Source organism: Catharus ustulatus, chromosome 14, assembly GCF_009819885.2.
Source record: "Catharus ustulatus isolate bCatUst1 chromosome 14, bCatUst1.pri.v2, whole genome shotgun sequence".
NCBI classification, from domain to species: domain Eukaryota; kingdom Metazoa; phylum Chordata; class Aves; order Passeriformes; family Turdidae; genus Catharus; species Catharus ustulatus.
The window spans coordinates 1,676,172-1,919,964 of NC_046234.1; the positions used below are offsets into that span (position 1 = coordinate 1,676,172).

General features: G+C 40.7%; 3 protein-coding genes and 1 long non-coding RNA gene across 7 annotated transcripts; 2 read left to right on the forward strand and 2 right to left on the reverse strand.

The window, feature by feature from the left end:
- Nucleotides 1-45,356: 45,356 nt before the first annotated feature.
- On the reverse strand, nucleotides 45,357-183,042 carry LOC117003063. 3 transcript variants are annotated; one of them, XR_004419450.1, is made up of 5 exons: nucleotides 182,956-183,042; nucleotides 181,707-181,812; nucleotides 97,737-97,864; nucleotides 49,447-49,761; nucleotides 48,592-48,632 (listed from the first exon to the last, which is right to left on the reverse strand). It is a non-coding gene; the product is annotated as an uncharacterized LOC117003063 (long non-coding RNA). The 3 variants fall into 3 exon arrangements; XR_004419451.1 differs by lacking the exons at nucleotides 48,592-48,632; nucleotides 49,447-49,761 and adding an exon at nucleotides 45,357-45,433; XR_004419452.1 differs by lacking the exons at nucleotides 48,592-48,632; nucleotides 49,447-49,761 and adding an exon at nucleotides 45,357-45,436.
- On the forward strand, nucleotides 182,683-186,556 carry LOC117003062 (protein EOLA1). The gene is made up of 3 exons (XM_033072692.2): nucleotides 182,683-182,998; nucleotides 183,333-183,616; nucleotides 184,685-186,556. Exons 2-3 carry the CDS (start codon nucleotides 183,364-183,366, stop codon nucleotides 184,900-184,902), a joined length of 471 nt encoding a protein of 156 aa, XP_032928583.1. The 5' UTR covers nucleotides 182,683-182,998; nucleotides 183,333-183,363; the 3' UTR covers nucleotides 184,903-186,556.
- A 513-nt stretch (nucleotides 186,557-187,069) lies between these two features.
- TMEM185A (transmembrane protein 185A) lies at nucleotides 187,070-197,193 on the reverse strand. Its single transcript, XM_033072690.1, has 7 exons — nucleotides 197,024-197,193; nucleotides 194,649-194,825; nucleotides 193,655-193,862; nucleotides 190,892-190,975; nucleotides 189,834-190,010; nucleotides 188,659-188,782; nucleotides 187,070-188,164 (listed from the first exon to the last, which is right to left on the reverse strand). The coding sequence occupies exons 1-7, from the start codon at nucleotides 197,059-197,061 to the stop codon at nucleotides 187,920-187,922; spliced, it is 1,053 nt and encodes a 350-aa protein (XP_032928581.1). The 5' UTR covers nucleotides 197,062-197,193; the 3' UTR covers nucleotides 187,070-187,919.
- Nucleotides 197,194-209,310: 12,117 nt separating this feature from the next.
- IDS (iduronate 2-sulfatase) lies at nucleotides 209,311-220,569 on the forward strand. 2 transcript variants are annotated; one of them, XM_033072653.1, is made up of 9 exons: nucleotides 209,311-209,428; nucleotides 210,227-210,363; nucleotides 211,766-211,943; nucleotides 213,948-214,036; nucleotides 215,584-215,784; nucleotides 216,353-216,523; nucleotides 217,096-217,222; nucleotides 219,416-219,589; nucleotides 219,947-220,569. In XM_033072653.1, the coding sequence occupies exons 1-9, from the start codon at nucleotides 209,341-209,343 to the stop codon at nucleotides 220,447-220,449; spliced, it is 1,668 nt and encodes a 555-aa protein (XP_032928544.1). In that variant the 5' UTR covers nucleotides 209,311-209,340; the 3' UTR covers nucleotides 220,450-220,569. The 2 variants fall into 2 exon arrangements, with proteins under 2 accessions (XP_032928544.1, XP_032928543.1); XM_033072652.1 differs by having other exon boundaries at nucleotides 209,358-209,496.
- Nucleotides 220,570-243,793: the final 23,224 nt, after the last annotated feature.

Sequence of the window (243,793 nt, forward strand, 5' to 3'; positions counted from 1 at the left end):
CTCCTACTTTCCCAGTCCATATCGATTTCAAATGCTACTTACTGGAATATGCGGCTCCATCCGTGGTGCTTCTACCCGCTGGGAAACCAGCAGCATCTTGGATTGGGGATCAACCGGTTTTTAGATCCACTTTGGCTGTATTGAGCAAGCCCAGCGCCGCAGAGGACTCGCAGCCTCTTTTCTCCTTTTAGCTTCCAGACAAGTTCATCCTGGCGTTGCAGTTTGCTAATGATTCACTGTCTGTCTCGATCTGCTCACTACATTTCCATCAACCCACAGCTTCCTCACTTAGAAGGTGGAGTTTGTGGGGTTTAAGTTACTGATAGGCATATCTAAGTGCTGTGTCACTCAAAGAGGAGGAGACATACACACACTCATACACACAGTCCGCACACTCACACACACGAACGGCGCCAGGCTTAAAGGGGAAGTAACGCTTTCTCCTCTACAGAAATTGGACACCTCACAGATCCAAGGATTGAATTACCTTTTTTTTTCTCCATGCATGGAGGCGAAAATTAACCAGCTTATGGTCAAAATTTTAACACACAAAATGCTGCTTAGAATGTTCAGCATTCCTTGTACAGCTTCAAGTCCATTTAGTACGAAGTCAGATAGGTCAGAAAGCTACTGGCAATTACAACATTTTTTTCCTCTTCCAAATCAAAGTGCTCAAATCACTGAAAAGAGAGCCCAAAGCATGAAGTGTAAAGGTTTGAGTAATTCTTGCAGAGTGTAGCTTCCTGTCCCTCTATGACATATGATATTCAGCATTCTTAACACAAAAGGGTTAAGCTCATCTCACCCAGGTGAACACAGGTTAGCAAGAAGGACACAGCAGAGTTCTTTCATTTTCATTTTTTGTGCTATGTATGTCTTTTGGAAGACAGACACAATTCCAAATAGAGAGCTCCCATAAAGCCACACACTTCTCATATGACTATAAATGTGCTTGCTATAGGCTGCAACCTCTGAATACTAATTTTGATAGACCATCAACTGAAAGCTGAGAACCTATTCAGACCTGCTCTTGGACTCTGCAGAAAGAACTGAGAAGAGCAAGCTGCAGGCAGCTAGGAGAGCACACTGGGTCCACAAATAATTGCTGGTATAATTTCATTTTATTACCTTGCTAAATCACTACAATTGTCACTCCTATCCTGATAAATTGAAGATGCTAGAATCCCTGTCCCAGTACATTGACTCAATGGAAGGGGTGTGGAAGACTTAACAGCATTTGTAATAAGATGTCTAACTTCTAAGATAATTCCTGAATTAGAATTAGTGATACTAGTAAATTATGCTCTTTAAAATTAGGAATAAAGTTTTTTTAATACAACCCCTTTATTGTAACCAAATACATAAAAGTGGAGCCAGAATCTGGTTTTTCAGTCTTTCACAGACAGCAACCACCTCTGACTTGCAGTAAACTTACAGGCCTCCAAACCCATCTTTGTACCCTGAGCTAATAAATATTGGCAATAACAGTTCATCAACAGAGAAACATCGCTTTTTAGCTTTGCTGAAGCCTCTGGCTTGCCTGTGACAGCTGTAACAATGGGCCTGCTACCCTGAGCAGTATTTGTGGTATTTCAGTTTGTATTGTTTGGAAACTTACTAATTTGCGCTTCTAGTGCTTTTGCCTTCTATATTATTTAAAATTACTTGGATCTATTTTAGTAACTGAAAAAAAAGAAACACAAAAATAATAAACTTTTGTGGGTGTAAACATCCTGAATTCTACAGCCTCTGAGGGCCAGATCTCAAAAGGTTTCAGTGACTAAGGGGAGGTGTATCAACATCTGATGTTTGCTGGGCTGCCCAGACCAAATCTACAACCCTGCCTGAGGTGCTGAGGGTCAAACATAGCATTAGGGCATCAGCATGGCATCTAAAAGAGCCAACATGCTGAGCAGAAACCACCTAAAATGAGCAGGCTCATTGAAGACACACATTCATCATGCTTGAATTACACTCCACCTGGAAGGAGGTGCCACTGTCTGCCCAGCATGCAATGTCAGAAACCCTCCCCTGACACACGTGTAAGGGCTCCCATCTCTCTCCCCGGAGATTTTTGAACTAAAATACATATATGTGGGACATGTGGGGCACACAGGGATTCACATACTCTGTAGCTGAACCTACTGACACCACCATGATCAGATGAACAGTGGGTCCATGTCAGTTTTTCTACGCAGCACCTTCAGTGCACACCAGTTATTGTCAAGAAGTTTTGTCATTTATGACTCTTGCCAAACATTTGACGTTCCTGACAGATAACAATATTTCCTAAGAACTGTCATTTGCTTTGTTCACTTCATAAAACTAGACCAAAGGCCTTCCCCACAAGGAAGATCACATGGGCAGGGTGTATAGGAGTCCTGTCTGTGCCTGCTCTGCAGCACAAATGATGCTGCTGCCTTTAGTTGCCAAGGGGATCTGCTTGCCAGGTAGTGGTTTGTGTTCTCCTCTGTAAGGTGGCACTCAGACACAGCCCTGATGGGTCCTGTCAGCAACAGGCACTGCCAATGTAAGATGGCCATGGGCTAGAGAAAAGGTTTGCATCTTCCAGGCTGGTGTGAACTAAACATGCTAAAACTGAGCATCCAGGTAACTATGATGCTGGGACTATTCTCTCAGGAGAACTGTGCCTGACTTCCAGCTGGCCTCTGGTGTTCCTGGCATCAGAAAGGATAACAGAAGTCTGAGCAGACAAGGGCTGCCCCACAGCACACTGAAAGGAAGCAAAACTGAGCAGCACAAGGATTCACCACAGATTCACTGAAGGATCCACAAATTTGTCAGTGACTCAGAACCAGATGGATGGCAAGCATGTAGTGCTTTCTACTTGCACATTTGCAACCTGAAATCAGGTGAAATCAATGGCTTGGGCCAGATAAACCTGCAGTTAGTCTAGTCAGTACTGCATTTCTTATGCAAGATCAGATCAGCAATCCAGCTAATTTGGTATCTTGTCTCTCACCACAGACAAAAGCTGATGTTACAGAAGATGGAAAAGAAACTTTTATTTAACAGTTGCAAGACAAATTGCAGGTAGTGGTACAAGCCTTTTAGCAGGTTTCTTTTTAAGAAAAGCTAATCTGTCATTGGCTGATGCTCAGAACCAAGAAGGCTCATGTCCTTCAGGTACTTCTTCACAGTACAGTGTAATAAACTCGGGATGAAATTACTAATGCATGCAAAATTTCAATTCATTTCTGAAAGTCACAATACAATCAGCATCAGTAACATTGTGTTGAGTAAAACAGCATCTCAGGTAATTTCTGAATGTGTTTAATTGCAAGTCCTTTTTCATAGAATCAAACCATTCTTTGATGTTATGGTTTGGGTTGGAAGACACTTGAAGACCATTTACCTTGAATCCCCTGCCATGGGCAGGGACACCTTCAACCAGACCAGGTTGCTCAGGACCCCATCTAACCTCACCATGAACACTTCCAGGGATGGGGTATCCTATCCACAGCTTCTCTGGGCAGCCTGTGACAGGGTCTCAACACTCACATGAAAGAAATCCTTCCTAATATCTAATCTACATCTGCTCCCTTTCAGTTTCTGTCTTTTCAATCCTATCAACACATTATTTTTTCCTACTAGAAGCATATGAAAAATACCTAAAACTAGATAAAATGCATCAATAAACAACTTTAATTTACTCAGTAATGCTTGCTACATTGAATAATTCTGTAAATCATATAGAAAAATACACGTGCATGTGTATAATTGGTAATGTATCAATTCAACTTTTTAAAAGAACATTACTTTTAAGAAAATAAGCTTCAAGAAAAAAGCTTTTGATTGCATGCAGGTAACTAAAGGTTTTCAGCATGGTCTTCATTGGACATGAAAGAAGAACACGTATGATCAACTTTTTGTAAGTCCTCCAATGTCCATAAGTCATTATTTACATGAGTTCCCATGGAAGAGTCTATAGGTAAAATCATCAAAAGATGGATGGCCATACTAACATTGCAGTGGGTACACGAACTACTTTAGAAAATTATATAATTAAAGTGAATAACAATTTTTTATACGGAAAAAAAGACACCACTCTAATCTTTCTGCTTAGGAGTTAAGAGATGATAACTCTATGAGTAACTTCTTCGTATTTTCAGAAAAGTATATTACATAAAGTGTCTATCTTCTACTAAAATATAATTTAAAATCAAGTTTTTAATGGCAGCTTAGTGGCCAAATTCTTGTTTCAAATTGATGTCTTTTGAACTTAATTTTTAAACTTAGAAATTGATTATTTGCATAGCTCAGAGATCCACTTATGCACATGCTAACATTATGTATGAGTCTCTCAGAAATGGAAGGGATTACCCAAGTGCTGAGGGAAGCACACAGATGATCAGGGTGGTGAAATGCTGACAGGTTGTTCAGAGGGTTGGTGGATGTCCCATCTCTGGAGACTTTCAAGGTCAGGTTGGACAGGGCTCCGAGCAACCTGATATAGTCGGAAGATGTCCCTGCTCAGTGCAGGGGGTCTGGACCAGATGACCTTTAAAGGTCCCTTCCAATCCAAACCCTTCTGGGATTTATGAGCTGCTTTTGTGGAAGACTTACAGACATTTCAATTCTGACCATCTTGTAGCTAGTAAGATTTTTCATTAAAAGCACAGGAGCTGATACAAATGAACATAATATTACATTTAATAGCTCTATTGTGAGCAACAATACATTGAAATGTTTGATAATAAATGACATTTTTCCAATTCTGATTTGTGCATAAAACATCTTGCCTCTTGACTTGTGATGTGTGTTCTCAGTGTGGCTGCTGCTGGCTCTGTCCAGCGAGCACAAACCCTGTGCTGGATTGCAGGTGTGTTGGGTAGCAGTTCTGAGGCTGCTGCACATTCCACCTTACATCTAAGAATAAAAGCTGTCATTTGCTCAAGTGAGAGGTGTCTGCAAACACTCAGGCATTGTTTAAATGAGCCCCTGTCACTCCCCAGGAGATGTCTTTTCTGCAAGAATTATGTTCAGCAGTGTTGTCACATTCATCAATTGCTCCAACAGCCAAATGGGCACAGAACTAGGTCCCAGCACATGGTGGGGTATTGGATCAGCAGTAATCAGTGACAGGCAACACTTGCCAAATTTCCAGTTTAACAATACGTCTAGGCAATAGGACACACTTATTTGATTCCTGTACACATCTGCAAGTAAGATACATCTCAGAATATGTAATAACGCAAACAAGGCTTAGCAATAATTCTAGCCTTGCTGTTTCTCACTGCTGGATCACGCTGTTCATATACAAGTGCAATGACCAGGGACATACAGACCTGCCTCAATTCCTCTAGAAGTCAACAGAATCTGACCAATACCAGATAGCAGATATTCCAAATAGCTTTAAATATCTAAGCATAAGAAAATGCTTCTACATTCACACAATTTTGCTTTCCTCCTTTTTACAAAAACACAAAACCACACCTTTTGTCCTTCATTTTCCCTTTTGTTTCAAAAGCTGTTCTCTCTTTGCTAAAGCTATTTTTAAAAAAATTCTCTATTTCATGACTGTCAAAGTATTCTTTCCATGCTAGATACATGGCAAAGTTACATATTCTTCAACTCAAAACAATTTACATGAATATTCATAAATTACCTGATGGCAGAATTGGCCCTGAGATTTAAACCCAAAAAGCTCACAGAAACAAATGTTACCCTCTTTCCTTTGTCAGAGATCCTTTGGATCATGCTTAGAAATTATACTTTTATGCAGTTGCCAAGAAAATGCAAAACCAATGCATGAAACATTGGATGTTCTGTTTATTAAAGAAGAGTGTCTGTGATGATACAGATATTCAGCCAGACTAGGATGCTGCCAATGTCAGTTTGATTTACCAGAAATTATTGATTTAAATTCTTGGTTTCCCAGGGCTACTGAGCATATCCTGTCATATAAATATGCATTCGTTTGCTAGAGGCTGCAGCCTTCTGTATCAATGTGCAGTGTCTCAACTAGTGTCAGATTTCCTGAACCAAAAAATAAAGCCTTATTTCCCTTCAGTAAAGGAATGAATAAAAGCTATTAAGATACATTTCTATGTCCAATATAATATCAACAAAACTATGGCATCCATCCAGAATTGTACATTTTGTTATTCAAATAAATACGGTGGCACAGTCCTGAGAAATTGTGCTACCACCCTCCATGACCCCCAAAGCAAAGTACAAGACCAGTGACCCCAGACTTCTCATGTAACTCAAGAAACAGCCTGAACTTAACTACTTTTATGTATATATATCTTACAAGTCATTTACACAACATGCAAGTGTAAAAGGATGAGTATAGTCACTCCTTGTACATTAGGGCCAAGAGTGATAGTTGAATTACCAGCACTTGTAAATGTCAGAAAGGAGAATACCACTGGGAGCCCTTGGGAGTTCCAGCATGTGTGGTCTCTCAGACTCTTCCCCTCCCAGGACCCTCTGCTCTCCTGCCCATCTTCTGCTCCTGGTTACCCAATGCATTCCTGCACAGTGTTTCTTCATTTAGCCCTACTACTTCTTAAGACTTTCTCCTGGTCCTTCTGCTGTGTTCATACCTCCTACTCCAGCTACCCACTCTGCTGTCTTCCTTTTCCCAAGGGAAGTGCTCCAGGATGAGAGACAGGTCTCTCACCTACTGCTGGAGCTGCCAGGATGTGCCACAGGGTACAATGGCATTTTGGAATTTGGTGAAAGATGCTGCATGCAGAATTTGGTCCATATCCATCTCAGTGTTCAGAGAAGAGGTTTAGTTTCATATTTTTCTCCAAAAATCCTCTCTGTTTTACCATCATTTTTCTCAAGTCAATTGTATGCCCTAATGAGTTCTATGTTTACAAAAATACAAAAAGTTCAAGACTGACAGTGCTGGCAGAAATGACAGAGTTAACAGGATAGCATTTTCTTTTGTCTTCTCACTTGTTTGTGTACAGTGCAGAATAAGATTAAATTTGGGAACAAGGGAACAGGGCACAGATTCACAGGACCAGCCAGTGTAACCTTTGCAGGTAAAGATTGTGAGATGGACATGAAAGAGCTTTGCTCCCTCTTTGCTGCTGTGGCTGGTGCAGCTGGGACAGGGAAAGCATGTCCGTCTCAGAGAGGTGATGATCATTCCTGCTCTGCCTTCCAACTGCACCCACTGCTGTTTGGAGCAGCATCATCTGCAGTTTACATATTACATTGAGGGAAGTTGTTTTTGCTATGGCAGGATGGAAAAGGTGGGAAGCAGCTTCTAGCCACAGGGGATGTTGCCTGGCTGGTGACTATTTCCTACAGACACAACAGCCCCACAGAAGAACAGTGATCACCACATTGTGAAGGATGGAGCCCTCTTATTTGGGGACAATTTTCAACTGGCTTGGAAATGAACCTCTGAATTCCTTTTCAGCACTCTGGCTCTTCCTAAAGTATTTGAAAACAACCTACTGCCAGATTATGGTGAGATTATCTTGCTCTTGCAGGAAAAAGAAAGGAGAGAGAAAAGGAAGCACTGCAACTTCCCAAGCCACTTCAGCATTAATAGCAGTATGATCCCAAATCAGTGCAGAGGGGCTGACAGTAACAAGTGTTAACTTTGAGCTGAAGGGGCTGTTTAACCTGGCTAGGAGAAGTTATTTCAGCCACAACTATTTGAAAACAAAAATTGGCAATTAGATTAATTCAAGCATATCTCCTCTTTTCATGGGAAAAATGCAGAAAAAATCCTGCAAAGAATGAATGGCACCTAGATTAATAAGAACCCACTTAAGAAGAGAAAAATAATGGTTTTCTACAGTATATTCATATTACATTCTGTGGTAGCACCATATGCTAGTTTCCTAGATGCTGGTAATCCTGATGTAATTTCGTCTTGGCTAGTATACCAAGGAGGGAGCTATACAAGGCCAAGTTCTTCCCACATATCCATGTTGAATGCAGTTTACCTTTGCTCTGCGTTGTGTATGTGAACCAAGACAGCCATGCAACTGCAACTGCTTCAGAGCACGCCTTTATTTTCTGGCTGTATCTGAACTGGCTTTTAAAAATCATTCTACTGCATTTTTTGAATCTTTTATGAAGCCTCTTTTTCAATGATACAGCCTAGAAATGTTGGACTTAGAAATCACAAACCTCAACTGCTTCAATTTAAGGATCAGATTCACTAATTAGATGCAGCAGGAGACTATAAATTGTTTACATGCCAGACAGAGGAGAACAACAAAAAAACATTCTGTGTTAGTGGGGATGTGTTAACAGATATGTAGGACTTCATTCTTCTCTAAGGTGAACAAATATTCCTTAATCAGTCCTTAGAAATCACTGCTGAAGGTGGTGGCATTCTTCCATTATTAGACAGGGAAAAACAGCTCTGACTGTACTAGAAAAAAGAACCACCACTAATTAACATTGTTTAATTGGACAGATTTGAAATATCTATAGCACAGGTGACCCTAACTCTAGCCTGCTGTCGAATTACTGTACTAGCAGTCATGCTGCCCTGCTCCAGCTGCACTTCCAGACACTTAACCACAGAGCTTGATACCGTTTCTGGTGCAGAGATTCTGAGGCTTTTGAGGAGTCAGCAGTCCAAGGATGAAAGCGATCACACATTCAAAATTCACATTATTTGGAAGGTTTTTGAAAGATGCTGGTGTGAGCATGTAACACAGTTTCCACAGCAGGGGCCATGGGAAAGGACGGAAGTCAATGGCAGTGAAATGGAGTACAGAGCTTGGAGCAGTTTTCTCAGGTGGGGCTCACCTGTTACAGAGCAGCCTAAAGAGGTGGGGCAAGAGGCAACTTTGGGTGTAATGCCTAGGAGGAAAGCAAGCCATGGTATGTCCCAGGAAAGCATGGAGCCCCAAACAGCAATTCATCCACAAAAAAAAAAAAAAAAAAAAAAAAAAAAAAAAAAAAAAAAAATTGTAGATTTGTCTCTGTCAGTTAGAGATTTCAGGAGGAAAACCCAAGTATCCCTGATTGTCTAGTGAGCAATTTATGCAACGCTCACCAGCACAGTATGTGACTCCCTGTGACCACACTGCCTTTTGGTAACTTTTAGCCACTCTAAAGATAGGTGTGGTAGCACTTTGGAGTCACTCTGGAAACCAGGAATACACGTTTGGGAGGCATCTTTTATAATTGGCTGAGCTGCAGCTCTGTCTCAGGCAGAAGGTAGACTGTCTTGCTGGGGGTGGTGAAATGAAATCTCTTAGCACAGAAAGAACACAGAGAAGCTCAGAAGCCTGGAGGAAGGGGATGGCACCTGGGGCTGTACAGAACCTCCTTGCAAAGCAACTGGAGGGAATTTTTTCCCCAAGTGAGGGAATTGTGCAGAGAATGTTGTTGCCAATGTCACCAGTGAAGTAGGGAAATCGAAATAATGAGCTACAGGAATCTTTCTGCATTTTGGCAAGATTTGAATCCACAGCTGTTTATAAGAAAATAATTAGTGGTCTGTCAAGCACTTTGAAGATGTTCTGAGTGCTAGAAAATTGTGATAAACTTATCTTTCTGTGCCTCTGTGTCTTGTCAGCGATTATTCAATCAGTGGGGTTGTTGACTGGAAGACTCAGCCAAACAGTGATTGGACTTCTGAACTACTGAATTACCTCTAATGAAGAAGGATCAGAGAAACAACCCTTAAACGCTTTAAACAGAGCAGCAGTATTAACACACAAAATAACTCTCAGGAAAAACCTCCAGACACTTGACAAGGTTGGCTTTGGAGCCAACTGTAATACAAATGCGTAAAACAGTTCCTTAATGGTTGTGAAGTGTTGCTCTTTAAAGGTTACTGTCTTCCTATCCAGACAAGGCTGCAGTGGAATGATGAATGAAGTGATCCATAAATCTAAGGTTTTCAAGCACCTGCAACTCCCATTGGGGTCAACAGGAATTTTGCATTACTGGGATTTAGCCAGAAAAATCTGATTCTGCATGAGATTAAGAATCCCCAGGGCTATTGGCCTCATCAGCCACAGTGTTTACCTGATGAAGTACTCAGAAATGATGGCTCCAAAAATACTGGTTATTTGGATCCATGTTTGTGGTGGAAGACTTGATCTCTAAAGCACAGGGACCAGGTCTGTGCCAGAGAGGCTGCCTGGAAGTGGAACTGGGAAGAAATCTCTCTGCATCTGGCAGAGAAGCATAGTGATCCCTGCAAAAAGTGCAAGACGGGATTCTGAGGGAATTTCTCTCTCTCCTCCATTACAAGTCTCACCATATACAAAGAGCTGACTTGTTATTGGAGGTCAAAGGAATGAATGAGCTCAAAAGAATGCGACGAGGAGAGACTGCTACTATTCCACTGGGAAGAGCTGCTTCTTTTTCTTTAACTTTTCCATTCAGTTAATATTTTACTATGGCCTTGCAAGGCAATCTCATTGGAATGCCTCTGTCCTGCTGCAGTACCGGACAGTCGGCTGGAGCATGAACACTGCACCTGCCTGTAGCTGTCTAGAAGTGTTGTGTGTGTCTGCATTTTTGAAAGTATCTCACGGTTTTGTTTCCTGTGAATGTGCATTCAGCCCTGCACACTCGTGAAATGCTTAGCTGGGCTTGGGAGCGTGTACATAGCAGGCCACAGTAGGGGGATGGGGCAGGGGAAGAAAGAGGGGCTGTAAGGCAGCTTGAGAACTGATACCACGCTACTGTGAAACTTCTTTGTGAAGGGAACAACACTGCCAGGTTTTGGCTTAAAGATTCTCAAACACTCCAGCAGCTTTAGAAACTTGAATGTGTCCTAGGCTCAGCTGTGTGCAGACACAATGCTGGAGAGAAGCCCCCAAAATAGTGCCAAGGGCTCTGACAGCTTCTGAAATTCCAGCATCAGGCCTAAAAATAACAACACGTTTGACCCAACATAGCGAGCAGTGCCAGAAGAGATGATAGTCTGCACAGCACAGTTCTAAGCCAGCTTTCCTAAACTGCAAAGCCATTAAATATTTAGGTGGCCATATGCAAATCATTTCAATTCTGTTTCTCAGAAGCACACCATGGTGTACAGATGTGCTTTGTGCTGAGATCCTCATCCTAAGCTTTCAGCAACTATTTATTTTAAACAGCAAAGGACTTAATTAATGGCTAATTGTGAGCTACCTGTTTTTTAAGGGTATTTATTTCTGAGGGAGGAGGAAGAGGCAGTAGAAATGCAAAGACCTGAGTTTCTGTCAGAGCAAACTCTCTTAGAAGAAAACACACTTTTGTGACTGTACCAAAGAAAACCCCACGATTGCTCAGATATTTTCAACCCCCTTCACGGGTACCAATTTGCTAATTCAACAAATAAACAGCCCTTTATGCAGGAGCTGTCTCGTGGACACTGTGAGCACTTCAGAGACTAGGGCCCCAGATCTTCTTTTCTTAATGTCACTGTGAATTTGCTTGTGGAAGTGTATGACACCATGCGCGGAGCCGAACAGCTGAGCTCATGCTTCAGGCATTCTCCCAGGACCGAGGGGGAGGGGGCTCTCTGCCAGCTCTCACCCGCCTCTCCCCTCGCATTTACACACACACAAATCATGTTATCATAGTGAAAATATGTAAGAATTCCAGGAAGCAGAGGAAGTTTGTGTGTTGACCTTAATTTATTTTTTTCCAGAGGAAGATCACTCTGAATGTAAAAAGGACGGTGGATGCTAACTGAATTCATTTGCAGATATTTTAATTTTCACTGCAAATCTTTCTTCTGCTGTATTTTGTCTTTTAAGAATAATACTGCTTGTATTTTATCCCATGCGGCAGCTTTGACTGAGAGAACTGAAATCACTTGGTGAGAGGTTTATGGGACCTATTTGGACTCAAAACAAAAATTGGTAAAGGAGGTCCCAGTGCATTCTGGTTCCTATTTTCCATTACAGTGCAGTAAAACTGGGTGAGACTGTTTCTGGAGGGGAGGGAAGAAATGGATGGATGAAAGAGTGGGCTAACACATTAAACTTTGGCACATGGAGCCCTGGGTTCGTTTTGCTTTACAATTCTGGGCTGGAACTCTTAAAATGCTGATCAGTTTGGCCCCAAACTCAATTACACTTCTAAAAACACACTTCACTTTAAATGTGAAAATGCCTTTGGAAGACTGTGGGACCTTAGAAGCTGCTGTTCTGGGAAGGGCAGTTACCTGCACTGGCTGGTGCACAGCACCTTGCAACATCCATTCCCAGCCCTGATGAACTCTCATCCCTGATGATCTCTCTCCATGCCACCAGCTCATCACAGCCTCCCTGCTCCTTTCATTAGTACTCAAACCTGGGAGGCTTTGCACACATTCCAACACAGTCATTCCACCACCCCTAGGACACTTATGCAGAGTCAGGGAAATAGTACTTGAGTCCTTAAATACTCATCTCTCTCCACATACTATAGACAATGTGGTCACACACAGACCTGTAAAATGGCAAGTAAAGATACTCCATTCCTCTTAACTGGCCAACAAGGAAGTCAAGCATGGAAAATATTTCTGTTTAATTGCAGGGGTCAGTTGTCCCTCAGCCTGGCTGCCTCCATTGGGAGCACCAGCCATGCCTGGTGGAGCACCAGCTGTGCCGTGTGCCCCCAGCACACCTGAGCCTGGTGGTTACTCCTGAGGAACCCCACACCCTATTGTGTGCTAGGACTTTTCAGGTTTTGTAAAATATGCTTTGACCAGCCTGTTTAACTTGTAATATGACTGGGCATTAATCCCGGACACATCTTGAAGAGTTTGATTTGAGAATTTATCAGATTGCTCAAAATTTCTTTGCAAACTATTTAATTCCTTATGTTTCTCTGTTGCAAACTTAAGCTGGAAGCCTGATTCAATTTTAAATGAGCAAGCCTGTTCTTCTAGCTAGCAGTCAGCCTGTGGTGTATATTTGGGCCAGGCATCCCCACCCAACATCTCTGCTCAAACAAGTAAGGCCATCCCAGCAAAATCTCCTGAACAGCTCAGCGTCGGCAGCCTCCCTGAAATCAAGGGATGTCACTGAAGCTGTCAGTGTAGGACTTGTCCCACAGAACTTACTGCTCTATTCAGGCTTTTCTTTATTCTTTTCTACAGGTTTTCTGAATGCACTTCTTTCTCTCTCCCTCTGCTTGCCCCCCATTTTATTATCTTGTTACATATTTCAAATATACACCTGCCTTCCCTGCCTCCAGTCTGCAGGGCTCAGGCAGAAGGTGGCAGGAACAGTAGCATTTGAATTATATTTCAGTTTCCAGACTATTCAGACGTAGAAGTAGGCAATGCAAGCCTGCCACTTTGCATGTTGTGGCACTGAGGCTTCTTTTTAAGTATACAACCCCCCACCAGCTGCAGTCTAGATTTACACTATGAGGAAGAACACAGTAGAACCAGATTGGAGATTTATCAAAGCAAATTCTGACACGCTGTTACATGTGTCTGAAAGATTTAAAAAGTAAAAATAAAAAATGAGGAGGCTTTGCTTTGATAATAAACATTACACCAAGAAGGCACAACTTTCCCAAATATGCTGTGAAGAATAGAGAGATGCCTTCTAAGGCTTCTTGGTGTCTCTGGCCATTGTTGCAGATTCGTGGCTGTATGCTGTCAGAACGGGGCTGCTGGAGCTGCCCAAGCTTGCTCCCAGCACAGGGAGCTGCTCCAGCAGGGTTCAGCATTCCTGGCTCCAGCACATTTTGCAAACATCCCATGTGCTCTGGGGTGTCCGAGGCAGACTACAGCCCCCAGCTCACCTGCCTCCTGGTCACTGGGAAAATTAATGATCCAGAGGTTTTGATGTAAGTTAACCATACTGCCCAGGAGAGAGCCAAAAATCCCCTGGGATCTTTTCTACACAGAAATCCCTTCTAGTCCCTTGTTTGCTACTCTAAATCGTGTAGCTTGTGAATAATAGTAATAATAATAAAAAATTCACGTAAAATGATGAATTATCAGTTATCCTGAAATATGACATATTCTTCAGCTTTTAGGGGTATTTTTATTCTGTAGGGATTACAATCAGGTGAAAGGTTGTAGTCAGCAATCACTAGAGTAGCAGGCTAGTCTTCATTAAGAACATCTACTTAAACTTTTGGGCTACTGTCCTCAAATGGCATAAACTAACATAGCTCAATTTAAGTTAAGGTAGCTCTACTTAGCTGCATCTTCTCAGGAGCCAGCCTTTGCCTTCTTGGGAAGAGAGAAAAGAAAAATATCTTCTATTTTTAAAAAATATATTCACAGGTGGCATAGGTAAATCACTGTGTTTAGATGTAAGGACTCAGAAGATATCAGGAATTGTGAAAACCATCTGTCTTTAGAAAAAGGAAATGCTCCCATCCTTACTGGCCCATATGAGATATTTTAAAGACATCACAAACGGTTGTAAGTATCTTTCTCAGCAAAGATGTAGCTGAATTGGCCCACGTGTGTAATCAGGACAGGCTTATACAGTAAGGCCCCAATTCAGCAAAGTGCTGAAGCACACCTTCAGCTTTTAATGCATGAGTGGCTTCATTGAAGTCCTTAGTAATTACATGTTTTGCTGAATCAGGACCTGAATTTATTTGGGGCAGGAGGGCCTTAATATCTTCCAAAGAATTATACTTATTAAAGGGGACAGTCTATAAATTAGTGTTTAAGTTAAAATCAATTTCTAGATAATACATATCCCTAAAAGACAGACTGTTAGTTTGTATGAGCTTTGTAACAAAATTTTAATTAAAACTCTTCTAAAATAAAACCTGTTGTACATTATAGTGCTAATTGACTTGACCTGGTACAAAGAGGACTCTGCTAGTTAGAGGAGACTAAAGGAGATTATTCTGTCTGGTGCTGCAGTGATTGTGTGTTAATAAAATTTATTTCTGCCATCTTGCCCAACTCCCCATTGTGTATTCAAGAAATATGTAGGCTTGAAGCCAGTCATCACAAAGCAAAAGGTAATTAAACCTCAAAAGCTGACTTTTTCTACCTCATTCTGCTGCTTTGCTGTAGCACAGAGTACATGGAACAGTCTGCTTGCATACACAACTCAGAGTTCTCTTTTTAAATTATTTTATTTTTTCAATTATGTTAAACTCTGCACCTTATTAATGTGAGCACAGTAACAAGGGAAGGACAATTATAGGATTCAAAAAAACTTAGTGATGAAATAGTCTGGGTGTGGCAATCATATTTTATTGCCACTACACTGATTACATACATACAATATAACACATTAGCAATTAGAGAAACATGTTAATCCTCCTGGTCCAGACCTATTTCACACAGAATCCATTCCAGGGGGCCAAATTCTTCCTTTACCCTCATGTAAGTAAATCTGATATTTTAGAAGCTAATGCTTCTTGCCAATCAGTAGAATCATTTGGATCAACATTCATGCAAATGACAGCAAAATACAACCTGTTGACTTCAGAGAATTATTCCTGATAGATGCTGGGTGCAATCACAAAAAAGTAATCACAAGAACTTATGCAAGAAATACATGGAATAAACAGGAGGACTTGGAAGTTTTAATACATGCTCAAAATTATGAATTAATTGGCACAAGAAACTTGTTGGGATAATTCACATGACTAGAATATTAATACATTTAGTCGAGCTCATTTAGGGAGAAAGACAAAATGTTGTCCACAGACACATTCATCCTACAAGTGTAAAACATGGGAAGAAATAACCAGCTGAAAATCCCTAGTTAATAATAACGCTGTGAACAGAGGTGCTGTCATGACTGGGGGGTGCAGGGGGATAGGGTGTACAGAGTAAAGCCACAAATAACAGATGGACACAACTCCTTTTGGAGGGCAAGAAGATGAATCATACACACATCCAGCCACTGGGCTTGGAGATGATGGAGGCACAGGCAGGAGGCTGATGGAGATGCCTGCTGGGACACAGGGATCCCAGGACAAACTCCACACTGCCAATGTCTTGTGAGAGACAAGGCTGGAGAAGCAACTGAAGGGAATGTTCTTTACCTTCACTTCAAGACTCAGGAGAAACAGGTTTAAAAATAAGCAAACAGAATGCAATTTGGTGACAGTTATCACGGAATGAGAAAACCCACTGCTCCTGGAAGGGAAAATTAATAGCAAATAGAAGCAATAGACTTGAAAAAAAGCCAGATTAAATAAACTCAGAGAATTTTAAGTATTATCTCATGGGGAATGCACTCAGAGTAGTTGATAGTTCCTTAAAATAGTTCTATTAACAGCATGAGTGCAAATTATCCCAAAGCAGCAAAACCATTTGAAGTGTTGTAAGAAATCACCTTAGCTAAATCAAGGACTCCTCCTCTCTGACCTCAAACACCAGGAAGGCACAGAAAGTTGAACCTAGGTCAGATTACTGAAGACCAGGAGGAAAGAAAAGACAGAGTGTAGGGCCCAAATCACAAAGATCAAATGAGAACACATTGGTGGAGAAAGGACAACAAGAAAACAGGATATAATCATACTTCATAAACAGAGGAAGATGAGGAAAATGTGCTGGCCTTCTACTGAACAAGGCAGGGAAAGTTATTGACAAGAGATTATGAAGAGGCTGAGGGCTTGAAGGTTTTTTCCTGTAACCTTTACCAAAAAGGTCAAATGAGGTTAGGTGGGAAACAGCAATAGTGACAAAGAGGTAGAAATACAAGTGAAATCAGGGAAAGAACAGATTAAAAAGTGCTTAGATAAATCAGATCCTTCTAATTGGCTGGGTCAGATACAATTAATCCTAAAGTACTCCATGAACTACCTGAAGCAATCTCAGGGCCATGAGTGGTTTTCTTGGAGACCTTAGGGGATATGGGTGAATATCCAGAAGACAGAAAAATAGCAGATAGTGTGTTTTCTTACAGAGAGGGAAAAGATTGTAATGAGCAATTAAAGGGCAGTGAGTGAAGGTCAGTTTTTGGAAAAATATGGAAACAATCACATTATTTGTAACCACTCAGGAAATAACAAGGAGATGAGTAACAGTTAGCATGGCTTAGTCAAAAACACAGATTTGTTAAACCAATTAAATTTTCTTCAGTGGGAATGGAGGAGAAGCAACAGATAAATCTCAGCTTTATTAAAGCTTACCAAGATCAGCCTCCTCATGGTCATAAGTGATCTAGGAAAAATAGTCTCCCTCTACCTACAAAATTCTGTCTCAGACTGGAAGTATGCTAAATACATTTCTGTGAGCATCTGCCCTGGATTTGCTCCTGTGAAATACTTCTATTCTAGTCTTGCATGTTAGATCAGAACGACTTTGTTTCTGCATACACTAAAAGTCAGAAGAGCTGCACAGGTGACACCAGGCCATTCTGAGGATGTTAGTTTAGAATACTGCAATTTTTCACAGCTGGAGCAGTATAGGCAGTTTGTGGCAAATCCTTTCAGCTTTAAAGAAGATACCAAAGAGAAAAGATCTAGCAGAGAGCACTGAGAGTAGCCAGAGGCCCAGCAAACACAAGCTACAAGGAGAACTGGAAGGAATGCTCTCATATAGTCTGCAGAAAAGGCAGAGGAGGACTACATATATAGCATGCAGTTAAAAGAGGAAGGGAGTAAGTAGTTTTCCTTATCCAGTGTGGATAGGATAAGAATTGTTGGGTTAAACAGGAGCACAGGAAATTTAGGTTAAACATTAGGAAACACTTGGTAATAATATGGCTAGTTAAGCACTGGAAAAGATCACCTGGGGAGGTCATAGAGCCTCCCTCCTTGGAAGGTTTCAAGAATAAGGAAGATGCACACTTAATAGAAGTTATGCTTTTAAAGTTGCAGTAGACTTAGATGACCTCTAAAAATGCACTTCCTTTATAGGGGTTACTATTCCCCCAGTTTGAAAGGATAATTCACTCTAGGGAAATCATGGCAGCGATGCCTGGATGCTGGAATGGCACATCACAGCAACCCCAGCCCTCTCTCGGCATCAGTGGCTCAGCAGGTGCGTCAGCCAGTGCCTCAGCTCCAGCAGAGAGGTGATCCCTCCTGCAGGCACCTCTGTACCTGAACTAACTTTTCAGCACTTTATTGAACCAGGAGCTCAGCTGGCAGCCTTTCCCCTGCCAATGTGCAAACACAATCGCCTAAGTTTTTACCGTCCACTGCTCACGCCTGTAGCAATACTCAGCCGGGAATTGCTGCTGAAGGACACAGAGGGACTTTACTCAACACTCCATGTTTCCAGAGAAAACTGAACTGCTGGCAAAAACATAGCCTGCACTCTGTGGTCTAGCTAAGAATTCATTTCAGAGGGAAACAAAGTACTGAACACTTAAGTCCAAGTCAGAGTCCTATGCAGCAGATCATGTCCTACCCACTGCACCTCCTGCCCTGCTTGGGAGCATCTGTTCAACAGCCTGTGGGTAGCACACATGCAGACAGAAGACATTGGATCATTGGCCACTAGCCAAGAATTTATCCCTACAATAAACGTGTTTAAACTGAGACCTTGCCATGCGTAGAATGCTCTGAATGACACAGTTGCTGAATCTTTCCATTAAAATGGTAACTAGAATATCCATAACTAAGCTCACAGTCACAAAGATATTCATGTTCCTACCGCCCCTAGCAGTCCCAGACACATCACTCTATCTCTCTGCCCACTGAAGCCACAGTGCTGTAAGAAAGTCCCAGCTCCCAGAAAATGAGGAAGTTACTTTATCTGAACTTACACAGCATGAGATGGCATCGCTAAAATGATAATAAAATTGGGGAAATCAGAAGAAGATAGAGCTTGTCTTCTGGTTGAAAAGGCAAAGTGTATTAAAATTCTTGCATATACCTTCTATACAAACACTGATCTCTATCTTAGGGTGTCAGTTGCAAAGGAGGTGTGATCTGTTACACAACATATTTCATTCAGTTAACAACACTTAGTTACATGCTAATAAAGCATGCATTAAGAATACATCAAACTAATAATTTAATCACAATTTCTTCCTCCATTCTCCTTAGCCTGGACTGGATTTGTAGCATAAAGAAGATCCATTAAGTATTTTGCCATTTCAGTAGGTTTTTCTGGCATACTGGGCTAGTTTCTCAAACTTGTAGGAGGAAGGAGAAAAGCCACACAACTCATGTGCATACTCACACACATAAACACAGAGCAGGGAATGAGGAGATGATGCACTGGCAGGATGTGTCTGCTCTTGATTTCACAGGGCCACCCAGCCCTTCCCTGGGTTACAGAGTGGGTTTTTTCCCATGTTGTGCCTCAATGCCAGCACTGATTGTGGTGATTGACTGAGCTGGTGCTGAAGGATTCAAAACAACAACCCTGGTGGTGGCAACTCAGGGAAATGCAGAGAACACTAGGTTAATCCAAGGAGAGAAGAAACAACGCTGGTGATCTGCGAGCTCTGAGCATCCTACAATAAATTAGGTATGGCTATATTAATTGCTTTAAAATGGAAGATGTAGGCAGAGCCTGCCAGAAGCATTTTAAGCACTGTGCTGGGCTTTAGCCTGTGGGCAACCAGAGAAAAAGCCCTTTCTCCTACACATTGAGCTCTTCCTCACACATCTCATCCCACCAGCCTCAGCACTGGACTCACAAAAACCATTCCCTCCTCCCTTTGGGGTGCAGAAGCTTTCTATCTGCCTGTCCCTGATCAAAATCTACTGTTACTAACCTACACAGAAATGGAAGAGGTGCTCCTCACACAGCATCCCTTCCCTCTGGCAGCAGTGTCCCTTTCCTCAGGGTCTCCCCACTCTTTGCTGAGCATCAATGAAACCCTCTCAGACTTCACACCTCCACCTCCTATCAGGGCAAAGGAGCTGTAGATTCTTTTCCAGAAGCAATGTTTCTCCTTGGGAAAAACCCCTAGAGAATTTGAAGATGATCCTCAAGCTTTTTGCTTTTGTTACTTTCCCCCACCATCCCCTTATCTCCTGTGATCTGTTCCTACTCACTCCACTGCTGCTGCCTCTTAATTAAACATTTTGACACTAACCCTATTCTAATTTTATCTAACTCCCCTCTTACTCCCTTCAGCAGAGTCCCACCAACGTGGTCCCCATTATGTTTCTCCTCCCAGTCAACTTACAGTAGCAGCTACTTGTCTGTTTTGCTGATAGGAATCCAGCCCTTCCCTGGCTGCATTATGAAGATAAGTTGCTCCTACTGACAAAGGAATCACTAATGCCTGCTTTCCCATCCCAGGGACAGTGGCTGCTGCTGTCAGGAACTTTTTCCCCAGCACAAGTAGTTTCCCAGCATGCCCTGTAAAATAGACCACATTTATGATTGCTGGCATACTCACAGGGTTACCAGGCAGCTTTTTTCAGGACAGACTTTACAACTTGCATATAGATGGACCCAGACATGGCTTTGGTTAGAGACAATAGGAGATTTACTATTGCATGTATTTGCACCATGATTTAGTGGCTTTGTATGAACAAAATAGAAACAGAAAATAATTATTTGTTTGCCAACCCACTGAATGTAGGGAAGAAGCACAAAGTTTTATTCATCTGCAAGCTCAGCAGATGTCAGTGTATGAATGGCCTGATTTCAGTCTTGTTTTTGGACTAATGAAGATTTAACATAGCTAACAGAACTATGAGGTAATTCTGGCTTTGAACAAAAAGTGATTCCATATCATCCCATAACTTGCCACGATAAAACATTAACTAACCCCATGAATTTTGTTGGTGGTGTTTTGTTAGGACAGCTTCTGAGGGGAGCGATAGTTCAGTCATTATTTGAATGTCTGCTATAGTGGAGTCTATCACCACTGAAAGCCCAGAATAATGGCCTGTGTTATTCTTTTGCATCTTTTTCTATACAGCTTTTGAGGGAGCTGTAATTGAAGAGAAATGAAAGGGCAGCCAACCAAGAGACAATACTGCAAGGATCAGTACTGGAATGTGAGACAACATACTTTAAAAGCTGAAACTTTAAAACTCCTGCTATGTGTGTACTTTTGAAAAGGGTAACATCAATACAAAAAAAAAAAGAAAAAAAAAATAAAAAAAAAAAAAGAAAAAAAAAGAAACCCCAGCTATTTTCTCCTGATTAAGAAAAAACTGAACTACTTTTTTTGAAATTTTTTGTTTATAATCTGATGGCCTCCTATGAGGGCATGAAAAAAAGGATTAATGCCTTCACTAAGTACCTATTTTTTACTGCTGTTCTCTTTGGAAAATGTGACTAACTAAAAAGGTGAAAAAGAGACCCATGGAATAGAGATATGAGAATACCAAGGCAGGGTGTTAAGAAGCAGGGATCCTACAACAATTTACAAAAAGCTTGCAAAATACGAACTGCTACTAAGCATCAAGTCCTCTGTCAGCTGGGTCTCCAGTGATGTCAGTGTTGTATCCCCTGCCGAAAGCATTGCTGATGCTTACATGGAGCTGAAACATAGACAATATTTTCCATACTTAAGTTTCAAACTGCAGTACTCAGGATTGCAAGAGGATCACCATTGTGCGCTGACTGATGCACCAAGCATAAATTTTCCTCCTGTTTCTACAAATATGAGAAGTAGAAGCTCTTCAGCAATATGGTTTAAAGCTACTGAAGTAATTTTAAAGCCACTCAAGTCAGTGAGAATCCTTACATCTTGCACTCTGTCTCTTGCACTCTTGGATTCCCCAAATACTTATGCATGTACCTAATGTTCATTGCCGGCAATGCGACCTGCCTCGGACTGCTGGGTGGCAAATCAAACAGAGACAGGAATGACTGAGGGTGGCTGGAAAACAATTTAATAATGCGCCAACAAAAAGAGAAGCCATACACTATATAGAACAATCTCAGAAGACACTTCAATGGGTTTAACATGACAATATATAACCTTTATTACAGGGCTGCCAAAGGGCAGTGAACCAATGATGAATTATTTTATCTTATATGTAAAACGTTGCTAACCAATCATTAACAAGAAGTAAGAACATTACTTTGTTTGGTGCTACCATATTAACATAGCCATTCCCACAATTCTATTTTCCTCTCCATAATAATCTCCAAAACATCTCTCTCCAGATGTTTCCCTTCTTAGCACCTTGTTTCCCACAGTCTTAGCTCGATGCCCACTTCATTGTCAACCAGAGCCAGCTTGCCATCCATCCCTGGCCACCCAACTCCCACAAATGTTCACGCGAGCAATCCCACTGGAGAAATTGTTTGTCTTAAGCTCAGAATACAGTCAAGTTTAAGATGGCTTTAGCTAAATGTGGCCATAGTAAGCCCAGACATAAGGCTTCCCCTATCCAAGACAATTCAGCAATACTCTCAATTTCTGAAATTATCTGAAGATATTTGGGATATGTTTGTAATCAAGACTTAAAATGATACAGTGAAGGACTGATTGTTTAAAACAAGCTGGGTCCCAAACACAGGAGTCACTGGATCATAAACATAAGAATACTGAGGCTATTTCAGGCTGCAATAGGCAATGCTTCCTCTAGTGTACACCTCAAAAAGATTAAGTTTATGTTGCTTTTAATGATGAAGAGTTTAACAAAGCATAATTTGGAACCCGTTTTCAGTACTCCTGCCAAACTCCGAGTAAAACATCATTTACCTCCTAAGTGAACATTTTTTTCTGGCAGTCTTGTATGAATTAAACATTTTGGTAATTTAAAGGAAAAACGTTAAAAATCTGGAGTGTTCTTAAAATAGCAGATCAGTATACTTGAAATATCTTTACTGATTTTAGGGAACTTCCCCATGCATGAAACATTCTATGAAAACAAGAGCTACTTTGCACAAATTTCAGACCAAGCTTATGAAAATAGTATAATAAGGCAAAGCGCTCAGCAATGCCAGAGCATGGGGACCACAATTCTGTAACAGATGATATCAGGATGATGGCAAAATAATGTCACTGCAGTCAGTGGAGACTACATTACTATGTCAAGATAATGGCAAAATGATTTTGATGCAAGTCTATTGAAACTCTGCTAAAATATCCAGATGATTGCAACATATCAAGCAAATGCCCCAGAGGCAGTGACTGATACATTTGTGTTAAAGTATTTCAAATACACCACTCTAATCTATGTTACATAGGCAAGATCCTGGTCTGTTAATGCTTTAGCCTGACCCCACCAATACTGGCCAAGGCTCTCAAAAGGAAGCTTTGCCTTTTGGTGAAAAGTTTGGATGACCCCAGGCCATTCCAGGATACAGCGTTCATTTGGCCTTCTGTGCATGCACAGCTACAGTCTGAGACTTCCACAGCTGACAAAACAAGTCCACTTCAAATGTGGCCTCTTCTGAGGGTGAGCAGTTCTAGGAGCTTATGCTGTGGAGAGGCAAATTGTGCCCAGATGCTCTAGATGTGGAAATATCAGGTGATAACTAAGAATCACAGCCAAAAGAAGAAAGCTTTCCCATTGTGAAGGGTAAACATGTCACAGGTAACAGAGAGCTAAGGTAGCTTTAGCATCTTCTTACCATATAAAGTAATGAATTAATCAGAAAGTGTTGCTGTCTTGGATGAACTCATCATTTACCCAACGGGGCTAATTTTTTTTCAGCAGTAAGAGACTGTTCCTGAGAGTCACAGCGAAGCTCATGGACATTGACAGAAGTTAGATGTGGAAAGGCCTGATGGAAACAGAGCAGATTACACCGAAGAACTATATCAATAATAAGTAGTGATGTCTTCTCCTTTTGTGCAAGAAGAACTTGCAGAACATCAGCCAGCACTGCTCCCTGCTCTGCCAGGGCTGACAGTCCCTTAGTTTTAAGAGCAGCACGCTCAGCAGGAATGGTACGTACTGACTGCAGGACTGAGCCCTCGGAAGATTGTTACAGCAATTAGTGCAGAAGCAGCAACATTCCTGCTATCAGAACTAACAAGAAGCTGCAAGAGCTATTTCAATAGAAATAGTCAAAGCTGCTCTAATTACATGCTCTTTGCATAGGCTGGCAAGTAGGATGATTTTAGAAACTGGGTTATTCAAGCTTCTGAGGTTACAAATGCTGCTGTGCCAGCTCCACCCACTAAGTAAAAGGTTGCATGCTGCAGTCAGCTCCGGCTCCTTCAGTGCAACCACAGCCATAGGCATCTTAGGAGGGGAAATCAGGCTGTTCAAAGGACAGCCATGTGTATTTAGGAGATAGCCTTGCTGGACTTTTGGTTCTACCACAGGTATATTTCAACAGTGGTGAAAAGTGTTTTCTGCCATTTTCTAGTGAAAGAAGCCTTTACTGCTTGTTTTCTAATCTGGCTGCTCTGACCCACTTGTTCCTCACCTCCAGCTGACAATGCTGGGCTGGCCATCGCACTCAGCTGTGCCCTGGATCTTGGGCTCATCATGTCTGCTGTGAACAGATGGAGCTCGGGGTTCCTGCAAATCCCATCTGCTCCTGCAGCAGCCAATATTAGTAGTCCTTTAAGGAGAAGTCTAGGTCCTTCCAAAAATCCCAGTCATCTTTTTTGCTTTGGACTGTCACTTACTGGGGCAGATGGAACAGTGAAAGATGGCAGGAAGTGTCAGCAACACCCCCAGAACTGGTCATACCTCCTCATCTTTCCACAGGAATACAAGCAAGGTCCTTCAGGTCTTTTTCTGCAAATGAGGTCTTGTGGCCACCTCTGTCAGAAAGCTGCCTCACTACAGTGCAAATCCAGCTGGAGGAGCCTGTACCTTATGGGTTAAGTGTGCAAAGGAGGCTGATAAAAATACAGTGTTTTTCATAACACAGCTCACAGCCTTAGTTGACCCCTGTATAATTTTTTCATTCAGATTTAACCACCCAATCCTAATTTACAAAACTTTTATTGTTCCAGGGCTAAGTTAGGTGAAGACCTACATTCAGGCACACCTCTCCATGCAGCTACACTCACAAAAGAAACCACATCCAGGAATTCTGTCACTCCTGAAACTCCAAGAAAGGGGAGGACAAGAACCCTGTGGGACACAAGTCTCAACTGGAACCCAGCCTGCTTCAGCTCAGCATTTCTGCTCAGAAAAGAGGTGAGCGATGAAGGGAGAGAAGGGGACCACAGATGGCAGGGATCCCTTTGCAGGCAGCTCTTCAGGTGAGAGCTTTGCCCATGTTAATGCCACAGGCTCGGGCTCTGCTGGAAGTACAGGAACACATTTCCATTTCAGATTCCTGCCTCAGTCTTGCTAGCCCCTGTCCATGGAGACTCAGCCACCCACCACCACCATCCTGATTTCCCGGGAAGGAGCCTGGCTGCCTGGGCACCAGGGAACTTGACTTGCACACCCAGGGATCTTGGACCCACAGGGAACTCTCCTAAGCCATTCCGTCTAGATGCAGCCCCATACAGGTGAATCCCTGGTTAGAATGCCTGATCCTGTGAAAGTGGCACAATGGAACAGATTTTGCTTTATGTGACCAGAAGAAAACCCTCCCTCACTACAGGGATAAAGACAAGTGAAAGTGATTTCTGTGCCTTTCCAATCTCATTAGAGATTTTAACTGGGAACAAAGCGGTATTTGGGATGTTTTGCTCCAGTGATCTTCCATTTCATGTACGTAAACTCCATTCCAGTGGTAGAGAATGATCTCATGATCATTTTTTAAGTCATCCAGGATCTGTCAGTATAAAGGCCATAGTTGCATCTCTGACATCTTCCCTATTCTCTAGTGCTGAGCACAATTGTGCTTTTACATCTTTTCCATTAGAATCTGCTAGAAGTACAGATTGTTTTGTTTCCTATCAAGACAAAATTCTGCTTTCAATTGCACTAACTGAATACAGAATAACACCATTAAATTCAGTGCTGATGGCTATTAAATTATTTGGCCCTCATGTTAGTCGGTGGTTGAAATACAGGCATCTCTCCTGGCATCGCAGTGACACTTAGTAGAAGGAAGCAAGTGGAATGTGAACACTGTTCTTTCAGCATAAAACTAGCTGTTGTAGCTCAATTATTTATTTTTCTACTGTCACTAATATAAATCAATTCTTTTCCATCTGCTGCCATTTCTAGACTTGAACCATGTATCACCTTCCTAACCATTATGCAACCTCTTGACAGAAACCCATTATAAACCTTTCAATTTATTCTGCAGCACAGCTCTGCTAGTGATATTTACATCTATAATGCATCTATACGCATCTCATACTCTTTTCTTTCTTGAAACCTCTTTTACTGCACCACATTTTCACACTGTACTCACTTCAGCCTCTAGCCAAAGCAAACACAGACAAAAGTATACTTCTTAAACATATTTCCGTTTTAGCTGCAGACTTCAGTATTTCCAGTGAGAGGATCATAAGGAGCTGTCAACAGAAAAGGGAGTTCATTTCGATTTTTAGTGCCTTCACAGTACAGGAGACTCATTAAAGACCACAGCACTGTTCTGGATGTTAAGCTGTTCCACTCAGTGTATAAAGCTGCCCCTTAGATGTGCAAGACACAGGCACCCACTCCAGCTGCTGATCTCCTACCTGTGCAGATCAGACACCCTTTCTTTTCCAACAAACACATCCATATATTAGTTTCACAGCATAGAAGCAGCAGCCTGACAGGACCTCTGTCTTTGGTGGCAGGACATGACAGGTTTCACTGCTGATCTAACAGGACCATACTTGTTCAAAGTCACACCTGCCTTCCTGACAGTCCTACTCACAGTTTCTGCTGGTCTTGAAGTAAGGCAGGTGGTAACTACAGAAGCAAGACCCTGCCTAAAGTAGACCATGAACCAATTTCAGTATACATACATACATGTGTGTATATATATATATAATTCTTTTTCCCAGGCTAACTGAAATTACACTCTGCACATCCCACAGCCCAGTCTTCAACAGCAACACACAAGAATGAAAATACTTCTTGCTGGACCAGTCTAGTTGGGTGTAACATCAGATCAGCAATCAATCCACAGCAATTTTAGAAGTGTTTTTAGCAAGGTTACCTGGGAAGGAGCTTAAAATGATGAAAAACAACTAAGTGGAGCCCCCCATAATGCCTTGATGAAACCCCCAAACAGGCTACACATTTGCAGTAGGCATGGCCTCAAGAGAACAGGGCCTGTCAGCCACAGCTGTTACCTTGCAGGTAACACTTGCAGGTCACACTTGCTGTCCCTGTAGTCTGGTATCATGGACCAGAGGAAGTGTGCCTGTAATGGCTGATTGTGGAAAAGCCTGCCCTAGAGGGAAATATTTCCTTAAGTCTCATCAGCCAGTACTTACATATGCTGTGAATCATAAGCATTTAAATATCTTCAGATTTTTATCCTATTTAACATCACTGTAGATAAGCTCATGACCTGTTTCTGAACATTTCATTATCTTTTCTTGAGTACTAGTAAGGTCTCAATATTTTATTTCTCATACAGGCAGAAAAAACAATACTGTCTGAGTACAGTAATTTCACGATTATAAGCCGCACCATTTTGACTAAAATTTTGGTCCGAACCCAAAGTGCGGCTTATAATCAGGTGCGGCTTATATATGGACAAAGAACGAAAAGTTGCTGTTTTAGTTTGGAGGACAGGTGTCTGCTGAGAAAGGCAGGAGTTTCTCTTTGAAATGGAGAATGCAAACCCCCTCTCTCCAAATTATTATAATTTTGAAATCAAGGGGCTTTCAGGCAAAAATATGGGAATTAGGAATAACAGTTCTTTTCTAGGGAAATTAAAATAGAAATACAGTACTACAAAGAAACAAACTCCAAACCCTGACACAGTCAGAGTACAACCTGACACCCTGTCAGGCAGGGTGTTGGTAGCAGTCCCATTAAATGGTGATTGCAGTCCCCTTGCAGTGACAGATGTGGCTCAGTTGGAGCAGTGCTCCTGCAGAAGGTGCAGTTTCCCTCCAGAGGTCCAGTGGGGATGTGGAGAAATCCGGTTTTCCTCTGGAGTCCAGTGGAGAAAGGGGCTACCTTATTGTCCCAAAAACCTCTGTTTTTATCTTGGTAAGAAATGTTGGGCTCTTCCCCCTGGCTGGAGCAACTTTCAATGGGATGCAGTAATTTTATCAGTCACGCAGTGGGACTCAATGGGCCATTAGCAGACAATGACTGGCTGGAGGAAGGATGGGGTGTGAAAAGATAAAGAACAATGCCTTGCCTGGTTTCAGTGGATGGCCCATTAGCAAATTATCTGCCATTGAGATAAGGATCACTGTCCCCACCCTCAACAGATGGTGATAGAACAGATACCTTTTATCACACTCTGTATTGTAACATGCGGCTTATAATCAGGTGCGGCTCATGTATGGACAAAAACCAAAAAGTTGCTGAAACCCAGAAGTGCGGCTTATAATCAGTGCAGCTTATAATCGTGAAATTACTGTAACTTTACTCACTGGTACTGTCTTGTGCAAGCAAGACCCAGCATTGCAGGCAGATGAAGAAGCGGCTCCCAGGCCGCTAAATAGGAACAGCATGTGAGAAAATTAGAAAAAAAATCAATCCATATCTTGAAAGAAAATTATCTTTCCATGTCTTGCATAGCTTTTGGCTTTGTTATTATGAAAGATGTCTTGAGAATTCCCTGATGCACTTTTTGTATTAGATTCATTGTTTTACATCTCACTATTCTGTCAGACCTAATTTGCCCATTTCTTAAAGTGTCCTAAAAATCAGTTTTCCTCAGATATTTTCATGTGTTCTTAATGAGAGAAAGCTTCATTTTCAAACAAAGTACAGCCCCACTCACTGTATTCAATGCTGCTCTGTGGTTTAGCCACAGCTACACCCTTAGCTAACTTGTCAGTGTTAGTCAGGAGCTAGCCATAAACAGCCTCCCCTCCTGTGTGCTCTGCAGCATTGCTCCAATTGTGATCACTGAAGGGCTAAAGAACTTGCTCTGGCACATTTAACCAGTCTAGAAGAGGGAAACTGGACTCACCACTTACTACTGTGTTTCTTAGGGGTTTGGGGGTTTTTTTGCCTCTTCGATGTCCCTCCATGTTTTAGTCACAACATTTTCTTAGGCCAAAGAAATAAATATGACTTTATTTATGTAACAGTATTCTGACCAGGGATTTTTCTCTCTCGTGTTCATAGCATAGTTCAGTCCACACAAAAATGTAACCTGTACACAAACCCCTGGCTATGGCACTGGTTGCTCTGCTGCTGAGCTAGTCTGCTCTTCAATGCACTTTATACCTTGACACCATGGCTGTGACACTTGGTCACATTTCAGTGCTGTGTCCACAAAGGAAATAGGACTGTACATAAGAAGGTTGCAGAGCTAGCCAAAAGAGTATTAGGGTTGAGGTATCTGGTTGCAAGCAGGAACATGACTAAGAAATGAAATAATAATTTTGGTATACATGTGACTGTGCTAATAATCACACAGAACTACCGAGAGCATCCTGTGTCTACCAAAAAGGTAAAATCTTGGCTCTATTGAAGTAGAACTTCAGAAGTTGCCAAACATCAGAGTAAAATCAGCCACACCTGACTGTTCAAGCACTTAATAGGCTCTTTACCTTCTCTCCTGAAAATCTGCCTCTCAAGTATTTATAAAGCATTACATGGGATCAGAAGTTATCTTAAGTCAAAGATGGAACAATTACTTCCCCCAAGTCTGCTGGCTTTATGAGGAAGCATGTAGAAAAATGGTGTCAGCTTAGTAACGTTTTTGAATTATTGTCTGCCATGGGGGCTGCCAGGGAATTAGCTGAAGGGCAAGTGGTGACACTGCTTGGAGCACAGGGCACTCAGCAGCCCCCTAAGTGCATGGTGTATTGGGAAGGGAAAAAAGAATTTAATACAGTGTTAGGTGCTAAATAAAAACATTACAGTGATTGGGAAGATCAGTCAGATAAGCTTGCCCTGAAGTCCCAAAGCAGAAGGACCAGCTTCAGAAGGAGCGGGATATGCTGGGGTGTGGGCCGTCCCTACACAAGCATCACAGAAGTACATACAAATAAAGCAATTACACACCAATTTCAAAAATTTCAGTCCTTCTACTGTCAAAATGCAGTGCCAGAGTGGCAAACATATAAGATGAGGTTTACAGGCACAATCCGATTTACTCTAGGAAACGGGCTCCAGCAGCTGGTGCAACCCATTAGGCAGCAGGTTTACCTAGCTCTGCTTTGGACAGAGGTGACACACTTGCTTTGCCTCTCTCCTTAAGTTTTACTCTCCATATTTCCCCAGCCAAATGCACCCCACTCGCTCGTGTTGGCCGCGACCTCGCAGAGACTCCCAGCTTGGCTGGAGCTGCGATGAACTTTCTGCTTCTCCTCCCTGGCCCCGTCCTGCTGGGGATGAAACGGCGCGTTCAGCTGGTGCTCACCAAAGGAATAAATCAACCAGGAAGGAACCGGAGGCTGGCGGGAGAACCGTGGGTAGCAGTGACGTCCGCGGTGTTCGGCCCCGCTCAGGGTTGGCCCCGCGCCTTGCTGGCATCAGCCGGGGCGGCCCCAGAGCGGCTGCACAGAGGGGACGGCGCTCCCCTTCGGGCCCAGGGGAACGGGGCTCCCCTCCGGCCCATGGTGGGGACGGCGCTCCAACGCGGTAATTGCAGGTAGAGCCTCGTGGGAAGAGGGCCTCCAGCTCCCCCCTGCCTGGGAGCAGCTGTGCCACTGTAGTGCCACATGGCTGCTGTGCCACCTGCTAATCCACATCTATGGAATCCACAGCAGGAAAACCCAGACGAATTTTTTGTTGTTGTTTTTCTTTTTAAGAGGAAAAAAACCCCAGAAGTTTCCCAGAGTCAGGCTAGCAAGCCAGCACCACACTCCTGAATTAGCACCACTGGAGCAGATCAATTCCCAGTATCAGCTGGGAAAGGGCTAGAGTGAGTGAAGCAGGCACAGGGGAGCATTTAATAGAGCCTATCTCCACACGTACCGGGTGCCCCTGCCAGGAGGCCCAGCTGTCAGCAGCACCGAGCCCACCGCCTCCGGCCCAGCTGCAGAGCGATGTGTGCCGGCAGCTCATGATGACATTCCGGGAGCCGAGGACCACGAGCTGCTGCCTCCCACCAAGTGCTCATGGCTGGTGGCAGCAAAGGATGGGGCTGAGGGGGAAAAGTGGTGGTAACAGGGCTCTGCCATGGCTTTCGTGCACACTGCTTCACCTCTGAGCCACCTGGGGCGTCACCTGAAGTAAGGGACAGTGGTCACCGAGGTCAGCTCACTGCCACAGGTGCTTTTGAAAGTTGAAGGCTGCCCATGCTCGGCCCAGTGTGCCCTTTAGGGGCACAGCCCAGCAGTGAAGGCACAGAGCAGTCAGACAAAACCACCCTGGTGAGCCACATCTGTCTAATTTCTTTGAATTTGGACAGATTTCAGAATGACTCAATAAAAGTTACAACTCACAGTATTGAAAAAGGTACTTTAAAGAACACAATTTGAGATAATCCAGCCTGAGACCATACTGGCCTTACCTTGAAAGGAAAAAAAATGAAATCACATTGGAGGAAAATTAACATATTTAAAACATTGCAAAAGTGTTTTGCCACCCAAATTGAGGAAGGAATTAATCACTCATACCTGGATCTAGGACCTGATTTCCTATTGGATAATTTCCACATTTCATTATATCCTTAAACAAGTGCCTAACTCTGATTCAGTACTAGTTTGTATTCCAAAAAATACCCACAAAACAAGATATTATGTGAAGCAACTTATGTTTACATGTACTTCCAGGCCTTAAAAAAATTGGCACCCAATTTTTTATGACATTGTTCAAAGCAGTGTTTTAAAGGCACATGAAACTGAAACTTGATAAGAAAATGAGAAGTGGAACATTTAACTTCAAAGAGAAATAAAACCTCACTTCCTACTTCTGCTCCACTGTTCTGCGTTGCAATGAAATGAGAAGTTTCATACACATGCTGTGATTTATCACTAGTCAGAATGTAGAAGCTTGCTTCTACTTTAATAAAGACTGCCCAGCCTTTGGAGTTTTGTGATGCCCAACTGTGAATATATTTTATAATAAATTACTTCCACTCAGGAAAACATCATGAATGAAACTTCAAGATAAAAGTAAGGACCAGGTATTAAAAAATAGCAGGTTAAAACTCCCCAAGACTTACATCAAACTTCCATTTTTTTGGTTGATTTCTTAAAATGCTAAGCCAAAGAATGGAAGTACAACTCCAAGGCCAGAGCAAAGGCATCAGCAGGGAAAACCACATCAGTAATCAACAATATAGAAACTCTTCTATGGGGTTAAATTAGTATTTTCAGGAATCAACGTCCCATACACTCCCCTGTTTCAAGATAAAAAGATACCACAAACAATAAAAAAAAAAAAAAAAAATCACCAAAAACCCCTTACATCAGAGAAATAATCTGTTTTGTCCCTGCTACCCGAGCCCCACCATGTACTAGAGGTAAGCAGGACAGTGCTCAAAGGACTCGGAGAGCTCAGCTAAACCAGACGGGGCTCAGCAGGGTCTATTACCCACCCAGTGGGAATTCCACGGAGGAGTGAGTGAGAGCAGGAACCCAGCTGGGATCTGCATTTCCTGATGGCTGCTTCATTGCGTGCCATCTTTAATCCAGGCTTGTGGCAACTTCACAATTAAGAGCTTAATGCACCTAAGATATACTTTGCAAGCAAAACATTATTCATTAATAAATCTGATTAAACTGCTAATGCAGTGAGCACTAGCACAAGTTCAGAAAGACAAACAGTCTCAGTGGTGCAGTGTTTGTGAAGAACATTACCCATAAATGGTTAAATTGGCTTCTGATCAGGAACTATGAAAAGACACAATGCAGCACAGAACACTTCATTTAGCTTACTGGGATTAATGTGAGGGGGAAAAAACCCTAAAGATTAAAGTTTCTGACTTCAGAACAGTAATATGTGTAATTCTGCAAAGATACCTGTGTCATAATCCTGGACTTAAAAAAAAAAAAAAATTCCCCCAGCAGCACTTCACTGATTATTAAAGATTTGTTGGTAAATGGTTTCTTACTGTGTGTAGAACATTTTAAAACCATTCCATATAGACTAAATCATGTTCAAATCCTGGATTCCACAAATATACACTGTGTTTTGCTGCTGTACTAGTAAAACTGTTCAGCTTTCATCTGTTTATAAGCCTTGTGATATTTCAGATCACGGAGGCAAGTTGTTACAGGAGAATTTCAGCTTTTATCTTTTTACTAAAGGTATATTGTCATCATTTTGGCAGGACTAAAAAAGTTCCCACTGGCCATAACAGACACCTGATGGCTTTCTCTCCTTTCACACACCTACTTTTCCCATTTTTTTTTTTCAGAAGCCTAATCAAATTCCGTAAGCAAGTATACAGGCTGGTACATGCAAATAAACTGTATTAGCTCGATTGTGCCCCTGCTAAACACAGATCCATTCTGAGCCCTTTAGGAAGAACCCATTTATTTGCAGGCAGACACCAAGCCCTTATCTCCAGCTGCTCCCTGCTGTGAGTGGCTGCGGCAGGGTGTGGGAGCCTGAGGTGTGGGATGTCTCGGAAGGATTCCCAGCACTATGTTTTATTGCCTTCCTTTGATTCCTCTCTTAGAGGTGGTAGGTGCACAGCTTTGACCTACTGAACTGAGCTATGGCTATATGGCCAGAACACTGCAGTAATTATTTAATTGTATGACTGAGAGCTCCAACTGCTTCTGTACAATACCAGCCTACCAAAATGCATATTCCTGTGTAACCTGAAAAATGAATAGTTTAAAAAACTCTAGGTGGTTTTTTTTGCTCTTCCCATTAATCTTTTATTTCATTCCCTAAAACTCAAGATAAGCCTCAACTCAAAAGATCTGAGATCAACAGGAGTTTTGACTAAATTGGAGCTCTAAGATTTGGCCCACAGTTTCTAGAACTATTCCTGCAGCCTGAGAAACATTGCTAGTCAAATCCCCCAGTGATAACATGCTGTGTACCTCCACTGTTTACAGTGGCCTGATATAAACTTTACATTATAAACTCAGCACCATTTCCTCTTATAGCAGCCCGGTCCATATGTTCAAATCTTGTTTGATGGCAGTCATACAACCAAGCAGTTTGTAATTTCTGAAACATTTAGGGAAATAGAAATCAAATGGTACTCAAGCTAGTTAATTAAAACATTTCAGAATCTTTCACCTGCGGAATCAAGCTGTTTTGTCAAGAGAAGAACTGAGACACTAAGAGAGAAGGTGCTTCTGCAAGCACAGATTGCCAGAGAAAAATCACTTTATAGAAGTCCATCAGAAGTAGTCTGACTACAGGATCTAATAGAGAAGGCAGTGCATGCTCATTTCTTCTCATTAACTGATTGTGAAATCTTTAGTGTAGGAGAGCACTCATTGAAGTCAATAGGGATTTTCCCAGAGTCAGACTGCTGGACTGGGACCACACTGTGCCATTATGGTAGATATGACAAACACCAGGCTGCCTATATTAGAGTTCTCAATGGCAGCATCTGATCTGAAGCCAAATGAATTTAATAGAATACTTTCCATTGATTTCATTGCAGATCAGACCAGGGGAAGAGTCACTTAATGGCTGAAATAGTAGAATGAAGCAACCTTGAAGTTGTTTAACAGGTTGTGAATATATACGTATATTCTCTTCCTCAAGGAAAAAACAAAAAAAGACTACTTAGACTATTGTCTAAAAAGACAATTAAGGACTATGAAATGACAGCACAGAAAGGAAAAACACCTAAGCTGCAATCAGCTGAAATGATGTGCATCTTGCTTGGTATTTCCGGGCATAATTTATTGATTTTTAATAGAAAAGAATGTTAAAAGGTCAGAAGCAAACATCTGCACATCACTGCACATCTGAGCAGTACCACTTAAGTCAATGATGCTTGATCCATTTGTGCAGAAAGACTAAGGCCAGTTCTTACAATACCAATTGTCCAAGACCTGTCCTGCTGGGAGGTCTATTGCACCCTGGCTCTGGAGGACCCCCTTGAAATCATTGCCAGTCTATGTGAGCAAGAGTATTTGCCTCAGTCAGCAATTTCCAGGACACAGGTCTTAATCTGTGTGATCCTTGGGGCAGAGGGGATAATGTAACTGCATTTATATGGATGCCCCAGTCCTACCTAGGATTATAGGTAACAGCACAGAACAAAGCACACCACTTCTTTCCAGAAAAATGAAGAGAAGGGAAATTAGAGAATATTTTAAAGGACTTGTCTGAAAACATTTACTTCAGGGAGAAACCTTCCCAAACCCTTTTATTCCCACTGGGCTTTTAAAATGCAATGCCACTTTCCTACTCACCCCAATAAATGGTGTAACAAAAAATTAGGCATTTTTACTGGTTTGAACCTTGTTTTTCCAAGTGAATTAACCTCCTTCTGGAAGTTCATCTGTGCTAGGACAGATGTGTTACCTTTCTTCCAGCTTCATGTTAGCAGTTACCTTTGTGTTGCCCCAGAAGACAAGAACATGGACTTTACAGGGGCTAGAAAAAAGAGAGACATTCAGAAATAATCAATGGCAGGAAGATGGATGTGCAATGATGAAGCATCTTTTTCCAACTTACCTCTCTGTTCCTGCCCATGAGTGAACCAAAACCAGTAAAGCATTCTCCTAGTCTCAACTGTACTGCTTGATATATGCGTATGAATCAAAGCAGATGAAACTATAATTTATAAGTTGCCTTCTAACATATAGGATTTTTTCCTTAAAAACATCATGAAAAGATGATTCTATTGCAATACATATTCTATGTTTGCAAATGCACTATTGTTTGATACGTGTTAACTTCCCAGTGTTCTTAGCATGCATTACTGCCAGTAACCATCCCTCTCAAATGAGCACACCAGTCAAGATGAGATTGCACAGATGAACTTAATTTTTCAGAGGCAATCTGTCCTTCTGGTGCCCCCTCTCTCTCTTAGATGTTCTTTCAGAGAAGTAAAGAGCCTTTCTAAGCAGTTGCTTCCTTTCCATCCCTGTTCTTTTTAATAGGCAATGGCTCAGTTATAGAAGACTTGAGGAAGGGTACTGAACTGGAGTCAAACTTGAGATTCCCCATGCATCTATTTCTTCATGTGCCAACTACTGTAATACTGAATCATCTTCCAGGTTAAATTCATTATTTTCTGTTCATTATATGGAAGTCCTTTTATGGAAAGTGATATATATTATTATGGTATCAATGTCTGATACCATTTTAGGACAAGTCTTAGTGCAAGATTTTCTTCCCTCTCCTGAAGGGGGAAGGAGTAAATATAACTGCCCTTCTAGGTGCATTGTCCTCAGGAAGGAAACCTAGACTTTCTGCACCAAAATACCTAAGCATCACTGTCTCTTGTGAGAGGGCCAAAGCTATGAAGTGGATGAGAAGCCATAGCAGATTGAAGCCTCTGTGCACATAAAATTGGGACAAAGAGCTATACAAGTCAGGATTACACATGCGTGCATAATTAATTACATGTTACCCAGCAATCATGTGGAGAAAGCACTGGCCATCTAGATCTTCGACAGCTACTGTGCACACACACAAAGCATCTACATGCTGCCTTACTGAGGAACAGGAATGGAACAACTTTAAAAAAAAAACCAACACCAAAGATGACAAAAAAAGCATATATTAAGGTATGATTGACAGCTGCCATAATGGACTGTCATGTCAAAAGAACTGCCTTGCTAATTCTCTTACATAATGAGCTAGATGCTAGGCTCTCCTTGCAAGCTTGATTGTGCACCCTTCCATCAATCTTACCGACATCTTGGCATCTGAAATGCAGCAAAACCACTTAACAAGGGCTCTTTAAATGGGAAAGAAGAGGGACGTCCCTGTGTATTAAATGTGATGTGGAGGTTGCTATGGTAAATTTGAACATGAGAACATTGCGGTGCAAAATTCCGTACTGGTGGCTAGAGCTGAGGCTAGCCATGCCTCCAGGTTTTTTAAGAATACTTGGATTGCCTTATTAAATCAGTGGAAAAAATATGGTTCTGGTGCCACTTTCATGGTAAGGATAAAAAAAAGTGCCTTTGTGCGTGTCTGTAGATCCCCAGGGTATTGATGAAGAGTACCCAAAATGGCTTGTAGTATGTTCTCTCTCAGCCTTCAAAAATGGGGCTCCATCCCCCAGACTCCTTCAGTAACTAGGACTGGAAATATATATGCATTTCTCTATTTTTTTTTTCCACTTTGATTAGCACAGTTACATAATGCTGCCAGTTGTAATCACAGCTCAGTGGTGTTGTTAGGCAACTCCGTCAGCTTTAGTTATTGAATTGAAAATTGCCATATAGGTGTTGACTATCTGCCCTGCAGTTCTGGTGATTATAGCTTTAACTACTGGCCCTTCCTTCATTACCAGTTCTCTGAGTTTCCATTTTGCTTGCCAGATTTATAATCCACTGAGCCCCTTGAGCTGTGAACTGCTCCCACCCAAGCAATTGGAGATTAATTGACAGCTCTACTCCAGGGCCCTGTAGCAGAGGGGGACTGAGCTGGTCATCAGAGTGAAGTTTAGTGTATAAACATTTACTGGATTTACTGTTCCATGGGTTATTTAATGTTTCCCTTTTAGAAGAAATTCCATGAGAAACCTACTGATTTCCCAGCTCCATAGTGATATTTCTTAGAACATTTTTGTTGTTTCTACTCATATATTTTTGCAAAAGTACCAAAATAAGTAACACACTACAAGCTCACTGATATCTCCACCACAGCCCATAGCACACAGAAGCTGCCACTGCTATTATGCCTACTTGATCCTATGCCTTTGGATCTATTTATATTTTTTTATGCTTGTTCCATTTCTCTATTTCTTCCTGTTTTTTTCTTGCTCACGTTTTTAAGTTTTAAACATCAGTTTAACCTGTGCTCCCTTTTTTCTTTTGGTCTCCTTTTTCCTTTTGGTCAAGAAACATTCCCCTCCACAAAGTATCATTTTTTGCATGTGTGATTCCATTGTTCTCCCTTTGCAAAAATCAAACTCTCTGGCAGGCAAGTCCTGGGCTGACTTAGCACAAATGCTGATCTGACTATTCAGTATGATCCTCACAACTGGAGTTATTTTCAACCCCCTCAAACTTCCCTCTTTCCAGCACTTGGCTTATTTCAACTTTCAGGGGGTTTGTGCAATTGCTAAAACATTAGAGCCTTCTCTGTGCTTTTGTTTAAACACATTTAACAGGATTTTTGACTTTCTTCAACTCAAAAATATTCTCCTAAGGCACCTCCCGTAGCTCCAGAAATCAACCCCACTCTATGTACAGCATCTCTGACAACAACAGCACCAATTCTGTTTCACCCAGCCAACCTCTAAAACTTTCACAGTCAAAAATACCAGCCACAAAGAAACAAATTTCATAGCCGGAATATAATTTCTCAAGCTCTGTCAGTACAACACTCGTTTAGCTGGGGTTTCTTACTCACCTCATGCTCACATCTCTCCTCATTGAAGTTCCAGGCTCCTCCAGTGCTCTGGATTGCTTCCAGCCCCTCAGTGCTCCTTTTCATTCAGCCTTTTCTCCCACCATTGCAGGCCTGCAGCCTCTTTCCTAGCAGCACCCAGGAAGCCTCAAAAGCTTCGCCTCCCTGCAGGACCCTCCTTTATTTGCCACAGCTGTTGCTAAATTACTGCTTTAACTGTTCAATAATTACAACTGCACCAAGGTATTTAAAAGCTTGTGGCTGTACCTTTTAAATTCACGGGGGTAGAGGTGACTTTCTGAAAGCATAAACAGATATGGGGAAGTTACCAAGTCCATTTTATTAACTTTGCATTTCATTGCTGTCCTTTATTTCCTTAACACTTCTGATGAACTTTCCCCCAGTGTTTCTGTGTGTATTTTTCAAAGCTGTATGTCTGTTTTGGCCACATATTTGTTCAGTCTGCTTATGAACATCTTGGTAACAAATTCATCCTCTGGGTTCCTGAACAAAAGCCTTGCCCATTTTCTATGTGTCAGTTTAATAGGACAGAGATATTTGCATAGGCACTGGGAGTGAAATTTGGGATGGGAAGAATATTTATGTGATGAAAGCACGTTACAGACTCTGTTCAGCTCCTGATTTCCACCTTTCACAGGCCTTCTTGGTGATCTTGGATGCTGCTTTACTCCTTTATGATTCAACTTCCTAGCTGTAAAATAGTGAAGATAATCTCTTCAGAATGACCAGTGCTTGTGAGGTTGTAGGGAAAAAACTGCTAGACAGGAAAGTAAATAGAAAGATAAAAACATCTTTTGCTCTCATCTGTTGGAGTAAGGTTTTTTTTTCCACTTAGCCCTCTTCAGAGTACTTGAAAGTGAAAAAAGAATTGTGTTTCTCAGTGGGCTAGATAGTCTCAGCGAGAGCATTTTTCAATTTTTATAAAGTATCTCTCATTTCAGTTGTCATTCAGGAATCTGTTTTGTTTGGGTTTTTTTTTCCCCACTTGTCTATCTGTTCTACTTCTAGCTTTCTTATCTTGAGTTCAAAAACATTTCCACTCTTACTATTCAGATGGTTTTGTGCTCAAAACTCCAGACATCAGCAGTATGTGACTTGTAACATGACATTTAATATTTTTTCAAGTGTATGTTTCTCTATGGGGCTTTTGAAATTGCTTTTAGTGAGGGCAATCTCTTAAGGAAAAAAACAACATGGCTGTCTTGCTTTGCATTACCATGTAAAGATTACCTTTCTACTTTTTGCAGTTTTGTGGTTTCTTCTATGACAGTACAGATTAATGGATGCATTTTTTTTGTTTCTCAGAAAGATCTAATCATAGCATGGAAAGAGAAGAGAAGCCTCTGATCAGCCAACTCTCCCTAGATCAAATGCTCTCTCTTTGGGAACATCTGCCTCAAAAGATACCACCTGCTCATAAAAAAATACTGATAATAAAGTGCTCATATGTAAAATATTTCAAGGAATGTTTAAAAGCTTATAAGAATCATTCCTTGTAAAGTAACTAGGTTATAAATTTAAGCTGAAAATAATACTGAAAAGCCAAAGCAAATCTGTCTCTCTGGTTGGTATGACAGGATGGTGCATGTAGAGCCATGAGCACATTATAACATTTGATATTCTTAATCACATCCCATTTTAAGATGTGATGTGTGTTACTCCACTAAAGGTCATTTTAGTTACAGTAGCATTAAGGGGTTTCAATAAAACATTTTAAATACCAGTTATATAACTGCTTTTAAAACATTCAACAGCCACATTGGTTACATGACCTGAGACAAAGGATATTTTCTGAGCACTTTGATATATTGTGGCTAGATTATCCTTATGGGAGCGTTCAGTTCCATAACGGCCTCAGGTCATCCCATAATATGTGGTATAGGATTTTTTCCACCAAAACAATAATTGCTAATGAAGCCAATGGTGATGGAAGTTCAATGACATGGCAGAGGATGGAGACTGCAGTCAATAATAGCAGTAGTGGCCAGTGCAAGAAGTTCATCAGCACTGTTCAAGGACAAAGAGATGTAGCAGTAGGGAACGAACACACGCAGACCTAGGTCTTAGCACTGCACGGACGTTACAGAAAAAGGACTCAAGGAAACTGAAGTTTTTCCTCCTCTGCATTCCCAAGAGTTTTGCACCATTAAAATATGCTAGAATATAAGATATATTTAATATAATACAGGACATGTAGGATACAGTTTCAGGACTTCCAAGCCAGGTGTACCTGGGCACATACAGAGATACACCACTCCATACCTCTCCTGTAAGATGAACAAGCTCCACGTGATCTACAGGAGACTCATGCCAGATCTTATTTTTGAGGGTAGATAGCTATTTCCTGTTAGGTTCTCTGCAGAAAGGTATCAGCAGAGCAGCATTTTCAGCTGTGGCATCTCCCCTGCCAGCTCTCAGAGGCTGGATCTTGCTCCCAGACCCAGCAAACTTTTTGACTTGCAATCCATTTGGCAGGTCACCAGCCAGTCAGCAGGCCACATTCCTCTATGTTTCTTTAATTTTTTTTTTTGTTACTTATCTCTTTGGGTTTCGAGTTCTTGTGGTTACAGCCACCTAACTGCCTATTCCTATGCAATCCTGCACTGTGGAGCATGGATGGGATTGGCAGAGGGTTCTAGCCATGCTTGTAGACTTCTGCTCCCTCAAAGCATGTGGATTTTTTTTTTTTTTACGAAAAGGTAATATTTGTTGCAAAAATGAAATAAAAATAAAGTATTGTTATTTTCTTCTGCTCTGAGCAGGAGTTATTTGATGACCTTCTGAGGGCCTGTGCAAGCATGAATTATTCTAAGAAAATGTGTATATTTGTTGAAAAGCAATATAAGCAAAATCAACAGTGGCAATCCTTTTTCACTACTCTTAGGCATCATGTCTTTCCCAGTGACTTCAGGTCATAATGAAATTAAGAGGTTGCTGTGTTTCAGAATAATATCTTTTACAGGCAATTTTATAATGAGCCAATGAAATAAATGTTTCCAAAGTGAACAGCTGGCATCTCTTTTCATAAAAGATTCCCTTTTAGAGTACCATTTCCAAACAATATTACAGTGGCTCCATTCACATGGCTATAGCTAAGACTGTGTCAATACTTCTCTTATAAACCTTGTTTTTCAAGGGTTTATAACTTTACAGCTGAGCCATAATTAGCTGGGATTTGAGTTAAGGCACAAGAGTTTAGTCTGTCTGTGATGGCATTTTTGCTAATATTAATAAAATCAGTTTTAAATCATAGAAGAGTACACATAATTTATATATATATAAAGGATTTTTGAACATTCAACAGCTTTGATTTTAAAAAGGAATTTTGACAAGTGATTAGCATATACTGTGATCTCCATATTTTTTGTCTTTTTAAAAGAAAAAGAGCAAAAAAACTACTTTAGAAACTCAGTTTGACAAACATGGAAATTAAAAATCAAAGTGGATGGTCTCTCCTTAATTTATGTTGTTATGAAGAACGGGTACAATGTTTCCACGAAAGGGTACAGAATCAAGCTTGTGTTCTGTGGCTTTATTCAGTCCTTGCTGGCATGTAAGCAGAGCTTTAATACTTGATATAATTTTGTTTGAGTATTTTATGACAATACCAATTTGCATCCCACCTGTTGGTTTATGGCCACTTCAGTCTCAGCCAATAGCCCACCTTTCTGCATCCCCTGTTTCCAAAGCCATTCTCCATTACAGTGCAAAATGAACACCTCCTATTTCCCATTCCAGTCATCCTCAGCTGGCTCCACTGCCAGCCCAAGTCACCCTTTTAGCACAAGTCCATCCCGGTTTCTGTCGCTGGGCTCTCCTGGCTGCGTCAGAATTGCATTGCAAGGTGAACCAGATTTGGTTCAGTAACACACAGAGTAGCTCAGGATGGGTACAGCCAAGGACCTCACTCACAGACATTCAGAGTGGACCTCTGTCATACAACCACATGACACACCTTCTCCTTTCTTCCCTGGGTAGGCACTGTCTGTTTTCTCCTTCTTCCCTTACCAGGCAGTTCTTTATGCACCCCGCATTTGGTAACATAATCTTGGTTGAGCTAGGAGACTTTTTTCTAAACAGAAGGGTAATTGGAGTGATTTGGAAATACACCTATTTTAGCCTAATATGTTATCTCCAGTAATACTGAACAGAGCAAAAGGGATAGACTTTCACCTCAGTGTTACAACACTGTGGAAACAAACACAAACCTTTAACATTAGAGTGCAAACAGCAGCCACAGAGCTCTCCTTGTTACCACTGCTGACTGATCTGTTTGGGAATTGAAGCTAGGATGACTGTATTCCTCTCAGGCCAGAGTTAACTGTATTACACATTCAGAAGCCTTCCTGAACTCTGTGGCCATCACCCTCCACAAAAGCATGAAGTTAAAATTGTTTCTTTGAATTCAAATGGAATCAATACTTCCCAGGAGACAGATGGGCTTTTCTTTTCTACACTGAGAAAAGAATCAGTGTCTGGAGTCCTGGTTTAAAGTTTTCATTCAGCTACAGGACAGCACCAGAAAAAAACAGCAGAGACTGGGCACTTGCTTTTTTCCTTGATCAGCCCTGAATCATAGAATTCGATAATTTATATAAAGGGAGCTTGCTGTTACTCTTGCATGCAGATTTTTAGACAACACAGTCTGGCTCAGGCAAGAAGGCCATGCTTATTCTTTTTTGGAGCTTTTTAATTTTTACTTGTAGCTGAATCCTCTAGGTCAATTGTATCTGCAGGGGTGGGAGAGGAATTTAATTGCTTTTACTTCCTACCTTCATCTCAGGGTGACCAGTCCATTAATAATGCACAGGAAGCAACTAGGAAATGCATGGTAGATTAGGGATTAATTGATATTTGGAAAGATTTCAATCCACATTTGAAGGAAAAGGTTATGCACTGTAGTCCTGCTCTAGTTACAGCGTGCATTTGATTAGACTTCTTACAGCCCTGCTTCTTCTGGTTTTAGATCTGTTTCGCCCTTTCTTTGGCCAACAAGGCTTATACAAAAATTTCCATTTGTGTCTTGCTAGAGGTATTTGTTTTGTTTCTAATACACACCACCCAATATCAAATAAATACATATATTCCTCTCTATTTTCCAGTAAGCACAAGCTTTTTATGCACTAACACCACCCACAGTTATGAACAATTTGACTTTCTAAAATGTTACTGATTTCTCTGCTTGGAACATACAAGATTAATAGCTGTAGAGGTAAAAGTCCTTCAATCCATTCACTGAAGAGGTGCTGTAAGCTTGCTTCAATGCCTGCAGATGTGCTTCAGCACATCACTTTTAGTTAGAAATGTGAGTGAGGCACTTCTCAAATCAGCAAGGCACTAAAATACAGGAAACAGATGGGTAATTCCAGTGATGTCAGTGCAGGAAGGTATGATTTAGTCGGTTTGAAAAGCATGACCCTGACAACTTGACTTGTTTTGCCATAGAAATGATAATGACTTCAGTAACTTATTTAGCCATTTTAGAGGCTTCAGAACAGCTAATATTGACATCCATAACTACTGGTAGCACTACTTGACTCTAGCTGTCAGGAGCAAGGGAGAAGTGTAAAGAATAGAAGACACAATAGAAAAGATATATTAGATTATTTTAAGACCTTGAGAAATTCACCATCTTTTCTCAATGCTAGTTACATTAAAAATAGTCTAAAATAAGGAATAAAACATGAATGTCCAGTTACAAGTATTTTGATAATGTTAGGTGAATTGGGCAAAGACCTTTTAAGGACCACTGGTGTTACAGAAGCTTTTATGCTGCTATTTGAATTTGAAAGTAATGGATTCTTCTAAGAAGCTAAAGCAAGACTATTTGGAAGAGTTTCAGGGCTGCTAAATGCACACTGCAGAGAATGTAAAATTTGAGTGGCCATCTCAATTTAGGACTAAAATGTCACAGGAGAGGTAGACCTGTGTTTCATATGTGGTACCATGAAGTATTTTGAATGCTAATCATGGAAACATTTAAGTATTTCTCTAAAAAACAGCCCCTTTGTGAGCACATCTAGACTAGTTACAAACATCTGTGAAGATACAGTGAGTAAAGAAACAGTGATGATGACTGTCCTTTCCAGCAATCGTTTGGGATTGGGAGTTCACCTCCTGAGCTAGTAAAGTTGACATTTTAAGTGACTTTCATAGTCTACCAGTGAGTGTTTTGCACTGCCAATGCAGTTCTGTTTTAATTCCCTCTCTGACATATCAAGAGAAAGTCATTGAAATATAAGAAGATGCCCTGGAAGAATCTTTGTTCACCTCACCACATCACATGGTCATAACGCATAACAGCTCTGAAAACACCACCTTTTTTTCCATTGCAGGATATCTTATTTAAGTACTCTCTGTCCAATGAGTATGAATAGTAAGCAGCATATTCTATATTACAGTATTAAATTTAAAAATGTTCTTTTTACAACTATTGTTAAGAACACCTTTCAAATATCTTTAGTATTTTTCATCTATAGAGGTATTTGGGGTATTTTGCTAATTCTGGTTTTATTAATGTATTTGGTGAAGGTTATCTGAGTTTTGTCTCTTAATCTAGGAGACTTTGCAAGCACTGTTTGCTAGCACTGATTTATCTGCTTTGATTCATTAAATAAATGAAGAAAGAATTGTAAACTGCAGTGGTGCCACAAAGGGGTAGTTATGCTTTATTTTAATTAAAATCAGGATCTAAAAAATCCAGCTGCTATCTACCTGGCTGTTCTTAGCCTAGTTTCTTCAAGTACCTAGAGATTCTGCTGAAGTCTTCGTTTGCTCCATCTGCCAAATCCACAGAGCTGTATTCTGTGTAGAGCTCAGGCTGCAGGCACATTTAGAGCCAAAAGAATCTGAATTCTCTGGTCACAAGCATTTGTGTAAAGCCTGTGTTGCTTTTAGACAACTGCTCTACTTTCCACAACTTCCAGGCTCTGCACCTTGCTGTGGTTGCAAGCTTCCCCTGTAACATTTGAGGAAAGAAGACTCTACAACCTTCCATTTCTATTTTACCTTACACCCAATCTCTGCAGAAGCCCAGATATTGTCATGGGCAAATCTCTGGCTCCAGTGAGTTTGCTGACCAAGAATCACAAAAAAATAATGAAACTTATAAAATCATCACAGCACAAAGCAATACAAATTTTTTTAAACAGATGAAGCAAAATTCAAGAGGGTTTTCTTACCTTTGCTGAAACTCCCAGCTATGTGGTTTATGGCTGGGCCTCTCTTCTTAGTTATGGCCAACATATCCTGAGTTCTACTGGAGAGAGTGATTGTAATTACCAGTCAAATAAATATGAGTTTCCATCACAGATTATTTTTCATTTTAGTTGGCAATGATCTCATCCCTCTCAAAACCAGTTACATATTGCCTCGGAGACCACAGGTTACCTGATGTTGCTAGGATGCACCATTTGCCTGATTCTCTCTCCTTTTCCTCAGCTACACTGCCCACTCTGTGCTGTTAATCCATTTGGATATTGCCATTCTGTACCCTGTGCTGGGAAGTTCCTAAGTGGCCATGTTGCTCACCTTCTTTCTCACTGCACTATGCTTATCTTGAAACACTGAAAAGATAATATTTGCATATGCATTTATTTTCCCTAGATGGGCTGTGTTGGCCTTTTGTGGGAAATGTTGCAAACAGACCACAAATGGAGTAGATGTGAAACTGAGAAAAGCAGGTGAATAGTGTTATATATGGATAAATTGGGAGGGGATTTGGAAGACAGAACAATCTACTATCTAAACTTCTATACAATCCATGCAGTTTATCTGATTGACCTGTACTACCACTGGCAGCAAAAAGCTCCAGGTGGGAAGCCCTTGTTGGTAGTGACAGCAAAGGGAAATGGAGTGTAGAAACCTGAATGAACTGAGTTGGAAAAAATAAGTAGTCCAACTACATTTTCCTTCCTAATCATCGTGTTTTAATACAACAGAATAAAGTGGCATATAAAAGGGTAATGTGCATTTTCTTCAAGGACTTGTTGAAACCCATAATGCAGTATCTTTGTAATTTACTGGTAATGTGTGCACAATATAAAGATCAGGAGCAGAGTACTATTACTATATTTAGAGATAATGCTGATTTTCTTTCATAGGCTTGATATAAACTTTGATTACATAGCATTTCTTTAATTTGTTGCTATTCAAGCAAACCCTTGGAGCACTGCAGCAAGCAATGCCTCTCTTTTACATTTGCATTTTTTAATTTGCATTTTTTAATTTCCCAGACTGCAGCTCCACACCTACACAGGCTTCCCTGTGGGAGGGGAGAGAATATATTTCAGCATGAATGATACTGTTTTTCTTCTCAAATAGCTGCAATTATTAATTCCAGAGATTTGCAAAAAAATCACTTTGCTACTGTTACACTTAAGTGTGTAGGATTTTTTCCTAACCAACATCAGATGCCAACCTATTGTTCCACTGATACCCATTTTAAATAGGCATCTTGCTCCTGTCTCACCCACCAGTTCTCCTTTCAATATGGTGGCTCCTGGGACTGTAATTTTTAACTTTCCCACTTGGTCCAGCATTGCAGGGAGAATCAGTACCTAAGTTGGATTTCTGTATCTCACACAAAGTCTTGCCCCTGAAAAGCCTGGGATGCTAAATTTGAGGCATGACATAAAGAGAGGAGGCAACAAGCAAAATTAGACCTGAAAAAAAGATGGCAGCAAGAGGGCAATGGCTTTGCTCAGGAATTTAGCCAAGTACTACTGCCTGTTGGAGAGTATCCATCTCCAGAACAAGTCCATCCACAGACTGAGGTAACAAGATGAATTATTTATTTGACCTTCTCTATCCAAGACCTTGCAAAAGAAAATTTTCAAACACATTGTGTCTTCCGAAGACTGAACATTTGCTCACATAAAAAGAGCTTGGAAGACTTTATATAATAGTACCATCTCACAACACCTGCCAAAACAATATTTTATTTGTCAGTCTTTTCTTATCCCATGTCTCTGCTAGGTTACTCGATCAAAAGGCAGGAGTAATAGCATCACTTCAGATAAAAGAAAAAGAGGGAAGTGTGCTGTACACAATCTGCCCATCACATCACCTCACAGTTACATTAACAAAGCAGGCACCACATCTATGAAGAGTTTAAAGACATGGCGATCCATGTCAGCTGCAGTTTCTTCTCAGGTATGGGAAAAAATGCTCCACTCTTATGTGGTACCTATAATTCAAAATGCTGTACACAGATTAATTAATGGAATGTTCTTTATGCACATCAATACACTGAGTCAGAGAAAGATTAAATAAATGACAAAGTACGAAAATTAACAGACACAGGAAGCAGCAGAGCCATATACAACACTCAACTCCTGGATTTCAGAAAAAAAACCCCCTACTCTAATGCAACTATATAATTTCTCTTTCTTAAAGTATATGGACAGCACTAAGTACATCATCAGCTCTTTGCAAATACTGAACAGAATAAATAATATTATCTATAATCCTGATACCATGTCCTAAACCACTAAATCTATTGCAATTTGAAACCTTCATATTTAACTGACTTTGATAAAGATAATTCTGAAAGCTGCACTATCTTGGTATGACTAATTAATACGTAATAATAATAATAATCATGACCAATAATGCTGTTTTAATAAGGATTTAATCCTACATATCATTTTATGAAAGCACTTGATAATAATGATTATTTATTTTTGCATTTCTCATATTAGCAACTTCAAGTACCATGATGATTCATAAAGCTAAAGAAACAAAGAGATACAAAAAATAATAAGCTTATGAGACTGTTAATATGCTCAGCTTGCTTAATAAACCTTACCAGATATAAAACTGTAACGGAGATTCTCTTGGGAGAGGGGGAAAAAACCCTAAACATAAAGCTCCTTAAGGCTATGTCAGCAGAATTGAATTGACCTGTGTATCACTGTCATTTCCACTGTCATTCTAGCAAACAAAATAAAATAATAAATAGCATGTAGTTCGTTATGGGCTAGACTGTCAGCTGGTGTAAAGAGGTGCATTGGCATTGTGCTGATTTGAAAGCAAACCAGTGGGAGATCCCAAGTCAGAACTACAATTTAATAGGGAAATTAAAATAAAATGCAGTAGTACAAAAACACTGACAGAGTAAGAATACAACCTGACAGCCTGTCAGTCAGAGTGTTGGTAGCAGTCCCATTAAATGGTGGCTGCATCCTCCTGCAGTGACAGATGCGGTTCTGTCGAAGTAGTGATCCTGTAAAAGGGTGTAGTTTTCCCCTGAAGGTCCAGTGGTGGAGTAGAAAGGTCAGGTCTTTCTCTGGGAATCCAGTGAAAAAAGGCTCCTTGTGGTATTCCAAATCTCAGATTGTATCCAGGTTGAAATGCTTGGCTCCTCCCCCTGGGTCGAGCATCTCACAATGGGATGATGGACTTTTATCAGTCATGCAGTGGGACTCAATGGCCCATTAACAGAAGATATCTCCCTGGAGGGAGGAGATAGGTCATTGAAGAGATAAAGAACATTGTCCCATCTGTTTTTAACAGATGTTGATAGAATACATACTTTTGGTTACATCTTGTATTGCAACCTAAGACAGGCATTAATCTAAAGGATCTGTGCATCTGGCTCAGCATTTTCAATGGGCTGCATAAGCGTAAGAAAATACCTAGTATGTCTTGTCCATGATGACTTCAACACCCAGCAGAAAAAGAATACATGCTGTCAATGCTCACATCCTCTGGTGCCAGTGGATATACTTAGCTACTTAGCTAAGTATTGGGACTGGGCATACTGAGATCTTTCAAGGAATTTTTTGGCTACAATACGAGTGTCTCTTGCTTTCCTCTTTTCGTGTTCCACTCCTGCAGCTAAGCCAAAGGTTTTATTATTACCCAAGTTAGATTTTCAGAGATATTCATAGCAGGCCAATAGAAAAATTCACCTGGTCCATAAAAGTCCTCCTTAAGGGATCCTTTTAGCCTACAAAGCATTGCATAGGCAGCATTTTGCCAAAATAGCTTTAAAAGGAAATCACATGAGTTGGCACAATTTATATCAGCCAAAGAAATCTTCTGCAGGATGGTTTATATAATTAGAGAAGTCTGGTTAGCAGTACAAGATTTTATACACAGTATTCAATCATTATCAAGAAACTTTTACAGGTTTGATTTTCCTGGCAAAGTCTTGCTGGTAGAGATCAATTTTAAGAGATCTATTAATCAGGTCTCTTTTGGAAGGTGAAATTACTTGGGTTGAGTGACTTCCTTCTTAAAAGTGTCCCCTGAATTTGTTCCTACCTGGCACAGATTGTTCCAGTAGCAATGTGAAGAAGTGGGTTATGGGATGCACAAGAGAGGAGAGAAGTCCCAGCGAGGAAGTATCCTGAGACATGAGATATAAATGGAAATCATCCACAGTGATTTGTTGATGGGCTCCATAGCAATGTCCACATGCTGGAGCCAGGGAAGTGGAGAAGGGAGTACCAGCCTCAGGTTTCAGATAGAGAGACAGGAGCAAGCCTTTGGAAGAAAAGCTGAAGGAACCGTTGCAGGGAAATTCTGCAGTTCTTCCTCTTCATACAATCATATTTTCTCAGGCAGTGTAGGAAATGACTGCACAGAGAAAGATACAAAAGAACAAAAAGAGATGCCAGGTAAACAGAACCCCTCTGATAAAAGAGAAGCCCAGCCCATGGTCAGAGAAACTACATGATGGTAAGAAATAGCTGGTGTGGTTTGCATACACACTATATTAACACTGTCGGAAAATCATGGAAGTACTGAATGGAACCAACTATCTCTTTGTTAAGGGGATGAACAATATTTCATTCCAAATAACTATCAAGAGTAGTCTCCAGTCGCAGAAAGCAAACCTGAATAGGAAGAGATCTTTGGAGATCCAATACAGGCTTTCTACATACTGGTCGATCCTTCTTCAAATTAATTTGTGAATGAAGAGAATAAAGGATGTTTCTCTGGGGACAGTCATATTTTCTAACTGAAGAGTAAATTATGTTGAATGAGAATACAAAGTCATATAACATAATCAGGCTATTAGCTAGGTAAGAATTGTGCAGAAGAAACAACGTTCCTCACTGCATTCCTAGTGTTACATATGATAAAAAGAGACAATAGAAATCAGTGGGAAAAATTGGCATGCAGTGATTTCCTTCCCTGGGCCTCCTGCAATTTGCAGAACTCTGCAGAATTTTTTGGGCTGCTTGGTCAGCTTTCTCTTTTGCTGAAATATACTTGGATTTCAATGCTAACTACCACTGCTGCAAAAGGAGGGTAGTTATAAAAGGTTGATTTGCAAAAATATTTATAAATTCTGCAGATTTCTATTTTTAGGTGTTCAATTTAAGGCTTCTGGTGGCTGCAGACATCTGTCTTGTCAGACATTTCTCTGTGGTGCTAACAGAAGTGAAGACTTAGATTCATCATGAAATGGGAAATGGGACTTTGATTCTACAGAAAACAGAACCCAGACGAGAATCATAAACATACACACACACTTTATTTGCATATAAATGTTTCTATTATTCTGATGCCAAGATGATTTTTTGCCTTTTCTTTTATATACCTTTTATATAAGTTTTATGTATCCTTGGTATTCTTAGCATGCGTAGTTGTAATTCCTTAAGTCTGATAACTTAGCATAGTCCTAGTATTTTGTTAAGCCAGGAGACTAAATATCCTAAAGGCCTCATTGTAGGAGGCTGGAAAACCCTACACTAACTTGGGAAAGCAAGGTCTTCCTCAGAATATATCCTGTAAACTAGAGATTTGGCCCATCCAGGGGGGAATTCCACGGATGGGGGAATATAACACCATTCATCCAGACCTTCCATTCGGGCATCCTTGTTATATATACTAGTCTGTAAGGTCTGTAAATTGTACACACAATCTACCATGTGTCTGCACTGTGGCGCATTCTACCTTGGCGAAGAGGTGCACCAATAAGGATCCTTATTAAAATACTGAGGTAAAGCACCTTATCCCTTAACCATGTCTGGCTCTTACTTTTCTAAGACCAGGATAAGGCATCAATTCCAAGGATAGCTCAGCAATGGAAATAAGTAGGAATTTTGTTACGGATTTTCAGTGGGATCAAGATGGAGTTCGGCTATAGTCAGTAACAGCTTTCAGGACACCAGCAAGCCTAGAACTATAGAATCTTTTTGTATGGAAAAGACCTCGAAGATCACCAAGTCTAACAGTTAACTCAACACTGCCAAATCTACCACTAAACCATGCCCCTAAGTGCCATTGACACATCTTCTAAATACCTTCAGGGATGGTAACCACTTTTCCGGGCAGCCTGTTCCAGTGCTTCACAATCCTTTCAGTAAAGGAATTTTCCCTATCTCCACTCTAAAGCTCCTCTGGCACAACTTGAGGCAAATTCCTCTTGTCCTATTGCTTGTTACTTGGGAAAAGAGACTGTCCCCCACCTGACTACAACCTCCTTTCAGGCAGCTGTAGAAAGTAATAAGGTTCCCCCTGAGTCTCTGTTTCTCCAGGCTAAACACCCCCAGCTCTCTCAGCTGCTCCTCATCATACGTGTGCTCCAGACTCTTCCTTAGCTCTGTTCCCTTCTCTGAACACATTCCAGCCCCTCAATGTATTTCTCGTCATGAGGGACACAGAAGTGAACAGAGGATTTGAGATGTGACCTGACCAGTGCCCAGTACAAGGCAACAGTCACTGCCTTGGTCCTTCCTCCCATCCAGCTTGAGGCCATCCACCTCTAAGGATGCCCTCAGTCTCCTTGTTCAGATCATTAATCAAGATGTGATAAGAGAACTGGCCCCAGTGCTGAGCCACGGTGCACGCCACTGGTGGCAACCCCAGCTGGATGTAACTCCATTCCCCACCATTCTCTGGGCCTGGCCATCCAGACAGTTTCTTACCCAGTGACCAGTGCACCCATCTGAGGCACGAGCACCCAGTTTCACAGAAAAATGCTGTGGGAAATGATGTTGAAGCTTTGGCCCTTCTAACTTTCTCCCTGCATAATGTCCCATGACATTTCTGTAGTCTTGCTGAGTTGCATGCCCCTTCTTCCAAAGGTCATAAACTCTCCTTTTGTTCCTGAGTTACAGCCAAATCTCTCTCTGCAGCTGGGACAGTCTTCCTCACTGACTAGTCTTTTTATATATGGGGACAGTCTGCTCCTGTGCTTTTATGATTTCCTTCTTAAAGTATGTCCAGCTCTCCTGGACTCCCCTTCAGGAGTGCTCCCAAGGGACTCTGTCAACCAGTCCCCTAAACAGGACAAAGTCTGTCCTGCAGAAATCCAAGTGTATTGTTTGTTGGACTCAGTTGTTGTTGTTCAGCCTGATATGAAATCCTGAGGTTTGTGTTCCCTTTCACTTAGTCAATGTTTCAGCAACACACAGCTTAATATCTCTGCTTAACCGTGTACTCTTGGTTAATGGTTCCCAGTGCAGTCTGTCAATGGTCTCGTCAGTTGTTTTGCGTTTCTGTATAATTTGGAATATTATCTGAAGTAAAATCAAAGTTATCAGAAGCCCATTTTCTCAGTGTTTGTGCTAGGAGACCAAAGTCCAAGACTTGAAAGGGAAACAGTTTCCTTGACTATCCCAAATAGCATTTTTACAAAGGCTAGAGAGTGGATCATGCACAGAAAATAGATCATGCAAGATTTCTGAGTCTCATCAACACCATATTTGAACAACAGAAATGCAACAGAGGGAGGAAAAACCTGCATGCATGTCCGTGGGATGATCAGCATGGACCATGTGATAGGTGTGTTAGTTAGGAAAATTCTATTAGCTAGGAGAAGGCTTTAAAACAGCAGAGTCTAAAAATGTGATTAATCAGGGTTTAAAGAATAAGAGGTGCTGGAATGTTCTGGCGTACATGGAAAGAATATTAAAGCGCAGCAACTAGGAAAACTTTTTGGAAAAATCACCCTGCTTAAGGGACTAAACTCAGGTGTGGTGCACGAGGCAAGTATTGTGTTTCTGCCATCAGCAAGGTACAGGGCATGGAAGACAAAAGCTCAAGACTGAGTTGGTATAAACTGGGAGAACACCTTCTTGTCTTGGATCCAATCGTGGTTTATGACACAGTTGGTTTTGATCAATTTGATTTGCCTGCTGCAGCTTCTGTTAAAAAAATCCATCACAGGATATAAAATAACTTTGTTTGTTCTTAAGATTTCCATTTTTCCTTTCCTAAAAGGTTCAAAAGAATTTTTTGCTTTTGCTGTTTTGCTCATACCATACTTGAAAGCACAAAAATGTGAACTGTTTGTTTATCCTCAGGGCAGGTGCTCTGTAGATTATCACAGTCAAGCTTTGTTGTTCTGCACTACAAAGTCTTCAACCTTGACCTGAGAGGTTGTTTTTTCCCATTTCCCCACCCTCTGAGAAAAGGAGAAATAAAGTGAAAATGGAGAAATCATTCTATATTCTAAGTTAGTGCTCTGTCTTGCTTTAATAAAGCCTTTGTTGTGCATAAACATGCACAAGGTTTCTAGTTACCTGTACCTGGTGTTACTTAATATTGAAGCTGGTCTGGGCCTGGAATCACTATCTTAGAAAATCAGAAGTGCAGACTTGTGGGGAATTCAGCAGAGTTAACTGTATGACTTGGCAGTACTCAGGGGAAACCTTCCAGGTGACAAGTAAGGAAATAACACACATATATCTTACTTCAATATGAAGGATACCAGAGTGCTCATCTCCCTGCAGTCTGTTGACAACTTTACCCTTACATTGAATGATGACATACAGGTGCAACTATCTGGTTCCATTAAGGATCTTTTAGAAAAACATATATAACAACAAAAGTCTGCAAAGGTTTTTTCCTCCCAGACAAATATTGTACAAATCCTAAATTCTGGAGTTATTTCAAAAGAATAAATCTGTTAAAAATACAAAATGTTTTCTATTTATTGGTGTGTAGGGAAAAGTAATACAGTAAATTACTGCTCCAATCCCATCCCCTGCTATGATCTGTGATACAAGATAAAAAAGCAGACTGCAGCTCAAAACAGGAGGTGCAAAGGTGACTTTTGAAATCCCCTGATCCCAACCTAATTGCTAGACAGTCCCAAAGCGTAAGTTAGAGCAGCTTCAAGCACCAGCATCTAAACATGCTTTTTGTTCTAATCCAAAGCTCATCAGGCACCAGGCATCAATACCACAGGAGTATTCTCTGGGGAAAGAATTAATAGGTTCCAGAGCCATTTGCCTCATCAGCCTGGAGAAAGCCCTATTTCACTCTTTGCATAACTTCAATATTGATAGTTTTGACCATATCTTCTGAACAGTGGCTGCTATTCATAATTTAATGTTTCTACAATATCTTGTTAAAATATCCTCCTGATAATCCATGAGTAACTCTTTCATTATCTGAGTCTGTGAATGTTTCTGCTTTTTTGTTCTTCTGCATAAATTTAAAGGCTTTAAACAGCCATTGCTCTCAGGTCTATAGACCTCAAACTATATCTAATGATCTTTGAAAAATTTTCTCAGGCTCAGATAGACACTGATTTGAAACTTCTGACCAGATTGGTTAAATGGCTAAAGCATAAATATATCCCAGATGTTACCATGGATGTTTGTCTTGACTAGTCATTAAACTTTGATATGCATAGATACTTGGCATCAAATTACATTTTCTTAAAATTCCTACCCATGGAAATTTGATAGTTATAAAACCACTTTTTCCCTATGAATGCTGAAATGTGGCAGTTATCAGTACACAGGACCACTGGGTTTACACAGGACATTCATATATGAACAAGGGGAATATTTATTTATCATGAGAGACAGAAATATTTCCCTTATTTCCTGCAGTGACAGAAGGGTAAATGAGAGAAATGGGTTGGATTCTGATCACATAAGGTCACAGCTTGCAGGAATGAGTATATGGGTGTAAAAATTACGTAGGGCTAAAAGCAATCTGCAATGGATCTTTTTCTAAAATAAGACTTTCGTTGACCCTTGTATTTTAAAATGAGTCATAGATAGCTGGAAACTCTATTAGTACAAAATGCAGAAGTTAAATTGTTTCATGCTTGCAGGCTCCTTTGATAAAAGAAACTTTCTTAGTTGCAACAAAAACCCCTAAACCAACCCTATCTCTATTTACGTTTTGGCAATTCCATCTCCTTCTCCTACTCCAGCACCACATAATCAGGTGGCTGGCAGCTGAGCATCACTGTGCTCAACAGTCAAACCAATTGGATATGAAATTAAAGAAATTGTGTCAAGGAAATCTCCATCAGCTATGCCCTGTATCTCAAAACTAGAAGCCCCAAAATGTGCTATTTTTGAATTCTTGCAGGGTTACAGGCCTCCAAAACAATCAACCCGGCCAATTGTGAAACACCCGAGAGCATGAATTGGAAATAATCACTGTCTTTTAAAGTGACAGATTAAAATCTCTAGAAACAAAGTTCTTCTTCTTTCCTTTTAAGCAATCTGTAAGCAATTCCACTCACTCTTGCAGTAAAGGATTTGAATATTCTTCTGGGTGGTGTCCAGGAAGCCCCACCAGCCTGCTTCAGACTGATTCTGATCTTGCACTAGCAAAAATAAATCTAAGTATAGTGTGTCAGAGGAACTTTTGTGCACGTCCAAAATTAGGCTCTAGCTGCAGACCTGTGTATTTTTACGCTAAGAAATCCGACATTGGGCATTCAGAAGAGCTGTGTTGGAGGGGAGCAGGGAAGAGTCCTATTTGGGTACAGTAACTCAGCTACACAATCCAGTTTCTACTGACTATTCTACTTATGCCTCTGATGTTTGTCTCAATGCTGTCAGCATGCCAAGGCAGCACTGGGGACACAAAATCAGGAGTGCAAAGGCAAATATCAAGTCTTACTAAGACATCCATGAATGACTGTAGACACCTGCCTCCAAAAAGTTTGAAATCTCTTTAGACAGAACCTCCTCTTTTGTGTGGGTATGTGGAGTCCTCTGTGTTGAAGTGAGGAAAAGGCTGTAAACAGTGTATGAGCCCATACCCAGACACTGCTCAAGAAAAAAGTTCCAATTATGTCTAGTAGTCTCTGCAGAAAATACCTAGAAAACTCCTCAGTAGCTGCACTGGCCACAGGTCCAGCCGTGTGTGCACTGTCCTCACCCCAAACATAAAACATGGCTCATGCCTGGGGTACTGGGCCAGCAGCAAATTCTCAAAGAATGGAAGAACAAATCTGGGGGAAATTATTCTTTAGTATAATTTCAGTTGAAAGAAAATATTTCTCAAACTGTAACAGTAACTCACAACTGGGACTTGAAGACATCATGATTAATTCTGTTTTTCTGAGTTTGCAAACAACTGTTTCAGGAAGTACAAATGACTTTTTTTATTTATGCTTTTTTTATTTACATGGCATTTTGTATAATGCAATTAGGCAATTTCAACCCAAAAAAACCAGTTAAATTTGCTGTACCACGCTGCAGATGGAAAATGGAGACAATGGACAAGACATTACAAGATACACTGAATATTATACTAGAAAAAAAACCATGGTGTGGCCCCTGTTCTGACTACATTATTCATTTTTATATTTGATTCATAAAAAAACTCGCTAATTTCCACAAGGTTTCCAGCCTTTTGCAATAAAATACAGCCCTGGAATCTTGGCATCCTCCTGCAAAATCCTGATTGAGCTGGTGACTTAAAAGTAAAAATATTACATAATTTTAAAGGCAAAGCCCAAAGCTCTGATCACACAAGAGTTTTAATATTTAAGCTATTGTAAACAATTCTGGACAACAGTCTTGAAACTCCCTGTCTTGTCTACCAACATCTTTTGAAAAGCTCCAGGATATGTAAGACTAATGTAAATCAGAAGCAATCTCCTTGAAGTTGATAGAGATCAGATTCCAGGCTTATAAGCTTTTGTGCACTGAATTTAACTATCTGTCATGCCTGCGAGGTTACAGCCCAGACCTAAAAGAAGGAATGGTGTAAGATCAATGGTAAGGAAAGAGTTTCATTTAAAAGACCATCTTTTCCCATCGGACATGATAGGAGATTTATTATTCTGATATTATTGTTGAAACTAGAAGAGAGAGAAAAAGTAAACAGGAACATATATTTTCATTTTATGACTGTGAACAACATTTCATACGGTAAACATATCTTGGTCTATAACATTTACCCACAAAAAAAAAAAAAATTTCAATACAGTCCTTATTGCTAGCTCGGCAGAGCCTCTCCAGAACATTGTGTTAATGATTAATATGAAGTCAGTGGAATTCCACAGTTGCTGAGAGTCTTGTGCCCAAGAATGAACTGCATTGCTAAATCAGCAAAGACAGTTGTCAAGGTAACCTCTATGTAATCTATTTAACTGGCTCCCAAAACACCAATCAAGGTCAGATAACGCACTCAAGCACCATATGAACACACTCATATGGCATAAAGCTTTGTATCAAGACAGCAGGGAGGAAAAAACCTCATTAGGAAGCAGAAGGAAAAAAATAAATTCAGTTTTGAGAAGTGTTAATTGGGACTGCAGTTAGCTTTGCGAGGAAAGCATGCTGCTCATCTGAATATATTTTATCTATAGTAGAAGTAATTTCACTCCAGTTCAGTTTGAGTGGCAATATCCTTCTGCTAGTGTTTAAAAAAAAAGACAAAAACAACCCACCCAAAAAGTAAAACCAACCATATATAAATTATTGATTTCATTTATTGTTTTATTAATGCTTGTCTGACATCTACACTCTGATACAGAGTTCTCATTTTGTTTTCTCGGCAATAGATTATTGTGTTACTTAACAACAAATAAAATGCCAGCAGCATCTCAGGGCTGCGGATACAGCTTCCCACACAGCACAATTCCACAGGTCCTGCTCTCCTGAGGCCTCTCTCCTCCTGTGGAAACTTTCCAGCCAATTCTGCAAAGGAGAAGAATCCATTTGGAGTTACAATCTGATGGGTACCCTGAATTTTCAGTTGTATTTACTTGCTGTGAATTTAGATCTCTATAGCCATAACATGGGCTGACAAGAGTCACTGGGGTCTGAACTGATTTTTATTCCAACAATTGCTGCACATATAAATCAACATCCTTTGCTTGATATTTACTGCTTTGCTCATCCTGGAGGAACAGTAAGCATGTTGAGAATTAAACAGGTTCTCTGTTTCCCCTGAAGCTTCCATACTCTTGTCTTCTGCTGGGAAGCTACAGTACACCACAACTTCTTATAGCCTCTACTCCTCAATGAATCTCAGCAAATCTCCCTATGCTGCTTACAGTAAAAGTACCTACCAGGGAAACTATTTCCTTCCTTCAGTTATACACTGTCATGGAGCTGTGCTAATTCAGGACCCTGCTCTTGTTCCACAAAGATGCCAAAAGGTCTTGCTGTGGAAATAAAGAGCTAAAATTAACAGCCCCAAAACTGCAGAAATCAATTGCGAGAAACAGAAAGGTAAAAACTTCACAGACACTGAAGGGTTTGGTTTTCAGCCTTGGAAGAAGCCTGGATTGATCTAAAAATGGAAGTACACAGACATTAAGCAGAAAAATTAAAAACTTATGTTTCCATAGTTGTAAGAATATGCCTTAAGTACAGTAATTTCACAATTAAAAGCCACACCTGATTATAAGCCACACCTCCGGGTATCAGCAACGTTTAGGTCTTTGGCCATACATAAGCGGCACCTGATTATAAGCTGCACTTTTGTTCGCAGCGAGGACCCGTGTGCAACACAGTAACGAATTAGTAACAGTCGAGCCATTGCGGGGTTTACTGGCAGGTGCTCAATTTGCAAACATTTTTCACAGATGAGGGTAGCCTTTAAACACAGCCTAAAAACTAAAAAAAAAATACAGAGAAAAATCACTCACTTCTATTAAACCTGCAGGCTCTGGTCTCACCCAGGTGAGGGGAGGGCATGGTCCGGGGGGGCAAGGGCAGCAGTGCTGGGCGGGCTGGGGACCTCCTGCCCCAGGCTGTCGGAGGCAGCGGGGGCCGCAGGCGGGAAAGTTTCCTGTTGAGTAGTGGAGCCCTGCCAAGCGCCACGCTGGTCTGCCTCGATGGTGGGGGTGCCCCGGAACTGGGCGGGCCCTGCTGCTCGCCGGCCGGGCCGGTGCCCTGCCCTGCGCACTGCACAGCAGCGGTCGGGAGTGCAGAGCCCCAGCTCACCAATTTTTGGGGCTGCAAGCGTGGCAGAGCCGCCTGGAGGGGCCCTGCGGGTGGAGGTGCTGCTGCCCCGTGTGCTGCACAGCAGTGGCAGGGAGTGCGGAGCCCAGACCCGCCGGTGTCTGCGGCCGTACCGTGCGTGGGGTGAGTGCGGCACTGCGCCAAGGGCTGGGAGCTCGGCAGAGCCGCAGTGGGCAGGGACATGGGGCCTTGGTGTGCCCGCAGCAAGGCATGGCCCCGGGCGTGGGCCGGGCGGGGCTGCGGCAGGTGATGTGAGGGATGGTGGGGTCGGCGCAGTTCCGTGGTTACTGGGGCTCTGCGGCTCTCACGGCTTGCACTTCCGGGTTGGCAAAATTAATAAATTTGTTCATATATTGGCCGCTCCTGAGTGTAAGCCACATTTCCAGGTTCGGACCAAAATTTTAATCAAAAAGTTGCAGCTTATTTTCTTGAAATCACTGTAAATAAGAAACTGTATAAGGTAAGATAGTAAAGAATTTTATAGTGTAATAATGGAATTGTTTAGGCTATGCTAGAAGTTTGAGTGTTATAATAGAGGCATAACAAAAGCATACGTGTGTGCGTGCAACAGTAATTCACTGGATAAGAGTATATGCAATGCGGTAAAATTAAGTAAAAGTGATAGGTTCGAAAAACAAAATAGCAACTTCCTATTGGATCAAAATGTTATATATTGCCTTGTAAAGAAGAAGCAGCTCGTGACTGCTTTGGAGCTATGACTGGCATCTTGTTTCTCTAAATCTCATGCCTTGAGGCTGATGTGGATCCGAACAATAAATCAACCTTAGCACAATCATGGTACCATCCCTTCATGTCAAGTGATGATAATCATCAATCACAGTAAAGAGCATGTAACGTGTGTTTAGACAGTATCTTTGGCTGGCCAATGCCATTCATCCAAAATAAAAATTCTTCTTTAAGGACAGAAGGAGTGCATATATCATACATGCACATCATACATCTCAGATGCGATCCTGAGAATCAAGAGTCACCAGCAACTCTGCTTAAGTTCTAGACATTTAGCATTTCTCAGGGTTTCCTCCTTTCCTCTCAGTGTGTGAGACCTGTATGCCTGTCTGGGATCAGTGCAGGATCCAAGGGCTATAAAATCATGTACTACTAGATTAGGAAACAAGGAAGACAATTGCATGTTCTAGTCACCCTCAGCGTGGGAGTGTGTGATAGTGCTACAAGCTGCTGCTTATCATGTTGCTGCTGAAGTCAACCACGTAGGCAGAACCCACAGCCTTCACAGAACTACCCCAGGACTGCTCCAGATCCACTAGGCTGGGAATAATAGCTGCTAAGCTGCCTCAAACTTAATTGAGAAGCTTCAATAGAAGACAAACTATGTTGCCTGCCACAGCATCTCATCTTACAGATGTAGGGCAGATGTGCACCCATAGGCACCCACATGGTGCACCCACACACACCACACATCATGGTTGGGCTCCAACAGATGCTCTGAGTTTCTATCTCAGGGACACAAGACTAAATGCTGGGAAGGACCTAGATGTTGTCTGGATGTGGAGTCAGGACAGATGAAACATAAACAATTTCATATGAACACCTTAAGGATCCAAATATTATTCAAGACATTTTTGTTAAAATAACCATCACCATAAAACCTGAACACATTACCAATACTCAGGAATTCACTACAGACATATCAGATACAAAAAGCTGTGGGCTCCATTTTGAGATGAAGAAGCGAATGCGGATGTGGACTAAGCAACTTGCTCACTGTCAACAGGATGCATGTGGCAGAGTCACAGGTGGGTGCCTAGAAACCCCCCAAAACGCAGCCCAGATAAAACACTGTGGTCTCTGTCTTTAAAAAAAAACACTTGAGAGCGCTGAGCATCCACAAAACCTATTTATTTGCGATTTCATCAAGAGGTGAGAGCATTTGGCATTTGTCAGGTGCGTTAGCATAAAAGAAAGGAGCTTGTGTATCTTTTCAAGCTCTAGAGACTGTGGCTGCTTTCAACAAGAAATTAGTAGGTTGTCCCTGGGTTTTGACATGTCAGACACAGAGACACTGAAGCTCTGAGACAATTACAGTGACTCTCCCATGATAAAGCGAAATCCACCCCTGCATTGCTGGGCATCAGTGTAATGGAAGTTGGACTATTCATAGCATACTTCCTTTTGTACCATTACAAACGCTGATCTGACAGTGCAGATAAAGAGGAAGGAGGAGGAAAATTGAATGCTTATTTCTTAGACAGACGATGTCAGAGATGCTGTACACAATCAATCAATGTAAGACTGTTTCTTGTCCAGGCAAATACGTGATAAGCCAAGTTTCAAACTAAAAGGACTGTAAATATAGATATTTGTTGCCGTACCTAAAGTAACTTCGTATTTCAGCTCTCAGAAAGTGGTTCTGGATTCACAATGATTTCAGCTCTTACATGCCTTTGAATGTGGATTCTAGGTTACTTTTGAATTAATTTTGTTACATGAACAAAACTTATTTAATTTCAAGCAATACTCTGGCACTGTACCTTTTGTGCGTGCGTGTATGTAGGCTATGTCTTTTCTTTATTAATCCCAATTAGAGTTGTAAACATGGAATGTATCAAAACCACTCTTCTTTGCATCCATAAAATTGCTCTTATATTTCTAGGAAGTTTAATGCAAACATGGGCAGCAGGTAACAAGACTTGCTCTGTGAGGGTGTAGCACAGCCAGTGTAGGCAAAGCCGGCAGGAGATTCTGTGCACTTCCTATCCAGAGATAGGATAATATAGTTCTTGTGGACAGCCAAATATAAATATACATATGGAATAAAAAGCAGGATGATTCTACTATCTAGCCACAAAAGTAATTTTAAAAACCATGAGTAAATGTATATGAAACCATTATGCTTACTGCACCATCTCTATTTTGCAAATTATTACAGTAAAGTAATGGTTACAATCATTCTAGTAAGCACTCCCTTTATGGAAGTAATTTCTGGAGCTCACAGCCTGAAAGCATGTTTATATCTGATGAAAAACATCATGCTTGGAGGTCTCTGAGACTTAAAAAACCCTTCAACACTCCCCTGCCCCCACAAAATACCATTAAAACCTATCTTGAACAATACTATTAGTTGACCAAAGTTTTAAAAGGGACTTCTCTTTTTTTTCTATTAACTTTGAAATATTTAATTTAGAGACTTAATTTGTTTATTCTTAATCCAAACATATACAATGGAAAGCTGTGAAGTAGTTCAAAATTGCAGGTGTGGTTTTCATGTGTTTCCCTCCCACCCGTACACTTCAAATGTACTGCTAGAGCTGTGTTTAAAACCCTTGAAATCTGGAGGGGAAGGGATCCCTACAGACCCAGCCCCATTCATGGCATCAGGATCAGCACTGTGCATTCTCACATCTCCAAAGGAACATGAACTAATCCACACAGTAAGACAGGATTTACAAGACAGACTGTAACAGTTCCTAAGATAGCTGTTACTGCCTCTGTGTTGTTAATGTGTTTGCAAGATTAGTATTAATTACCCAATAAGGGATATCCCTTATCTGTTTTGAGAGCTTCTAATCAGTCTGTACTTAATATTAAGCAAATCACATGCAAATGAAAGAACATACGGTATAAGCAAGAAAGTATATTTAATTATTTGTATGTATTTTAGAGGTTTATAATAAATAAATCTGTCTTTGCAGGATCTATTATAGGTATGTATTTATGTATCTATAAATAATGATTATATAAAGGATATATTCAATACAGACATTCAAGGTAAAATAAGCAATGGGAAGGTAATATGAACTTGTGACTGCCAATACACTCAGACACCTTTGATTGTAGCTGTTTATCCTTTGTATAAAGAATAGTGAGTACCTATCTGCCCATTCAACTTTATCATTCCTGGCTTAGGATTGTGTTCTGAACCTTCTTAAGCATCCTGCTTTATATGAGAATTGCAACATTTTTCTTAGGTAAACAAGAGAGAAAAAATAACTGATAGAAGAAATACAGTGCAAAGGAGTATCATTTCACTGCAGCCCACCAAGCAATCCTAACTTTTATCAGCTGGGACCCCAGCTAGAGACTCTGCGCCCCCAGTTAGGCACCCGACAACAAACTGCCAGTCCACCAACCAGCAGGAAAGACGCTGCTTCTCCTCCTCCCATTCATCACACCTCCCAGCTCCTCTCCAGCAGCGGGAGAGGGTGTGGGAGCAGGGGATCCCAGCTTGGCTTGGCTGTGACAGAGCCGGGTGCGGGTCCGAGCGCAGGTGCTGCCAGCACTGCGACTAATCAGCCCCCACAAGGCTCACGCGTGTTTATTCCTTAGATTCTTCTGCTCCATATCAAAATACAACAGCCAGTCATACTAATTCATCTTCATTTTCTCAAGTAAAAAATCCAACATGGCAACTCGGGCAAATGTTTATATAAAAATGTGCTTTGCTTTTTAGCTCTTGATACCTCTGTGACTGAGTTTTCCTTCAAGAATATCAGACGCCTTAACTGTACCAGGAAAAGACTTTGCATGAGTTGGTGACAAAAAAAGGGTTATACAGTGGGTTTTTTATAACATAAATCTCCCCAAAATCTACTCCTGTAAACAACAGTAGGAACATGCAGGGCTTTTAAATGGAACATTAAACTCAGAAGTCCCATTACATTCACAGTACAGTATCCAGTTAATACATCCTTTGGGGTTTTTTTTTCCCTTTGTCCCACCCACAGAGATGTTACAAATTGGATTTAAATTAAATTTCATTCTAAACACATACATTCAATCATAACAAAACAGTGACAAATTAGCTTATTCCATTTAAACTCATTGTATGCTGAGGTTGAGAGCCTCCTGCTCCAGCCCAGGGCCTATTTCCCTAAGGTCGGGTATTTAAAGAACTGACGCACAAATGTGTGTGCAGCAATACGCAGGGGAATCGGTTTGATTATTATATGAAATATCAGTTTGAACTACAGTGTGTTTTAAAGTGTGAATATGGAAAAGGATTGTTTTTATTATTGCATAAGTAAATGGGTATAAAGGAATGGGTACAGAGAGCTGCAGAGGTAGGTACAACTGTTCTAGAAATGCCCACACTTAGTTTTCCCTCTTTCTTAAATATAGTCTGATACAAAAAGAAACCTGACTGGTAACTTCACTTTTAACACAGTCTGTTGTAAATCCATTGAAATACTGTTCCCATTAGCCACCCTTCCTGTTCAGGAATAACATATAAGGAGAGTTTCTTGTTTGTTGTGGGCTTTTTCCCATCACGGTTGTGCCCTTGCTAGTTTTAACATTTAAAGAAAGTCAGAATGGGCCAGGTATGGAAAGAAAAAATTTGATACCACTCCTGAGAGAACTTGGATAGATTCCAAGTCAATCTGTCTCTGGTGGTTGAGGGGAGGGCAGAAAATCAACAGGCATTAAAAAATATCCTTAGTGTTACCATGGCTGAACATCAACTGTGGTTAGATCAAACACTTGTGAAGCAAAGGATATTGAAACTGTCATTTATAAAGAAAAAAAGAAGTAATTTCAAAATTATGGTGGAATGTGTTTAGAAAATAAACATTCTCAATTTACCCTAAAATTTGTTATGCATAAACAAACTCGCTGCTTTTACCAGGCTTATGCAGTCTTTATGCACTGGGGATATTTTGGAGATAATTCAGGACTCATTGTTAGAAATTTCTGTAACGGGTAGGACTGCGATGTCCCTACATGGAGATGTGCTTTAGCTATCTATTGGTCTAGGGTAGTTAGTCACAACTACTAACAAATAGCAAAAAAGAAACAATTAAAATTGTAATTGGTTTGGAACTTTAAATCCCATCGCAGCATGCACTTTCATTCTTCTACATACTACATAAATCCTAGCAAACCTTCTTACCTTCTCTCTGTGGGCCAGCCATGCACAAATTAGCTGCTTCCAAAATTCAACCTCCAAGTTTAACTCTGGATTTAATCCCGCCAGTTACTCAGAAGCTATGACATTCCCCAAAGTTGCTAACATCCCCACAAGAAGAGCCCAGTACCTCATGGAATTGGCTATTAAGGAACATTTCACAGAATTGCTTAGATTTGAAAAACCTCTGAGATAAGCAAATCCAGCCATTAACCCAGCGCTGCCAAATCACCACAACACCATGTCCTCAAGTGCCACATCTTTTAAATACCCTCAGGGATGGTGACTCAAACACATTTTGGGGAGCCTGTTCCAGTGCTTGACAATCCTTTCAGTGAAGGAATTCTTCCTAATATCCAACCTAAATCCTCTCTGACACAACTTAAGGCCTTTGGTCCTATTGTTACTTGGGAGAAGAGACTGACCCCAGCACTACATCCTCTTTTCAGGTAGTTGTAGGGAGCGATGAGGTCCTTCCTCTGCCGCCTTTTCTCCAGGATAAACACCCCCAGCTCCCTCAGCTGTTCCTCATCAGCCTTGTACTCCAGACCCTTCCCCAGCTCCATTCCCTTCTCTGGACACACTCCAGCCCTGCAATGTCCTCCTTCTCAAAACTGAGAACAGTTCAAAACTGAAAACAGGATTCAAGGCTCAAAACTGAAAACAGATTCAAGGTATGGCCTGACCAGCACCAGCACGGGTGGATGGTCACAGCCCTGGTCCTGTTGCCACACAAGTGCTGGTACAGGCCAGGTGCCATTGGCCTTCTTGGCCACCTGTGCACATCTGGCTCCTGTTCAGCTGCTCTCTACCAGCACCCCCAGGTCCTTTTCCTCTGGGCACCTTCCAGCCCCTCTGCCTTGACTCTGGAGCACTGCAGGGATTGTTGTGTGTGTAGGACACGATTTATGGTAGCTGTCAGCTGAATTTTTTCCCCACATGCCAATGGTTCTGAATACTGTGAAGTTCTTTTTTACCTTCACAGCTCTACCAGACTCACTGCTCAGGTGTAACAACTCCTGGCACTAATAGGTTTTCCTTTACCACACGTGCAGAGCTACAGAAGTGCAGATGACACCTCCACCTATAGCTGTTTACAGCTACAGGATCTCAAAACATATTCCCCATTTTGCACAAGGTCTACTGAGCAGTGTTTGAGGCTGTACCACCTGCCCAAACAATACTTCCACATTCTTGCACCCTATAAATCAAATACAACTGCAGGAAAGCAGGTGGTCATAAACTAACAGAAAAATCAGACCTAGAGTGCACATATGTGTTAGACTAGATCCACTCATCATGTTGCTCAGTGGTTGAATGCAGATTACAGGCCAATTTATTTAGGTTATCTGTGGCTGACAGATAAGAAGCATGCATGGGGTGCTATGACAGCATGCACATGTTCTGGATAACAGGGCTTGCATGTGCTGACTGATCTGACACGGAAATACCTTTCTTCTGTCCTCACTGCTACTTGCCTGCTGGGGGTCCCAGAAAAAAAACAAAACAAAAAGCAACCAATGGAACGACACCTGGGTGGAGGAACACTTATCTTAAAAAAGAGTGAAGTGAGGCTCCTGAGATAGATAATGATGCTTAAGTAGGGACGCAACTGCGGCCAGAGACAAGGGGAAGTGATGTCTCCAAGAGGTGAAGGAATTGATGTGGGTGAGAATTGCAAGTGGGACAGAAGGGACTTCAGTGGAGTGGAAAAGAAGAATTGATCATAGCATTGATAAGTTGGAATCTTCAATAGCCTGTTCTTCACTGTTTGACACCAGGTGTGCTGGAGAAATACCAGCCTCAGTGAGAACTCTGCCTGAGCAAGGATCTCAAGCTGAAAACTGTAGCAAGCAATCTGTTTTTTAGCTGCCTGGGGATTTTGGGGGGTTTTGTTTGTTTTGTTTTGTTTTTTTTAATAATCAGGGAGTTTGAGCACCACTAGCAAGACAAGGACAAGAGACAGTGGCACATCCCCTGGAATAGGAAATGGTGCCCATAGCACGAGATTTACTGAGCACCTGGGCACAGTCCCATGGCATCCGAGTCCAGCAAGCAGAGCAGGGCAGTGACAGTAGCGGGTCTTGGTTACAGCTCAGGGAGCCACAGGTGGACAGTAGGTTACACATCGATTTCAAGGTCAATTGAAATCCAAGGGATATTCCAAGACAGGGCTGGGGCCATGCACACCCACAATGCAGGGACTGAAGTCCCAGGGATGAACCGCAGAGGGGTTCCAGGGCCATGGACTGGGCAGGGCCACTGAGGATTTTTAGTGTAGGCAGGGCCCTGATAACTATTGAGAGGTATCTGTCAAATCTACCAGCAGACACAGGTGCAGCTCAGTGCAGCAGCAATGCCAACAGCATGTCATAGCCTAACGCTGAAGTGAGGCAAAGCTTAATAGGCACAAGTGACCCTCATTCCAAAGCAATGGAACTGCTCTGGTGAGTGCAGGTTATACCAGCCAGAGCCAATGAGATCCAGCCTCTCTCGATTCTGAGGTCAGATCCAGGCACATTTTAATTAAAGGACAGAAAAGGAAGCAGAATAGTATGAGTTAAAGCCAACTGCCAGCAAAAGCCTCATCTTTTAAATACTCTTTAAGACTACTTAAGTATTCCTGCCCCAAGGAAGCAAATGAGATTATTCATCTAAGTAAAAACTACTTAAACAAGCTATGGTTTGCAATAGAATTTACCAATTATGGAGATAGATTTTTGCAACAAAGTCTTACAAAATATGCAAAGACCACTTTTTTCTAATCTCAAAATAATAAAAAATCACTGGCTATCCAAAATTGCAAATTAGAGGGAAGAAAGGGAAAATGGCAACAGTAACCCCTCTGCTAATGGTGTTGTTTAAAAATTAGTTTCCTTTAAAAAAACCTTATATATCCTCTTTATTTTCAGTTATTAGAGTATGATTTCAAATAAAAAGGGGCACTTGAAATAAGCACCAGGAGTTGCTTGGACACACAGAAATGTGTCTGAGCACAGAATTGTTTAAAATGTTAATGATAAAACTGGTCCTGCTTGTCATGGCCACAAAAAACACCCTGTTTTTTGAAAGGATAAGGTCCTTTATGATGCTGATAAAGCACTCCTCTTGCAGAAACATAGGGTACCATCAATCAATAACATTTGTCTCTGGCTTTTTTCGTTGACATTCCAATATTGCAACAGCAAATCATAATCTTGGCAAAGTAAACAGGCTCTGGGGAAAAGAAGCTATAAATTGGGCCTGCTTGGATCAAATGAACTCTATCATGAAGGTCTGTTAAGCACTGAGTGTTTTACTTTCTAGTAGAACATTCAAATTGAAAAGAAATAGGTGAATTGAAAGTAAGAAGCAGAGTTAGAAACCAGACAGCCAAAGTAATTTGGCTCTTCAGTTAATTAGCAGCAGATCACCCTAATAATCACTGTTGTGCCTGGCTTTTCTTTAGCAGTTTCTGATTTCAGCTTACCTCAATATTTTCACATTTACTCCTCCTCAGTTTGGGAGCTTTCCTTAGGTGCTAAGCTCAGGCTCAATCTGAGCAGGTATCACTCCACTGCTTTAATGAGCACTAAGGGCCTGTTGACATCAAAAGGCAGCTCCAGATCATACACAACCCATTATGTAAAACATCTGAGCTGCACAGGTTTAAGGTGGGGTCATCAGGGTTTAGCTTGGGGTGATCATGCATCAGCTTAAATGAAACTCAGAGTTTTTCCTGGCACAGAAAAAGGCAGGCAAAGAGAATCTTGCATCAAAATATGCATGCTCAACTGATGCAACTTTGTCACACAGGTAAGTCTGAGCTATTTTTGTTGACCTTTCAGTATATAAGTACTAGCCCTCTTAACTCCAATATTCATGAACAGATTTAATGGTGTTTTGTTATCATAAGAAATCATCATTACAATTATTCTCTTCAGTACCCTGGAGCATGCTGTGTAGTGCAGCGTCAAGGTTCAGTTTTGATCTGGGTCACACATTCATCAGGCCCTGAGAAAGAGCAAACTCAGGTACATTAGTATTGAGCTGTTACTTCCACCTAGGACAAGTGCACACGCAATCTGTTGATACATGGTGGGCAGCGAGACCTCGAGCCAGGGAGGGAGTTCACCTCAGAGCATATTTTACCAAGGTTCACTGATGCCAGCACTGGGCAAGAGGTACCCCAGAACACAATCTAGACCATGACTGTAGGTAAAATGCATGATGAAGAGAGGGCAAAGTACAGTAATTTCACAAATCTAAGCCGCACCATTTTGACTAAAATTTTGCTCCCTACCCAGAAATGCGGCTTACACTCAGGAGCGACTAATATATGAAAAAAGTTTGGAAATTTCCCAACCCAAAGTGCGAGCCAGGGTGCCGAGCCGAGCACCTGCCAGTAAAACCCGGGATTGTTACAAATTGGTTACTCTGTTGTGTGGCGGGTAGAGGCAGGCTCCATGCGGGCAGCACGGGGGTGAGGCGAGGAGCTCCGTCCTGCCGGCCCCACAGCCCGGGGGGGAGATGGGGGCTCTGTGCTGCCAGCCCGTGATGGGATGGGGAGGCGGGGGCTCCGTGCCTCCCTCCCGCTGCCGCCGCGGGTGAAGGCAGGCTCCGTGCCTCCCTCCCCCTCCCGCCATGGGTGCGAGTGGGCTCCGTGCCTCCCTCCCGCCAGCACCGCAGGGCAACGCTGGCCAGGGCGAGCGATTCTGCGATTCCGTTCCTAATTTGTTACTTTGTTGCACGCGGGTCCTCCCTGTGAACGAAAATGCGGCTTATAATCCAGTACGGTTATACATGGACAAAGACCTAAACATTGCCGACACCCGGATGTGCGGTTTATAATCAGGTGCGGCTTGTAATCGTGACATTACTGTAATTAAAAGAGAGCCAGTGCAGCCACACTGACATGCTGCGTAGACACTGAGGGTGATGTCCCTCCACAGTTCTAGAGCACAAAATTCTACTGCCTGTGTACTCTCACAGATCCATGCTTGATTTTCCTGTGCACTTCGGTGCGCAATGCTAGTATATTCAAAATCTAATTTCAAATCACAATTATTATTGTCAATTCCAAGTAAAGGAAAAAATATTCCTGGGGACTGTGGAGATGTATTTCTGACGCAGGGAGCAGTTACCTTCTGACTCAAGTCTTTACACTATTTACAATTGCTTTCCCAACTGCACAGGTGTCAAAAAAAAAAAAAAAAAAAGCAAACTGTATTGTGCAGATAAAGCAACTTTGACAGGTCTAATTTACTGAGACTGATTCATGTGACAGCATAAACAAATCATTCTTTTCAAAGTCTATATTGAAAATGGAGTAAATTGATCGTGGAGTCAAGTGCACTAGTAATTTCAGGGAGTATTGTGATTTCATTGGTAAAACTATTGCAAAGAGGGGAAAAACCTGAGCTGGCTTCAATTTTTGCACTAGTCAGAGCAGTAGAAGAATATGCTGGTTAAGAGCATACTGCTACTAACAGCATTTTTCCTGTGCAATCCTGTTACTATGTATTCAGGGAAGTAACATGAGAAATCCCCTGAGAGCTTTTGTACAAATATGCAGTGGAGATCAACAAGAAATCCTCAGAGCGAACAAAACATTCTGTAAAGTGTTTTCTTACTGCTTCTGTCAGGGCAGAATGTTGTGACTGATTAGAACACCAACCTAACATGCAGTTTCTTACTGAAATTAGTTTTTATGCTTAGGAGCAATTAGAGAAACAACATTATAAGAATTATGTTTTTTTAACATGGGTTTAAATTATATAATCTCTGAAGTCATTGTTTTCTTGCTCTGCAGGGGAGAGGGCGTGTTCCTGACACTAACAGTTCGCTAACTGACAGCTCCTGAGCTTCTTATCTGGGAATGAAAATGAAGAAGATGTAAACTTTGTGAAGATAAGCAATAGCAAAACTCGTGTGTAATGTATCCAGTGAAGCTAAGGATCCTCCAGGCAGAGAAAGTGAAGCCAATAAGTTATGCTAGACAGGCACTTACAGAGGTCTTCTGGGGTCATGTTTACTAATCTTTCTCTCTCACTCTGTCAGAGCGCAATGAAGGACCACAAAGCATGCAAACTACAAGGTATATAAAAGCAAATTATTCAAAACAACATCTTCATACTTTATATAAAAATAACAAAAGTTAAATCAAGAATGCATTTAACTGAAGAAAAAATTTTAATAGCCCAGATCCTCAGTACACCAAGATCACAACAACTGGGATGTGTCTTGCAAGAATGGTTTTGCCCATTTTGCAACAAATGGATTTAATAACATGCCCCTGTTTTCTCCAATCCCTTGACTTGGTACAACCCTTTGGCCTAAGTTCCAGCTGGCCCCTCTCTTCCTTTTTAAAAAATACTTTCCCTTCCATACACAGAAAGATACAAAACCTATTGTTTGTATTTCCAGAGGAATACCAACTCTGTCCCAAGAATATTCACCTTTTGTGTTCATCTTTAAGCTTCATAAGGTCAACACAAAATAGAGAAACAGAGCATTAAATTTCTAAAATCAATAGCATGTACATAAATTGACATTCATTACTTTACAGTGATTTCCAGTTTCTCCTTGATTGATTAAAGCCAGGGGTTGAAAGTAAGTGCTTTTCCCCTGCCTGGAGAAATTCCCAATTGTCCATGCTGTGAACCTTCCATTATGAGACATGAGACAGCGGTAGCAGTACATGGTTCATTTCACACCGTCACAAAATAGACTTGTCATTCTGCAATCGAAAGTAAGGAACCTGATGTAAGAGCAATGCATCAAAAACTTGTCAAAAGTGGTCTATGCGTAATGACAACTGAGAACAAGGAAACCATATCCTGAGGTTCTCACTGACCAGATCTCACATCCGGGGAGCAGAAGAGAAAAATTATCCTGTTAATTTGTCGTATGTTTAAATCTGATATTGAATGGCAAATCATATTTTTCAAACTAATAAGTTTTAATTCCACATTAATAAATAAATAAATAAACATTCACAATACAATTATATTAGTTAATTTACAAAAGCAGAGGAGCAAAACCATTTAAATAAGGGCTGCTTAAATTAATGCTAAGAAAAATGAGATATTTTCTGTGCTCTAAAAACGCTGCAAAGCTAATGCTGTATTAAATGTCCTGTTATTAAGGGTTCTCTGTACTAACATGATAAGTATAACAAATTGATATTTCATATGAATTATGTTAGACCTTGAGAAATGATAATGTCAAATTCTGCAGCACAGTGGAGCTGAACCAATTAGATGAGTAGATAATTTGGCCCTTCACACTAGTAACACATCATTAGTTAGAATATCTTCAAAGAAAAACATGTATCTGGGGAATACTTTGCAACTAGGTGATGCTTTTAAAATGTTTATAAAATGAAGCTGGGAATCTGATTTCTTAAACCTCAAATACTAGGAAGGCAATTTCATAAAGCGGGGATTATAACTATATAGAGATGGCAATATTGCTAGGTTTATTAACAGTTACAGAAACACATGCATGTGCATACAGTGTGTATGGCTGGAACATTTTTCATGGATGGGCTGATTAATGATGGGCAAAACTTCAAAGAGTCACAAGGATTCATGTGCATTCACAAGTTTGACTGCTTATATCTGAAGTTCTTTAACTAAGAAAGGCTAGAAATGCCACTTAAAAAGGACTTAATGTTAGATTTACAGTACATCTTGGTCTAGCACAGACTGAAAATTTCTTCTCTCACAGTGCATTTTTACATTTATTCTGCTGTCTGAGCACGTGGAAAACTTTACAAAAGTTTGTATTAGACCCTCAAAAAGGCTTAAGTTCACTTCCTCAAAGCAAAGTTTAGAGGAAATGATACACATGCCAAATCACTTAACCCTGCAAGAACCTGCACAGGCAGCAAGTCAGGCTGCCTTGAGAGACCTCCCCGTGTCACAAATGCCAGAACAGTTTTGTTCGGTGGGGATCCAGGGAGGTTTCCACCTGCATCCTATTCGGTCATGAACTTCTGAGTGGCTGCAATTTCCCTGAATTACGTGTGTTACAAGAGCTGTAATAGCATCTAAAAGCAAACTCTTCCAGGTAACTCAAATAAAACTTGCACAATTCCATTTTTTGATCAAGAGAGATTCAAATTCAGACAATCACTGAGCCATAGGCCATCAAGACATGTAGTGCAGCACTACTGCTGGGGACACAGTACAGAATTCTCAGTCCCTCAAGGTTTATTTTGTCCATGCACTTCATGATCCTTCAGTGGCTAAGGAAGAATTAATGGATGAGTACAGTAGATAAAGAACTTATTGGACGTTCTTGGATGTCCCTTCACTCCTAGGAGTATCAGGCTCTTTGCTCACCAGAAAGTCTCATTACCTTCATTTGTCTCCCCCAGAGCTTGTCACAGAGTCAGGTTTCCACTGGCCATTTACAACCCATGGACTTTGCTACACTTTTCTGGAGCTCAGAAGGTGAAGAGCAAAAATCAATATTATTCCTAGTGACTCAGTTACTGGGGTGTGGGGTGTAGCGGGGAGGGGATGTTCATAAAAGTCTTCAGGAGTGTTTCCTGTGTTCATGGGGAAGTAGAGAGTTTGTGTGGAAGAAACATCTTTGGTAAGAAAGGCAGTATATGTCAATTCTGAAACCAGCCAGCTCTAAACTTTGTTCAAAAATGGAAGGATGAATAAGGTTATATATAAAACTCTTAGTCCACAACAGTACTTTAGGGAAAGAAAAAAAATAAAATCAATGTTAGCATAACAGGTAACCTGAAACTGCTCTCTGAAAATTATTTTCTAAGGAATAATTATCATTTCAAGGTGAACTGAATAGAAAACCCAAGGCCAAGAGAGGTCTAGGACTAAATCAAGCAAGCACACCATGCTTTGCTGCACTTTCTCCTGGCTCTCTTTCTGGGAAAGGTTTTCCCACCTCTCATCTGAGTTCGTTACTATTACCTTCAACATGCAGATCCACTGTGAATACACCACAAGATGGTTGCTGTAACAGAGCACCATGGGATTTGAAAGAAAAACGCAAGCACAAAGGAAAAACAAAGAAATTGTAATGTGGGAATTTAGGAAAGCAGCTGTTTAGTTCTGGGCCTTTTCTGCAAACAAAAAATCTCAGAAACAGCAAGACTCATAAGAAAATTGGAACTTTGAAGCAAAATTATAATTTAATTTCAGTAATATTAGCAAACACCTTGACTCCTCTACTTCACACTGAAGGAACTGTGGCTGTGGAGTGATATGAGAGTGGAGTGATATGCCTGTGCCTGGCAGAGGGGAGGGCAGCACTGATATTCCCTCTCAGCCTCATCCTCCCCAGAGCATTTACTCTGTTCCTGTTCTCAGAGCCATCTCTGTCTATTATCCTCCCGCTACAGACACTAAACAGCATATTTGGTAAAAAAAAAAAAAAAAAAAAAAAAACCAACAACACCGACAAAAAGCAAACACCAAGAAATTTTCCATATTTAACGGACAATAGGACAATCTGCTAATTGATAAACTGATTATTTTAAGGGCATTTACAAATCCATTCAAAAACCATTCACTCTATCAAGAATAAAATTCCAATTGGTGTCAGGGCTTGTCCTTAGGGATACACCACTCTAAGGCTCTCAGCACTGCGCTGCTAGTGTCTGTTCTTGACCTGACCTAAAAAGCGAGTCACAGAGGATTTATTTTCTGCCTTAACTTAGCCTCAGCTTCTTTTAGATAGAAAATGACAGTTTTGCACAGTTGTGGTAAATGACCTGCACTTTTTATGATGTAGATGATTGTCCAGCAAGATCTATGCTAAATCTACCAGTGTAACTGAATTTAGGAGCACAACTGCCTGGAAATGTTTACTAGAAACACCACTCTTGGGGGTGGCAGTAGGTGTTGGATTTTCACAGAGAATTTAAGCCTAAAAGTGCAATTTATCAGAATATTTTACAATATACTCTTTTATTGTCCAATTAAATATTTAAAGAGTGGATTAGATCCTTAGTTCACACAAGTCCCTAAGAAATGTACAGGTTTATATTAATTTACACCAACTGAGGGTCTGGTTGTATGAAAACTCTCTCCTTTCCCCAGTTTTATATATCAATTTGTCAGAACAAAACCCTACAATCTATATACTTAGTTCTGTAGCTTGTTAAAGATTTTTGTACATCTGCAGCGAAACGTTTTATAATCTAGGCATTAAAGCTTATTGATATGTGCTTTATGGCTTATAGAAAACTCTGAAAATATATTTCAGGGTAGTGTTTATTTGTATTTAAAATAAAACTTGTGTAGAAAGAAGTCATAAACACTATCTACTCCTACAAATATGAATCTGTTACTTAAGAATTGTCTCTTCCAAATTACCTAAGGGGACTCTTTCCTTAAAATTATTCCTCTTTGAAACCTGAGTCCAGGTTATAATCCTGCTTTAAGACAGGGGGGCTTGGTCAGAGACAACTCCTTTCAGCAGCTGAGGGTAGGGATGGCCACAGGTACAAAGGGCCTGAGCACAGTCCCTGCAGTGACAGCAACATCACTTCATGTGCAACAGCTCCAGGTGTGAGCACTGTGCTCCAGAGAGACAAAGTCCTAAAGCTGGTCCTAATAAAACACTGACATTTTCCTTCTGCAAAGCAGAAATATAGTTCAAATTCTTTCACTGGATCAAAAAAGGCTGCTGTTTCCTGGCCAGAACTCTTCGGCTAATGAAAGTTTCACTGGTCTGAGGCATTTTACATCACTGAGGAGCTGGGCCTATGTTTTTCAGGCCTGTTGAAGACTGCACTCATCCTTCGATTTGCTGAGTATTTTTATTAATATTTTTACTTAATTATTGCCCTGTAAATTTTAATTTTGAGATCTCAGGTCTGTGTAATCAAATAAAAACTTCATTATCTAAGTAGTATTGGTAAGGCTCAAAATCTGTAACCCTAATCCCACAGTGTTGTAGTAGGTGATTTTAATTATTTTTCCTTTAAAATTCTGATCACATTCAAGAGCTTCTAGTGAAAAAAAAATCCTGAAAAGACAAAACCATCTCAGAATAATCAAAAGCTAGAAGAATAGAAAATTGAAGCATATTATTTGAAAATCCTGATGAATGTTAAGCCAACTTTCAACCTGAGATGGCTGAGCAATTGCTTTTGTAGATATGGCTAGTTACTTACATATTTTCTCATAAATAAAAGAGTTTAGACGTCTTTCAAGGTTTTACAGGGCTGTATTCTGTACACTATGTAAACAATGCAGTGTTAATACTTCTTCCCCCTCTTACCACCTTCCCATTGGTTTTACATCCTGACATTTTAAAAAAATGCAAATGTTAAAGGTTACCTACTTTTACAAGGAAGTCATCTACTCTACCATTCAGGGTAAAGGCACACCATTACCATCTGCAATATTAAATCACTACCAATTCATACCATGTGGGAGTTTGTAGAGCAGATGGATTTCTCACTGATTACCACTGTTACTTTAAAAAAAAAGTGCCGAGGGGAGATGAGGGGAGAACCAGCTTGGGGACTCTGCAGTGTAGTGAGGGGGTTGACACTTCAGTCTTGCAGATGCACAGTTGTTTTCTGCCACACATGTCCACCAAAAGGGAAAAGATAAAGTTTAGCACGGTGGGACTGCAGCTGTGCATGTTGTCCACCCAAGTTCCTGGCGAACAGCCCAGCTGTGGCCACCTTCCCTGTCCTTCAGCATAACTGACAGCAGGATGTCAGTGCTGCTGGACAAGGTGGAGGTAGTACACATTGCCTTCTCTGGATCCAACCCATCCTGAGGGACCCATGGAGCTTCATTCTCTGTGGGGAACTGAGCATGGTTGGGCTGCTGCCCTTGGGTGTGCTCTGGAGCGTTGCCTAAATCCACACTTCAGCACAGGCTTGTGCATAAACAACACTGATGATGAACAAGCTGGGACTTGAGAATCACCTAACATCTACATTTAAGCAGTGCTGTGGATGCCACATTCTCAGCTTGAGAATTCCATTTCACCTTGTCTGGAGCAAGGGGTGTGCACAGGTGCACAAGGGACTTCAGCAGCCTCACTGAAGTCAACAGAGGCTTTGGATTCACAGTTGTTTCTATTCCATAACTGCTGGAGTTTTTGAGATATGCAAACCAGAGAAGCCCACAAACTTTCCATAAACACTATTAGAAAATGACAATACTTCTCTAACCACATCTTATCCATTCTATGTATTACTGCAGAACACGGAGTCCCACTGGATGTTATTTATTTCTAACAGTATTTCCATAGGCTTCCCTGACTTACGAAGCCTGTATGCCCAGATGCAAAAGCAAACATTGCCCTTTGTGGGTAATGTTTGCTGAATTGGGCTCTAACCAGCTGTCTGCCTCCTTTTTTGTTCTCATTTTGTTCTCTTACAAGTGTACCTAGTGTCAGACATCATCTAGTCTTTGTACATTTCTACAGAAACTACATAAAATCTCTTACTTGATTACCTTTGCTTAATATGATATATACCAAAGCCATACAAAGTCAGCTGTTTGTTAGATTTATTGTCCCTTCAAAAAAAGTTCATCAATACCCATGAGATTTTACTTTCATGTAAATTTGTGCATTGAGAAACTGATGTTTGATAACTTAAGCATAAAGTAAATCTTCCTTAGCTAACAACATCAGAAACAATTTCTAACAAAAGCTTCGAGGAAATATTCAATTCACTGTACACGGATTCATTTTTATCTCTGTATTATACCACTGACCTGCCAATGGGAGCAGAATTGTCTGCACTGATAGAATAACATGCTCTTCCCTTCTATGCTAGCCATTTGCGTTATTTTTCTTTTGTGCTCTCTGGGCAGATAAAGGCCATGATATTAAACTCTTCTGCCATCTTGTCATACTTTGTTGGTTACTGTTCAAAATACAGCAGATGTAGCTTCAAAGTGATATGAGATGCAGTCTAGTACCAAAGCACGATACACATCCCTTGCTGAAGGTTATTTATTGAGGAGAAAACATTGCACACATTTGTGTGTTATACAGAAGATGCTTTAATGAAGTTATTGTATTTGCCTGTCATATTCCAGTACCTTTTTGCCTGTACTTGAAATAGTCTTATTAAAGAGAAAGACTGTCTTTTCTATGACCAGGGTCTTTGATATTTAGAGAAAGATAAAACAAAAAGAACAAACTGCTCAAGCATGTCTTTGACATTCTGGCACACTATTTCCTAAGCTGATGCTCTTGAGGTGAAAGCTAAGAAAAGCAGAGAATGAAATGCTTTGCCTTTTCTACTCCCTAGCCAGTAATAAGCCCTTTCCTAATCAGCAATAGTCAAAGATACTCCACTCCATCAAAACCAAACACGAGACATCCCCTGTGGAGCCAACAAGAATTTTCAATTTTCCACCCTTTTAGTACAGCTGCTTTTTATGAGCGACTTTGAAGAAGACTACACAGTGCTCAGCCATCTGGTCATATCCAAACCCCCAGATACTTTGTCTCAAAGGCTATTAGAGAATAGTTTTAAGGCAAATGAAAAAAAAAAAAAAGGTGCAGTATTCTTTATTGTGAACTGTACTATGACATGCTGCTGTCTCACTAATTCAGGTATGTCCCCCCCTGAATTCTAAAGTGAGTTCCATCCAAGTCCTTCATTTTCCAGGATGGTGGCCACCAAGGGAATGAAGCAGAAAAAATGTGAGGCACCATTATCAGCTCCATTTTTTTGTTCATACACACGCACATACCACCACAGGAAAAGAGATTTTTACTAGAAAAGACATTCTTTCTTATACTCAAACTGAAGTATCTTGCAAAAAGTCATAGGTGTTCCACCTTGGATTAATGTTCCATTTCCTCCAATAGATCTCTGCATTCACTGTTTTTATCTTCCATAGTTAATTCTCTTTTCACAGTTTTATCCTCATTTTCTCTTTTACCATCTTTCTCATTTTTAAAACATCTTTTACTATTGATTTTCAACCCTAATTACAACCACAACTGTGCATTTTATTTTCCCTCACACAGCAGGTGAAATTTCATGACTGACTACAGTGAACTTGCACTGATGACAAACACAATGGACTACAACTGGCAGCAGCTCATTTATCAGCAGCTGCCATCAACCCATTTGAAACAAATATAAATGCATGAGTGTGAAACAAGTGAAAAGTTCATAGAGCAGGTTGATAATAACTTCCATCCTGAGCTTCACCAGTCTTTCTGCATCTCATTTTCTGTTAGCTAAGAGAAAACACTCATGCTTCTGGCCAATCATTAGGATTTGAAAGCAAGCACCTGACAGAACCTTTTCTCGTGCTTATACTTTTGTCATCTTTCACCCGTGGAACTGGTTCTAACTTTTGCTTCAAGCTGCCCTTTCTGATGAACTTTGCTTCCAAACAATTCCTTTTATTTTTAAGGTTTGTTTTTGTATGTGGGTTGTCTTTTTGTGCTTGGTTTGTTGTTTGCTTGTTTGGGTTTTTTTAAGTATAGAAAATGTAATTAGAATGGCAACAATGCTGCATAAAGGTATAGAATAACCTTTTTACAGAGAAAAAATTAGGAATTTTCAGAATGGAAGAGTGATAACAATGAACGGATAAGGTGGAGGGCTATAGACAAAGAACTTGCCCGTGAACAATTTTTTTCCTCACATCCCAAGAATTTGTTGGTGTACCCATTAATTCAGTAGCAAGCTTAAAACAAAGAACAGAGAAGTACTTTTTCACCCAGTACAGAATTGAATTGCAGAGGCTCGTTTTCACAGACTGTTGTAGATGTAGTATGTAAAGAGTGACAAAGTCACAGAGTAATTCCAGCGGCTGCTCTGACCACAAAGATTCAAATCCTACCTCTACTCATGAGAAATGTAAACTGATATTTGCAGGTCTGTCTCTAGCTGTCCTCACTCTTACCATTCCTTAAATATCAGACACTAACTACTATTCTAGTAAAAATATAAGGTTAAATGGACCTTTCATGTGACCCAGGTCTCTTCTCATGTTAACAATAAAACGCAATGTAAACCTTTTGATTTGACATTGTTTACTGGAGAGTGGGAGGAAGATATTTTCCCACATTCAGCACTGGCCTTACACGATCCAGATCCACCCCCACTGCTGTACCTGGAGTCACTTGCACATGAATCTGCCTTGTGAATCATGCCTAAGGAGCATACACCACTTGCTTTGCACTGAAGCGTACAGATAGAAAATGTCTTTGGGGGCTGGGGGTTTTTGGTTGTTTTTTGGGTTTTTTTTACCCTCAAGTCTATGAGTGGATGCTTCAGTTACTTGCAGAGATCAGGCACACAGCAGAAGTGTTTCGTCTCTTAATGGTTTGGTATCTTTAGAATATGACTAAGTTTCTAATTTTTTCCCCACCCACTTGCATAGCTCAATACAGCTGAGCAATATTGTAGACATAGCAATGAAGATAAATGACATACAGAAAATATTTTTTTACTTTAAAACTGACAGAAAAGACATATAAATGTCAGATCCCAATATCACAGATTTGCCTTGGCTGCTGACACCAAATTTCAAATAACAAAAAAACGTTAATTCCCTTTCTTGAAAACATTTACAATGAGATTTCATGAACACCATGGCAATAAACACATTGTAATAACAAATTACACTGTTGTCCATAATAAACTAACCTATATATTTCACTGAATGTCTCTGGGTATGGAGACACGCCCATTCAGTAACATTGAGGCTGTTTCAAATTGTGATCCAGTCCAGCCTCATTTCAGCAACTGTCTCTTGAAACTTCACAATACAGAAACCTTCTACTACAGACTCCAGTGTATGAAGAAATGAAGTTTAATCATGCTTAAGATACAATGCTTACTCTTTGAGATGCCTTTTTCTCATACTGAAGTAGGTTTAAGTCGAATGTTTGTTACTGCGAACTCACAATTTTATAAGCACTGCAAAGTACATTTACAAACATGAAGGATACAGGAAAGATTCTGGAAATGCTGTAAAAAACTACATGTCTCAGATCAGCTCAGTAGAAATAGATCCTATTAATATGTATACACACATGCACAAAAACCAGTACCTTCACAAAACATACATTTTAAGGTGCTGTGCAAGTGACTGTCTATCTAATTATAAGATAGGTTATGCAGTACCCTTATTTTATGATCACCATTTATCCTATGTTTTGCACTGCACACTTGTAGACACATGCTTCAATTAGTGTGAGACAAACGGCATAATTCCAGATCCACTAAACCTCAGAGACCTATATTGTCATGCACACACAGCATGAACTTTACTACTACCTAGGAAGCTGTATCTCTTCACCTCCTCCTCTTTTTCAAAAGAAGCCATTTGTGAATAAATGGGATAAATAACCCCCAGGCAGATACTTAGAAATCACAGCTAAAACAGGCCCTCGTTTATCTGTAGACAGTCTCAGTGAGGTGAGTGCAGAGAAAACCTGGTCTCAGTGTGAGGCAGTGTGCAGAGCTGCCCACTGTAGTGCTCACACTAGGGGAGAGACCCCCTCTTCCTAAAGGTTTATGAGACAAGGGTGAGAGAGACTTTCCAAACTGATCGGTATCAGGCAACATCTAAAACAATCACACCCCTCAGAAATGCTCTGCAGTAACCTGGGAAGCTCCAGAAGCAGCATATTCTGCATAAACTCCGTCTTGTCAGGCTTCATTCCAGGCTGGGCATGTTATTTGTACTTTGCTTTTTTCTGGGTGTTTTTTGTTTGTTTGTTTGCTTGCTTGTTTTTTTAAATATGCTTTTTCCACTACTTATCTGGAGAGCAAGTCTCCCCACAGTGCAGTGATCATCTCCATCACCCATGTGCTATAAACATTCTCATAACATGTATGACACAGACCTACATGATGGGACACTGCCTCTTCTATGTCCAGCAAATGAGGCCAACTACTCCTTCATTAGGCGTGTTTTTGTATTGTGCTCAGCCTAGATCCATGTAGGAACTGCTCTGGAAAAGCAGTGAATCCCTTTTATCAGTTGAAGGCAGGCTATAGACCCATACCCAGGCAGCAGCCCCACTGCAGTGACTGCCCACAGAGCAGCCCTGTTCACTGTGCCCTCACAAAGAGGAGACAGAACATTTTCTCCAGTCACACTGAAATCACTTTCAGGCTGCAGTACATTTGACAAGAGCACTTGTGAGGAGCTTAAAGACTGATATTTTGGAGCAGCAGCATCCTTAATAAGAGCAAACCTTCAGGAGCCTCAAGCCACTGAAAACTGTGTACAGCAGAACCTTTCCTTGTCATACTGCTGGATCTGGGAAGGGGCAGCTGGGTACTGCCAGGTATGACAGGAGAACTCTGTGCTGCAGGAAGAAATCACTGCTTTCCATGTTAAGACTACTACACCTAAGCTGACCAAAGAACTCAGCCCTGGATAAAAGAAATATTGAAAATTGTGAACTTTTCAAACAGTACCTTTAAAGCCCACTATGATGCGGATATTTACCTCATAAACACGTGGCAACATGCTTCAATATTAAATTTGCTTGGTAAGATGGAAAAAGGGAACAAAAAAAGAATGCTAAATAAAGTGATCTCTAGGAGCTGAGACTGAGTAAATCCTGTGTGTTGTCAAATAAGAAGCAGTTTTACTATTAAAGTATTTGATTTTCATAAATCTGTTGCAGCATGTCAGAGGAGAATAGGAAGAGAGAGGTTGGAGGTGAGAAGTCACAAGAAGGAAGCACAATATTTCCCCCTGCAGAAGCCTAACATTCATTTTACAACTGATTCATTGAACAGAAGCATCTAGCCACAGCAGCCACCCACCTAACAATGACAAAGCATGACAAGTACAGTGATGATGGCACAGCAGTCAGGCAAGACACCTCACATTAGCCATGGGTGGCTAATGCCACTACCACAACACCCATACTCTGAGCTTTGCCCACCCTCTTGCTGGGTGAAAACAAGTTACTTCAAACCTCAAGGCAAAGAATATAATAAATGAATATGTATTCAAACAGGAGGTCTGTGTTCCCTTATGGATTCCCTTAGGAATATGCTTCCTGACACACTGCAAGGTGTGTTATACAAAGGGAAAACACTGCAATTCATATAAAATTGTCAGTCAGGACTGTATCATAAATATATAATTTCATTCTCTAAAAACACCCTAAAATGACTGACATTATCTAAGGAATTAATCCTGATGAATTGTTCAGCTTTCTTGTCACTTGTGAAGGATAAAAGTGGTTAGGTTTATTTAGGACAGAGCTGGACATGTCAAGCCACGGCACAGGGTGAGCTGGAGGCAAACACTAATGCAGTAACTCTCACCTGTTTTTGTACCATGAATCTCTCTCCCCAGACCCCTCCCCCAAGTATGTAAATTGGCAGTAAATGACTGGCACTCACAAACGTGCCTCCAAGCAGGTTAGGGATAATTAGTAAAGCATCTTAGACCCTCTGTCCTAAGAGCCAATTGTGACAAATCCACAAAATAATGAATCTCTATCAATAGTTAATGATGTATGTCAAGAAGAGCCCAGACTTTGGGCTTTTCCCTTTGAAGCCTATGTGTTATCCCCTTGTGTTTCAGCGGGTCCAGCTGAATGCCTCCCTCCCTGTGTGCCGTCCTGCTTTGAATCCCAGCCAAGATGAAGTAATTGAAAACTGCCAGCCCGAATACTTCAGAAGTCTATCATGGAACAAGATTCAACAGGTCTCTTCTCAATTTGTAAATATGTTGGAATATATGTAGTAAAAAGGCTCCGATGTCAAACAAGTTTAACTATTAGTAATCTTCCTTTATGAGTGCTACAGTGGTGCTTAATGCTTCGTATATTAAACCCAATTAACACTGCAAAGTTATTTCATCCCCATGTTCCTCCCACGGTTTTGCACATAGATATTTTTGATATTATTTTTTAAATCACTCAGAACAGTTATTGCAGTGATGTATATGTATTGATAGTTTCAAAGTCATATTTAGAGGTCTAGGTTGGCAAAACATATTTGTATGATTTTGCTTGACACAAAAGAAAAGTAGTTTTAGAAAAAATTTTTTTTTGTATATTTTGTTTCTAACACAGTAAGTTACATATTTTGGGTATATACATATTCATGACCCACGGTGGAGTTGTTGGAACATATTAAAATACCAAAGTAAAATGTCAACAAAACACAAACCTTTGCCACGTAAAGAGAGACCAAGAGTAACAGTGAGAATTGAAATGACATTACAATTTTACAATGAATGTTTTTAAGTCCTCCTGGTTGTTTGCAACTTACTGCCTCTTGATGCCCAACCATTACTGACAGGCCATGTGCTGTTAATTGGACTGAAAAAATGACTCGCTCCAAAATTCATCACTCTTAAAAGCTTAGCCTCTTTGTTGTCTTCACAATTAATCTTCTTACTACCAGAAACACTGAAAGAGCTAACTCTATACACTGTGGGTTGTCAAATTTGAACAAGAAAATTTAACCCAAACTTCTGGGATGTGTGGATCCAGATCAGTGTCAGTTTATGTCCCTCCCTAATTATTTAGAAGAACAGCTGGCTGAGTATTTGTAATACTTGATTCCTTGTAGCATATACAGGAATCATGGGTCTTAATTTTGATCTCACAGAAAAGGCAGAATTTTAAAAGAGAATTCAGGTGATTTACTGTAATCAGTGGAAGAGCAATGCAGCCAGCAGTGATAAAGAAGAACTTTCAAATTATCAGATTTTAACATGACAGGGTCCCTCTTAGAAGCTTTTACACCCTCTGTTTAAAAAAAATAAGGAGACTATAAAACCTAGGCAAATGTTTCTGAGTACAGCCCCCACCTTGGTGAGACAAGATTAGTGAATCCCCATCCTTTATTTGCCTTTCTTAGTTGTCTCTGCAGAGACACATCACTGCAAGTCATCGAACCCTGTAGAACCATCAGAGGTAAAGAGCAGCTGAGGGTTTGAAAAGTGCCAGAGCATTAATTAGCTCAGAATTCCTGAATCTCCACTGATACAATGAAAGTTACTCAATCACAGGATGATGCGGAAAGCCTAATAGTGGCTTTATAGTTAAAGCACAGGAGTGGCAGGCAAGAAGTGCAGGTTCTATTCTTACTGCCAGCACCTGTGTGCAACCTTCAACAAACCATCCGTTTTCATTGCTCATTTTCTCTGTATGCAAAGTGGGAATAATTGTGCTCACAGGACTCTTCTTAAGCTAACCTCACCTTCATCCGAGCAGCACTTTGGGATCATCAGGTTAGAGAAACTACTGAACTGTAAAATATAATTTAAAATATGTATTTTACTGGATGCGCTTAAAATAAGTATTCCCTGTGCCAGTGTAAAGAGGAATTTTGAGTGTGGGATATCAAGTCTAGATAATTTAACTGTTACCTTGAAATGTTGTTTGCAAAGGATTTTTCAATTCAGCAGATGACTGTAAAGCAGCAGTTCCAAACAGCTTTGCCCAGAATATCTATTATTAGTAAACAACTGTGCCTTACAGGATTATTTGCAAGACTTTGCATTAGGTACACTTGAGGTAGGCTTCTGAAAATAGAACTTCAAACATGTTAAAAAAATGTGTGTGCACATTAATAAACTTCTACATTTTCTACAAACTTGCATTTCTGTTCTAACAGAAACAAAAGCAATTTCAAAAATGACATTCAATATCTGATTCACTTTTGTACACAGTAAAGGTAGCACACTGCAGAAGAACAAAGCATGGAGCTGGCCTGGCTTTGGCTATTTCCTGTTTAGTCAGAAATAGCTGTTGGAACTGTGTTTATCCCTCACATCACATCACCAAACAGCAGTCTTCCCTAAACACATCTGTCCAGTTGGTCTTGGATGTAAACACTGAAAAGTTCTGATCTGTGTGACCCAGCTCAGGCAGTTTCATGCATGAAAGAGTAGGAGAACAGTTACTGTGTGAGGACTGCTAGCAGGACTGGTGACCCTCTTCAGACTTTTCCTTTCAAACAGATGCATAGATTTGTCTACTAAAATCGTGTTGCTTTGACTTCATTCAGTATTGTGCACTAGAGCTTTTGTGCTCATCTCTGTGTCGTTTTCTAGAGCCTTTCTACCCACACAAATTGCAAACATTTAGTAAATATTTGTTGAAGACTTCAAACATAATCTACTTTGTGAATTCAGATTCTTAGCTAAATTAAAAAGGTATAGTCTGCATGCAATCATCAGTCTGACTCCAAGCGAACTGAGGCTCAAAGCAGGTCAAAGTCATAAATAAATTCTTAGGCTCAGACAAAGCCTTAGTCATTAACAAGAGCACAATAACTGGAAAAAACAGTATTATTTAAATTTGGATTCTAAAACTGAAAATGTTGCTACATGAACTCATTTACATAAATCAGCAGAAAAAATAACAATTCTCACTTGCAACAGCATCCTCCTTATCTTGTGACTTTTATTAGAGAACTCTCCTGAAGTTTTTCCTGATATGCTGATATGATCTTGGCCAGCAAACATTTAAGAAAGGAGCTGAATCTTTACCTTTGCAAAAGAAGAATAATAAAATTACCCAAAGACAGGGTAACAGCTATGCCTTTACTTTGCATGTAAGCTGACCATTCAGGGACATCTATCAGCATTCTCCTGTAAAAAACCTCTGGAATAAGCTGTTATCTTCAGTCAAAGAATAGGACACAATTACAAAGGTACTTCTCTTCTGCAAGTTAGGCAGAAATACTCAGCTCTTTCCAGCACCACAGAAATCCCTGGCCATAGAGCCTTTCTCTGCCTTCTCTTCTGCAAAAGCTATGTAACCCCCTCATCTTTCCAGGCAGGCAACCTGTTCAGTCTGCCAGCTGGGAATAGACCATAGCTGATTCCCAGCACTTCTGCCATTTTACAGTCTTGACCAGCTGTTCTTGCAGGGCTTTAAAGAACAGGAAACTGCCATCTTGCTCACCATATAAAAAGAAGATATTCCCTCACAGTAGGGGAATGATCAGGTTTGCTGTGCTTGGCCAAGCAGTGTGCTGGCAGAGTGCACAGCACAAACCCCCATGAAACATTTGCTTTACACAAAAGCAAGCTGAGAACAGAGAAGTGGAAACTGTCAGATATGCCTGAATCAGGCATATAGCATTACCTTTATGCAATGTGACTTTGTCTCATACTGAAATAGGGCACAGATGAATTTGTAAATAGCCTAGTATTCAACCCTCTGTCCTTGTGTAAATTAAAAAGGGACCTTTTAAATTACAATTCTGGTGTCCTCTGCAATCTTTCCTGGAGGCTCCATGTAGAGCCACTTTGTCAGGTGACTGAGATCTTCCAACTCCCATGCCATGAAACAAGTTGGAGATGAAGGCAACTTGCAGCCAGCAGTAAGATATGGTGACATTGAAACATGGAAGCCCCTACAGGAAAGATTTTTGTGGATACTTCTATGACAAGTCTGCATGATTTGGTGGTGATTTAAAAATGAAACTACATAGTAAAGCTTTATTTGTATTGTTATCTTATATAAAATTTTCCTTTGAAGTGGAATATTACATTAGTAATTTTGGGTTCAACTGTAACAGAATCTAATCTGGGCATCTGCAGTCCTGACTATTAGCTGCTTTTATGATCTTGTGGATGTTTTTGAGTTGAGCATTAATTAAAAAGTCTTACAGTACAAATATGTATGCATTTCTTGGAAAATGGATGCAGTCACCAATCCCATTTGTGTTACTGCCTATGAGCCAGCCCTGTTCAATCCCACTCGTACTTACACAGCAGAAGTTATGTGTCTCTAACAGCTTCTCAAAGAGAGTCGTTTTGCTGAGAAAATGTAGCCCAAGCTTCCCTGCTACATGTCATTTATTTTATTTTTATTTGATTTTCCCATGTAACTCATGTCCTTGTTTTGCCACCTGCTCCATCTCAGTCAGCATATAATTTATAAAACTCTGTAAGAGGGACAGAGACAATCTTCTGTTACTGTTCTGTACAACATGAAGACAAAGTGATCCTGGGTATAGGAATGCAGCCATAGCATGGTTTCAAACTAGATCTAGAAAAAAATCTATCTGATTTGGTAACATTGAGATTTCTAGGTAGTTTAAAATGTGCCCATTTGTTTTTGCAGTGCAAATAGTTACCACCAAGAACATACTGTTCCTTGAAGTTAACCAAAACGGATCAGAAGGCTACTGCTCCTGTTTAAGTCGTTTGGAATTTTGCCAACAAGGCTGAGATTTCATGCTGGGATCTAAATGTGAATGACCAATGCTATTCCAGAGGGCAAGCCACACATCCTTTTTCGTTTTGGTAGGCTCAATTGCAAAAACAGGTAATAGCAAGACCATGCAAAAGTCACTGCCTCAAGGGTGATATTTCCTGAGGAAAAAAATGGTCCTGACTCTCCATTTGCTACACTTCCCTGCATTAGCAGTGATGTGTCATGACTGATTTTGGTGCAGATGCAAAAGCAGGCAAAGAAATGCATCTAATACATTTTTCAAAAAACCAGGACTTCCAGGCTTCCACTCAGATACTGTGAGATGCCAAGTTTCGGCTGACCATGCTCAACAAATAAACTCTCTTTGCATTTGCATGTGACAAACGACGAATACTTCAAATAATACTAAACTTTAGTAATATTTCCTACATCGATTTTCAACTTCATTATTACTGGAAATCGTCCAGGTAATAATTTTAAAGATGTTAAAGAGCTGCTGGTATTTCATGCAAAAGCCTGATAAATATTCCATTAAAAATTTTGCTGGTGATAATTCATCAAAAGGCACACTTTTCTAATTCCTTTCTTTTTTTTATAGACTTTGCCACCTGAAGTTACATGCTTAATTTCTAAATACATGATTTGGCCCAGCTCCTCTTGTTTGTATTCTCCCCAGAAAAAGATGTTGAGTCAGACAAAGATAAAGAAAAAGAAATTTCTGACACAACTAGTCATTCATTTGTGTTCAACCCAAGATAAAGAGGGTTGGGTTGCAACAGTCTTTGGATCTTTCTTTTCAGCAGTACCCTGTAAAAACCTTATATTGAGACTTCCCACAAATGGAAAAGAAATAGCACTTTTATTGCTACCAACGCAAGATCATCAGCCCCAGCTCATGTTACGCAATGAGCAAAAATGAGATAGCAACAATGAGGAGCATATTTTTTACTCCACTGAAGACCTTTTTTTCAGAAGTTTTCTACTCATAGTTACCCTTATTATTTATTATTTGTTTCCAGTCACTATTCACACACTGGGCATAAATTACAGTAATTTCACGAGTATAAGGCACACCAGAATATAAGGTGCACTTCCAGGTGTCAGCAAATTTCCAAACTTTGTCCATATATAAGGTGCACTGGAGTATAAGGCGCACTTTTTTTTTGCAGAGAGGGTCTGTGCGTAACAAAGTAATGAATTAGTAACAATCGCACCAGTTGTGCTGTCTTGGGTTACAATACAGGATGTGATCAAAGTATCTATTTTATCACTATCTGTTGTGAATAGGTAGGGCAGTGATCCTTATCTCCGTGGGAGATACTCCGCTAATGGGCCATCCACTGAAACCAGTAGGGCATTGTTCTTTATCTTTTCACAACCCATCGTTCCTCCAGGGACTTATCTTCTGCTAATGGCCCATTGAGCCCCACTGTGGGACTGATAAAATTACTGCATTCTATTGGAAGTTGCTCCAGCAAGGGGGTAGAGCCAAGCCTTTCCTACCTAGATAAAAACTGAAATTCTGGGACACCAAGTCGCCCTCTTTTCCCTGGACTCCAGAGGAAAACTGGACTTTTTTTCCATATCATCGCTGGACCTTCAGAGGGAGGCTCCACCCTTCTACAAGACCACTGCTTCAACTGAATCACATCTGTCACTGCAGAAGGACTGCTACCAACACCCTGACTGACGAGTGTCACCCTGATGGGGTGTCAGGTTCTACTCTGACTTTGTGTCTTAGTTTGGAGGACAGGTGTCTGCTGAGAAAGGCAGGAGCTTCTCTTTGAAATCGAGAATGTAAACCCCCTCTCTCCAAATTATTATAATTTTGAAATCAATGGGCTCTCAGGCAAAGATATGGGAACTAGGAATAACAGTTCTTTACTAGGGAAATTAAAATAGAAATACAGTACTACAAAGGAACAAACCCCAAACCCTGACAAAGTCAAAGTACAACCTGACACCCCATCAGTCAGGGTGTTGGTAGCAGTCCCATTAAATGGTGGCAGCACTCCTCTTGCAGTGACAGATGTGGTTTAGTTGAAGCAGTGTTCTTGTAGAAGGTGCAGTTTCCTTCCGGAGGTCTAGTAGTGATGTGGAGAAATCTCCTTTTTTTCTAGAGTCCAGTACAGAAAGGGCTACTCGGTGTCCTAGAATTTCAGTTTTTATCTAGGTGAGAAAGGCTTGGCTCTCCCCCCTGGCTGGAGCAACTCTTAATGGGATAAAGTCATTTTATCAGTCCCACAGTGAGACTCAATAGGCCATTAGCAGAAGGTAACTCCCTGGAGGAAGGATGGGGGGTGCGAAGATAAAGAACAATGCCCTACTGGTTTCAATGGATGGCCCATTAGCAGAGTATCTCCCACAGAGATAAGGATCACTGCCCCACCTGGTCCCAACAGATAGTGATAGAACAGATACTTTGATCACATCCTGTATTGTAAGCCAAGACACTTTGTCAGTGTTTGGGGTTTGTTTGTTTGTAGTACTGTATTTCTATCTTAATTTTCCTAGTAAAGAACTGTTATTCCTAATTCCCATATCTTTGCCTAAGAGCCCCTTAATTTCAAAATCATAATTATTTGGAGGAAAGGGGTTTACATTCTCCATTTCAAATAGAGGCTAGGACACGCGCTGAGCCCCAAGGCCCTGCGCGAGCCGCACCACTCCCCCCGCCCCCCGCCGAGCACCGCAGCCCCACGCGGTTCGGCTCGCAGCTCGCACTTTCGGGTTGGCAAATTTCTGAACTTCATCCATATATTGGCTGCCCCAGAGTATAAGGATCACTTCCAGGTTCGGACCAAAATTTTAGTCAAAAGGGTGCGCCTCATATGTGTGAAATTACTGTATCCAACTTTTTATCTCTATATATTTCTACCTACCTATTACTTTCATAGGTATAATAAATTAGCTACATTTTCATTCAGTTCTTTCACTAGCATGTTGAATTTAAATAGAAAGTATTCAGATTACAATGATTAATTAGATGTTTTATTTTAAAAAACTAGAAAAATTAGTTGCAGAGTATAATACAAAACACAGCAGGCTTTGACTTCCTGCCTGGAATCTGTTAAAAAATAATAATAATTAATAAGGAAATTAAGAGTACACTGCATTCTATGCATAAATAAGAGATATTAAAGGCAAATATTTGCTTTTAGATTATGACTAACTCAGATTTACACCAAAAAAATGGACTTGAGATGTTAATTTAGCTAAATAGGAGCTCTAATCAGTCATTCCTCCTGCATCATCTTCCATGGCTATGCATAATTATAGCAGAGGTGCTCGTACTGTAACACAACCTTTCACTGTAAGCTACAGCCTGAGGATGTTTTCTCTCCTTATCCTTGAATCCCCTTTGCACAGCCCTAAGCCCCATCACACATTTAGAAGGAACAGTTCAAAAACTAGATGGAGTATAATAAATTAATCTGGACTTAGTGGGTGGATAAAAGGTCCAGCAGGGGTTTGTTATAGACCCTGGGGACAAGAAGAGAGAGGAAAATGGAATACTGCACAATGACATTAGTAAGGCAAACAGAGATAATACTCTGTGTGCACGCCTGTGTGCATGTGTCTGTGTGTGTCTGCAGAGTGCTGGGGGAAGGGTGGCATCAGGATTCTCAGCCTTGAATCATCTTAATGCAATAACAGTTGAATACTGCCAGCCTGCTTCCAGAGAGCAAAGGAAGGAGTGCTTCCGTCCTTAAATTATCACACATCACCAAATCACAGACATAAGAACTCTACAGCAAAAAGCAAACAGCGTTAGCAAGCCTCCATTCTGAATACTCCTAGGAATTTGAAACCTTTGTTCTCTGATCTACCCAGAGAGGGAAGGTGTGCACAACCTGCATCAACTTATTATGGTACAACTTTATAGTAGGAGATGCAAGAATGAATTCTTGCGCTTTTGAATAACAGGTAAACACAAGTGTTAGATACCAGAAACCAGGTTTGTCCTGATAAATGCTCTTACATATAGTACTGGCGCCATATCAGTACTGAGAGCCAAGGTGACAGCTGCACTGTGTTTGGTCGATGCCACCACCTTTCCAAGGAAGCATTAAACAATAAAAATGCTTCTGCCTACCCCTAAGATGTGAAATAGGTTCTCCTTTTCATAGATTTGTACTTCCTACATGCTATGAACTATCTTCAGGAAGAATATCAAAAGTAAAAGTGTGCAATTTCACAAAGGAAACATTTCAGAATGCAGAGAAGCACACAGCAAAACAGAGTGCAAGGAAAGAAAGAGGAGGTTCAAATGGATTGAGAATTGCACTGTCAGAAGCCTGCAAACCAACAGGTTTGGAAAAGTAATTTCTGACGATCCATTTCAAATTTCTACCTAAAATATGAAAGGTATTCCTGTCTTGAACACATATTTATCACAACATGCAATATGCACTTTGAAATTGAAATGAAACAAAACTAATATAGTTCTAAAATATGCCTAAATAGCAGCTGCTCCTCATTCCCTTGTTCCACATCTACTGTAAGCAAGGGATTGACATAGCTCATGCAACTTCGGTCATTACACATTACATCATAGGCTATACATGCCAGTGCTTCCCATTTCACTTTTCCAGTAGAATTTTGGATGACATTTTTAGACATACACAAGGAGAGGGAGGTATATATATTGCACCTTCTGCTCTACTAGGATCTCAGAAAACAAGTTGAAGTGCCTTCTACCACTGCTTGCATTGACCAGATCCCCCTCTCAGCTCTCCTAGAGCTGTTGAGGAAAAGCAGAGACTTCAAGGAAGTCCTCCTGGACATCACTGATACTCTCCCCATGTCCATTCTTTTCTAGAACAACTCCCCCAACACAGCAGACCTATGCTTTTTGAAGAGGATTTCCAAGTTTGAGCCTAGCTTTAGTTTAAAACCATCTTTTTTTTTGTACATTCTCTCAAAAAATTCATCTGCTATGGAATCTTTAGAGTGCAAGAATTACATGTTTTTATCTCATGATCTCAGAACAATTAGGGATGTTGCACAACAACCAACAGTTCTGATGCAAAGAAATGGTAGGAATGCAGTTTTTCAAGTTAAAAATTTGGATATGATGTTAGACTGGCAACATCTGACTGGCTGAAGATTGTGAAACAAACAACGAAAGTAGAGTAAAGGATGTTATCCAGAAAAGCACCCAAAAGAGCTAGAAGCTAAAATAAGTCCAATGTTATCAGTCTTTAGCAACATCTTACATATAACAAAAAATACAAAGATATGTAATTAACTGGACAGTGAAGAACATTTCCAGAACATGCAGAGAGAGTTCATTTTGAAGTCATAGCAACTTTCTTCATCTGCTGGGGCTGCATCTGTTTGTTGCCAGAATGTACTCAATGCTGAGTATCTCTATTCCTGCATAATTCTTATTCACAAAACACAAAAAGAACACAAACAATGTTCTTCCTTTTATCTATTTGTAAGTATGTTTAGATAAAGCTATTCTGATAGTTTAAGACTATTTGTTCAGATTGCACAAGCTATTCAGTGCCAGAGTTATTTAAATCCTTGGAAGAGGTACTACAATAGATAGAAATGATGTATGAATAGTACATAAATGATGATAATGGAAGGGCTGATTTAATAAATGGAAACTTTAAGCTGAAAGCACAAATGAGAAGGCACTGGATCTCCAGCTCCACTGATGTGGAACGTGGGGTCACAAAAAATGGAGGGGAAATGATGCATGTTGCCCTGCTAGGATTTATCCCATGCTCTGAAAACTCGACATCGGATAAGCTGCTGGAGCTGCCGCCTTGCAGATGATACTTGAAGCTGGCAATCTAATCATCTGCAGCACTTTTTCTAAAGAATAAGGAATTAGCTGTAGTGAACTGGCCTCATTTCAACCTGCATAAGTACACCCTCACACCAATGATTCCTTTGCTATTTCTTAGGGGGAAAAAAAAGAACATATTCTTTCCTTGCTGTAAGCCTTTTGCCTAGGAACTCTCAGTTACAGCTGTAATCATCTGGTTCTTAAATCTGATATCAAACTGTTAAATTTGCAATGTACTTTGAGATAATTTATTCTAAATCTTCAGATTATTACTGCAGACATCTCAAAGAACTACGTATCTCCCCCTGCCTGTTCCAATAATGAGGTATGAAAGAGCAAAGTGAAAGTTTGGTTTCTGATTCCTCCCCCTTTTTTGCCCTGCCCATTTATATGCTTTGAAAACTGAAGTCATAACACTGTCGGAACTTTTTAAAAGTGGTTTAATAAACATAGGATGCTTGCACTTACTTTGCATTTTAATAGCAATGCAGTGGCACTAAGACACTGCCACAAATATAATGCATAAAATTACATAGGGTTTTAAGGGCTCATTTTTGTCAGGCATATACATACACACATTTTAAAACTATTTTGTTCAAAACCTAAAAATCCTCTCTCAGCTTTCATTTTCCCTTATGGGTACCTGACTGCCTTTCAGGTGGAATTTGAAGAGCATGCACCCCTCAGAGCTGTTAAGAGCCAGATCTTTGTGACTCCAGCACTGTAGTTAGTTTCAGTGGAAACTTTTCAATGGCACCAGAAGAGTACCTATGGAAATGGTCACATTGTTGATCTGACAGTGACTTCCTTGAGGACAGTTCCAACATGAGGGATCAGTTCCCTAATCTGTGTACATATATACACTGTTTCACAGTTCTGCTTGATTGTATTTGTAATTTTCCTCTTCTTCCTTCTTTTAACTACTACAGTGCTCTCCCACATTTCAGTATACACAGAAAAATGTAACTTGACTGCGTCCAGGGTGTGCTCCTGCCCTGATATGCTGTGTTTCAGTGTGGTGTATCTGGTGCTTGTGACCATCAGATGGATGTGACAGAATACTCAGGAGTGACCACTGAAAGCATCAGTGGCCAAGCATTGTTAACACAAGAAGTTTGGTTCAGGATTTTAAACTCCCGAAGTATTGTAATTGCCTGTCCAGGGTTTTGGTTTGACCCATTTTAAATATCATGTGTCTGTTTTGTGAGTAGACCTTCATTAACCTGCCTTGAAGTTCTTAAAAATTAAATTAAATCTCACTAGAAAAGATTCAAGTAGTAAGTGGTAGTTTTAGTTCTAAGGGATATAACTTGTACTGTTATGCTTCTAATTTTGGGCCATCAACCCTCTCTCTCTCACCAGACTCAGGGTGACATTTCACTCATTTTTGTTCAGAGGTAAATTGGATGACCAGGAATGAAATTAATTCCAGAGTTTGACTCAAAGTGCATTAAAATAAACAAAAGGCCTCATATTAACTTTAACAGAATACCTACAACATTTAGTAGAGCACTAGACCACTGCCAAAATATGCACACAGTTTTAAAGGAAAGGCTTTAGTATTCTATACTATACTGACAATATTTAATCTATGTTTATGCTAAGCAGCAGAGCTTTCTTTTATGTTTCAGATGTTGACATTCATAAATTTACAGTATAACACTGTATTTTGCTTTTGCATTAAGTTCAGCTAGACTTATCCTGACAAACGTTTGTAAAGATATTTTTACTTACTAACTCAAGGGACTACAATCAGAATTTTTCACTACATACCTTCAATGATAAAGGGATTATAGACTTGAGCAACTTACATTGTATAATAAGCTGCCAAATGAGATGAGGTAAAACAGTAACTCCACAAAAGGATCTAATTCAGTGTACTTACTGTGTGCTAGCATTAGTCAGTGATTAGGTTATTAAATCCTCTCTAATTATTATTTGAAGCTTTTCATAAATAGCTTTTTGCAAAATGAATCTTATCTAAAAATTTAATTTATTGGATGTTTATAGGGTTAAAAAAGTGATTTTATGATATAAACCAGAATTACTTCCTTTTTAAATAAACCAAATTGGTGCTGTAATTGAGATGAGCATGCTATTTTTTTTTCACATAATAATCTGATATGGGACTTTCTTCTCTCAAGAGACTTGCTTGATCTGCTCTTTATAGACATTCAGTGTCTGTAAATATGCTTTTGGTTTCTTTATCAGTAATAGTATTAGACCTGAATGCTTCACTATACAGTATAATGGGATATTAAAGGGCTTTCTGTATATGCTTTAGACAAGCTAGTCTAATAGAAAGAAATTAATACATAAAGGATATTCTTTACAAGTAAGCAATACCATTTATAAGGATTTTCTTCTACCATTTAGTTATATTTTTAGAGAAAATCACATTGCTTTCTTTCCCTTTCTTTTCCCTCTCTGTGACTGTTTGTCTATTCTTCCTGCTTGCACTTTGCTACTGAACCATCTGACTATCTATGTTGCCATGGAAAGGACTGCAATGCCATAAATTCAGACAAGTTCTTGTGTTCACTTTTTTTTCCATTTTATTCTTAAACAATCATCAGCACAGGTTAGCTACTTTCATAAGGGTTTTCTGGCACTATTCATTTCTGGAAAAGATACATCAAAAACATTTTACTTGTTTCAAAGAAAGGAACCAACCCACACACGCAAAAGTCAATGCTTCCCAACTTGTAGATACCTGACTGTTTGAGAACTGAGCCAAATTATGGGCAGTTATCCATCTAGTCTTATGGTAGCTAATGTGAATTCCAGAAATGCTAAAAAAATGAGTTAAAAACATGCTGAATAATTAAAAAAAAAAAGTGCTGGATGCCTCAGAGGATTTGTGATGCAATTCAGAAATTTTCATTTTCAAGTCACTGGTTAAACACCCCACAGTCTGAAATTTGCCACCTTCTAAAATCTTTAACGTGTGGCCCTTTCAGAGGGAGCCCAGCTCAGTTGCCAGTGCCAGCTCTTCCCACCAGGAAAAAAGAGCTTTGTTATGTAAGTAGGGTCTCACCTGGGCTCAAAAGGCAAAGGCCAGAACATCTACCAAAAGCAGGTCCTCCAAGTACCACTCTCATAACAGACCTGGGTTTGTTCAACAGAAAACTCTTTGAGCCACAAACTAAATGTCTTTGGACAATGGGCTCCTCAAGTCAAATCTACTGAAGTAAAAGGGAATATACCACTTGGGCATGGCAGAGGCACAATCACATGCTGTAATGGGACCAAAGTTCCTCATGCAAAGCCAGGCCAAGTACGTTTCCATGTCAGAGTAGGGTCCTATGTGCTGAACACTGCAAGGGCCAGTCAGCACCACCAGGCCACATCCCCACGTTCCCCATTCCCCACTTTTACCATCCCAGAACAAAACTGGGGGCTCACTCCCTCGGGATACAGTGCCAAAGCTCCAAACAGACAAAATAAATATCCACACTTGTACTTGGCAATGAACACATCCTGGCCCTACTTCTGTCACTGTATTAATCATCCACTGCTGACATGAGGAACAGCTCATTTTGACCAGTAAACAACAGAAATGTGATTCAGAAGATACAGGGAGAGACGTGCAGGCTCAGGAAGCCGAGCACAGACTCACCGTCCTGTCTGCAGCCGCAAGCTAACCTCATGTTTGGCTGATGGCTGTGTGCTGAGCTGCTTTCTTCAGTATTTTGCATGTTGATTGGCTAGTTATTCAATTCTGCCTCTGCTGGAAGCCAGACTAACCTGTGGGAGAAGTGTGGAAAACAATTACAGTATATTGAAATGGTCACACAAGTGCAGTACACGGCAACACTTTACATTATTAGGTGTTACTACATGCACGGGCACTCACATGACAGAGATCTTAACAAGACTAACAAATAGGACATCTGCATTCCTGTAAAAACATTTGAGATGAAAATTTAACATTAAACCAACACTGTACATATTGCAGTGCCAACACTGCAATCAATTGGTCTGCCTTGACTTGCAACATAGTATGGTTGCCAGAGCAAAACAGAAATGTTCATTACAGCAACAATTAATTGCTTGCTATTTTTGAAAATTAACAGTTAATATTTTTTTCCAAACCGAACCAATTCAGTGTTACTGTGAATTTTCATTTCATTTCATTCATTTCTTTATTTTTGTCCCTATTGTGCATACAAGGTCAATTAACTGGTAAATATAATTATTTTACAAAAACATAGCAAAAAACCATAGCAAGCAGCAGCTATTATAAATAACAACTTATTTGCATATTTCCTTGTTTCTGAAGAGAACAGCGATGTTACAGGTCTGAAAATCTTTGCAACTCTAAAACAGTGAGACACTGTTTTTAAGTAAATCTGCTTCAGTAAGTTTCTAGTAAATATGCCATTTCTTAGATTAAAATCAGCAAGTAGAAGCTGGGTTGCAGATTTCAGAATCTGTCTCATTTGCATCTTCAAAACAGAATGGAACTAAAAGCTTTCAAGCTTTATTGTTTAACTCCACAATTCTGTTGCTCTTTTTAAATGAAACAGAAAAGAGATATATGTGAATACATCACACATTTTAGGGTAAATGAATTTTTCAAATTGTAAATTAATATAATTGTTTGTAGTCACCTTCACAGCATTTCTGAAGTTGAAACTGTGAGCTACATTCTGACTGAATTTTGTGAAAGATGTGGGAAAACATGACTCACTGGACTTTAATACTGGCACACAAAGACCCCTTTCTGACACTGTTTTTGATTTCCAGGGTGTCTTTAAATAAAGAAGATATTCAAGACTGAGGGACAATGAAGAACTAGGATGATTTCTTTTAAAAGGAGAAATCAAAGAACAGCACTCCTCATGTGCACTATATATGGCAATCTCTTTGGCTGAATATCAAAGAACTGGCTAATACTCACATGTTGTGCTAAAACTGTGTGGCTAGAGAGGTTTTCCTACAGGTATTTCTTGATAACAACTTCATGTTGTTGGATTTGTTTCAGTGGCTGTGAATCTGTAAGCCATGCATATTGTGTTCCATTTACCACTTCACAAGAAAAAGTATTTAGTAAGCTTATGGCAAACAAAACACCTCATTTGTGCTGATTGGTGTAGACAGGTGATTTGTAGATTCACACATGCTGAGCTTCAGGCACTTTGAAAAAACTACATTGGGAGAATTTGCAATTTATGCCCCAGCCCCAATGCAATTCACGTGTTGGGATGCTCCTACTGAGACCCACCAATGGGAACTGACAGCTGCATACAGCACACTGGAAACATTTAAAGCGTGCTGTAAAGAAAATAGAGCAGTCTTTGCCTAGCAGGGAGAAAAATCGATGAGTCGGCACTTGGCAGTGGTGACCAGCAGGAGGATGCTTCTGATAAATGCTGAGTCATTGATTTCCCTCCCTGATCAGCAGCAGCTGCTCCATTCTCACTGCAGAGCCTTCTTGCCGCGACCACAGTGTCAGCAGCCTTTATTGTCATCAAAGCAAGAGGTATTAGCTGACAAGACACCCAGTTTATATATTTTTGGTTTCGATGGCACTACTTTGCAATTTCTAAGTTGCTTCTCAGCTAGGGCACCTAAAAAGACATTTGTATCAAGGCAGAAGATCCAATAGCACAGGCAGCTCACAGGTACAGACAGTATTTGCACGATAGATGTGTGAATGTCACCCAAGCCTTCAGTTTCTTTTCTCACCAGGAGGCATAAATTTCATAAACTCAGAGCACAAGCAAAGAGGTTAGGACATCATCTGAGAAGGTAAGCTGCAAGTCAGCACAAAGCTTACATGCTTAAAGGCAGAAGTATGTGTAAATGTGCAGATGGACTGAGCTCTGCTCATGTGCCATGGCTTCAGTCTGTGGTGTAACATGGTATGGCTGAGGACCAAAGCATAATTGTAGTTTGCAATTTTATGACTGTAAAAAAGCAACAGGTAAAACAGGTGAAACTACATTGAATGACTACAATGAAAGTATAGTCAGAGTAGGTTATTACAAATCTCAGCATTTAATGAGGATGTATGTATTTCTTAACATGTTCTATCATTTGTTATATTGTTTACATTGCCATAATTATTCTCATTAAGTTAATGTATTTATATATCTGTTTGAATTGATCTCTGAGGAAGCAGTTTACATAAGGAGAAAAAAAAAGAGAAGGGGTTGTCATGAGATAAATGTTGTTTCTCAGCATCAAAATCGACTGAAATGCACTATTTATAGTCAGGCACTTCACTTCTAGTAGCAATGCTGAACCTCTACATTTCAGGTTCCATTCATCACGGAATATGCATGACTTTGCCTCAAAACACTCAGAAAAAGTGATAGGTTAGGCTTCTGTGCCTGAACTGATCTTTCAGCAAAAGCTCACATGGCCAGCCACAAAACCATTCTCCCTTGACTCTACGGGTGTTTGTCCTCTGAGAAAGAGCCTCTTCACAGCAGTAACAAGCCTGGATTCAGGAGAGCCCATAACAGGCAAACTGTATTTTCCTAGTTAATTCAGCTGCACACTGAAAACTGCTCTTTTATAGTTTGTTTCCTGCTTTCATAAGGCACAAGTCTACTTAAATTCTTTTGCTTTTTCAAGCAACCTCATCTCCTCGCTTCAGTGAGCCCTTGTTAGAGTTGCATTGAACTCAGTGGTTTTAGTTTATATAGATTTTGGAAAGTATACATCAGTTACAACATCCACTCAGGTTGTAGTGTTTTTTGAGTTTATAAACTCTAAAATTTAAGATGAACATCACTGCCAGCACCTTTCCTTTGCCTTATCTCCCTGCATTTCTGAAAGCCTGCCTTCATCCTGCTGTGCCTGGGGCAGCTGAGCAGGCTCCTCCTCGTACCAGTGGCTGCATTAGCGCAGAAGCTTTCAAGGATAACTGCTGCTCCTCGGGGAGCCTGAGAATAGGAACAGGCAAAAGTGCTCTCATTCTTTTATTCCTTCACACATCTGGGGTCTGAAGTGTCTTCGGCTGTGCTAAAAATTTGCTAACTTAAAAAACAAGTGTTTGAAATCAGATTGTAAGCTGTATTGCAGGTAATGAGCTGTGCAACTTCTGAAATCATACACATATCACTTTCTTTAAAACTGTTGACCAAGGGTCTGAAAAATACAAAACAGAAATAGCAAATGAACTCAAAAGTGTAATGTGACCCAGTCTCATGTCTGGACTTCTATGATATGATCCACATGAACAGAAATTACTCGCACATTAGCAGTTGCCACTGACGCAAGTAGCAGTGTTCTTGAAGTTCTCCATTTAATTTGCCAATGATTTTAGTAAAATACTAACTTTGCAATCTGAAGGCCAGGTTCTGGTACTGACTGATGACGAGGTGACAAGGAATAGAAGAGGGATCAAATTAAAAATAAAGAACACGACAGATACTAAATAATTCCATTATTGACTGAAAATTAAAGAACACTCTATTCAGGACAGAATTCACAAAGAATAGAATACTTGGTGTGTGAAATGTTTTCAACTCCTATAACATTGATCAGAAGGGGATATGCTACCCACAAGTAATGAATATCCAATACAAATTACACATATTGGGACACATAGTCCAAATTTTGGATTACATGAGGTTTCCTTAAATAGATATTACAAAGAACAAGATTCTGAAATGTTTAGATCATATCTAACTAATGTAAGATTGCTACTGATCAAAAAAATACGTGATGTTACAATTAGTCAGTCAGATCATCCAAATCAGCATATGAGTTGATTGAACTATGACAATTTACCATATGTGAGAACCTGCTTGATATCTTCAACCAAAGAAGATCAGAGAATCAACATTTGTAAAGAGGAACACTTCCTTAGAGACACTATCAAACAAACTTTTTCAGATGAAAAATGAAAATCAATGAGAACACTGCAGAGGCTGTCACTATCACCAGTATTCAAACAGTCTCAGTGCATGTAAAAGAAGAAAATTTATCTGAAATTAAATTCAAAAAAAGCTTCCCATAATGATGTGTAATTATGAGAAGGGGTTTAAAATTTTTTATGAGCTCTGAAATCAGGTAACATCCTAGAAAATAGACTTTATCTTGACAGGATAACATTTGGAGTCATCATATTGCGTGTAACCTTTCTGTTACAATCCTGAAAATAAAATCAGAGTACTGAAGAACAGCCCCTTTTGGACACAGAAGACATCCTTAAAATATATTCCAAACACTCTCAAACGTTCAGAGAAACAGCTGTTCAATCTTATGTCGTATCACTACAACATTCTTGTTGCAAAAGATAGAGACCTTGCATAATCAACATATTCTCCTGGCATGGTCTTCTATCACTCCCGTTCTCACCCTCTAATGTCGCTGCTGCATTAGCAGCACTTCTGTTTGACCACATATGCTGAAGATTATTTTCTAGAATAGACTTTCACAGTCGAAGGGTTATGAATACTGCTGGTCAGAGTTGTCAGGAGCCTTCTTCACAGAAGATGTACAGTAATTTCATGAATACAAGCCGCACCATTTTGATAAGATTTTGCTCCCACACCGGAAATGCGGCTTATACTCAGGAGCGGCTAATATGTGAATAATTTTCTGACATTTACAACCTCAGAAGTGCCAGCCAGGGCGCCGAGCCAATCAGCTGCCAGTAAAAGCCAGCATTTTGCGATTGTTACAAATTGTTACTCTGTTGCGCCGCAGGTGGAGCCTGGCTCCCTGCAGGCAGCACAGGGGGCGGGGAGAGAGGCAGGAGAGCTCTCTCCTTCCCTCCTCTGCCGCAGCCTGGGGGAGAGACGGAGGGGCCCCATGCCGCCATTGCCGTGGCTCGGGGAGGCGGCAGGGGCCCTGTGCCGCCATTGCCGCAGCTCAGGGAGGCAGCGGGGGGCTCCGTCCCTGCCTGCCACCACGTGGTAGCACCGGGCCAGGGCAAGCGAGCCCAGAGGCAGCGGCCGGCCCCGAACAGCCCCGCCGAGCGGCCCCGCCGAGCGGCCCCACTGAGCTGGGCCACCTGGCCCCGTTGGCAGCCCCGAGCAGGCCGAGCCTGCACAGCCTGAGCTGAGCCAGTAAACCCCGCCCTGCCGCGGTTCTGTTACTAATTGGCAACTTTGTTGCACGCGGGTCCTCGCTGCGAACGACAGAGCGGCTTATACTCAGGTGTGGCTTATTTATGGACAAAGAACTAAATATTTGCCAACACCCAGAGATGTGGCTTATACTCAGTGCGGCTTGTATTCGTGAAATTACTGTAACTTTACTTTTACCAAAAGACATCTGGTCAATTATTTGTTAAAGCTTGTAGCTTGGTTTAATGATGTGGGACTAGAAACTTCACTGATAAAAATTGATATGATTTCAATATACTCAGCAGAGATATGCTGAATTAACATCAATACAAAATACGTCCCTAAAAACTACAATACAGGAAGACATTAAGCAGGCATGCATCTTTTAAAAACTGATTTAAATGTAAAATCTTCACTTTCCCTAGATGTAAATTGGGAATATTCTAGCCCTTACGCAAAGCTATTTGAAGGTAATGTCAGATAAGAACCAAATTTGGCTCAATGTCCATTCACGGATATGCTCCACCCTGTAGAAACACTTCTCCCCAGTCAGTATGACAAAAATGTAGGACAGAGAGCAGACAGTATTAGTTCGTTTTTGCTCACTTTTTAAAACCTTCTTTGGAAGCATCTTTTCTCTCCCTCTATGTATGTGCATGTGTCTACCCCTCCTCTTTCATTTCTTTTCTCTGTAGGGCATCAAAAGTGCTTTTCAGGTGGGAGGGCAGCAGTGTAAAATTGACTGCCATTCTAGTCAATTTGCTTCAGCAGCTATTCCATGTGTAAAGCACTTTATACAGAAGGAAGATTTTTAGACATGAAGACCAAGAAATCTATTCTTTTACAACCACAAAGTCCCTGTGAAATCAGAGGTTTCAAGAACTCATGCGAGGATAGAATTTGGCACAAAACCCACTGGAAGAAAAAAAGCCTCTTAAGATCTTGCAATTTGTTTCCCCTTGTTTTTCTTGTTAGCAGAAAGAAAATAATTTGTTCTAGAGAAAAATGTCTACCCAAGAATTTCAAGCAGGTTGTACACAGTACCACTGGAGCATTTTTCACTGACTTCTACTGTCTGAAACCAAATTTAAGTGTTATTTTAAAAGCAAATAGAGAAATACAGTTATCTGTCTACATCCAGCTTGTGTGTCTCATGATTGGTTGAGTTGCTGTCATCCAGTGATAAGTACCATCCATTTCAGTCTTCTGGTGTTCACTGCCTTTCTAGGACCTCACACAACTTTTACTTAACTAAGTATTTAAGCTATAAAGGCTGTACCTTTAACCACTTTCACTTACAGTAATTTCACAACCATAAGGCACACCGGACTATAAGGCACACCCCCCGGGAGTTGGCAACTTTCGCAACTTTGTAGATCATATAAGGTGCACCAGACTATAAGGCACACTTTTTTTTTGAATTAGTAACAGAATCGCGCCATCGCAGGTCTACTGGCAGGTGCTCAAATTGCAAACATTTTTCACAGATTGGCGTAGCCTTTAAATGCAGTCCCAGGTGCCCTCCCCGTGCCGTGAGCCTCGGCACTCCTGGCTGCCCGGGCTCGGGACGGTTGTGGCTCGCGGCGGTCCAGGGTGGCTCGGGGCTGCCCATGGTCTGGGTTGGCTTGGGGTGGCCACGACTCGTGGCTTCTGTGGTCGCCCACTCCCGCCTTGCCTGCGCAGCTCGCACCGAGCCAGCAGCAGCGCTTCCCTGTCTCCCCGCGCGGCGGTCGGGGCCGGCGCCACTCTGCTCTCTCCCTGCGCCACTCTGCTCTCTCCCTGCGTGGTTCGTACAGGACCATGGAGGCACCGCTCTCTCCCTACGTGGCTCGTATGGGGCCAGCGCGGCGCCGCTCCACTCTCTCCCTGCACGGCACGTATAGGGCCGGGGCAGCGCCTCCTCCTTCTCTCCCCACGCCATGTCTGGGGCCGGCACTGCCTCCTTCTCTCCCCGTGCCGTGTCCGGGACTGGCAGCCCCTCCCTCTCTCCCCATATGGATTCTGCCGGCCGTGGCCACCCGCTCCCGCTGCCCCCCGTGACTCGGCGCTCCTACGGCATCGCCCCCGCATTGTGGCTCACACTTCCGGGGTGGCAAATGTCGCAACTTTGTACATTATATAAGGTGCACTGGACTATAAGGCACACTTCCAGGTTCGGGGGAAAATTTTAGTCAAAAGGGTGTGCCTTATAGTCGTGAAATTACTGTAATATGTTGAGGGCAGGTGTTGAGGACAATTACAATTTTCTTGTGGCTGTTGATCTGGAAGGAAGGTCATTCTTACTGAAAACAGGTGGTTGCTACTTGACATACGAAAACCCAGCAGCCTTCCACATGGCCAGGACAACACCAAACCAGTCAGATATTTAGTGTAACAAACAAGTATTTTAAAGACAAACAGTCTCACTGATTCTTTCTCACAAATGCTTCAAGGCCATAATTTAAGAAAAATCCAAAGCAACAACTAGTTTCCAAGTCCATCATGTAATCCCAATTATGGGAAGTCTGCTACTAGGTAGCTCAGAAAGTTGGCAAAGAAATAGTGGGTCAACCTGCATCTCAAAAATATGGATCAGGCCTCGGGAGGCTCTTAGAGAGTGAATTAAACCTACCAGTCAGGACCAGCTCAGAGCAAGAAGAGAAACAAGTCTCCTGTAGAGATTTCTAAAGCCTCTCATAACAAGTCAGAGAATGCTACAAAACAGGAAGGAACTTCATGAAGAAATATTGTGGCTACCCCAAGACATCCTGAACTATATCCTTCTCATTCCAGACAGGCACTTTTTTGAACCTCAGCATAATGAAAAAGGTTAACAGTTCTACAGTAATCTGTTTTTAACTAGCTTTATTGTCAAAAAAAACTCTTGCCTAAAAAAGCCTAGCAAAACACCTTTTTTGTGCTTGAATCACACACTCTGTCGTGACCACAAGATTATTCCCTTTGGCTTTGCATCAGCTTCTTTTTTGTATTTGAAGACTGCTGTCATGTTTCTACCCAGTGTTTTAACTCTAGTCTAAACAATCCAAACCTTTGTAATCTTTGCTCATAGGTCACTATATTACTCTGTTCTGGAGCACATGAGAATTAAACCTGAGCTTAGAACTTTTCACAGCCATAAGAGAGTAGAAATACTTTATTCATTTTGCAGACTGTGCTCCTCATTTTAGAACCCAAAATTTCTCCCCTCCACTTTTTTTACACTAGTATGCCATTCCCCATTCACGTTCAAGCTGCAGACAGCTACAGCCCTTAATTCCTTTCCTTTATGATTGTAAATTGGTTGGTTGTTTCTCACTGAGTTGATTCTATGAATGACTCTTCTTGTCTAAGTACAGAAACTGGACTTATTTTTAATTGCATCCTGGGGTTCTTTTCATACCATGTTTCTAATCTGTAAAGGTCCCTTGGAATTCTAATCATGTTCTCCTCGAGTCTTCAAAGCTTTGTGGCATCTGCAAATTTAATATGAACATTCCTTACCCTATCAATGAAGTCACTAATGAAAATATTTAACAGTATCTGGCTCAGGACAAATCCATGTGAAACCACATTTGATACATCCTTTTCTATTTCCAGTAAATCATTGGTAACTGTTCTTTGACTTTGGTTTCTCTAAAGTTGACATCTATAGCTTCAAGAGATATAGGATAGAAACACAGTTCCTAGGGTTCTAGTAGCTTTGTGCCTGCAAAGAGCCCCTCCTGAGCAGTTTTACACCCAATCTAGCCAGCTCCATCAGTTTTACCTCCTTCACCTCTACCAGTGTTTGAGAAAGGGAGTATCTAGACCCAGACTTGTGTACTAGCTTGGCCCAGCTGGGTGATTAAAGGAAGGAATGTTGGCTTGATTTTCCTTGGTTACGTGCATTACATTAGGCCCTTATCAGTACTTTGATGTCAGTTTTTGTGGTTTAATTATATACTAAGAAGTATTCTTAGGTAAGCCAGGAAGAGCTGTCCTTATGACTCAACCAGCTACATTTTGGCCAGCTGACTGTACATTTAATTAACACCCTGGGCTTCAGTTCTGCAGTCCTACCTCAGGCAAATCTCCCATCAAAGTGAATGGGAGTTACCATCTGCGCAGGGCTGAACAGAGAGTCAGTGGAACAGCTCTACAAGTTTGGGCAGCCAATCTTTATGAATTTTTCAGTAAAGCTGTTAAAGTATTTTTAGATTAAAATACTCCTTTTAGTTTGAAGAGGTTAGTTTTTTTCCTTAACTAGTGTGTTTGAGTCATTTGTAAGCCGGATATTGGTGAAAACATTAAGAGAGGTCTTTTGTATTCAGTCATTTAATTTGTATTCCTTCCTTGGTGTGGGGACATTTGAGCATGGTGCATCTCATAGAAGCAGTGTATATGTACCACATCAAGTGCATAGAAGAAAAGTTGCTCCTTTGACATAGATAATTGTGTGTTGAAAGACACACTCTTGTCAATGCCCAGAGGCAGCAAACATGAGGGTGTTTAATGTTTGGTAGTAGGTTAACATTTCACTCATTCAACTTCATAGTAAATCTGCTCTCAACTTTATAAAAAAAAGAAATCAGTTCTCAATCTCAGTTCTGAAGCCCTGTCCCAAACTTTCAGATTTTGCTACTGGATAACCTTAACAGAAATAGTTACTATAAAATCAATTTAGTGATGGGTCACAACCATTTGCATCTTTCACATCACTGACTTTTAAGAGACAGTATAAGAACACAAACAAATCCATGATGCTATTAAAGACTTTGGAAAAAGTGGGATTTAGAAGATCTGAATCCCATGCTAACCTCTACGCTTCCCAATTCAATCTGATTTTGCTGTTACCAAGGACACAGCTTCCGCAATGGTGCTGGGTTACTTGTTAAACTCTCCTCACCTCACCACAACCTCATCCCTCAAAGACTTACAGGCTTCCCCCACCAGTCACAGCTCTGCTTCACTTCTGAGATGTCTCAGAGACGAGACGGTGCCTTGCTGGCTGAGAGGGACAGAGGAGCAGCATCGCTTGCCTCAAGTGCTAAGTCAGTGCTCTGGAGCTGCAGCAGAAGGACTGGAGCAGCAGACAGCACTAATGCTTGAGGGGGACAGAAATGGGTTGAAGGCCAGAGAACAGGCCACAACACTTCTACTGCAGCATCAGGACAGCCCAACAATGCTGTGTATTCATCACGTCTAATGCACTTGTTGGTATGGGGATTGTCCGATGTGTTTCTCTTAAGCTGGTGAAATCCAAGCGCAGACCCTGCCAAACTCAGAAATGTAATTTGGATTGAAAGAATTTGTCATGCTTTGCCTCAGAATTTGGTCCCCAACCACAATAGCCACAAAAAGTAGCAGTAAACTGCATCTGTGATTCAGGAGAGAGTACAAACTTCACGAAAAGAAAATCAGTGATGGACCAAAAATATCTGCAATGGAAACATGCATGCATTGTACTTCCCATGTCTCACAGAAAGGCTGTTCTTTGGTATAAGTAACAGACACTGGTTTATTTTGTGGAACAGGAGACAGAAGAGATTTTTTTCATACTGAAATGATCAAAGAATAAATTCAGGTTTTAGTTTTCTCTGTATTGTGTTTAATTGGGGCAGGGGAAAATGTGGAGGTGGAGGTGGGGAGAATTTAAGAATCTGGTTGTCTTTAAAGAAGGTTTTCAGCCTAATACTTTCAGCAGTGAACTGTGTTGGGTAGAAATCTATCTTGCACTTGTCACATCTATATTAAATTATCTACTTTTTTCATTTTACAAGGGAAGACGTGAGCAGAACATTACTCAGCTGTCAGGATACAGGGCTGTGCTGACGAGCAGAGTAAAGTGAATATATTCTACAAAGCTGCAAATCCGGCACAAAGGTACCAGAGGAGGGATTTGTATCACCAGTTTCTCCTCCTGTGTTCCTGGAAGGCAGTTTTGAGTAGGCTCTGTTGACTGCTTTTTGCTATGATGATATTTAAATGCAATCAATGGCGCTTTCTTCTGCAAAAATAGTGTCTCCTGACTACAGTGTTACAGATAAAGACTAGAAAAATATTTTTAGCTTTCATCAAAAACAAACTGACCAATGTAAAGCTACTATGATGACTTATACAGATGATCCTTGCCTAAAATACCAAAAGGTAGTAAAGAACAATCTTGCAACTCAGTTTTTACTATGTTTTGCATGCATTTTGGCATATCAGAAAATTAGTAGGTTAGAAGAGCATTAAGACACCTTACTAAGAACATTATAGATATTGTATTCTTACTTCTCTAGACGGACATGATAAAAAAGAAAGAAGACCACAGAATTTCCTGATAATTCCCCACTTTTATCTTGACATCTGACCTTGTGGGTCTTAGATTTCGCTGTAATCCATTTTCCCACTTACAGGAATAAACATGTAAAAGAGAGTCTTATATTCCTTGCAAGGACAATTTTAGACCACAGAGTGGTAAGACTTCCAGGATTCAAAAAATGCTAGAAAGCTAAACCTGAGTGACTGAACTGTGACAATACAGGGTAGACAGGGAATATGCTTGGGGACAGCTAAAAATTATACTATAGAAAAAAAAAAATGCTGAAAACCAAGATAGTTCCTGTGCCTATCACTTCCTTCCAATTCATTTGAATGTATGCAGTGTATGCAGTGCTTTTTATTACACTCCCTGACCTTCAAGGCAGTACTGTACTTCTGGGTATGGTAAGAAGTTGAATGAGAGCTCTTTTATATGAGAAAGTTATGCACAATAAAAACAGAAAGTCATATTATAGTCTGCTAGCAACTTTTCAATACATGCATGTACTCAGTATACTGCAGAGTAACCTCCCTTTACGTTCACTACTAGCTGAGAATATCAGAATAGGATAATAATAGTATTCAGTTAGTGCTGTCCACATTTAAAGCCTAATATATCATACAATTCATCAGACAGAAAAATTGCAGAAGACAAACAAAAGAACAGAAGAAAAAGCAAATTTACTCCACTAAATAAACAAGCAAACACAAAGGCAAAATATCAAATGCCAACCCTGAGTCATTTTCCATAAAAATAGATACCCCACCTCTTAACTCTGCTCCTAACTCCCACCCTGGTGGGTCACTCTGCATGAAGAGCTGGACATTATTTGTTTGCCAAGAACATGTTTAATCTAGAATCTGCAGTTTGACACCAGAGGTGCAAGAGATGCACGCAATGCACTTCCCCAGCTCATTTTCAATAAGGGAAAACACCGAATCAGCTGCCAAAACAAGTGCAAATCTTCAGTGTCATCAGAAAGCACTGAACTTAGACTATGCCGTCTGTCTCATCTGCTCAGTTTCATTTCCCCTCTCACAGACTCTTTTCAGCAGTTGCACTTCATGTGGCATTGGGTTACACAGAAGCCTGCTCAGCTCTTGTTTGATCTTGTTTGTTTACCTTAGTCATGCTATAAACACTAAATCTATTTTCCAGCTTATGACAAGTGCATCCATTATTCTTTCTTTCCAGCATCCTAAGCATTCTAAATACTGGCCACAGAAATGTTGCTCCTTTCTAGTATCCATTTTCTACTTTGACAAAAACAGCTACAGAGGTTTAGGGGGAATTTGACTTGTAATGTTCACCAAGCTTCTGCAGTTCCTTACTCATATGTTGAATATGGAGACAAATATAATTTTTAGCTTTTTTTTTTTTAACTACTTTTGTGGAATGAAAAGTAAATTGACAATTTGAACCCAACTATGTACAGTAATTTCACGACCATAAGGCATACCGGACTATAAAGTGCACCCCCCGGGAGTCGGCAAAATTTGCAACTGTGTAGATCAGATAAGGCGCACTGGACTATAGGGCGCACATTTTTTTTGCAGTGAGGCTCCACCCCCAGCTCCCTCCATGCAGTTGCTGGCTGAGGCTCCACCTCAAGCCGGCAGCCATTGGCCCCGGGGCCTGCCTGTACCCGGCAGGGGCGGTGCTACAGGCCCCCAGGCCCGCCTGTATCCGGCGGGGCTGGGGCTTGGCCGCCGCCCCTCCGTGCTGCCTGCACGGGGCCCAGGCATGCCTGTGTAGGGACCGTACCGCCTGCACGGGGCCAGGGGGTGCCTGTGTAGGGGCGGCTCCACCTCCACGGGGCCAGGGGGTGCCTCTAGAGGGGCCATGCTGCCTGCATGGGGCCGGGGGGGTGACTGTGTAGGGGCTGTGCTGCCTGCACGGGGCCGAGGGGTGCCTCTGGAGGGGCGGCTCCACCTCCATGGGGCCAGGGCGTGCCTCTGGAGGGGCGGCTCCACCTCCATGGGGCCGGGGCGTGCCCGCCCCTGCTCCGCCCCGCCTCCACCTGGCAGCCATGGCCCTGCCGGCTCCCCCCGTGGCTCGCAGCTCGCACTTCCGGGTAGGCAAATTTTTTGAACTTTGTCCATCAGATAAGGCGCACCGGACTATAAGGCGCACTTCCGGGTTCCGGGGAAAATTTTAGTCAAAAGGGTGCGCCTTATAGTCGTGAAATTACTGTAATTCATCTCAGCTTGGGCTAAGTTGTGATAAAATACCTTGAGAAAGGAAAGTGGGAGGCAACATACCTCTTCCTCAACTAGATGTTTTTGCTAGGAAAAGATAAACTTCCATCTTTCAAATTAATTGTCAGTCAAGAGGGTCCAGGCTTATACACACCTCCTTGAGCTTTTTAGTCTGAGGATGCTGCTGAACCACCCCATGAATGAATTTCTGGAACGACACTAACAGTGCATCCCTGCACCACCTCCAGTTTCCACTTGTGCCAGTGGCATATCTCATGGAGTCTGCTTTCAACATTTCTCATTTAGTTGTATTCCAAAACTGAGGAGCAGTATTTTCTCTTAAAACAAAGACAGAACTTACCAGAACACTGTTTGATAAAAACGAACATTTTTTTGTACTGCTGAACATTCTGCACTACTAATAAATTCATAATGAGAATAAAAGGTGTTCAGCTCAGTGGGGAAAGGATAGATCCTTATAGTTCCTATAAATACAGACACGTATTTTACAAAGATCATTTATGAAGTCAGACTTAATATAGTTTTGCATCTCCTGTAGTAGGATATTAGAAACAATGAGGAACTTCCCACCTACACTCACTCACTGTGAGACTGCTAATAACCAGCATTCTAAGGAAAGCAGCATCTTTATCCGCTTTGGAGTATATTTCTATGTATTAGGGTATTTAAAAGGCATTTCAAAGCCACACATTCCAACACTGACTCTGACTTTTATAGCAGCAAGAACTGGACTCTAAGATATTGCCCAGCTTGCTGAAGAAGAAAATTTTTTTATAACTTGCTCTCTGTAACATATGAATTCAGGTTATTCTAGTCATTTATACCACAGTTTGGCATAGCCACTGGAAAGCAAGGATGCTATGGATCTTCATTATTTCGCCCAAGATGCTTTCCTTACTATCTGATGTTTCTTCCTTTCCATGCTTTTCTTTAGCTTAAGAGGCTCTGCATCAGTTGCTAGAATATGGATATCCAAGACCCATTGTGGCATTATGAAGTGTGCTAAAGCTCTGCGGGCTCACGTGACGGTAATTCCCTCGTCTTGCACATACGGTGCATGGATCTATCTTGACATCCATCCTAAAATTTCCCAGACCTTCCCTTCAAGACCTCAAGGGAGATATCTTTACAGTTCATGTGCCTTATCACTATTATTTTCAAACAATGTGGTATGTGGAAGTAAATGCCCTCTCCTCACCCAAGGGAGACAGGCAGTAAAACCAGAGTGCCACTGTGTGAATTAAGAGAAAGATTAAAAACATTGAGATAACGTTGTTAACCACAGCACTTGACAAAACATAGTACTGTCTCTAAAAAAAGCTCACCTAACACCCAATACCAAGTGTTTTTATCTCAGTAAACAAAATTCACACATGTAGTTAATAAAATTAAATTATTAATAAAAATTAGATAACATGATACAGCTGAACTACAAATGACAGGACTTATTCTCTCTATTCTGTCCTACTGATGTTTTTGCTTGTGGTTTTATATCCTACTGTTCTTTTTTAGGTCACTCCAGTTGTTTTGGAAAAAGACTGTCTTTTTACTCATTTAAATGTCATATATAAATACTTATTTACCCAGTAAATAATAGGAAGAGTTTCTGATAATTTGCGAAATCCTGTAACATACTGTTCATGAACTCTACTTGAAGTTGAGGAGGGACCAAGAAAAACACTGAAAAGGACAGTTTTCCTACAAGAAGAAAAGTATTTTTAAATCTGTAAAACTCATGACATTGAAAGATGGTGACTGGAAAAGTCAGAGTACCACTCTATGTTTGAAGGAGAGGACCTTAGCTAAAGAGGTACTTAAAGAGAAGGAACTCACAAATCCTGGCAGGACATATACCCAAATCCTAAAGAATACATGTGAGCACTTAGGATAGCCAAAGAAAATGTCAGGGGAGAGCTGAATGTTCTATATGGATATGCCAATTTTTCATGCTAAAGCAAAGAGGATTTGCTCTTAAAATCCCTCTGCATGATGTCATGATTTTCTTGTCTGTGTTTTTGACTGTATGGTTAAAACTGGTCAATCAGATGAAGGAGAGGAGAAAGAGATGAACCTCAGCAGGTTAAAATTGGAACTTAAGGCAAGGGGGACTGAAAGACCCTCCTTTTAAACAATGATGTCAGCTAGAATCTCTCTGCCAGAGAGGATAGCACAAAGGTGGTGCCTGGAGCATAGGAAGTGATCCTGGGGAAGTTCGGAGTCATGTCTGTAGATCCAGACACAATCCAGTGAATGCTGAATTTCAGAAATTTTACCAGAGTTGTGCAACAATCCTCACCAGTAGTGCTGCTTGTGAATGTACACATAAAACTACTGTCCAGACATGGAACAACACTTTGAAATAGCTGCTTGGTGTCTCCAGAAAGAACTGATTAACTTGAGCAGCTCCACCTTCCTGCAATTAGAAAACATTCACGAAATTCAAACCCCACAGAAAAGCGTGAATCTGAATGTTCAGAAATACTTGGGAAGTGGACAATTACTTGGCCATTTTCTAGAAAGTCTGAATTGTAATCTAAATTAATGGAATGCACTATGAGTCACACAATTATTTCATAATATATAATCATGAGGCATCCATCCCATTTGTTTAACAAATTTTTTAAATTTCCTAGTGAAAGAAGAAACAGTAAAAACCCTAATGTAACATCAAAAAGCCACTGCACTTCTCAGTATTACTGCACAGGTCCTCTACCTGCACAGCACTGTTTTTATTTCTCTGGGCCAGCCTCCACATCAGGAGGCTTTAGCCAAATGGCTGTTCTGGATACTCACAGTCACATCCTGTAGTTACAAACTTCACCAAATTCAGCCTCAAAGCTTCTTTAAACAGAGCTATATTTGTTAGTGCTCGTGCACAGCACTGCTGATATTGAAATGTTTGATACTGAAATCTCACATATGCCCTTTGTTCTAAAATACTTAGTGAACGTAATTTTGTCCCGGGCTGTGCACTGTCTACTCAGACACCATACACAAAAGCCATGGCTGTGCCATCTGTAAATACATTTGAACAAGGAAGTTTTGAGCAGCTGCCAGAAAGCAGAATATCAGCAGAAAAATACTTTTACTCAAAGAGAATGAAAATTTGCATGGCAGCAAAAAAAAAAAAAAAAACCAAACAAACATTGCCATCACCATTATGCTGCTAAAGTGCTATTGTAAATGTGCATTGATTGTTTGCTCACTGACAGCAAACAAGAAACAGGCTGCTTGTGTGGGAACAGGATACAGTCTCTTCAAAAGGAAAAAGATCTTCTAAAATATTCAGTCAAACTGCTAGGAAATTGATCTGTCCATTTTTATTTTTTAAGTGAGAAAAAATAAGTGTGTTTGATAATTAAAAAAAACCCAAACAAACCAACCAATCAAATAAACAAACAAACAAACAAACAAAAAAACCAACCCCACAAAGCAGTCTTTTCCCTGGAAGTTCCTGAGAAAAATTATATTGCCCCTAGAGCTTAATTTTCTTTATTACCATCTATAATTGTTTCCCAGGGTGTAATCACTCACATGTAGCTGGAACAGTACTGACTGGAGAACGTCTCCTATATAGGCTTTATTTATTTTTTCCAGAGAAGGGAGACAGAGGCCTGAAGCCATGATTTTGTCTTCATTCTGTGTGCAACATATCTCAAGGACAGAGCACTGGACTGTAAACAAAAGGGAGAGCTGTAAGGTCATGAACATTCCTGGAAGCCTATTATACACAAATACAATGTGGAAAGAATATGGAAATCAGACTGAGCTTAAGCAATATTCATTTTATGCAGAGTTTTACATGTTTCTAAGAACCCAAGCTATTTCAAATTCTATTAGATCTTTTGTGTTGTATCATTTAATGTATTACAAAGAAGCTTTAGCTAACAGCAGAGGTGGGGGAGAAGTACAAATCTCACAGCAGAGCATAAAATACCCTTCTTGAGTCAAAATGTTGTCTTTTTTGGAACAAAAAGTAGCCCTATATAAAAATGGGAGTTTCAGTGCTAATTACACTATAGGGACACAACTGAGGAAGCATGAACAGGAAAGAGATAAGAATTTTTACCTATGTGTTCGGTAGGTTATTTTAGTCCTACTATCTTCCATTCTGATTCTAGGCTGATCCTTTCACACTTGTCCATTCAGGAAATAAATAAAAAAATAAATAAATAACAACAAAAAGGCCCTTATATTAAGTTCCATAACACCAAGAAAGGACAGAAATCCTTTGCAGCATATTGGCCTTTTTAATTTTATTTTTTTTTTCTGCACAGGGAGATATTTTCAAGACATGTTTTTCCCCGCATATTGTGCTTACACAGACTTTTTGGTGGTGCTCCAATAGAAAAACATCTGCATGTGCAGTTCTAAAAAGCTTTTCAGCAATGTAAATTATTAAAGACACAGGGACTCAAAACCATACAAATGCAGTGAAAAGCAAAATCCCTGTTGGCTTCTGTACATGACTGAGTTATGTATTGCTTTCTCCTTATCTTCATTAAAGTCTACACAGGAAAATCATTCTCTGTGGTCCCTCTTCTGTGTCAAATGCTCAGCCATATTCTATGTCCAAAGCACTGCCTGCTCATGCAATCCTCACTAACTTCTCAGTATGGGGACTAGAATAAAATTAAATGGACACTTCTAAATTCTTCAGCTTTTGAATTATCACATGTGACTCTTGGCACTGCAATTGCATGAACAATTACCCATGAATCCTTACCCATTATTTTACTGAATAGCGCGTGCCAAGAATGACACAATGTCAAGTTAAATAAAACATATAAAATCTCTCACCTGCTCCTAATTCCTACTCTCACTTAACTCCCCCTTCCTACCTAATCCTTTTTATTTTGCCTGAAAGAAGAGATGGGCTTCACAGTGAGCCAGGTCAACAACCTTGAATTCCACTGGAGCAACAAGAGCAGCAAATTCCACAATTAAGAACTAATATAGGAATGTCAGTGTCCCACGTGATTTCAGTGGTTGTAGTCGAGGCTCAACTCCATGCATGAAAACCCTGCTTGTTAAAAATCAACACAGCAAATTACCCCAACAGACAAACTGGAGGCAAACACCTCCTACAGATGGCAGTATCATATTCTTGAATATTGAGCTAATATTTATTTGTTGCTGTAGCATCAAGTCTGTATGACAAGCATATGCCAAAGTGCCAAGAACCTCCAAAGACAGCACCTCTTCCGTTCTGATTCCTCCCCAGCTAACAACTGGCATAAGGAATACAATATTGTTTCTGTAAGAGCTGAACATAAGAAGTGACCTGCACAGTCTTTGACAGATGGAAAATCACAGGCAGAAAATTCATTTGTTGCTGAAAAGCATTTCTCACCACTTTTTTTCCTTTGATACTATTATAATAAAATATTTTCTATTCTAAAGAAGTCTCCTGAATCCACACATCACAGGCAGAGGCTAAGTATTTTATTGGCACTTTCTCCTTTAGAAGCTACTCAATCCAATGCATCTGTCTATTCTACCTGCTCTGCACCACTCCCAGTAAAATGTGATCAGTAGATAAATGGGAGAGCAAGGGGGAGGAAACAGCATAGATGGTCTCAGTGCCAGCAGCTATCAGCCAGGCAGGTTTGTGTACCATTAGGAGAAAGAAATACAAAGTGCTCTTTCTGTATGCTCTTCTTTGTGTTAAAGCAAAAGCTCCAGGGAGTAACTTAAAATCAAAGGCTGACAGGGCTCAGTGAATCTAAACAGTTGTAAGACAGCTGGGGAAGGAGAGGCACACAGGTGCAGAGTGGAAGGACGAGAGGAAGGAGGAGATATGAATACAGAAATAAAGTTGAGCAGTAAAGTATCAATCCACCTCACCCCTTCATCTTGTTCCAGCAAATGCTGGCAAACAGCTAAGTTTAATTATTTTAGAGTTTTTTTGAACTCTGTTGAGATGAAAAAGTGCTTTCAGCTTGTCAGAAACATTTGTGTTTCCACTTTTATTATTTTTTAATTGTTCAAATACATTTCATGAAGCCAACATAACCAAGCATTGCCACCAAAGTGCTGAGGCAATCTGAGTAGATCTACTTGCAAAATAGTTCCTGTTTTACTTGCTTTTTGTGTTAAGAGTCCAGTGCCACAGAGGACTTGGCAAGCCTTCAGTGTTTATCATGAGGAACTGGCTTTTTATTTCTTCCCAAGACACAATGTTGATACAGAATGAATTCAGTACTGAAACAATGCCTCAGGATGACATTAACAGACACTGCTGTGGCATATGAAATCTTTCAATATTTATTCTGTTCATATTCCCAGCAGTAACAATGTAGTTAATAAATTCACCTGAAGTCTCCACTAGAGTTTTTCATTTCCCATTCTAAGCTGTTTTAAAGTGCTCCTATGCACTTTACAGTAGTTGCGCTCTTTTGTCACAAATTTCTTAAGAGTTGAAGAGTCTGATCCCTGTAGGTCTCAGAATTACCATATCCTACATATTAATCAAAGTTTGTGAATCTATTTAAGATTATAAGACTAAAGTTACCTAAAAGTTTAAAGTATAAATATACATATATTTATTTTTAAAAAGAGACGGAACATGTTGGCAGTCTTAGAATTCACGCTATTTTCTTGTTGGGTCAATATAAAAGGATTTTCTCGGCTGATATTTGAAACAGACTGCTGCTAAATCCTATGCAAACTCTGGAATGCATCATGCCTACACATGCTTACATTTTTTTGTATCACCAAGATTACTAATTACACAGCATGACTTATTTATAACTGTATGACTTTGATGCTCTGATGCCTGTTAGAGTCCAAAATCAAGTACAGCCTCAACACAGGCACCTGCTTGTGGATATAAGTACATGAACAGCAGGGAACTGGCCCATCTCAGTTCATTTCAGGAGCTAATTCACAAGCAGTGCGACCAGTAGGTCTCGGGAGGTGCTTCTTCCCCTTCTCTTCTGCACTTTTGAGACTCCGCCTGGAGTTCTGCATCCAGCTCCATGACCTCCAACATAAGAGAGATATTGAAGTGAGTCCAGAGGAGGTCCCCAAGATGCTCCAAGGGCTGGAGCATCTCTGCCATGGAAACAGGCTAAGAGAGCTGGGGGTGTTCAGCCTGGAGAAGACTCCTGGCAGACTTTAGAACACCTTCCAGTGCCTAAAGAGACTACAAGAGGGCTGGGGAGGGACTTTCTACAGGGGCATGGAGTGATAGGACAAGGAGGAATGTCTTCAAACTGCAAGAAAGTAGGTTTAGGTTAGATATTAGGAAAAAATTCTTCCCTGTGAGGGTGGTGGGGACTTGGCACAGGCCACCCAGAGAAGCTGAGAATGCCTTATCGCTGGAAGTGTTCAGGGCCAAGTTGGATGGGGCTCTGATTTCTGGTCTAGGGGAAGGTGTCCATGTCCATGGCAAAAGGTTTGGAATGAGATGGTCTTTAAGGTCCCTTCCAATCAAAATTATTCTGTGATTCTATGACGATTCAATGATTTAATGCATGAAATATGGCAGGTCTTACTTTGCATCATACTCCAAGATATGATAAACATTAAAAGTATAGACTAAAATCCTCACCTGTTTTAACTATCATAGCTCCACTTGCTTCTATGGAGCAATTGCTAATTGCTAAAGAACTGGACAAATTTTAAAATTCCTAACAAAAAATCACTTAAGGTTTCACCATTGGGATCATTGAATGCTGCGTCAGTGTGTGGGCTGCATGTGAACAAAAGGGTTTTCTTTAATAAATGCTGAAAATGAAGGCTATTATTAGTGATGATCTTCTGACTGTGAGGCATTTTTCAGTGACAACTTTTACAGAAAGAAGTGATCTGGCCTAACATTGAATTCAGGGGTTTTTTTAAGCATAAGTCCCATACAGAAATCCAATGACTCTATTCAGTGTCCTACCTGCATCTCAAAGAAACATATCCACGAGAGGTGTTCACCTCATGTTTTCTTAGTGCAATATTTATCCTGAAAAAGCACTTAGGGACTTAAGCACATGTATATGTGGTTATTTGTATTTGTATAATGCTTACAGGTAAATGTGTGCAGATCACTTCACCCTAAGTAAAATCATCCTTTAAACTGAGCAAAACAAAAGTTTCAGAATAAAATTTCACTGGGGTTTTAGGAACTGAGGAATATGACAAATTTAAATTACCACTTGGTAAAAGGCAATTATCCTTGAGGAGATGCTTCCTCTAAAAGCAGTGCCTATCTTTAAAAAAAACTGTCATATTATAATCTCTAAAATGTATGTACTTATAAATTTAAAAGACTGTTTAGTAAGACCTCCATGTCTGACTCTGACTCTTAATTTACATTGTAAATGGATAAAAAAGGATATACTGTGAATTTAAGTCAGGACAAAATTCATGTAAACATGAAACAGCAATTTGAAGAACAGACAACTGCCTGAAAAATTTCTGGGAGTTGTTATTAATCATATATAATCATACTTCTTCCATTTGTTCTACATCACTGTGAATTTGAGTAGATTCAATATCCCATTTTTACAGACTCTTCACATTGCCAAACAAGAGACAAAATGTTATTAAAAATGGGTTCAAAACCTCTGCAAGATCAGTGGATTTAACAGCAACTGAAAAACAACTTACATTTAAACGCTTATTACACCAAACCTCAAAAAATTTAGGCTCCACTTAGGTTTATCAGAATGATATAGAATAATGCAAAAATATGCAAAAAACCTACTCCAACACACATCTTTAAAAGAAGTTCTGTGGTAAAAACATCTGCCTGTTGTGGTAGTTTTTTTCTCTGTTCCTATTTAGACCTTTATTACGGGGCACAGCAAAATGACCGCTAATGAATGAGAATCCACTTTATTATCACCGGTTCCACCATATTAAGTCCTATATAACTGAAATGTGTTTTCCCAGCCAGGGAACATAAAAATATCACCTGCTATATTCTGGTCACATCCTGATCCTGGTCTTTTTACATCTTCTCTTTAACTAAGTACACAAGCTACTGCTTTAATTGAACAAATAGAACTGTTAACTCCAGGCTGTTGTACTCGTTAATCTGTGATCTAAATACAGGTCTCTTTAGCAAATTTTCTGTATCTCTCACCAGGAATGAAATGCGTGCAGACCTCACACGTGACTTTCCGTTCACTTGCAATTTAATAAAAATAGAATCTGTAAGTGTTTGAATATACAATTCCCACTTTGTTTCTAAATTTGGGCCATTACTTTAAATTACTATTTGAAGCATCTCTCCCTAAAGGAGATCAGAAGGAAAAAGGAAAATGTCTAACTGTAAAGTTGTGATTGTGGGGGAGTTTTCTTTTACTCAGTGTTCTGCAAAAATCTGTTTTGTGGCACTGCAGAATGCCATGATTTGTTGCATCTTACTGAAAGGTGAAAGGAAACCTCATCATCTGATCACCACTGTATCTTTACAAGCCACGAAGATAAAGTATGGAAAATCTATAACTGCAATGTTATGTCTGTTGCTGCTGTGCTCTTTATTAATCAATCAATGCCTCTCAACAAAGCTCTTTCATCCTCCTCCTGTAGCAGTTAGACCTATAATCATCTAGACAAAAACAGTTCAGAGATGCATCCTTTGTGCTTCTATGCAATTTACATACACTAAAAAAAAATCCCTCAGCATGCTATTCATAACATATTATGTAGTACAGAACACACCACATTAGGTGCAGTAATCACAGCCATTACTTAAATTGGCTAAAACGTTTTTCTACATTCTGGAGTAAATTTCACTATTAAGACCAAATGGATTAGATCATTGCTTCCTTATTTCCTCCAAAAGTGAAACACCATTGTTAAATAAGTCCCTGACCTTTCTGTGCTTGTAAGGTAGGATGAGTATAGTCACAGAAATGACTGTTGTAACAATTTGTAAACATTTGCACCAGATATACAGACACTTCTGGCTAATTTTTAATAATGAAAGGGAATTTTCTGTATTTTCTGAAAGTGAACAACAGTCATCAGTGGAGCAAAAAGCATCCCGTGCTGCATCGATAGGAGCTTCAGCTGCTGCCATTACCGTGCCATTTCAGAGCCCGCTATCCTACGGCACAGATCGATTCACTCACTTCTGCTTCACCACAGTTCTCTAGGGGCCTGTCTCACCTGAATTTAGCCCAGTCATTTCCTCCCCTCTACTGTTTGAATAGAAAGTCAGATTTGGAAGAGTTGGCTCTGCAGCTAGTGACTGCACACTCGATTTTACTTTGCTTTCTTTGTAGGTGAATAGTCCAGAGGGGAAGAAGCCTTCCTTTCACCAGCTTGTCCATCTTCTGCAGCCCCTGCACAGGAGGCTCAGCAGATCTGCAGTGATCAGAGCTCTGAGCCAGCTGCACAGAGGCTTGCAAAGAAAGTCATCCCTTAAGTACTCCAGGAAAGATTTATTTAGAAAGCTTCTGTAGGAGGCCACTGAGGTGGATACAAAGGGTGACAAGTCCCAGGTGCTCTACTTGTTTTTAGGGCAGGAGCAAGGCTTACAGTGAGCTGGGCTGCTCTGGAAAAGAGGTAGGTTGCAGGTATGTTCTCTGACTCTTACAGAAATGTTGGGAAGCAATGAAGTTTTACTTTTAGTTAAAAACATATATTACACTTCTATAAGTTTTTCTGAAGATATCAGCACTGCAAGAGATTATTTCTGTCCCACTAAAATCAAACATCTGGTTGTTAGAGAAGGTGAGAGTACCTCAAATAAAAAAGAGGATGTTAAATCATTACAAGAAATGTATATCTTATACAAACAAAACTATAATATGCTGGGGTCACAACATGCATTATGATCTCTTCAAAGAGCTGTTTAGGAATTTCGATTAAAAATAACACACAGGAGTTGCCTAAAATTTAAATCCCTCCTTGTAGAAATATCTTTATTTTCAACTCCTTGAAATAAGTTGTGATGAAATAAAAAGAAAAAAGATAGAACAGTACAAAAGTTAAGATCAGAGATAATTTCTTCCTCTGTATTTTCATATCCCACTTCCCTTAGCAGTATCTGAAAAATGTGAGTTTGGCTGGCTTTGAGAAATTCATGATGGAACATACTCTTACCAAGAGTCGGAATTCTTAGGAACCATCATTGGCTACAATTACAATAATACACATTCATTTTGATTTTTTCAGCATGACACTACAACCATTAACTACCTGAGTTCAAATCCACACACTCTGTGAACAGATAGTAAAAGCAAGAATCACCAAGCTAAAATCTTATTCTCCAGATGCTGAACTTCCCGGCATCACTTATCAGCAGATACAAAGCCAAGAGAAAATTTCACCCTCCAATTCCAGTTTCCAAATGCTATCTATCATCATTCTGATCTTCAGTGATAGAGACTACTGGAGAGCACACCCCACGGAACATTGCTCCTAAGAAGTTCAGAACATGGGCAAACTGGGACAACATGCTCTCTAAAATATTGCTAAGCTTCCCTTCATTACCATAAGGTCTTAATCTCAGTTTTGATCTGAATATGCCAGAATTTTGTGGAAGTCTGAATCTGGTTCTCTACTTTGTAGTTGAGGTCTATAGTTACTGATGCAAATACAGCACCTGAGTTTTGATTCAACATACTCTGTATGTCCATGTCATCTTTACAATACAGCAGGGGCTGTACTGGGGAAGTGTGGCAGTAAGACTGTCCCTGAGGGTGAGCTATATTGGATGTAACATGCTCCAGAGAGCTGTATCCAATAGCATGGCATCAAACACACAACTGGATTAGCAAATCTCATTGGACAAGTCTGGAAACCACAACAGATGCTGGCAATCACAGAGACAGCATTGGAGTGCAGCCTAACATATTATCCTCACCCTTGGTACTGTTATGTTGAATTCTGACAGGGACTGACCTCTCACAAGCTTCTTTGGACAGAAACTGTCAGAAAATCTTTTATATTTGTCTGCTTTCAAATAAACAGGTCTTAACATGTACAATATTTTAACAAAGATATCTAGCCATGTCAGTTCTCTATATGAGCAAAAAACCTCCCACCAAAATAAGGTGACAAAATTAAAAGATCACCTCTCTGTTATTTGATTACCAAAACTGAGAGAGCCTTTACAGCAGAATGTGCTGCAGGCCTCAGAAGTCTGCAATAACTCTGAAGTTAGCTGGGAATTTCAGATTAAATTTTCTCTTTCTTCTTTTGTCAAGTATCAGTACATTTTGCAGTTAATACAAGAATCAGGTTGATTTGACCATGTACCTGAACATGGCACCACAAATGTGCCTCTTTACTGCTTTTGTTTACTTACCAATTTGAAACTGTGGTATACTTCTGCAGGTGTTTATATGACACCTACAGCTGGAGAGGGAGCTGACTAACTTATTTGCTTCTAATAACTGGCTAACCTAGTTAGCACTCTCTTTTAGGCTTGATGTTTTTAAGAGTAGCTAACATTCTTCCTTTTCCAGTCTCCTCTAACTCCCTGTTCTTTCTCAATACCCCCCGCCCCCCAACCCTCAACTTTTCCTCTCAGGAGCAAATGCTAACAGAATTTATGTTCAGCATTTTGTCACATGGCAGACATCTATTTTTCACTTGCCAGAGTGGCCAAAAGTAAAGCAAAAGCATGTTAGAATCGTTAGAATCGAATCAACTAATGTAGATTCTCTGAGTCAAATCGTCATCAAAAATTGGTTCAAAAATACTTGAAAATTACTGAAGTAAGAATACTCAGGCTTGAGTAATAAGGGACAAAATCTTTGCATATCCATTAAGGATTTTTTTAAAATAAACTGAAGCAAGGCAGAGGATGGGCACAGCTAAAAGCACATTGGAAAAATCAATAGCTGTAAACAGCAGATCCTATTTTAAAAATCTATCTGTAAAAAGAAAACTGAAAGTGAATAATTCTTTATCCTCCAATAAGCAGCTAAACATTTAAATGTGCTGCCAGTTTGAATAGGACCTACCATGTTTAATATATTCTGGGTTATATTTTGCACTAGATGAATCAATTAGAGGCAGTCATTCCCCAAGGTGAAAATATACATTAAGAGGGAAAGACACCATGCCAAACAACCTTTCATTTATTTAAGAAGTAGTTGTAGTGGTAATAATAGCAGTAGAGGTGTTTTCCCTTGCTTGCAATGAACTTAGGCAGATTTTATCTCCAGTGAAACATCAGTATGCGATGCAATAGTTGTAAGGTTTGGTAACACAGAGCTCACTTTTCTCTTAGTGGCCTGTATGGAACATAACATGCTGGTTAGATTATGCTCCACAATGCTTGAGAGAGAGTGAGCCCAGTAAGCAAAAGGCTCCTAGCTGTATAAACAATCATACCCTGCTTACTGCCTGATATAAGAGTGAAACAGCTGTAGTAGCCTTGGCAGAGAATTACTTTAGATACAACTGCACTTGATTTATTTAGGGGATCCATGAACACAAAGCCAGACTTTAATTTCTAGGAGCTGATATAGTCAGACTCACTTTATCTACTGCTGTGTGCAACCAAGGTAAAGCAGCAGCAGCCTGGACTGGACTGGGACTGGATGCTTTTGCCCAAGGTATAGTAAAGTAATTTAAGAGAAGATGGCTATTCTTCCCTTTTTGCCAAAGGCATGGGGTGCAGTAACATCTTTTCACAGTGATGAAGAGATCAGAAGAGGTTTTGATATTTGGAGATACAAATCACAGTTATATCAGTTTTAGTTAGACTGAACCATATTTGGGCAGATGAGTTCTGACAAACTACAGCCCTTTAAAGACCCTGTCCTCTCCACATTCTACCGCACCAGCTCCTTGGAGCTCCACCCCTGCCATTCTGCTTTCTGTCTCTACAGCTGTACAGTCATCTCGAGATGACACAGCACTCTAGTTTCAGAAATAGCCAATAAAACCACAAAGCAAAACTTTCTAGCCTGTCTAGCCACCCTCTTCAAGTTTATGAAAGCAGGTTTTCAGAGTTGACAGTTCTCTTTGATATTAATAATGCCTCCAGGAGCACAGGGACACACACATGTGACTAAATTCTGAGAACTTTTCTTACCTATACAGGTAACACTTTCCTAAGGAAGAAAAGACTAAATACTAAAGCTAAAATGACACAAAGCAGTTTTTAGGTTGCAATTTTAGTAACTTCTGTAAAGGCTGTAAAAGCAGCAGAGCCAGGAATCTTTTTGATTTTTAAATAAACTATAAAGAAGAGTGTTTCAAAGGTCAAAGATTCTAGCAAAACAAAGGAATTCAACTTCCAATGCACACTGCCTAAATGCACAAAGCTTGTTTATATGTCTAAAACAAAACTGAGTTATAATAGTGAACGAGGTGGGGAATTTAAAAAAGTGGGGTTAATCTCTGTATTCCAGGCATGAATTAACCACAAAAAAAAACACAGAGTGGGTGAAGCATTTGTAAGTATTAGCTACTCCCAGAGAGAGTACACTGAACTCACTGGCTCAGTAAACCTGTCCCACAAGGCAACTTCTTTGTTCCCTCACACAAAGCACATTTAAGCACATTTTTATGCAGGATTCAGGATCTGGTTGTGGTATTTTAAAAGTGGTAAAATGTGTGTACCATGTTGAATACTATCCTGAACTCAGGACTCCTGAGAGTCAGGACTCCTGGGCTCTGTTCCCATATAAATTCCCAGTTTCCATGTGATCTCAAGCTGGTCACCCAATCTTGCAGTCTTTCAGTATACCAGCCTGCAGTTATGGGTATAATGGTATTTGTGTGTTTGAATAAGATATTTAAGACTCAGCATTTGCAGCATGGTTTAAGAGTCTCAGATGAAAAGTATTACATAAATCCAAAGGACTTAATGCTTAGGAAGATGAAACATGAAAAGTTCTTTTCAGTCATTTTAAACGATTGACAAAAAGAGTTTTAAAAACTCATTTTGTTAAATTTGAACATATATTTATGAAAAAAAGGTTTTTGGGGTAAAGTTTCTAACTCTTTTTTGATTACCAATTTTAACAAGTTTGCTTCATTTGCAGGAATGGGAGAGCAATTGAAATGAAATTGTAAACCAACAGAAGTCAGAATACATTGTAGATGTCTACAAAACCTACCAAGTTTACAACCCAAAATATCTTCCATTCAAAAGGGAATGCAACTTGCCACACACTGCAGAAGCAATCCATTTGGATAAAATGCATGTCTTTGTGAATCATAAGCAGACTTTCAACAAAACTGTCTCTCTTTTTCTCCTGATTCCCTGTAGACATGTGCAATTTTCACTGCCTGTCAGTTTATCAAAAAGACCAGAGCATCAAATTCCAGCTCTGGATTGTCAGGTCTGATCCCTATTTCCTTTCAAATTCCAAAATACTGACACATTGATTGGAGTTCATAGTGTCAGACAACATTAAGAGACATTTTTGCTAAAATATAGCTTCTGATCTATCTTTTATGTTCGGTTGGAGGTTTTTTGTTCCTTTTGCAGCCTCAGAAGTATTGATTTGGAACTCATTTATATATTATTTTCACCAAGTAGAAAGCAATTTGCTCAAAGAAAATAGTTCTTTTGTATCACCTTTTAAAAGGGGGCCCATCAGAGGGGATTGATCTAGCTTATTTAACTTGCCAGGACATCCCCCTCATAGTTCTTGGATTTTTAAGTTCCCAAATGCAAGTAAGAAAGATCTACACGTAGTGCTCACAGCCACACAGTGTGCTCAGTGTATCACAAAGTTCTGGCATCTTAATAACATGCAAAAGTTGTGACCCCCTAGCAACAAACATTTTTATACACACACATGCACAGAAAAACATTGCATATTATCTAGAAAGTATCTTTAGCAAATACATTATCAGAGCAGATTGTCTCCATCAGATAGGATCTAGGAATAATGTCTCAATACACTGCATTGATTCTGACACAGGGTCCCCTAGAAAGTCTGGATCTCTGAGGTACTCAGAGTCATCCTGTCTCCTCAACAACTGCCCTTTCTCACTGGAGACTGTGAGCCTGTGTTGGACACTGCCCACATCTGTATTTCTGAGGCAGCAGTAGCATTTGAGGTACTTCACTAGTTCCACAAATTGCATAACAATGAATTTGAAGCACTCTAATTCACATGTACACTGTAATTTAATGTAAATGGTTAATTTGATTCTCCCTCAAGTGTGGAAGTCAGAGAATGCTGCAGTGTTTCTCCAATTAACATAAGTAAGGTCACTTTTTTCCCAAAAGTGCATAGTGAAGCGGGGTTTACTTCCTCCCTCCCCACCACCAGCATACTTAGTGATTTGTGCAGACTGTATGTATTTGGTTGTGATACAGAATTAAAGACTTGTTTCTGTCCTCCCCTTCAGAGAAAACACTTTTCTTAAATTTTTCATATTTAAACCAAGAACCCTTCAAGGGTAATTCTTCTATACAAATATACATGTGTGTTTTTTAAAAGTGTGTGTATATGTGTATATGCACATACACAAATATTTTGATCCAATAATTACCTTTTTCTGGGATGGCCATAAAGGAAGTAGAAAATGAAATACCTGTTTCACCACACTCTCAACTAGGCCTCTCAGGGACAGAAATTGTCAGGGCTATTATTAAACTGTGGTCACACATGGGAGAAAGATGGACAGGGTAAACACTGCATGTACTCACTGGATGGAAACTTGTAGAAGCTTCTCAACAACATTTGGAAGGAATGAAGAGTAAGAGTAAATGGGAAATTTTATAGTGTTTGAATTGGGATTAGAGATCAATGAATAAACAATTCTTAGAACTTTCAAAGGTGAAATAAAACCTAAAATAATATAAAATAGATCTACTAAATTCTTTATGTTAAAGCAAAAATTGACTTATCTAAAGTTCTTTGCAAGTTATCTACCCCCTTCAAGAATGTTGTAAGAAAAATTATATTAATTTTATCACATTTATTCTTAAACATTTTCATATCTGAGCAGTGACTATGAAAAACTTTTGCACTATCCTTATAATTAATTTTCTATTCATGTTAATTTTAGTAAGCTTCAAAACACTTTTTTTTTTTAATAAATACTAGGGAGACATTTAGGGTGGGGGAAAAGAAAACAATACAACATTATATCTATTCTAATTGGCAAAATCCTAAATTTTCAAAAGCAGAAATACTTCTGTCAACCACCTGAATGTAGACTGGAGAAAGATACTCCATAGGCAGCTCAGACACATCATGCAGCCAAGGGAAAAAATGTATAATTAACTGAAGAGAAGCCTAAGAAGTTCTGCTGGCAACACACAGTTAGTGGGAGGTAGCCCTGTGCGGGCACGCTGCAGCGCGAGCACAGATTTCCTTCTGTGGGAACTGACCTACATTTACTGCACGAGCTGGAGCTGCTGTTTGCTCCTCTCAGCAAAAGGCATGTCTGTTTTAAGGCTTCCAGATAATACTGGTTATATCCAGAACAGTCATGTACAGAACAATGAAACCATGAAAAGTGAATATCTAATTACAAGGACACATTAAACATTTCTTGTTAATACACTGTATTTGTTTATTGTGTACTCATTATAGCACACACATATACAGCTACATAAACTAGCTAAAAGAGCTGCTTTTCATTTTGAGGCATGAAGGAAATTGTAAAACCTATAATGGCTAGAATAAATCCTTTTTTTCTTTTTGCTATCCTCTTTGCTTACAGGATCTAAAATATTTTGTTTCTATGTGAATATGTTATAGAAGGATAAACAGATGACCGACAATAAAGAATATGTGCTGTAATGTTCTCCTTTTATTACAGAACCCTGTATTTAGGAAGGGAATGAGTACTTGCTCAAAAAGGTAAGAATGCCTTTGGCTAAATGAAGGATTTGTTATGAAGTTTTCAACATAACTACTTTTGATCCATTAGCACCTAAAGGCCAAGCCAAGATCAGCATAGAAGTCTTGTTGGAAAATTAACTAAATTTACAATTTAGTTAATTAATACCAAAAGAAAACCAAGGCACGGAGAAGGTGAGTGACTTGTTAAGGGTCATAAAGTAGTTCAACAGCAGAGGCAATAAAAGAGCCCTAGTTGACTTTCAGCCCACTTCCCTTCCCACTGTGCCTTTCACCCTGCAACATATAAGGCCCAATTTTCTCCACGTGTTACTTACTCTGCCAGATAAAAGTATAAACTGGTAAAAACAACATGGAATTATTTCTACTGGAATTAACTGGCATTGGTACTTCATTTCTGAGAGGAATCCATCATTTATCTTTCATAGAGTGAAAAGGAATTCCTTGTTACTCAACCCACAAAACAAGTGCAAAGACAAATTAAAAACAAAAACCAAAACCAAACATTTCAAAAGATCTAAAATATTTCCAATGCCTTTTAAAAAGAGATGGAGCAGAAAACTACCCTTCGCAGTTTCTTAATTCTTCATGTCAGCTCTTCTACAATCAGAACTTCATTACTGCTAAGTTTTGAGAGAAGCAGGTACGGGGAAGCTATGAAAACTCTCAAACTATGAATGCCCTCAAATGCAGAAAAATCTTCTGTCAGTATGGATGCACATAGATGGGTTGGGATGTAAGATCTTTGCAAAGGCATAAAGCAACTGAGTGTGAGCAGGTCAAGAAGTCAGATACTTTTACTTTGAGGGAGATGAATCAATATATGACTCAAATATTGTGCAGAAACAAAAAACACAAAGTAAAACATGCCTTGAATTCCCCTGGAATCACCATGGTGAGACAGAGCTCTTCCTTGTTTCATCAGTATGCCATGAATTGTCATTTATGTGCAGACCATCTACGCCCTCTATGAAGCACTTACACAGCAAAGAGTTGGATTCAGCATCCACTGGCAGACCCCCTTTCCTTCCCTGTCTGTCCTCCAGTGCAGAGACAATTTTTCAGCTCTGTCTCCAGTCAGGTCATGGTAAAGCTAACCCAGCTTCAATCGGACCAGGGTTTTCTCTATACTACTCTAAGTGGTGCAAGACCAAATCCACCTGTAACACAGGTTTCTGCAAAAAGCAAGCTGTGCTCAGAGCAGAGCAGGCAGCAGTGCTAGCAGGCAGCAGTCCTGTCAGCCACCCACGGAACCTCACGATCAGCTGGCAGCGATGCCTCTCTGCGATGGCCAGGGAGCTGGGGAAGTGGGCACAGTGCCACACCAACAGATGGGCAGGGGTCTTAGGCAGCCAAGAGACTGTGTATGTGTGTCAAGTGAGGGTACTTAGGGCAGGATTCCCATGGCTATCCAGCCTAAGCTTGTACTTTGACAAAGGAACGCACCACTGCTAATCCAGCTCAGGGCTGGATTAAGTAGGAAGGAAAAAGAACAGCTTCTATGACCACTTGGGACTCAGGATGGCCAGGTGGCTGGAACAGAGAAAAGCCTATTGCTGCATTTTCTTTTGTCTTTTGCTGCAGCACTCACATGGGAAACTATGTTCTGAGCAGATACAATGTGAAAGCCAGGAGTTACTGTCTCCAACTGAGAAAGAGCTTTACTTCCTCTTTTTAATATACATATACATAAGGAATATTCCTCTTGCCAACCTCCCTATTCATCTGAGCAAGAATGTGAAGTACCAGTAAGAATTTCTCTTTTTCTGCCGTACTTCAATTATGCAATCTTGGGAATAACTGCTATGCAAAACATACTCCACACATTCCACTTACATTCCACTTACTCGATTTTTCCAGTCCCTGCATGAAATTAATACAAGGTATTGCAAGGCAGAGGTGTGGAGCAAAATCTCCATTGATGTCAAAACCGAAATTACATTAGAAGTGAACATTTAGGTTCCAACTCTATCCTATTTTAAACTCAAAGTAAATCACAAAATAATCAATACAATCACAGAAGGTTAAACGAGGGTTGGATGTGTGGCTTTAGTAACTACAGTACAGAAGTGATTACCTACATTTAATTTGATGTTAATGCATGCATAAGCCTTCTGAAAAGAATACTGTACACAATCAAATATTCCATAATCAGGACTAGTTACACTTAGATGACAACTTTTAGTACTTCTAGGTCATTCGGCATCATGGAATTAATAATTCCCATTACACTTCTAAGAGGTAAGAGGTATTATCACCATAGTACATATAAAGAATTGACACCACAAGCAGCTTTAAGGAGTTGCTTACTTTGGGTGAAACAAGTGGCAATTGCTATGGATTTACAAGGAAGTTTCTGGTTTGTAATTTTGTGGCCAAACCACAAGATCTTAGCTAAGGTTTCAGGGCCAGAAGTAATTTTTGCTAGGACTACCAGGATTTTAGCTAACATAATGAATGCCATGAAGAAAAAGGAGTCATTCTGAAAGTTAAAAATCAACAGTACTTGATTCACAATGGTATTTTCAGGGTTTGGAATAAGGTGTTTTGAGTAATAAAGTTTGGAAGCTGCACAGAGGAATTGGAAGCAGAACAGAAAGGGACTGCATATCATTTGCAGACCTTTGCAGTCCTTTGGGCTTACTGAATGCACAGAACTTTGCAACTAAAGTCATTTTGAATAGGTTTGAGTTGGAATGCAGGTATGTAAAATATCTTTAATATTGATTATCTTCATAAGATGAAGTTATGTTTTTTTATTATTCTACTCTAAAAGGAGTTAGAAAAAAATTATATTCATGTTCTCACCAGTATGTAAATCACACATTTGTCTGAAGAGTTCCCAAGACTTTTCTGAATTTAGTTGTATGCCCTAAAAAAAGCAGCATATATTTAATGAAGAATGATGTGCTACTATATTATATGATTATAAAAATCATCCTAAATTTGACATGCTGACCTTTCACTTACATCTCCTTCAGTCATAAAAACAGAAAGAAAGCAACTTGATTTTAAAGAAAAAGGTGCGGTGTAGGAATCCTCAGTTCTATTTAGAAACTCAACAATCAGGCTGTATTTGAGCTTTTTTGTGAATGATACTGATGGTTCAGTACAGCTACAACTAGACTTCTGTACCTTGGTTCTCATATTCCAATATTTACATCATGGTGATTAGTTACAATTTTTAATGGTATACATAGGGAATATTTTCTATTTTTATCATATCTGATTTTTTTTTGGTCAGTGCCAGTCATTTTGCAGAACCAGGAAAAATATGCAGGAGAAGTAACAGAATGCCAACACTTAACACAAGGACAACTCCATTCTCTTTAAACATGGGTTGATGAGCTGGGGAATACAGAATGGTTTTGGATTTGCCTGTCTGTAAATGGTTCTGTGAAGAGAACATAACAACATAAGCTTTGTGAAGCTCCCAAAAATGAGAAAAGCATGTTGTGCTAGATCTAATTTCAATGTAAAATTAATGAAAATAAAGCAATGCACTTCCCATGCATAATGAATAACCATGCCAAACTGTATCAACTTTTTCAGACCTTCCCTCTAGAGGGCTTTTAAATGAGGTCAACAGCAAATGTATCTTTACATTCGATCTGAGTGGGAGCAGCACACAGTAACAGAGCCTGGCCATGCAAAGTGCAGTAACAAGCTCTTCTCAATTCTGGTGATGAAAAATAGAATACTAAATACTACCCTTGTATTTGTACCAGATATGGATTTCACAGGTTTAGTTGTGGAGAGAAGACAGGACTGTGAGTAGAGATACACAATCCCCATTAACAATGCTGAAAAGATCAATGAGAGCTAAGCACAAGAATGAAAATCCCATATGTCAGATTCAGTAGGACCAACAGCATGTGCCTGTTGAGGGGAATATTATTCCTTAGAGAAGGTTTAAAGACTCAGAAACTGATAATTATGATCCTATCTTAACAGAAAGCAGCACCAGAATGGTCACAATAAGGAAAAGGCAACACTAAGTAAGTAACAGCTCATGTTCCATTTTCCTGATTGGAAGCTGACCAGATCAGCACAGCTCAATTCAATATTGTACATTTTCTTCCTGATCCATGCAAAGACACTATTTCTTCTCTGTGACACACCACATTCTGGAAGTACAGTAATGTACAGCAAATGTGGTGCCTAACTCAGAACTTGCGTTTTCTGCTTAAAATAAATCAACTACTATTTTATTACTTTTATAAATGTGCTTTTATTAGAGAAGAGAAAAATTCCATTAAATAAATTATTGGTAGTATTCTGGAGATCTCTCTTAGCCTTGGCATCTCCTGACTGATTTCTTACTAACTCTGTTAATCCCTCCTTATGCCCAGCAGCCTCACATTGGTCTGTCCCAGGGAAGTGACAGACACAGGAGTGCTGGGGATCCTTCCCAGACACTCCTAGGATCTGTCTCCTCTGCACTGCCTTTTCCAGACTGTCCTGGCTGTTCCATAACCTCCATTTAGGACTTATTGTGGCATCTTTGCTCCTGAGAGGCTGAAATGTCATGGCCATGAATAAAGCTGCAACACAACAGCTGCAGGCTTGCCATGCAAGGTGTTTAGAACATGTTGCATTCCCATCCCCAAAGCAAGATCAAATTGAAGTAGGAAGCCTGAAGTCCCTGGGCAGAGCAGCTTCCTCTCCTGGAAGGATGCTCTTCTTGGCCAAGTAATAAGATCTTACCCAGCCACTTGGGAGAGAGAAATTTGTGTCTAGGGAGTTGTACATAAGATTCTTTTGCAGGTGTCATATTAATGGAAGTAAGCTAATTAAAAACTTGTCTTCTGCACCACTGGGGCTAGAATTTGAAGATAACATCCTTACCTAAAATTTTCAATATTAAGGGTCAATGTTTCATTTGGTTTTTGGGGGTTTTTTTTCTTTGTTTTTTTATTAGTTGTATTACTATTATTTTAATTATCATTAAATATATTTTCAGCAAAAATACAATATCTGATTTCTATTGAAACCATACTGTGCTATGCACAGTAAAATATAGTCCAAATCTCTTGTCCTGAAGATCTTGTAATCTGTATAGACTGTTTTGTTTGGTTTTTTAGATAGAGGACATAACCACTGACAGAGTAGTCACACATAGGTAGTCTCACAGAAAATGTCAAGAATCAAATCTAGATCTCCGAAGTGTTACTCTAATTTTTTAAAAGCAAGGCAATTACTTTTTTAGATATATTAAAGCCTTTTTTTATTATTGTTCTTTGAAATATTTACCTTTTCCAACTCATCTCTGCCTCTAAAACTTTCTAACTCTGGAGTGGGAATGCTTTTATTTAACTGGCAATTATCCATGATTTTTCATTAATCAGTATATCTTGTGAAGTTCAAAGCAAATAGGTTACACTTCCATAAACTCATTCTTTCTTTTTGTCTTCTATGCAGAGGAGTGTTTCTCTGCAGCCCCTTTTGCACCCCTCACAGGAGAAATCAAACCAGGCATCAGGATTACAGAGCTGGGCCACCAAAACTTTAAAGACATCTTGATTACAAACACAGATATTGTTGTTTGCTTCTCTACAGAAGCACCCATAAATCATAAATCACTTCACAGTTACTTCTTAGTAAAGATTAATCTCCATTTAAAATGATAATAAAAAGAAAGGGGCACCATTCCTCCCCTGAAATGCTGAATCCTGGAATGGAAGCCTCACAGATTTTATCAAACTTCTTTTTTTTTTTTGGCATTTGCTCACATAGTTTAAGCTTGGGGGAAAACTGCTTATTATGTTTGAAATACAGGGACTTCTTAAAATCATGAGAAAAACATAATAAGTACAAACATAAAAGAAAGCTTCTTCCTTTAACTCAGCTCTTGTCACACTGCATCTATTCAGCCAGACAATTCACAGCCATGATGGTAGGAACACAACATTTTTATGTTGATTTTCAAAGTGATTATTCAAAATGGATGTTTCAACTTCCATCTTATCATTGAATTGAGAACTTGGAATGTATTTAAGTTGTTTGTGGTGTACAACTTGTTAAATACATTTATGTGTATAGTAAATTCTAATGTACTCAGGCCTGCCATTAAAGTCAAAGAGAATCCTAAGAACCATTACAGCTCGCTCAGGAATGTGAACCGCAAAGCCCTGTTCTGATATTCTTCTCATCTGTATGTCAGCATTTCTCCTCAGGATGAGTCAAAGCAGTTGCTTTTGTCATTTTCTCTATACATGTCATTTAAAACAAAAGTTAGCAAGTAAAGACACTTTAGTTGCACTAAACTGGCAGAAAGGGATTTGGAAGAAAAAAGACTTCCTAAAGTTCCTGGAGAAGAAGCTGCAACTATGCAAATTGTTTACAATCTCAGAAGTCTGGATGGAATTTAGGGAATTTGGGTTAAGCCCCCAAAGTGAGCAGAGCCTACTGGGAAGGTGGAGTGGCTAGGCTAAGTGATCACTAATTTGGACTCTCTAAGGTAATTTACATTATAGTAATTAAAGTTTAGATTCCCTTGCTGTTCTATTTACGAACTCCATTAACCTATGACCTTTCTCTGAAGTTACACCCAACTGCTTTGAATTTTTCCTGAGCAAAAGAAAAGCAGTTCCTATGGAAGTTATTTTTCATAATAATTACAGTAGTTTCACGAATACAAGCCGCACGGATTATAAGCCGCACCCCCGGTGCCTCGACAATGTTGCTGTCTTTGTCAATAGATAAGCCGCACCCCGAATATTAGCCGCACTTTCGTTCGTAGCGAGAATCCGTGCGCAGCTTTCACAAATTGGCCAATTAGTAACAGGATCGCGGCATAGTGGGCTTTACTGGCTCGGGGCGGGGCCAGGCAGGCTCGGCCCGCTCATGGTTGCCGACGGGGCCGGGTAGCCCAGCTCAGCGCCACAGCTCGGCGGGGCTGGCCGGGTGGTGCTGCCACCGCCGCCGGGCTCGCTGGCCCCCCTCTCCCGTCAGCAACGCCCCGCTGCCGCGTTCCCTAGCCCTGCCGGCGGGCTGCCGCCGCCCGGCTCGCTGGCCGCGCCGCGTTCCCTAGCCCTGCCGGCGGCCTGCCGCCGCCCGGCTCGCTGGCCGCGCCGTGTTCCCTAGCCCTGCCGGCGGGCTGCCGCCGCCGCCGCCCGGCTCGGCGGCCGCGCCGCGTTCCCTAGCCCTGCCGGCGGGCTGCCGCCGCCGCCCGGCTCGGCGGCCGCGCCGCGTTCCCTAGCCCTGCCGGCGGGCCAGCCACTGCCGCCGCTGGCAGGCATGCCGGCCGCCTCGCCGCTGCGTTCACGTACTCGCCCTGCCGGCAGGCCAGCCGCTGCCGCACCTGCCAGGCTCGCCGGCTGCCCCCTCCCGTCTGCACCGCCGCCGCGTTTCCTCGCCCTGGCCGGCACTGCAGGCCCCCACACCGCCGGGCTCCCCCACGCTGCTGGCCCCGATTCTGCTGGGCTTCCCCCGCTGCCAGGCAGCCCCACCCGCCGGCCTTCCTGCTTCTGCCATGCTCCCCTGCACTGCTAGCCCCAGTTCTCCCGGGCTCCCCCGCCCTGCTGGCCCGGGCTCTGCCGCCCCCCTGCCCCGCCCTGCTGGCTCAGGCTCTGCCGCCCGCCCCCACACTGCAGGCCCCGCCTCTGCCAGGCTTTCCCACCTCTGCCGGGGCCGGCCGGGCTCCAGCTTGGCTTGGGGCTGCCACGGGCTCTCACTTCCGTGTTGGCAGCTTTTAGAATTTTGTTAATGTATTAGCCGCCCCGGAATATTAGCCGCACTTCCGGGTTTCCACCAAAATTTTGGTCAAATTGGTGCGGCTTGTATTCGTGAAATTACTGTAATTGTATTTAGAGCCCAAGAGATAGATACACATTTTAAAACAATCCAGCTGCAATGTTGTGCTGTAAAATTGTACTACAGATCCGTCTTTTTGATCCTTCAGATGAACCATTGCTAATATTCTTGGTTTTGTTTGCATTGATTTTGCCTTAAGTACAGCCTGCCTTATGCTTTTCATTTAGTTGAATTTAAAATGATGGGTAAAATTATGCTGCAAATTATAGAGATGCAAAGAACATGGTTTGACCCTACATTCTTATTTGCCTGTTATTAACTCAAATTTAATAACATTTTAATAAGCAAGTACAAAAACTTTCATGCTACACATAGACACATTACATGGAGAGAATTTAAAAAAATAAATCTAGAGCTCTGTATTGTGAGTCACAAACCAACTCATTCTAGTCCACAGCTGAAAGGTTCTGAAATAAATGTCAGCTTCTTGCTGTGTCTTATATTTGTCTCACACTCTTCCAGCATGTTATGATTTGGAGAGTGCTGTTTCTGGATAATAGACCGAGAAAGCTCAGGGCAATTGTTCCCATCCAGAGGCTCATCCTGTGAAATACAACGGCTTAAGAACATGGAGTAGCATAAGGAGCCTACTTAGTAGTATGGGGGGAAAATCCTCCCCCAAGAAAGGGAAGGGAGTTAATCTAAGACGTTCTGCTTTGGGGGGCTGAAAATGGGCAATGTGGATGGGGATTTCTGGAGAAAGGGGCACATGCTGGGCTACATAAAGAGTGCACTGCTTCTCACAACAGGGGGAATGACTGCACAGAGAGAATTAATGAGTGTGTTGGGCACTACCGAATAGAACAGCATCATAAACATCAGTAAACAACAAAGCTCCAGAGTTGGTCTCAATTTATAGAAGACCAGGCCTCAGGAATCTACTGCCCTTCTACTGGACCAGCCCTTGGGAGGCAGCTGCATCAGGCAGATACAACTACATCTATGGATTAATATATTTATATGTAACTAATGTGAGGAGCAAATACATGTGCACATTCACAGAGACACTGCCTTCTGCTCTGGCAGGTATGAAAGAGTGTCTCATGCTTGGCTCCAGCATTACATTCATATAGATATCTCATGGATTTTTTCCAGAAGTAACTTATGACAAGATCTCTATATAAAATAAAGTTTTAACTAAAAACTGATTTCCCAGTACCACAAGCTATCCTTCAAGTTCACATTTTCCCTCAGAACCTGGATATGCTAATTTCCAGTTTATATCTTTAAAAATACACAGAGTGTTCATTTGTATCACTGATACAAAGACATGACCATCTGCCATTCTCAAGACATCTACAAGAGACTGGTGTTTTCTAACTAATCTTGGATATGACATATTTCATATCACTTTCCATGCCTCTGGGAAGAGACATCAAGAAGTGAGACGCCAGAATTTGAAATTAAAAAGTAGCCTGCACTTATTCCTTTAACGAATTAGAAATTTTGTCTCCTCCAAATTGCAAATACAGTAATTTCCCGATTATAAGCCGCACCATTTTGACTAAAATTTTGGTCCGAACCCGGAAGTGCGGTTTATACTCCGGAGCGGCAAATATATGAACAAAGTTCAGAAATTTGCCAACCTGGAAGTGTGAGCCCACCCAGCCCCGAGCCGAGCCAGTAAATCCCACGATCCCGCAATTCTGTTACTAATTGGCAACTTTGTGAAAGTTGCATGCGGATCCTCGCTGCAAACAAAAGTGCGGCTTGTAATCTGGTACAGCTTATATGGACAAAGAACGAAACGTTGCCAACACCTGGAAGTGCGGCTTATGATCAGGTGTGGCTTGTAATCGTGAAATTACTGTAAATTTTGAGTTAGCGCAATAGATTATGTTAATCAGATCAAGCTGTCATGCTGTTAGTCTCGTCCCACCAGTAAAACGTTAAAGGATATAATGGTATTCATAAACAGATACATTTTCAACCAAAAACATGAGCTAATTGAATTTCACCAAAATTACTGTCCCTAGTCAATCTGAATACAGTTTCTTATCCGCATTTGCTCACCAATATGTAAATAAGGTGAATGATGTCTGTGAGCATCTTATTTATATACTGATTAAATAGTAATCATTTCCAATAATTTCCCAGGCTGTAGTACCACTGCTTGGGATTGGTTTATGATTATTATCAGTGAAAGTGCAAGAGTTTGTTTAATTAAATTTATTTCAAATTATGATTAAAGCACTTCTATTTTGACTAATGTGTATACATCATAACCCATGATATATGTGGTCTTCTATCTGTTGTTCTAATCTGTTGAAGGGGTTGTATTCACAGAGGATAGATACTGTGAGTGTTTTGCAGGAAAGACAGAGATAAAATGCACATCCTGAAGTAAGAAGCCAAAGGGATCTTATGTGAAATCCAAAGAGGAAAACTTAAAACACATGTTCAGAGGTATGGGGGAGAAATGTATTTGTGACAAACTCAGCAACAAGCTATATCCTAGGCTAACCCTTTCTCCTGACTAAAGCAAAAGATTGCTGATAACAGAACAAAAACTGTCTCCAAAGAGGATTTGAAACAATACAGAACTTTCAGTTTTCAAATAACTCTTGCTAATTTTCTCACATAAATATGTAACAAAAATGGACAAGATAACCACACCTGTATAACTTTTAAACTCCTGTATAACTTTGAAACTTGCATATTAGTCTTAGGCACATTCCAGAAAAAGCAAGAATTACATAAGACATAATTTCTAGGTTTCCAGGGTTTTGTTAAAACTAACAAATTGCATTTTTGCACAAGTATATTTTTAAAAAATCATATTTTCCATACTTCACATGAAGAGAACTTACCTTTTTAGTGTTGTGCAAAAGCATTCAGCTTTTGATCTAAAGCCCTCAGAAGAACTTTGTTTCTTGGCCCGGGAGAAGGTAAAATGCCAGTAGACTCCCGCAATGACAGTACCTATGTCCAGTGTTGGCAGAGCTAAGCCACTACCCACTGTCTCCCCTCTTTCCCTCACCTAGGAGCAGTAACTCCTATAATAGCTATGTATGTGTAGTACATATATATTGTATATACAATTATCTAGTTCACATGCATTATCACGAAAGAATAGAGCTAAATGGTAAAAATTTTCTTTAAAGCATTTTTATTGTGTCCCCTCTTCACAGACTGTTATGCCGCTTTTCTTTTTATTAATAACATGAAAACCTTCACACATTTGGGGCTGCATATGAGACGTACCCAAACTTTCAGCAAGAACAGTATAAGCCATGTCAAAGTGCTGTTTGAGGCTATGGAAACATTTACATTGGAGTATTCTAAAATGATTCCACAATTAGAATCCACTCTTAAAGGTGTTTCCAAAATATGTATGGATCACATCAGTCTCCTTGGGCAGCAGGAAACCTATCTTTTTTCTCTGTTTGATTTCAGACTGTGCATACTGTGTGGTATCGTTATTAGATATCAAGAACAAGTGTGATTTTCTTCCTGGGTGTGAAAAGAACATACAATCACTTAGTCCCCAAACCTACAATATAGGCTAGACCAGGTCCCTTTCTGTTAGGGTAGCTTCAAATCTATAATTTTCATTCATTCCCTGCTGGCATTGTTATTTCTTATCTCCTCTCTGCTCCTCCAGCAACATATAAGAGGGTACTAGAAAAATGAATAAGTGGACAGATGAATGGAGCATTCCTCACTTTTAAAAGATATTAACTAAACCTCAAAACTAAATCTAGCCTGCAGTATTTCAGAAACCACCTGCTAATATCCACTAGAATATGTTTTTTCACCATACTCAAATCAACAAAGCTTTTTAGTAACTATACCCCGCCAGGGTATAGTTACAAGATTTTAATGATGACCATTCTGTCAAACACACTAGAGACAGCACACTAGAGCTACTGTTTTCTCTCTTTTTTCATTTATAGTCTTGCTAGTTAAAAGAAAAAAATTATGTAAAATGCCACCCTAAATTAATCTCTAGATTTAGCACCACATTTTTAGCAGAGCTACAGATTGACTCAGAATACTTTAAGGACAAATCTTGTCATAAATATCATGTATGAAAACATCTCCCCCCTCGTTTATCTGCTCTCTCTTGAGAGTAGTTATTTTTATATTAAATATGAAAACTTTTAATTTATGTCAATCAGAGTGGTTGTTTACATCAAAACAGTTAACGAATCAGTCTAATATGTACATCTGAATTAGAACCTGAATTTAAAGCATGCCACTAATCCCACTGGTTCTAGGATGTTTCCCACCTGGCTGAGCCCCATGTGCAGTGCTCACCCAGACCTGCACAGTGCTGTGTGTGGCATCTCACCTTATCCACTGCAGAGCCATCCAGATGCTGAGGGATAATGAAACAACAGAACTACGAAATGTCTCATTCTGCACTCAAATGACAGTCCAAGAGATGAGACCTGGCACGAGCTCCTCCTGTAATTTTACCTACCAGTTTACCCTTAAAAATATCTCAAAATCACTTGCAGTAAGATCTTGAAATCTGAAGACCAAATGCCCCATTTCTCTATAGCCAATTAGTCCACATATCCTGCAAAGCAAAAATATAATTGTCTCTGTGTATAAAGCTATCTGGGGGAGCCAGGGTATTTACATGCTAATATAAGGGACTGTTTGTAAAAATAGACCCCTCCATTATAAATGGGATATCAGAAAGGTGCCAGTTATGAAGAAGGGGTGTACTGCATTATAAACCAACTGCCTTGTGCAACTAATTGCTCTACATGCTGTATAATCCAAAACTATAATTGACCCTGTCTGTAAAGCTATTTTTGGGAACAATAAATAATTTGCATGCCAAAAACAAGTGCCAGTTACAAAGTGGGGAGTATGACCACTGTGACCATCTGCCTCCTAGATGAGTGAGCTACACTTTTTTTTTGATGGGGAGAGAAAAAGACACCGCCCCCCCTCCACCCCCAAATCCTCTCTTACTGCTGTCCAAAAAAAACCAGGGCTCATAGCATTTTATGTATAGGGCATTTGCAGTACTCTGCAGTAGAGGAACATCTTTCAAAGGAGTTTTCTGTTGAGACTGAAATCCTGACAGGAAGGGTCCTTGTCAATGGGAGTACCCGTGTCTACGAATACTGTTTTGGGTTGGCAGTGATTATCTTCTAGGGGTGTTCTTTATTTCCACCTGGAGAATGGGTTCCACTCAAATACAGGCAGGAAGTCCTCTAGTCAGGCAACAGGCTTTTTCCATTACTAAGCAATAAACATCAGTGAATTAAAGACATAGGGGAATGACTGTGTACTTGAAATAACAACAATGGGACAGATGCTGCAGCTTATATGATCCCAAACCATTGTGATTAATCAGTTGTGCCAGAAAAATACCCAAGATTTTTCTAATACATTTTTTCATTCAGAATGCATTAAATGGTTCAAAACCACCTGCATCTTTCACATATAAAGCACTTACAGTAATTTCACGAATACAAGCCGCAGCAATTTGACAAAAATTTTGGTGGAAACCCAGAAGTGCGGCTAATAGTCGGGGGCGGCTAATACGTGAATAATTTTCTGACATTTACAACCCCAGACGTGCCAGCCAGGGTGCCGAGCCAAGCACCGGCCAGTAAAAGCCGGCATTCCACGATTGTTACAGTGTTACTGTGTTGCCCTGGCTCCCTGCAGGCAGCACAGGGGGCGGGGAGAGAGGCGGGAGAGCTCTCTTCTTCCCTCCTCTGCCGCAGCCCAGGGGAGGACGGGTGGGGGGGCGCGCCGCCATTGCCGCGGCTCGGGGAGCCGATGGGGGCCCTGCACCGCCATTGCCGCGGCCCGGGGAGGACGGGGGGTGGGGCGCCGCCATTGCCGCGGCTCCGGGAGCCGACGGGAGCCCCGCGCAGCCATTGCCGCGGCCCGGGGAGGATGGGGGAAGTGCGCGCCGCCATTGCCGCGGCCAGGGGGGAAGGGGGTAAGTGCGCGCCGCCATTGCCACGGCTCGGGGAACCGACAGGAGCCCCGCGCAGCCATTGCTGTGGCCCGGGGAGGAGGCGGGGTGCTTTGTCCGCGCCCGCCGCCGGCGCCACGGGCGCGGAAAAGCTCCGTCCCTGCCCGCCGCCAGCACCACGGGCGCGGGAAAGCTCCGTCCCCGCCCGCCGCCGCTGCCGTAGGAGCGGGGAAAGCTCCGTCCCTGCCTGCCACCACGGGGCAGCACCGACCCAGGGTGACCGAGCCCAGTGGCAGCAGTGGGTGGCCCCGAGCCCAGTGGCAGCGGCGGCCGGCCCCGAGCAGCAGCGCCGGGCTGGGCCACCTGGCCCCGTCAGCAGCCCCTAGCGGGTCGAGCCTGCACAGCCTTAGCTCAGCCAGTAAACCCCGCCCTCCCGCGGTTCTGTTACTAATTGCACGTGGGTCCTCGCTGCGAACGACAGAGCGGCTTCTATTCGGGTGTGGCTTATTTATGGACAAAAACCGAAATATTTGCCAACACCCAGAGATGCGGCTTATACTCAGTGCGGCTTGTATTCGTGAATTTACTGTATGTATTTCCATGATCCAGAAATACTACGTTTACATCAACCATTTTTGTCCAAATTTCTTTTGCATTGAGATATTAATGGGAAGAAGTTTCTTCTTCGCAGTTTTACTACCCTTAGGGAAAGCTGCAGAGAAGTTTTTATTAGATTGTACCACTTTAAGCAGCTCCTAGCAAATGCTTCTGTATATTTTCCTGGTAGCATATATTCTGGTGGTAAAACAATCAAAATGTGTCTTTATAAGTAGACACTGTGAAAAGACACTTGAATTATAAACTGAAATTAATTGGATCATGTTTTTGGAGATTCTGATGGGATTTGGTAAAAACATGAGTCTTCTCCTGCATACATCATGTTGTGGAGCAGGTCAGTGGAATAGAGTTTATGAATTGTGCACCATTTCTTCTCTGCCTTCAAGGATTTCCCAACACACACTGCTCATATGAAATAAATTCTACAGTCTGTATTCAGGAATTTTGACTCCTGGGCTTTGATCCACAGGCTTCAATTAGCCTTCGGAACATAAAATCCCTGGTGCAAAGTAGATGAATAAACTTCTTGTAAAAGGGTTTACATGTGTATACAGAGGTAAGTTCTTATCAGTAAATATTGTCTCACTAAACCCAAACATCTGTCCTGCTGTGGAGCATAAGTAGTTTTGTTGCCTCACATTGCCTGGTCACATTTATTTGCTGTTTGTAACTGTATGTTTTTTGCAGACCTGTATTCCAGTTTTAATACATTTTAACTATTTCTTCTAGAATGTCTATAGTGATGTTGTTGCAGGGGGGGTGGGGGTTTCTCTTGGCGACAACTTCTTCGGCTTGACTGGGTCAGAAGATGGCTATAAAAAATGGGACGGGTATGATGGTGTGCCTGAGAAATCCTTTAATCCATCCCTGACCATGAGCTCCAAGAGGCAGCATCCAAAGCCCGGGGGGAGGGGTCGGTTTAACAATACACAGTGGTACCCGAAGGCAAGGTTCAATCACAAAGAGAACCAGGAACAGATCTGGCCATGCCCTTACATGTCCCCACAAGTCCCAGGGTTTTAGGCCAAAACCTTGGTGTCTGCAGGGTAGGAGCCTGACCTTGTAAGCCTAAGGGCTTGCTTCTCAACAGCCTGCCTCCCAGAGCCTTAGATGTGTGCCGTCTGTGTGGGGAACTTGGGCCAAGCTCTGGTCCATCTTAGCCAAATCGACTACCACACAGTGACACTCTAGAATGTCTATTATTTACTCATGCTTAGTAGGCCTTCCCATTAAACACAGAACAGATTAGAGTAATTTCATGAGTATAAGCCGCACCATTTTGACTAAAATTTTGGTCTGAACCCGGAAGTGCGGTTTATACTCTGGAGCAGCCAATATATGAATGAAGTTCAGAAATTTGCCAACCCGGAAGCGCGAGCCCGCAGCAGCCCTGAGTCGAGCCAGTAAACCCCGCGATCCCGCAATTCTGTTACTAATTGGCAACTCTGTGAAAGTTGCACGCGGATCCTCACTGTGAACGAAAGTGCGGCTTATAATCCAGTGCGGCTTAGATATGGACAAAAACGAAATGTTGCCGACACCCGGAAGTGCAGCTTATAATCAGATGCAGCTTGTAATCGTGAAATTACTGTAATTTAATTTCACAGTATTTCAGAAGAGGCATGTACCTCTGAGCTGTTCTTGGAATGTTTTGTTTACTTGAATTTCCTGCCTAACTAAATGGAAACTGATAGACTGAGTTAGCAGGAAAAAGAAAAAAAAATAGTAAACAGAAAACAGAAATGCAGTCAACAAAGATTTTCTTTGAAGAATGTTTACAACCTAAAACATCCCAAAGTAATGATTAGTAAACAAAGGCTACCGATGTGGACACTGGAGCTTTCTTTTCTGTCACTATCCCCACACTCTTCAACATGCTTACATATACTTGTTGGCTCCTCACATCAGGAGAAAGAGCAGATGAAGCCTGCCCTCAAATTATATTACAATAAGCAATTATATTGCAATAACTAAATAATCAACCTGATTTACCAGGATGATTTTCCAGCTTTCCCACACCATGCTTTACTAATACACCAAATTGTAGCATATATTTATAAATGAAAAGATATTCTATTAACACAGAAATGTGCATTAGTAAAATTAAATAGAGTTTAACAAATGATAAAAATTTTGCTGTCATGAGAACTTTGTGGTAATTTTATTTTTCTAAATAACACTTTTTCAAGTCTGTTGTGAGGCACTGGAATATAATGCTTTCCTACCCTTTTTTTTTAAATTAAGTGCAATTCCCCAATCTTTTTTATTCATAACTATAGCAATAAGTGCCCAACTACAGCAGTAAAGGCAACCTCGTTTGTACTGATCCACATATGTCCAAGAGTGCAAGCCCTGAGAGCAGTGACTGTGAGCTTCTCCCACTACAAACTCAGCAGCTGCAGTGACATAATCAACACCCCCTCTTACGTGGGTATTAAGGCACGTGATTTTCCTTTCTTTTCCAGTTTCTGTTCTTTCCTAGAAACAGTAGAAATGCCTTGACCAAGTACTGAGGAAAGTCCAGCCTCTGCAGCAGCAGCACAGGAGAGGCTCCTGGCGATGTAAGAATTGTTAATCCGAAACCCTGCAATTCCTTGCTTGCACGGGCTGCTTTCTGTCAAGAGCACTGAAAGGAGGAAGTGGCGGCAGAGGAGTACAGAGAACTCGCTGCTCTTATTTTCTGTTTCCTCTAATTCCAACAACATTTGTATCTGATACAGCCCCACAGCCAATATTTCGTGGTATCATCAGCTTCAGTTTCCAGAGCTCATAAACATTATCAGAGTTCACATCTCTCATGGACATCGTGTGCACAAAAATACAGTAAATTCACGAATACAAGCCACACTGAGTATAAGCCGCATCTCTGGGTGTTGGTAAACATTTTGTTTTTTGCCCATAAATAAGCCGCACCCGAGTATAAGCCGCTCTGTGTTCGCAGCGAGGACCCGCGTGCAACAAAGTTGCCAAATAGTAACAGAACCGCGGCAGGGCAGGGTTTACTGGCTCGGCTCGGGCCATGAGGGCTCGGGGCTGCCGACAGGGCTGGGTGGCCCAGTTCGGCGCTGCCGCTCGGCGGGGATGCTCAGGGTCGGCCGCCGCCACTGCTGGGCTCGGTCACCCCGGTCCGGCGCTGCCCCGTGGCGGCAGGGGGGGCACAGAGCCCGCCAGCACCTGCGGCGGCGATGGGAGCCGGGGATGTAGCCTGCCTGTTCCTGCAGCGGCGGCACGCGGGGACAGGAGCCCCCCGAGCCGTGGGGCCAAGCAGGAGAGAGCCCCTGCCTCCTCCGAGTCGCAGGGCCAAGCAGCAGAGAGCTGCCCACCTTCCCCTGAGCTGTGGGGCCAGCAGGAGAGAGCTGCCCGCCTTCCCCTGAGCCGTGGGGACAGGCAGGAGAAAGCTGCCCGCCTTCCCCCAAGCCGTGGGGCCAGCAGGACAGAGCCCCTGCCTCCTCCGAGCCGTGGGGCCAGCAGGAGAGAGTTGCCCCGCCTTCCCCCGAGTCGCGGGGCCAGCAGGAGGGAGCTGCCCCTGCTTTCCCCCGAGCCACGGGGCCAGCAGGAGAGAGCTGCCCCGCCTTCCCCACCCCCTGCGCTGCCTGCACAGAGCAGCTCCACCCGCCGCGCAACAGAGTATCAATTTGTAACAACTGCGTAAATGCAGGGTTTTATTGGCAGGAGCTCGACTTTGCAGTTTGCACTGATTTGGTTTGCACTCCCAGGGTTGAAAATGTCAGAAAATTATTCACATATTGGCCGCACCTGAATATTAGCCGCATTCCCCGTATGGGAGCAAAATTTTGGTCAAAACGGTGCGGCTTGTATTCGTGAAATTACTGTAGTTTGCTCTGATATGAAAATCATTTTAAAATTCATGCTTCCTAACAAGAATTAAAGCCATATCTAAAATTTCATTTACTGGATTCTAAAATACAACTACTATTTTATAGGCCTATTTAAATTTTAAAAAAAATCTGCAGGAACGACAATATTTTTTAATGAAGTTTCAAACTAAAAAAAGTAAATGTTTATACTGAGCAATTCCAATTTCAGGCTTAAAAGCTGGTGTGCTTACACTGATCATACAAATCTATGAGCATTACAGTACATTCTCAAATTACCTTGAGTAATTTCAAACAAACTAGCACAGTTTGCAAATAAAAGATAAAACATTTGATCAATTAAAAAAAAAATAGAAGAATAATAGCTAACAAAAAAAAATTCCTTTTTTTATGCCTTTAACTCACTGCCCCACTGAGAAAACACTATTTGACTTCTAACATGCAATTAAAACAATGTAAAAATTCTATTCAGTGTTTCTGCAGCATCTGTTTCACTGATTGGTGTCAGCTGAGGTAAAATTTTAGCCTTTATTTTGTAGGATTCTGCAGTGACTAGCAGATGCTTAGATATTGTCTCAAACAAGCAGAATCTAAGCAGTGAAGACAACCATATCACAAACAATTGTTAGAATAATCACATAATATGAGTATTCAATGCACTGCCTCCTTCTGCATTTCTTAGATCTTACAAACTACAAGGAAGACAAGAATTCTGTGATGTAATCCTTCTCCTTTACTTTTACATGGGGAATGTAATCTGTTAGAACTGTAATAATTCAATGCAATTAGATCCATGTGGAAATAGGCCCCTCAAATTTATAAAGACATTTATTTAATCAAGTACCTTAAGTTTCAATGCTTAAAAGGACAATTATTTAAGTTGAGGGTCATACACTGTGCATCCTAACAATTCCCTGACTGTACACAGGCTGCCTGGACATGAAATGCAGGGAAAGTGTGAATTTCTTCTGCTAGAAAGCCTTTTTTGTTAGTGAGATTCTGTATGTCACCACTATTTTGTGGTTACGTAACAGAATAAAAGTCAGAGCATTGGAAAAGGCTGTCACAACTCTCAGCTCCATTTGTCACCTTTGGCTGAGACAAAGAAATAGCCCAACATGTTAACTTCAAAGGCATCCAGAACTAGGCAAGAACTGTCCCTTCTCCCTGCATTTCTGCCCAAGCACCTTAGTCCTGGTTCCCAGTATCCAAACCTCTCCTGTCAGAACCAGTCAGTTATGGAAAACTGGGCCAGACTTTCGCTTGGTTTTGTAATTTGGATTACAAACGTCTTCTTGGAATTAAATGGAGTGGACCAAGCTCATTAAACCTGCCCTAGACAGCTTCTGAAGCAAGGTCACCAGAGGTGGAATGTTATGAATTAATATAAACATTCAAAAACTTGACATGTTCCTTCCTTTTTATTTTTGCTTCTCTCTTTTAAGAGCTAGTTACGTTCATTTATCAAAAATTTTGGTAGCCAAACAGGAAAATAAAATAATAAATAACAAATAAAAATCAAACTATTTATTATCTTCATGTTTTAAAGGAAATAAACAACACTACCTTGAATTTATTCTCTTCTTCGAAGGGTATGAAATATGAAGAAAGAAAAGATAGCAGGAATTGTCATACTGTTCTCAATGCAGATCTGAAGAACATGCAAAGCAAACTCAAAGAAATAGTTTTATGATAGCTGCTTTAAAAATGATAACACATAGGTAACCTCTTCGTTAGAGGAAACACCACATATTTTGGATTATCTTGAAGGCATTTGAAATGACCTTGCTGAATTTGTTTCAAGAGTTTCACCGGACCTTCATTCAAATGTTCTGAGAACAGCAGTGTTTTTCTGATTGGCAAGATCTGTATTTTGATCAGAGACCTGCAGAAAGCACCTGTGCATGTCCAGTTGCTGTGAATGGATCCTGCTGCTGACAGGCTTTTGCTACTTACGACCTGGTGGACATGCACTCACCATACTGCTAAATGTCATCCTGATTCAAGCATCCTACTGCAAGGAGATGAACTTTTGTTAGTGGTCAGGCTGTCACAGGCATTGTAATAAAGTCCTTCTTTGGCATCCTTCAGGTATTGAAGTTGAAGCCTCTCTTCTCCAAAGCTTTACTCCAATCATTGAGTCAGGGCTGAGACTAAAATCTTATAAAATTAGAACTGCCATCACAGTGATCTCACTGTTGCAGTTATCTATATATCTATACATTTATATAGCTATAAAATCCTTTCCCTGGCTCCTTTGCATTACTCTGCAGTATTACTATTCAAGGCTCCCGAGTGGGAGCTGCTGCTGAATTGTGTGGTGACAGGGTTTGCTCTCATAATCAATTACGAATTCCACTGAAAAGGCAATCCAATTATTCCCTAGCTCTCAGCTATGGCAAGCACAAGTGCCTATGAGGCCACACATTCAGTCAGGCAAGGGAACTGATCCAGCTTAAAACTAATCTACCAAAGAAAATAGTTAGCCCTCATTTGGGTGACCCCATGGCTGCATGCCAATGGAAATGGGAAGAATCTTCCTCCAAAAAAGAGAAATTACACTGTCTAAATATCATCATTCCAATTCACCCATGGATTTTCCATTTTCACTTCTCAGAACACAGCCCCCATTTTAACATAGATTGTGTTGCCTTTTCCTATCCATCCAGTTACATGAGTCTGCATTTGTCTGTACTAAATGAATAGGTAGATTTGTTTGCACAGTCTGATGTCACAGAGTAAAACAAACTACTCTTCATGGGTGCCCTGACCAGGTCATGACCTGCCACCCAAACAATTTTTACATCAACCTTAGGTACCCGTGATGATTTTATATCTATCTATATGTGTAGAAATACAGAGAATCAGACCTGCTACCATCCCCACACAAACAAGGTAAAAACTCTCCCATTTACATGATGATTCCCTATTAAAAGCTGTTTTTTGATAACTGTCAGTTAACCAGCACTTTATCCACTTAAGATGGGCTTTGCTGATATTGTAGAGTGTTAATTTTTTATCAGAATATCACACAGTAGTAAGTCTGATGCTGTACAAAAGACTGTCTATTACATCTACATGCACAATAAAGCCCACTCTATTATCACTACAATTTAACAACTTGACTTCCAAAGCTGCTAAATTATTTTCCTTTTTAACATTCCACATATAAGTTTTCAACCTTCAACAGTAAGTGAAAAAGTGGAAATTAAATAATTTACCAGTTTGAGATTCTAACCAGTAAATTGCTGCGAATTTGTAACTGCACTATCATTTTCATTGTCCTACATTGGCCATTTAGGTGAATGATAACCCAGGAGACAGCACCATGCAGGGCTAGTAAACAAGTAAATCATTTAGATTGCACAGTGCTTTCAACTCAAAAAGGGACAGTAAATCTGTCCTGCCATTGCCTTCTCTTTTGTTGAATTTTCAGGATGTTGCAGTCTTTTCATTGAAATAAATAAAAAATTCTAGGGATTTAATTTATTGCCTGGGTTTTGCGTATAATGACTGAGGTTGACCAATGCAAGGCACTGCCCTAGAAGAATAGGCTTAGTCATTTAAGATCCTGCCAGATATAACACAGCTGGCTTTAAGCAGAGAAGGAGAAAATTCTGGTTACAGTATGGCACCATCTAATGGCTTTGGCTTTAACTGCAAGAACTCAAACGCCACTAAGTTCTGGCCATACAAATTGCCCTTCTATCACTACTTTGCTCATCCATCTCACTATGTAGCAAAGACATATGGAAGAAAAAAAAAAAAGAGGAAATAATGTAAGTTTAAAATATAAATCTGGGTTGACAATTTACATGGTAGTACCAACTGCAACCTATTTTTAGACCATGACTGAACAGTTCCAAGAGAAGTATTTTAACACAAACAAAATTTAGGTATACAAAGAGCACAGCATTGTCTATACAGAGAAATAACAAAATACTGTATTTTCATAGAACCATAAAATGGTTTGGGTTGGAAGGGACCTCAAAGATTATCTAGTTCCAACCCACTTTGATGGGCAGGGAACATTTCACTAGAGCAGGTTGCTCCGAGCTCCATCCAGCCTGGTCTTGAACATTTTCAGGGATGGAGCATACAGAGGTTCTCTGGGAAACCTTTGCCAGGGCCTTGCATTCCTCATAGGGAAGAATTTCTTCCTAACATCTAATCTAAAGCTACTGTCTGTTAGTTTGAAGCCATTCCCCTTTGTCCGTCACTACAGGCCCTTGTACAAAGTCCCTTTCCATCTTTCTTGTGGGCTCCCTTCAGGCACTGCAAGGCCACAATTCAGTCACCCAGAGCCTTCTCATCTTCAGGCTGAATGGTCTCAATTCCCTCAGCCTTTCCTCACAGCAGAGATACTCCATATCTCCATCACCTCCTCTGGACTTACTTCAACATATCAGTGTCCTTTCTGTGTGATGGACCCCAAATTTCTAACTTACTTTTGGATAATTTTGGGTAAGAAAAGATATGCCTAGATTTTACATTATTTTGCATGGAGGAATTTCACATTTCTTTGAAATTACGCTAAGAGCCACATAACTTTGTACAACACTGTGACAACTTGTTTTTTGATTAGTTTGTCAGTAAGTTCAAGGTAAGAGGTAATAAGGACACTTGGGTTGCATTGCTGTCTGCTGGTGACTTCCTGTGTTATACTGACCAGATCAGTATGACTGCATGAAAATCGTTTTTGTTGCATGTGTGGAAATGCTAATATTGAAATTCCTTCCAAGCATGCCAACGACTTAATAATCTTTTAAATACATCAAGAACTAAAAACATGCATTGTCATGACCAAAAAAAAATATTGTTATAGCAATTTCCTTGTAGGAGATGCAATGGCAGTATCTATGCTCAGAATAGCTGCAATATCAGCAGAAATTTTCAGTTAAATACTAAGTGTTGTTTAAGACCACGAGTGACATTTAGATGTTAATAAAAACCAAGTGGTACTTGAAAGTGAAAGCCTCCATAAGTTTACCATTCCATCAATTCCATTCAACACTGTTAAAACATAGTTTAAACCAAGAAAAGGGTGACTGAACAGAGGAACAGGCTCCTTGGAGAGGCTGTGTGGTCTGTGCTCTTGGAGGTATTGCAAAGCCAACACACTGCAGCCCTGGACTGTACCTGCCCTTGCTCTGAGCACGGTTGGACTGGTTGAGCTCCAGAGGTGCCTGCCCACTTTGGCCATCCTGTGGGTTTGTGATTTTCTAAAATTGTTGCTGCTTTAGAAATAAAACCCCAAACCTCAAAGCAGAATTAAATTGTGTTCATCTTCAATCTTGTGATTATCCTTCATATCTTCTAAGATTTAGAAAAGTTCCCTCTCTTAAATATTTAGGATAATATCTCAGGCTAGCCAGGGAGTATACTACCAGAAAGATTTAATACTGGATCTGGAACTAACTCAATGGCTCCAGAGACAAACTAAACATAATGAAAATGTTTCAAATCACTGAAGTGGAATTCAGTCACAACCAATATATTCCATAAAATACAGATTTTTTTTTCATTTAAAAAATAACACTTAGAATAAACCAGAAAAAAATTAAAGACAGATCTATAATGTAATTCAACTGTTCTCACATATTGAAAATATATTTACAAAAGTTGTAAGAATTGAAATAACAATTCTTGAATGAGTGAACAGAAGTACAAAATGTAGTGATAGAGAAAGAGTTAACAAACATACCCCAAACCTCCTCTCTTATCCTTTAAGAGACACAGTCAGAAGATCTCCTTGCTACCATTTTCTCCAGACAGACTTTCACATGTTCAACATATGTCCAACTAACCAGCTGTTCTTGTGACCACTGCTGCCTTGGAGCCTGTTCTTATCACTACTGCAAAAGCCTCTGCTGGCTCAGCTGTGATTTGGTTATCTCCTTTTACGGTTACAGTGTGAAACTTTAGAAGCACAGTTGAGTCTGACTCATGTTCCAGGCAGCAGGATATGTATGGACACACACAATTTGGCACTTCTATGAGATTCCTCAGGTTAAACTGGATCCCAAATACAGCCTTGAGGTCTGAGCTTCAGGGATGCACTAGCAAGCTTGTCCAGCTCACAGCAAACTGAGATATGAATAGGGAGCTGCTGCTTCCAGTGCTTTGAACTGTTAAAATCATTACCACTTCAACAGGAGTGCAGTGTATGTTCACAACCTGCACATATAAAAGTGTCTAGGAAAGGAGATAGTCTGAAATACACTGTTATTAATTGTAAGGGTAGATATATTATTCAAACATAAAACATTTTTTTAAAGCAAAAATAAAAATGTATTTAATGTACTAGAAGCACCTGCCTGTGGAAAAACCCCAAACATAAAATAATTAAATACTCAATCACGGAATCATATAGCGTAACTTCACATTTATGTAATATATTTAGAAGTCTGTTCCAACTACAGATTCTTGCAATTGGAATACAAAAGCCCTCTGGCAAAATTTAAATATAAAAATGTAGACATAGTTCTTGTTTACAGGGATAGTTGTAGAAGCAAGAAAGAGAAGCAACAGCCTGAGGCATTGACAATACGTTCTTTCCAGCTGGAAATGCCATGCACATAAGGTAAGCTGCTTTACTAAGCAGAGGAAAAGATTTACCACTGGTTCTACAAGCACACAACAAAAGATCGTCATAGGATATACATGGGGAAATAAGTAATAAGTGCATAAATGTCTAAGTGTATTTTCTGTATGAGAAGAAATCAGAGCAAGGGAAAGATTCACCATCTTCCTACACTAAAGAAAAAACAGAACACACATCCAGACCCAGTGGACTGCCTCCTGTTCAGCAGAAATCTTTGTAGAATTGTAGCCCTTATGCTGATTTTAAAATGTGACTTCAGTGAAACTCTTCCTCTTCCTTTAATACATCATTCAAGCTTGGTAGCAGAGAACAGACTTTTCAACAAATAGCACACTTTCTTTTCTGCATAAATTAGACTCATCTGGCTGGACAATCTTCATCCAGGGGTTGAAAAAACTGGTTTTGTGAATATTCTGTACTCCACTCTCAGTCAGAATCTCTGCTTTCCTGAGTCCCCTAAAATCATGTCACATCCTATTGAAGTGTTAAGTAGAAAGACAGAAAAATGCAAATCGCTGTTCAGATTAAATGACAGTTTAGAGGGTTTGTGTAGCGTAATTCAGACCTTTACATTATTTTACTGCTTGCACGTCTATCCTCTGCTACTGACTGCTCCAACTACAGTGCCACACACTCCTCAGAAAACAACTGTCATAATTTGTTACTTGAATGGTTTTTTTCTTATCAGAGTACTTTCACAAACTTCCTCCCAATTAGTTCCTCAAATAAAAAATCTATTTCCCTTTTAATGTCCAGCTCTTTGTATTTTATACATACAAATATTACATTATATTCTGTGGTTTTAAAATTAATCATTTGGACACTTCAACAAGGAAAAATATATCTTCCCCTTTGTATAAAAAGATGCCTTTCTGGAGAATGCCTGTGCAGATCTAATAATGCTCCTAGAACAGAAAACACACCACATCTACCCAGCAAGAACAAGTTTCTCAGCAGCCACTATCTGTTGTTTCTCCTATTGCTGTATTTTGCATGACAGTAACCCCTCTGCTGACACTGTTCACTTCCCCTAAATTGTTATCTGTATTACCAGAACCGGTTTCCCTTTTTTCTGTATGTGCACCCTCTCCACAAAGCTCTCCCAATCACTACCTTCTACCTGGTCTCATGAAAATGATGTTATAGAAGTAATCCTGTCCTCTACATTCAGTATATTCTCCACCTTACATTTGTCTATGCTGTTTATCAGGCAGACATCCTGTAATATAAACATCTTGTAATATAAAATGTAATTCAAAGGACTTTCATATATGATTCTCCGTATTTTCTTGCTGTGGTCATTTACCCTGGAACTACCGAACTAAAGATCACTTCAGACTATATATTCACTACTGACTGAAAACCTTTCCTCTGAATTTTCTTTCTAAAAAACAAAGGACCAGAACAGCATTGAGGGTCTGACACTACACTGCAACAAACATGGCTGTATCAGTTGGCATGAAATGCAGATGAATGGTTTGAAATTGATGCTGAACAGGATGCATGTATTATATTCTAAGCAGCTCTAAGCTATATGGACCAGTTGAGTAATAATTTCCAGTTATATTTACAGCAGAACCAAGTTTTAGTTCAAGTGCTTCAGATGGCCAGAGGCCCATACACATGCCAAACTCCTACCTTTTTTGTTCCAGCTGGATGGCCTTGCAGGCACTAAGCATTGTCAATGGCAGCACAGCCATGCTGTACAGTAAGCTTCAGAACACAAGCACTATTTCTTCAGGCTGTTTTGACTTATACTGGACTAATTTAGGTAGATTTATCATTAATTAATACTACAATGAATACACTAAAGTCAAACAAAGTTCAACTGCCTACAAACAAAATATAAAACAAGGCACTGAATATGTTCACTGCTTACCAACTTCAGGTTCTGAAGATTCATTCCCAGTGTCTGTTTTTCAGGTAGTTGAAATAACTAACATTCAAGGAAGTGATTAGATGTAACGAAATTGTTTCAGAGTAGTTTTATGTTATATATCTAGAAAGAATGTACAGAATTTTGTCTTAAAGTCTCAGTAATGAAACAAAAACCTTGAGAGAAGGATTGTCATGTATTTGTAAATAAGTAATCTACCACTGCCACAGATGAAAAAAGACATTTTATACCAGGAAAGGAAAAAAATATAAATGCTGACAAGACCATACTTCTAGATCTTTTTTCAGTAGCGTCTCATGGCATACAAGATACTCTTAACCAAACAGTGACTACATTTTAATTTAATTTCTACAGCTCTTAGCAGAATTCTCAAGACAATGGAATAATCAGCACACAGCAGGGTAAGCAGTCTAGAGCCTCCCTGAAGGAGATCCCTCACTCTGCATTTTAATCACTAGGGAATGTATGCAGAGGAAATAATCTATGTAACACATATATAAAATAACTTGGATACTTTACAATGGTGTGTGCTTAAGATGATTCCACACTTCTTTGCCTCTCAGTCTCCCCACTAACTCTATTCTGGTACGATCAGCAAAGCTGAAAGGGGCAAATAAAGTAGAGGAGAGAAGCATAAAAAAGGCCATACCATTAACTCAGATATAATGAATAGTCACTTACAGCCCTTTAAACCATTCTTAAAATTCATGGAAACGTTGCTTATGTAAAGTTTCACTCCTACACAGTCTTCTCTGAATTATTTTTCAGTGGGATTTCTTCTGTGATCAGCAGCTCTAATAATCTGGCACTATAGACAGGTTCTGCTTTTCTGGTGCTGGGGTGGTCACAGTGATGCCTGACAGACTGTACATATGAAAGGATGTGGGTAATACTGGAGAGGGGTAGGAGATTATTAGTCTGTTTTCCATAACCTTTCTGTCCTTTTGCTCCCAATGGGATGATTTTGCAGAGGCATAATGCAGGGCTTGTAGACCCCATTATATGAATCTGGAAGGAGCTCATGGGCTGTTGGGTACCTAATCAGCCTCTCCCAGAGGCAAACGAGACTTCAAAGGAGAAACAAAAAAGGAAGAGTCCGCTTAATTAGTGCTCAGCTAAGAGGAGCAGACTTGAGGGAAGACACAAGGAGAACCGATCCCTGTCAGAGTCCCTTGGTAGAGAGGAAGGCCTGGCAAAAGCTGTTACCTTCTTTGGCTGCCAATGCTCAACTTCAGCTTCCCTGAGCCACAGCTGCACAGACATTTCCATGAGTCAGTGGTTCAGAGAAAAGAACTAAGAATCTGCTGCCAAAACACCCTAGAAACAAACAAAAATGGAACACTTCTGTATGTCCAGGTCTAATTTTACATAAACCAAAAGTAACAGAGGTTGCTTTATCTTAAGCAGAGGGTTACATCCACTCAGCTCTTCAGGTGTCCCAGGTCTGTGTGGAACAGCAGATTGAAGCTGCAAAAGGCTTTTAAACATTAACTTTGTAAACTTTTGTGTCTTTTATTATAAATGGCATTAAAATATTTGGTTTTGTTATAATAGGTGTTTTTAGGTGTTTTTCTTTTTTAATTTTTACATAAGAAATGTCAAAAACTAAATCTGGTGTTTGGTGATTTGCCCGTGAGAGTGGACAGTATCTGAAGAGAGAAAAATGTTCTAAGACAAACACATGTTCCTAAGGAGCTCATAAATAGATACTAAATAAAGTAACAAATGAATCCTGAATTTCTATTACAGAATTCGTACTTCCCAGAATTGTGCACCACATACATATCTTTTCTGGCTCTTTGAAGGTTATCTATATATTATTCTAAAAAATAAATTAAAAAAATAATTAAAAGATAACCAAGGAAAGTTTCAATAGATTTTTATACCTGCACCTTATCTTTAGCAGAAATGGATTATGAGAAAATACTGTTCCAGAAGAATTTTTTTCTAAAAGATTTCACCATCAAACCAGCTAGATATTTTCTGCTTAACTGTTTCATGTATGTATGTATAAACATGAATATATTTAAATAAAACAATTTTATCCTTTTCTTTGATACAATTAATTTTAATTTTAAATGTTCTTTCTCAATTCAATTTGTCTCTCTCCAACTGCATCTTGGATCAAAGTTGGGATAACTAGGTACACAGATAATAACAGAATATACAATTTGAATGTAGAGACGTCCAACATGAATACTTTCTCTTAGAAACTTTTTAATTTCTTGCTTGCATCTTGCTGTGTTGAAAACAAAGTAGATTGATTCTCATAATACCCAGAAGAATTCAAGGCATTGACAGCTGAGGAAAGGGAGACAGAAGCTTTGGCGACATCAAAATAACAGAGACAAGAGTTTAAAAACAGCATCTGTACAAACTGCTTCATATCTTATATTATGAAACCTATTCACGTCTAGAGGATACCACTTTGTTTTCAAAGACCAAATGAGTACACAGTCAGATTTATTACATGCTTCAAAAAAAGAAAGAGATGTTCTCTGAGTAAGAACATTTGAATTGCATGTTGTAATGCACAGCAAAAACAATGTACAATTTTCCTGTTTCACATTCTTCATACTGAGTATCACAGAGGTGCACAAGCATTTCCATGCAGGTTAATTCATAGATGGGGAAATAAAACTCATGTTTATAACAGATATCTGTCAACGCTCAAGTCCTTACAACAGAGGTTTTAAAAGGAAGCAGAATTAAGAATGGCTGTTCACCACAAGGTAACTGAGGGAAAAAATGTTAAGGATGGATAAATTCTGGTAACATTGTTTGTTTATTCTTTATCTTAGGACTAAGCAAGTAGGGCATAGTAAAAATATTAAAAGAAAGGTTATGATAGAAAATTAAGGCTTAAAATGGTGAGATTACAGTAATTTCACAAATACAAGCCACACCATTTTGACTAAAATTTTGCTCCCAAACTGAAAATGTGGCTAATACTCAGGAGTGGCTAATATGTGAATAATTTTCTGACATTTGCAACCCCAGAAGTGCCAGCCAGGGTGCCGAGCTGAGCACCTGCCAGTAAAACCCAGGATTTCGCGATTGTTACAAATTGGTTACTGAGTTGCATGGCGGGTGGGGCCAGCTCAGCGCCGGCAGCGCGGGGTGGGGGGGAGGGAGGCAGGGGAGTTCCCTCCTTCAGGCGGGGGAGAGGCAGGGGGCTCTGTGCTGACATCCCCACAGGTCGGGGAGAAGGCGGGGGCTCCGTGCTACCATCCCCGCGGCCCGTGGGGTACGTGGGGTGCTCCGCCCCCGCCCTCCGCCACCGCGGCGGGAGCGGGGGGTGCTCCGTCCCTGCCTGCCCCCGCAGGGCAGCCCCGGGCCAGGGCGAGTGAGCCCAGAGGCGGCGGCCAACCCCAAGCAGCCCCACCAAGCAGTCCCACCGAGCTGGGCCACCTGGCCCTGTCAGCAGCCCCGAGCGGGCCGAGCCTGCACAGCCTTAGCTGAGCCAGTAAACCCCCCACCATGCCACGGTTCTGTTACTATTTGGCAACTTTGTTGCACGCGGGTCCTCGCTGCAAACGACAGAGTGGCTTATACTCAGGTGTGGCTTATTTATGGACAAAAACTGTAATATTTGCCAACACCCAGAGATGTGGCTTATAGTCCATGCGGCTTGTATTCGTGAAATTACTGTAACTTCTGTCTCTCCTAATATTCACTATAAGCTCTTGACAATCAAGGACTTTCTGTAAAAATACCCAACACTTGGGTTTCAAAACACAATGAATAAGACCTAATTTAGAAACACTTGATTTATGTGTTTAAACAAACCCAGAAAGCAGAAAAGCATCATGATGAAGGACAAAAGGTAAAACAGCGTGAGGGAAATATAGCTAAAATGGAAGAAATTACCATCTTTTTATTTAATGCAGATCCAAGTTCAGCATGAAGATTGCCATTAAAATATTGCCTAAAAGTAAGAGAAAAGGCAACCCATATTTGCTTCAGCTTCTTCAAAAGCAGGAGTATCTGTATCATTAATATATTAACCAGTATCTATTTAGTATTAACTTTTCACCTTAATCATTGCTTATATTAAATATATATCAGAGTAAAAGTGGTGATGGTATAAAAAATAAAGATGTTCATTTCACATCTTCTCTGAAACAGTCTTGTGAAAAAGTACATGCAATGTAAAGCTCATGCCTCTAAATTAAGAATATGTTTATTATGCCACATAAACAAACTGAATACAATATCCATAAGGTTATTACAAGACATTTCATTAAAAACTAATGCTATGCCTACCTTTCAGAACTTGGTATCGGGCTAATAAACTAGAGACCTATACTTTATTGAAAAAAAAATCCTTCAGAATTCCTTGCAGAGTCTGTAAAACTAGGAATATTAAATGGAGCACCTCACAAAGTTGTCAAGTCTAAGTACCATAATTCACATATCTAAAATATCAGCAGGCTTTCAATTTGATACAGACTGGTTCCCAAACTTCTGTTCCAACAAACCACTGTCACACTTGATACTGACATTTTAATTGACAACTGAACATCTTCAGGCTGGTCCTCCATGGCATCACCACAAGCACAGGGCTGTGTGCATCCCACTTCTCACCCTGCACTATTTCTACTATCAGTGTAAGGTATGCTTTAGAAATTTAGAAATTTAGCTTTTCTCATCAGCTGATAAATCATTACCAGTTTTCTTTTTACATAAAAATATATTTAAATTAATTCAGAACAACTATTCAAAGGTTAGACAGCTGGAACTATAGTCTGCCTAACCATCATGAATAACTATAAAAATGCAATTACAAATAAAACTCTTTATTGGAAAATAAAGAATGCCATGGCCTACTTATAAATAACAAAAGTCCGGTAACACTTAGAATCCACCAGAAACACCACCATTTCACAGCCTTCAACCCCAAATCCTGCCTTTGAAAATCTGGGACAATGATTACCGCAGGATGCCCTTAAAAAGAACAGGTGCTGTCTCTAGTTCCAGAGGTGGAATCTTGAGCCATATCACAGTTCAACAAGTGTCCCCTCTTGTACAAATAACTGCTGCCTAGGGAAATTAAATCTCTCAGGTATTGAGTTCAAAATACTCAGAATATTTAGTCCAAAAGCTCGCCAAGTTATATTTCACTAGAAGTTAGGGAGAACAAAGGGATCAAAAGGCATCCGTGGTCTCCTGCTGCTGTATAAGTGTAATCTTACATAACTAAGTGCAACCCAGGAACAAACTGGCAGCCCCACATTTCTTTTAGAGGAAATCATTATTCATCTATTTCTTTTGGTTACTTTCTTCAGACAATGGTTATTTCTTCAGTCTTCTCTGGGCTGAAGTTCAATTAACTCACCTCCATATCTCATTGTAATTCACAGAACTGTTAATCTGTTAGGCTGGCTATCATGAAGACATAAATGTGAACAACAGTTTACTGAGGATATTTTAACACTTATCCCTTCATTTCTCTTACTACTAATCTATGACTATGGAAAGGAAGGGGTGTTAGAGGTGGGTTTATGTTATTATCCATGTAGGTTTTGGGAATAGGTCTGTATGTGTCCAGTAGAATTCTGTGTGATTTCCCAGAGAAAAAGAAGCAAGCACTCCAAAACTATTTTCCTGATTCTTTAAAAGGAATGGCACCACTGGCAGGTGACAGCACTAAGGCAGTACAAGGGGAATAACACATGCTCAGTACTTACAGGAAACGACTCCTGTACAATGCTTAGCACCATGCCTACATCAAGTATGAAGTGACTGGGATGAAAGAAATATGAAGACTCCAGACATTTCCATCTACTCACAAAATCATAACATTACTCCCATACATGCCACTTCCACAGAGACAATAATGACATAGATCCACATAAACTACCAACCATTTGGGGAAAGCCCTATGGGACTCTTCATCCCTGTACAGCAGCACAGGTATCTGTTACCACTTTTTTCCACATACTTCTTTTTGCTTTTACTCCATTGTAAATCTTAATGCAATATCTTCAACACATTTCTCAGATTCTAAGCAACCATGCTCCACATGCTTTACAATATTCAATAGCCTTTTGTGATCTTAGTTCCCTGTTAACCTACATTTACTGAAAAGTCCAGAAAATTAATTGAAATACAACTTTCCCCTGGTCCGGAGCTAGCCCAGAAGGACCAGAGAGAAGACAGAATCAAAACTTAATGATTCTATAGAGTTAGTTTTCTTTACAGAAGCTAGTATGGGGCTGTGGTTTGGAATTGTGCTGAGGACAGGGTTGATAATTCAGAGTTGTTTTCATTATTGCTGAGCAGCACTTACCCTGAGGCCAGGCCTTCCCTGCTCCTCACCCACCCCACAAGCAAGAGGCTCCACAAGGAGCTGGGAGAGGACACAGCCAGGACAGCTGACCCCAGCTGCCCCAGGGGACATCCCAGACCACATGGCACCATGCTCAGCATGGAAATCTGGGGACAAGGAGGAAGGGGCTGTGTTTTGAGTGACAGTGTTTTGTCTTCCCAAGCCACTGTTACAGTGATGGAGCCCTGCTGTCCTGGGGATAGCTGAGCTCTGGTCTGCCATGGGAAGTGGGGAATGAATTCCTTGGTTTGCCTTGCTTGTGTATATGGTTTTTAGTTTACCTGTTAAACTTCATCCAACCGACTCAGTTTTCTCACTTTTACCCTTTTGATTCTCACCTCCAGTGAGTGGCCCTGCTGGGTTTAAACCATGACAACTTATAAACTTATCTGGCAGAGGGTTCTGAAAATTTAGTGGTGATACCAGACAACACTGGTACAGACATAAGATGCATCATTCTGTTACTATTTACTTAAGAAGCACTGTATGGGACACACAGATCAATAAGCAAAGATTTGAAATATTACTATAATACTTCCTCATCATATACTAGAAGCCATCTCTCCTTCACATTCAAAGTAATCCATATTTCCCAAGGATATTCGTAATTCTTAATTACAAAATTATGATTTAGTCACTGCACCTGCCTTTTAAGCATAAAATACATTCTTTACAAAGTATGTGCCTCTTTTGTGATTTCAAAGAACAGTGCAAATGTAGAAGAGTGTGAACATCAACAGTCAACAAACAGTCAAAAACCTGTCTAATGATGAATAACCTCCTTTGAAGTGGTCTACTTCAATACTGTTATTTTTGGAATTTCAAGCATTAACTCTATGAGCAGCCAGCCTACACATTTCTATTCAGTAGCAATGAAAGTCAGCTAATTCGGTACCAAAACCAACTACAACAGGTTTATAGTTTATATATGGTTTTTATCTCATAGATAAGGACAAATCTGCCAAATTCCACAAGGTATTTCCTTATGAAAGGGAAGTTTAGAAACGGAGGAGCCACAGTGTTAGAGTGTAGATCTATAATTTTTTTTCCATTGAAATGAAAACTTCGCCCTTGGAAAATACACTTGAGTACCAAATGTATTCATTAGCTTTTTGCATTCGATCTTGATTTGATGACAAAGACATTAAAAGGATGTCATATTATAGTAAATGCAGTTTTGACAATGGGTTCACTCATCCATTGTACTGAGTCAGAAAAGGCTCTTGTACTAAAACGACTCAAAATTTTCAAAGAACCATCTCAGAAGGTGATTAATTTACATGTTAGTTTAAGGAAAAAAATCCTGTCCCATTAATTTTCTTTTTTTTTCCTTAGAAAGTAGTCAAAACATATTTGCACATTGCAACACTACTGAGTGCCTTCCTGAAAAATGGCAGTGCATAAATTACAAAGCAAGTTTTTCACAGCCAACACAAACCTGTGCACAAGTTAGAATAACATTCTCTTAATCCCTAAAGCAGAGCAGTGATAAATGCATCTTTAATATGTTCAAAAGCTGTTAGTTTTTCCTTTTTTTTTAACCAAACTGCACTGCTATGAGTTTAAACTTCTCTCATTGCATTGCTCCAGGCAGTGGATCTCTGAACATACGCACTTTCATCCTGTGAATATAGGTGAGAGAATAAACCAACGCCTGTTTTCCTGTCTTCAATGTAAAGGCATTTGTAGCTAGACAAAAACCTGTGAGATATCAAACGTGCTAATGAAACCTGACTGCTCTAAAAGGGACTAGCTGAGAGCTCGGCTTTCATTCGATAAATAAACATCTGAAGTTGTTATCTGCTGCAAACGCTTTCATTTGGGGGCAAACAGTAACTTTCTTGTTCTAACACTAATATTTAAAGTAACACCAGAATTCACTGTATGTTAACTGAATCATAGCATTTGTCTGCCATAACTATATTAATATTAATTTCAGAGACTTCTTGGCATTGAGAATATAAACTTCTATAAATCTGACAGAAAAATATAGGTGCAATTCAATGCCCAAACAAAATTACCTAACAGTTTCAATTTCCTACCCCACAGTCTAACTAGAAACTGATTATCATCAATAAGAAATCTTTCATCTCTTAATATAATATGTACCTATCTTTCTGTGAAAATGTAGTTGGATTATAAAACAGTAAAATAACGAAGTGATATTAGTGAGAAAAATACAAATTCACTACATTCCTTGTACCTGCTGAATATGCTGTATTGATATGGTAGTCAGCTCCCAAATAGATGGCACCAGAAGATGAAAATAGTTGCTTGTCACAGCATGCAAAGAAAAGGGAATTTTCTTCATCTGCACACACAGTTCTTTGAAGCTGTCCTGTGAAAGTTATCTCTCAATTATATGTCACTATTTCCCTTCTCCCCCACCAAAAAAAAGAGAATGCAAACCTTTTTATTGTGCCTAGGGCAATGGATGAAAAATTACAAACATTGCCAAGTGTGTAACTAGAAAAACTGCCTTGAAGTGGGTGGGGTTGTTTAGATCTTGGCAGCTGCTGTGTAATCAAAAGCTTTTACAAAAGCTAAAGTAATTTAAGCCTTGTCAGAGAGGCCTGCTGATTCTGGTAGTTATTTTCCTGCAGACCCCATAAATTGATTAGTTTTCCACACAGCATTTGCTGGGGCTGTCATCTAGAGTGAGTGCTCTGTGTGTCCCCTCAACAGAATCAACCCACAGAAAGACAAGATTTTCAAACCAATGCAGAATCCATCCTTTAGAAAGCATGAAATTTAGCTAAGAACTAAAACTCTGGCTATTTGTTTGCTAATTTCTTTAAGTCCTGTTAACCAAAGAAATCAGTAAGGTCTAGAAAGGTACCTTCTGTGCCTAACAGGGATACTCAGTACATCTTTACTGATATTTCCAAGAGAATCCATAGGCATTGAACACACTGAGATTTAATTTTTCAACTGCATTTTGCTTAGAAAGTTGAATTTTCATCCAAACTCCTCACTTTCCCAGTTTTGAGAAATTAGAGGTCCAAGATGGTGCCCTCACTATAATGCCTCAGGCGACACAATAACAGAGTTACTTCTTTAGACACGCTGGCATCCAGCTAGACTGGAAAAAGCCCTCAATGCTCATAATAGCATCAGCATATGCAGATACCAAGAACAAACTTTCATGGTAGAATGGGATTTTGAAATTTTCTGGTTTTAACCTATAATTCAAAAGAACTACAGAATGTGGAAGTCATCTGCACCGGGGCACCTAGACCGAATTTGAATAGCACACCTGTATACAAAGCCTGTGAAGAATTACTAAGCATCGAGCAGACTCAAGTTTTTGTTTAAAAGCCAAAGAACAAATACAAAAAGCTTGAACACAATTAAACAAGTGGATTTTTTAAAAAACGGAATATTAATCCTTTCCTGAATGGTGTATTATAGTTTTGTATTTATAAATCACGTATTCAATTGGTCAGGTGTCTTCTGAGATTCATATTGAGTCACATACCAACATGAAATCAAATGAAGTTTAAAAAAAAAAACCTATTTTTTACATATGATATGAAATGCGTAACAATTCCCAAGGAGAATGCCATAATATAAGCAGAACACCTACTTAACTTCTTTTTTTTTCCATGTGCACAGAGACCTATGATTAAAGTCTGAGCTCCCATGGTTTAGATGCATACAAATATGCACTACACACACTGTCTCAGCAGGCATTCATTATGCAGTCACAGCAAAAAAAAAAAGTAAATGCCTCACTGAATAAGAAGGAAGGAGGAGATTTTTCACCAGTTCTGTTGAAAGGCAACAACAACAACTTAGAGAAAAGGGGAATTATTGCATATCCCCTGTTTATTCATCATCTGGGATAAAACAGTTTACTGATATAAATAGCTAAAACAGGAATTCAGTTAAAAATAATTAGCTATAAGCCTCAAAAATTCTTTACCATTCTGTGGTGGCCTACAACTGGCCTGAAGGCCTCACAGTTATAAATAATTCCAGCTCTATAACTGAAATGTGATTGATAATGTAAGAACCTCAGTTATGTAACTTGGCCAGGGAGGACAGTCCGACAGCAGGCCTGGGCCACTGGGACGAGCGCAGCTATTGGCTGGCTGGTTGAGTGACAGCTGGTTCAGCCAATGGAGATTGAGCAGCTCTGTACTTGCTAAAAGTTGGCTGTGGTGCATGAACCCGCTGTCTCTTGTTGCATGTCTGTTTCCCAAATTGCAATACCATCTGAAGAGTAATTAAACAAGTCTATAAGACTAACTGGGAAATGTAAAACCTCAGTAAATTATTACAGTAATTTCACAATTATAAGCCACACCATTTTGACTAAAACTTTGGTCCGAACCCAAAGTGCGGCTTATAATCAGGTGCGGCTTATATATGGACAAAGAACAAAAAGTTGCTGTTTTAGTTTGGAGGACAGGTGTCTGCTGAGAAAGGCAGGAACTTCTCTTTGAAATGGAGAATGTAAACCCCCTCCCTCCAAATTATTACAATTTTGAAATCAAGGGGCTTTCAGGCAAAGATATGGGAATTAGGAATAACAGTTCTTTACTAGGGAGATTAAAATAGAAATACAGTACTACAAAGAAACAAACTCTAAACCCTGACAAAGTCAGAGTACAGCCTGACACCCCGTCAGGCAGGGTGTTGGTAGTAGTCCCATTAAATGGTAGTTGCATCCTCCTGTGGTGACAGATGTGGCTCAGTTGGAGCAGTGCTCCTGTACAAGGTGCAGTTTCCCTCTGGAGGTCCAGTGGGGATGTGGAGAAATCCAGTTTTCCTCTGGAGTCAGTGGAGAAAGGGACTACCTTAGTGTCCCAAAACCTCTGTGTTTATTTTGGTAAGAAATGTTGGGCTCTTCCCCCTGACTGGAGCAACTTCCAATGGGATGCAGTAATTTTATCAGTCCCACAGTGGGACTCAATGGCCATTAGCAGAAAATGACTTGCTGGTGGAAAGAGGGGTTGTGAAAAGATAAAGAACAATGCCCTGCCTGGTTTCAATGGATGGCCCATTAGCAGAATATCTCCCGCGGAGATAAGGATCACTGCCCCCACCCTCAACAGATGGTGATAGAATAGATACCTTTTATCACACTCTGTATTGTAACCCAAGACAGCTGCCGACACCCGGACGTGCGGCTTATAATCGGGCGCAGCTTATAATCATGACATTACTGTAATTAATCTATAAGATTAACTAGGAAATGTAAAACCTGAGTAAATTATTAATTTAAATTAAGCCAAAAATAACAACCTGTCCTTTAATATTTTGGGGATAAATGATATCTGTTCAATTATTTAGATGTCCAGACACTGAAAGCCAGAGTTACTCCAGGAGATGTGGTCTAGTTCTTTACAGTATTTTTTTTCCATGGTAGATGTCAATGAACCCATAAGTTTCAGATATATTAAATAATACAGATTAAGATTCAAAGTATTCTTAAAAAAAACACTATAGTGATTTCCTATGGTTAGGACTGTATATCACACTTTAGCATCCACAGGCAAACCCTTCTGTAAGTGAATGTCATTTATCTATACCCAAGGGAAGAATTTATTTTTAAGAATGCAAATGCTGGTTACATATTTAAATTAATGGAGCATGTGATGTAGCTCAAGGACAAACTAGAGAGAATTTTTTTTTTGTAGTTTTCATGTTACGTGCAGCAGTTTTCACACATTCTTAAATTAGTCTGTAGGCACTTTGAAGGTTAAAGAACAATGAACTTTGAGAAAAATCAGAGAGTTCAATGTGAAGAACAGCTTAAATCATATGCTGGAATGGTGGCATTTCAATTTTGCCAGAGGCAAGGTAAAAAGCTTAAAAACAACTGTGTCAAATGGAAACTTGTTTTTTAAAAATACAGGTAAAAAAGAAATAGTAAGACTAGAGCTGTGACTGAAAACTACACATTTCTCATATTTCTTTCCTACAATGTCTCTCCTGCTCAAGCTTCACAACCAACGGAGTCAAAGGGTACAGTGACTGTAGAAATTTTAAAAAGTATCTATCAATAAGGCAAACAACTGTAAATTATGGAATGGGATTTTGAAAGTATGTATGTGGAAGATCAAATGCTTCTCAGCACATCAGAAATGTAATCGACACTTACTATCACACACTGATTATTCCATAAGTTCTACTTCCATCTTAAGTATTTCCACTACTAGAGGTTCATAGATTTTATTTACCAAGACAACACTTCCACAGAAAAACAGCAGCTGGAACTACAGTGCTGGGTCATTGAGCCAAATTCTGAAACTCCAGCTACTAAGCTTTAGACTGGTTCGTGGCTAGGCTTCAGTTCAGCTTATATTGTGTGCAGTCAGTGTGATACCATAGGTGCCTACACTAAAGTAAAGTACAGTAAATTCATGAATACAAGCCACACTGAGTATAAGCCACATCTCTGGGTGTTGGCAAATATTTCATTTTTTGTCCATAAATAAGCCGCACCTGAGTATAAGCCGCTCTGTCGTTCGCAGCAAGGACCCGCGTGCAACAAAGTTGCCAAATAGTAACAGAACCGCAGCAGGGCAGGGTTTACTGGTTCGGCTCGGGCTGTGCAGGCTCAGCCCGCTCAGGGCTGCCGACAGGGCCAGGTGGCCCAGTCCGGCACTGCTGCTCGGCGGGGCCGTTCGGGGCCAGCCGCCACTGCCACTGGGCTCGGTCACCACGGTCGGGCGCTGCCCCGTGGTGGCAGGCAGGGACGGAGCCCCCCTCACTCCCATGGCGGTGGCAGTGGGCGGGGACGGAGCACCCCGCCGCCTCCCCGAGGCGCGGCAATGGCGGCGCGGGGCCCCCCCGTCTCTCCCCCGGGTTGCAGCAGAGGAGGGAAGGAGAGAGCTCTCCCTCCTCTCTCCCTGCCCCCCCGTGCGGCCTGCAGGGATCCAGGCTCCACCCGCGGCGCAACAGAGTAACAATTTGTAACAATCGCGAAATGCCGGCTTTGCAGCTGCTTGGCTCCGCACTCTGGCTGGCACTTCTGAGATTGTAAATGTCAGAAAATTATTCACATATTAGCCGCTCCTGAGTATTAGCCGCAATTCCAGTTTGGGAGAAAAATCTTAGTCAAAATGGTGCGGCTTGTATTCGTGAAATTACTGTATGTACTCTGAACATGGACACTAAGTCAAGCATTTAAGTAACTTCACTAGCAGTTTTAGGGTAACCTTTTTAACAGATGCAGAGAGTTAGAAAATATCTGGCATTTCTCTTTCCCCTCTAGCCTCTTTCTTCCTTGTAGTGGTTGAAATTTTACCACTCTGCTGCTAACAGTATTTGCACAGCCACTGTTGCAGCTAAGGCCTAAAGCAAAAAAACTCCCACCCGTCAGAACTGTGGGCTTTTGCTGACTATTTTTGATGGTTTAAATTTTCTGCAGAATATTAAACCCAAGTCTTACTCTTATTAAAAATATTATTGCAGAATTATTTCCTATTTTTAGCAATGTAAATGCAGAATTATTTCCTTTCATCAGCTACTACTGATCTGTCTTGCGAAATGCACTCCTTTCTGTACCTTACCTTCCCTAGTGCTGGAATAACCGTGCTACAATTGTGGAACACCTCGAGTTGCAAAGAACCCTTGGAAGTCATTAAGTCTGAGCTAGGCTGGTTGATCAGGGTCTGTCCAGGCAAGCTTTGAGTAACTGAAAGAGCAGAGAATCCATAACCTCTCCAGACAACCTGTGCTGCAGTTCCCTGTTGTAAATGTTGGGTGTTTTTCCACCAAGTTTAATAAGAACAACCTTCCTTGATGCTGTCACAAATTATTGCCAAAACAAGGAATCTGAAAATCTTGTTTTGATCAAACATAAGCAAAAACTTGAATTATCTTGCTCAGCTAGGAGAAAAATGCTGGGAAGTATCTGGGTCCCTTAGAAAGTACTAATAAAACCCGTTTTTACCACTTAGAAGTGAAACTGGAAAGGAAGGGGATGCAACACCAGCAAATTATCCACTGAGTCTAGGTTGCTTTATTCACTGTGGAAGTACTGATTTCACTGCCATATTTGAAGAAGAGTGCTTAACTATGCATACTTTTACAAATACAGAGTCTAAGTACCATCAAGTGCCTTGCATAGATTCCCACCAAAATATGATGCTGTTGATGCTCTGTAAGTTTTGCAAGGTAATATAATATCCATTCATCTCCCCTCAGACCCCCTGCTGGTTACTTTCTGACATTCCAGATTTCCTGGGAGCCATTTACAGAGGTCAGAAGTGGCTGCATTATGCCAAAAGCACAGTACTTTCACATTAAGGAAAGTCTCTCACCACACACACTGACGGGTACATAAACAACGTACTCCAAGTGCCTTACTAGTCAGTTACAAGCACTTGTGTACTTGTGACCCAGTAGCTGTTGGATCCCAGAAACCTGTTTTTTTGTGCTTTCTGACACTGAACCCCTGGAGAACACTGCTTTTTGTGGATGCTGGAAGGAGCTAGGGAAGAAAGAAGTGTGAGTTTTCCGAGGCTACTTGAGGGAAAACAGAAGGGAAAGAATAACAAATTCTAGCACCTGGCATTGTGACAGGAGTGCGTGAGAGATGTGATGTTTGGGTAAAGGCATGTTTACAAGAGGTGTTACCCTCCTTGGACCAATGAGCTTGATTCTATCCTTGGTTCTGCAATCTAGTCTATACAAGCGTGATTGCTTCTGTAATAAATTGCTTTCTTCTGCCTTCTGAAGGAAGTCTGTGTTACTGTATTCTTTCGCTGCTCCTAGCTCTAAAGCAACAGCTTTTGACCTGAGGCCTTGGAGAAGGCATCCAAATTTGAGTGATGGAGTTAAAGTCACGGGTGTATAGTTAAATAGAAGTGTGTCATTTCACATACTGAAGGGTTTTAAATTTGAGGTTTTTATAATATAGTAATAGGTATGGGACAAGATGAAGGATTTTGGGTGGTGTCTCCTTTTGATGTTCTTCTTCCTTCTTCACAGTTTCAGGCAGTAGTTTCTGGTTAGACAGTTAGGGCTGCAGTACGGGTCATGGGACTTTGGTTATTCAGTCAAAAGTATAAATAATACAGGTGTTATTTCTCTGTTTAACTGTTTAGTTGTAAGAGACCTTGTAGGTAGCTAGGCTGATCTCCATTTTGCTCACTTCTAGCTTGTGGCTAGAAGTGTTGCTGAACTTGTTGTACTTTAGATAACATTCAATAAACAAGCAAGTCCGAACACAAAATTTGTCCTCTTCCTGTTTTTTAATCCTGGCTCTGAGCGAACACAGAAGAAACTTCAGACAAGTCACTAATTAAGTGGTGCAAATACCACCCCATTACAAATAGTTACTTCAGATAATTTATTAAGAAAATACTAAATAGATTCTGTCCCTCTTTCCACAGAAACATCTAAATGTTAAGTCTTACCAGTTCATGATATGCAAATCACAATGACAGACATGCTTTAAAATTATTTTATTAAAGTACATTTTACAAGATAGTCCACTTTGATTTGTGAGATAGGTAACCTAAAAAGTACTTTCTGTGTTTCCAAAGGATGTAAAACAAGATGATTTTCATTCTCTGATGCTGTCACATCATAAACATACAGGAAATGCCAGCAATATATCATAATTAAACAAATATGAGCAAGCATATCTCAACAGTGAATTGTATAAGACCAACACTATTTCTTTGTTGCTGCAATTACACCTTCTAGCAAGGTCACCATTCATCAACTGAAGGTCTCTCAAGTAAGAACCTCAGCCAACAGATTATTAAAACACTGAACCTCATTTTCATTCAGTGTGAGGGTAATGAGAGCAGTATCAGTCACTTCTTCCTTTTCGCCCTTACAGACACAAACAGCACTGGAAGCACCAGTCAGATTTAGACCACATGTTGATTCCACAACTGCCACCAACAAATGCTTCCTTATAAAATCCCTAATATTAATTTGCTGCTATAAGCAGCTCCAAATCTTCAACTGTGGGCCATATGTGCAGGATGTGTTAATACTAAAAAAACTTCAACTTAGTCTGTTGAACCAGCAACTATTACAGCTGGATCTTTACAGGCTAATTAGTTTCACAAAATCAACATTTGCACATTGCAGAAGTTTCCTACATAGAGCAAACAACAAAAGTCACAGAACAATTATGTTTGTTTGTTGGGGGTTTTTACTGCTGGACCCATCAGAATCTTTTTCTTCTTTTCGGATAAGTCAACTGTATTTGAAGAGATTATTTTTATTATTTTGGTAAGTAATCCCAAGAATTTGTTAAACTTGAATAATTTGACTCACCATTTCATGTTACAAGTGCTACACTCAACTACTGGTATATGGCAACACACATCACTGCTTAATGAGTTGTTTACAACAGGCCAGAGCATTGACAGTGTCTCAAGGGAGCGTCACTTGAGCCAGATGAGACAGACTCTGTGTCTGATCAGAAGCCCTCATGCAAGTGTATCACTCTTGCATCTCACTTCCAAAGATATGACAAGAACAAGGCACAAGCACAGAACACAAAAGCATAGCTTTGCTTTCTTGGAAATACACATAACAAGCAAACCCTGCTTAAAACCCCCAAAACCTTATGTGGCTGAGGCACTGCCTTAGGCAGATAGACCCTAAACCTTCTTTTCCCAAGCCCTGTGCATTCACACCTCCCTTGGGATAAGGTAGATCATCATTTCTGGAATAAAGCCACACATCTTCTATCTGTATATTAGGATAGAGCATCTCAGACCTAATAGGAGTGTTGAAAATACGTTCATTAATGCTTATATGACAGTCTCATAGGATATATCTTAGGATATCTAAGAACTGTGAAAGAGAACACTTTTAGTTATACCTAATTTCTGTTATCTTCTTTCTTGTGGTTAGTCACCAGGTTCTAGCCCCAAAAATGTTCTGCTGAGCCCTGCTATCTACTTTTTTGCTCTGTTTCAAAAAAATCCACTTCAGCTCAGGTCTAGACTGCCACCATCAGCATAGCTACATCTCCCCTAGAGCAATGATTTATTATTCAATGACAACAATGTAGCAGAAGTGCTGGCATTATGAGTCTTCATATATATTATGAGTTCAGTAAAATAATCTGCTGAAGTTCTTTTTGTTTCTCCAATGTACAAAGACACTCTCTACAGATAATACAGCAGCCCACACAGTAGTAAGTATGAATCTCAGTAGGAAACCAGTATGCTTTATTTCAAACCTGACAATATTTTCCATGTCTCCAAAACAAATATTCACTGCACTTTCCTCCCACAAATTCTCCAAATTACATCTGCTTAATACAGGAAATACATTCTAAAGGCCTTGCATGGAAAAAAAATTGTACATATTAATAAAGTCAAAAAAGCATTTACGTTTTCTCACATATCACTACTTCTTTCACTTTTAATAACATAGTGTGCTAAGGACAACATTCCAATGGAGGTGCATACATATTTGCATACAGTGACAAAAACATTTTCCCAGTGATTCTGGAAAAAAATGCAAATTCAGGGTTCATTATTAATAAGCTGAATATTACTAATTAATTATTTTACTTGCAAAGAGTAATGCTGTAAAACAAACAGCTACATTCATAATTAATAGGAATAAAAAGTATACAGACAAATCGATAATTTATTGCTCTTACATATTGGCTAAGAATTGATGTGTAGCAGAATTACAGTGTGGAGTGGGGAAGCATCCATTCTGTGAAAAAAACATCAGTATTCATCAGCTATTTGTTTATTCTCTTGTTTCTGAAGCTGCAGAGAAAATTACTACCTGTCTGTGGTAACTGACAATTAAAAATAAAAAACAAACAAACAAAAAAAACCCAAATTAGCTAAAGTAACTACTATCTTACTAAAATAGAAGCAGGCATTTAACAAAAGAAATACAGCAACAAGTTACTTCATATGTCCAGCTTTTTTATGCAGAACATGATGGGTGATGATGTTTCTGGTAGCTGGTGATGTATTGTACAATCCTTTTAAACAGTGATACAATATGTCATAGACAAGAAATTAGTAAATACTGTAAAGGTTTCACAGTCCTGGTCTTTCTCATCAACATGATTCCATAGTTCCTGACGTTAAAAACTGTTATGGTTTTAGATTTTAAGCACTCAGCATAGAAATAATTTATATGTGGGAATCTGAAGTTGCAAGACTTTATTACACTGCACTTGCCCTGTGCCATTTTCACAGGCAGTAACAACGCTGGAGGCTCTACTGTCTTCACCACTGCCAAAACTGATATATCAGACTTCAAGAAAGTTTAAATACATACATCCAGAACTGTTATTTTCAGGCTTAGCACAGATTTAACTGCATTTAGTTTTAACTCTGGTAATTTCTGTGTGCACTTTAAATTTGTATGCCAGATGTTTACATGCAGCAGAGGATTATTATTACATATTTGCTTATATAAATCCATCCCTCACGTATGTTGATGAAAACAAGAAAGTAAAGATACTTCCAGAGGAGGTAACACTGAGACTCATAGCAGGAAACTTGTTGATTCTGAGTTCTGTATGTGACCAACTTACTAATTTCACAAATTTATATCTGCATTGTCATCATTGAACATATAAATTAAAAATGTTCCGTTTTCATAGGCTAAACTTATGCAATCATGTTTTAAAATCTCAGCTTTTCTTTGAATGTTCACAAGTCAAAATACTTAACAACACTATACGATAAATTGTTTGTTGTTTAATATAGAGGTAAAAATACAGAACTGTTATCAAAACCCCCCAAAATGATTAAACAAACAAATCAGAGTCACAGAGAGACTGGGGTTGGAAGGTGGTCCAAACCCCCTGCTAAAGCAGGATCACCCAGAGCAGGTCATACAGGGTCACACCCAGACAGATTTTGAGTATCTTCAGAGAAGGAGACTGCACAGCCTCTCTGGGCAGCCTGTTCCAGTGCTCGGTCACCCTCACAGTGGAGCACGATAGCAAGGAACACAATTCACACAGAATTGAAAAGGGAGCACGCACAGATTAACCACAAAGTTTAAATTGGAGTATAAATATGACCTCAGTCCTACAAAATACCAAACCTAATAAACTTAGGTTTAAAAAACCCTCAGACTCACAAGAAACATGAACTTTAAGAAACTACTGAATAATGTAACAAGGTGAAAAAAGTGATGAAATAAAGCAAGCAGAGACAGTGACCTTACTACCACTGCAGTTCTTGAATTTACATTTTACAGAAACCTTACAAACTAACTTCATAGGGCACTACTAGCCCTACATTTCTGGACATGCTCAAGTTGGCAGCAAACCCTGAATTCCCTATTAGAAAAGAATATTTTGATTACTCCATTCCAGATTTATCACTTTGGCCACACTTTCCAGATTCCCTGTTTCTTTACATACCTGTAGGACTTTACATACCTGTAGGACTGGGCAGTGGATATTATGTTGCCTTTCAACTAAACTTCTACTGTCAATAAAACACTGAAGATTCTCACTACTTCTTCATCCAGAAAATTCTGCTACTGTTTTGCTGCCAGCTATGCCAGAATTTCTTCTCCTTCTAACAAAACTAGCTTTTCTCTTTTTTTCCTCGTGATTAAACTGCTATTGGCCTCTACTCCAAAGAACTGGCATCCTTTCTCCACTCTGAGTGTGAAGACAACACACTAAATGAATGATCACACAGTGTAGTCCTTCCATAACATTATGTGGCTTTTCAAACCATTAGAATAAATTCTTTTTGCTTGATCTTAGCATGCTTGAGGAGCAGGACTTACAGGTACCTCACAGATGTTTGAATTTCTGGGGTAATGAAACAATGCAGGAGTTGCAGAAGAGTTGTAGTGCTGGTAGTAAAGCAGGACTAGGATTGGAGCTGGGAGTAGGAATCAAATTAGATCTAAATGAAGCATGTCGTAACACGAAGCTTAATACAGACAGCTCTTGATTACCCAAATGCACAGCCTGTTTGCACAAGGCGGTAATGTCCTCCCTCCCTCCCTTAATGCAAAAATTTCAGTTATCAACATGAGATATTTTCAAGTTGATTTTTCAAGTAAATTATAGTTCAAGCTACTAAAATGATTTGTTGTCTCTGTTCTAATCATGGCTGTTTCTGCCCTAGACTGGATGCAGCGCTCTCTCTGAGGAATGGCACAAGGAGGGAGCAGAGCAGCACTCGTCCCTGGCACAGCCACCTGCAGGATCAGCCCCTGCCACATCTTGGGGATGTTCCCTGGCCCCTGGCGCCACCCAGAGACACCAGGGCGAGCCAGCAAAACCCCTCTGCACAGCTCATCCAACCAAAAGGATGGAAGAATGCATATTAAACTTCGAGGAGGGAAAAAACCCCTCTCATTTAAGAGCTGCATGTCGAGCTCTCGTTTTGTGAGGGGATACAAGGTATTTGATAGAGTTTATCTACAAGGAAGGAGATATAAGCCCTCAATTCAAAACTATGTTGGGATTTTGGACAAAATTGGGCTATATATCCTTTATATTGCTGCTTGCTGATGTATTAGAAACGAAGTTTGTTTGACATGTTTATTAGTGATTAAAACACAATACAGAGTACTGCAGTGTATATTTAGATTAACACTGCAGGAATAACTGATAGCAGACTGTTTTCTCTTTGCAAGTATACCTAAAGAAAAGTAATCCTTCATCTAAGCAGGCACATGTAATGAATATATACTGTATATTTGCTAATGGGGACAATAAGGAAGTGGAAATCAAGACACCTGACAAATTGCCTAAAAGGCAATTAAGTCCAAAATTAAGTCCAAAATTAAAAAACCCTGAAAACAACTCACAAAACTCATTCAGTAATATACGTAAGAGCTTGTCAGGAAGAGGAAGTCAGAAGCTTAACTATTTTTTAATTTTTATGTAGAATGATAAAACCAGTTTTAATCATCACACATCAAACCAATCTGTTCTGTATTTGATTTTTATACATTTTTCTAATCATCACAATCATAATCAGGCACAACAACTCTATACAGACATCTACATGCATATGTTTTGCAAGTTCCCCCTTTATCGCAAATAGTTTTAGACAGCAAGAATAGAAAAACAACCTGTATAAGCTAGAAGAAACATCTTCCCTGAATTCTTTAATAATTTTCTTCCCAGTAATATAACAAATCATTTATTGGTACTGCTCTAAGAGAGACTGTACAGATGGTAATATTCCACATCAACCAAACAAAAATGACTTCAAAAGCCCCCAAAACACAAGTAAAAAAACTTTCCCATTAAAAAGCCAAGAAGAAACAGAACTCAACTGACCCCTGATGTGGAAGCACTTCTCTCAGGGAAGATAGCTCAGAGAGGAAGATAATTCAGAGGAAAACTGCATTTTCCATTTCGATTAGTGTTTTATCAATAGTCAAAGTAACGTTTTAGTCATAAAAGAACATACAGATCCAGACAGAAAAAGCAATTGTTCCTGCATTGCTTCTGAATTCTTTTTCTTACAGCTCTTGTCAGGAGTATCTTTTGTGGTTAATTCAAAATGGTGAGGCAACTCATTTTTTCTCTTCTTTCTTTAAGTGTCTCCTGATTAGATGGAATGAAAAGGTACTTAGCCAAACAGCAGAATTTGTGGAACAACTCCCAAGCATTTTAACCATCAGATTTTTACTAAGGAAACAAAGGAAGTCATTAATATTTTAGTGTAGTAATGCAAATATTCTACTAGTTATCCATTAGAAATAGCATTTTATTATGTTTTAAAACTTGCAGTAATACCTTGCATCTTAAAAGAGATTAAAACCCCAAATAGTTACAAAGCTAGACAGACAGCATCAATTAGATGAAGAAAAGATACCTACACTCCCTTTATAGCAGGAGTGCAGATTAATTTTAAGAAAGTTTTCAGCATTTCAGAGGGCACGATCCCTGGCTGAGGATTTATGGCCATAAAAAGGTGTTGATCAGTCTTATATTTTAAAATGTTTTATGCAGCCACATACAGCAGAGTTGGTTGTGGATTGGACATACTAATCAGCAGGGGAAGGAGAGCTCATTACTACAAGCTCTCCTTCCCCTGCACATTACCTCAGCATGAAGCCACGTATCTCAATCAAAATAGATTGCTATGGAGAGCTACACAAGATTTTCTAAATCAGCTAGCTTGGGGCACAGCCTATAGCTGCAACCTTCTTTTAACCTTCAGAAAAGCAGAAGGACCAGGATGGTCTCTAAATACTAGCCACCTATAAGTTTAGAAATAAATCACTTAGCAGATAAAAGTCACAGCAGACCTGACCTGTCTCACGCTAACGCAACTGCTGTCCAGTGCAAACACATGGAAAATTCAGCAACAAGATCTAATGGAAAAAGGACAAGCAGGACATTGATGGGGGGGCAGTAAGGATCTTGGGGTGTCCAGCCCATTGTTGAGTACTGAAAAGAAATTTTGAAAGGCTAGTGATGTCAGTGATGTGTTACAAACCAGAAAGACGCTCTACTTGCAGGATGTGGGGGGCAAGGTATGTGTAAAAAAACTAAGAGCCAAATATTCAAATTTTCAGAGACTTGTTCAGAAACAAATTTGAAACAAATCTGGTAATAAGAGAACCATCTAAAGAAACTGGAGATATGTTTACTGAACTAAGCTTAAGACTAAGTTTAATCATAATTTCTTATGATAAGTACAATGAGATACAAAACAGCATGGCAAAATATAAGTATTATTTTAACTATAATGTTAGAATCAGAGACTGAGTAAAATTGAGGCAAAGGGGGCAAAATATAGAAGGCTGGTAGAAGTCCCTTTGATGGAATTACTGCCAAAAGAATACAGTTGCAACAGCACATTTCACATTGTTTGCTGTTCTAAAAGCCAGTAAAATGCAGTGTACATTTAAATATCAACACAGTACAGATTCTCATAAATGTCAACTATTAAATAGTGACCATTCAATAAAAAAATTGTATTGAATTGTATTTCATGGGTTATTAACAGCTGAAATTTGAGTTTTGACCACCAATTTCCTGGAACATACTGCACCACATCAGTCCCCACTTTGGAAATGAACTGTAGCTGATCAAGTCCCTTGACCTGATTCTGACACAAGATATCCCAGCCCCTATTGCTGTGTACTGAACCCTGTAAAATCTGCTACTCAGTGAATGTGACAAGGAACAAAGCAATGCTTGCCTATCTAGATGAGATCAGACCTGAATGCTTATAAATGATGTACCAGGGATTGTTTTAGCTCCACAGAAAGCAGTAACACATTCTGTAATGGGAATTATATAGTCTTTGTTCTATCAAAATTAAACTTAGAGACACCCTAAGAAAAGCTAATATAGGGGCACTGAAATGAAGTAGAGATTACAGAAGCACAGACAAAAGTTGCAGAATTTCCTGTTGGTGAGATTATATGTGAGGTACTGCACCAAGAGGAGATAATTTGGGATTAGTGTTAGCATGTGAAAGTCACAGTGACCAGAAAATAATAAAGTACATCTAAGATGCCAAGCATAAGCTGATAATCTGCTAAAATCAAAATTAATTTTCTTTCTCATATTCACTGCTATTCACTTTGAATAATTTTCTTCAATCCTGAGAAAACCAACTACAGTAATTTCACGACTATTAGGTGCACCCTTTTAACTAAAATTTTCCCCCGAACCCGGAAGTGTGCCTTATAGTCCGGTGCGCCTTATCTGATGGACAAAGTTGTGAAATTCGCCAACCCGGAAGTGCGAGCCCGCAACAGTCCCGAGCCGAGCAGAGCCCGCCCGGCAGCGGCATCAGGGCTGTGCCGGCGCGGGGGAAAAGCCCAGGGATGCGCGGGGCTCCCAGAGCTGCACGGGGCTGCCGGAACGGCATGGGGAGGGAGGGAGCGGGCTGCCGCAGAAGCTGTGGCAAGCCCTGACTGCTCCGAGCTGCACCTGCTCCGAGCCGCTGCCGCTCCGTGCCGCCGCGAGCCCTGACCGCTCCATGCCGCAGCGAGCCCCGACCGCTCTGTGCTGTGGCGAGCCACAACCGCTCCATGCCACGGTGCACCGCGCCTGCTCTGTGCCGTGGCGAGCCCCGGCCGCTCTGAGCCGCCTCGAATCCCTGCCACCCCGAGCCCTGCCTCAGCAGCCGGCGCTGGGGGCGGGTGGGAGTGCTGGGCCCCGTGCATGGGGAGGGCGCTTGGGACTGCGTTTAAAGGCTACACCAATCTATTAAAATATTTCCAATTTGAGCACATGCCAGTAAACTCCACGATCATGGGATTCCGTTACTAATTCGTTACTTTGTTGCGCATGGCACGGATCCTCACTGCAAAAAAAAACTGCAAAAAAAAAGTGCACCGTATAGTCCGGTGCGCCTTATATAAAGTACAAAGTTGTGAAATTTGCCGGCTCCCAGGGGGTGTGCCTTATAGTCCAGTGCGCCTTATGGTCGTGAAATTACTGTAATGTCCCTTTACCACTCGTCACACAAAAGGCTGAACAATACACAAGAATTGCTAATTACGGAGCCTTATTTACATGCTGCTGGTGAGTGTTCCAATATATGGAACAAAGTTTCCAAAAACCAAGTAAAACAGTTTTGTGAGAGGAGATTTTCAACATATTTATTCACCTTCGGTAGTAGCCCATGTATCTTCTGTTATTTATAATTTATTTAGAGCTGTCAGACTTGAGATTTTAAGTACCCTGGAAATTTCTCCTTAGATTTAAAAAAAAAAAAAAATCTATTTTATTTATGTGATACAAAATCACGCTGTAAGGTACACGAACAAAAACAAAGCTGCTTACACAACATGAAAACAATTGGGCCTATATTTTCCCCAAAATAAATAAACCCCACATAAAATCCAATGATACAGTGGAAAAATACCAAAAGCAAATACCAAACCCCCCATGAATGCTCATTACTTACTTGAAACTCTAAGTAGATTCAACAGGTTCTCGTACTAACCATGCATATCTAGTAAGCTTAAGAGCAAAACAAGCATTTAAAGTAATAACCCAGTAAAAACTACAATGAATTTAAATTCACATCATCTACTAATTTCTCTTTGCATTATAATGCTATATAAAGGACTGGAATGACTCCATCTGGAACATTTTGAACAAGATATTGGAAATATCCAGGGGAAAATCGGGATAAAGAAGCAGAAATTCCAGAAAATGGTAGTAAGTAAAACTAAGTCTCAACTAGTCTCAACTAGTTAAATTCTATAAGCCATAAAATACTTCAAAATACACAATATTCACTGAAGGTATGTTTAAAGCATATGCCAAAACTTCTCATAAAAGTTATGTGAAGGGCTTATCATTAGAAAAGAATCACTTAACTCTGCAGTTACAAAATAATAAGATTACTTGTCAGATTTTACTACTAAATATCCATTATTCACAAAGTCAGAGACCTGAACAAAAAAACTCATGACTAATCTTACCTTTTGCTATGTGACGTTCCTCTGCCCTTCTAAGTATAGGATCCACCCATCTCTCTTTCTCCATGTAATTCCAGCAGATCACTTTATTCCTTTCACCTGTGAGTTCCTGAAATTGTTAAAGCAGCTTTGAGATTTCTCATGATTAAGAAAATGTGGTTGAACAGAGCAACAGATAAAAGAAAAGTCATCATTACTTTTCCCCTTTGTGAATACTACCATTTTTTCTTTTCCTTCCCTAACACTTTCCTTTTTCCTCTTATCTGTCTGTCCTAACTCACTTCTTTTGGTTAACATTCTCTCCTCCCTTTCTCTCAAACCCTGCGTGCATGGCAAAGCTCCCCAAAAACTTGTTGTATGTACTGCCCTGAGCTAAAAGACAAAGCTTTACAAGAGAGATGAATCTCTATGATTTTTATGTGGACAGACATACATCTGCAGTTTTTTATCTTCCGTACCTGGAGAAATTCAGGCAGGACTCAACTCTTCAACTTGCTGCATCAGTAGCCATTTTCAGTATGTCTGCCTTAATGAAGTCACTTTGTACAAACATGTGTTCACTGACATAAAATATATACAGGCTGCCCCTTAAAACTGAACACTTATAGTGGGACTATACATCTATTCTAACCCTCTTCTTTTCCAAATCATATTTTCCTGTAATGTCTCTGATTTTACAGTGTTCACTAGGCCCCCACCCGTTGCTCCCTGTTGCCAGGGGTCACAGTGGGACCAGCACACACAAAACCTGTTGTCAAACAATAACTGCGCTGTTCAAAACACTTGTATTAGTAGGGCAAAGCCTTGATGCAAAAGATGTAATTGAATGCAACAGGATACAGGTCAGACTGTCCTCAGAGAGTAGGGCTGGATGAGAGCACTTTGGGAAATTCTGTCCAAACAAACCAGTGGCTAAAGAAAGCAAGGAGGTGAGTCGGGCCGCACTGAATTTTCCTATGCTCAGTGACTTACGAGCAGAGGCGCGAAGCCCTGCACCGGCCGGCCGGGCACCCCGAGGTGCTGCGGACACCACACCCATCCCCAAACTGCACCGCAACTCCCCAGGCAGGGCACACGCAGCTCCTTCCTCCCCTCTGCACCCACTGCCGGGCACCCGCCACGCCGGACCGCCGAGGACCAGGCCACAAACGCATTCCCGCGCCCGGGACCGCCGGAAAGCCGCAGGAACGGCGCGGCCCAGCCCGCGGTGACACCGCCTCCCGGCCCGCCCCGACCCGCTCCCGGCACCCACCGTCCGGGCGGGCCAGCAGAGCGGAGGGGAGCCGGCAGCGCAGGTAGGCGGCGGCCCCGGGGCCTCCATGGCCGCGCGGCGGCGAAGCGCTCCCTGCGGGAGCCAGTGCAGGGGCCCGGCCCGGGCCAGCCCACGGGGCCCCGGCAGCTCCGGCCGCAGGGGCAAGCGCCCGCAGCCGTGAGGCGACGGCCGGACCGAGGCCGTGCCCGGCCGCGGAGGCGACAGTTCGGGTGGCGCGGGCGGAGCGGGGCCCGCGGGGCCGGACCCGCCCCTGGGGAGGCCGCGCAGTTCCCTCCGCGCAGCTCCGTGAGCCGGGAGCTTGTCACCGGCATCGGCCGCTTGTGGAGACTGATTCCCGGGCGGCTGTGTGTTTACAGGAAATCAACGGCTTCTGTTGCGAGGAGCACGATGAAATTCGGTTGCCTTTCGTTCCGACAGCCGTACGCAGGGTTGCTCCTAAACCAAGTCAAAACAGTGGAGACTCGCTGGCGTCCTTTGCTACTAGGCTACAAGAACTGCACCATTGCTATTCATATAGCTGTTAAGGACTGGGAAGATGAAACATGGAGAGAAATTCTTCTGAATAGGTTGGGCATGACACCAAAACAACTGCAAGATTTGTTGGATGAAGGGGAAAAATTCGGCAGAGGAGTTATTGCAGGTAAGGATCCTTGGGTTATATTTTCTATTCTATTTCTAAGCAGACTTTCGCTTCCTTAACAGTCAACTTAACTACACATCTGATTTATGTGTTTTCACTCATTATGAGATTTCTTTAACACTGAGAAGGAGTGGAGCATGCTATTTCCACTCCTGTATGTTTCAGCAGAATACATCTCAATTCCACACTTCTTGCATTTTGAGCTTAGGAACTCTTGCTGAAACCATTTTGCAGTACTCGTGGTCAAGCGAATTCATGATGTTGCGGCGCTTTGCATGTTATTTTAGAGTATACATAAATAATGACATAAATCCTTTTTCAGTTTTACAAACCCCCTTCTGTCGCTTTTGGTATTTGGGCAGTGAAGAAGTTTGTTCCTGTAACACAGTGCAGAGGTAGTGATGTTTCGCTGCAGAAAGTGCAGACATAGCTGAGGTTGCATACTCTACAAAGTTTTTATCCAGTGCTCATTTTGTACTAATTTGTTGTAGGGTATCTTTGTTACACCATCTTTCATTGGCATTTGAATACTTTTGGCTGTTCCTGCACAACAAATTAATTCTATCACATACACTGAACATCGTTGTGGTTCTACAGTGCTGCAAACTGTAGGTCCTACCTAATATGTAGATTTGCAGCCATAACATAAATTGCATGCTTAATTGTGGAGTAGATAGGAATTTCAAAATAGCTTATTGATTTTTAAATGTGAATAGAATAGTGGCTTGAGAGGAGCAGAGAAAGTTTTATCCTTTACAGAAGCTGGTCCAAGGCCAAATGTAGCTCAGGAGTTTTGGTAGCAGCTGTGTCTTGTTAGATGCAGGCTGCTTTTCAAGGAGTTCTGCATCACTGGTTTGTGGCGATTTTAACTGTGTCCTCTCCCTTTTCTCCACCCGAGTTGAGTCACGTGGACTTTTGCAGCAAACAGCACATGTGGGAGGTATGCCTCCCTCTGGCAGTGCTTATCTTAACTGGCTATTCTCTGTGTCCTCAGGGAGGGCTACTTGTGAAAAACTTTTCTCTAGATCAAATTGGCAACTAATTTTTTCTTTTAATTGTAAAATACAGGATTAATTGACATTGGAGAGACATCACCATATCCAGAAAACCTGCCTCCTGAAGAGATTTTGGAGCTGGAAAACAAAGCTGTCCTCAGTAATCTAGAACAGAAATACTTGACTGTTGTTTCAAATCCCAGGTGGCTCCTGGAACCAATTCCTGCCAGAGGGAGAAATGGGGTGTGGCAGGTGGACATCCCTGAAGAACTGATCCCTTCAGAATTGTAGGTGTTGTCCCTTACTGTTAATTGTTCCTGCCTAAATGCAGACTTGTATTTAAGATGCTGACTTGTGAGTTACATCAGCATTGTGTTAGGACTCTATTCCAAAACTATTTGAAACGGCAAATACATTTGAAGAACTGCTTCTTTGAGGCAAAATATACAAAATGTCTTTATTACTGTTCTCCTAGACCTTTCCTGTATAAACTAAGTAAATGCCATTTTTAAAATGTAGAGTTATGGATTGTGTGTCAATTTAAATGTAAATTAAAATGATTTTTTGGTATCTGCATCTCTGGTTGTAAGAAAATGGTACTTAAAAGCTCGATGCCACAATAGGACATCTGTCCCAGACCACGCCTTGTCCTCCCTTAAGGATAGATTCTTTTCATTCACACCTCAGGCACAGAGATGTGCATTTGATGGATATAGCTCTGTGACCTGACAGACTTTACAGAGAGGCCATTTTGAGAAGGTGCTTGTACAAAATTAAATTGAGCAAGTGTCACTTTTTTTTCATCTTATTTAAGATGAAAAATACTAGTTTTTTTTGAAAATCTAATACTGAATTCAAGAAAAGTGTGAAGACATATAAATAAGAGCCATGAAGTTTTGGCACTCTGGAGAGTTTTTCAAAATTCACACCCTACATTACAGTGAAAATCCTTTTGAAGTTCTGGAGCAAATCCAGAAAATTTTTTTCTGCCACACCTAGGCACAGCTCTAAAAACAGAACAGGACATTCACTTTACTGGAGCACTTAGGAAATTGTTCCCTTGGACTACAGCACTTCTGCCAGAGCTGTGCAAGGTACCTTGCTCCGAAGGCCAGTGCCTGCAGCTCACTGTCTGAACCACATATGGAGCTGGGCCATGACCTCGACACAGACTGAGCTGCTGCCAGCACAGCTGGAGGGGTGGGAAGTGACTGCAGGGCAGGGCTGTGTGAAGCAGAGCAGCTCCCTGGCCCCAGCCAGGCCCTGCTGTGCCTTGGCTGAAGGAAAGGTGCAGAGGCTGGAGCTCCTCCATGTTTGCCTGAGGAGGAGCACAAGGAGTTGTGAGGGCACCATGCCTCAAGGACCTGCCTCGGCACTGTGAGCCTTCCCCAGTGCAGAGCTGTGCCTGTTCTTCCTTGGACCTGCTGCGCACAGACTGCTCTCCTCTGGAAAAGTGGTTTCTCAAGCACGCTCAGCATCTGATTTCTTTTCCATGGCAGTGTGCAGGCAAACTGACATCCAGTAATGTAGCAATGTAGCTGAACAGTTTGAGCCATAATCTGTTTAAGTGCACCAGCCAAACTATATTTAGCTGTTTTTCTACATATTTCTTAGTTTAGACCAATGTTTATAACAGGTACATTGAGTGAGCCATTTTTAAGTGTTTTGCTGCAGTCTAGCAAACTTTCTGGAACTATTCAAGCCTATTGAAACATAAACTGTGCTAAATCAAGAGACAAAAAGCTGAAAAACAAATTATAAAAGACCCAAAATAAAGGTGGGCAGTAAAGTTCTAGGCTGCAACCAATCATCTTACCTGCAAGGGTCGTGCAAGGCACCTGGGACAGAAGCACTAGTCAAAAAATACATAATCATGTGAACAGTAGTTTTAAAATATATAAGTAGAATTAAAAGTAAACAATAAATCTGCTTCTGCATAATCATATTAATTTGCTGTTCAGAAGTCCTTTGTTCCCACACAGTAACAATCCCATTGATGGTAGATTTTTGGAACTAGAATGTAATAAATATAAATTAAAAAAATATATAAATAAAATAAAACTGCAACAAAATTTAAACTGTGGGATGGCACAGTACTGGGTTGGGTTTCAGGCTGTAGCTGGTCCACAGCCAACAAAGGGGAGATCTGGAGCATCACAAATGGAAGTGCTGCATCCAAGTTTTTCAGGCATACACCTTGAACACATGCAGAAATGTCCACACACTCTGCACTTACTGCCATACTAGCATTAAAGAAATGACATCCATAGTATTTAAGCTATCTAAACTGTGGGTTACTTAAACAAAGAGAGCAGCTGCAAGGGTTTGGGAACATGAGACACCTGTTTTTATAAACTACAGGACTAAACATTTCATAGACTATTTCTCCAGACCACCTCTAAGTCCACGGCACACAAAGCAGGTCTTCAGACAAAAAAATGTTATGCCAACACGAAGATCCTATCTTGAAAAGTTTAATCATTTACACTGACCAACACAAAGTTGGTAACCAAAACCAAGCTATGATATTTATACCAGCTAACCAACAGCTGTGAAACCTATCACAAATGTTTCTGGCATAGACCACACAATGCAAGGAGAAACAGCTTATTAAACAGCCAGTCTAATGAGAGAATGGTCATACTGCTCAAGAAGAATCAAAACATGAAATCGGAAAAACCAACAAAAACATGTAACTCCCAAGCCAGCACAAAAGTTGAAATACTTACATGAAAATTTACATAGCTAACTCAAAAGCATCATGTTAAGTCACCAAATATTCTACTTTCTCCTCAAAAAAAAAAAAGCTTTCCAGTGTTACCTCAGAAGTGCAACACTCTTGTGCCTCTGTGATTGAGACAATGATTGTGGCTGAACACAGAAAGCAGTAAAGAGGTACTAAGCTAAGGCATCCCAAAGCATTTAAGAGAGACATGAAAACAAGTGTATATTTAGGACCTAAAAGACACCTGGAATAGCATAGGCGTTTCATACACAGTTTTTAAAAAAATACTTTTAGATAATACTTACACTGTACACAACAGGACTTTTAAACAATATATTACACTGCTAAAAATGTTCATATAAATACTATACAGGCAAGTGTGCAACCAACCTGTTCGGAAGGTTCACAAATTAGACAACCACATATTTCTGGAAAAGCACTCAGATTATCTTCAAGATTCCTGATTTGTGTAATCCAAGCCACTGATTCAGCAATACCTATTTTAAAAGAATTGGGACAAGGCATGAGATTAAATACATCTGTCTGCTGATGACCAATTCAAGTTTAATATGCTACCGTCATCTTAATCTGGCATATCAATGTTTAACTTGGGAGGTGGAATCACATATTTTCCAGGACTCTGTGTAATGACCACTCCAGTCTTTTTTCGAAACATTGGTGCAATTTTTGGCGGTTCGGGCAGTGGCATTTCTTCTGTCTCTTCATTATCTTCATGATGAAGATCATAAGAGATATTTCCATATTCTCGCAAGAACGGGAAAATTTCAAGCAGGAACTGGCAAAAGTCTTTGCGAATTCCAAACCACCCTAAAATAAACCAGATAATTTTACACTATTAACAGAATGAACACTTAAGTAAACAGACTATTTAAGGTCTCTTGATTGGTTGCATATAAATACAATTTGTTAATGCTGCTTCTCAGCGTTCCTTATGCCTACCATAACATTACAATTTATGTTATATACAGAAAGACAGCCTGTACAAGCATTTGTACAGTTCCATGTCTCCAAATGCATGCCTGTGTGTATATCCATCTACAAATATTACAGTTACACTACCCCAGCAAGAATCAATTAGTTTCACACATTACACGGTGTCGGGTCACATCAGTAGAAAAGGAGCACAAAAGATTTAGCATCTCAACCAAAGTAAACAGTGCCACAGGGGAGGACACTGTAAGCACTGAAACCTTACTAAAACTGTTTGAAAACAGTAGCAACAGAAAAGCCCTTTTAAAAAATATCAATCTTAATAAAATACAGTGAATTTTAATCTGTTTCCAGGATTCTGAAATACTTACAGTGATTGCCTCCTTTTTGTCCAAATGTTGTTGCCATTAATGTTATCAGTGAAAGCCAGAGAGGAACAAATATGGGTATGAAAGAAAAAGAATTATGCCCATCCAGTCTGTGTACTAGCAAGATCTAAATGGCAAAAAAAAAAAAAAAAAATAATGTCAATTTCATTGCAATACACACTTTCAGACTGCTTAAAGCATATGCTGGATCTGAAATCTTTAATTTCACACATCTGTAAGGGAAAAAATGGTCTCCACAGCAGCATGTAGTTATGGTTCCAATGTGATACAGATTTTACTCAGGAAATGTTAAAGGAACATAGATTTCTTAGTTTGCAATATAGGATGTGACCAAAAGTATATATTCTATCACCATGTGTTGTTACCAGGTAGGGCAGTGGTCCTGATCTCTGTGGGAGATATCCTCTGCTAATGGGCAATCTGTTAAAAACCAGGTGGGGCAGTCACCTTTATCTTTTCCACAACCCATCCTTCCTTCAGAGGGGAGATATCTTCTATTAATGGGCCATTTCTATTAATGGGCCATTATATCCCACTGCATGACTGATAAAATTACATCATCCCATTGCGAGATGCTCGACCCAGGGGGAGGAGCCAAGCATTTCCTACCTAGATAAAAATCTGAGATTTAGAACATCAGAGCAGCCTTTTTCTGATGGGTTCCAGAGGAAAACCAGACCTTTCCACATCACCAGACTTTTGGAGGAAAACTGCAGCCTTCTACAGGACCACTGCTTCGACAGAACCACATCTGTCACTGCAGGAAGATGCAGCCACCATTTAATGGGACTGCTACCAACACTCTGACTGACGGGGTGTCAGGTTGTACTCTGACTCTGTCAGTGTTTTGGGTTTGCTTTTTGTAATACTGTATTTCTATTTTAATTTTTCCTAGTAAAGAACTGTTATTCCTATTACCATATCTTTGTCTGAGAGCCCCTTAATTTTAAAATTATAATAATTTGGAGGGAGGGGGTTTACATTTTCCATTTCAAGAGAGGCTCCTGCCTTTCTTAGCAGACACCTGTCTTTCAAAACAAGACAACAGAATTCTCATTTGTCTTTCATATTTGCTGTTACTATTTTATTCTAAAACAAAGAGCAGCGTTCTCATTTCAGGAAGTTCAAAAATCAGCATTCATTACAGCTTTTCCTACCTCAAATGTGAGCAGTGGAACTACAATTGTCATCCAGCTGACAGCCATGGTTATGTGTGTCCTCCTTTGCTCAGCAATCACATCCATGGAGCGCAGGAACAGCACAGACCACACGATGTAATAGAGAACAACAAGGCACAGGAAGGACATCAAGATCCACAGTGGAACACAGACAACCTGAAAGAAAGACACCTTTTTTTTTTGTTTCAGTTGTGGGGATGGTTTTGCTGGTTTTTTTTTAAATAAAGAGCGTCTATGTATTAAGCCTAAACAAGAAAATTAGGTCTTCAACCAATATGTCTAACAGAAGGGTATCAAACTCATGTGTTGTTTCAAGACAAATCAGTTCAGGGGTTCCCCAACTTTCTAAACCCCATCAAGTTGAAACAATTTAAAATTAGGACAATGTAGTTCAACTTTGCTAAGACTTCTGTGATTTTGCCTGGGCTCAAACTGTACTTGAAACTGATTTTTAGCAAGTACTTCCTACAATGGATACTTACTTTAAAAGGTTTCAATCCTTTCTCAAGTTGTTTTTTTTTTTTACAACAGAAAGGACAGACATAACCATGCCAATGTAAGTTTTATGGTAGTTCACAAAAACCCAGACACAGAAACAGCGCTTTTGTATTCTAAATGCATTTGGGACAGGACATCTCAGCAGTTTTGACAGTGACTACCTGCAGAGTAAGTGGATTTACATTCATGCTAACACAATAAATAAAATTAGTTATTTACCAATACATTCTCTAACTCACCAATAATTATCATGGCTTGTTTAGCGTTCCTATTGGGAACTTTGGGTGAGAATTTCCCTTTCAACTGCTGGCCAGAGCTTAATTGCAGTTGATGGCACATTCCTCATCCCACAGATGATGACATGCTCAAAGAACAGCCTCTGATTCCCATGACCACTGAATAAAATGCCAGACATTCAGTGAAGGATTGCTAAGCAAGCAAAAATGGGATCATGGACTGATCATGTATAACTGTTCCCTAGAATAAATACCTTAATGAAATTCAGCATTTAAACAAAGACAAGAAGACTGGTTACATACAAGCCATGGCCATCTGATGATCTCATCTAGTCTGAGTGCAATAAATATGAACTGCAGAATATTGACCGAGCACAAGATTTCCAGCTAGAAAAAGAAAAAAACATTAGTTAACTCTTAGTATGATAAACTTATTTCCAGAATAACCAATGAACCTGTCAAACCACTTCTCTGACCCCATTCCTATCAGTGAAATATGAAAATTTATTTGCATTTACATTTTCTATTACTAAACATCCCTACATTTGTGTGGGTGTGATCCCAACCACATAATGTAGAGTCAGCTGTTTTCAAGATCTTCCTAGTATTAAAAAAAAAAGGCACTTAGAGTACTTAGAGAAATAAGAAAAGCCAAACTAATCAGAATGAAAAAAGCAAGGTATCAGAAAACAACTGTACTTTTCATACAAGAAATGCCGCTAGAATTAAATTAAGTAGTAAAAAGACCTTCAACTTAAAAGTAGCAAAACTAATCTTCTGGAATATTTCATAGTTTCAGTAATAGGCAGAACTACCAACAGTCCAAATTAAAAGTCTAAATAAAATCAAAAGCTCTATCTAGGGAAAAATAAATTCATGGAATATTGGAATATGACATCCAAATTCAAATAATTTACTGTATAATTGAGAGATATTTTAAATTACACTGAAGACATGGGTTTTGTGGCAGCAGAGAAAAACAGTACTTCTCATTAAAATGTTAGTGAAAGGTTTTCATGAGTCCTGCTTGCCACTATGAGAAATAGCCCTTCATTATACCTTTTTTAAAAAAAATCTGTGCCTAGCTTGAACAAAGTGAGACAATGAAACACCATCACACACGGCAAGATTCTATTTCCAAAGTTTATGGGCAGCCCTACAATGGGTAGGATTTTCAGAGACCACAGAATTATTACCTGAAAAGTCTAACTGAAGCTTTTTTGAATGCAAGCTACAATCATTACTTATTTTAATAAAAAGCATGCAGTTATGTAAGGCCTCTTTTAAATGTAATATTTCTCTGAAGACAGACACTACGTGCTACTTTTCACTAACATACATGATTGTGTTGACTGTGATCTGGAAAAATGCCTTTGAAAGTTACAGTGCAGAGTCAAAAATCCAACAGGCAGCAGGCACTTGCCAGCTTCAGGGGCCACACCAAAGACTCCACTGTTCAACTATTACTTTGAAAAGACTGAAAAAGTAGATTTAATTTTTTTTAAATTTTATTTATTTATTTTTTTTAAATTTTTTGGCTTTCTTAAAAGAATAAACCACCAACCCCGCCCCCCGCTCAAGCGTAAGACGAAGCAACCAGAAAGCTGCAAGAGCAAAGAGAGAAAAATATAAAAATCAGAGGATTGACTGTAAATAATTTCTAGAATCAAGTTAACATATTAGATCTATATGCTAAGTGCACACATATTTTGCAGTGCTCACAACTTAATAAATTCAACATGCTTTAAATAGTGCTTTACTGACTATAAAAGAGCGTAACACATAAAAGGAAGCATTTTCTGAGCCCACCATGATAGAGAGACAAAAATCCAGCTTGTACTTACTGATCACCTAATCAGATGGAGAACAGGAATGAAAAGATAATATATTTCAGATTAAATACTTATGAAAATAATAATAGATTAACAACTGCTTTGATTACTCAAGTCAAAAACTGATGTCCTGGATTAAAGGCAGACCCCTTGTGTTTCTAGCAAATAAAAGGGAAATAATGAAATCTTCACAGAGTGAAAAGAAGATAAAGCGGAACAGCACTAAGTGAAGATGACTAAGAGTAAAAAAAAAATAATAAAAATTAGTTGAGACAGCTGTTGCCTTTTATGGATTCCACTTTTTCCTGCCAGTACTTAGCAGCTGTGCAGTCAATGGGCAATCAAGCATCATCCAATAGATGGCAAGCACCTCCACACAAATTTTACTTTTAGCAATGGTTAACTGGTAACAGAACCCTGCAAAATAAAATTCTATTGGCAAATGTTTCAAAATGAATTTAGGATATCAGTTTACCAGCCATCATCAACAATCACTTACCAAAAATGTTTCTCTCTAATGAAAAACTCATCTTATGCTAATGTTAGAGAAACAGGCCCTTGAAATTAAAGTACCTGAAAAAGCTGTACCTCATCTAAAAAAATCAGATTTTTAACTGTCATGGGGTAGTTTGAGGACATAGCAAAGCAAAAAACTCCTTAAAAAAAACAATATTAAATCTAAATTCATTGCAAAAAGTCACAAGGGAGCACCTTGAGAATCCTTACAAGGTTCTTCCAAAACCAAAGGGAGTTAGAGATAAGATAGAGGCCAAAAATAAAACCTTAATGTTACTGCCTACCTTCCACATTCCCAAATAAAAGATTAAACACACAGATTGTGATAATAAGACATTTTCACTCTTGATTATGTGGGGCTCTGGAAACTCAATTCTGCCTAGAGATAATGGTTTGCAAGCAGCGGAATTTTTTTCTGTTGTTTCCATCTAAGTGTGGTATTGTGTTATACTTCAGCATTCCTGACAAGTTATTTTAACACAAAATAATATAAAAGCAGGTTCAAAACATACTGCAATTTGGTAGTTGAAAAAACTAGAAGATTCTAGAAAAAGTTGTATTATTCCTGACCCTGATTTCACTCCCATTTGCAGGTGAGTGCAATTAATTGGACTGATGTAGCCTTCTATATTGTGCTTTCCTGAGAGACAAACTGCCACAGAATTGATCCCAGGTCCTGCCTTGCCACGACACTTACACATCAAAAATGAAGCCTCACCTCCAGAGACCTATCATGTCGGAATCCCCACACACAAGCTGCAACTGAGACTGGAGACACAAAGAACAGTGGCATGAAGACCAGAAGCCAGAAATGGGTTCCTCTTTCAATCCTGTCACACACCAGGACTTCAAACATCAGCAATAGCAGGTGGATGCCTACTGCAATTAACATAGCTTTGAACTCCACACAGGTTTCTCCTTCTGCTCTGAAGAGAGGATAAGGAAGAATTTACTTGCCTGTAAGAAAACACATTACCCTGCAAACATCCCAGGACATTTGTCTGAGCTTCAGATATTAACATTTGTTTTTAATAAACATACACATTATATCCATTAAACTCCACTCCTGATGACCTAAGCAGATTTCTTGCCAATAAAGCTGCACATTGAAAGTATTTTAGTCAAAGAGTGCAGTGGGATTTTTACAATTTAAGAAATTTTTAAGAAAGGATTCCATAGCTGGGCAGATAGAATACGATTTCTTTCCTAGCATATCAACAGTCAAGCTATCATGCAGGCTGTTAGGAAATAAGCTAAATTTAAAATGATCTGTTTGATTTCTGCACCAGCATTCCTTGAATCAGCACCTTTTCCTAAAATTTCCTTTATTTACCTAAGCCAGAGTATTGCAAAAAATATTTTCTGTTACTAAAAGTAAAATACCTGTAAAATATCAGCCCACACAGAGCTTCTACCTACACCATTAGATCCATTCCCAGAAGTAGCAAACAAGATCTGAACCACACCACACATGGGTGTATCAGGAGACCTGTGCATCAAAATTTTTAATTTAATATTCACCACAGAAAAGACTTTTATTGCACTTCATTTGAGGTAATTTTTCTTTTGCCCTGGGACCTTCAAATTCACAGTATACTCAAACTACCAAAAAACCCAGCACTAATGTATTTAAAGATGTGAAAGTTATTGTGTCCTAGACTGAAAAGACATGACATTCCCTTTGTTTTGCCAAACAAACATTATCAACTTACCGATACTGTGGGTTTCGGGCCCATACTCCTGTTCCCACTGAGGCACCAACAATCACCATTAACTTCCACAGCCATATTGGAGCAAACACAGCCCAGTAACTCCACTGAATTTTGTCATCCAGACGTAGAGAGAGCAGCACAGAGAAAAGCAGCAGGCAGGCATAAATAAGGAATTTGCTATTGAACAAACAAAAAAAACCAGTGAGGAATCAAGGCAGGCAACTCCACATTAGCTTTGCAGAGGACAACAAAATAAGTCACAGCTGAAATTTCACTGGGATACTTCCTAAGAGAAAATGTGTCAAGCTTATTTACAAAGAAATATTTCATCACAGATACAGCATAGGTGGTCATCTCTTTTCACTTATAAAACCACTGATTCAAGGAAACACATGAAAAGCATTTTTGTGCAACAAGCTCAGTGAATGGACCGAGATAAAGTTCCCTTTCACAAGGATCCAGTCAGGAGCTGTATTACTAGAGGCTCACAAATATACCAGCTGTACATGTTTTAAAAAATTGTGTTCTTTCAAACAAATCAAATGAAGTAGCTTTTGATATTCAAAAGTGGGTTACATAATTTATGAAATTTTATCCACAGATTTTAACTAAAGGTTAAAAGCTACTATGAACTGTAAATTCACGTTCCGTTAAAAAAAACAATATTATAGAAAAGAAAAATCCAACAGGTTAAACTTTTAGCAAAGTTACCTATTATACACTGAAGTTTTTCACTGGAATATTGAGAATGATGCTTAAAAATTTGAAATAGTTACATTGATACAGTTTATAGCATAGTCAATTTAAGAATGTTCAGAATACTTGAGCAGTGGCACAGCAACTTCTTCTACCACCAAAAATCAGACAAAACAATTACACAGTAGGCAATCTCTTCAAAGGACAGGAAGGGAAAAGTCTCCCACCCATCCACCAGAAGCTCACAGACTGCTTTATAAAAGATACAACTACGTTTCAACACTGCTTCACTGAAGTAATTGTACACATTTTAAAGCATGGATAACCTAAGGAACAGAATAACGCAGCAACAGTCAGGAATACTACTATTTCTCCAACAGCACGACTCAAACTACCCACCTTCACTCATATCAAATAACAAAGCATTCACCAGATCAGGATCACTACAGTGTCTCATCTGCACCCTATTGAAAAACAGATTTATTGTGTCAGCATCTCCCCACATGCTTGATGAAACTACCTCAGGATAGGATGATATAATCCAGTCACACTTCATAGCAAGAAAGAGATGTCTCAGTTCCTTGGCTAGTCATCATTTTTTGACATTAAATATTTTATTAATATGCACTTTCCTTGGTCTCTCAAAAAATACAGCAGTGAAATACCACTGCTCCCCGGGTGTTCCAGGCACATCAAAACACAGACACCTGCAAAAGTGCAACATTCGGCTTGCTCATTCATCACTCAGCACCCAAATAAGCTGCAAGCGTTGCTCTGCAGTAACAAAACTTTATAAGCTTCTAGGACTTCTGCTCTTACTTTTCCATTACTCTGACCACACGTATTTCAATTGTTAATTTCAGCCTGTGTAACAATGCATTTCCTGGAGCTTTGGTTACCCTTTTGTTTGTCGAAACAACTGATTGAACACAGCCTGCTATAACTGGCATCATGTAAAGCCTCTTGCACGTGCAAGGTTCTTCAAGGACTCTCAGCATCTCAAGCCACGTTGCACAATTTACTTGCAGGCCCTTAGTTGTGGTCTTGAAATATCTGGTAAAACCCGGTAAAATTTAACTCATTCTCTCAGTTTCTTTAAAAGTCATTATGTCCGTAGTTGTTTGCAGAGCCACCAGAAGCCCAGGCTGCAGTGCCCATCGCATTGTTAATTTTCAGGGAGCCGAAGGAAGGGCTCGCCTTCTCCGGTGCCCCCCCGGCAGCCCAGGGCTGTTCGCACCTGCGGACGCGGAGGCGTGCGGAGCCTCCGCACACCAAAGCACCGCGGTGAAGCATTCGAACACCAGAAAGAGCCTGGGAGTAATCTGAGAAAGCTACACAATAACAAAGCGGATGGCTGGAAGTGGGGCTGGAAAGCAGATGTAGAGCGCTCGCTTTCCCAGCCCCTGAACGCGAACCAGCTGCGGGGAGCACGCACCGACACCCGGGGCGCTGGGAAGGTTGGATTCGATCTTAGAGATCTTTTCCAACATGGTTGATTCAATGATTCTGGACAGGAAACCGGCCGGGAACGGCGTGTTCCAAATGCCCGAGCTGGCGGTGCGGAAGGGCCACCCCGGGCCGCCCTCCCCTGTACAGCCGACGGGTCCCGCACGCAGCGCTGCTCCCAACCGGGCCCCCGGCTAACCCTGCCAGGCCGGCGCTGCCCGTGCCGTACTCACCTGGGGTTGAAGTCCTGGAAGAAGCCGCGCAGGTTCATCGCGGCCCCTCTACCAGGCGCTCATGGCGCGGCCCCGCCACCTCTCCAGGGCCTGGCCTGCCCGGGTCTCGCCGTCGCCCCGCGCATGCGCACGGGCCTCTGCCGGGAACCGGGCGGGCCAAGCACTGTCGGGCTTCGCAAGCCGGCGCTGCGCATGCGCACCGGGCAGGGCGGCAGGTCTGCCAGGAGAAGAGCGGGGCGGAGCCGTGGGGGCGGGGCCGTGGGGGGCGGGGCCGTGAGGAGCTGCGGCGCGCAGCGGGGCTGTGTCGGTGCTTCGGCAGCTCCCGGGGTTTTTTCCTCATTTCTGGCCCAAACCAGCCTTCCGCCAGTGTAAACCCAGTCGTCCGGGTCGTGGTGCTACATGGTCTCGTAAAAGTCCCTCTCCAGCTCTCTCAGAGCCCCTTAAGTACTGGAAGGTGCTCTAAGGTCTCCCTGGGGCCTCTCTTCTCCAGGCTGAGCAGAATTTGGATGAAGTTTCAGAATCTCTGGGCAATTCTGGGACATTTCAGTGTCCGGGACAATTAGATACCCGCACATTTAGGGACAGTTCTACAAAAAGTTTGTCATAATCCAGTATTCACTGAGAAATGTTTCAAGTACAAATTTGAAAAACCCCAAACTATGTATGCATCTTCTTGGAGACAAAATACTGGGTACTAAAAGTCTTCAGCCAAGCTAGAAAAGGCATAAAAAAGAATCAAGGTGGACTTAAGTAAAACAAATTGTTGTCAGAAAGGAGAGAACTGGGCTTTCTGTTGTTTGGGGTTTTTTGGTTTGTCCTTTTGTTTAAGTGAAAGTAATTAGCTGTTGAAACAAATGACCCTGAGAAACAGAAGATTTTTCATTTTTAAATAAAGTCCGTACGGCTCTTGGGGAAATAGATGCTAATCTAACTCATTCTGATGAGTTTGACTATAACAAGACCTATGAAATTCTGTAGCAGATCAGGGTAGTTTACACGATGACTCCATGCCAGGGTAGATTATCTGGCAGTTTTTTGAAGTGAAAATCCCCAGAGCTCCTCCCTCATGGTTATCTTGCAAATGAAATGCTAATGCTAAAACAAACAAACAAAAACAAAAAACAAAAAAGCCCCAACCACAATCATATCTTAAGCTTTAGCTTTTGCAGAAAGATGAAATTAAGTAAATAGTCTACATCTTCCACCACCTGCTAGCAGGACTGATAATTTATACCAGCTAAGAAGTTAGGTATACATGCAGTGTGATTTGTTAAATACCACAGCTGTTCGTAGCCCTTGACAGTACTCATTACTACAGATCTACTCAAAGGTGTGATTCATCTAAAGACATTCACCGGCAGATTGTAGATACAACTGTAACTCCACTGGCAAGAGCACAAACAGCTGACAGACATCCACACCAGGAGCTTTCTACAAAATTTATTCAACTGATAAAGCAAGGGCATGCCAGCACAAGGAATGGTAGTGAAGAGGGTGTGAGGAGACCGGGGAGAAATCAGAGAGAAGCAAGAACACATAATGAAATAAATGGGAAGGAAAGGATGAAGACTAGACAGTCTTCAGAGACTGATAAAATGGAAAGGGCGACAACAGGATCTGTGCCAGGGCAGTACAAAAGCTTGTAAGGAACCAAGGAATTAACAGGCTTAAACATCTGGAAATGAGAACCTTGGTTTTCATTATGCTTTTGAAAAAGTTGAGCTTCATGGGTTTGGAAGAGAGAACAATTGCGCATAATGTATTTGTCCAAGATAAAATACATCCACTGCAATGCATAAAGAAGCTACTAGACAAGACCTGTAAGCATAATCTGCAGCCAGATGCAATCACAAAACAAGGTAAAAATATTAATAACAAGGAATTAGCTTGAGAACTTTTAATAATTCAGAAGGCTAATAAAGCAGCTTGGCATTTCTGAGAATATTCATGAAGTTCTGTAGAAATAAATCAAGAAAGATTTGTTTTGCATTTACAATGTTTGGCTGACTGCCCAGGCAGCAAAATAGTTCCTATGAGGTATGAAGAACTGGGAAAAAATGCTTGGTTACAGAAATGAAAGCTCACGGAACCTACTTGTGTACTGGTACCTCAGGAGAACTTGAGCTATTTTTTTTTGTTTGAAGTCAAATAATTGTGAATTTTAGGAGCTTTCTTAGATTTTTTATTTTTGTGGTCTCAGATTTTCTGACTACTATGGCTAGATACTACCTACACATGCGAGAGTAATGTTGGGGAGAGATGGAGAGCAAAGGAAACTCAAGCTCTAGTCTAAACTTAAGGACTTGTTAGATTTATATGAAGTTTACATTTTATAGTAATTTAATGGTAGGATGAGTATGTAATATGGGCAGAAGACAAAAGAAGCTGCAAGTCATCTGCTTTCTGTTAAGACTTTGTGTCTATGGCTGATCGAGACTTGAATGCTGGGTATTTAAGTGAATCCCCTGAGACAGTTTATGTTGGAGACCAAACACAAATTTTGGTTTACCTCCATTTATCTGTTTTCTCAAATTAGTTCAAGAAGGGATATATAGGGTCTCTTTTATAGTCACTGCCATTACTGCTTTCATGAACCATCTGCTTGTGTCCTTATTCTGCTTTAAAAATATAAACTAGTAGCATCCCTGTCCTTGACAGACCAAAATTAAATGCAGGAAACAAAACCTGAATCAGCCTTCTAATTTGAAAAGCTTGCTTTTCTGTTGACAGTCAGCCTTGACTCTTTTCTAATATACCATATGATTCATATGTTCTTTTTGCTTCTCAAAGTGCCCATGTTAGGTGACTGGAACACTGCAGCATTGAAAGGGAGGACAGCAGCTCAGCAATAACTGACTGATGTCGCTGACAGCAGAGTCATGACCTGTTTCTAGGATCATCTTTCATGGTCTATGACAGAACATCAAATTGTTTACAAAAACAAATCTTCAGGTTTGAAAATCCCCATTTGAATTTCAGTTGATTTTGCTGTAGGCCTTACTTTATTCAGAGAATAAACAGGGTTTGACTGATAATTGACAAAGAAGAGATTGTTCAATCTATTATAATGTCTTTATACCAGCCAGTAATTTTGCACAGTTGAGAACAGTAATGATCTAATAAGTCCATATGTGTTAGTCTCATTGGCACTACACGCTTGGTTCTGAAATTAGAGCCTTCAGTTTCAATGAAAATTTCAATAATTCCTGCAGTAATATTGTTTTGTGTCCTCCTTGAGAAGTTAGAACAATTTAAAGCCTTTAGCCTTGAACTTTTTGCTTCTGTCTGTTGCATGTTGTGCCTCTCAATTACTCTCCTCCAGCCTGAAACCTATTTGTAGAGTTGTAGCAGTTCAACAAGTTTCTGTTTATATTAATGCCAACTATAATTGTGATGCGAAGCAAGTTACAGTACTTAACCACTATGAATTTCATAGGCTATTGTGCCAGTGGGATGTTAGAAAATGCGTTGTTGCACAACTGTTTGGCCTAAGCAGGATTTGACACAATGACTTGATGTTACCTGAAAAAGATGTGTCTGTTTATAGTCTATGTTTTTTGTCTTAAACTGTTCAGCTGGTTTTACTCATTACTTGTTCTCCTGTTGAAAGGAAGGTCATTTAGGCAAGTTGTGTTCCATGCTTCTTTTCTTACACAGTCTGTGTGGTTTTTCTGCCTAACCACAGCTTCCAAGTTATTAATTTTTTAAGTTGCTCTACTCCTGAGCTTTCTTGCATAACTTCTTCTTGCACTGTGTTTAGTAGCTGTTTAAGATAAAGCATGAAAAGAAGGTATTGGATCATTGTTCTATAAATAAATCCTATCAATTTCCTAATAGCAGTAATTTATCAGAGCCGATTCTTTCCTTCAAAGCCTTCTTAATTCCCTTTTAATTTCTTTCTTCTTAGCTCCTTCCTTCTTCATCTCCTTCAAGACTTTGATGGAGGTTCAGATCATGCATATTGTCCTGGCAAAATTAATATACTCTTCTGTTCTTAAAACCCATCCAGTACAAAACAAGGTTTATTTGCAGTTGTTTACTTTCAGCCTGATTGAACTACTTGTTCCAGATGAACACTAAGCATCTAACTATTTACATTACTCCTTTTTCTTGAGTAAAGGCACCTAGAAATTTTATATACAACATTAATCAAGGTAAGAACTTTAGTACTGGCACAGATCAGGTGTTTCAAAAATCTCAAGGATCTGTGTGTCTGGATAACTCACACTACAAATGCAATTTCTGTCTGTGACTCTTCTGAGCTTCTCTCAGAAGTAAGTGAGATAGAACAAGATAAATTATTAAATACCTCCAAATTAAATGAGAGGTTTTGGATGTTGGACATCAAAGGTGAGTTCTATTCAGGATGCCTCACAACAGTGCAGTCATTTGCAACAGTGTGAGTTACAACACTGGCACTCTGATGTACTAACACTATGCAACATACTTTAGCCAGCGATGCAGGACAAGGATAAATCAGGCTTCATCTTATCAGAAGTTGGATATATCATAGCTCCTTTTGCAATGCATTCAGGGAAAAGTAGAACTAGGTTAAATATCAATATGATTGTAGCAAATTTACATAGCTTTTACAGAGATAAAACTCTTAACCAGCTACTTGCTGCATATTCTGTGACGAGGACTTACATCTCACCACACTGAAAAAACATACAATGATATCCAAAAATAATACAGCTTACTTAAGTCTCTGATGTTTCAGCCATGAAGTAAGAGACCAATTGTTAACCAAATTAGATGGGAGACAGGAAATGAAAGTGAACAACACCAAAGGAGATTAGCTTTTTTTTTGTTTGTTTTTTTGGTTTTTTTAATCCTTTGCTTCAGGTCTCTGGTGTAGCAAGATGACATTTTGGATCTAGGAGCTATCCAATTTAAACATTAGAGGAAATCAGAAGGTTTCAGCTCAGTGGTCCAAAGAGGAGTGCTGGATTACGAATTCTGCGCTCACAAAGGATGACTTCAGTAAGAGGATAGCATGAGGTGATTTATCTCCCCTGGGCTTTCAGCTTTACAAAAGTCTATCAGCCATTTGTTTCTTAACTTGTACTATAGTGAACATGTATATCTTACAAGGAAAAAAGAAACCAAATACAAACCACAACCTTAAAAAATAAATATTTTAAAGTATAAGTATTTTTGCACAGCCAAGATGTGCAAAGCAGCTTTCAACAGCAAGATCTCATGTTACTTTCCCCCACATATTCCTGCAGTAAGTTGGAGTTGTCTAGTGAAGCATCATCTTGGATATGGTTTTGCTGCTGAAGGTGAAAGGTGTTCTGTGAAGGACTCAAGGAATTTCAGGAGGAGAAAGAATGATCTTCCCTAAGGCAATCAAATTTTTACCTTGTGTCTATGTGAGTATAAGCCAGGCTTCACCGGTCCTTTTTTCCTCTTTGCAATTCTTACCCACAGGGTATCTGTGATGGAGATCCTGAGACCTACTTCACTCGTATCTGCAGTAGTTATTAGTAGCCATGCTCATTCAAACCTCTATTACAGGATTATGTAACAACACTAAGTTTGGAAAATCAAGTTCTAGATAGACAAAGTAAGTGGGACAAAATCTGTTTGCCTCTCATTTCTCTCTGTTCTGTAATTCCATCCTTTTATTAAAGGGATGAAATACTCTTAGTGAAGAGATGAACACTTCTCTGCTCCAAGTATATTGAAACAGCATGATACCTTAGCCTCCAATTGCCTCCCCACTCCTTGGCCTGCTTCCAAAGGCAGACAGAGCATTGCCCAAGAGGCAGCAGTGCAGAAGGGGTATCCAGATCACAACTGCTCACTTCTTAGCAGCTTTATTCTGTGCCTCTCTTGCCATTGCTTGGAGTGGCAGAAAATTGTGCTCAGCTGAGGCTGGAGTTTCTGCTGAGTGTGTGAAAAATGGTTTCTGTTTATTTATTTTTAAAAGAAGGCTCATAAGATTATCACCTTCATGGAAGTTGACAACAAGATCCAAAGCTTATTACCACTAAAGCATTTCATGATACATATGAAAGACCTTTGCATAAAAAATGATCAGCAATATTATTCATTTGAACTAACACATTCTAGAACACATTTGTCCCTGAACCTTTTGAACCATAGAATACTATCGACAAATTATATGGAAAAGAGTGATTGAAAAGGACGTACTAGTTTGAGCCGTTCATCAAACAGCTCCTGCAAAACACCTTTGAGTCTCACTGACTGAAGGGAAAATGATGGTATCCAGAACAGACAAGTTACTTTGCTGAAGTATCATGCTTAAAACAGTAAACTCAGCATGGGATTTTTGGGATCCAGTACACTACACATATGGTAGGAGATCAAGGATGCAGGTTAGACAGAAATAATCTCTTTTTTCCTGCTTTTGCACTTAAAAAAGAATTAAATGTAGAATAATTATTTTAGCAACCAGACACAAGCTATTCCATTCTGTAGTTGTACACAGAGTAGTACCAATTCCTGAATACATAGTGGACTATATTTTGGTATGTTACATATTGATTTGGGAAAATTACTGTGGTGCTTCTCAAGAACCAGAACACAGCCTCCTGTGGAGCTGGCTATGTACTGGGTTCATCCCTGGCATGCTGATGGGATGCTCCTGGAGGAATTGGCCATTTTCAGCACATGAAGCAGTGTTACTCATGAGTAGCTGTAGATCACTTTGTATGTTCCTACAAATCAGAGTCTGGAACATACTAATATAGTCACAGAACCAGTGTCCTACGCTGTACACAGTAAACTCAGAGCAGCACAGGAAATGTCTACAGTATTTGTGAGAAAAATGTTTTTGTGCTTCTCAATCTTTTGCCTCACAGTTCTGTTCCCAAAGGTGAACTGTGAAGCAAGAAGATAGTAGAGAAAGGAAGAATTTGATCTTACCAAAAAGACAGTGTTATACACTATTACAGTTGTTAGTTTTGTCTCTTGGTCTTGCTACTCTTGTTTTAGTCAAGCATAATACAATGTGTCATTAATGGAATTTTCATTAGCAAGTCCTTGCTAATTTCTAAAAGGCTCTATCCTAACCTTGAGCAATTATTTTCTACCTTGCTCTACTTAGTTACAGATCCCTGTTTATCACCCCTGTGCTTCTACCTTCATGACTCTTGCTTTAAATCCAACAGTTTGCACATACAAATAGTAGAATTTGCCCCTTCGCAGGAATCACTCCTCTCATACTTTGTAAGTAGAATTACACTCAGAAAAAATCACCTTAGTCAGAACAAAGTAGCTATATACTTTGGTGTCCTTGTCAAATTACTAATTGCAAGGTTTTAAAGATTGAAATTGAGAGTTGCTTAACAGAAGGTGACTTCCCTGTTAGCAATACCTGAATACTGATGAGCTTATTCACTTCCCCTCTAAGGCAGCTGTAGAAGGGGGAAGAGAGGGTACAGAAGAAAAAGAGGGAATAGATTTCATGTTAAAAATAAATGGGGGGATGGGTTATTTTGGGGTTTTAAACAACTGCAATGTTGTTATCATGCTGAGGATGCCATTCAAAATACCCTCAAAAATCTGCAGCAAGTGTTAATCCTGAATAACAAACAAAACAGAATTTGTAGATGTTTAAATAATAGACCAACCCCTGCCAGCTATCCACTTTAAAGAATTCAATAGTCTTACATGACATCTTGTTTACACAGGCTTTCCTGTTTGGGGACCTTATCTTATTATTGTACTCACCATGTAAATTGAGAAATTGTGTGTGTCAGGGCTTACGTACATGAAAGTTATTTTTGCACTGTGCTTGCCTGCCCTCACTAAGCACTTGGGACAGTGTGACTTCTTTGAGCACTACCTGAGTTGTAGGCACATTCCCTGAAATATGTGTAGGGAGGGTCAGGGAGAACTCCAGTCCCTCAAGCCACTCAACTGTTGTTTAGCCAGCACATCAGAGCTGGAGCTGCCAGTGTCTAATTTGCCACGTTTATAGACCCAAACAGGAAATGTGAGAAAGCAGGACTGAGGTATGCCTTTAATCCAGTGCTTTTGCTGGTGATAACAGCATCTGCCTTACTTACTGTCCAGTACTCAGAAGTCTAGATAGTATCTTAGAAACAGCTCTGATGACTTTGGGAAAACTCTTGGTGTGAGATCACTGACCTGGGCCTTGGGGAGAGAGGGAGCATACTGCAGGTGAACAGATCTGCATTACTCACTTCAGCTGTAGAGAAATAACTGTATACGAAATGAAGGCTTATAATGACTATTTTTGGATTAGGAATATTAATAAGTAAAGTCTACAATGTATTTTCTAGTGCACAGGTCTGCAATTCAGGCTGCAAGGATGGACTACAATGATACCATCTCATCATAAGAATGTTAAACTGAAAGTCTATCCAGATGCCTCTCATACAATGTTTGTGGCTTTCCCTTGAGTGCTAATGTTCACAGATGGCTTAAAAAGTATGATTGGTTTGATTCTGAAAGTACAGCTATGGAATTCTTAAAGGATAAAAATGCTGTTTAGAGATATATCAACATTATGTCTCAGGGGTTCATGTTTGCTATTAGTATTTCACTTCCTCACCATATGTGCCAGAGGAGGATACAGATATGAATTCAGGTATAAATATTTTTAATAGATCACTCTCTCATTTTCTTCATGATAGCTTGTACAGAAATAAATTTCATCAGTCCATAAAATGAAAATGAAAACAGTGGGGTTTTTATATTAATCAATTTAGGGATAAATAAATTCGCCAGCCAGAAGCTCCCTGTAGTGATTAGTCACTTTCTATAATACGTGAGAATTAAATGATAATCACTTAGTGATTATTTATATTGATTAATTGAAAACTGCTTTGCTCTTTTGGCATTTGAGTAAGCTGACCACAGTGCCCAACCATTTGTGAAAACCTGGTTTCTTAGAATTACTGAGTGATGCATAAAAGTTCATTAGACTTGCTTCTGTGCCAAATGCCAAGTGTGCTGGTGAAATCACTGGGGAACATATGCAAGGGCAGGTTTCACATGCAGAGAGTCAAGATGTCCTTTCCAGGCACAGTTCAATACCAGGGCTATTATATATTGCCTGACCATATTCACAGAGTCTCAAAACACACTTCCTTGTCAGAGGAACTATTGGAGAGTGTATCCAGACATGAAAATGATACTTCGTAAGATCTTCTATGAGTCTGATAGGACAGCCATTTCTTACAGAGTCCTATGAATAGGATTTTTACCACTAAAAATATTGCTGTGCTGAATTTTTACCATGTCTTAATGTGAGTGTGTCATGGAAAATAGTTGATTTTATGATATTTAGCTGTTATGTTGGTGGCCTCACCTACATTACTAGCACTTGTGCAAGCACTATGGTAGACGCCCAAAACTTTTGGTATATGCCTTAGAATATTGCTAAGCTTAATATGGATTTAATCTTCAGTGGTGGTGGTAGGTGGAGAAGTCTGACATTCACCTGAGACTTCCAGGAGAGTGACTAAGGAGGAGTGCTGCCACTTGGCCAAGGTTTAGGTTTAACCTTTCCTGTGACACTCCCGACTCATCACACTGAATCCAGAAGTGGTTTAGCCCAGGTGCTGAACAACAGGCTGCTCAAAGGGTGGAGTGGACATCCGGGGTGGAGTGGACATTTGAGCTGTGATACCAGTTTGTCCAAGGTCTGTAATTTCAGTATCTGCAATTATTCACTGGCATCATCCCAACTTGCTTTTTAGCACCAGAACTTGTGTGCTGTTTGAAAGAGACTTTTCCTCTGTAATTTGTTCTTCTAGTGGACTGAACTTAGTAAGATTGCTATATACTCATGTTAGGCAAACCAGGAAATTCATATCAAGTACCACTTAGTGTATTTGCATTTGAAAGAGGCAAGCATTATGGTAATTAAATGCATGTGCAATAGCGAAATAATTCCTTGGCTTTTTGCATAAAAAGTCTCCAAATGAAGAGAACTGTCACTTGGGGATACAATGTTCGATACATTTCCAGCAGATGATCCATGTTAGGAGAGTTGCTGATACCTGTGAGATATACTGCTTATACACAACATTAATTCCAAAATATGCAAACATCAAATATACTGAATAATATTCATGAGTTGATTGCATGTCATGTGCTCAGTAGTAGCTAAACTTGTAGTAAAAGTGTTCTTCGTTTGATTCAAGTTTTTCCAGCATGTGCAGGAAGGAAGATCCTGTGTAAAACCCACATCAAAATAAACTTCACTGTAATAGTTTAGAGGAAGTACACATAGTTGAATATGTATGCACACACTGTGTAATACACAATGTACTGCACTTTTGAGTCATACATTCCACTGAACAATAGCATTGTGACAGACCACTGTAGCCATCATTCCCGGTAATCTTATGGTGAGTGCATACAACAGCGTATTTGAGGCCTCAGGTATGAATCTTTATAGACCAGAAAAGCAGATTATTCTTAATCCCTTTCTCTGTGATAAAAAGTGACAAATGAGAGCATTTTTGTCTGAGAACTTTTCATTTTGATAAGAAAGAGCAACCAATACACTCCTGAGGCACTGAAAGAATCAAATTATAGATTCCCATTAGAGATGCATTACAGTAAATTCACGAATACAAGCCGCACTGAGTATAAGCCGCATCTCTGGGTGTTGGCAAATATTTCGTTTTTTGTCCATAAATAAGCCACACCTGAGTATAAGCCGCTCTGTCGTTCGCAGCGAGGGCCTGCGTGCAACAAAGTTGCCAAATAGTAACCGAACCGCGGCAGGGCGGGGTTTACTGGCTCGGCTCGGGCTGTGCAGGCTCGGCCCGCTAGGGGCTGCTGATGGGGCCAGGTAGCCCAGCCCAGCGCTGCCGCTCGGCAGGACCACTCGGGGCCGGCCGCCGCTGCCACTGAGCTTGGTCACCACGGCCCAGCGCTGCCCTGTGGTGGCAGGCAGGGACGGAGCCCCCCCCGCTCCCGCGGAGGCAGGCGGGGACGGAGCACCCCGCCGCCTGCCCGAGCCGCGGCAGTGGCGGCGCGGGCCCCCCCCGTCTCTCCCCTGGGCTGTGGCAGAGGAGGAAAGAGAGCTCTCCCGCCTCTCTCCCCGCCCCCCGTGCTGCCTGCAGGGAGCCAGGCTCCACCCGCGGTGCAACAGAGTAGCGATTTGTAACAATCGCAAAATGCCGACTTTGCAGCTGCTCGGGTCGGCACTCTGGCTGGCACTTCTGAGGTTGTAAATGTTAGAAAATTATTCACATATTAGCCGCTCCTGAGAATTAGCCGCATTTCCGGTTTAGGAGCAAAATCTTAGTCAAATTGGTGTGGCTTGTATTCGTGAAATTACTGTACTTTTCTGTAAATGGGACTTTTTTCTCAAGTTGTTTTGGGGCTTTTTTAATAGTCTGGTCCAAAGAAAATGATATTTACCAGTACATTTTACTGTTAAACTTTCATTTGTGTTCAAAGGTGTACCTATCTCTTGCTAAAATTGAAAAATGCACATATATCCATGCACATGTATCATTGTCACAGTGGTTCCCACATCCAAGTGAGTTCATGTTGACTGTTTTCAATATTGGTATACTTGTCATCAGTTTGCCTGGTACATGTGTAAGACAACGTAGTTACAGTCTTTTAAAATCTTCCTGTCAGCTGCTTTATTATACATCTTTGATAATGTTACAGTTGCTGATTGGGAAGCATATGTATAGTTAACAGTGAGTTTATTTTGTGCAGGAATACTAGCAATAAATCGATTTTCTCTACTGCATTTAAAGATAGAAACCATGAAGAATTGCTGAGCTTTTTAATAAAACTAGTTATTAATGAAACTGTTAGTGTTACGGGGAGCTTTTTAGTTTAAGTAGCTTTCAATCCACTGGCGACTCCCTCGCCCCACAGGGTGCGCACCAGCAGGCGGCCTGGGGACAGCTGGGTGACCAGAAAGACTTTAAAGGTTTCTTTAAAGACCACGCAGTGTTAACTGATTCACAAATGGGATTGAAGTACTCAGACAGCTCCTCTCAATACTAAACCCTGATTTCCTCATTCCCCAATGTTATTTCCACGAGAAAGAACGTTGAGAATGCCACTGACATTCCCTTTCCCCGGGAGCTGCGGCGGGGGCTGAGACTGGTGCAAGAACAGACGTCGGCACGAACCGCAGGAGCAACGCTGCACCCTGAACTGTACAGTACCGCGCAGTGCGTACGCTGGATCCCACTCCCGGCCGGGCTGACCCCCGCACCGCGGGGCCGCCGCTCCGGCCCGGCCCGGCCCAGCCCCCGCACCACGGGGCTCCTCGCTCGCGGAACCGCGGCGCCCTCGCGCGGGGAAAGCCCGCTGCTGGCGGGGTTCAGGCTCCAGCCATGACTCAAGACACCGCCCCCCGCACCGCCTCTGCCCGGCCCCGCCGCCCTGCTGGGACATGGCGGCGGTGCGGTTATGCCTGTTCTTGTGCGTGTCCCTGCTGTGGCTGCCCCGTGATGCCTTCGCGGCCGGCCCGGCGGCGGCGGGGCCCGGGGGTTCGTTCTGGCGGCGGGAACTGGGCTGGGGGAGCGTCCGGCGGGAGCCCGGGGCCGAGGGGCCCGGTGTTGTCCCAGGGGCTCGGTGCTGTCCGGAGGGGCCCGGTGTTGTCCGGAGGGGCTCGGTGTTGTCCGGAGGGGCTCGGTGCTGTCCCAGGGGCTCGGTGTTGTCCGGAGGGTCTCGGTGTGTCCTTGGGGAAGCGGCGAGCGAGTCTTGCGCACGTCCAGCCCCCAGCAGAGTCCGCCACCTTGAGAGGCCGTTTTAAAAAGATGTGTGTAATTAATTGAAGAAAAATAATTTTATCTGTTGAGAGCAAATTATACAGGACTGTAGGGTTGTTTACCTGGGGTTTAACACCATTCTGAAAGCTTGCAGGCGTAGAATTCGGTGGTAGGTAGACCTAATAAAATACCTTTTTATTTTGCACCACCCTATTTTAGCCAGCTGCAAGGAGATGCTGTTTGTAGCAGCATGTGAAAATACCATGGGTACACGCAGTGAAATGGGAAGGGAAATGAAAACCACTGTACTTCTTTCTAGGCCAAATATTAATTTCTATCTTTGAAGAATCAATCCCATTGTTTACATTCCCTCACAAATATATTATTGCTCATTTTATTAATTTTATTTTTGTCCTCAAATGTGTTTAAGGGTTAAAAACTGATAAATCGGCATAAAGTAACCTTTGGAGCTCAGGTCAATTTATATTTTAATTCTGTTCCTTCATAGATGGCATGAATGTCTTGTTAATAATTGTGGATGATCTGCGTCCTGTGCTGGGCTGTTACGGAGATAAGCTTGTGAAATCTCCCAACATTGATCAACTCGCTTCGCAAAGTATGGTGTTCAGCAATGCATATGCCCAGGTGAGATAAATGACTAAAACATGTTTTCTCTATGCAAAGTAATTACTGGCTTTATCACAGTAGGCGTTAGGCAGGCCATTGGAAAAAAACAAGTATTAATTAACTTGAAGTAGTTTCAGTAAAAAATAAATGCTTAGGCTGAACTGTAGTGTGTGAACCTATCTTTACTAAGGTGAGAAAAATGAAAACAGGGCGTCTAAATTACAGTATTTGTGTAGCCCTTGGAGGAGTAGATTGCCACTCAAGCATTTTCACTGTTAGCAGCCAAGTGCTTCTTAAAAATGCCATTTTACTAAATTAAAATTCTCTTTTTCTACTGTTTATAAAAAATTATGTTTTACTTTTTAATCTTTTGAGGAAATCAATTCTATAGACTGCCATAAAGGGGCAGTTTGTGGGGTAAGCTAAACTCTGAAATAGAGGACTCAAAATGTCACTAATTGCTCTTCGCTTGAATACCCTGCATAGGATATCTACATTCCCAAGTTCCTCTCTGCTGAGAAATTAGAAGTTTGGGTCTAATTTCAACTAGGGAATAGGACTTCAAAGCAACTCTTGGGTTTTGTCAGTGTGATGCAGAACTGGTCAGAGCTTTGGACTATAACCCAGACCTTCTGTGTTTATCCTTTCTTTATTCTTAAGGCTATCCAGATCAACTAGACTTCAGTCTTTTATCAGCACACTCCACCTGCCACTGCTGCTTAATTCTGTGTGATGTGAACAATCAGATTTCAAAAGCACTGCCTTTATGGAACCTGACTTGCTTTTTTTTAAAAGCTTGCAGTTTGGAATTGGTATGCTTGATAAGGATGATGTTCATTCCAGCCTGAAGTGGTATGAAACCTGTTCCCTGTGATTCCTGAGTTTTCAGATGGTTATGGCCCAGCTATTAATTCACTGAGAGACTACCTAGGACAGAGGCTTGACAGTGTTAAAGGAATAAATTAGGTATTTATTAAAAAGGCCTTCAAAGGATACACTTTGGGCAGTAAAAGAGCCTGTCCAAGACTACACCCAAGGTGGATGATGAATCACATGTTTTCACACTTTTATAAGTATTGGACCATTTACATATTGGGGTTAATTGTCCAATTACAGCTTCAGGTTATAAAGTCCCATCCTCCCAGACTGGTGTCCTCAATTTACTGTGGTTTATACTTTTTGGGCCTGAAGTTGCAACAGTGTTCTCGGTTCTCAGGCTGGAAAAGGATTGTTTTGTCTAACTAAACCATGAAGAGAATTTGCTAACACTTTGTATGAAGTTCAGACTTACATACTAATGCAGTACAGAATCTGGAAAATATGAAAGCTAAAACTTAAGGCATCACTATGCCCAAGTTAGTTCATATCTGTGTTTTGGTTTTTGTTCCAAATTTCTCTCCTTGGCTGTCTTTCTCCTCAGCAAGCTGTGTGTGCTCCCAGCAGAGTGTCATTTCTCACTGGCCGCAGGCCTGACACCACCCGGCTCTATGATTTCTACTCCTACTGGAGAGTTCATGCAGGAAACTATTCCACCATGCCCCAGTATTTCAAGGAAAATGGCTACATGACCCTATCTGTGGGGAAAGTTTTTCATCCTGGTATGGTTTGAATTGTCATTTGCTTAACATAGAAATGCTTGATGTGTATAATCACACAAATTTACATAACTATTGATGTGTGATTCTCATCTATATTGAGAACCTAAATCATAATTATAAACCAGATTTTACCGTGGTTTTCAGTAAGTCTTAAGGCATTAGAGACGAATGTATTAGATTACAGTAATTTCACGACTATAAGGCGCACCCTTTTGACTAAAATTTTCCCTGGAACCCGGAAGTGCGCCTTATAGTCCGGTGCGCCTTATCTGATGGACAAAGTTCAAAAAAATTGCCTACCCGGAAGTGCGAGCTGCGAGCCACGGGGGGAGCCGGCAGGGCCATGGCTGCCAGGTGGAGGTGGGGCGGAGCAGGGGCGGGCACGCCCCGGCCCTGTGCAGGCGGAGCCGCCCCTCCAGAGGCATGCCCCGGCCCCATGGAGGCGGAGCTGCCCCTCCAGAGGCACGCCCCGGCCCCGTGCAGGCGGAGCCGTCCCTCCAGAGGCACGCCCCGGCCCCATGGAGGCGGAGCCGTCCCTCCAGAGGCACCCCCCGGGCCCCGTGGAGGTGGAGCCGTCCCTCCAGAGGCACGCCCGGGCCCCGTGCAGGCGGAGCCGCCCCTACACAGGCACGCCCCAGCCCCGTGCAGGCGGAGCCGCCCCTACACAGGCACGCCCCAGCCCCGTGCAAGCGGAGCCGCCCCTACACAGGCACGCCCCAGCCCCGTGCAGGCGGAGCCGTCCCTCCAGAGGCACCCCCCGGCCCCGTGCAAGCGGGACGGCCCGTCCAGAGGCACCCCCCGGGCCCCGTGCAGGCGGAGCCGTCCCTCCAGAGGCACGCCCGGGCCCTGTGCAGGCGAAGCCGCCTGTCCAGAGGCACCCCCCGGCCCCGTGCAGGCGGAGCCGCCCCTCCACAGGCACCCACCGGCCCCGTGGAGGCGGAGCTGCCCCTCCACAGGCATCCACCGGCCCCGTGCAGGCAGCACGGAGGGGCGGCGGCCATAGCCCGGCCCCGGAGAGGCAGCACGGAGGGGTGGCGGCCATGCCCCGGCCCCGCCGGATGCAGGCGGGCCTGGGGCCCCGCGGCACCGCCCCTGCCAGGTACAGGCGGGCCCGGGGGCCAATGACTGCCGGGTTGAGGCGGGGCCTCGGCCAGCAACCGCGCGGAGGGAGCTGGGGGCGGAGCCTCGCTGCAAAAAAAAAGTGCGCCCTATAGTCCGGTGCGCCTTATCTGATCTACAAAGTTGCGAATTTTGCCAACTCCCGGCGGGTGCGCCTTATAGTCCGGTGCGCCTTATGGTCGTGAAATTACTGTACTTTTATCTAATGAATGTTTTCACATCTTGACTGGGAATTGTGGGAATAAATGTCTAACATTCTAGAAATACATCTGGAAGTTATGTATCCACTGAAAATGAGATTACTTGTTGCCTTAGTTCTGCCTGTACATGCTTCATGTTTCCTAATAGACTGTGAATCTGGATCAAGACATGCAGAATGTATGACTAATGCTTCAAGTTCAGTAGGAAATTAGTTCACTAGTTAAAAAGCAGTAACACTGCTGAGTTGAAAGATATTGTAATACTGATCCTCTTTTTGGCAGTTCCTTATCGTGGAACTAAACTTGTGTGGATAGTTTCATATGTGTTTCAGTTTATAGTAAAGCTAATAAGGATATGCATGAAGACTATTATTAATCCTGGGTGGTTTGGTTTTTGTTTTTTGGGGTTTTTAAAATTTGATTTGGTTTTTGGTTTTTTGAGTTTTTTGTTGGTGTTCTCTTAGGTGAGGCTCTTCAACAGGCTGGAGTCTCCCTCACTAGTAAAAGATGTATTTCAAGGAAAAATACCTGGCTTAAACTTTTTGACTTTTATTTCTTGGTTATCTTTTCTTTAGTTGACAGAGATTCATTTGAAATGTTTCTTCATTTAGCATGTTTGAAAAAAAAAAAAAAAAAACTCAGTTAAAGACAAGTTAAACATTTTTAATATCTTTATCCATTCCAGGGATTTCATCCAATTACAATGATGACTATCCCTACAGTTGGTCCATTCCACCCTTTCATCCTTCGGCTGAAAAGCATGAGAATGATAAGGTAAGTGTGATTTGTGGCACTTTAACAGAGAAGGATGATCAGGATATAACCAAGTTCTTTGTATCAAGGACAGGCTGTGCTCTCTGGGTTTTGAGGCTGCACCCTTGTGCAATAAAACAACTAATGCCTTCAATACATTGTTTGTGTACTTTCCGAAAGAAGGCCTAGATTTTCACATGTGTTTTGTTAATCAATGTGCCCATCCTGCAGATATTTTAAGTATTTCTAAATTCATATTTGGAAACTTCAGTTACTGAGATATAGGCAAGAATGATCCTTATTTGTGTCTAGGTCATGAATTCTTTATCTGAAAAGTGTGGTTGTCAACTTACCCCTGCAACTGATCTGGCTTTGCTTTAGTTAATGACAAAACATTGTCAGTAGTCTTGGTAAACTTAATGTGATAAAGAGCTCAGGACTGAGTGAACAGGGGCCATAATTAAAATAATGTTTAAGTAATCTGAAATTTTATAATCTGATCCAGTTTTCTATACTGTTTGTTATTCTTCAGTGTGGCACAAAAAGTCTGGTTTATCTTTATGCAAACATTGTATTAGCATTGTGTGTTGGAGTCTGTACACTGCCCAGCAGGGGCTGCAATCTTCAGGGTACAGTCTTGGCAGTGCTTTGATCTTGGGTTTACTGCTGGAAAAAGACTGGTTTTAACAACAGCAACATTTGCATCCGTGACATAAGGAAAAGTATGTTCTTTTTGCACCCCTCCTAAACACCCCTACTGAGGCCAGCTTTCCCTGGCCACTGTTTAGTCTAATTTACAGTAATTTCACGACTATAAGGCGCACCCTTTTGACTAAAATTTTCCCTCGAACCCAGAAGTGCGCCTTATAGTCCGGTGCGCCTTATATAATATACAAAGCGGCGAAATTTGCCAAACCGGAAGTGTAAGCTGTGAGCCGTGGGGGCAGCCGGAAGTGCCACAGCAGCCGGGGGAAGGCGGGCCAGGGGGCCCGCAGCACCGCCCCTGCCGGGTTCAGGGGGGCCCGGTGGCTCGCAGCACTGCCCCTGCCGGGTGGAGGCAGGCCCGGGGGCCAATGGCTACCGGGTTGAGGCAGGGCCTCGGCCAGCAACCACGTGAGGGGAGCTGGGGGCGGAGCCTCGCTGCAAAAAAATGTGTGCCTTATAGTCCGGTGCACCTTATGGTTGTGAAATTACTGTACCTCTCTTCACTGATCACACATCAACCACTGCTGGCAATTGCTCAGAAATTAAGTCAGTAACTTCCAGGCAGCTTTCTGTGAACTTTTGGGATTAGAAAGAATTAAAATGCATGTGTATATAGGATAACCAAATGCTGCTGTATCTCCATTAGGTCTGTTAGATTCATTATAGAAGCTGTGGGCATTTGATCCATGTGACTACATTTAATCTTCTACCCAGCTTTTGAGAGGATTTCTGCATTTTCATAGGCTTGGAAGTTGCATTATCTTGTTGGTAGAAACCAATTGGTTTTAAAGTTACAGATCAGATGATTTTGTCTTTGTATTTAACAGAAGTTACTGAATTAACTTATTTTTTTCCCCATGAAGACTTGTAGGGGAAAAGATGGAAAACTTTATGCAAACTTGGTGTGCCCAGTGGATGTGACAGAAATGCCTGGGGGGACTCTGCCTGATATTCAGAGCACTGAGGAGGCCGTACGCTTACTGAATGTCATGAAAACCAACAGGCAAAAGTTCTTCCTGGCTGTTGGCTACCACAAGCCACATATCCCACTGAGGTACCCACAGGTGAGGAGACTGGAACCTGCAGGAAAGGGAGCTTAGATAAATGTTGCTTTTTAAAAAAAATTTTATTGCTGTTTCTGGAAAGCAAGTTGGAAACCAGCCTTGATTTGGTGTAACTTAAGGAGTCACCTGTGATGTATTTCAGAACGTTTAATGAGAATGAGTTGTGACTACTCAGCCAAAAGCCAGGCTTCTGCCACCATAATGGTGACTGCTGTTGCATGGAGATGGGCTTCAGCTTGATGGAGTATGACATAATGAGATCTTGTATTTCATTCTCTGTTTGACTTGGTGGCAAAACTGCCAATTTCAAAGTGGTGTTGGACCTTTTATTGCAGTGTTGTTTTGAGATACAGGAAGCTGGGTTTAGGTATTTACTAACTAATCTTTCAGGAATTGTTTGGGGATGTCTCGTATTGCTCTGTTTCACTTTCTGGAGGTAGGGGAAGGAAGCCTTGTAAACTGTAACGTTAAAGGGTCCTGCAAGGGAAAATGATTATTGTTTAAACACAAAATTCGCAGTATCTGTTGGAGGTGAGGGCAGTCATTATATGTGTTTTGTGTTGTAAAGGAATTTCTCAAGTTGTACCCCTTGGAAAATATCACATTGGCTCCAGATCCCTGGGTACCTAAGAAACTACCTTCTGTGGCATATAACCCCTGGACAGATATCAGACAGAGGGATGATGTAAAAGTGTTAAATGTTAGTTTCCCTTATGGAGCACTTCCAGATGATTTCCAGGTAAGCTGTCAACACAGTGTGCTCAAGTCGAACTGCCTTTACTTGTTTGAATGCAAGGGAGGAGTCAGCTGCTCTTGGATGCTCCCAGTTATTTAGCAGCTGACCATTTGCAATTATGAATTCCTTGCTTTGTATACTGTCACCTCTAGCTCTGCAGGCAAACCCTCGCTGTCACTGCAGTGAGGGGATGGATGTAGCAGCTACCAATGCTGTGTTCGTGTTCATTGTCTGAGTCTGTTTATCTGTATCAAGCCAGCACCCAGTGTATCTTCTTTTGTAAGATTTTCCTTGACTCTCCAGGGCTTATCCCAAAATTAGGTGCACTGGCTAGACCAAGAGATGCGGAATGGATTGGTTTGTAGTGTTTTGCTTGAAAGCACTTCTGGGAGGTGGAATTTTCTAACTGCCCCCTCCCAGTTTACTTTTTCTGGGACATTAATTGGGCTACAGACAATTAAAATTAAAACTTTACAAGTAGAGTCCTTTAGTTCTTTTACACAACCACCCCCTGATTCTGCTGTATGTGTCTGGGGAGAAACTTTTTTTTTCTCTCCTGTTTTCTTAACTTGCAGCGGCAGATTCGTCAGAGTTACTATGCTGCAGTTTCTTACCTGGATGTGCAAGTTGGCCTGCTTCTGAATGCTTTGGATAATGTAGGACTCTCAAATAACACGATCGTAGTTTTTACTGCTGATCATGGTAAGCATTTAAATCTTTCTCAAGTTTACTGTTAAGAACTTCGTTGTGCAACTCAGTGCTGGTATATTAATCCAGTGTGTGTTTCGGTAATGTCAGTAGAGCTATCATACCTTGTACCTCTGGTTTGTCTGAGCCAGACTGAGGGAACTGGCACTGGCTTCTGGCTGTGCAGTTCTGTCCCCACAGATTGAGGATCTGCTGGTGAGGGATGAGGCTGCCTGCCAGGACACAGGACTGAACTCTCTGTATTCCCACCCCCTACCCAAGGAGTGACTCTTGCTGGGAACTGTGCTCTAAAAGCGTGGCCACCACTCCTGCCCCCTTACCATTTGTAGAAAACCATCTGGTACAGTGAATAACAGGCTTTCTCATTAACTGCTCAAGTGTGTTTTCTTACACTTGTCATTTCTGCTTGTGGATCATCTAAACTGATAGGGATATGATTCCCTCTCATAACTGAGATCCTGCACACTCTGGATCCTAGTGGTAAAAAGCTTAATTTGAACTGTAGGACAAATACGTCAAGAATTTAATGCTTGTTTCAATACTCTAATTCATTAAAATAACCATGGTCCATTTAATTGTGGGATGGCTTAGCTGATTTTAACCAGTTAGGATATGAATTAACTACATCAATTTAAAGTCACATATATAGTTAATTAGTTAAGCATGTGTGTATAAACAAGCTCTTACAAGTTGCAGAGCCACGGGATTAATACTTTGGTACTAAAGTGACTCTAGACATTCTTTCTGACTTGTTTGTAAATTGAATTTTTCTTTTCCTTGCTTTGGGTAACTGTAAACAGTTGGTGTTTCTAGTACCATGGCTGGCAAAGTGATCAAGAAAAAACATGTGTTAATGTAGCTCTGTTGTCACAGAGTTCCTTTGTCTTCCCCCAAAGTGAAGTTGGCAGTGTATCTGCCTGGAAGGAATTCATGTTGGCATCTCTTTCAAGAGGAAGAGGAGAGCTGAAAAGTTTTCTCTATTGCTTCCTCAGGGATAGCATCCGGATAGGGCAGTCTGGCATGGAGAGCAGCCTTGGCTCCAAGGGATGTTGAGCTACAGTGTTAACAGGAGTATTGGACAGCTGGCTGTTGCCCAAAACTTAAATTAATGCCTTGTGGAACTGGACTGGAGACTCTTGCAGGCACTGTGACATACCCCAATTCCTCTTTTCTGCTATTTTAATGCTAATTTCCTAATTCTAGTCTTGAGAATCTGGAAATAAGGAAAGGTGTAATTACAGTAATTTCACGAATACAAGCCACACCAATTTGACTAAGATTTTGCTCCCAAACCGGAAATGCGGCTAATTCTCAGGAGCGGCTAATATGTGAATAATTTTCTGACATTTACAACCTCAGAAGTGCCAACCAGAGTGCCGACCCGAGCAGCTGCAAAGCCGGCATTTCGCGATTGTTACAAATTGCTACTCTGTTGCACCGCGGGTGGAGCCTGGCTCCCTGCAGGCAGCACGGGGGGCGGGGAGAGAGGCGGGAGAGCTCTCTCCTTCCCTCCTCTGCCACAGGCTGTGGGGAGAGACGGGGGAGCCCCGCGCCGCCATGGCCGTGGCTCGGGGAGGTGGCAGGGTGCTCTGTCCCCGCCCGCCTCCGCGGGAGCCGGAGGGGCTCTGTCCCTGCCTGCCATCACGGGGCAGCGCCAGGCCGTGGTGACCGAGCCCAGTGGCGGCGACTGGCCCCGAGCGGCCCCGCTGAGCAGCAGCGCCGGGCTGGGCCACCTGGTCCCGTCAGCAGCCCCTAGCGGGCCGAGCCTGCACAGCCCGAGCCGAGCCAGTAAACCCCGCCCTGCCGCGGTTCTGTTACTATTTGGCAACTTTGTTGCACGCGGGTCCTCGCTGCGAACAACAGAGCGGCTTATACTCAGGTGCGGCTTATTTATGGACAAAAAACGAAATATTTGCCAACACCCAGAGATGCGGCTTATACTCAGTGTGGCTTGTATTCATGAAATTACTGTAGTTCCTTTATAGAAGAGTATCAAGTTGCAAGTTTTAGTTAGCTGTTGAAATAGCTTCCACATTAGAGAAAAGTCTTGTTACATCTAAATACAGATTATTTACTTTTAAATATGACCTTTATAACAGACTAGTGGCTTCAATAGTCAGAATCTGTTTACAGTGAAGATGACTAAATTACAAACCAGTATCTGCTCTGAATTGTGTTGTCACCTAGGGTGGTCCCTGGGAGAACATGGTGAATGGGCAAAATACAGCAATTTTGATGTTGCTACCCGAGTGCCGCTGATGTTTTATGTCCCAGGAATGACAACTTCCCCTGTCAGTCAAGGAGCAAGGGTCTTCCCCTACCTCGACCCTTTTAGCCATATTGGAGTCTCAGCACCTCAAGGTAAATATCCTGTGTTTGTTTTTTGTTTGCAGTGGGTACATAGAGGTGGTGATGTATCTCCAGTCACTTTGAGAATTTACTTTGTCTTTCTGAAGAACTCTTTTTCAAACAAATGGATATGATTATGTCTAAGGCTGTTGGAGAAACATAAGTGCAGAAGTTTTCTTACTAAAAGTACATCATAAATGCATGGAGTGGCATCTTCACAACTAACTGCCACTCCTTAATTGCCTTGATTTTGGTACCCCCAAAAATCCTGTACAAAGCACTTTGAATAAAAAACAACTGAATTATTAGAAAAAGTTGCTGTCCAACCACCCTGTTCCATAACTTATATTTTGTTATTATTTCTTCTAGGGCAAAGTAAAAAAGTGGTGGAGCTGGTGTCTCTGTTTCCAACAATTGCAGAACTTGCTGGCCTGCAGGTTCCTCCTGCTTGCCCAGAGATGTCATTTGGTGTTGTGCTGTGCACTGAGGGGTCAAGTATTGTCCACTATTTTAATGTCTCTGAAAGAATGTTGGAGGAAGGCAAGGAAGGGTATGATAGCACTGACAGGTGTTTTAAGGAAGAACCTTTTGCTTTCAGCCAATATCCCCGGCCTGCAGACACTCCCCAGTGGAACTCTGACAAACCAAAGCTGAAAGACATCAGGATTATGGGCTATTCCATGCGTACCATTGACTACAGGTACACTGTGTGGGTTCAGTTTGATCCCAACAACTTCAGTGCTAATTTTGAGGATGTCCATGCAGGAGAGTTGTACATGATGGAGAGTGACCCAAACCAGGATTATAACATCTATTACAATACTTCACATGGTCAGTTTTTCAAAAAAATTCTTGACTTTCTAAAGCACTAGGGTTCAGAAACTTCTTTGTGCCTGTTCTTGCAACTGAATTAATGCTTCCTTCTTTTGTATAAAACCTTTCTGTTGTACAGAAAACATTTGGATTGAATAAAAATCCTGTTTGTATCAAAACTGGCTATTGCCTTTGTCTTGTTGCAGCCCTTATGGCACTGAAGTAGTAAGAGGGAACTTCTGCAGCTGTTTTCAAGCACAAGCTTGTAACACTTCTGAAAGACCCACACAGAGCATCAGGGCCATACTGTGAAACATCTCAGTGGTCTTCTGTAGCGAGTAAAGAATTAAATTTCATTATCTGTGTGGTGAAACTGTTGGTGTGAAAGGTGGAAAAACAGCAACTTAGATGTTTGAGTGGCTGTGTGGAGAATGCAAGTCGTGACATGGGTCCTGTCCCCTTTACCCAGGAGACTTGGGGCTTGAGTAGTCAAACAGACATTTGGTAGTGGGAAGGGCTGAGGTATTTGCTCTCGTTAGCCTTACCTCTTACTAGAGCCCAAAGAGAAACTTCACGTGTTTTATCCAAACTTTAATTATTTTAAATAAAAGATTTAATTTGGAATTCATGCTTCTTTTGATACAACAGAAGAATCTGAATTTTAAATTAATGTGTGTGAAATGAGTACAGTAATTTCACGAATACAAGCCGCAGCAATTTGACAAAAATTCTAGTGGAAACCTGGAAGTGCGGCTAATACTCAGGGGCGGCTAATATGTGAATAATTTTCTGACATTTACAACCCCAGACGTGCCAGCCAGGGCGCCGAGCCAAGCGCCTGCCAGTAAAAACTGGCATTTCGCGATTGTTACAAAGTGTTACTCTGTTGCCCTGGTTCCCTGCAGGCAGCACGGGGGTTGGGGAGAGAGGCAGGAGAGCTCTCTTCTTCCGGGGGAGAGACGGGGGGACCCCGCGCCGCCATTGCCGGGGCGCGCTCTCCATGCCCGGCCGGTGCCGCGGCGGGAGCAGGGCTGGGGCGAGCAAACCCAGAGGCGGCGACCAGCCCCGAGCGGCACGACCGAGCTGGGCCACCTAGCCCCGTCAGCAGCCCCTAGCGGGCCGAGCCTGCACAGCCTTAGTTGAGCCAGTAAACCCCCCGCCATGCCGCGGTTCTGTTAGTATTTGGCAACTTTGTTGCATGCGGGTCCTCGCTGCGAACGACAGAGCAGTTTATATTCAGGTGTGGCTTATTTATGGACAAAGAACGAAATATTTGCCAACACCCAGAGATGCGGCTTATACTCAGTGCGGCTTGTATTCGTGAAATTACTGTACTTTGATCACTGAAACACTAAGTAAGACTGGCAGATTAAGGTAACAGCAATATGCTCTTCTGTGGATTTTCCTGAAGACTGGTCTAATCAGTCTCCACAGGGAGAGGAGATGGAAACCTTTAGCTTTAGGAGTTGGCTGGTTGTGGAACTGCTCAGTGCACTTGGGCATTGTCACATCCAGTGGCAGAGACCTGGATGTTTGCCTTCCTAGGTGCTAATGGGCTTGGCATTCTTTGTTTTGGACTAGGAGAGCTAAAAGCCTCCCATTAAAATTTTTAGTGTGGCATTTAGCAGCACAGTATGTGGAGCATTAGTTATCCTAAACTATGCTGAAGGTAATGTCCAGATGACCAAATGCATAAAGATAAATATGTTTGGGAGCTTGTATCTGAGAAAAAGGGTTTTGCTGAGTATTTTATTTAAGTGCTGTCTGTACTTTGTGCTCACAGCCGCAGGGTACATGATGGCAGTAAGGTACATGTGAGGGCAGTAATTGGTGTTGTTTTCTATCAGCCTGCTGGATTTCTGCAGTTCTGTCTTGGTAATTGAGAGTCTCAGAATTTGTGCCTTAAAAAATAAGAGCTTGTTCAGATGGTGTTAACTCCTACTACCTTCCTTAATGAACTGTTCCAATTTCTACTGTTACAGATGAGTACTGTGATGGTTGGCTCTCAAAATTAAAGGATGAAGAGTGTGTGTATGTTAAGATAAGTTTTGTGGATGTATATGTTACTGTAATATATCCTCCCCTAGTCCCCATTCCCTCCAGCTTGTATTGTTGCCATGAGATACCTTGGGTAGTCGGGGCATTTGGGGAGGGCTGGCTTGGTACTGCACCTGACCTCCAATCAAGATGTAAAAAAGTAGTCTCCACCAATGGATGATAGAGAAGGAGTTAACCAACAAGACTTTGGGAGGGCCTGGGCAATAGAAGTCAGAGCATCCATTTTGTAGGTGAGCATGTGGCAGTTTAGTCCTGTGTTCCCAGTGCTGCTCTTTCTCCTTATTCAGTCTTTTGTTGTATTTTTGTAAAGGTTTTAATAAACCTCTGAAATTCTAAAAACGAGGGTCATTTCTCACACAACAAAAAGCCAGCCATTACTTGTCTTCCTCAGATAAATTTATTTTAATATCCTGGAGAAGCCATAGATATAACTTTATTTCATTAAAATCCATGTGACAGTTTTATTCCTAATTAATGTAGGGATACCTATCATACATTTGATTCTCTGTTAAAAACAGTGGTTATTTAGTGCCTTTAACTCCATCATAAGAATGTATTTCTTATGAACTTGTCATTTGTTTTACTCAGCCTGAGATCCTGTGTGTTCTGCAGCATTATTATTCCAGGTAAAAATGTATTCTTTCCTCATTTAAGCATATATACTTAGATCCTCAGCTGGTGTGAAGTACTTCAGTTGTATGTAGCAGATTCAATGTAGCTGTACCAATTTCACACGGGCTGAAGGTGTGTTTTACTGCGAGCAGTGCTAGGCAGAGATTTGGAGTCTGCAGCTAGAGCTAATTATATCTCTGACACACTTTCCTTCAAAGGAAAATCAAATATTGGGGAAGTTATTTTGGATAATGTATTGAAGCATTAAGGATTAATCTAGATCTCTGGTATGCTGGGTCAGTAATACAATGTGCATTTAAAATTGTTCTGGCAAATGAATATTATCTGAGATTTGGCTATGTGAGCTTTGTGTTTTGTTCTGCTAAGACATCTGCAGAAAAAGCCCCCACAGTTTTGGGGGGATGTAGAATTATAGCATATAGATAAATGATTTAGGATTTTATTTGCATAGAAACATTTCTGTGCATACCCTGCCCTAAGCCTTCCATCACTTCAGGCAATTTAATGTTTCAAGTGGAGATAAAAGTCCTGGTGCTAGGTGATGATCATTTTTTCCTCAAGTCATTCTCTTTATATTGAAGGGGAAAAGCTGCCCTTGACCTTTCTTAATCAAAATCCAGTAATCTTTTGGGGGAGCATGAAACAGAATTGTCTCTGACAGCCAGTGAATCAAGATGTATCTGCAAGCTCAGGGCAAGGACATTCCTGAGTAATTGCAGAAGTCCCTGAGCAGGGACTTACAGTGCAACTAGAGAGCTGGGCCCTTCTGCAGAGTGTTTCTGGGGATGAAAGCGGCATAGCAGTAAAAAACCTCTGCTCTTGCAAGTTCCATGTTAGTTGTGTGATGGAACTGGGTGAATGAGGTGCAAATCCGGCAGTGACAAATGGAGAAGGCCCATTTTTTCAAGCAAGCCAAAACACTGCTTTAGCTGGAGAACCTGAGCTGTGGGTCTTTCCGGGCTGAGCAGACTCCATTGAAGAACAAAAGAGTTTAACGGGAGCAATAAAAGTAAAGTGCTCTTGTGAGCAGCCCTGTCTCTAGAGGGAAGAGGTTGCAAGCCGAGCATCAGGAAATAAATGAGATGCCAGCGTTGACCCTATTTCTCAGGATGGCACCAGAACAGCTGGAAGAACAGCATGATACTGCCTCAGCAGGAATTATTACCTGTGGTACATGTATGGAGAGCCTCCACTGGGGACTGCAGAGTTGCCGCTGTAAGCACTTGGCACAAAGCAGAGTTAATAAACAGACGTCTGTTAATAAGCTAATGTACAGCAGTGATTAAGAAATGGACTTAAAATTTTGGTCCCTAAACAGTTGTACATCAGTCAGTCATAACTCATGATGTTTTTTTTTCAAGTGTATAGATCCACAGAACCCTAAAATCAAACTTTTTGAAGGAAAGTAAAATATACACTATGTACAAAGCAGAAGCAATTGGAATCTTAAAAAAAAAAAAAAATGGAGGTGGCTTCGTTTAGGTGTTCTCTGTAGCACTACATGAATGTGTATGGCATGCTGATTGCAAAGCAAAGATTTGGGTCTAATTTCAGGCATGCTGTGCACACTGGAGTAGATGGAAATGCTGTAGCTCCACACTGTGCTGTGCAACAGATTGGAATCCCTGCCCTTTGCCCTGTGCTTGCTGGAGGAAATGGGGTACATTTTGGATTAATGTGAGAGTTGCAAGTGTGTTTGTGTGCTGAGGCAGGCAAAGGCAGCTGAGAGTCCCAGCTATTGGTCAGATGTTGCCTAATTAATCAGCATTGCAGGATAAATATGTATTAGTGACTTGCTGCTGTGTTGTGTTGGTCAAGTGGAGTCCCCTGCTGGAACGAGTGTTCCACAGCATGAAGGATGGGATATGGACTTGATGGTTCAATATCAGGGATGTTTCTTATATCCTGTGCTAATGTGTATTTTTTCTGATAGGCAGCAATATCCCCAGTGGCAAAAGGACTATAATGTCATGGTTGGCACCCAGACTTGCAGGGCACTTAAATTAAACAGCTTAAGTTTCATATACTTGGGAAGCGCCTGGTAGTTGCAGCTGAGTTCCTTTGTTGAATGTGTAATTTTTTTTTTCCCCTCCAGTGGTTACTTAGCATTCAAATGTGAAACGCTACATAAAGAATGGAATTGCCCTCCTGATAACTAGGTTTTTGAATGCTTTACAGTTTTCTAGGCTATAGAACTTCTTGCTTTTCACATCAGAAACTCCCAACCAAGTTAAGATGACTCTGTCAAAACTTTTTATGTCTCTATGTTTGACTTCCTAGCTAATGAAAATTATCTTCAGATCTGCATGGGTGGATCTTGACTCCAATGTTCTTCTCTGCCTAAATGTTCAGGTTTCCTTTTAAAGTCTGTGGGAGCTCTGCTTATGAAAGAAGATAGACTACCAATGTCAAGATCTACCATATGAAGCAGCAAAAAGAGCTTTTTGCCCTCTATCCATAAAACTCGTCTCAGTGCTGAGTAGCAGAAGAACATTTCTATCCAGCAGTGTGTGAAAGCCCTACTATAATGGAGCTTTGACTAAGCAAGAGGAAATGGCAGAGTCTGAGATGTTTCCGTAGGTGCAGGATAATAGAGTGAAGTAGGACTCACTCTACTAGAGTGAGAGTACTCTCCTTTCTAGAGAAAGGAACAGTAAGATGCAATGAACAGTAAAATCAGATATAAGTCATGATTGGAAAAGAGTAGGATCCAGCAAGAAAACAGAACAGAAACCTAAAGAGAACAAGATTGTGAGGGGAAATATTTATAATTCTGATTTTAGTTTCTGCAGACATTTAGGGGAACTCAGATCTTCCTGTTTCTGCTCTAGTTTTCTTCTTTGTTTTAAGTTTAAAATCTGTGAACTTTGTAAATGTTGTGTTTGTACAAGTTCTTTGAATTTATTTCTGAAGGACTTTTCAAAATCTGCTTTAGTATGTTGTGATTTTTGTCCCAAGTATATTCAATCTGGCATCATCCTTGCATTCAAAATGCCTGCTCTTTTCTTTTGGTCCCAATGCCACAGTAGAATCAGAGTCTGTAGTTTCTAGTATGTGATACACTTGTGCTGAAGGTTCTGTCTGTGTCACTGCAGAGCAGTTACCTGTAGGTTACAAACCTGTAATGGTTTGAGCTCCATGGCCACCCTGCACTGAATGTCTGGCAGGCCTTGGGGCTGGATTCTGCTAAGGCTGCTTGGTAAGGTGGGGACAAATGACATGTGGTCATGCTGCAGTGCTGTGTTGGCTGCAAGTCTCATTAACAAAGTCCTGCTTGTGCATCTTCTGTAGACATTGTAAGAGCTGCCTGAGTGTTACCTGACTGCAGCCTTTTTCTTTTTTTTCTGTCAGGGAAGTGTTGATTTGATTAAATCAAACTGTCTTATGTAGAGATATTGTTTTGGTGACAGCTATATTGAAAAGTTTTGCTTTGATAAGATCAGGGACCTTCACTTTATTTCAATTTTTATTATATTGCATAATTTTGACATAATTTAAAAGGGTATTATAACAAATGACAATGCAATTACTTTGTAAGAATAATAAAGTCAAAACAAAAAATTTTGATCTCAGAAGGGGAGTGTTCATCTGCATCAAAATGAAGCCACTCATTTCACAGGTGTCAATTCACGTTTCTGAAACAGATTTTTTTTTCTAACTTTTGTCTTTTGGCAGCAGTAAAGTGATGGAAAATCCCAAATCGTGTATCTCCTTATGGCATTAAAATGCCAATTCTGATCTGGTTTCACAAGTAATTATTCATATTAGCAGAGTGTTGAGGGCTGGAATTGGTTTAGGCCATTTCTTTTTGCAGTGCTCTAGGAAGAGTGGGCCAGGGGTTGGACTGGATGGTCCCTGTGGGTCCCTTCCAGCTCAGGGATTGTGTGTTTCTCATTCTTCTCTGAGGAATGGAGCAGCAACTTTTTGTTCCCATTCCCATCTCATTGCCACCGTCAAGCTCTGTTGCACTGCCTCACAGCTCACGCCCTGCTGCTGTCAGATACTTCTGCTTCCAGGAAAGTTAGGCTACACAGCCTCTGCAGCAGCCAAAAAAATGCTTCCTCTGGCAGGAGATCTGCAGTGACTTTTAAGCAGGGCTTTATTATTTTTTTTTTTCCCAACAAATTGCCTAATAAGAGGGCAAATATTAATCACCAGTCTGGAAAAAAGTTTGTTTTGATCTCTGTGTCTGCTATTCCAGCTTTAAAGAACAGAGCCTTTTCTGAAATATTTTCCTGGTAATAGAATTAGGACATAATTCCCAGAAGACAAATCTTGGCAGGTATGAAGTGTGTAATACCTATCCTTGACTGAACCTACAGCCTAGCCTAGTACTTCCCATATTTTCCTGGTTTCAAAGTGAGTTTTATCTTGTGCTGAAGAAAATGATTCTTTTTACTTGAGCACTCTTGAATATTTCACAGTAAGAAGGATGTGATCCATTACTTCGGGAGCTCTCATTACATGCAGCTGTGGGAAACTTATCTTTTTCCTTTATCTGCTCTGCTGGAAAACTTGGATATCTTCTTTTACTAAACAAAATCGAGATCAGGGATGTTAAAAATAGATTGACTTATTGAACTTGATGGAATAATAATTTTCTTGTCACCAGCTTTATCTTTTCTTTGCTGAAATAAGATTAGCAGAGATTAAAGCTATTTATTTTGAAGGTATAGCATTCTGGTCACGGAAGTTGTGATGAGTTTTTCTTCAAACAGATCTTCATATTTTAAGAATTTGCAAACCCTCATTTCTTTTGAGGGTTGTTTGTTTCTGTGACTGCTACTCTTGCCTGGAATTACTCTATTCCAAGAAAATACGTGGTAGAAACAGCCAAGTATCTTCTGTATTTGTTCAATTTTGCTCAGTTAAAGCAACAGTGTTCCTCCTGATATAAAGCCATGCACATGAGATGAGAATTTTTCACTGCCTTAATAAGGAATGGTTTGTCTAAGGATTCTTCTAAGATTTACTTTGTGAAAGGAATAAGCGCTATCCTTCATTTACCTTTATCAAATACAGTGAAGGCCTGACCTAGTAAAGCATTAAGCCATGCACGTAAGTACATTCCTTGTCAGTAAAACACTGAAGTGTGTTAGCTGAGTTTGTGTTTAAAATTCTCTGATGAGTCTGGGCCAGAAGTCTGTGGCACAACCATCCCAGTGCCACCAAAGAACCAGTGGACTGAAGAGACCTGCTGGAGTGGGGGACTGAGTGTTAATCAGTAAGATTTCATTTCTGCTAGGAAATAAAACTTTCTTGGTGCTCCGTGTTTTAAGGTCAGTTGTTCACTTTTGAGGAATGTGTTGGGTAAACATGGCAAGGTTTTGGGAGCACAGGATGGAATTTTTGTGCTAGTTAGGCTTTATAAGGTTCCCACATCTCTCTTACACCTCTCCCTTCAAACTTTCTCATAGTTTTTAGTTTAAAAGAAGAGCCAGGTCTGGATTTCTCAAAATTTATTGTATCCTTGATTAAAGATCAATAGTACTTCACTTTTACTGAGAGGTTTAAATGAGTAACAAGACATAAAAACTAAAAGCTAGGAAATGCAAACACCCAATAATATGTATAAAGTGTCGCCCACAAACCTTTCCCCTGCTTACAGACACTGCCCAACTCTGCTGTGCATCGCTTCCTCCTCGAGACCACAGCTGGGAGGAGGCAGGATTCCTCTGGCTTTGCCCTGCTTTGTTAGGATTTTGAACGAGTTCTTGGAATGCCATCTGCAATGTGAGAGCGGCTCTGCTCTGTAATTCCAGAGGTTCTCGACTAGAGGTCAGTAACACATCAAAGAACAGGAGCCTGAAAACTGAAAACTCTAGGATATTAGCTGCCACTAAACATTTCATTTTGCATTTGAAATAAAGACTTGTCATTTGGTTAGTCAGCAGCAGCTATAAGTCATACAGCTATGGGACAAGAGCAGTGGACTGCTTCTATTTTCTATTTTTTAAAATTCCTTTTTTGGTATTAAAGCATGTTGTAAGTAGTGCTTCCAAATTTTAAACAATAAGAAAAATTATCACCCTTTTAATATCATTTGGTCTTATGTAGTAAGTTGGACATTTTGACTTGGTATGTAGTTTAGAAGATAAATCTGATTTTCAGAAATTTTTATTGCTAATTCTTTATATAGTCACTTTTAGCTACATTGGCATTTTCTCCTGACAAGGCTAGCTAATTAGCTTGGAAGAGACTATTACTGTCTGGAGCAGAGGTGGTTAAAAGTAGATTATAGATAGGCTCAGAGTCCTATTTGTTGTCTCTTTATAACTTTGATCAGTCACTATTTAATAAAGGGCGGGTTTAGGAATGCATAAAGATTTGTTTGTTTCGATTTACTTTAAAATAACCCTTATTGTTCTATAATCATTCAATTCTATTTTTTTCTGCTGCCGAACTGTCTCTACTCAGTGATAGAGGAATTGGTCATCTGGACAATTAAAAGCAATTTATGGAGTATCTCTTTCTCATCCAGATGTATTTCTTTAAAGGAGTCTTGAGCTGTACTGCCATTTTAATAGCAAGTTGGTCAAATACATACTCTGAATTATTTCTTCGTAAAAGCAGGCACAAAGGATTCTGTTTGTATTCTCTGAGTGTGTCCTATCCTGAAAATACTCATTTCCTTTATCATGACTAATGCCATTACTGAGTGGTTTTGCTGAGGCATTTAGTTCAGCTGTATTCATGACTGTGATTAGTGCATTTGTCTCCAGCTAAAATGCTGATTCCTGTTTGGATACTGCACCCCTAAGAAATGCACTCTGTCTTTATGAAGGAGACATCTCTGTTTCCATCATTTTTGTATTAGTTGATTTTTTCCCTGTAGACAGAAACCTAGACCAAGGCGTTTTGATAGTCTTGTTACTCAAGTCCTACTTCCTCCCCTCACACCACTTTACACTTGCATGTATATTATGATTTATGCTACAGCTGGTAAGAGTGGAACCAAACATAGTATTCCAAAAAAGTACTATCTGTACAGATAAGCTCATCGGGAACCTGTTGAATAGTGAGAATATAAAGTCATGTTTGCATTTAAAAACTACCAGTGTGTCTTGAACTGAAAATTTAATGAAATAAAACCATGTGCATGGGGCTCCTGTTGCAAACTGAAAATGCAGGTATCTCTTGGGCTGGAGCAGCAAAATACATTATTCTAAATGTGTCTGTTTTGAAGAAATGATTATGCCTTGGAAATGTTACATGCAGGACGTGGAGCTAAGTTTGAGGGATGGTATTTAGCTTTCTAAGGATGTTATTAATAATAGTTACATTTAGAATGGGGATCAGACTGTGAAGATGTGTCCTTTTCTTCATTTATCTTCTCAGGCAGTGTTTGGGCTACACAGCACCTTCACTGCCAGCTCACACTGCCATGATCTCTATGTCCTGGTCAGTAGCCCTGACCCACTTGGTGCAATACCAACACCTCCCTATTTAGCACCAGCAAAGCAAAAAGATCTTCACAGCCAGCAGTCACTGACAGAGGGCTGAATGGTTTAAGTGCTCTTAAAAGCCCAGGGCAGTCATTTCTTCCAGTCTGGCATCTCTGTTTCTTGAGCTTGCACATTGGCAGAGGTCTCCCTCCAGCCTGCCAGCTCCAGAGTGAATGGTGACAGGCCATCATCATCTGTTCTACCCTGTCATTCCATCGGGTTTAAAATGGAGACCTGGGCTTGCAGGGTACACTCAGGGACTCTTATGCGTTTGATCACTGAATGAGTTGGAGAAATGAAATATAATGGGAATTCTGCTTTTTTTAGCCTCTTTCATAACGTAAATCAAGTTTTCTGCTTGTGTGACTGCATGAAAGGCACTGGGATTAGCACATTTGCATTGCTTCACTCAAAGGCAGATTTCTAGTTTAAGTTGTGTTCTGGTTTGTTGTTTTTTTTTCCTAGAAAATGTTCAGTGTTTCAGGTCTCCCATTTACAGTGCTAGACACTGTACAAACCACCAAGGGGGGAGGTTTGAGCTGTGGCTGAGCCAGCTGCCAACATCAGGGACTGTCCCTGGGCTGGTGTTCACAGCTGGCTGGCTCTGCCCTTTTTTGGTGCATGTCTGATTCCCTAGAAACCAGTTCACCATGATAACCCACCAAGAAACACTTCCTTCTTCCCCTGCCTCCTGTTGATTTAGCTCACCAGTAAGTCAGAGTAGGAGTAGAGCCCGAGCGGGAAGGAGTGAGTGGCCTAAGACACATCTCTTGCCTTGCAGAACTTGGCACCTATGTGAAAAAAGATGGATCATAGCAATGCAATTGCCTTCCCTTCCTAGTAGCGTATCTGAACTTTTCCAGTGGCTTTGCAGAGAGCGTGGTGGTTGTATGGAGGCAGCAGTGCAATTTGGCATGTGCATTAGTATTTTGTGGCCAGGGTGAAGGTGGTAGCCTGGCCAGATTTCAGAAGGGGATGAGCACCAGGTGGGCACTGAGCTATTCATATAGTGATACTATCACTTTGCAAAGTGGGCATTATCAAGATCCAGACTTTTTTGTCTGGCATAAAAGACTATTTAAACACTGCTGCTTTAGCATATAATTGGTGGCTTGGACAAGAACTCAAAAAATTTTAATAATATTCCCATTGGGATGTTGCTCTATCCCATGTTGTTCTGCAGGATAATTTTTGTGCAGCATGCTTTTTACCATTATGGATCTACAGCCTAATCAGAAAATGATAAAGTTGTACAATATTAGCAGGCAACTAAGCCAATGTTTGCTTTAGGCTGAATGAGTTGTTCCAGCTACAGGTGGAATCTGTAGGCTGGAATTTAGCAGATTTCTCCTCCTGCCTGAAACTCTGCTCTGCTCTTGCAGTCTTAGTGTCTTGGACTAACAAAGAAAGTCCTTTAGGTCTGTGGTAGTACACTGTCTCAAAAAGCCCAGCTTTAGTCCTATGTTAGTCCTTGTGTTATCGCCACAGAATAATTTCATTACTGTTTATAGCTTTTGAAAATGGGCTTATTGCCAATGTGAAAGCAAAGAGCAAAACTCTCCGTGACAATTTTCATACATCTGGTATAATTATAAATATTTTATATTATTATTAATAAATAGCAGTTTTATAGAATTGGTTACCTTTTATGGGCAATGGTAGGACAGCTGTCTAGCTTGTAGTTTTATAATTTGTCGTACAGGCAATTTTATGCTTATGGAATATTCAATAGGGAATGACTTCAATAGGAAATTCTGCTTAAAACCTGATCACTCTATTTCCATGAGGGCAGGTGTAGGCATTTGTGTTTCCACTGCCAAATCCCTGGGTGCTTCTGTGGAGAGGCTTTGGAGGAAGAAATCAGTGGGATTCCCAGGTGTGTACTGCATGTGAAAGGTGAACTTTCTAGGGACAATTACAATGATCCACAGTGCAAGAGAGCTGGAAAGTTACCTGCCCTCCCTTAAGAATTGTTTTAATCTCTTTAGAATACCTTGTGACTTTGGCATTAGAAATAAGATCACAACTTGGATCAATGTTAATGAAATTGCAGCAAAAACTCAAAAGTTTATACAGAAAAGAAGCCACATCATGCTGATACTGTGGAAGTAGAGACCTCTTTTTTGGTTTCCTGATGTGTGCTGGAAGACATGTCTAACCCCTTCACAGCGGTCCTTGTGTTTTAGTGGGACTTGCTGTGGGGAAGGGATTACTGTCTCTATCTGAAGGATACCCTGATTCATCTAAGTGGCAGTCCCAGCCCGAGAGAACAGCCACTGACAGTGAGAAAGGCTGATTGTATTTAACAGAGCTCTCCAGGTCTTGTGAGCTGAGCTAAGCTGCTGTCTGGCAGGTGACTTGGAAAGCTTGAAAGCAGTAAGGACCTGGAAGAATTGCTGGCTTCCCCTAACAAGATCCTGACTGGTAAGTTGGGTTTAATACTTCTAACACTAATAGTAAAAATGCTGCAATTTACAAACTAGTTCTCAGACACAAACCAGATACCAGGGATCCAGTAAAGAAAGTCTTAATGCCCAAGGCTATTGGGTCATTTTTTCACTCTTTCAAATAACCTTGCCTCTCATAAATCTGTTGTTCATTTAAAGCAAACTTTCTGCTTGCATCAGAAATTACTTCCAGCATTGGATATGAAGCATTCTGCAATATGTTTTAAAGTGAGGGCTGGATTCACTGCTTAAATAAAGCCAGTTTGCTTCAAACGGATCATTTATTGCTACCTTCATGCTGTATATTTATTGTGAGGATATTGTCACATTTCTTTCAGTTTTGAAAATGTAAGTTGGATTTTCTCTTTCAGGTTGCCATCTGGTGTATTGCGAACAGTCTCAGAGAGTAAGAGGCCATCTGTTAATACTTTTTCAGGAAGCTTTTTATAGAGCAGTGAAGTGGCAAATCTCAAAAACACGTTGTAATGACTTACGAGATCTCGGGTATGTGTACAAGTAAAGGCTGATATTTTATTCCTATCAACAATATAGTTATCAAGCTGGGGAGGAAAGGAAGAGAAAAAAGACAACTTGCACACAAATGCATATGCATTTTAATGAGTCTATTGCATATATTACTTTTTCTATTTTTACATAAAATGTAAAGTGAGTTTCTGAAGCTCTGGTTCAGTTTATGCTCATGTATTTTAGCAAGACTGATTGCCTCTTTGAGAAGCTGTTTCCTTCTTTAACCATTAACAGAGATGAAATTAAGCAGGATTTTGCCTAATAATATTAAGAATGTAGCTTGTGTTCCCGTAGCATGTGATTTTACATCTCTAGTGCTTGGGAGTACTTGGTACTCCCAAGATGCTGACGTGTGCTGCAAGATTCTGCCATATAGGAAAGCCTCCAGATCTGCCAATAACCTCCAGCCGATACTTGGTGCCTTTCCATGGCGAAAGATTACTTCCACATTCAGCTCTACAAGTAGAGAGATTTCAACCCAAGTTTTATATGACCACTCGGTCACTAATGGTAGCAGTGGAGGACATGACTGACAGAAGTGTTGCCTGAGTATTCTGGCTGTTGTAGGAATAGGTACTGGCTTTATTGAAAGCCTCCCTGTGGGCTGTATATGTTGAGCCATTTTTTTCCACTCACATGGACTTCCTCCATTATTTTGGGGCATAGCAGAAGCAAATAGAGCTACATCATGTACCAGCCTGCACAGTGCCGAGGTTTATCTCAACTCTATTCTGGCCTGTGGGAGAGGAGATGTTATTTTCAACATCACATGCTTTAAAAGCACTCAGAAGCATCAAATGACTGATTGCTTTGTGGGCCTGACATGCAGAGAAGAAAGGCAAGTGCTGATTATCTGGACAGGTGACTAGAGTTTTGCTACCACAGAGATAAAGAGGATTTTGGGTGCTTAAATGAATCCTTCCTGAATGTTGTGTTTCATTTCTAGCTCTGCATCTGTCCCAGGCAAGCACATTTTTATCTATTTTAATACTATATTAATTTTCTGTACTTTGAGTTCTGCAGTAACAAGATTCTGTAGTGATGTTCTTGGGCATCCCTCTGTGGAACAAGGCCTGCTTCAATTAAGTGTAATAGTGAGATTTTTTTCTCTTCAGTGGTTCCAAATGTGATAGTGAAACATCAAAAGTATCATCCAGATGTCACTGTTAATAAATGTCAGTGCTGGTGCATGTCAAGGTCATAAAAACCTGTGGTAAGGGCTGTTCAGGCTGGCATTGTGCTTAAATACTATCATCCTTTACACAAAACTAGGCAGTTCTAAAAGCAAAGGCAGCATGAATATCATCATAAAATTAAACCCACTAGCCAGTGGTGAGAGAATCTGAAGTCTGTATGTTGGAAGAGTTCTAAAAGCAAGGCAGATTGGTTTATCAATGCTAAAACCCCTCAGAAATAGAGAAATAAATGATCCCAGCTGTGTTTAATACAATATGAGTCAATTGTGCATAATGGTATTGAGCAGTGGTCAAAGTATCTTCTAAAAGTTTTATTCATAAAAAAGAACTTTTCTTCCAACTTATTTTTAAGAAACATTCTCTTTTATGGAATGAAGAAAACTAATCTTTGTCTCATCCTCATATTTTTAGTGTAAAAGAAAGATAAAGAATGAACAATAAAAATTGGGGAAGGACTTTTTATTGTCCCAAAAGATCCAGTATCAGCCACAATTTTTAGTTAAGAAGCATGTTTTTTCTCCCTAACTCACACTATGTTGTTGAATGATTATTAACCCCAGGCAACAGGCAGTCATAGTTTTTTAAACTGTATTATTTGAGAATGCTGTTAGAAGGCCTTGAATCTGGGGAAGCATTGACAGGAATTAGTTCTGTTGTCTCTATTATTTCATCTCAAAACAAGCTAGGTGGTCTTGACTGGCAGCTGCCCTGGGCTTTAGCATCTTTCTTTCTTTGTTAAACAAGAGAAACTGCCAAGAGATGTCAGGAAGTTAAGTGCTGGTATGAAGATGTGCCTTGTGTCATTCATCCATTCCATGTTTGTTAAACCAGGTCACCATATAGACAAAAAAGCTCGTGGCTGAAAATAGTTCCCCAGGGTGGAGGCTTATAGAAGTTCCCTAAAAATTACCTGCTCACAGCTCAACACTGAGAATTATGGCTTATTGGGGCACTGTAGAACAGATTACTACACTCTGCAGATGAGTGGATTGCATTAACAGTGCATCCCTGATGAATTTTGACGTGCCCTAGCATATAGGGTACTGCATTTTGCCATCAGAACTGAGATGCCACCAAAACATCTGTGTGCTACACCTGAGTTGCAGTGGTGTAGTCTGGAGCGCAGGCCTAGGAAGTGTCAGGAACAGAAATTTCCTGTCTTGTGGTTTGTCTTGTGTTTCTGTGCATCAGGTCTATGAGCTGGTGTTGTGTGGATTTAGTGGAGTAATGAAATATGAAAGATTGACTCTAGTCCTGTTTAGGGTTAAGAGTCTGTAAATCCACTATGCTTGCAGAGACCAGGAATAATTTAAACACTGCTCACATTCCTGCCTCCACAGTAGGGATGGGTATTTTGTTTGGAGGATTTTTTGCCTTATCTCAACTGCTGTACCATTTGGCTATTTGAAGCTTTTGCATGCTTCAGAAACACCATCTGTTACAACCCAAGACACAAACACTGCAAGTGATTAGTAATATAAGGCAATGTTGCAGCTGTATGTGGCATGGAAACCTGATAGAACCAGAACTTTCTTTGTAAGCCTGACATGCTGAATAGTGTGTTTGTGATTTGTCTAAGCTTTTGCATTTGTCAGGTAAAGATTAACTTTCTGCTGCTGTGGAGACATGACAGAATAAAAAAAAATTAAAGCATTCTCCCCAACCCAAAAATCCAACCACCAACAAAAAACTGCAACCTAAAACAAAACAAGAAATTCCAATAAAACCAAAACAAAGCCCCAAGCATTCCATTTAGGAAATATTCCTGGAGTAGTTACAGCATGTAGGATAGAGGGAGTCCTTAGCAGGGAAATGTTTCCAACTGCCACATTATAATACTATATTAGATGAATCTTTTCTTGAATAGTCTATATATTCTGATCAATGCCCTTTTAAAGTCATAAACCACTTAAAATATACATATAATAGGGACTATTCAGCTGTTCTGGCCATGGGCAGATTGAAATAAATACCAATACACTCCTCCTTGTATTGTCGTTCAATACATGTTCTTGGCACAGACTGCTTCTCCTCAACTCTGGTATTGGTTTTCCTCTTTGTTTTATCCTCCCGCCTTGATTGCAGTAACAGATAAAGAACTGCTTATGCTGGGGGGTACCAAATTAGAGAGGAACACCCTGTGTGCTCATGGATGTACATGAGAATGAACAGGAAAGGAGACAAGGCTTAAATTTGACTGCCTGCAGGATAATTATGTATGTTCCTGTGTAATAATTGAAAGCATGATCCAACTACAGAGACAGAAACTCTGAATTGGTGAGATGAGTCCCTTTGTAATGTTGAATAAAAGAAACTGTTCAGATCAATAATGGTAACCATTCTGTTATTGCTAATCTTCCTCTCCAACACTAAGATATGCATGTGTCTTTGCCATCTCTGAACATTTGGAAATATGAGGACTAAAGTTTGAATCACTTTTATATTTCCTCTCTCTACACTCAGACCCTTATCCTGTTCTCATATAACATAGTGCTTGTTTTGAAAACCAAAAAGAGTTTTAATTCTAAAAACTCTTTCATTTGAGTTAGACTAATAGGTCACATTTGGAAAAAGGTAGGTTTCTGCTTGCGTAAACTGTTTTCTCTATATAAGAAGTGCAGTATTGTCCTTAAACTTGTGTTTTTTAAAAAATATCTCAGGTCCCTGAAGAGAGGGCAGGAAGTAATGCCCTTAAACTGAAGCTAAAACTTCAAACTAGATACTAAGGAAAAACACAAACTCTCACTGATGGAAAGGACAGCAAAAAGGGGAGACTCTCAGGGAAATGATGATGTCTACATCACTGGAGACCTTTAAGAGCAAATACCATATTTACAGTTCATCTCACAATGAACAGAAAGATGAACTAAATGGCCTTCTGGGGCGTCTTCCAGTACTATGATTTTGAAAGCCTGTGACCCAGGAGGCCTTTCCCAGTGCTGTGCTGTCTGTAAGGAAGGTCAGGATAATCGGTGGGGAGCGAGCCCTGGATGCAGAGACAGCTGGCTCCTGGGTGCAATCCTGATCAGACTCTGGGGCTTTAGCATGTGCAGGAAAAGCTTAACACCCCCATGGACTCTGGATACAGGGCTGGCTGAGCAGGGAGGTACTTAGTTTAGCTAGTGGGAAAAGCTCAGGAATGAGCAAATCTTAATTCTGTTTCTCTGGAGTTATGGCAGCAAGAAAGCAGCAGTGTCAGATCAGAGTGAAGTCTTGCCCGTATCATGTTGTGCCTTGCTAAAATACAGTAGGTGATACTCTGATGGAAGAAACCAAACTTACTTGTGCCTTTCCCTGTTCATGGCTGCAATCTGGAGCGTAGATTTGATGTGGTGGTTGGGTTGTGAAAAGATAAACCCATTTTTTCTTCTTTCCTGAGTAAGTCTTAAACTCCACTGAGGGTGCTGTGGCTGGCTGGGCATTTGCATTTCACCACCCAGGGGTCATCATGCTGGAGAAAGGCAATGAGACTTTCCCACATTGTGAGCCAGGCGTGTCTCTGGAAAAGGAAAGGTGCTGCCTTGCCAGAGGAAGTGCTGATGCCAATGCTGTGACCTGCCTTTTATCGTGGGCTGGATTGCAATGCAGGGAGTTGGTATTTTTGTAATAGAAAATCTAGAAATTCTATTCTGATGGTTTGATAACTGATATTTAAATAACTGCAGCATGTTCCAGAGTACTGAGCAGGCACGTGTTTATGCCCTGCCCTGCCAGTTGCCCTTTGCTGTGTGTTATGAAGTGTAAAATAGAAGGATTGTGAGCGACTGTGATTTAAATGACTAAATTTACTCTAGATTAAATGTTTGTCTTTCATGTTTGATCTCTCATTAACTGAGAATTTACAAAGTCAAGTACACAGTCCTATTCTTATTTGTAAACTTGCAGCTTTCTCTTTTAATGCCTAATAGCAAGTTCTCCCCTCTGGTTGTTTAATGTATCACTTGTGACTCCGTTTTGACAAATCTCTCAGCAGTTCAGAAAACTCTTTATTATGAGGAAATAAATATCCTGCTGACTCAATGGGAAAGAAATGCTTCTTGTCCTTTGAAAAATGTTGCAGCCCTCTAGATTGGTCAGTGTTACTTATTTGAATAGTGCTGTTGTAGAGAGGAAAAGGGATCTTTATGGGCCAAAGAGCATTCGAGGGTACTAGAGAATGAAGGACAAGGTTATCAAGGCTTTGCTTTGGTAAAGTCTATTTTTGCTCTGAAAGATCATCTTACATTTATCTCTGTTAAATACATGGCCTTTATTATTGTAGTAGCTTTTCCTTTTTAATTACAAAATGCTGACAAGATGTTTTGCAGTGACATATTATAACTACATTAACCAGGTGCATTAGGATCTGTGTGTATGGCAGTTGATGCTTTCTCTTTGTCACTTACATAATGAACCTTCTGCCTGCACAAAATAAAATATTTATCTGGAATGCAAGCTAAAGCAAATGCTGGAGACTGGAGGAGGAAAAAACAGGCTACCTGCAGTGAATAATTGTTATAATCTCATTGTCCTTTGCGAAGTTGTTAATTAAGGCCTTTACTAAGCAGACTGTGCTTGCAGGAGTCCCACAGAAGTCAAGTTGTTGTGTTCTTTTGCATCTGTTAGCTCACAGTGGTTTGAATGTGCCTAATGCAAGGCTCCCCCAGTTTCATCCGCGGAGGGGCTGTGTGTTGGGGGGGTATCTTGCAATGTTCTTCCCTATTTCTCCCCCTGACTTTTTTCTTCTAAATAAAGAAAATAAAACCTGAAGGAGGATGGTAAACTAATGCATAGAGCTTGGGCATCCCATCATCAATACTGGCGTGTAAGCCTGCTAGGCATGTGAGGTTGTTAGTTTATTTGCAGGTGCTCTCCGGAGTTTTCTCTGCAAGGAACAACTGGTATAAATTGTGTGTACTTTGCCTACTCTAGTTCCAAATTCTTTTTGTTATTTAGTGTTTCTATTTCTATAGCAACTAGAAAATCCATTTAGGGATTTTGAACATTCCTGGTAGGCAGCAGTGTAAATAGTATAAGGAAACAATATTTTAGGTGAAGAAATCTGAGCAAAAAATGATCTATTGTTGTTATATTTTTTTTAGGTATTAATGGAAAGGAAAATTTTTGAGAACCAGAATGAAATAATTTTTAGGTTGTTTCCTGTGTGAGGGGACAACATGGAAGGAAGAAAAGAAAGCAAAAAAAGGCCTGATTTTAAAAAGCAGAAAATGGAGAAGTTTGATGCCAAGGGCTGATTGGAGGCAAGAACCAACATCTTGGGAGCAGATGAGAGGAAATGGGATGTGTCAGTAAATCATGAACAGTCTTAAAACTCAAGGTGAGCAATCCACAAATAATTGAGAAGGGAGAGCCAAAGGGGGTAGGGGAAAACCAGCAAGATTTGAACTCAAAAAAGGGTATTTGCAACATGGTTTGGGAGGGAATAGTAGTGGGGAACAATGGCATTAGGAAGGCCAGAGAGAAGAATGTTGATGTGACAGCAGGATTGACTGATTCCTGTGTGAAAAAGCAGGGGAAAAAACCCAGCATTATGCAGACAGGATCAGCAAAGGAAGACTGAGTAGGGATGAACCAGCAGGTGGAGAAGCAAGCAGGATCACTGTGGAGATTTCTTGAGCAGGGACAAACTGAATGTGGGAATGCTGAATGTAAGGAGACGCAGAGGAAAATAGGAAATGAGATTAAGATGCGAAAAATTGCTGAAGAACTAAAAGCTGGCATAAGCAAAGTAATTTCTATGCCTCATGGGAAAAGGAAGAAGGGAGGAGAAAGAATAAGATGTTCAAATGTCTAAAAGTCTGGTGTCCTTTCTTGGTAGAAAGTTGGCAAAAGCCTGTGTGGACTGAATTGTGGAGGTGGATTTATTTTTATCAGAAAAGCAGACTTTGTTAGAGACATACCAGAGAAACTGGTGGAGCAGGTAATTCTGGTCTCCACATTTCTACTGGAACTGCTTTCTTTTCTGAACTGAGCTGATGTGGTGTAAATGCAGGTGATCTGGGTTTGAAGCTTGGAAAATGAGTCTTGTTAAGTGAGAAAGAGTAAGAGAGATCTTATAAATGGAAAGGAAGGTAGTGAGGAGGAGGCTGAAAGCAAACAAAAGCTTTTCCTGCTTACTGGACACGTGAAGCAATTGAATTGTGAAAAAGCTGACAGTCATGAAGCAGGATAGAGGTGGAGAAAGTGCTAATAAAGGCATTGTAGAACAAGGGCTCTGCAGCAGTAGGGTCAAGCCAGAGCTGCAGGTGTGAGACCAAGGATATGGTGACAATAAGCACAGACAGCTCATTGGTACAGAAGTTGTCTTTGAGTTAAGTTCAAGGAAAGCCAAGAGCCAGTGGCAGAGGAAGGTGAATGACAAAGCTGAATTTAAGGGAGCCAACAGCAACAGTGAGGATTGCAAGATTCCTTGTTTACTAAAATTAAGTATCTCTTCGCTGCCTAATTAATCAATTGTTTTAAGTTAGAACACGTATTTCATAGTTTTTAGCAATGTCTGTAAAAGTAGGAATTTTTTTAAAATCAACAAATATTTATAATTGAAAACAAGCTCTCAGTTACTAACCTAGACAGCTATTTGGTGTTTGTTCGGTGAATGCAGGGATAGCTCTGGTATCACATTGTCTGTTGCTGGTGGGGTAATCCCAGTGGGGGGAAGGTGGCTGGAGCAGCCCTTCCAGTGAATCTGCAAGGCCCCTCCAGGCTCTGCGGGCTGCTGAGCAGGACCAGAGCGGCAGCAGCACAGTGATGGGAGGAGTTCCTGCTTCCCAGCCTGCTGAGCCAGCCTTGCTGAGCCAGCCGCTTGGATTTTCTCCCTCATTTCTTATGTCTCTCTGAAGGAAATGAGTGCTTGGAGGGGAAACTGAGCTTCCACCGGCAGAGGTTGCTGCTGTTCTCTTCACCTCCTCCTCTTCTCAAGCTGGTAACCTGTCATGTCAAGCGTTTAGCTGAAAGCAGTGGGAATTGAGAAGGTTTAATATTTCCCAGACGGTAGTCTGCCACATTAACAAATCTTTCACTTTTCAGAAGATGATAGTGTCAATCACTGTGACAGCCTGAAAGACACCATTCATTGTTAATTAATTATTAGCTGTCAACTCAAAGACTTTGTTGAACTAAGAACATTCAGGCAGTTTGTGGATTTCCTCTTTTTTAGACTTTATGTTTAAAGGACACTAAATACCCTTAATTATCAAAGTAAGTTGAAATCCTTTCATACCTCTTTCTTCTGCGGGTGACTGCTTCAGGTACAATATTAATTATAAATATAATGAAGATTTTGTAGCTTCTTATTGCTGATTTATGTTTTCATAAAGGGTGAACTAAAAAGAAATAAGTTGCCTTTTTGCTTTGGTAACAGCCTGTGATCTCTGGGCTACCTCTGAGTTTTGGTGTTTGGAGGAAACAAACAGAATAAAAGGAACTAATTTCTTGAGAGAGTCTGAGGGCTGTATGACCAACAGTGGGGACCATTACTTTGTGTTTGACTCCGCCACTGAAATCCTTGGATTTGAGTTGTTGCAATATTTCAGTTTCATTCTTTGGACCAAGAAATTGAGGACAGCTTTCTCACTGGGCTTCCTGCAGGTAGGAATGAACGCTATTGGCTTTTTCCTAGGCAGTGATCTGAGTTCCCAGCCATCCTTGCAGAGCTGTCTGCTACAGGAGCCTTGCAGTGAAATGTGAGGATGCTCATGCGGGCACTGCTCTGGCTGAGGGCCATGGGAATGTCCAGCCCAGGAAAGCAGCTGGGGCACAGCAGTGCTTCCAGAGTGTGCCTGCAAATTTGAAAGCACTGGCCAAGCCTCTCTCCATTCGGGCCTGCCAAATGCAGAAGCATACAATAATACTTACCTACCTCACAGGAGTGCTCTGAGGCTTAATTAATGCATAGGGTAAAATGCTTTGAGATCCTCAGGTCATAATGATACTTAGCGCTTTATATCTTCAAAGCCCCATACCCAATGCGAAGGAACTAATCCCAAACTAATTAGGCAAAAGGCACTATAAAAGTGCCAAGTGTTGTTATTTGCCTTAAAGTATTATTATTTAATCACAAATTGCCTCAAAGTGAAGTGTGACTGTATGAGATTAGAGACATAGTAATTAAGGCCCTGATTTAATATTTTAAATTTATTCAGCATACTTCAATACAGCTCTTGAATTTTTTTCATTCTTTCGCAAACACCCAGCACACATTTTAATTTTTATAAACACTGTATCCTCATCACTTAACAGGCTTTCCTTCTTCTCTCAGTTGTGTGCCCCTAGGATGTTGCAGTGCTGAGGGAAGATAGTTTGGCGAACAAGGATTTGGCAAAGTCAGAACACAGCAGACTAAGTGTGTGCAGGTATGATTTAAATATGACAAGAAGGAAATGTGTAAATAAAGTCTTTCTTGCATGGGTAGTAGATATATTTATGTATGTTCTATGTAAGTTCTACAATGCAAAAACAGTTCTGAAAGCATCTGTCACCCCACATTACTTATTCTGCCTTTGAGATACAAGCTGTAACAGCCCTTCTAAAAGATGGCACGTCCCTGCATGTCAGGGAGCAGCTGTAGTTGTTAGTCTGATTTGGAAAGCAATGGCTTTGGTGAAATTCACCCCTCTGTACAGAAGCTCAGACAACACTTCCCTCATAGATAAACCTATTTAAATTATGGAAGTGATTGTGAAGACCTTATGTACAGGATTAGATTTCATCCACATGATTATGGTGAGTTTAGGGAAACTCTCTTAGTGGGTAGTTACTATATTTGCTCTTCTGTCTAAAGCAATATATATGTTTTTCAGATGAAATCGACTTGAAGTTCATAGGTACATGTGGATTGGATGCTGCACAGCCATACTGTGCCACTTTACAGACCTTGGTGGACATAATCCTGCCTTCTAGTGCTGTGAGATTACAATTAACAGTGAAGCTGAACAAGGAAGTTTATGGGATAGGAAGGCTTCACAGTGACAAGGGAGCAGTCTGGACACTTGGCACTCAGTGAGCCTTGTGATGGCACACAGCCATTATAGTGACAGATTGAAAACTCAGTAGCAGCCACACAGACACTCACTCTCAGTCACCACACTGGAGAGAAGA

What these genes read in the sequence shown, in the direction of transcription:
- IDS (XM_033072652.1), top strand. Translation starts at nt 209,400, where the DNA reads ATGGCGGCGGTGCGGTTATGCCTGTTCTTGTGCGTGTCCCTGCTGTGG. An exon ending in GGCGGCGGCGGGGCCCGGGG is followed by an intron (nt 209,497 to 210,226) that starts GTTCGTTCTGGC and finishes GTTCCTTCATAG; the next exon opens with ATGGCATGAATGTCTTGTTA. An exon ending in TGGAGTCTCAGCACCTCAAG is followed by an intron (nt 219,590 to 219,946) that starts GTAAATATCCTG and finishes TATTTCTTCTAG; the next exon opens with GGCAAAGTAAAAAAGTGGTG.
- TMEM185A (XM_033072690.1), bottom strand. Translation starts at nt 197,061, where the DNA reads ATGAACCTGCGCGGCTTCTTCCAGGACTTCAACCCCAG. An exon ending in TCATCAGATGGCCATGGCTT is followed by an intron (nt 190,011 to 190,891) that starts GTATGTAACCAG and finishes TCTTTCTTTCAG; the next exon opens with GTTGTCTGTGTTCCACTGTG. An exon ending in TTCCACTGCTCACATTTGAG is followed by an intron (nt 188,783 to 189,833) that starts GTAGGAAAAGCT and finishes TTTGCCATTTAG; the next exon opens with ATCTTGCTAGTACACAGACT.
- LOC117003062 (XM_033072692.2), top strand. Translation starts at nt 183,364, where the DNA reads ATGAAATTCGGTTGCCTTTCGTTCCGACAGCCGTACGCAGGGTTGCTC. An exon ending in CGGCAGAGGAGTTATTGCAG is followed by an intron (nt 183,617 to 184,684) that starts GTAAGGATCCTT and finishes TGTAAAATACAG; the next exon opens with GATTAATTGACATTGGAGAG.